This window comes from Anoplolepis gracilipes, chromosome 6 (genome assembly GCF_047496725.1).
Source record: "Anoplolepis gracilipes chromosome 6, ASM4749672v1, whole genome shotgun sequence".
Lineage (NCBI taxonomy): Eukaryota > Metazoa > Arthropoda > Insecta > Hymenoptera > Formicidae > Anoplolepis > Anoplolepis gracilipes.
In genome coordinates this window covers 9,030,502-9,255,889 of record NC_132975.1, presented here as the reverse complement: position 1 = coordinate 9,255,889, position 225,388 = coordinate 9,030,502, and the positions used below count along the sequence as shown (strand labels likewise).

The 225,388-nt window shown below is 32.2% G+C and overlaps 9 protein-coding genes and 1 long non-coding RNA gene across 15 annotated transcripts; 7 read left to right on the top strand and 3 right to left on the bottom strand.

Annotated features, from left to right (window-relative positions):
- Positions 1-10,611: 10,611 nt before the first annotated feature.
- On the bottom strand, positions 10,612-157,638 carry Sm (heterogeneous nuclear ribonucleoprotein L). 2 transcript variants are annotated; one of them, XM_072895196.1, is made up of 11 exons: positions 157,226-157,638; positions 136,201-136,244; positions 133,709-133,778; positions 102,721-102,806; positions 101,089-101,185; positions 62,187-62,250; positions 22,288-22,380; positions 19,005-19,303; positions 17,907-18,130; positions 15,180-15,439; positions 10,612-14,541 (listed from the first exon to the last, which is right to left on the bottom strand). In XM_072895196.1, exons 1-11 carry the CDS (start codon positions 157,286-157,288, stop codon positions 14,402-14,404), a joined length of 1,440 nt encoding a protein of 479 aa, XP_072751297.1. In that variant the 5' UTR covers positions 157,289-157,638; the 3' UTR covers positions 10,612-14,401. The 2 variants fall into 2 exon arrangements, with proteins under 2 accessions (XP_072751297.1, XP_072751298.1); XM_072895197.1 differs by lacking the exon at positions 22,288-22,380.
- Positions 23,279-26,320, top strand: LOC140667358 (uncharacterized). Its single transcript, XR_012046989.1, has 3 exons — positions 23,279-23,600; positions 25,743-26,010; positions 26,177-26,320. It is a non-coding gene; the product is annotated as an uncharacterized lncRNA (long non-coding RNA).
- On the top strand, positions 89,370-171,732 carry LOC140667334 (uncharacterized). 2 transcript variants are annotated; one of them, XM_072895165.1, is made up of 5 exons: positions 89,370-89,387; positions 165,214-165,505; positions 165,621-165,924; positions 167,148-170,317; positions 171,014-171,732. In XM_072895165.1, the coding sequence occupies exons 3-5, from the start codon at positions 165,907-165,909 to the stop codon at positions 171,174-171,176; spliced, it is 3,351 nt and encodes a 1,116-aa protein (XP_072751266.1). In that variant the 5' UTR covers positions 89,370-89,387; positions 165,214-165,505; positions 165,621-165,906; the 3' UTR covers positions 171,177-171,732. The 2 variants fall into 2 exon arrangements, with proteins under 2 accessions (XP_072751266.1, XP_072751265.1); XM_072895164.1 differs by lacking the exon at positions 89,370-89,387 and adding an exon at positions 160,742-160,880.
- Positions 158,226-160,837, bottom strand: LOC140667341 (methyltransferase-like protein 25B). The gene is made up of 8 exons (XM_072895193.1): positions 160,712-160,837; positions 160,397-160,506; positions 159,679-159,937; positions 159,440-159,588; positions 159,021-159,323; positions 158,794-158,947; positions 158,613-158,722; positions 158,226-158,519 (listed from the first exon to the last, which is right to left on the bottom strand). The coding sequence occupies exons 1-8, from the start codon at positions 160,826-160,828 to the stop codon at positions 158,246-158,248; spliced, it is 1,476 nt and encodes a 491-aa protein (XP_072751294.1). The 5' UTR covers positions 160,829-160,837; the 3' UTR covers positions 158,226-158,245.
- Positions 171,733-172,397: 665 nt separating the features above from the next.
- Positions 172,398-174,129, top strand: LOC140667351 (smad nuclear-interacting protein 1). The gene is made up of 2 exons (XM_072895213.1): positions 172,398-173,593; positions 173,891-174,129. The coding sequence occupies exon 1, from the start codon at positions 172,685-172,687 to the stop codon at positions 173,591-173,593; it is 909 nt and encodes a 302-aa protein (XP_072751314.1). The 5' UTR covers positions 172,398-172,684; the 3' UTR covers positions 173,891-174,129.
- A 171-nt stretch (positions 174,130-174,300) lies between these two features.
- Sev (receptor protein-tyrosine kinase sevenless) lies at positions 174,301-208,303 on the bottom strand. 4 transcript variants are annotated; one of them, XM_072895157.1, is made up of 20 exons: positions 206,962-208,303; positions 197,411-197,470; positions 190,802-190,861; positions 190,544-190,634; positions 188,206-188,435; positions 187,071-187,310; positions 186,102-186,249; positions 185,383-185,879; positions 184,853-185,142; positions 183,966-184,322; positions 183,393-183,696; positions 182,703-183,026; positions 181,878-182,476; positions 181,078-181,731; positions 179,411-180,810; positions 178,792-179,226; positions 178,421-178,641; positions 177,768-178,238; positions 177,004-177,367; positions 174,301-176,065 (listed from the first exon to the last, which is right to left on the bottom strand). In XM_072895157.1, the coding sequence occupies exons 1-20, from the start codon at positions 207,112-207,114 to the stop codon at positions 175,203-175,205; spliced, it is 7,761 nt and encodes a 2,586-aa protein (XP_072751258.1). In that variant the 5' UTR covers positions 207,115-208,303; the 3' UTR covers positions 174,301-175,202. The 4 variants fall into 4 exon arrangements, with proteins under 4 accessions (XP_072751258.1, XP_072751260.1, XP_072751262.1 ...); XM_072895159.1 differs by having other exon boundaries at positions 178,421-178,638; XM_072895161.1 differs by having other exon boundaries at positions 187,200-187,310.
- LOC140667356 (cAMP-dependent protein kinase catalytic subunit beta) lies at positions 188,665-190,028 on the top strand. Its single transcript, XM_072895219.1, has 2 exons — positions 188,665-189,107; positions 189,309-190,028. Exons 1-2 carry the CDS (start codon positions 188,766-188,768, stop codon positions 190,026-190,028), a joined length of 1,062 nt encoding a protein of 353 aa, XP_072751320.1. The 5' UTR covers positions 188,665-188,765.
- A 4,695-nt stretch (positions 208,304-212,998) lies between the features above and the next one.
- Mgr (prefoldin subunit mgr) lies at positions 212,999-214,398 on the top strand. Its single transcript, XM_072895218.1, has 3 exons — positions 212,999-213,091; positions 213,574-214,111; positions 214,232-214,398. The coding sequence occupies exons 1-2, from the start codon at positions 213,014-213,016 to the stop codon at positions 214,060-214,062; spliced, it is 567 nt and encodes a 188-aa protein (XP_072751319.1). The 5' UTR covers positions 212,999-213,013; the 3' UTR covers positions 214,063-214,111; positions 214,232-214,398.
- A 2,305-nt stretch (positions 214,399-216,703) lies between these two features.
- On the top strand, positions 216,704-219,155 carry LOC140666757 (transmembrane protein 267). The gene is made up of 2 exons (XM_072894276.1): positions 216,704-217,133; positions 218,622-219,155. Exons 1-2 carry the CDS (start codon positions 216,846-216,848, stop codon positions 218,949-218,951), a joined length of 618 nt encoding a protein of 205 aa, XP_072750377.1. The 5' UTR covers positions 216,704-216,845; the 3' UTR covers positions 218,952-219,155.
- A 2,460-nt stretch (positions 219,156-221,615) lies between these two features.
- Positions 221,616-224,663, top strand: LOC140666919 (uncharacterized). Its single transcript, XM_072894466.1, has 3 exons — positions 221,616-221,851; positions 223,024-223,148; positions 224,333-224,663. The coding sequence occupies exons 1-3, from the start codon at positions 221,813-221,815 to the stop codon at positions 224,523-224,525; spliced, it is 357 nt and encodes a 118-aa protein (XP_072750567.1). The 5' UTR covers positions 221,616-221,812; the 3' UTR covers positions 224,526-224,663.
- The last annotated feature ends 725 nt before the right edge of the window (positions 224,664-225,388 follow it).

The window sequence follows — 225,388 nt, the reverse complement described above, 5'->3', positions numbered from 1 at the left end:
GGAAAATTTTTCATACAAGATAATTTTATAAAATATTTTAAAAACATGTATAACAAAAGATTGAATATATTATCTGGAAAATAATTATTGGAAAAACATAATTTTTACGTATCAACTATCACATATATTACAACAGAAAGATATTATTCTTCATATAGAGGAAAATTTTCGTAACAAAATTCAACTGCACAAAATCATAAAATATACATATGTGAGATTTTATAAATTAAATTGAAATTAAATTTTATTTAATTTTGAATTGTGCTATTTGTGGACTACTTGCAAAATACGAAAGTCTCGTATAGTGATGTTAAACGATAAAAGAAAGCAACGTGTTAAAGCATGTTACTTTCTTTAAACTTGATAGGATGTCATATATGAGAACGTATAATAGTTCTCCCGATAAAATATAGTGTATATGATTTTGTCGAATAACAAGATGTAATTATATATATCACCCTATATATTATGTATGTAGATTGTTCTTGTTGAAATTTTTATAGGAAAAATTGCTATTTCTCGCAACGACCATAAAATTGTATAACCGTTGCAAAATGTATCTCTGAGTAGGTAGGTATAGTATAATAAATGAATAGGATATTAGAGGATGAAACGAATTAAAATTTAAAAAACTCGCATTTCGAAAATATATACAAATTAGATGCGTGTAAGTATGAATCACTTGACGATCAGCAGATAGTAAAGTAAATCAAAATAGCAATCGGAACATTCGATAATGCGAATTATTTTTTAATTTTAATACGTTTCACCCATTGAAAACCTATTCACTTATTTTATTGATATCTCGGAATTAGTGCGATCATTATAAACTTTATCCAACGCTAATTTTAAGCAAAATCTGCAAAAATTTTAAATTTAAAGTGTAAAAGTATAAAATGTTGAATATATGAAATTGTACAAAAAAGATTTTTTTAAATTAAATATATATACATATATAAAATAAAGAAAGAGAAATATTTATATATTAAATATTACAATATTTTATTAATATTAATTATATTAAAAAGCTAAAATAAAATAAATATTTAAACTTTTTTAGGAAAGCTCAATTTTAAATTTTCAAACGTGAAAAGGAGTGTAGTATCTCCTTGCCAACACATCTATAAAATATAAAATAATAATATATTTATTTTTTAAGAAAAAAGAAAGCGTAATGCATGTCTTATATATTTACTTCTGTATTTTAATCTATTATTAAAAAACCTGATTCTAAAATTATTTTTTCTCCTAAGAGCAATAAAAAGAAATAAAAAGATTGATCGTTCCACTTCCGAGTTATCGATATTATGCATGGTTTATGGTGTGGGTGTTAATGAATCGAGTCGTTGACGCTGGATATATTGAGTAGTATATGTTTTAATGATGTGATTCCATAATATGTCAATATATGCACAGGTAAATATTTTTGTCATTATAATCGACGTGTTACAGTGTGTAATGTGATACGATAGTAATCGGTTTATAAGTATAACCACTTCTTTTTTTTCTCATATATAATTAAGAACTTAAAATAACTCTAAAGGATAAACTACATCACTATCGGCTAGAGCGACTATTTAGCGATAATAATAGCCTACCATGTCTTTTACTAACGGCGCTCGATGAGTTTGTATATCGTTTTTATATTTTCCTCCCTCTTATTCCGTATTTTCTTTCCCTAACTGTGACCTCCTGCAAATCTGTCGCGCTTTTATCAATCCTAGAAATACCAAATTTGTGTAAGAATTGCGAAGAAAGTAAAGTTTTATCGTAACACTCTATAGCTCGAGATATCGCTTGATGCTTTGATATTAATTTTTCTAATGGCAGATATTCAACTCCAAACGAACGTTAAAGTTTTTAGAAACATTTCGCTTTATAATAATCAAGAAAAAAAGAAAAAAGAAATTCAGAGTATAATATGAGAAAAGAATACTGGTATTTCTGAGATTAATGTTACCGATTCACGCTCGCTGCTTCGTTTCCGTTGACTGTTCAAAAATGCATCTCCGTTGCAATTTCCATATAACATCTCAGAGACTGTCTAAAGAATTCGCCTTTCATCCTATATTGCGAATATTACGAATCATAAGGTCAAAGTCGTAAATTAATAAAACAATTCCCGAATTAATCTATCAAGCACATGGGTGGGTGTACTGAAATCTTCTTAAATATTTATACTAAATATTATAACGCGTATTTTTACTGCATTATATATATATATATATATATATATATATATATATATATGTGTATATATCACGTTTAACACTAAATGCACACGATTAGAATTAATTATTATACTGAATTATACTCAATCACAAACTAGTAAATAATTTTATCGTCAAATAGTTACATTATAAATAGATTTCTATAATTCACAAACAGCTTATTACGCTGAAATAATTTACACAAGTGCAATTATCAAAGGATGAAAGATTTCACTGTCACAATTGTGGCATCGGAAATGGGAACGCGCGACGCATCAATTTGTTACTGTGACAAATGAGTTGTTTACAGATACAATTATACAAATCCGCGAAACGACGAGAAGCGGCGTGATCATCAGCTTATTGTTCGCGACAGAGAAAAGCAGGTGATAGCTTTAGACAACATACAGGCGTCTCACATATTCCTATAGCGTGTACACCAGTGTAGTAGTCATATAAGAGTGAGTGAAGAGTTTCTTTCGTACTCGTAAATGTAATATACGTTTATATAATATATATGTATATATATATATATGTATATATATATAAATATGGATGTGCATATATGGGTCGTGGTAGTGGTGGTTGTGGTTGTGCTGTTGTGTTCAGTGTGTGACGGTATAATATATGTGTATATATTTATATCTAAATAACCTTTGCTGCGAGCAGAGTTTTGAGTCGCAAAGCTCGTGTACATGCGATGTCGTTCGGTCATTTTTTTTAACGTTTTTCGGCAGCGGTGAACCGAGGTTCACCAAGAGGCGATACTTGCCATGCGTCGGTTTTGCTCGACGTACCTCTTTGCTGCCTATATTTTTTAACACTAATTCCGCTGATTGTGAGTCGTCTGGCCATTTTTTTTATTTTCTCGGAATGTGTACTTGTCACGTGAAGGTGAGTTATACTTTCAAAAAAGTAATCTCGTAAAACGGCAGATAGGTATTGTAAATCGGATTAAAAATAAAATGTAAAAATAAATTTGAAAATAAATTTATAAAAATAAATTTTTAACTCTGTTTATGCTACATATATATAGCATAAACAGAGAGTTTCTTTTAATAAATTTTTATGATTTAAACTGAGATGTACTTGATGTATTTTTCAAAGTATAAATCCAAGTATATGTGATTATAATTTTTTTTTAAAGACATTTATTTTTAGAAAATATATTATCAACAATAATAAAAACACACATAATGTTTTTACTATATTTCGTACATAATTAAGCTTCTGAAATAATGATTAATTTTAATCCAATTCACTCTTTTCTATCCATTTCTGGTAAACGTTTATCACCATCACGTGTATGTTCTACGCATTTCCACTCTCATTCTCTCCCTTTCTCTCTCTCTCTTCCAAAAAAGTAACAATCATTCTAGTGTGTAGATAGCTTCTATCTTCACTTCTTGATGCATAAATATGAATAGAAATCGCACGTTCACGTTGTCTGATTGCGAAAAAGAACAAAAACATTTATTAAGTTGCTGATTTCGAGAAGGATTTCGGGGGGATGCAACAATTACGACGCCACATTTCGCACCCCGGAAAATCGCGCTTGGATCCGGTCGAAAGGGTTAACAATTCCAGAACTAGATTTCAATACTTTATATTTCATATGTTCAATTTTTTTTCTATATATATATATATATATATATATATATTCTCATATAGAATCTGTAGATATACATTCTTGGCAAATCCGAAAAAACTGATTCCAAAATAGGAACAGATCATTGTGCGAACTATGTATACAGGGTGCAATTTGTGAGAAACACACGTGTCGTGTCGTGTTCTGCTCGATATTATACATATCTCTTTTCTGTATTACTTTTTTTCGTTATTATCTCTTCTTTTTCCATATTGCATGAATTTGTCGTAATTTTTGTTATTTTTTCCTCCCTCTTTCGTTCGTTTCCGTTTTATCGCTCGTTTCGGTTTCTTTCATCTGAATGGTGGTACATTTGATAGGGTGCACAGGGCTGCTAGGCACAGATAATTGACTCGCAAATAACTCTTCAAACAACATTAGAGCGTACGACATACAAGTATTAATATACACATTACATCGTTTTTTTTTTTGGTTTTGTGTTTAGGAGCAACCACACACATGTTGGAGTGCTTACGTGCATATATGTATGTTTTGTCGAATTGTGTACAAATACTTATGCCATGATACTATCCGATGCGGAATGCTCCGATGACACTTTGAATTTCTTCTTGTTTCATTTTATCTTTTTTTTCGATGATCAATATATGCTGGATTAAAGTTTGACTTTTTCAATTAAAATTTGATCCAAAGTATTTATCTCATCGCTTAGAGATTTTATTGGATTTTTTCTATCGCATACTAATAAAGTGACTATATATTATATTTTTAATATATTTTTCGCTATTTCGAATTTATTTTTTGCTACAAAATTTCTTACATTTGAAAATGTGTGTATACAAATAGAGCAGTCAATGAAAGGAAAAAGATCGAAGATGAAAGTCTGAGTCTATGTTCTCATACTACATTTATGTGGCAAAAATATCCTATTGGAAAATGGAAGAAATTCGAATGCGTCATAAGAGCATACCCATTATGGGCACTATTATTGCACGTTATTGTATTTCTCCGTCGTGTGCATGTGTATGGCTTTTGGTGTGAATAGATCATTTTCCACGAGACGTGGCTTACAATATCTACGGCACGCTGCGGCACAACAGACTATTATGGATGGTCAATGCTCGATTGACACGGACAGGTTCGAAATAATGACGCACACAATGAAAGACGTATGTCACACTGGACGTTCTTTGAATAACCAAAATAGATCGAATCAGACCAAAGAATCAACGAGACCTGAATTTCCGTCCGACTCAGTTTTCAATGTCGCGGATTTAATCAATAGAATTAATTAAGCGCAAGCTTTCCAGAGTTTGCAAACTTACTTAATCCAAGTTTTCTTTTTATCGAACTAATTTCTGTGGCTTTCTCGAACGCTGTAGCGCATACTATAGTAGACGAGTACTATGCCAATTGGGCAAGCGAATAAAGGAACTAGCTTTAAAATTTTGCATTTAATCCAAAGATTAGTTCTTAGATTTTTTATTTAAGGCTCCCGAGTACTCGCCGCGAAACTTCGATGTCGACGATGGCGACATATAGTTCTGTCTCTTTCTCTCTTTTGGGAAATATGTCAGAAGCGAGAAATGATAGCCCAATTTATGTTGCAACCTATGTCGTAATTATTTGTTTTTTGCTAGTGTTGTGATGTGCAACGTATTTATGAAACTTGTGAAAATGTACGACTGTCAAGCTTTGTAAGGAATAAACTGTGTAAAGTAACATTTTCCTCTCCTTTTTTTGACAGGTGTCAAATCGCGTGTTTTTCTGCATTTCAAGGGTTCATTTCGGACTCAGTTTACAGTTATTTATCAATTGTCAGGAGAAAGGATTACCAGCCGTACATTTTTACAGGTGTGCTGAAAAGATTGGTAGTATTATTTCGTTGAAATATGTTTTTATTTAGATGTCAGTTGCAACATAAATCAGGGTGTCATTTCTCGTTATTTCTCGCTTATGGCCGCGGTGACTACTCGAGAGCCTTAAACTCAATTTTATTTGATTATATATATATATATATATATATATATATATATATATATATATATATATATATATATTCCAATTTTACTAAACATTGATGCATTATAAAGTTGATATATATACTATGACATAATGATTTTATTTATTTTAATTTTTGTTGCATTTTAAATTAGTGATGATAAAATTATCTAATTTTATAATAATTGAATTTAATTTTTTAATTAAAGTTTATCCAATTAAGTTCAATTGCATTAAAACTCCAAAAACCATTTTACGTGAAAAAATGTTTTATGATAATTGTAAATCTATTGTGTTACGATAAAATCGTAAGCTCACATCTGAAATATTACGATTTAAAAGAACTTTCTTTCTGAATTCTTTATTCAATCTGAACATGAATTTCGCGATCGAATTTAATAACTAAAATGTAGCAATTAATCAGGCAAACGTTCTTTTCTTGTGACAAAAAAACGTCTAAAAATCATTACTCAACAAAAAAACATTCTTCACATGTCATCCATCCATAATAAAATATCAAACAAACAGTAGAATAATTATTTGGCCAAATTATAAGCATAATCGCAATTACGGCATTGGCGATCCGACGTGGACTATCCTGACGCAGCGACTGTTGTCTCGTGCTCTCCGTAGTGTTGTAGTGTCGTAGTGTAGATTGGTGTCGTGTGCGAGTGAATGTGTATGCTGGTGACGCATGTGATCGATGCATTATAATAATTGTATACAGTCAACAAATCTTATTACATCTAATTTGTCTTTTCACGCAGCGTATGGGAAGACAGAGCTTAGAGACCCTTCCGGCTCAGATATACAATAACGAGGTGGAGTAGATGGGCGACAATAGATAAAGGAGGACTAGAGAAAGGAAATAGGAGGAGGAGATAAGAAGTGCGCATTTATAATCGGCATATCTCTAATTTTACTCGGGACATCGAAAGACGCGAAGAACATGGATGGGACTCGGGAGGGGGGCGGGGGGGAGAAGAGATTAGGGAACACTTAGAAACATTGATATGACGAATGGTAGTGCTCGGGGTATCTAAAACCTGATATGTAGGAGCAGGTATATGTCACCGGTAATACTTGGGCTTATTGGGAATCGCTAGAAAGGCTACACTGCGCTTTAACTTATTTTGTACGACTATTTTCCACATTCATAAATCTCGCTCGGCAAGGTTTTCGCAAATCGTAGTAATAAATTTAATTTAATTAATATAATTATAGAATTTTAAGAGTATCATATCGCAAGCAATTTTATTTGATATCTATTATTGAGTAAATTGTTTCCCCAGTTGATTATTTAAATCAGAAAATGCGATTTTCAAATTCTGCCATCTCATAGTTATTAAAAATTCCGAAAAAATAAACTTTCGATCGACAATTAGACTAGGAGAATTTTTTTTTCGTTTTATTAACTTATTTTTTTTCTTTTTTTTTACAAATCGTATCTTGTTTATTATGATATAATAATATAGTGTCATTTAGAATATCGTTATAGTATAAAATAGAAATAATATTCTCTTGCTCTCTAATTAATAAATTTTGCTTAATTAACAAGAATACTAACACTGAATGTTCTTCATGAAAGGAACTTCGCATACAAAACGAATAAATCTCACTAATAAGATGACAATGAAACACTTTGCGTACAAAAGAAATCAAAGCGCACCGATAGTAACACCTTTTTGCAATACCATTAATTAATAACAATATTAACGATATGTACCTACACTGTATTAACTATCTAAGTATCTAACTAACGAGCATTAACCTAACGCCTTAAACGCAACGTTCATTTAATATACTTATTATTCAGCCCCGACTTTCGCAAAACCCGCGCAGACGGGAGCGGGGGCTATATAAATAATTATAATACTAATAATAAAGATAATGATAATTACATTATTAATAATTACTCAATTAAATTTCTCACGAGAGATTGCAAATATATACATATAGATGGGATATGTATTAGTAAGATCTAAAGAGAGTACCAGTTATTCAGTAGCTTGCTCTCAAAGTTACAATTAATTATCGACACAGATGGCTCGTCTTTACAACCTCGAGTTTCGTGTGTATGTATGGGTGTATGTATGAGTGTAATAACATGTAGTCGTGCTTACATACACAGTGCTATGTATACCTCTCTACCTGGAATACTGTATCGTTTACGAGGATTTCTACAGACTACCAAATTACAATTTGATTTTGTACACGTTTAGAACCTGTTCACCAGAAGATATCCGCGAATGTCCCGGACTATCATATTACACAATGTATTTACTCTGCGATTGACGATTAACGTTACACATTAATGCTCTCGTCCGCGTCGCGATATTTCATTAGATCCACTATAAGCGTCACACTTAGCGCGAAAGAGAGTACGCGAACTTACTTTAGGGGTCCTCTTCGTAACAAAAAAAGAAAAAAAATGTAAGCTATGTACATCCATTCGTCCATTGCAAAGAGACGCGATTAATTTTATACCGTATCTATATCTACGTGCCTCTTTAATCCTTAGCTACAGCGGCAGACTCCTGAGGATATGGTTAAATCACTGCTCCCTTGAGGTTTCGTGTAATTTTTTTTTTTTTTTAGTTCTCTCACTGCATTTCGATGCATTTAAAATACATAGTATCTAACGACGGATGTACCTATATAGCGATTATGTTTTTATATAAATACCGTAAACAAATTTAACCTCTTGTTAAGAAATATTATTTCTATTGTCATTTATTTTCCACGTTAATCTGATGAGATTAAACTTTCTTGACAGTAGTTACATAAGAATATAAATCTATCTAATAACGCGTAATACAAAATTATCGCGTTGAATACGCATTATTTACATCGTCATTAGATTTCGTTCATAAATATATCCATCGTTTTTCAAATAATATCGTGCTTTTTAATACAATGCAATTATGCATAGAATCCTCAGAATTCTGCAACGTCAGTTGTATAACACCAACGAGGGTGCTCCGGTCGAGGGTTGATATGCAAGCTGTGAGCTTCGCCCCCTTGCTCTTCATCTTATGAGGCATAATACTCGAAATGATATACTCGTTTACTTATGCGTGACTTTAGATTTAACCCTTTCACCCGGTCAGTCATTCTAGGCGTGATATATTCGAAGATCAAGCGGCTATCATCCATAGGAAATTGTCTGACCCTTCGCGAACTATAAACTATTTAATTTCGTTACGTCGCGTTTACATACACCCTTTTTATTTTATTTTCAACTCTGCATTCTAATCTACGGTCCTCGTTTAAGTCCTATCGTGGACCCTCAGCCTTGTCTAGCGCCAAGTCTAGAACTCGGTTTGTATATTCTTTATTTTTCTAATTACATTTAGCGCAAATGGAAAAGGGTTAAATGTAAAGGTCGATCGTCAAAGGGACGTCCTTAAAACTACATCCCGTCCGCTACGTTTCGATCCGGACGTATTCGGGCCAGATCGAAGATACAGCGAAGGGGACAAGTTTAAACGAGTGTTCGTTGTAATACGTTCTACGTACGTCTTACTTTACCAAAGTTTAGCGCGCGGGTAAAGTGTCAGAAAATAAGCGACAGTCTGGTATGCGTGCTCGACGCGCGTTCTTTTACGACACGCCGTTAAACTCACGCTGGAGCGGAATTTTCATCAGGAGAATATCGTTTTGTCGAGATGTATCCCTTAGGAAACGATATTACTTTTATAATTTCTTGACAATAAAAATGTGTTTTTTCTTTGTTTTACACTTTCTTACACATTTTATTACATACATTTTCTAAAGAAATAAAAACGCAAGGTAGCGAACAAAAATAACGATAAATAACGATTTCCATTAATAACAAGTAGCTATACGAAAAATTTCAATATCGAGTAAAAAGAAAGCGTAGTTTTGTCAGAGATACTAATAAAATATATTTAAAGACTGACTACCATCATTTTTAATCCATTACCGATATGGATTAATTTATAGTGATTTAAAAAAGTTTTTCATTATAAATAAGAAAGTTTGAAATAAAAATATTCATGCAAGTGTTTGTAAATTTTTTAAAATCGAGATTGTCATTAATTGAATCTTATATTTGCTTAGTTTATCCTCAAGGAATTTTATGTGTGATTGAGTAATATTTTATTTCAAAAATTTATCTTTAAATGAATGTGAATATCAATTACACGCCAAGAAAATTCATCTGCCACACGACGATATACTCTTGATTTAAACACCGCATCACTTAAAAATATATAATTATACATATATATATATATATATATATTTATTATTATATAATGTATATCTATATTATTATATAATTATATAATTTATTATATAATTACATAAATATTATATTATAAATTATAAAAATTATAATATTATATAATTATATAAATATTATTATATATTATAAATATAATATTAATTATATGTATTTATATATAATAATATTAATTATATAATTATATTATTATATATTAATAAATATTATTATATATATATTATATATTATATATTTTTATATATATATATTTATCTACAAAACTGTATGATATGATTACACATCCTAAATTGCTTAGCGCAACTACTTACGTTTTTTTAGGTCCTGTTCACTAAATCAAAAATTTGAATGATAAATTTTTCAGATAGATAAAAGAGTAATTTATATTCTATGTGCACTCTCTAAACTTTTCTTTATATATAATTACAATACATAATAATATTACTAATAATATACTTTAATAGTATATTAAGAAAAACTGACGAATTTTTTATTTAATGAAATAATAAAACGATAAGATAACAATATTACTAATAATATACTTTAATAATATGTGATGTAAAAACAATTTTACACTTCTCCTATAAAGAAGAATCAGGAGGAGGAAAGTAAAATAATCTATATTGTTGGAACAAAATCGCAACTATAAGTCCAAGTATAATAACGAAACGATGAAAGCGATGGGTACGTCGCTCAGTTTAGTACCTCTTTATTATTCGCTTTTTTCTCGACGTCGATACGTGTCGTCCCTTACGATCGACAACAGTTTCAGCGAGACCGTTTCGTCGTCGACGATTGCGAGAGTTATCCTCGCCTGCGTTTACCAACCAAAAGCCCTTTTAAAACGGTACACAACTTATCCCCTAATCGTATTGTAACAAATATTGCCTCGAATATATATATAAACTTTGTTTTTCTTATTTAAATTATCTCTCATTTTTACGTTAGGTCTCTCGTTCTCTCCCTCACTTTTTCTCTCTCTCTCTCTCTCTCTCTCTCTCTTTCTCTCTCTCTCTCTCTCTCACAGGTAATGGACAAAACGGCGGGTATATTCACGCATCTCAAGGGCGCGTGTTTCGGCCCTTATTATCTTACGTTACGTATGGCCGAGTCTCAAAGAGTCTATTATTTATTTAGTTTAGTAGTAGAGTCGCTTGGTTCGCATCGCGCAAAATTTGTTCGGAGATCTAAAACCATTCTTATAAAAACGCCCCTCGGCCCGACAAAATATTACCGAGGAACACTAATATATTGTGTGTCGTCGACTTCATTGTTCTTATGTGTTTTTTTTTTTTTTTGTTTCGATATATATAAAATTCTCAATTTTCGCGCAGTCCGCGATCTGATCAAAAGCGTGCCAATGTGACGCTCGTCGAGCGCGTGTTTATGCACGCGAACGTACAGACATTGGTACGTGTCATCTCGTCGCAACCTGAACACTACAGCTTTAAGGGAGGGGGCGAAGGAAAGTCCTTCGTTTGTTTATTCGATCGGAGAAGCGGAAGTGTAAATGGGGATAGTGAAAACAATTTAATTTTCTTAATTGATAGCAGTCTAAATGACTTTATTGTTAACGCTTAAAACCCGCGAGAAGCCTCGTGCAACGAAATCATCGAAAAACACAATTAAAAAGTTTTTATGTTGCAATCTAGCATACAAATTTTTGATATGAGAAACAATCATATCCAATCGTGAAAATAACTTTCATCCGGGAACCAATATAATCAGTAATTTTCATGCACATAAAATTCTTTTTGTAAAGAAAATTGCTGTTCCTTTCATTTATTCTCTTCAAAATATTACTTAAAGTGTGTTAGCTATTTTGTTTTATTATAACTCATAATAAATTAAAATTAAAAATTTCAAAACAAAATATATCAACAATTATATTTTAATTAATCTAATCATATATATATATATATATATATGTACTTTAATATTTATTCAATATAACTTTTTATGAAGCAAGAAAAAATGTGATTATTTCCTTAAAGAAAAATTTTAAATATATATATTCGGTATTATAACAATCTAAAAATCTAAACAACTGTTTAAAACAACAACTACTTGTACAAAAATGGTATAAAAATTTTAGATTTATTTAGAGATTCAATTTTATGGCCGATTGAAATTTTTACGTTTTTTAACAATAACATATTAAGGAATATCTAAAAGTTGCAGAGAATAGTTACATTTTGCCTGTGGAAATATGTAAATTACTCTGTTGTTGTACATATTCTTTATGTAATAATTTTACACTAATTGTATTTTTTCAGAATTTATTAAATGGTTATTATAGGAAAAAAATCATTATTTGTATTAGAAAAGAAATTTATTTGGATGAGAGTTATTGAAATGTAATATTAAAAAACTGAATAGAAATTAAATTGAAAGTAAACGATGAAAAAAATTGCGCGATGCTTGCTGCGGGCTGAGGATATTACGACGATAGAGTAACGCGTTATCAATGACATTCAAAGCAGATGCTGCGTTCTGCAGCAGGTCGCTCAGTTCTCGAAAAAACACGAACGATTCGGATCATCTTCTGAACACTCTCTTAAATTGTATCCCGTGTTTAATAAGTGGTCGCCAAGAAATCTCCGGTTTATTTTATTGGATCCCACAAAGTATGGTCGTCGAGGAGCACGTGGCTCGGTTTCAGAATTAATGTCGTGCATCGCGCACGCGAGCGTACGCGAATTTAAGATAAGTTGACCGTAAATACGAGCGAACGAGCGAGCGAGAGAGCGTCTCGTCGCGGTCGTGAGACATCATATATACGTCCGGGCTTTGCGGAAGCAGCGCCCACCTGTCTGCTTCACGAGCAACCACAACGGATTTCGCACTTTTCGCACTCTAGGTTTTTAGAACCTGCAGTCTTCCGAGAAGATTGCCTTCGACGGTCTTCGATCTTCCAGCTGCCCCTCTTCTGAGAGATTCGACCTTCCTCGGATGATTCTTCTTCCGAAGAAGTTAGACCGTCTTCGAGCCATTCCGTTACCACCAAAAAGAATTTTACCTTGTTCGATCTATCCATTTCCCGATTGTTTTCCATCTTCTTTCAGTCATTCTAAGAAAATGCCATCTCCTTTCAACCATTTCTTTTCTGATAGATCATGCTTTTAAGTTTCTTCTGAGAGAGGAGATCAAATTTCCTCGGACAGCTCTTCTTCTCAAGGAGATAGACTTTTCGTGAGTTGTCTTTTTTATTCTAAAATGGCTTCTTCAAGCTATTCCATCTTTTTCGATCTATCTCTTAGTCAACGTATTATTTTCTTCCACTGTCTAAAAGATGTCATTCTTTTTTTTTCTTTGATTCGATCTTCTTTAAATCATTTATCTTCTGAAACGGTTTAGCCTTGTTCGAAATAGCTTTCATTAAAACAAAAAAAATATCTCATTAAATCACATCGATTCCTTAAGAGTGAAATTTTAATGATGATCGTGCGCGCGTGGCTCTTCGCGAAGCGTACCGGTTTACTTCCAAGCCCTTGATATGTGTATGGCCGGAAACCGCTGAGCTTTCTGAGCTATGTGCAGAGTCTCCGGGAATGAAGCACGACGTTGTTGCGAGGTTTGTGAACTGTTGACCGAAAAATCCTCGTAACTTTAACACAAGCGCCGCGATGCCGCCACCGATGTATCGTCGTACTTACCGCAACTGTCGTTGAATGCTGATTACCGTGTCTGACCCACGTTGACAATTGTCTCTGGTGAACACGACACTATCACGGTGCCGAGTTTACACATTGTATGATCGGCAACTTTCTCTCTTCGACCGCGACGGCAAAGATCCCTATCGCATCTAGGATAACTAGATACGTAGGTACACGAAATCCTTCTTTAGGAGTCCAGTAGACTCGCGGGAGAATCACCAATTTTTCTACGATATGTCGCGCTCGATTGAAAGTGAATATCGTATTGCAATGTATTTTTCTTTCGCCGCGAAAATCGATGTTCCGATTATTCTCCCCATGTACGAAAGGTTCGTTCTCACCCGATCTCGCTGGCGCGCGCGTTCGTCTCACCCGTCTAGATGGGCCCGTCACATCAGTAGGGCCAAAAGGTGGGTAATGGGGGCGGGGGCGGAGGGGGTACGGTCGGATAGAGGGTCGGGGTGGCTATTAGGAGACAGGTGGGCGGCGGTAGGGGTGGCGGTACGGGTGGTGGCGGCGGTAGGACCGGGGATAATGTTATTGTTGCGGCTGCGGGGTGCAGGGCCGTGCCCGCCGTCGCGGGGGCACACAACGGGTGCAGGGCGGCGAGTGAGGGGCGCTGGCGCTGACGCTGACGCTGTTGGCCCTGGACCTCGCCGTTCTATTCCGAGTCCTGCTGCATTTTGACGTGGCCATTACCGGCGGAATTGCTCGACGCGCTGCCGCTGCTGGGCGGGAAGCTCGTGGGTATGGTGCGCGACGACGAGAAGCAGAGTTTCATGATGTAGGGGAACTTACCGTCTGAAACAGACGAGCGCAACAAAGGGGACCGACATTGTAATATTTAGCTGTCAAACTTACTAACAAAGGAATTGTCGATCGATTAGGATCACCTGTGTCGAGCAACGTTTCTCGTTGGATTGATAATTATTATAATTATTATAATTAGCAAATTATTTAGAAAAAATAGGGTTTTTGTTCTCTATACATATACATATATATTTCGATATTAATTATTTAATTTTATTATTGACTCTATAAATTAATATCAAAATTAAAATAAATCTATTTGTACATCGAGCGTAATGCGTGTAATCAAGATGTTTATCCAATTGATTATTCTGAATGTTTTAATAAAATAATTTGTTAGATCCTTTACTCTGTTCGATATTAAATTACTCGAATATTTCAAGAGATGCTCAAACGAAAACTAGAGGAAGAACCTTTGCTTTTCTGATAACAGAATAATCGTAAACTTGAATAAGGGAAATGAAATCTAAATCCAAAATCGAATGAAAAAGCGATAAAGTCGTCGTCGATCACTCGCAAAATATCATAATCTCTCGTAAAATTCTCACACTGTGTGCTATCTCGTGAAGGAACGCAGTGTGAGAGAAATCCAAATTTTACGATCGTACACGCGCGATATCGATACTTACTGCTGTTCTCCAGTGCTGTGTGATTGCACTCCATGATAGCAGCCACCGCAATACCAACACTGCTGAATTCGATGAGACCGGACGACGATCGTTCAGACTTGAGAGGGAACAGCTTGATCGTCGTCGGTGCCTCAATCCCGCGTTCTACAAATACGCGATTTACTGTTTCCTCAGTCAGATCCGGTGGGGTATTGAAGAAATGAACTATTTTCGATGGTGGCTGTATCCTGTTCTTATTAGCCATTGCGGGGTTCAAGAATCTGCAATGATATACCGGAAAACCGGACATTGTAGATTTGCGAAAAAAATGCAATTCTTAGAAACTATGCATATAATTTTTTCGCCTAATTATTGATCAATTTGAGATCGATTATTATAATGTTAAAAAAAAATAATGTATAAGATTTCATTATCAGTTTTATTTTGTTTAAAAAATTATTAAACTTGTTATTTATAAATGTTATGGAAAAATTGATTGAGCTTCTACATAATTTCTCAGAGTATTCTCATAAAACAACATATTTCACGTCTTTTGTTAATAAAAATTAAATAAAACAGAAATATATCGAAACTATCAATCATAATGTGTCAATCAGAGATTTCATTTATCAATTTTTTAAAGAAGAGAATGAAAAATGCATTTAATATTTTCGTTCAACTTTATCGTTATAGATATCTATCATCATTTTGTCAGAGTTACTCTGTTGATCGGTAAATTTTAAACGAGATATATCGATAGTATATTGATGAAGATATGCATTTCTAGATTTGAAAACTAAAAGCGAATATTTTTATCAACTCAAAACACAAAAAATAATATTGGAAAAAATATATCAAAGCATCTTTTTATTTCCTCTCTTCGCTTTGATGAAGTCTCGCCTCAGGGGGAATATTCTTATTCCGTAAAATTGTTGTCTTTCACGACTTGTACAATATGGACATCTTATTCTCAACAGAAATGTCAGCTTACAGCCTAGTCCCTCAATTACGCGAACGAAAGCGGATTTTCGCATGAAGGAGGAAACGTCGGGATGCTTCTAGTGCACAGTTTGTCTTTCACAAGCTTTAGGAAACTTCTTGTGATTAACTTCTCGCAATCAGAACTAGTGCTCGCGCCCAAGGCGGAGCAATTCCCTGTGGGCGATTAGGTTTTTAGTCAAAACAAAATACTCATTTCGCCGAGAGAGCACTTTTTACTGCCCCCGTGAAAAACATGTATCACGTTTTAGCAGTGTATTTCTTCGCTTTGCTAAATTATTCGTTTCAATTAATTATTCGGTTTGAATTGCGTAAAACCGTGTTTGACTAAAATTTAAATTGACTTTTTCAGAATCGTTAAATTAATAACGCATTGAGACTTAACGTTAAAAGGCAAGGGAAAAATTCAGAAAGCAAAGAAAAATAAAGAACAGGTTTAACAAATTTTAAAAATTCCAATTAAAAAACATCTTACTGTAATCTTTATTGCAATACTATTATTGTGCAAATAATCATATTTTTAAACAATGTGAATGATGTTCGTAATAACTAGGAAGCATTTTTTTTATAAAACTGCTGTAATTTTTATTCAGTTTTGATGTAACTGCAATTGATTTAACTTTTAAATTTTTCGACGTTTTATGTGAATAAAGGCTCAAATTTTTTCTTTTGACACAATGGCATGATATTCACGTGTGACAAAAACTTCATTAGAGATTCACACGGAGAACGACTCTCCGCATTGTCATCTGCAGCTCTCTAGCGTAGTTGAAAGAGTTGGAACTTAATCGCTGAGCCGGATCATCAGACACGCCCTTTTGAGTAACTAAGGGACGGCCAGCGGAGAGGTACGCTGGTCCAAACGTGAAATTGCAGTGGTGTCGTTAGTTCCTATTCAACCTTTAGATTTGATTCTTCCGCTTGAGCGCGTTCGCTTTCCGAGCATGACCAGACAAGGTCGCGACTTGAGCTGAGTGGGAACTGGAGATTTTCAGTGTTACGAAACGAAGAAATTTAAATCATACTCGTTTACGCGTTTTCATTTAATTAGACTTCCGAGTTTAATCTCGTGGAGTGCCGTCGCAATCTGCCGGATCGCGTTGAACACGCCCCGCGTCATGTTACCGTCTCTTAAGATCCGCTAAGAAATATGATGATAGGGAATCGGTCGATCAAGCAAGGTAGCGTTATCAAGACTTTCTAAGAGCGACGACCTCGATGTCAAAGTTAGACACACATATCAATTTATTATAAATCTATGGATATATTTCTGAAAAATCAAATCTTATAGGAGAAAGATACTCGACTTGTATTTGTTATCGTATATAACAAAAAGGAATATTTCTTTAAGCTTAAAATTTATTAGTTGAATACGATTTATTACAAAATTTATTTAAATACATTTTTATTGAAACATTTTATGAATCTTATGTTAAGGCAAAAAGTGTAATATATTGTTTTACGAGTTTTTTTCTTTTTTCTTTTTTTGTTACGCGCGAGATAAAACGTGCGTTTAAATGGTGAGGAAGGAACAGTCGCCGTAAGATGTACTTACAACGAAAGTATATATACATATATGTATATATATATATATATATATATCCTTTCGCCATATATTGCACGAGAAAATATCGCGGAGAATGAAAGAAAGATCAAGCGGAGACAAATGGCCTTCACGAGGGGAAGAACAAACTGAGCGAAAAATGACAAGAGAATAAAATGCGAAGAGTCGCTTGCACCAAGACTCACCTGTTATTCTTGCTTCCTGTGAAGTCCTTGAAGCTTGCTGTTTTGTCGGGTAGGATATAAGGGTTGGTGACGTCCGAAAGGAAGGCCTGTTTCGAGAAACCTAGCTGCAACCTGCCGTCTGTCCCAATCGTGACGTTATTCAGGTTCTGTAAACATCGTTCGACGGCTATGCTGTCCCCCATCTGTATCATCGCGCATCCTTCCTTCGTTTTCAAGAATTTAACCTGCGAACAAAGAGGTTGAAGTTTATCGCTCGGCGTTGCACGGTATTCATGAAATGTGTGAACCGCTACGCTCCTTTTCCCAAAATAACCCCGCGATCGATCGTTTGTCGTCGCGGTATTTAACATCGACGTATGTAAAGAGCACCTGACTTTTCGCCGAGTCGAATTTTTTCTCCTACTTTCGATCTAACATCTTTGATATTTTAAGTAGTCAGATCGCTACTATTTTAAAATTGTTTAATTTATAATTTTGTCGAAAGCTCCTGTTTTAAATCTCTAAATGAAAAATTGCCTTGGTTTATTTCCTATTTGAGGTACAAAGTAAGAACTCTCAATATGATTCTTATATTCTTCTCAGAATCCATATATGTGAAAAGATAGAGATTGAAAATAAGAGCAAAACATTTTGATTCGGAACATATTTTTTCTTCTATATTTCAAACCACTTTCAGTTCGTATTTGATTAAACATTCACTAAACACCGCATGTTTAATGAATGAACCGTTAGATTGTTCTGCGATGTGAAATTTAGCTTTTAATTAAATATAGATTAACTCGCGAAAATTCGCTCTCACTATTATCCTTGTTATACAGACTGCAAAATACACGAAAACTGTTAATCCTTGTTAAACGCAAGTACATACATTAGAGATGTCGACAGTCGTACCATGTTAACGGAACATCCTCCCACGTCACAAGGATGATTAAATCGCGCAAGCTCTGTACGTGTGTATGTATGTGTGTGTATGTACGTGTGTGTGTGTGTGTGTGTGTGTAAGGGAGAGGGGGGGGAGGGAAAGGGCACGTACGTACGAACTCGGTTACATTTAACAAACACCTGCGTCGTACAAAGAGGTCCGTGGTCACCACCTACCTTCGTTACGTTGCCGTACAAGCAGAACAGGTTGAAGAGCTTGTCGGTATTGACTTTGTCCGGTTGCAGACCGTACACCATCATGACTGAGCCCTGCGTGCTTGAGGGTGGCGTTTGGCCTAGGGTGGGCACGTAACCTGGTCGAGGTGGCGTGGGATGTAATGGCTCGCGGCCGCTGAAATCGCTCTTGATGCCGTAACGCTCGACGTACGGCTCCGCATATGTCGCTGGTCCGTTGAAGTTCTCCTCGTAACGATCGTGACCGGCACCAGGCGGAAAAGTGACCTGTGGCGTAGAGCCTGGAACCCAGAGATGCACATACCATTATACTGACGTGTGAGACAAATGACGTGCGCGAAATACTGGATAACTGGACATTCTTGTTGTTCACCGCGGGAACCTGTCGACTGTGCTGATGGATACGCGTAGCTGTTCAGTGAAATCGGGGCATCGCAAAGGAATTTATCACAGTTGCAATAAATCGTTATAATGTAGACTCTCTGCTCATAATATTGATAAATCATGAGAGAAAGATTTTTATATTAAAACAGAAAGAATAAAATATAGGAAAATATATGTATATACTGATGAATATTAAGAAAGTTATCAAAAATAAATGTTAAAATTGTCATTATTGATTTATTTTATAAAGTTATTTAGCCATTTAATTTATAAATAATGATTGATTTAATTTATCACTTTTTTGTTTATTACATGTAACTTTTATACATGAAAGCAATCAAGTATTAATTTCGTAAAAGGGAAGGTTTTGTGAGAGAATTTCTAATATATTATAATATATTTTTCTAGAGAAATATTTATAATTATTTATAATATTTATAATTAATTACAATTTAAAAATTTTTCTGTAATTTTAAAAAAGACAAAACAAGTAAAATAAAAAAAACGGCAAAATAGAAAAAATAAAAACGATATAGCGTTAAAGCGAATAATTCAACCCTTGGGCGACAGAATATTAAGAATATTAGCAAAAATAAACATTAAAATCGTCATTGATTTATATTATTTAATTTATAAATAATACACTCAAAATGATCTTGCAATTTCAACAAAAAGTTTTTAGGTGTAAAAAATTAACTGAAACAGATAAATTATTCGCAAATATTGTGATACTGCATATATTTTGCACTTAATCAATTTAAATGACAGAGACAGAATATACATCTGTACTATTAGTGTAATTTAGACAGAAAATTTTTCTGTGATGCCTATCTTTAAGGTCTATTGTCAAGGACAATTATATTTGTGATTAATATTTGGCAATGGGATCTAAATTTTTTAGAGGTATTGCTAGAATATTACTGCTATAAATTCTATACGTGACAAACAATATTCTAACAGATACAAAAAATAGCAATAAATTTCAATTGAGACATCTAGAAATCTATCTACATTAGCAAGATATTTCTTTGAGTGATTGATTTAATTTATTACTTTATTTTATTTATAATATTATATAAAACTTTTATATATGAAAGCAATCTAGTATTAATTTCATAAATAAAGTAGATTTTGTGAGAGAATTTATATATTCTTCTAGAGAAATATTTATTTACATTTCAAAATTTTTATACAATTTAAAAAAAAGCGAAACAAGTAAAAAAACAGAAAATGGAAGAAATGAAAACGATATACAGCGTTAAAGCGAACAATTCAACTCTTGACCGAAGTAATACAAGCCGGCGAGACTATTGGAATGGTAATGCAATACTATGTCGGCTGCATATAACCGAGTATTAAATGTTGCGACAAATGGTATCGATTAAAATGTCGGAGGTTATTGGGAAAAGTGAGTCGCGGTAGTGAATTACGATAATGTTTTCAACTATCGGATTATATCGCGCGCAACGAGATTCGAGTGGTTTCAATTGCAGCCACGTTACGTTACATTTGATTCAACGATTTTCCGTCAAAATCGCAATAGGATATCAGTCGCAATTGACTTATGACGATAGTTTTAGACCGAGTTATACTAGGAATTATATATTTTCCCGAAATCAATATTAGAATAGAACTACTCAATAGCTTAGATATGACATATACAAGAAATTGCTATTACTGCTTGCAATAGTTCGAATGCACATCGATGCAATAGGCACGTGTCGCTTACATGACAATTCCATTTTGATTTTGCATTATTAAATCGACATCTTTGTGGTATCTAATATGAGTGATATTAATATGACTTGTGATAATAATACGATAGTTTCCTCATGATTACAGGATGAATTCTAAAAATAATTTACTACTTTTATTTCACAATTAATAAAATAGCAAGAAATAAAAAAAAAAAACAGTTTCTTATAAAAAAATAATTTCTATACAAATTTTTTAATTTTTACACTTAAGTTTTTTCGAGAAATTAACTTTCTAATTTAAATATATAAATTTTAGAACAATTTATTAATATATGTAACATCTACTGATACAATAAGTACAATTTTTTCTTATTTAAAGCCTTTTAAAATTTTAAAAATTTTGAAAGTTTTTTTAACATAAAAATTTATTATATATTTTTCAATAAATATCCAATAAATTTTGAAGAACAATATTTTATCATTAAAATGTAGATTTTAGATTTTATTTTTTTATTTATTCTATTTATTATCATAAGACGTTTTCAAATTATAAAGTTGCGCAATATATAAAGTTTTGAAAATATGCATGCATGTTATGCATGCTATTTACGTTTAAGTAAAATTGTTTGTAATATTCCTCTGGGAAACTTGGTATGTTTATACACTTGGTCTGTTATTAATATTTCATAATATATGTTATAAAATAACAAGCTAGCTTATATGTTTGCAAATATAAAGAAAAAACTTTCTAATAAAATCTTTTTCTAATTTTCTAAATGCTCAAATTATAAATTTTCTTCGAAATAAAAATTTCACCAACGCAATATTCTACGAATGCGGTAACTTCAATAAATATTTTCCAGATAAAATAGTTTTACAAAGTAAATTATATATATATATTTTTTTTCCTATTCGTGTACGTTGTAAATAAATGTGCTCGACATACTTTTTCTGTGGGTAAACCTAGAATATCGTTTCGCTTCGCACTTCGTCAGTCTTCCATTAATCCGTTCTCATTTTTTACACATGTTCACGAGAAACTTGCGATCACCTAGCCATTCATTTTCCAAACCGGTGAGCTTAATTTGGCCATTAGGTATCGGCAAACAGGATAGACGGACAGACAGTTGAATGAACGGAGAAGTAGAGAATAAAAGGAAAGAAAGACAAATACGGACACTCACCGTACGGCTGGGGTGCGGCGCCGTATCTTGGTTCGGCCAAAAGGGGAGCCGGCCTTCCATTTCCTGTCGCGTCGTTTTTGTGTGTGCTCGAGCCTGCAAGAACGACAGTTCGTCGATGAGACAATAATCATCTACGACGGGTATATTGCGTTCCGCACAATCATCGCGGCGCGACAAGATAAATGATGTTACGTGCGTTTCAAATAATTTCAATAAAAAAAAAATGTTCCCAATTTTAATATGGGTTTCGAGCCATTCGCGCACCGAGTCACACATAAATTATAAAAATAAAAAAGAAAGATTAAAAATTGTATAGACGCAATAGTAAAAAAAATTTGTAACTATTCAGTTTAAGATAAATTTAAAATATAATTATATAATTAATTTAATTATATTAAAAATATATAATTAATTACATAATTAATTTTATAAAATATATATAATTTTTTGGGGGAGGGGGGGAAGAGATGTGATACTGATTTCGCTGTCTGTCGAGAAGAAAATCGATTCCGAATCAAGTGGTTTTGAAATACGTTTAATGAATAAAGTCATATTTAACCATATATTGTATTAATATAATCCTTGTGGCGTAGAGAACGTTACTGTTTATACGCGGTCTACGCACACTTGCCTTGTCATTCAAACGAGGACACTTGAGTAAGACGGTAGCAGCGTGAATCGCTCCGTCGTATTACTCGAAATACTATCACAAGTACTAACAACAAGAAATGTTGGATGCGAGATCCTCAACGAAGAGATTAAGTTATATTCAAATAAGAATCGAAGCATATATATAGAAAATATACATATATAGAAAATGAGAACGCTCAATTAATGTTTCATTGGGATATTTATGAACGATATGCTTTTCCTTTATAAATCGATGATTTTGCGTTATAACTAATAAGTGTGAAGAAGTATACGAGTTATATAATTAAAATTTTACAATACGTAATATATTCAAAAACATGTCTCTTGCTAATCATGCGATTAACTTTGATCGAATATATCATATCTTGAAATGTGTTTAATACATATATAAAAATTATACTTATTGTTAACCATATATTTTAATAATTCTCAATCGCGTAGTAAAAATTCGGCGATTGTTTCCTACGACTTACGACCTACGACATACCGCGCACTGGTGTTTGCGCGCGGTCACCTTGATGTCATTCGCGCGACGACACTCGAGCAAGAAGGTAACGGCGTGAATCGCTCCGTCGTATTACTCGAAATACTATCACGAGAAGTACTAACAATAAGAAATGTTGGATGCGAGATCCTCGACGAAGAGATTAAGTTATATTCAAGTAAGAATTGAAGCATATATATATATAGAAAATAGGGATATAGAAAATATACATATATAGAAAATGAGAACGCTCAATTAATGTTTCATTGGGATATTTATGAACGATATGCTTTTCCTTTATAAATCGATGATCTTGCGTTATAACTAATAAGTGTGAAAAAGTATATGAGTTATACAATTAAAATTTTACAATACGTAATATATTCAAAAACATGTCTCTTGCTAATCATGCGATTAACTTTGATTGAATATATCATATCTTGAAATGTGTTTAATACATATATGTATAAAAATTATACTTATTGTTAATATATCATATCTTGAAATGTGTTTAATACATATATAAAAATTATACTTATTGTTAACCATATATTTTAATAATGCTCAATCGTGTGGTAAAAATTCGGCGATTGTTTCCTACGACTTACGACCTACGACATACCGCGCACTGGTGTTTGCGCGCGGTCACCTTGATGTCATTCGCGCGACGACACTCGAGCAAGAAGCTAGCGGCGTGAATCGCTCCGTCGTATTACTCGTGACAAGTACTAGAAGATGGTAAATACGACATTCTTGTGACGAAAAGATTAATTCTTAAGATATATTCAACAGTAAGAATCGAAACATAGAAAATAGGAATGTTAAATGAACTGTTTCATTTTATTGTAATATTTATGGATATACGTCTTCCTTTTGTAACAATTATTTTATATTATAATATATACATATGAATAATTATATACGAGTTATAATTAAAGTTTCACGAAATGTAATATTAAAAAATTCTCTCTTTGTTAATTAATTACGTGATAATTTTCGATCGAGTAAATCGTGTAAAATATACAAATCCCACGAATTACAGCTTACATCTATTATTGTTACATGAAATTATTATTATGCTTTTGCATTTACTTAAATCATTCAAATCATTGATTCATGTAGAATTCTGTATTCTCAATTCGAAAATGATGGGCATATTGTTTAAATTAGCTACGAATCTTAAAATATAATGCAAGGTTTAAACGTGTATATTTATATGAGATATAATTTTATCGGCGAGGCAAAAAAGTGATTTGTGATTCTCATCTTTTATGTTCCGAATTCTACTTTTAAATATCACGAGAAATCTGCTTTGATAAATAGCTGTTCATTTTGAGTCCATCAATCATGAAAATTAATTAATTCGGGCTGATAATCTCTAATCATTCTTCAGAAATGTCACGTTTGACATCTCTTAGCATTTGTTAGTAACTGAAATATATTATCATGATAATCTTCGAATAGAGTGGGGATAATTTTATGTAATTGTTACGTTATTGTTACGTTGTTCTCTCGTAAATCACAATTTAATAAAATGCCTGTTTCAAGAATACTGTTAAAGTATTGTGCAATTGTTGTGTTTATTTTGTTTATTATGATTAGTGTGCACGATTATATTTTCGTGCGTGATTAGACAGTTATTTGTAAATAATAGGGACGTGTACAATATTTCGTGGTAATAAATATAATATTTCTTATGATTAAACCGTCACACGATACTCGATGTTCGTTTCTAAACATATAACAATCTGTTTACATGTTTATATGTCGTTATCTTGCCATTTTCACGACGAGGCTCGAGTAAGTAGGCAATAACGCGAACTGCTCCGTATATATCTTAATATTATCTCTCAAAATACGATTATAGACAATTTCGAACGTGATCATTTTCTACTATTATTATCAATTACCATAATGCTCGCGTTTTAACTTGACATGAGTAGGATCGCGCGATATTAGGATAAAATTCCCGACATTGTGTGTGTGTATGTTATTTTCTCGGTTATTAAGATAACGTCACAGATAAAAGATGAATTAATTTCAAGTCAAATGATGTGCTATGACATATTTCATTAATTAATACAATCGTATTTAATACTACGTGTTTTATACACTTGTCGATTGCGTAGTTAATATTCGGCGTTTAAATATTGCTGAAAGCCTCGATGAAAATATGTTTCAAACAAATTTTATGTATTTATTCGATCAAAATATATCGTACAAAAAAGTAATCAATAGAGCGATGATGTTATTTTAAGATAGGCATTCTTGCTCGGTGTTGGTTTTTTGAAGTATACTTATATTGCATCTCTTTTCGCAGAACATACTCGAGTACATTCTCATTCGGATATGAGATATTTCGCTTATTCTCTATTGCGAAATTCGGGAGTGTCGCACAAAGTTTAGCGCGTTCGTTTTTACCAAAGTGCCATTGACGATTTATCAGTTATTAATCAATCATCATTAACTGTATTTTCGCAAATGAATAATATAGTGCGCGATTGTAACAAACCTGAAAAAAAGAGCACAACCTGAGAGGAGGAGGAGGAGGCCTAGGAGGCATCAGGTGTCGGCGGAGCAACCTTGAGGTGAGCAATTTATATGTTTTTTAATTTATTATTTTTTTGTAAAATTAATTGTTTACCTCTATAATAATAATTTATTTTTTATTATTGCGTAATACAATACATATTAACAATTTTGAACACTACTTTATATGTATATCTACAATTTAATATATTTGTGTTTTTACAGGTCATCGTGATGTACTACAACTCCGCTGCTGCGCATCAGAGGGAGAGAGAAAGTACCAAGTAAGTTTTAAATTATTTATTTTTATCTCAAGTCTAATTAATAATTCCCATAAAGCTTATGTAAATAATATAATTAATAATAAATATGAGAGATGAGAGTATATATATATATATATATATATATATATATATATATATATATATATATATATTACAATCCTAAAACAAATACATATTCTTTATATATAATAATATATATAATAAAATATAGCTGAAAGGCCCTGCATAAACCAATATAAATTAAAAATCCCAAATTATACAATAATAGGATAATAATGATAGAAAATTATGCTTGAAATAATATTTAGATTTTGATCAAGTTCTTGATGAGAGAAACTGACACAGAACGTAGTTCTCTCTGATTAGTAGGAAAGACAATAGCAACAGAATAATACATTTTGCATAAACCGTGCACTATTGATTTACATTAAATCATGTTATATCACACATACATACGCGTATGTATATTCTCAAGCTAAGCGTAAATTTCCTTTTGGTATACCTACTCACATTATAGAACACTCTACACTATATGCATAAGCTTGTTGCTGTAAGATATATCGTTTCAGCGTCCATTTCTCTCTCTCTCTCTCTCTCTCTCTCTCTCTCTCTCTCTCTCTCTTTCTCTGTATGTATGTGTGCGTGTGTGTATATATGTCCTCTTTCAAATATTCAATATTCGTCACGTCTTCTCTCGAGCGGTTGCAGTCTTCAGCAAGAGACGCCCATCTTCATTTGATATAGAGAATGTCCTTCTATTACTCAAGTTGCATCAGCTACTTGATTGGTATTCGCCGAGAAGGAAGCAATCGCTTTAATCCTGCTTGATTTCGAGGATCAAGTCCAATACTACTCTATCGTGGACGTACAGAATCCCGGCAGATTAATTGCTAATTAAGATCAGTACGCTAATGCCGCTTCTGCCGCGTAATTGTAGGATGTATAATGTTTGATTTATGTGCAAAACTGATTTAAAGAGCAAAGACGTACGTTTCTCTTTTTAAAAATAGATTTGAGGAGGTAAATATCTTTTTTATAACAGATCGATATTTGAATTATATTCCGGGGTGAAAAATGGAATGTTTGCTCGAAAATCACCATCGTGATTTGCATCGCAATGCAAATATAAAGTAGCTGTCAACTATATCAATCACTTAAAATGATAAAAGGGCACTATATTAATTTTGCAAAATTAGTAATGCTTCTAATTGAAAATATATAAAGAAATGGTGGTCTATATATTTTTCCAATTTTTAAAACTGTAAAAATGAAACAAAACGCCGATCGTTTATGGCACAATACGACTTAGTAATTTACAAGATTAAAATAATGCAAATAATGAATTGAGAGCCGTCCTAATCTGTGAGTTAATTTCGTCAAAATGAAGACTGGCTGGCACGGCTGGCGTGTTTTCCAATAACGGAATAGGAACAGGAACACAGCGGACCGTGTGCTTCACGACGAACTCGAGAAACAGCGCATCTGGTCCGGGCGTCTTCGAGATCCTCGCGAGTCCATGAAATTCGATATTGGCACTTGTAGAAGTCGTACAGGTCCCCGGAAATTGCGATTTCGAATACTAGCGGGACAACGCGTCGCGTCGCTCGGAGTTTCCGCCGAAGGTTGTTTGTCTTGGCCCAGCTTCTCAGGACAGCGACACGATTAACGAATTTACCGTTCACGATGGCGAAAGCGAAAATATCTTATTGACAGTTCGAAAATGGAGCAGCTAAGACAGCTCTCAACACATTTATGATTCTATTTAATTTTATTCTCTGAACAAAATACGTTTCATCTTCTATTTGACAAAGGATCTATTATATTTTCTCCCTAGATTCTGTGCACAATTTCTTTCTTTCTGTCTCTTTCTCTCTTTCGCAAGTGTCAAGCTTGAGCGATGAATGTTCGACCATAAATTAATAACGCCACTTTAGATGCTCGCTGTCAAGCTAAATCAGTACGGCATCGAGAATTTCAATCTCCAAAACAATTTCATCGCGAACAGCAATTCATAGTCCTCCATTATTCTCGTAAACGAAATAAGAGAGTCTCCATTCGCTCTTGTAAATCATTAATTATTAATATAAAATAATTCAGCAATTACGCTTACATAAGTTATCGTTAAAAAATGGATAAAAAAAGAATCTCTTTTTTTAATCTCATTTTACTACACATATTATAAAATATATTAATAAGAAAAAAATAATAAAAATATTCCTAAAAACATTTATTTAAATAGATATTCAATTTTATAGATATATATTTCTAACTTTCGTATATAGAACTTGTTTCATAAATCTCAAGATGAATGTCAAGCAATCTATCAAAACCGCTGAATTAATAACGCTACTGCGGATGTTTGCTGTCAGATTAAACCAGTACAGTGGCGCGCAGGATTTTAATCTATGTATAAAACAATTTCATCGCTAGAGCGTTACATCGTAAAGGTAAATGTCATTATGATGCTAGTATAACGGCGTTGGATCAACGTACGATTATTACAAGGGAATATTAGAACTCGTAGGTCATCGGGTTGCTCACCGGGCGAAATTGCAATTTTATGCACGACAAGACGCGTGATAGGGAAATTACAACCCTCTGATCACCCTTGCGAACCCTACGCAAGAAGTTATCGAAAATTTTCTTCTTTTTCACCCTTTTTTGGTGGAGGGAGGCTAACATTTTCCAGCTCTCATATTTCTACGAGAGGACACAAACTACTTGTTATAACGACGGACGATGCTTCATATAAAATGTCAGATTCTTTAATTAATTTGAATTCTACTTTTCTGTTGACTTAAAATTAAATATGCATTATTCTTTATAAATTCAACAATACAAATAAAAAAATAAAATCTTGTTTAATTTCCTCGAATTAAACGCGATAACATATTTAATGTTTAAAATTAAAAAATTTCTTGTGAAAATCCGTAGATAATATAATGCATAAAGCTGAGTACATTCTATAGATAGCAAGCTATATTAACTTTGTCGACGACGACGCAGGTGGTATATTGGTTGTAGGACGTAACCGGAAGAAACGACGTATAGATTATTTGAACGCGGACGGGATTACTCGACGATGAACAAACGCTACCGTGAGACGATATATATGTCTGGCGTTCAAGATTAAAGCTCAATCTCTTTGAAGTCACGAATCACGAGTGCTATAAAGTGCAGACGAAACGAAACAGATCTGAATATTGGACATTGTCGCCAAATGTCAGTTTTTTCTTTAAAAAGTAAAGATTTCTCTTTCGATATCTCAATTTATCGAGACTTACTTCGTGATAATAAAAAAAAAAAATCGACAAAACGAGATTTTTGTAAGCATAGAAAACGTGGAATAAGAGAAGAAGAACTCTTAAATTAGATACATCGTAACAAGCTCGCGATCGTTAAATGTAACAGCCCCGTAACAGGTCCCTTGCTATTATGTGAATTATCAATTTTTTCAACTTAATAATGCGGAAAAGAAATAGCATGGGAGATCTGGAAAAGCTTTCATTCAAAGCTCTATTAAGCAATCCGATTGTACTAAAAAGTAAAAGCGGACGACTTAAAAATAAATGCAGATATATTAAATTGTGTTCAAATTGATTGAAGAACGATCATATATAATATATGTATATAAATCGTTTTATCAAGTGCATTTTTCTCAGTCAACATTTTGAAAAGAATAAATGCAGAAAGATAAAAAACATGTTATTAAAAATGAATTTACAATTTTTTTTTTCTTATAAATAATACGTAAATATAAATAAAATAAATATACTAATATATATAGTATAAAAGTATAAATAACAATAAATTAATAACAAATCTTAAGTAATCTCACGACCATTTTTGTATTTTTAATACTATTAAAAAACATAAAAAATATGTGCAATTATTTTAGAAATAAAAATTTAATTTAATATTTTTTAATAATCAAATTTAATATTTTAGTAATAGAAATTTAATTTATAATATTTTAAAATAATATACAATATTTGTCAAGTGTTAGATCACAGTTTTCTTAACGATGACTTATCGAAAGTTATTATTGCGAGATCGAGTTACCCGTTCAAAGCAAATATTTGAAGGCTTTCTCAGGAACTCGGCGTGTATAGTGCAACAGGTATAGTTAAAGTTAATCTAACAGAGCAAAGTGCCACAACGATCGACATGAAGTGAAAAATCAAGGAGGACCCTTTATTAGATTTTAAGATTAATATTTTTTTAGAAAACAAAACGAGATCTTTCGCTATATATACTTGGATGGGCGTAGCGATTATCTCCAAAGCAATGCGTATGCAAATCGACTTGTGTCGATTAGAAATTACGAATTCATTAATAATTGTACTAATTGCCTCGACTGCATCCCCATTTCGGGCGATTTACTTATACTGCGCTTGATGCGAAAACCGATTTACATCCCGTACACGTGCACATTCTACGATTATTACTATTGTTATTGTGTCATTAGATGTGCACAAGTGTCTAATATCGTTTCAACATGTTCTTGCATGAGATAAACTCGTTAATCATTCCATAAGAATCGTTCTTAATCCTAGAACCAAAATATACCATATATCCTACATGTATAAATATATAATAGATTAAACTTTGCAAATTATATTAGTTTACTTATCGCTTTTGATATTTCATTTATCATTTCTAACATTATGATTAAATTATATCTCCATGAATATACAGAGAGCATCTATTTTAGTGGTAAACGTGCGAGACATACAATTATATTCGTTCTCATAATTGTGACTTGTTGAATGCTACATGGTTACATAAATAGAATTAAATAATTATGTTGATGTATTAGATTATTTTATCAAAAAGACTACTTAATGTTGTAATTTCAATGTAAAAATTTAATATAACATATTTTATAAGTATATACAATTTTTAATTTTATCTTGAATTCAAGGTTGTTTAATTCATGATAATAATAGCATTCAGCAATTATCGCAATTATGAGAATGGTAAATATAATTATATATGTTTTACATGTTTTACACATGTAACATAAATGCTTTCTGTATTTCCTCATGAAATATTCAATATATCTTGATTTTTATTTGTAAACTTTTTCTATGGCAAAGTTATAGACTTTAAAGATTACGTTTATTCAGACGAAATGATCTATGTAGAATTTACGTTTAAAATATTATCAAATTCAATTGAGAATATGCATTTCAAAATATGATTTGAATTAAGTTCTATACTGTTATTGCTTTTTCTCTTTCTTTATTAAAATTTTTACTTTGTTTCTAAAGTTGTCGTAGATATATGTAACTTGCCTTCAAATAAACTCGTGATACAATAATTATAAATTTCAATATTCGAAAGAAGTGATGCAAGAACACAATAAAATATTATACGAGGAAAATATTTAATATAAGAATGTATAATATAATTTTACATAATTTTTAACGAAAATTTGCCACATGTACTAATAAATATTATATAAGCTTTATTTTATTTATCATGTATAATATCAAAGAATAATAAGATACACGATGGAAAAATGTTCCGCGTAAAAATTCTTCGACATAATTTTTCATGCTCAATTTTGTAATATAAATTTGTATAATTTTCCTGAATAATTTTCACAAATTTTATTTTGCCCCAGAACTACACTCACTCCTTTGCAAGTAAATAAAGTTTCTTAAAAAAATTTTTTTTGGGGACATAGTATATAGCGAATGCCTATCTAAAGGATATAGCATTAAAACTAACTAATTGTGCAACATGATCAACTAGCGACAAGTAAATAGCCGAAAGCGTTTCTGCAATTAATTAGTATTACTGTACATGCCGACTTCACCGACCATGAACGGCCATTTCCGCATATATCCCAGAGCACCTATCTAATCATTATGAAGGCGTCTCCAGGTGAAGCATAAATTTAGTCCCTTTGTGGTCAGCAGCTGTCGCCGCACTGTTTGCAGTCAGTACATAATGCTGTCATACTATAGGCTCAATGTGACGGCCTAACAAATTGAATTAATCTTGAATGTTCTCACATCATTCGCGATTCAAAGCTTCAAGTGTAGATTATAGAATATAATTAGAAAAATATAAAAGTAACTATTTTATCGATACAACAAATATTAATTTAGGCGCTTTAAATTTTAATTTACAGATCTGAATAGAGGGTAGTTTCAATTAAAGTTAAAAAATGAAAATTAAAAAAAACTAAGAGAAGAAAATAATTAAAAAATTGTAATTGCATATACTTTATTTAAAAATGCAAATATTTAGCAAGTAAAAAAGAGAATAAAGACATTTGAATATATTTCAATGATATTGTAATAAAACTTATTGTTAGAAATTCTGAAATTGCAAAGTATACATCTTTCTCTGTTTAATATAATAGACGACCATACTTACACTAACCGCTAACAATCTAGCTGGCCGATGATTATTTGCAAAGTAATCAACATGTTTTTTACATATAAAAAGAAGCACATGCTGATTATTTCATATATATATATATCGTGTTTTATATTTGTCATATATTTTATTTAACATTTTCATCTTATTTATAATGTCAAACTGAATACATACATGTCATCTTAAAATGTCATCATCGACAGCGAGATTATCAATATAATAAATTATTTCCATAATTGAAAAGATCATTTTGTTATACGCATACATTGTGTGGATAGGATACATATTAATATTCCGTTCGTATTCCGCTTAGAGTTCCCTGGAGCTTTAAATCCGCCATTCGAGAAATTACTATGCTCTAATGGTTCAGCATTTTCACTCTGGGGATTCGGTTTGCGGCGCTTCGCTTTCCGCAAGCCAATGTTACGGATGTTAGCGGTCTAGTGTAGGTAGATAAATATATGTATATATATATATATATATGTATATATATACGGAAGAGAACGTCCACGTGGTGCATGATCTGATGTCTTGAAGTCCATGCTGCACTTCAGTCGCTCGTCGCTTCGTTGACGCACGTTTAGAGGGGAGAGGGACGAACAATATACTCGAACTCACTTACCGTGCGGTCTCGCGGCGACACGTGGCACGTGTCTCGGTCGAGCCGTCTGTCTTGCCGCTCTCGACAACTCACGGACGGACGGACGGACAGACCGCACATCCGTGTTCCGGACATCCACATCCGTGTATTCACTCTCACTCTTCGTAGATAGTGGTAGTGGTAGAGGGAGGAGGGGGAAATGAGCCGTAGACCTGCCTAAGCCCCCTCTCATTCACCACCGGGCCCTGAACTCCACGTTCCACGTGAGAATCCATCATCACCATCAAGTCAACAACGAGTAGGCTGCATCTGCACACAGACAAACATTCCAACATAACAATCCCCTTTCCATTCTCTCCTTTCTCTCCCTCTCTCTCTCTCGCTCTCTTTCTCTCTCTCCCTCTCTCTCTCTTTCTCTCTCTCTCTCTCTCTCTCTCTCTCTCTCTCTCCCGATTTCCTTCCCGTAATCACCGGTTCCCACCGCTCGGGGTGGGAGGGGAAACTCCGATCGTGTGTGCATTAGAATCCGTATATGTATATGTTTTAACACATAGACTCTTATTGATATATTCCGTCGAAGAGGGGCTCCGCCGAGAGAGTTTAACCCCGCCGGCCAATCTCGACGCCGACCCCTTCCTCTTCGGTCATGTGCGTGACAAGCGAGAAGAGAGATTGAATAGTCGTGTGAGTAATATACATACACGTACGGGCGTAATGTATATATGTATATAGATATATACGTATATATGTATATGTACGGCTGGCATATGAGACGATGTTCGTCGACGACCGGAAACGTTTCCCGTCGTGCGGAAGATGCGCTCGAGTGGTTTCCGATGAAACTTCGATGATGCCATCAAATAGCGAGAACGAGCTGGTCGAGACAACTTATTTCAACGTCTTGTTTGATATTTTCTTGACTTGAACTTTTGAACTATTACATTGGGGTGATTTGTGTATTGTTATTATTATATATATCTCGTTGTCAAAAAAAAAACAGTAAATGTTACTTGAAGATTCGACATATTGGATTTAATTGTCTACACGATTAAATTGACATATAATATTAATAATCAATGATATTTATTTAAAAAAGAAGTATAGACTTGAAGAAATATAGACGTTATGTCAAAAGTATAGATATTATGTGATAAATGTTATATAATTGTATCAGTGATGAGACAAATTTAATAAAAATCATAAAATTTAATTTTAAAATTTTCTACATATAATTATTAAAAATTTTAAATTGATAATTTATATGTTGTACGCGAAATAACATTTGATTAATGTAAGTAACTTAATTTTGACAAGGTAACGACATTGCATCTTTATCTTTTCTTCTTCAATCGCAAGTTAACAAAAAAAAAAAAAAAAAAATTTTACAAGAAAACAATTATTTTTAATTAGTTGTATTAATCTTTTCTTATAAAAGGATATCACGATACGTCAATTAACAATATGCCAATTTAATAAGTAGTCAATTAGATTTATTCTTTCATATTTTATCTTTTGCAAAAATGATTTGATAATCGATTTGACCAACCTGTTCTTTCAAAGTAGTCATTGGAAACAATTGCATCGATGTCAGGGTTAAAGCTAACTCTGTTTATTCTATGTGTATTTGTTCCTTCCACAGTCTAGATATTGATTATAATCTAGACTGAGGCAACGAATGATTAAACAAAGTTTAGCTAGCCCGAACAGTCGATGCGACTTATATCCTCGGTTGCATCTCGCTTAGATTATTGACTGCAAGAGCAACGTTTCCGACAGCCAGCCGCATATATCGATATATATATACGTGCATGTCAGGAATTCCTTTTCGTATCTCTACCTTCCACAATCCGATCGCTTATACATATATACACATGAAGCCTCTCTGAAAGCCGTTTCTATATGTATATATATAGTCCGACTTTATATATAACATATACACATACACGTATAGATAAATATTTTTTTTCTTTTTTCGAGCGGTAGGCAGTGGTCGATTTGAATGTTTGTCTGTGAGTGCACTGGTAGCCCTTGCAAAACGTTGTGGTGGTGAGCATATTATTCTGAGAGACGTATGGCATTATTTATCTATTTATTTTTTTTTTTTTCTAGCGATTTTAGCTCACGCGCACGTGTGTGCGTATATGTATGCGTGTACATACGTATGCGTGTGCGTATACGTATACATATACGTGCGCTCATGACTCGCATTATATTTATCAGTGTGCTATCTTCGCGACGTTGTGGTCCGGGGGTGGAAGATTTTTTTCGTGGTTTTTCCGATGGTTGGTTGATTGGTTGGTTGGTTCGTGGGTGGAGGATCCGGCAGATCTACGGCGTGATGTGTGACGTATATATTATGTGGATGCTGTCTCTATCTCTATGTATATGTATATACAGTGCCAACGTATAGGCATATATAATATTTATCGTTGAACGGTGTATCCGATCTCGAAAATCGGTTATTGTTGATGTTGTTGTTATTATTATTGTCGATGTTGTTGTGCTTGTTCATGTTGTTGATGTTTGGTTATTTTGTTATATATTCCTTTGTATTCTCCTAGACACATACATTCCTCTCTAGCGCTCTTTTTCTGTCTCTCTCCCTCTCCCTCGTCCTCTCTTTCTGTCAGGCTATTTTCCTCATCGTTTCCTTTATCAAGTATACGGGATGCATGAGTCTTCCTTTCGCTCGCTCAAAGAAAATGTCTTTTCCTTATTGACTCTGGTTTACTTTATATGCCGGTTTTATTTCGTCGTCAAAAAGCGACGCTGCCGGCATCGGGAGCAAAGCTCGAAGGTGAAGCTTGAGCAAGAAGCTTCTTGAGAGAAAAAATTGAATAAACGCTTTGTGTTACGTAAAAAAGATATATACCAACGAGCGAATAATGTTGGTAAAATTAATTGAACGGAAAAGTTAAATGCATAAAAATAAAAGAAAATTAAACTGTGCTTTAATTTTTGTACGTTCGTGATATTAAATAATAATTATTAACATTCTAACAAATTTCATATAAAACTCGCCTAAAACTTTATAGAATTTATTAGACACATATTGAATAGAGTGACATTCAGTATTTCCAGCTTATTTTTTCTTATTATAAATGTTATTTTCATATCATTAAAAATAATATTTCCTATATGAGATATTATAATCAATAATAAGTAGATTAATTTAATTTAATAATGAAATATTAATATATTTTTTCTTAATACAGAAAAATTAAATTGAAATGTTTGTGTACCATATGCAATGTTTAAATATTTTTACTGAACAAACAATATTTTATCTAATGTTTTAGATAAATTTACGATTTTACGAAGGAAAAAGTTTATAAAAATATGTACAAACTTTGATGTTTTTTTTTTTTTTAAAAATCTCAAAGTCAAAACATAATACTTGACAAAACGGTCGTATTTCTACTACTAGCGATACTATTTTTCACATGATACTTCTGTATGATATACGCGTAACTTTTCGAGGGAAAACGATAGCTGTTGCAAATCCATGTGATCGATTTCGCATTCGTGTATTCTCGATGTGACAAGATTGTCTAAACGTTGGGTCCGGCTTTAGCTGCTTGTTTGATTGTATTGATTGGAGAATGACACATCGGGAACGGAAATGGAGTGATCGCGCGTTCATTAAGAGGAATAATGCTGAATGAAAAATCGTGCCACGAATCACAACGGATTTCTGACAATAATACACAGATGTTCGTCGAAATTGCCCGTTTGATTTGTTCCATTCAATTTGCACGAGGAAAACGAGATCATTTCATCCAGCTATGCGAAAAAATGCTTCGGATTAAAGAGAGATTTGATATGTAAATGTTTCTTTTATTTATAGAATAATCATTTCGCAAAATTTTCGGATGTTATTGATAATTCAAGAAAAAAGAGGGAGAGATAGAGAGAAAATTAATTAACACGGATCAATTTTACACTTTTTTGTATCCTTTATTCTCTGCCCATTGGATATTTCTTTAGCTACGAGCAAAATCGTAAACAATTTCTCTTTACCGGAAATTACATGAAAGGTCTAACAAAGTTATTGCATCCAGAATAAATAATTTTAAATAAGCTTTATTATCTTTATTCTAGCACAGAGTCAATTTTAAATATGTCAATATTTTAATATAGAAACTTAAATACAAATATATAGTTAATATTCAAAATTAATATTAATATTCATATTTCTTTAATGAAACAAATAATGACCTTTCATCAAAATTTTTCAAAGGAAATATTAAATTGAGGTTTATCACTGATTTGTAGTTAAAAGAAAATAATAAGTTCTCTAATAATGAAAAACCGTGTTTATATTAATAAAAATGTCTTGTCGCGATTTCTCCGGTATGCAATTTATCTTGCGTTCTAAACACGCACGCAATGTTATTCGCTAAACTCGATCGCCAATCTTAATCTTAAACTAGACCATTGAACAAGAATTGCTCGTTGCGAAAGTGGAATGGCACGCGCGAGTTTCCGATAACTTTTAAAGCGAGAAGAAAACTAGGCGCGAACTTTCACGAGGATATTGCGAAGAAGCATCTTTACGAGAAATTTTTTTAGGCACCTGTCAACCATCTCTAAGCAACATATTAGATGAAAAATAACCGTTTTCGCAACTTTTGTTGACTTTAAGTTCTGCGCTGCAGTAAAATAATGATAGATGTGTCATGGAATATGTATTTGGAAAGAATTCGTAAGAAAAAAAATAAATAAATAAAAGGAATAAAAAAGCCACTGTGAATCAAAATTGTCGTAGTTTTATATTACTTTGAAGTATCTCTTTGAAATATAAGAAAAGAATAGATTCTTGGCTTGGCTTTTGGTATTTCTAGATCAAAGGAAACACGCGCATGATTTGTGAAATACTTTTATAAAAATATGTTTCGAACTGAATGCATTGAAATGTATCAGTTTAGAAATAGTATATCTATTAGTATTATATTCTACAGTAATTACTTATTACAATGAAAAATTGGCATTGCATTTTGTATTTTAGCATACAATAGAGAGTTAAAGAATAAGAAGAATCTAAATATCGCTAGAGGAAGTATATACTATTGGAAATCTATTACTTTATTAACGATATAATATTAGCCTTGTGCATTATGTAATACATTGTGCGTTGTATATTAAAGAGAATTAATGAGAAAGAGAAAAATTTTTAATTTATTGCTAAAACAAGAGGGACTAATATGCTATCAGGATTTATAATCTTCTACTATTTGTAATAGAAAATTAGCGTTATGCCTTTTGTGTGGCATATTTAATATTAAAATATAAATCTAGAGAAGAGGGCAAATATGAAATATTGCTACAGGTAGCAATCGTAAACATTTTGCGAACATTAAAAGACGATAACATTATAAATTTTTTTCTAAATGCACTACTTTTGCCGCTACGAGATCTAAGCGAAATTTTTTGCTTTCTCTAAGATCTGCACATTGCGCGAAGCCGAAGAGAACGCGTTCGTTTCATTGAATATTGCAGAAGCGCAAGCGAGGCAACACGTGTGCAGGTAGCCACGATTAAAGCGAGCGTTAGACAGAAGCAATAATTAACATTAGATGCTAATTTGCATCATAATTAACTTTCTAACACGAAACACTTGGACCAAAGAAATTATAATAATTAATGATTATTTGATGGATCTTTTTTTTTACGGATAAACGTAAAGTGCGGGCGATCGATCTCTATAGGTATATCTATATTGTAATCATTTAAAATATCTTTTCATATAAAAAATATTATTAATTAAAAATAAATTAAAATTAGAAATAAATCTTTTCAACCGGAATTTACTGATGATACTTTAAGCGGCGTAGCTGGATGTAATAATTCATTTAAAAATGTTTAAGAAATTTATCGACATCTCGAGGGCGACCTAGCTTCCGACATTTTATATGCCATTAATGTCGTAAGGCTTTAAATTACGTTTTCTTGCTCATCAGCCATTTTGCCGTTAACTTTATTATTCGCTTATTGTCAATCGCGTGATAAAATTAAAAAAAAAAAAAAAACTTTTTGTCGCGTATATGTGTGTAAATCTAATTTTATACGGAATGCAATTAGAGCTTTCAAAATTTCATTTCGACAAAATAAATTTTCGAGTAAAAAATGGGAATAATCGATTTTAAAAAAAGTTGAAAAAATAATTCAAATATATAAAGCTAGTGATATCTTAAAAGTAATATGGTAATTTTATTATATGTGACATGTTTTTCAGTCACAGTTGTTGATGTCACTTATTTTATTTATCTTCAAAATTAAATATGTCACTCTGTTCAATTGTGTCTACTTAACAAACATATATCTTTCTAAAATATATTATATTTTTCCAAGAATTACACAATTATTCATATTCAAATTAATAGTTATTATCAATGAAGTATATAATTGCACATAAGATAGAAACGTAAAATAAAAAGAAAAAAAGAAACATTAACGCTCCCTGAATCTTTGATGAAAATGAAAAATGTTCTCGTTGAACTGCAAATTGCAGGTGGACTCACGCATCATGAAACTCATAAAGGAACTGAGAGAATAATCGCTCAATCTTACTGATTGATCTGTCGTATTCTATCTCAACAATTAGATTACATATTTTGGCGCATAGAGATATTAAATGCTCATAATTTAACTCTTCTCTGTTTGATGACTGTTGTTTCGATAGTAGTGATGATGATGGTAGTGATGAAGGTAGTGATGGTGATAATAGTAGTAATAGTAGTAACAATGATGATAGTAGTAGTAGTAGAAGTAATAGTAATAGTGTTGATAGATTGATTCACGTTCCGATGCGCTTATGATTGTTATTATTTAATTACGCCGAGCATATTTTTCGCCGGGCCAAGTGTGTTATCGATTGTATTATATTTCGTGCTCGGCCGTTATTGTAGTAGATGTATTTTTTTCTTTTTTTTCGACGAACGTGTACTTCGATCTCGGTGTATGTTGTCTTTGTTGCTCGGTGTCTTTACATGTCGATGTGGTAGAGATACATTGTAGGTATCTCGTTGTCTCGTGCTTGTCTGCGGTGACTACGGGAGTTCTCTAAGCGCTCGAAGGGATCGAGATCGATTTTGTGGCTCGTGCTGCGCTCGGTGTTGCGGCGATATTGCGTAATGGCAAAAGGCACTGCTTGGGTATAACGTATCGCACAAGAATCTTACCGCTGGTGAATACGAGTTCACCGGTGAATCATCACGTAATGGCTTTTGAGAATTTGATGCGCGATGCATTTGCGGCACGCCGCAATCGAATTACCTTCGTGGATTGAAGAGTTGATGGAAGTATCTAGCGCGATGGCGGCTCACAAAATCATAATTCTGCTTTGAAATAATAAAGCTACTAGAATGAAGATGTTCTCTTCCCAAGTTTATGTGATTACGATAATTGAAATCTCTTTTAGTCGAACCTTAGACCGGTTAAGCAGAACTATGATTTTATGCTTTGAGTCTTTACGATGTTAGATACTTCCACTAAATCTGGCCTAAGCAGTCAAAGCTGAAAAATCAAGGCCAACGATCAAAATAGGTCTAGTGTTATATTTGAAAAATTACAAAATAATTTTTTTTAAATCTGCATTTAGTAATGGAACATTAATACAAAATTGTAAATTGTTTTAATTCCATCTAATTGTTACTTTTATTACCTTAGTATATTTTTTTTGTGATTTATTGACAATTAAATTTTACTGTGGTTCAATAACGTCATCTGAATTTCTTATCTTTTCTCATTTTAATTTTACTGTTTGTCACTTATTGTTAGACCAGTTTTTGATCGAACTCTTCAATTACACGTGGACTACACTGAGCATCAAGAACGAAAATTGACATGTTAGATCGCGAGAACATCACCGGCAATCCGACAAAGCACTTTGCCGTGAGAAAAATGTGTACGGTGTAGGTTCGATAAAAACCACCGACTGTCATCAAAAGTCGATTGTGATTGGCTCGAATGCGTTTCTCTCTTTTGGTTTTTACCGACGATTTACTGAACAAGCATACCGACTATAAAAAAAAAAAAAAAAACCAATTCGCCAATACGGAGTTTACAGTCGGGTGATGTTAAAGTAAACGTCCGCTGAGAGAAATATAGCGAATGTTGCGGGAAACACGCAGCTGTTGAGAACGCAGGATCTGTGTGCTGTGCTCTCTCTCTCTCTCTCTCTCTCTTGTGCAGTGCACGCGGCCGATCGTCGTTAATTTGAATTCGAGACGATCGTAGTATTATAACAAATTAATCGTGCACGTGTAATATTTCCGAGATTATTCTCGTTAGTATTCGGACCACCCAATCGAAACGTTTCGCGAAATTTCGTACATCGCGACGCCTCGATAATATAACATTGTTGCATTATAAATGGATGCAAAAAAGGAAATAGGAAGGAGAGGTATGTGAGTCAAATCTGAATTGAAGTTGTCAATTGACTCAAACATGTAAATTTCGCGTTCTCCAATGTGTACGTCAGTTATAAAGAATACGGTATTATGTTACTTGATATTTATAAGTAATATAATTATTTTATGATTGTAGATTCTATACATAAGTAAATTTATCCTAATTCAAAGAAACAAATAAGAATTTCTTGTTCAAAATTCAAGTGAAAAGAAAAGAAAAAACAATTATTTTTCTTATATATAAACTATAGATAAAGTTATACAGCAAAAGTAAAATATATACTAAAGAGAAAGTGTGTAGATTAAAAAATGATTTTACAGTTTTATTATTTTTATATTTTGATTTATAAAAAACAATGTAATGTACAAATATTAATATTACGGACGTTAAATTTCTCTCGGACATAAATAGCTCTTTTATCAAGCAATAGTCCATTCTTTAGTCGCCTACCTTATATAGGCGGCGCAATGTCTCTTTGATTCAAATGCTACTGTTAGTTTCGAACAAAAATTTCCATCTCGCTTCGCTATTGATCCATCCCACAATTTGATGCGTATCGCACACGATTGTTTGTTTCAAAATTCTTTGATAACCTTTGAAACAAAACAAATTTTTGAAAAATTGTTTGTTTCTATACATCTGGTTTTTATCAAAAGGATATTTGACTTGCTCTTATTCCCAGTTCTTTAAATATTTTCAAATAAAAACAAGAAGTTTAATTTTTTATGAAATAAAAATGTATAACTTTTGAAATATTAACATAATCAAAATTTAATAAAAATTTTGAGAAAAGGAGAAATTTTCCTCTTTTCTATATTATTTCATGAATTTATTAGTTTTTATTAAATCCAAACTTTTCCAGAAATGTTCAAAATTATGATATTTTAAAGAACTATCAGGCGACTTATAAATTTTAAAAATAAGATAAATACATTTTTCAAAAGCTGTTACGTAGAATACATAATTTGGGAACCCTTGCTGCATACGGATTTATTTATCATAACTATTATCTAGAAATTCAATAGGAGAAATATCATTTCCGAGTCTTTTATTTTTTTTAATGACGCTTCGTGTTTATTATTCATTATATGCTTTATTCGTTCATATGCGTTCATATGCGTATTCAGTGTGATGGTGAAACCGCATATACATCGTAAAAAGTCGAATCTCGATGGCCGTCTCGCTCGTATAATTGAAACAGACAACGGTATCATAAAGACGCGCGAAATGTGTAATTTATTGCGACGCACTGACAGCATATACATGAACCCTGGAGATATTTCGCGCCAGAAAATCGTTAATAATGCGTCGACAGTGCGATATAAAGACAATACATTGTAGGCACTGCGCGTATATCACTATTCTATGAAGTATATATTTAAAACAAAAAAATTTTAAGTACAAGAGACGCAAAAATATATATCTAATGCAATGTCAAAGATATTTAAACATATCAGATTATATTTTAATGAAATGAATTTGGATTAATTTAAAATTATAGAGTTTAAAATTAAAGTTCCTTTCTTATCTAATAAAAACACCGTGAAGGTAATAATTTATGAGCAACTGAGGTTGAAGTAGTGTTCGCGGATTTAGTTTCAAGATTATTTAACTGCACATCAGATATAACGCATACACACAGACACATACATAAACGCGTTGGCAATATTCCAGATCCATCATAGTATCGTTACCAATCAAGACAATTTCTATTGCTGTTAAAAATAACGGACATCATATCTGATTAACAATAAGTGTAACTATAATAAGCAATATGTAAATAATGAAAAATCAATATAAGTAGAAAAAATTAGAATATTATAAATTTTTAATACTGCTTTTTTTTATAACCAAAAAAAAACATTCAATATAGTTAATTTATGAAACTGATAAAAATGTCAAATCATCATTTAGAAATTATGACTCGGAATGTCAAAGCATTATTTTTGGACTCGAGCATTTCGTATATAAAATACGTAACACTTCGATTGCAAATGCAATCATATAATTGATAATACACGCTTGCCCGTATCCATGCAATTGTATCAACATATGGCAAAGCACAAAGTGTTGACATGTACTGAAGAGAAAATATCGCGAGAGATTTGATGACCATATTTCGAAATATATTCATAACGCCAAAGTAAACACTGCGTGTGTTTATTTTGCCATTTCGTCAATATCGCGACTTTTTGCAAACTTAATTCGTCTGCATTTTTTCACATGTATTCTCAATAATACATTCCTAAGCGTACAATAATTAAATATACATTTAATTAAAATTAAATTAACACATTTTATAAGACAAAACTAAAAAAAAAAAAAAAATCATTATTTTTAAAACGGCAGTAATAGTATAAATTTTTGTAAATTTTGTTGATCTCATCTTTAAATGTACAATTTTTTTTAAAGATTTTAAGAATGTATAATAATGGAATAACTGAGAGAAATTTTCGTTATTTTATTGCGTTATTTATTGTACAATCGCGATAAAACCTTGTTTGTGAATTAATTAAATTTATTTGTTCATATTGTTCACATTTTTATAAATTAATTTATTTATTTATAAATGTTCTTCACAATTTTTCGTAATTTTTTAATAAAACGCTTTAATTAATTCTGAAAAATTGCTGCTATATATTGCATGTCATATACACACACGTGTGCTAAAAAAAATCTATCATTCAGCTGCGATCTAGTTAAAAGTTTCCTCTTATGTGTTATAACGACAAAATGTGATTATTAAAATGCAACATTTTATACAAAAAAAAATTACAATATACAATGTGTTACCTTTCACGAATATCGCAATTTTAATTCAGAAAATTAACTGCGCGCACGTTTTGGAGAAAGTATATATCATTAATTTAGTTTAGTTATCTCCCATATTACAAAGAGATTGTATTATATATTATAAAGAGAGTGTAACAACATAAATATTTATAACATTGCAAAAATACTGGCCATTTATCACACGTTCGCATAATTGCATTTTTATCGTTTTTATCTTTTATATATTATCAACACAAAATAGCGAGAAAGCCTCAATTTAATTCATTAGAGAGTAACAGAATTTACTATTAAATTGAGTAAAATCGTTCAAAAGAAACAGTTAATCAGATAAAGATCACACAGTGGCAAAAATAAATACTTTGTGACACGAAATTTGTAGTAGCATCATGAAGATAATTTATTTGACGAACGATATTTTTTGTTTTGTTAAAAAGTATAATACTGAGAAGAGAAAAGTAAAGACGCTAATTGCCACAGTAATCAAATATTCATTTGCAAACTCATAAAGTGAAAGGATGGGGTGGCTATAATTAATTCTTTCCAGTCCAGCGATTTCAACGGGATGAAAATCACAGCTATTAGATTCTTCGTATGCGAATAAATTTAGTCCGAAATCTTTATTAATTTTTTTGACAGTTGTGGGCTGAGATGGAACCATTGATGAAAAATCGAAGAAAGTGTCTTAGTTGCCATTGTAACGAAAGTAAATGATGAATGTATGCAATGTTATATTAAAACACTAGAATTTCATTATTTCATATATCTATGCATAAGCATGCAAAAAATTTTTCCGCTAATAATTTATTAAGAAATTATCGCTGTAAATCTATTTGATAAATGTTAGAAACAAAAAACAATATTTTATTATAGATAACGCAGCGTCACCGAGATTGTATAAAGTCTCGCAGTTGTTGAAAACCCAAGGACACTCATTATTTTCTCCGTTTCCTTTTAAAAAAAGCCTTTAAGAGATTCAGTGCAGTAGAATTATTGCAACGTAGAATTATTTTATTTGCTAAACGAGACAGTTATTGGACGAGACAGTTATTGGACGAGACACATGTCTGATATAATAACAACATAATCGTTACAATATAATTAAATACAAAAATCAAATTAAAAAATTTCTTTGTAAATTCACGATTGATTGTAAAGCTTAAACTAAATTATTTCTTTGCTACACTGAAAGAAATAAAACGTATTTTCATATGCAACCCGAAATTACGTTTTCATTCACGATTTAATATCGTAGAATATTTCGACATAGTTGTATAATATTTCTCGAGGTAACTATAAATGATACCGTTCCTCTTCTCAAAATTACTTGGAAATTTCAAAACGCAATTTCTCCTGAGGACGAACAGAATTAGTGGAGTAAATTAAAACGAATGAATAGATTCTAGTGCACAGATTTTTCATTTAAAATCCATCCTTTAATTCTTTTTATCATTCATTTATATATGTGGATTATAGGTTTAGTTTTCGTTAATAAAACTGAACTTTTCAAAAACCATTTAAATCGGTCTTTAAATAGACTTTTACATCAAAAGTAAAAATAAAATGTCAGTTGTCTTCGAAAATATAAAATATATCTTGATATAATTTTAAAAATATTATACTTTGATCACACATACACAAAAATTATAGAATTAGAAAAAATTATAATTATATCAAAAGCCATCAATAATATACTTGTAAGATTAATAATTAAAATATTTCCCCATAAATTCCTACTTAATTATTCACTTTGTTGGCGGCTTATTACCTTAATATTTACTCCAATGAGTTCACTTCAAAATCATATCGAAAATAATTTCACATTATTTTCTGTCGCAGCGTGCTTAATCGCAAGCTTACTTTAATAGTTATTCATCGGGATGGAATATAATTAAAATCACAAGTCCTAAAAGGGGTAAAGTTTTATTTTCCGCCAATTTATCTCTCCCCAGTGGGTAATGCATGAGAATAGCGAGCGTGATGTACGACCGACCTGCAGGTGGTTTCCACCAAAACTATGAATTTATGGATGCTTTCACAACTGTGATTAAGAACGAGTTTGATGATACTCGACATTCTAATGCTTCCGTTTTTCGTCGCGCTATGTTTAATTAGAAAATTGCCGGATCTTTTGATGTTATTCAATTTCTCTCTGAGATATACAACAGGTTAACATGTGCGATCTTTGACACGGAACATTTTTAAAAAAATGTCTGATCTGCAGAAACTAGCACTTGGCAAGAAATAACGAATGTTGGTATAGGATGTTGACTCTATATTATTATTAGAATAAGATGAAAAAAGATGTCCTCTTTCTCTCTCTTTTTTTATCTCATGCATACCTGATTTTCATAATATTAAATTTAGTTGATGTGCATGACGCACAAAGACATTTTCAAATAGATAATACATCGACATAATCTAATCGTAATATCACAATTTATTTTACAAATATTATTTTTACTACATATTATAATTAAAAAATTTATTTTTAAAGAGAATCAATAACCATTTAATATATTTGTAAGATTAATAATTAAAATAATCCCCCCATAAATTATTTATTTTGTTGTCGGCATGTTATCCTAATATTTACCCGAGTAAAAAAAAGATAAAGAAAAAGATCGATAAGCAAACTTTCAATAAGTACTTTAACATTGAATATTGATATGATAATCGCGCAAAATGCGCTTAATATGAATAATCATAATAATTGAAATGCTTTTAATTGATACATGAGAATGCTTTAGCATAATGCACATTGATTAAATTAATAAACAGGATTAAAATTTACATTTTATTCTGCTATAATAATTGAGGATTAATTGTTAATATTTCGTCATGCATAATTCTCTTATTTTTGCTCGGTTCAGTAATTTAATGCTTGGATGAAAAGAGAAACGCCATTTATCTAACTAGACGGCGCTTCTAGCCGTCAGATCCTCTTCGTCTTCTCTTATCACGAGGCGACAAAATTCCGTTGTCGACAGAAAGCGATGTCGACGACGTTCTCTCCTGGAAATGAACTATGCGAGAACAGAGGGAACGCGTTGCGCTCAGCAATGTACACGTACGATACGGAAATTGCGATACGGTGAAACACGAAATAGTGTGTTACTATCAGACACTTTCGACGAGTTACACGAGTTGCAAGCAAAAGTGCGGGCGTTTTGACGCTATTGAGACCGGTAATTGGAAGCGTCTGGCCGTCACCCTGACCGATGAAAGAACTTCCGGTGTACCATGCACTCTTGGCGATATCGCGATTTGATTTCGCCCTTACGGTTTCGTCAGGAGATTAACCCAAACTTCATTGTACTGATAATTAAGATTTGAAAGTATCTTAAGAATAAAAATATTTATTATCAGACCGTTTTTCGATATAAATAAATACTGTAATAATCGTAATAAAATTGCTATAAAAGTCTTTTATTGAGAAAATGCTTTAAAAAGTAATATAAGCGCTAAAATGGAAAAAAAAATTAATATTTTAACACTTTAATATTTTGACGATATATGAACAAATATATGTTTTTTTCTTTTTTTAATAATAAAATGTTTCTAAACATTTATTTACAATTTGTACAAAGACAAAGTAAAAAAAATATATTATTTTTCTTACCAAAATATAATTTATAAAATTTGCTCTTGACTTTATTTTAAGTTTTTAGCCTTTTCTTTGCGGTCCTATTAAATAAAATTTATTAAAAATATCTACTTAAAACTTATATTATACAATAATATAAAATATCGAAAAATTGTCATTATGCATCTTATAAAAGAAAAATATAACGACTGTGTGTGAGTGCAACCGACTTATCATTCGATTTTTCTAATATATTGCAGTAATATGGAATTATGAACACTATTTTTTATCGGTTATTATCTTTCGTGTTACAATCTTCTCGCAATTGCCAGGAAAACTGCGCACACATGATTTGATGGGCCTGCCTGGCGAGCACCGATATCAGTCTCATAAAGGCGACCACAGTAATTGAGCATTATGGTTGACGTAGATGATGACCTGGAAGCGTAAACGCGAGCCAGGTGCTAAATGATCTAATTACAGAAAAATACAGAATGACTCGGGTTCATCCTTTTTCCTTGTAGTAAAAAATCCTTTGAATTAGCTCTTACGCGAAAATTAAACTGAGCTTAATTATAGAAATATATTTGTTATCATTACTCAAATATATAATCAAAAAAACTCTCTAAAAATATAGTTCAAAGTGTGCTAATTAGAAAATTATAAGACGTTTATATAGCCTAAGATTAAACCTTAAAACTTAAAAATTAAAAATCTATGAATATAATAAAGATTAGTCAATTTCATTTCTTAAAAATGTTGATTTTCAAAACTGTATCAAAGGATTTTATTAAAAAAAAAAAAAAAAAAAAAAAAATGATAAATCTGCGTGATATAATTCACATCTATTCATTGTTTAAAAAGCTAATTGCTTCTTTTCGCACGTATATATCTCTTTCTTTCATATATAAAAATAAAAATCAATGTTTGATGTTTTAATATACATTTATATTAAAAAAGAATCAAATTCCAATAAAAAATTTGTAAATAAAAAGGTAATGCTATTCTTAGAACATGACTACCGAATTATCACGGTTCATAAGTATGTCATAAAAAAATCCTCGGTTTAATGATAAATACAGTAATATAATATATTAACTCAAAAAAAATATTTTGGTAATGTAGATAGATTTCTAGATGTCACAATTAAAATTTATTGCTATTGTTTGCATTTGCTAGAATATTGTTTGTCATATACAGAATTTATAACAGCATTCATATTTTAACAATACCTCTAGAAAATTTAAATCCCATTGTCAAATATTAATCACAAATATAATTGTCCTTAACAAGATAAATACACTATAGAAAAATTTTCTATCTAAATTATTACTAATAGTACAGAATAAATTCCGTCTCTGTTATGTAAATTAATTAAGTACAAAATGTATGCGGTATTACAATATTTGCTAATCATTTATCTACCTCGGTTAATTTTTCATACCCAGAACATTTTTGCTGTAATTGCAAGACTATTTTTTTGAGTATATATAAATGATACAAAAATTGTCAACACCATCTCTCTCTTTCTCTCTCCGCGATATACTTTTGGGAAATGCTTATCGAAATTCCTGAACGATCATCAAGCGTCACCTCAAAATAATTTTAAGGAAAAGTTGGCTTTAAGAAAAAAAATCCGATATAGATTAAAATTAAGTAGCTTGATAATAAATATTTCAAAATTATCGACTTGAAATAAATGGTTCTGATAATATATTCTTGTTGATAAAAACTCTTTATTCAGGAATTATTTTGATTACTATAGTGATATAATAATCTAGGAGAACCGATATTTTTTTGTATAAACTTTTCATATTTATATTTAAAAAACTAGCGATAGAAAGAGAGATGGGTGGAGATAAAAATCCCGTAGAGAAAAAAAAATATATATTTTATCGGATGAAATTTTACGAGATATAAAAAAGCGCAATTTCTACCGACAAATAACTCTCCTCTCTCATGTATGAGATTACAGTATTTCCTTTATCCATTTGTGCTTACAATATCACAATTTATAGTAACAGCCATTCAATACAAAACACACACAGAGAATTACGTAGTTGCATTAATAGTAAACTATTGTAGTCTTTGTAAATTTGATATAGATATTTCATAATTGTAATGCTGTTTCCACAGCGAGATTATAATTACGTGCCATTGTAGTAAAGCTGATAACAGCTCATTGCAATGGTGAAAAGCAGGATTAGTGAGAAGTGTTGCAATTTTGTTCTTACATCGTCTACTGCTTCTAAAGAAAAGATCATTTGTCAGTAAGAAGTACATTATATTACATTAAATCCCCTGTGCACGTTTCTGATATTATTTCTGATATTATTGAAAGAAAGGAAGAGATAAAAAAGAATGAGAAAATATATAATTAAACTTATATTATAAGTTTAAATAGTTTTTAAAAATATAATTTAAAAAATATAATTTTGTGATGATTAAAAGATATGCAATGATAAAAAGATTTGAAAATCGCGTTTGTAAATTATGGAATTCTAAAAGTGTAGAATTTTCTTAATTATAAAATTCAATTTTAATTCCAATATAATCCCTGATTATAATATCTCACATAAATTAAAAAAAATCTGTTCAAAGAAAAATGTGCGATGATAACAGGGATTGAGTAACATCTTTCCTGAAAATGGAAATTCTTAATGTGCATAATCAAAGTTTGCCGGCCAACCGCGCATGAATCTATATTAGGCTACATACATATAATAATGTCTACTGGCCAAAGGGGAGTGCTGTTGTTCAGGGACACTTCGTATATCTAATGTGATATGCACGACACGACGAATAGAGGCGGTTCGCAATTTTCGGCCACGAGGTGATTACCTCACGAGTGCCAATCGGCGCTTCGGGACCAGGGTGGAGTCTGTTGCTGGCAAATTGCTAATTTGTCCGAAAGTTTAGCGGGCCGGCACGAGAGAGACGAGTGGGTTTCGCGGTTCTGGACACGAGAAGAGATCGGCTCCTATCTTCGGTAGGTTGGCCGAAAACTGGGTTCGTACTTGCCAAGTTAAAATGGCGGTGGTGTCGACCAAGTGACACAAACTATCGTGGAATGTGGTCACTTCGCGCAGTAATACCATCCCAGTTTCGAGTTTCTTGCGTCTGGCCAGATTTTCACAGGTATGGATAATGGCAAGAACTTTCATCGGTGGTTAATACTCGCACGGAATCTAGCCATTATATTCGATCTCGATTACAATGGCACGAAGGTGGTAAAAAATTGTAAAGTATGTTTTCTCAAAGATGCTATTTTATAGAGAAATATAAAAAGAGAGAGAAAGAGAAAGAGAAAAATTGATAATGAGATTTTAATGAAGTAAAATTCAAATTATATAAATGTTTTAACTATAACTATCTCCCTGGTCTTTTAAGTAAATCTAGATATAATAATGTATATACAATGTATATACAAACTCATATAATTAATATAGTAATAATTAAATGATTAATATATTAATAATAATTTTAATGATTAATATATTAATAATAATTAAATTAGCAAGAATTAAAAGTTCTACTTCTCACTGTATAATATATACGCTTTCAATTATTAGTTATTGCATAAAATATAGATATTTGATCGTCTCTTCTAACACATTTAACATATTTATTGCATAATTTTATACAGTAATTTTTCGAAACCTTAATAAAAAAATTCTTAAAATTAATAAGAAAATTATAAAATTCAAAAATCATAGCACAAAATTAATATCTAGGACGCAGATAACGGAAGTACGAAGACGCTTTGAGACGCGTGACGAGCTTAGAATGGAATTAGACTGTGACATGTGTCATCCAGGATTATCTTTCATTTCGTCACTAGGTTTGAGAGATTCTTGTCCCTTTTATTTCTTTTGTTTGAGAAAAGCGAGCAAAGAATTTGACTGATTGAATGACTTGACGGAGATGTACTGTGACGTCGGCCGGACAAATTACAAATTTAAGTTAGAATGGGAGGTGTTGGTTCGGGTTTAAACTTTCGGTCGGTCTCGTTAATCACTCTCTCGTTCGGACGCCGATCTTGATCGGAATCAGGAACTTCCCGGTGTGATTTGTCTCGCCATAACACACCGGTCTCTTCCTCATTCCGCGTTGAATAAAGCAGAATATATATTTAGTTAAGTTTAGTCTAGTCTGGCATTTTGTTGACAGATTGTTGGCAGTTAACTTACTGTACAAAGACACCAAAAATGTTATTGTATATTTTTATATATACACATAATTTTATAAATTTCTTTGTCTTATTTCTTGTGGATTATCTCTCGTGATATAAAGTAATGCGGGAAAATATTTTATGTAATCAAAAATTAAATCAATTAAAATTTTTTTATCCTTAGACTGATACAATATACTTGTATATTCGAATAACAGCAATCTGATTTTTCTAGATATTTTTCTTATCTTTCATATATAATATATAGTACAATACAACACACACGATGCATGAATGCAATGCTATCTTGGCGAATTTAGAACATAAAATATCTTAATTCGTTGGATAATTGCCGGTTGCATTCTCTATTGTTACGTCTCCACTTTGTCTTAAATGACTGCGTTCTAGTGTGTGTAATTTCGCGGGATAACAACAAAGAGCTTGTGTATTAACCACGGGCACGCATGTGCACGCGACCTGAGGAGACTCGGCTGACTCGAGTATGCTGCCGCAAATCTATCGCGATGTCTCTCATCACCTCGGGAATTCTAATTCAAAGTGACAGCATCTCTTATTGGAACGCCGACGCTCGTACGGAAATACCGGTCCCATTGTGTGCATTCGACCCGCTTCATTTCGGACAAATGGACCCGTCAGGACTGCGTACTAGGCATGAAATCGAAGCGAAGAGAATAAGATCAGATCCGAGGTCGACAACCTGTTATACTCTGCTATATTTCTGTTTAATCCCGCTTTATTTCATATAATCCAAAAAGTTATCTAACAAAATCAATTTGCTCGAATCTAAATTTTTAAATATAGAAAATTGACTTATGAGAGTAATCATCATAATTGCTGAGAGTTAAAAGATCTTTCTTTTTTCTTGTTACAAACTCGAATATATCTGTAATCAGTTTTCTCTTAAATTGCATATTAAATTAGTAGACTAAACAAATGTATATTTCTGGTTATTAAATTTTTCATCTGTAAACTTCAATTCCGATTATAAATGTGTATCTCGTATAATAAAGTATCCAACGAAACGGAATGAATTGAAACATAAATTTGACTTAAGATATGATCTAGTGAGACTTGCTAGAAACGCGATGTAGTTTTTAGGTCAGGGAACATTTCCGTTGGTTTGGAATATGATTATTATTTGTGTGATGCGATAAAACTAGTTACCGATGAATGTTGTTTTCAGAACAAATAAGCTCCTGTCATCTTAGTTATCGTTCGATAAAACGCAATGTCACAGTTAGTCAAAAGGTTTATTTTCTTTAAGCATTTGTAATAATCATAGAGTATAATTATTTTCATCAGTCACCGTGACAATGATTTGTTTTAGTTAGCGCGAGATTGGATAGTACTCATGAGATTATTATGCTATGGCGAGGAATATTAATTCTATCGCATTAATTTCAAGCCGGTCATTCAATTAACAGATACGTTAAATTAGCAGAATCGTCTAAAAATATTCAACATAGATATGTAATATAATTTACGGAGTATTGATTTAAATGTAATAATTCTATATTCTATGATGACGTAAGAAATAATTTTAAAATCATATTAATTTTAAAATTATTCATCTATTTTCTGTATGTATAAAGCTATATGTATAAATACCTTTAATCAATATTTAATCTTATATACTTATATAAAGCTGCTTTTTAAAAGATCGTTAATAGTACGTAACAAACATTCATATTATTATTTGGTAATTACAATGAGATTTGTATTGATGCATATAGTTAGAATTATTAAATATTAATCGTTTTTTTTCTAGATAAGAGTATCTCTCTTATAAATATTATCTCTCTAACCAAATATGTTGAAATATCTAAAAAATAATTATGTGTGTCAATAATATTTATAAAGTTATTAATAATATTAATAATATTTATATTTATAAATTTATATATTATAATATTTATAAATATTATAACATTTATAAAATTAATATTTATAAATTATCATTATTTGTATAGCTCGAGAATCATTGAATTATAATTAATATTATTTTAATAATATTTAAAAATTATATTTATAAATTTATTATATAATATATTAATATATTAATAATGTTAATAATATATATATATATATATATATATATATATATATATATATATATATATAATTAATAAATTTATAAATATAATAATTTTATTTATATATATATATATATATATATATATATATATAAATAAAATTATTATATTTATAAATTTATTAATTATCATTATTTGCACAACTCGTAGAATCATTCAATTATAATCAATATTATTTTAGCAAATTCAAATTAGTTCAGTAATTAATTCAGCGTTTATAGTCATAATATTGAGCCTACTAAACTAAACAAATGAAATTAAATTGAACTTCTTACTCAGATGACCATGTTGTAACTTTTCCCGATATTTGTGCAATTCGAGGAATCATCGTATCATATAGACGCGCGATCGTTTAAATATCACATCGCATTTTCTAAACGATCTCCTGCGAACATCAGTCGGTAGCTTTCAAAGTGTTTCTTAGAGAGTGATTCCACAATCTTGACGACACTTTGCTCGTTAACTTGTCTCTTGTGAGAAGACTAGTAAACTCTATAATAAATCTCCCCCCCAATAGAGACACACTGACAAGCTCGAGACTTCTGCGTTTCGCACAACAGAAGGGTATTACCGTGGTACCCGGATGTTTGGCGAATTTCGAGGAACGCGGACAGTCGGTCATAAGTCATAATACGTCGCATATCTTGCATTCTGACGCGTTGCAGCTGCGATCTGCTCGCCGATAAATCAGCACCATCGTTTCACTGACTTGAGTGGTGATTAACCCTCTTGCTCTCTTAGTATCCACGATTGCAAACAATATTTTTTCCCTCACTTGCAAGGAAACGCACAATTTTACAACAGCGCGATCTTCTCGGTCCCTTATATTTGCCATCTCATTTTACACAAAGAAAATTTGGCAGAGCATTCAAGATGCATATATTCGCGCATGCAAATGAGAACCGTCACAATGTTTAGATATGTTTTAAATTATAATTTAAGTTATATGCCTGATCCATCTGCGATCTTTTTTCAAAATAAAGCAGCAAATAAATAGCATGTTACCTATTGTGATAATATATTTTGAAATCAATCCATCTAATTGTTTTGTCTATAATTGACGATACAATTGAAATTTTATAAAAAATGTGTGTCATCAAAAAATTAAGATTTAGTTATATATGTATATTGTCTTAAATCTTTAAAAATTGTGGAAAAATTTATTTCAAAGACACATTTCAACCATGATATTATACATCATGTGCCAATAATAAGATTGTTTATATGTACCCTTTTTTCGCACTGGTTTTTAAAATATCTTCCAAAAATATTGCCGTCTATTTCTGTGTATAACGGCCTACATCCTACCTACATCCTATTTCCCAATCGATAACCTTTGAGATTGACGTTTTATTTTATAACACACCCGATGTGTTATAGAAACCTCCGTTCCCGAGAGGTATCAAAAAGATCTTGGAACGGCATTAAACTTGCGATGGCGCGCCGCGCCGACCTCTCCCGATTTCTCGCGCCATTTGTCCCACGTGTTCCGCTTCGCTAGTGAAGAATCGCTGAATTGCAGTTTAAAGTTTTATGCAAAGGATCAATCCATTCCGCCTCGTCTTTATTTCATCACGCTTCGTGAAGCCGAGTTTATTCCGATTTCGTTCCTCTACCGGAGGCATCTCGTAGTCGCAGCTTCTAGTATGGTGCATCGCACAAACTTAAATCTCTCCAGGTATACAAGAAAAGATTTATACTTAGATGCGACGGATGCGAGTGCAACGGCTTTCTTATTTCTCGTATACGAAATATTTCGATTTCCTTTTACTGACAAAGTTAACCCCCCGGATCGCAAAATCTATTCCATGTATACGATTGTATATACGTCACCATTGTGATCAAATTTAAACAATTTTTACTATCTCTATTTATTACATTTTGATATATCAAAGTGTAAAATGAGAAAATAATCCTTGAATCATTGTTTCAATTTATAAAATAAAATAATTGCGGAAGTCTAATAATTGAAATCGAATTTATGAAAAAAATGTAATAAGATATTGAGATTTCGATACTTGTAATATATGCTTTATAATTTTATTAATAAGAAAACAAGAGATTATAGAATATCCAGAGCAATTTATTATGCCCGGGTATAATATTTCAATTTTCCAGAAATTTGGAAATTTCAATTTTAAACGCTTATCTCGAAACTATATATTTGGATTTACAGCCTACTACCAAAATTTCGATGATACGGAGAACGGCAGTAGGTATATTTCGCGATACCGTTGCATCAGAAACAATTAGCGTGAAAGTTTGTTAATTTGGAGGCTGTAATGCGCGAGAAAGTTATTACTCCAGAAATGTCTACTAACGTCACCCTGTGCAAAGTAATTACTCTGGAAATTTATAGAGTTGGCAACAACTTCACAATATAAACTTCATATAACATGTAATGTGTCCGAAATAATCATATACAGAAATTTACTTTGAATGTAATATATGTATGTAATTCTAATGATATCGATGTCAGTTGCGTTGAGATCACGCAAAAATAATGATAGCATGACATATTATAATTCGCGGTGAATATTTCATAGTTGTGTTTAATGCAAAAAGGGCGATGCATAATTATAGGTATATTCGCGAACTATATTAGTATTCTAAAGTAATTTTTTAAATATTTTTTGTAAGATATTACTGAGAGATAGAAATTAATTCAATGCTACGTGTTTGTACGTGTATTTCGTATATTTATCGATGCGATACGGTATTTGCTATAGACGTATTCCAAGACAAATTTTGTTGTATACATTTCTTAATTACGCTACATAACGATACATAAAACTTGATAGTTATGAAAGTGGCGACAGGGTAATAGTGACATAATTAAATTTTCTTTCGCTTTAGCAACTTGTAGAAACTTGGATTCGAAGAAAGTTGAGAAAAAGAAAAACATGAACATTTTATAGATATAGTAAACGAGATGCATTAAAAAGAGAATTTATAAATTTCTTATGAATGAATGCATTAGGATGACAAAGCAAAACGTTCCTTGTCAAGTGCAGATACTTCTCTCTCGGCAAATAATATATACATATATATATATATATATTCTCGTTCGTGTGCTTATAACTTTCCGAGAAGAAAGAAAAATACACACGACTCTTACAGACCTCAGATCCGTCGGGATTTGAGAATTCAGGTGAAAAAAAAAAAAAAAAAAAAAAAAAAAAAGTAGAGCATATTCAAAAGCGAGAACTTCGGAAAGTAAAAGTACGCGTTTCTATTGAAAGAAATTTATTAAATAGACTTGTGCACTTTCTAAAGATATATACATTCTCGCTTTTGTATTTCTCCGACGTTAAAGTTTCAATCTTCAAAGAACAAAGATGAATGGAATCTTATATCCATTACCACCGAGACAACGCCTTCGTTTATTTAATCGTGTACTGGAATCGTGTGCTTCGCGCGAGCGCGCCATATAATAAAATCACATCTCTCACAGCCTCTGTTCACTTTCTCGAAACAAACTTGGCTTTGTTCGTCGATGTCGACGTCGACGATGATCTTTTGTGTCGACATTTATACACACCAAATAGAGAAATGAACGAGAAGCCAATGATGACACCGGGCATCGTCAACGTCGAATACCGTTGCCAAATCGAAATACCGGATCGGTCCTCGCGTTGGCGATGACAGAAAATTGAGTGTAACATGATCGGGGGATTGATTGCGTGTCCGGCCGAACGCTAATTTTGCATTTATAATTGAGTAGACGACAGAGACAGCAGATTAATCGCGAATCTTAATCGCCCGGAGAATCGCAAAGATGGAAGCGTGTCGTTGTTGCATAATTCTGTGTGCTCTCTCTTAGGCACGTGGTTGATTAAAATAACAAAGATGAGTTAAATCAGTTTATTTTAAGCTCTCGGTCGAGACTACGATAATGCGATCACTGCTTTATTCCTTTTATCGGGAATAGCAATTTGATTATAGACGATTACACTCGATAAAAATATATAACGTAACTCTCTTTCATCTATTTAGACACTTTGATAGATCATTTATGTCAAAGTTTAGATAGACACTTCGACAGATTATTTATGTTCAAAGTATGACGTGAATTGAAATTTGAACATTCAAGAGCTATCCGTTATCTATTTTATAAATAAAATTAAAATAGATAATGAAGATGGTTAAATACAGCTGTGATATCTATTGATATCAGAGATATATATTTGATATCTGATTCAAACTAATTACCTTTCGAAATTTGATTTAAATTCACGATAAATGGTTACCAACCATCGATGTTTGGATCAATACAAGATGCCATTCATCTCAAACGGATAAAAATGGTGCGACCACTTTTCTTCGAAATACAGGTTGCGGTTGTAACTGGGCAATATCGCCTATAGATTTAATGAAACTTTCATCCGCGAGATGCGGATGCAAGGAAAGGTTAGAGGCGTATAGCAATCGACCTGACCTATCTCCGATGCAATTAGTTCAGCAGACAGGTTTGTCGACGCGACTCCCGTGAGGGTTTCGTAATCAAGTTTCTTCCAGTGATAACAAAATATTTTCTATCAAAGAAATTGATCCAGCAATACTTATTGTATTATTTTATCTCACCATTCAAATAGATAGAAAATGCATTGAATCGGCAAATTAATCTAATTTTTATAAATTTATTCTAGAATTAAACATTACATACAAAATGCATTAATTATTATACAAAAGGAAATCTTATAATTTTTTGATGGAAAAACTTTTTTTTTCTTATAGAAAATGGATATTTAACTTAATTATCTTAAAATTTTAATTAAAATATTGAATTAAATATTTAATTAAAATATGTATTGTATTAAAATTTGCCTCTAATTATTATTAAAATATATGCAGAGATTTAAAACGAGAAAGAAATTTTCCTTAATTAAACTATTAAACAAAAAAGAATTAATATTTGTACATGTATATTAATGTTAATTTCAAATTAATCTTTACACGCAAATTAAAAATACTTTAACACTTAATATTCTTTTTAATTATTTAAAATTCTATTGGAATTTATTTTTCTTAACGTAAACTTAGTTTTATATAAATTCTAAATATATAAGACAATTTAGAATTTTGAAATCTATAAAGAGGATTTACTGTAAAAAAGAGAAGTTATAGCTAATACAATGAAAGATGTCCTTGTATATTTACCTAACCTTGTACGATCAAAATCTTAGTAAGCGAATATCGTCGTTACGTCCGAAAACGACGTCAATTAGTGCGGAAACGCGTCTATAAGAACCCGGAGATTTCGTACAGTCGAAAGAGCATGCCGTCGATGGCGCCTGTGAGTGACGGAACGTCAAGCCGTTATAATTGGGGTAAATTCCTTAAGTGCCTCGTTTGCTTGTCATTCCACTAAAATTCCGTTTAAGGTTTGTACCTGGCACGCGATTTCTGGCAATTGCTTGCCGTTAATTGCTGCTTGAAGCAATGTGGAAGTCGATATGTGCGGATTCACGCACGTTAGATAATTATCTAATTCACCGCAAACTTTCTTTCTTCGTGTTTCAAACAGTTATTGCCGGTTTAAATATTGCTTAGTGAGCTCTTAGTATTAATCCCTAAATGTTTAAATTGCATGTGTTAGCGGTATCAGCGTGATTTAAACTTTTCTGACGTTAATGTTATCAAAAATGAAGGAAAAAAAAATTTATGACATATTCTTAGAGATATTCTTCATTAACAAAAATTCAATTTTTATTTATTACATTCTTTGGACACATACACACACGTTTAATTTCTTTAATAAATTAAAAAATTGAAAATGATAAGTAAATATGTAATAATAATGTCATTAAAATTTGTATTTGATTTATTAATGATTCTTATTAAAATTATTTATTTGTTATAATTTATAGTAAAACTCGTGTGCATTTGGAAGTATTATTTGCATAAATAAGAATTAATATATTATCGCAATACCGAAAATTAATATAAAACTGGTTTGTGTTATAATTTATTTCCTTTTTTCAATTTCAACGGCAAATTCATTTCTTCAGCGTCTATTCGCGAAAATATAAACTTGCGTCGCTAGATTATCTTAGCGTAATTGCCATTTAACGCTCCAATTCGCGCAACGAAACCGCAGCAGCTCGGTGCGAAAGGCGATTATCTCGAAAATGGCGCTAATTCTCCGGGTCGAGTGCGGTGTTCGCACGTGGCGTTAGTAATCTTCATTAACCGCGGGAGAAAGAAACGCGCTAATTAATGTCGCAGGATAATTCGAAATAATTTACGCGTTACGAGCAAGTGACGTTCAGCCACTAAAAAAATGACCAGTCTTTTGCGCACATGAAAGTGCGCTACGCTAAATTCGTACCTCTGGCATGCAATTTAATCTTTGGTCAGTGAACTGCGATTAATTTGTAAAAATAATTCGCTAGCATGGGTTCCCAATTTCGTTTCACTTTTTGTTGTGTGTGTGTTTTTTTTTTCACAAGATTGGAATAGTTAGGACGAGGATAGGATTGGGTTCGCGAATAATTTTATAAAAATAAGTTACAAACAACGGAAATTAACTGAAATATATTACGTTATTTATAAGACGTTTCTGAGTACTAAAATGAAAATTCAAATTACGTTACAAATGCATTTTACATTTTGCTCGAAATGCAAAATATTGTCAGTCGCAAGATCGCAAGTTGATATTCATAATAATGCTTGCTTTATCACGTGACATTTGTTTCATATCTTATAACATAATATATCTTGACTGTATATTTATTTTATGATACAATCGAAACTCTCCCTTTGTGTGTAAAATTTGTCGATTCCGAAAATTCATACGTTTCTCGTTGGGTGGTCCAAATTATTACGCATTTGCATATTCCTACACTCTCGTATTTCAGAGTGAGTAGATCTATCGGATTCTGTGATCGGGTATGTGAGTGATCGCGACGAATTCATGCGTATGACGGTCGAGCGAATTTCAAGCTCGAAGATCGTTCCCACTGTATTATCGTGGCGGTTTCGGAATCGGATTTCATTTCGAAAACCATCAGATTGCGATGGATAGGTCTGTAATATAATACGCGGCTCTTTAATTTTTTCTTTTTGCAAAAATTTATTTAATACATAAAAGATTCAATAGTTACAAAAAATATATTGTCAATGAAAAAACCACTTTAATTCACGGTTAATTATACATACATAATAAAAGCGATATCATTTGTGAAAACGTTTATATAAACATTAGAAATATGAAGATTATGTTCTTTTATGTTTTTTAATAAATATTTTTCATACTATTCAAAAAAGCACATTTTATTCCAAACATTGGCGAAACCTTTTTGCACTATCGTTTAATCCAATTAGGTTTTCCGCATCATGTGCAACGAAATACAGAACGACACGAACGGAGAACCGAAAAAGGGGAGAAATCGCGATACGTCGGGAACGATCCTCCATGCGCACGTACGCGACAAGAGTCGCCAATTGGATCGAATTTTGCAAGAAGTCAATTGAATACAGTTGGCCTCTTTCCGTAGAATAAAATCTAATTGACGATCTCTGTACAAGAATCAAACAAGCCCATCTCTTTCGACGTATAAATTCAGTATTCATTATTCATATTCGTAAGAATCTAGATATATCACAAATTTTACTCGCATTAATTTTTATTTAAAAAAAGTCAATTACATCGTTCCTATAACGAGAAGAACAAAAGCAATATGTTGGACGATATTAAAAAATATTTCGGCGGCGTTCGAAATAGCGAGCTTGCCCGATTCTACGTTTTCATGCTTCCAATTGCTGAAACGCATGTCGAGAGACGCGGGAAATGTATGTTATAAAGTTACACGTACATAACACCGATAGAAAGAAATAAAAGAAGAACTGAGGGAGATGAAAGAGAGGAAAAGAAGGACTCACCTAGTGTCGGAGTTGTGTAGTCCCAGCTCTCAGCGTCGTTCTTGTAGACGTTGAGTTTTGTCGGCTGAAAAAGATAAGAAACGATATTTACATGTGGTTTGAAATAACATAGTGAATTGATGTGCGAATTGTTTTTCTCTTCAGCAGAAATCGGGATGCAATGCGCCCCGATTTAAAATGTGCGAGCGCCAAGAAAAACAAAACGAGATAAAAATAAGAAGATAAATGCTAATTTAACTTTGCTTAATAGAATATTTTTCTGAAAATGATCATTTTATAAACTTAATTATACACTTAATTTTACAATTCTAACTTTACAATTGATATTTGAAAACTTAACTGGCAAACATTATGCTACAAATAGATATATCTAGGCGAGCATACAACGTTGTTATCGAAATGGTTTCATATTGAAGTTTCTAGTGAATACAGTTGAATGAGAAATAACTAGTTATCCATAACTCAATATCTCCATTTTCAAAGGTACTATGTAACGTGCCATCCTTGTCGATTACAGCAACGAATAATCCACGCTTGTTCTCAGTCATCTAATGAATACTTCGACAAATCTCTTGGGAGGACAGGCAAGACTAATTCGATTAGCTTAAGTGACGTAAATCCCCAGGTGTTAAATAGAGAGCAACTTACTCTCTGGAAAGCTTCCAGTGATTCACCGCGAAACTCGCAGCTCCATCGAAACTAGCGTACAAGCGTAAGCGATCGATCGTTTCGTGAAAAGTTTTGTCGAGAAAAAAAAATTGCACGATTGCATGATCTCACATTTGAGAGTGGATCATAATACCGATTTGTTATCACGTACGCGTAACTACAGAAACACTTCTGCAGCTCTTCTCTGCGGCCGTAAAAATGTCACGCTTCAAGCTGAATAACCGCTTCAGTATATCTCGCCGTCGTCTCCCATAATAATAATAATTCTACGAGTAAAACCTTGCAGGAAAAGTAAAGTGGCGTAGACAGGAGAGATACGGCGATCCAGCTTAGTCGCGTTTACTAACCGCGCCGAGTGGAAAAAGTTAACGCCTGCCTGCAATAAGTCGTCGCATTCCACCTCGTTGCAGGATCGACTTTGTTAGATCTTTGTACCTTTGCTTTTACAAGTTTCACAATGACATTTCTTGCTGTCATGTAAAAAGATTTCAGATAATAATGTAACATTAACTAAGAAGGTTATATTAGACAAGTATATCTTCTACATTTGATTAGTAATTTTCTCTTTTTTATTTTTCAAATTAATTCACATAATGTAATTTTTATTCAAGAGTCCCAAATTTCATATATCTAAAAAATGCGCAAGATTAAGAAAATAAGTTATTTTTATACTTAATTGGATGTAACAAAGAGATTGAAGAAAAATGTTCTAAAATTAAATGTTAAAGACAAATATTTTACTAAAAAAATTAAAGTTTCGTCTCTCAAAATATGCCACTGAATAAGCTTCAAATATGAACGAAATAATCAGATGCTCAATGATATGAACGCTGTGATATTTGAATATTATTTTCTTTTGCATAAATTCTATATACTTTTCTAAATTTAATTATAATATAAGCTGCAGATTACTTTAATTTTCCCTTAAATTTCTAAATTTTTAATTTTTAAAATTTGAAAGGCAGTTCAAGAGAATTGGTGCCAAGCGCAGAGATAAAAACTTATGTTAGATAAAAACCAGAAAGCAGAACAGACTGTGTGTGTCATGTCATATGTAGTCGAAAATTTACTCGCTTGCGGAAGATCTAGGTCCTATTACAAAGATTCATCTTCATAAAAAAACTGTTTCACACGTTTAATAACAATAATTTTTATATATAATTTGTACAAATTATATTAATTATTTTAATTTTAATTTATATATATTTTAATTTATTTATAATTTAAGAAAACATTTTTTATATTATTTAAAAACTTTCAAACATTATAATTAAGTCTCGTTTCGGCAAAAAAATTTTTTAATTTTCTTAAATTTTCATTTTTAAATATTTTCCATTTTCTTTAAATTATAAACTATTTTTATTTCGTAGATTACAGATTCCATTTCTGTACAATCGATTAGTGCGGCTCATTGTCTATGCATTTTCTGGGGAATCCTGCCGCAATTTACAGAGAATTATAGAGAGAAAGAGAGAATGTGTGTGTGTGTTGCATATGTAATAAAAAAAGTGGACAGCACTTAATACCCGACAGTTTTCTCTATATGAAAGATCAATAATTTTTTATTTAAATATATATATGTCAAATTAATAACTTATTATTAAGAAAAAATCGCTTATTATTTTTACGTTATTAATACTAATCGATGCGGATTCTTCCGTGGAATATATATGTTTAAATTCCAAGAAGAAACCATTTACACGTACAAGGATACTCGAAGGCCTGCATGAGCAACATATTCTCAAAACTCTCCTTTATGCTGAAATTTTTAGAAGCTTAGATTGCTAACTTAAGCTATTGAAGTCGCTTTGAAGTTGGTATGGGAATTATTCAACAGGATACAACCGTGGTGTAGCTACTACTACCACTATCTTTTAGGTTTGATCATTTCCTCTATGTGCATGCGATGCAGAAGACTGACTTGCATCCTCTCGCGCCCGGAAGAGCGAAATTAGTTCCTCTTTATTGCGCCGAGGTGAGGTAACGCCATTTACTTCGCTTAGGTATTAATCGCTCTGGCGTTAATCTACGTAGAAAGTAACTTTGTAGCTCATTGCGTCACTTGTAAATAGCTGCATGAAATTGTCCAAGCGACTATAAGGTTTTAATGTGTGTACCGTTAATTTCTACAGACTCTCATTACGTAAAAATTTTATGCAAAATAATTCCATAACAAAATAATTTATAATAAGCATATTTTTTTATAAAAATAACGTTATTTATTATTAAAACTTTTTAACAGAAAATGATATACATATAAATTTCATGTATTTGTATAGAAAAATGTAAGGAAAGTTTCTTCCCGAGTTATTCAGAGAAAAAAAAAAATAAGTCTCTTTAAAGAATATTTCGCAAAAAAAAATTATTTTATTAAAATTTTATATTATATATATATGTATATATATTATATCGTATAATTTATTTCAACATTTACATTCTTCCTATCTTCTACCTGCGGTGTTTGTAATTCAAAAGAGGAATTGAATTCTTCTTGCGAGTATGCGTGGCAGCAAATGAGGCAGACTTCTACCACAATTGCAACTTGGCCGGGGAAATTATTAAAGTCGAAAGATAAAGCGACGCTACGTAGCAGCGTAGTTGAATAATTCAAGCGACTCGAAAACGCTAATTTCGCCGGCAGGAGAGAAGAGGTGCTTGCCTCGTCAGAGCATCTCATTTCGTCCGACGACGGACGAGCCTCTTCTTATTGGATTTCGGACGTTGAGTTAAGCATTCAGAATTGCAGGCGGATTCTGATAATGCATTAGTGCAGTTAGAGTCGATTTGGAAGATGGCTTTAGAAGGTCGTGGCTGCAACAGGCCGTCCACGTCGCAAATGTACCGCAAAAAATAACAATTTCAAGAGTTCACTTTCTATATATAAATTATATCAAAATAAAAATAATAATAATCGTAATGGAAATAATATGGAAATGTATGAAAATGGATGAAACACATAGCGAAAGAAATATATGCACGCTTAACACACAGCAGTGGTATTTATGTAGGTTTATTTAGCTTAGTTCGAAAATCCAGTTACTATATTACTTTTGTTCCGAGCTTTTCGCACACTTTCAGTCGTTGCAACATTCGAAATCGAGGAATGGGAAAATGTAAAACTGCAACTAGTCGTAGGTTGCGGTGAGGACGCGAAAAAGCTTTTTCGAATCAAGGGATATATCTCCCCCGCGAATCTATATAAGCTATCGTGTACTGAGTTATTTAGCTGACCTGTATACAGGATATTCCACAGAGTGCCTATTAATTTTAATGATAGTTTTGTTAATCAATACGTGTCGACAAAATGTATCAGTAATAATTTTCATTGTATTACTAACAATTTTCATATTACAAGTGAGATAATTTAGCAAACTCTCTCTTTAGATATAATTCAGTAAGCTAATATATATAAAGAAACTATATTATTTTTTCATGATTATAATTCAAAATTCATTTCAAGAGATTTAATTTTGGATATAAAACTGTATCAAAACTTGTTCCAAACTTCTATTATGAAAAGATCTAGAACAGCTTATTTTACTAAATTGTGAGATATGTCACTTAAAGGATTTAAAATTTCAACTCGGTAACGCTGCAAAATATCCGAGGTATGGTGATATATGTATATATAACGCTAAGCTTTATGAGATTAAGTAGGAAAAATTGTATAAGCTGACAGAAGCGAATATAAATTGTATTAGAATTTTAATCTAGTTTTAAATGAAGCAACGTCACATAGAATTTTCAAAAAATTATAATTATTTCAAGAGAGAAAGAAAGAAAGGGGTTTTATATCTTAAATTATATATACGTCGCATATCACAATATTTGATAGCGTTAAAGTAAATAGTAAATTTCTTAAATAAAACATTTCTCCCTTTCTTTTTAGTAGAAATCCTTTTAACTTCAAATCGTTGAATAACACATTCCAAAATCTGGCAAGTTTTCCTTGCTAAAACCTATGGAATGGCACCGTTGGCCGTATTCATACCGCGGAACGGAAAACGTGAAAAGCATGGGCTATTGTTTCACACTGAACGTCGCTCTCATAACGAACCAGCCGAATACTATTGATCTGCGAATCAGACGGCGCGTTACTGATTTATGATTGTCGGCAAGAGCAAAAGCGAATCGCTCCGACTACTTTTGCGCTATATATATCTTGTAGCTTTTACTTCTTTTTTAACAAATCACATTTGCAGCGAAAATGTGTAGAAATAAAAATTTCTTTGAAAAAAAAAAAAAAAAAGTCTTGAAACCTCAAAATCTTAATAAAAATATCAAGAATTTCTATGGTTCTATGGATTGTCACAAAAATATTTATGATGGAAAATGTTGATTTCACATGGAAACATTCATGATGTGGCGAAGAATAAAAAAACTTAGAAGAGATGAAAAATATTTATTTTTAGAATCTTGAAAATCTTGAAAATATTCTGAAAATATCACAAAGAAATTTATTCAGAATCTCTCTTGAAAATATCTAACTATCTGTAGCATGTTGCATATATGGAACATATGCATATTGGATAAAAAGAACGTAATATACGTACATGCACACACATTTTGCTTCATAACTGATGTTTTATAGAATTGAAATCTAAAAACACTTATTCAAAACATAAATATTATGTTTTACTTTCTCATATCTATCTGAAAGATGGAATATTTGAATTTGTTTAGCTGTAGCTTCCTTCTATCGAATGCTCGATTTGACATGAATCAATATTATGAATCGCTATAATTGTGCGTTTGTCGTGAGTAGCGTAAAACGTGACGCTTGTCCCGCACATACAAAAATACGGAACATAGGAGGAATTTGTGATTTTTGCCGAATATAAAGAAAGATACCAAACCGCGCCAAAAATAAACCGCTCCGCGAAGACTCATAAGCGTAATCTGCCTCGAGTTTCGCAACCGTGCGCATCGAAGAACATAAAACTCGCGCGAGTTGAACGCCAAAGGAATGGGATCTCGCCATCATAAAACTCCGACAGTTTCCCTCTCAGCATTTACGATCCACCCTTATGTTATCGTTTCTTACCTCCTTTTTTATTTTTTCTTTTTTTTATGTTTCTACGCGCTCAACAATGTAAAGGACGAGTAATTAACGCCACGAAAAACTTATTTCACAACGATGTTTCTTGTGAAATTGTGTAAAATAAATTTTTTTTTTTTCATACTCGACTTTTTTATTTCGCTAAACTTAATTTTCTATAATATTTGTTATCTTAAGCCCTACGCGAAATTTAAAAGATTTGCATTGTGCGTTCTCTGGAATCTTTATTAAACATATATCTGTGGCACAGTAGTCGTGCAAAAAATAGATCGCGATGTGTATATACGTAAGTATTATATGTAATCTTCGACCAAATAAAAGATCAAAGCAAAAATGTGTGAAAAGTATATACAGAATAAATAATGGAGAAAAACTACACACAGGTTAAACGCGCGCGAATGGTCAATTTCATAAACATCGCACCGAGAGAGAATTGTTTATTAACCCTGAATATACTTCCGATATCCTCGATAAAGCGGCGCGCTATTTGCACGCGATAAAACGTCTAAGCGTCCATCATTCGAGCTTCGACAGCTTGGCAGACTTGACGAACGGCAGTATATAAAATTCGCCTCCGATATCGCGTACCGATGAGCTTTTATCTCTCCCTCGTGAGCTACTTCGGCGGAAAAAGCCGTGGAAATGGGAGAAAGAGAGGAAGAATGGAAACACACGAGCTGCCTCCTTTGTTTCGTAAGTAAACTTTTCTGCGACGAGTGTATGAGCTTTTTCTTTTCTCTTGTTGGTGTAATGTCATCGATGTCGAAAGTTTGTCCGCGGTTAAGCGGGTAATAATCCGCTAGAAAGAGAATCGTGTAACTGGCAGCACATTTATTGCAAACCATTTTATATAGTTGCTTTCGATTACCTGTTCTGTGCAATGTTCATTTTTTAAATATTTTCTTAAGTGAAATGAAAGATATAAAAATATTAAAGATATTCTTTGTAATCAATGTCTCGATATATACGCATAGAAAATTCTCTCTTTATTTTTATATTTTTATGTTAAGTAAACATGAGAAATTATTTAATATAAATAATTAATTTATATAAAAAAATTTTATACAAATTATTTAATTATATTGACCACAAATATAAGGTTTAAAAAATAGAAAAGAGCTTTTATCGGCGTCGAAAGTAATTTTTATCCCGTATTAAGGTTTAATATGACTCTGCCTATTATACGTATATAAAGATAAAGTATCGCGCCTTTATCTCTGCGGTAATATATGTATAATATAAAACCGCTGGAGGGTTTTAAACGTGCAATTGAATTAAACAGCAATTATAGCGAAACTTGTAATTGTACTTGCTCCGCGTACAGGAATTATGTTCGAACTCTATTTTTGATTCGGAGCCATAAATATGGCACGCGTCACATATTTCTCGCAGCGAGAACGTACGATTTAACGTCTAATTTCAGTTGTCAGCATTGCCAAAGCCCAACGCGACACGCGAAAAAGAAATTTATGCTTAGTATTCACGCCTCAAATATCTTCGACACTCGCGCGTACATCATATCTACTTATTTTCTACGTAGTTTAATATTTACAAGAGCTTTAGAGCAAATCTTTATTAATTTTTAAATTGTCTTAATAGAATGACTTGAAATTAAGTAAAAAGAAATGAAATTTTGTCTTCTATTGTACTTGAAATTAAATTTGCAAAATCATTCATTTTTTATTACTTCTAATTCGGAAATCAACGTCTCGACATTTCTGTTAAAAAATAAAAAAAATAATTTCGTATTCATGAAAAATAAAGTTGTCTGAGTGTGTCAGTAAGATTGATTACCTAAGTTAATGTTCGTTTTGTAATTTAATAATTTAATAATATATATTTAATAAAATATATTATAAAAGAATATTTGTGCTTTACTTGATGTGAAAAATAAATTTTCGTAATTTTATGATACGTTCTCTTTTTCGCGTCAATTCACGGAGATCACGTTGTCAATCCTGTCGAATTTGTCATGTCCTCAGCCAACTCTCGTATCGGCCAGCGCTCGCGATGCACTTTTGAGTGTCGCGTAGTGACTCACGTCAACCGTGATTCAACACCACGCGTATATCTGAGAAAATTAAGTTTGCCCACGTGGAAACGCGCGCAAATCCGAAATCTGTTGAAATCGCGGCCAGGTTTATTTCAACGCGTCTCTTGTCGCCGTCAATCGTCATATCGTCGTCATCGTATATGATCAATGAATGAGAAGCAGGCTATATAATATACACATGCGTGAACCGTAAAAGTGATATCACCACTTTTAGCCTACTCACGGTATGCGTAAAACAATTTCACGCATATTTGCATAAAACCATATTTTTTAATAATTGTTTATTAATAAAACGATCCAAATAATTTCAAATGTGAAGATTTAAGTCAGTAGTGAAAAATGTTTTTGCAATGCGTGCCAAGTTTTCACTGATGATTCAAGACGGTTCCCTTGAGCTTCATTCGAAGATTACATTCTATGGATTGTTTATTTGCCAAATGGTGTAAGAGGCTTTGCTGTACATTTCCTCCATCTCCTGTACATGCTCTCGAATGCAAAAACGTTATGACATGCAAGAAGTCGTATTAATATTTCGAGAGAGAAGAGAGAGCAAGAGAAGGAAAGACATATAAAGATAAGATAAAGTAATAAAATTTGAATGCAGATACAACTTCGATCAAATAAATGATATTTTATTTCAATATTGAAACTTGCTAAAAACTGGTGTTCGGACAGTCGGAGAATAAATAAGACCAAAACATGAAGATATTTAAAGACTGCATGTGCATATTTTTAAAACTGTGGGAAGTTAACAACCCACCCACGCAAATTCCAAAACATTCTAAGATATATATATATATTTGAAAAAATCTAAATTATATATTAAAAAAGTACACGTTGTACAAAGAAATATTAATTGCTGCTATTAATTTCACGTTAATGTCATGTCTCACGTTGATGCCTGAAACTGCTTGCGTCGAAACTGTGGAATGCGATTTATTGCTAGAAGCAGTATCGCCATAAACGGTACGTCGGCTGCGTTATTTCGGTTAACAGCTTACGAATTAGCGAGCTCCCTATTAATTACTACAATTTCTGGTCGTTCCCCGTGGCGATATTGCTACGTAATACGTTTCGCCAATATTGCGTGTGCTATTCCTCGCTCATCATAATGAACCGGCGAGACGAAGTGCGTATAATTAATAAACTCATAAAATTTGCATGTCGGAGAATAAGACCAAAATCTTGAGATGAGATTATGCATTTAATCGTAGTGTGCTTCACGTGGAAATCTGTGCATTGTAAAATAAATATTGTAATTAACTTTACAATTTATGTATCATATAACAATTAATTATAGTTAATTCTATTCTATTTTAGATCTTGTTTTAATTAATTTTTAAATATAAATACTTTAGAATTAAAGTAAATTATCGTTATACTGCGATGTCGTAATAAAATAACTGAAAATAGAAAAGTAAAAGCATTTAATTAAGTATTGAACGTTACACTTTAATAGCAAGAAATAAAAATAATTCTTTAAAATAGTTTTCAACATTGCTGAAATAAAACAGTTGCCTATATAAAAAAAACTTACAATTCTCTTCTAAAATAAAAGTAGAAAGAACAAATTTTGCATTGCTTTATTAAATCCACGCTAGTTGTGCGTGAGTTTATTTTGCACGGAATTTCTTTCGCCTGCATATTTTAAATTTAATCTGATCGTAGATACATGTGCACTCTTGCGAGATTATTGCATCATATACGATATCCATGTATAAATATTCATAAATATTTATTTATGAAACGTAGGATGCAGACAATGCAATGTGTATGTAAATACTTAAGCATTTAGCATAGATACGTAAAGAGAAACGATGGCTTTGTCTTGAATGCTATCTCCATTTATGTAGCGTCGTAAAATTTCATAATGTTCGCCAGATTTAGCAATGATGATGACTCATGATAATCGTTTAAAATTTGTCGGAAAAATTGAAATTTTTTTATCTCGCCCGTGCTTTCTCTCTTTTTCTCTATATAACTCGAAAAATGTAATCCAAAAAATCCGAATAATACAAAGTCGCTAGTTTATCGATAATATATGACAATTCAAGATCGAGCGATTTCAGCTATAATCGAATTAAGGAAATATTTTAAGCATAACATAAACATAAGGCTATTTAATACTAACAATAAGTATTATGAAAATTTATAAAACTAAATAAAGATGTGCTTACGCAATATATATACAATATATATATATATATATATATATACATATATGTAAAATATACGTATACATATGTATATAAAATACATATAAAATATTTGAATTTATATTATAAACTATATTACATCAAAATTATATTATATAATGCATAGATTTTAAAATTAAAATATAAATATGTCAAAATATTGATTAATCTATAATATCTATGTATTGTTTTATAAATATATTATTATCGTCAATATCGACATTTAATTGTAAAATTGGACTTTGTTTTTCAACGTTCTAATTCTCATTCATCCGGATGTTGGCGAATCTCTTCCGGAAATTTGAATATTCTGCTACTCCATTTAATCCGATTACAAACTTAAATAACGATCGTTGCTACTGTATCGCGAGTATAGAATTTCCACGATCTGACTTGTTGAAACTAGCTTCTAAATAAACCACCACTCTATCTAGCTATCTAATTACAAATGTTAACTCGCGAAAACGTCAATGTACCGCGTCGTTGCTTCATGCATATTATATACAGCGACATTCCAAAGTTCTGATTTGTGGCAAACTGTCAGATGATAGCTACGGCCGCATTGCATTAATCACGATGTTGAGGTGATGCCAAGCTTACAGGGAAACAAGCAGAAGGCTCCGTAAACAAGGGTTTTTAGAGAACAAATATAAACCGCTAAAGAGCGACCCCGTCAATTGACTTTACATTATTGCGTATCGCTTTTACTATAAAATTATGTGATCGTTATTAAATATCGATAGAAAATTGCAATTCTACGAAACTTGCCATCTATATATGCAATATTTTTATTGTAATTTAGTCAAGTTCTTATATCATATCATGAGATTTACTTATCGTCAAAATGGAGGCAGGTGCGATAGACGCTGCGCGGCCCGTATTTTATGTTGCAAAACAACAGTAAAGTCGTTTTAAAACTATCGCCAATGTTCGTTAGAATCGTTATAATGCGAATTTACGATCACACTAACTAAACTAACTAAACTATCTCTCTCATTACTATCATCAGAATTTATGCTACGTAACATTTCAGCGACATTTATGAGATATAAATGAATCGGTATTACATCTCGCGATAATTTATACTAGCGAAAGGTTGGAAGACTCTTCTGTCTTCGAAATAATTGAGAAAGAGTACATTGCCCACTTCTATTATAATATAAGCATATTTTTTCTTCTGGCTATCGTCCAGATATTATGCCAAATTATATCGAATCATGCTCTCAATATGAGTTATCGAGAACATCTTCTCATTTTTATTATAATAAAGAAATATATATTGTATGATAATTTAATACTGGTGTACGCTGAAAAAAAATAATGTTGAATCAGCAACATCATCATAGTTGAATTTATTTTATTATTAATTCAACAACATTATTAATCAAATCAATACATGGCATATTAATTTGATCAATAATGTTGTTGAATTAATAAAATAAATTTCAACTACGATGATGTTGTTGATTTAATATTATTTTCTTTTCAGTGTAACTTTTTAATTTGAATCTTAATAATCTCGTATATATGTAAGATATTTTCGTACTCGACATATTTCCATCTACAATTTGATCAAGTTTTTTTATCCAATGAAAAAATTTTATAAGAGACCTTTCTTCGTAGTTTCTTACTTGTCCGATTTTAAAACTTATTAACTCTACGTGAAATTCTGATGACTTCACTAACGAAGGAGGACGGCAGGCGCTATTCACAGACAGAAGCACACGTGACCGAGGCAAACTCTTCGGAGGTAAGAGAAGAATATGCTAACGAAGCACGTCGTCGTGCTTCGAACAACGTCTATTTCTGAAACAAGCGCGGAACATGATATGAGAGCGAAGGTACCGATGTTTGCTCTCGCAAAGACTTCATCGATGAACATTTACCGGACATTTTTCGCGCGACTTTCGGCTACCCTGAACACTTCTTCGTCGTTCGCTTTTTGACGTCGCGCTTGCAAATAAAATCATTTCTTTCCCTTTCTCCCTTTCCGTCCCTCTCTTTCTCTACGGACGAATAAACCCGGAACACCAATTACAGTGGGGACCGTAACTCGAGTGCATTCGCGGACGTAATTGCTATAAAAACTCGCCTCGTCAAAACGTTCCGTTGTCACGAACCGCCGCAATCTCGCGGCTAAAATCTCTCATTGTAACCACTGATGAAAATACATCGATAACTTACCCCCTATCGTTCACCTCCACGATTGTTCAATAAAGATTTAATTAACCGATTGCTATCCAGGAAATATTTTTCGTGACGTTTACTGCCTCAAGTAAACAGGCACGATTATTCGAGTTTAACGCGGAACAAATTGATTTGGCAGCACGAAATTCATATCGAATAATCAAAAGAAATTTTTATAGCTATAAGTCACTGATAATTCTCGTTATACCTATCAGTTATACGTAATAAGATTCTAAAATATACTATTCAATTTGAATTATGAATTACGAAACACAAACAAATATCACCCGTACGTTTGAATTCGTTAAACTCACGCGTTCTTCGTTCTCTCCTTTCGACAAAAACATAAAGCGCTACTATTTTTTTTTTTTCCTATAAACTTAAGTGAGTTGCAACAGCTCAGCAAAAGATATAGATGTAGCAGGGAGGACCAGACAAGAGTTATGGGTCGTTAACGAATTTTAGTGATCTAGCGAACATTTTCGGCCACGTCTAGCACGCTATGACGTTAAGTATCTAGCGATACAATGACAATTCTACTTCACTTTGTATATCGTCGAATAAATTTTCAAAATTGATAGTGACAGATAATAACAATTTTAAATTAAAAGATGTGTCGAGAGAGAAATATCATATTTACGGTTGTTTAATTAAAACTACATGCAATGATATTTAATCGTGTATGATTGAAAATAATTTCTATTTATCGTAATAAAAATTTTTACAAATTATTTTATTGTTCCATATATATGTATATTTTTTTATAAGTTCTTATTTTACATTTATGTTTATATTTTATATTTATAGTTTTTGTTTTAGAAACAAAGTATTAGTAAGAAAAACATAAAAGCTATTTTAAATGTAAATGTATGTTTTATCTGCTGAATATAATGCTTTAGAAAAGTTATTCTAAAAAGTTTGATATCGCATCTCTACATCTTTCTGTCTTTTGTGTTTCAAAATTCATGTTAAAACAAATCTACTTCAATATATATGTAAATAAATTTAAAATAAGTGATTTTAATTCTATTAAAAAAATATATATATGCTAAAGCTGAAACGTCTTAGCAAAATAATATATATTAGCAACGCTTTATTAGAACATTAATATCTACGTCAGGTGCCATACCATTAAACAATAATATCAGATAAACTAGACTAGTTCACACTTAGCGTAGCACAGTTTGAACATTTTACCTCAGAAATCATAATAATATATTCTCTACGACGAAATGACGAGATGGTTGAAGTATAAACCTTTTTACGTGAGGAAATAGCGGTTTTCGTCGTGAACAGTTTCTTTTAAACCTGAGCGGAATATTTCAAAGATGTATCTCGCGGTACAACATTTCTGCGTTAAAGCACGTTTCAGCCGGTCATGAACGACGGTGGTCTTGGAATGAAATTTATTACGCCGATCTTTCCGCAATGCATGTGGTATCATTCTGTGACACATGCGATGCGTAAAAATCAAGAGTTGCGACACATACTGTGAATTATAGAAATGTGTGAAAAAAATTTGTACAAAAAAATCCATATATAACATATATACAATAGAAATAAATAAAAGAAATTCTTAATCGTAAATTTATTTTTAACGTTTTGCAATATTGCAGAAGACGGGAAATTAGCGTGACGTGAAATTAATAATTCCCCGCCTATAATTATTACAAAATACAATATATCATTTCGCGACGCTCGCTTCGCGCACTCGTGTGTATCGCGATTTAACAGGGGATATTAATTGCCACGGAATCAACCGGAAATTGAAACGCGGCGTGTTTCAGCGACGCGATGGGAATCATTTATAATTGTACTGCAGCGTGCTTATTTATAGGCCATGTCCGCGACAAAGGTATAGTTTGCACTTTTTACGTGTCCCGCGATGGCTCTTTAAAATGTAAAATTGACGAAGTTGATATTTATTAATGTTAACGTTACATTGATACGACACATAATACATTTTCGTGTAAACCTTGAAAACGATTATGCATTTTTCATCCTTTTTTCATGTCGATATTATAATATTATACAGAATACGATAGAAATGACACCCTTTTTGATCAATTATAAAAAATATATTCGAAATATGAAAAAAAATATATATATAAATTTTCTTTGAGGTATTAAAAATTAATATATAATAAATCAATATTTTGGACATATTTAGTTTCTGACATTTACAATTTAGAGATTTTATCGATTAATTTCATTTGGATTTTGACAGAAAGTCGTTGACTACTTCTCTTTCACACATTAGTTATCAATCTTGAGCTGAAAGATATATGTTTGTTCGATAACTTTGGCAGTTGCAGCTTAAGGAAAATCACCGTGAATCTAGCGAATTGCAGTAGCTGAGGAAATTAATTAATTACCGACATCACCGGTAGGAATCGACAACCGAATCTTTGTTACCGTCATTGTAAATGCAATGTAGGTTAATCACTTCGCGAAACTTGCCGTGAGACATTGCTTCTCGACGTCACCTCCCCTATAGCCGACGGCGAATTTCGGGCCACTAGTTGCTGGCGAAATCCAATTCGCGTCCGTCTGTCACACCGGTCTCGTCGTACTCTTTTTTCTTTTCGATTCATTCTGGCGCGGTGCCGTTCACCGTGACGGGTTTCACGCGCTTGGTCGCTGGTGGGCCGTTCGTTCTCGGCCTTTTCAGCCCCCCCCTGAACTTTCGCGAGATCGCAGAACGCGGGCCAATAAAATCGTTTTGAACCCTCAACGGAACTACTCAGCCCGACCCCGATTCAGTCCGCCGATGCGCACGTGATGCGGTTCCGTCAAATTGACTCTGCGAATAGTCTCCGAGCGTATCTACTTTGAATCGTCCGACGAGTCCCATCTGGAAAACGAACGTTTCACCTGCCTACGCGTATCGACCTCGATAATTGCGTTTCTCGTTTGTCCGAGGCAATAAAAATTGTTCGACATCGTCTAGCGAAATGTACGCCAATAGCCAGCACACGACGAGTATTGTCCGTTAATTAACTAGATTGCCATTATATTCGGCCGTTATATTTTTACTTTTCAAAATGTCCGTTTTATCTCAATTAATTGATAATTGAATTAACCGTTCTGTGAAACAATAAAATATCAACGAAATTAAAATGTATGTATATACTTGTATATATATATATATATATACAACACTTTTTTTCTAATTTTATTTATATTTAAGAGACAGATAAATTTTTCTATATATTTTTTCTTATCAAAATGCTTACAATTAAATCAGAATGTTTTAAATATCTTTCTTATAAAAGCGTACAATACATATAAATTTACAAGTTTTAATTAATCTTATAAATTATACTTGAAAGTAATAAGTACTAAAGTTTAGATTACATCTCTTACTTATCGGCCAAAAGATGGAGATGATAAATATTGGATGCTACGTAAGGTAGACTAAATAAAACAGGCTATAATGATCTCGTGGGTTAAACGAATGCGCATAATGGAGAGTTCGGGCTGAGGAGAGAAATCCTGAGAGAGGGATCAGACGCGAAAGTTTGCTTGCCTCTCGCGATCGCCTACGGAAATCTGCCTCCCACGATCGTGGGAGCGGGCTTTTCTCTTCTTTGTTTCTCTTCTTATCGTACTCTCGCCGAGAGATTTGTTATCGTACAGCTCGACTTCGATCAAGGGCGTGTCTAATGCCACTGTGCATCGATCCGAGGAAAGAGAGAGCGAAATTATTTTCTGTCGATTCTTACATAATGCGACTCCACCCTCTCGATAAGCATTACTTCGACTGATTTGCATGCTTGCATAACACGCCCGACTACTTGCCGCAAAAACGCATGAAATTATTAGGAGACTTAATGTATCAATGAAAATATAATATCGTTAATAAATAACGAAAAGTGATTTTACTTTCTTGGAATAAATCAGGCATATTTTATGATTTATTTCATATTGAAGTAGCATAAAGTTTGCAAAGAAGATTTTATATTCTTGCATAAGCCTCGTCAAATATTAACTCCAAAGAACTAACATAACTTTAATATAAATTTATTAATATCTTTCACCGGCTAAGAGACGTTTGACGAACAGTTTACTGAGAGGTTCAGAAAAATTGTTTAATTTCTTATAATTTCTTTTTGCACGAAAATATTGAGACTGAAACTCCTCAACACTCTTATTAAAGTTTGTATGCCTTACATTATATCATATATCTCTTTAACATTAAATAATCGTAAGATAACATTATTTCCATTTAGTTATTCTTTATTAATTTTATCATTATGTCGATGCTTTAATCTTAAAGCTGTCAAAATCAGTCTTTGTTTAAAGTGTTATAGAAATATAAAAATAAAGAAAAAAATCTAGCCAGTTTTTGATATTCATTTTCAAACTGCAAAGTAATATCGATGAATAATTTCAAATTGTCGAATAACGCAAGGAATAAATGCCTGTTCGGATGTCGGATTAAACCGAGGATTAAGTTTTTGTTCGATTCGAAAAACACGTCAGTAAACTTTGTACTGAATCTATGGCAAAGTTGGAGGACCAATCAACGCCGGTAGTGCGAAAATCGTTCGACAGATGTAGGTCAATCTGGAAATAGCGAAATCTCCGTCGATGAGATCCATTGTCGTGTCGATTAACACGCCAACGACCATCCCATGTTCGGTGATCTCGAACCATTTTGTTCGCATCGCGTCGTGAACTTTCATTACTCAGAAATAGCGTCTTGAGCTAAGAACGGTAACTTATAACGTCTTCGGAAGAGCTGTCAACTAATCCCGCAGAATTCGAAAAGAGAAAAGACTCTTCGTGACCGGCGAGAATAACAAAACTAAACCTTTTTTATTTTCTCATAAGGAGATATAAAATTAAATAACTTTTAAACTTTGTTAACTTCTGTCTCTCGAAATATACCGAACATTTCATTAATTTATACATTTATACATTTATATTTCATAAACGTTAACAGTGCCTGCGCTTATTAATGGAAAAATATATGGCACAACATTTTCCTCTCCAGTTGTCGGAAGTCTTTTCACTCTATTTTAATTACGTTTATATTTCTCTGGTGTGTATATGTTCGTTGTGTAAATGTTTAACTATACATAGAGGTTTTCTTCGTACATAATAAATTTATTTACAATATGAGGAGATACAGCGAGAGAGATTATATTGGAGTTATGGTAGCTTTTAAATACGTTTCATCGATATTTCGCAACAAAATTCCAACATTATTTCCAACAACGGTTAAAGAAAGAAGAAATACAGATAGAGATCGTGTCTTAAAATATTGTAACGTGGCGGCTGATTCGTATCAAAAGTAAACGATGTATCCGTCGTAAGTATCACGAATTAATCGGTGGCAAATGAAGTGTATAAGACTGGCCGTGCGTCGGCCCGGCTTCGTCTCTGTCATATCAACGTCACGTGTCTGAAATACTCCGTCTATATCCGTCACTGGCCGACACCAAGAAGCTCGCATCAAGTATAACAGCATTCGCGCTTATGTATATATGTACGTGTATTGCCAGGGCTGTCTCAACTCGTGGAATACTCAGGATCGTTCTCAGTAAACAGTCCATGCTAACTAAAACCTAATTGATGGTTCTGTCTTCTTCTCTAGGAGAAGAAATAAAAAAAGACAAATGTGTCAGTTAAACCTTAGAAAACTTTAACTAGTATTTATGAAAAACATTTAATGATTTTGTCTGAATAAATGTTTGCTTGCAAGCTTTTTAGCATGCGATTCGGTGCTCGTTTATCTCTTCATGTTCCGTTTGTATGTAGTTACAAAATTTATATATTTGCGTCGATATTATTAATCTGTGGAAATCTGAGTGCTTTAAAGACGGCCCTGTCAACACGACGTACGACCGACTTCCGTGTGAGATCGTGTGGGTGGGTAGATGAACGGTGCAACACATGCAGGGAGTCCTGCTATCGTCTGAGATGCACCAGAATTCCCGTTATTAATTCTGTACCGGAATCTCTCGTTGCTATAAATAACGAATTCTTCAAACCTCTGGTGGCACAAACTGGCAAGCTGAATAGATATGCTGCTTCAGGCAAGATAGTCAATAATCGGCTAATGAAGAAATATGAGTGGATAAATATAAATACAAGAAAAACTTTAGACATCACGGTTCTTTTAAACTGATGCGTAATGTTCTCGTAAAAATCTATTCGTACGAGCTTATTAGTATAGTGACTAAACCGGAAGTTATTTCTGGTAACTTCCTACACAAAAAAGACGTAGCTAGAAGACGTTATGTAATATACAAAAATAGTAAATGAATTATATAAAAGCAGAATAAATTTGTATTTTAAACGCTAAATTTCTCTCTTCTCGTATAACGAGATAAGATAACGATCGCACAGATTATCTGCGACATACACAGATAAGGTTCAACAAAAATCCCATAAATACGGGATCCGTTTTATCCCAGTCACACAGTACACCATTCTCCTACGTGACTATACATAAAGCGCTGAAAAGAATGCCACGAAATTTCATCGCAATAATGGCACGGCTTGAATCGATGCAATCTTCTTTGCGGATTTTTTATGTAACGGGATATCTCCTGTACAAAGAGCCGAATGAAGGGAAGGTCTCAAGGTTTAATGGGATGTTTCAAGTGAATAGAGATTAAAGATGCTGGATCGACGACGACCTGTGATTCCCCCGAGTAACTTTTCGAAAGAGAGTATCGAAAGCAATTCGTCGGACGATCTTAAACTTTTTCCAAAACATTTTATTTCCCACTTGGGACAGCGGTGATCGTCTATAAGATTAACAATCAAATCGACAAAATTAAATAGAAAAGCCATCAAATCAAAGCAATGTACATAACACGTGTGATTTTGTATCACGTCGACACAAAGATATTGGAAATTTATAGAAATATTAAATTTTGATAGAAAAATATTGGCAATGTTCTATTTCGAAGGAAAAATATACACAAACATCGTAAATTTTGCTTCTGCATCTTCTTTGAATTTCGATATACGTATATCTAAATATGTTATTGTAAAGAATATTTTAAAAGAGTTGTATTGAAAGAATAGATAAAAGTGACTAGAAATTCGGAGATTTTATATGTTATAAATAATAATATATCGATGTATACTAAGGAAAAAGATATAAATTGATACGATGGAATAATAGTGTCTAAAACTCGAAGCATATGGTACGATTGTAAAATCTGTCAGTGTAACATTGTAACATCGCGAAAACCAGTTCAGAGTTCAGAAAGTTTTATACCCACTCTCGTCAAATTTGAAGAAACTCGATATCGCCCAGGCGGATCACTCGGCTTGTACCAAAAGGCCTTTCGCGGAAGAAAAAGAAAATTAAATTTCCCGTACATTGAGGGCATCAAATGTTGAAGCAATTTAATTCGTGAAAAGAGAACTATAAATGTAGTCTATATATTCAATTGCTAAAAGATTCAAACGATGCATTCGATGATGATTCCGAAGTGCAAATTATTTCCATCAATTTTTGGTTAAAAGCAAAACGATTTTACGACAATGTCGACATTCGCAGAGAATAAAAAAGGAATAAAAAAAAAAAAAAAAAAAAAAAAAAGAAGAGATAGAGATGGAATTCATATCAATTCGAAGACACTCTTTACTTACAATTCTCACAGCTCTTATCTTATTCGAATTCTCAATCCTGGTCTCTCAATTCGTACACTTCTCAACTCTAAATCTTCGATCTTCAACTTCGAATTCTAAACTCTTAACTCTCAAACTAAACTTGTAAGCGTAAATTTTCTTTTTGAATTGTTAATCGCGTGATGGTGATAAGTTTTAATTGCATCACTTTTATTGCAAATTTGCAATTTATATTATACTGTGAAATCGCAAACAAATATTTCAAATAATAATAAATGTATATATATATATATATATATATATATAAAGAAGTATGGTAATGTCATTGAAGGGTAACTGTAACTGACGAGTAACAGAGATGTAAAATGGAAGGAGTTACAGAACCGAGAGCCGGTGTTGCATAATGCCGACGGAACAAGCGGCGCAGGCCCATTCGTTATTTCAATTGCTTGACGTCAATCCTGTCAGGAGCACGTGCAGCTTCCGCAAACGGCGGATATACAGTGGTTTTGGGCTGTTCCGTGTTCGCGTGTTTCTACCGGATTTGCAAAATCGTTGGAAAATTCCGGAAACAGGCATGAATGTCGATCGTCAGATAACCCCGAGCTTCTCGGCTTCCGTTAAGCTCATTATCTCAGATACTTGTTCCATCTGTATGTCGGACATTAATAAAGTTCCGGACACGCAAGAGAGCAAAATGGAGAATTGGCACACCAGAGACATACAAACGGAACATGTTCCGTTTTGTGGCGATATACCGGATTATCTGCTCACCGAATTACAGTGACGGAATTATCGCGCATGTCGGAATTATTACGCTGCTTAATGAATCTTATTAATAATACTGACAGTAGAAATCATTTATACGTACATATACGTATTTATTTCTAAATTAAATTTTTTATATCAAAATAAAATTTTGCATAGACTAAATAATTAAGTAATATACAAAAGAGAGATTAATAATTTTCCCTATCATATTAACTATTATATATATAATATAATAGTTATAATATTTGGTTTATAGATGTGTTTATATTACATTGATAATTCATTCAATAAATTGTATTTCTAATTATTATATAGTAGCAAGTATTTTGATTTAATATAAAAATTTGAGAAAAAATATAAACAATTTTTATTTTATTATCGCAAAATTAAAAGAAATTACTTCGAAATAAAAACTATAAAATTTTTTTGATCTCTTAATTTGAAAAATTATAAAATTCAAACCAAAATTAGAATATATACACACATACATTACTTTTTTAAATATATATATTTAAAAAAGTAATGTAATTTATACTAATACATACGATATCTTCACCGATATCAAAATATTTCTTTTATGAAATGCACTCTTGAGATATACATTGCTTAATTCATTATGCAGAATATTATTAGGAACGCGTATTTCTTCGAGCGTGTCATTTACTAATGGAATCGTAATTAACCACATCAGGATATCATAGAGGTTGGCGGAAACCCTTAGGGAATATTCTAGATGAACGACGTTACGTTAAATGCGTCTCTTGGCGCTATCATCGACCGACATTTCTCAATGCGAGGCGGCGATTATTTTCGACTACATGAGAGAAAAGGCCTAGCCATTCCGTTAATGGATCATGTGTGTCCGTACAAGAATAAACAAGTAAAAAACGTGCCACGTGCCGCGCAATTAGGTCAAACAATTTCACATTGTTATTGTAGCTCGGCGTGCGTCTGGCAGCAGCCTTTAGAAAATTACATGCCATTGTCAAAAAATTCATTTATTGACACAAATAATATATTTCTATTTGAAAGTTTTATATTATATTTTTTCATTATTTTACCGAGGCTACTGTGCAAAGGTATCGCTAAAGGCTTTGATACTACACCATCAAGTCAGTCGATGAGTGCACAATCGTGTCGCTCAATTTGCCTTCGGTGCATCCGCCGGCGCAAAGCGCTGTATCACGAGTCAACGTAGTTCTTTCCAAATCAGTTCACGTGATGCATCTCGTAGTGATGTATCCACGAGACACATCGCATCGTAAGATTCCGTCGATAATGTGCAAATTTCTTGAAAGTTTCGGCGCGATAAAGTCACCTAGAAAATAAATGATTATGCTATAGCTTCGGTTAGCATAGTCGTTTATTTTAGATAGCTTCTGCTAGCATAGTCGTTTACGGATAATGGATTGACCCACGCCCCGTTTTAATCCATGATGAAGTTGCTCGGTGATCGATCAATTACCTTGAAGCCTAGAAGGTTTGACTATCGAGCGATAAAGACCGTATCTACTTCATGTCTCATAGTACAGTGAAACACCGTTCATTATACTTTGACAATTTTCCAAAAACTGTCAAAGGACTTTTTTAACAGTTTTAAATTCTTTTAAATAAAAATGACATAAATAATTACATTCGAAATAATATATCTTGCGGTTCAAGAAAAATAAATAGTAAAAACTTTATCGTGTCTCTGAAAGAAATTATTCTCATAAAAAGAGAACGACAATTTAATCAACAATTTGCTCTTCTGTGACATCATATCATGACGCAAGCAAGTTTCTTTAATAAAACTGTAAGAACAATTTGAAAAGTCAAAAGGGTAAAATACACTCGTGGTATCTTTCTGTTCGGCTTTTCTACGCTAAGACTTTACGATTTTAAATTCACACACAGAGAGAAAGAGATGTCTCTATTCCAAGCACGCCAATTTCGAGGATAGTTTCCAAAAGACAAAATGACGTCTTTCAGTCCTCGACACACGCGAACAGGTCCCTTCGACTGTCTGAGCACGCACGCGACGTATAATCGGAACATGCTTGGTACGTGCACAGTCGACGAAGGATTTGCAGCTAGCGAGCTGCAGTGATTCCGGACGGAAGAACTCGCGGCGTTTCGAAGAAACAAAAGCACAAAGCCACGTGTCGGGAATGAGAGAAGCGGAAGCGCGTTGCTTCCACTACGGAAACTCAGGAAGCAGCACCGTGATTCGATGTCCACGAAAGGACTCTTAAATTCCCTGACAACCTTTAACCGGTCGCTCATTGTATCAAAGACAGTTGTAGCATAGAGTTATAGCATCGCGATGTACAATTTAATAAGGTTTCTCATTTTACCTTTGTTTCCACGCTTCAATAATGTAATCGTAATTAACCGTTTAATTTTGCTGAAAGCAATCGATAGCATGTATGATATTTTATATTCTGCGGCTCTCTTTTCGCCCTTATTAATAATGAAAATTATATTTGCAATTTGATTAAAATTTGAATATTGCTATAATATCATATTATATATATATTGTTATATAAACAATTACAATAATTAAATTATAATCATTATTTGTGTATAAATAGAGAGCAAATTATATATATATATATGCAATATATTAGCTGCAATAATAAAATATGTATGATATGAAAGTAGTCTTTATTTATATAATTTAGCGTTAAATACTTTTGCACAAAAAAATCTATGCTAATCAGAGATCTCTTGTTGATAAAAAATGGCAAAACTTTAAGATAATCTCACAGAGAGTTGTGAAACCTTTTCCATTTTAGTAATTTATTTTGTTTAGAAAATGTAAGAGAAAGACATTGAATTTCAATCAGTGTGATTTCTGCGGAATATATTTTTCTAGAGTCGCGACGTTGGTTGTAGGGCAACAGGTATTTAAATTAAGCTGTCTCTCGACGAGATGAACGACGACGACTTGCGAGAGTAGGAAGAAAGGTAATGTGAAGAACGACTTGAGATGAAACGGCAGACGACGGACGCGCCTCTTTCGATTGGCAATCGATACGTACGTGACTGGCTTTCAAAGAAGAACGATACGAAACAACATTCTCTGTAATGCTCATGGCTACAATATTGTATTCTAGACGAATCGCGATAATCCGGTTAAACCATAGCGACGTGCTACGAACTAAACTCACGAATTCGTCTATTCTTTGTAATTATATTTACAGTTCTAATAATTACATAAGTTTGTGTGTGGAGTAAACAAAAATAGTTTGAAAGAATTATATAGTTTTTATTGTTATTTTTTATTTAAATATAACTTTTATATAATTTTTATACATTTTACAAAACTCTTTAATTAAAAATATAGAGAAAGAGTGTTTTTAATTTCAAGACATACTAAATTTCTTAGATATTTGATTAATTGCGATTCCGTATTTATAATAATTTGCTATAAAACTTTATAGATTATATTTTGTGGACTGTTTAATATACTTTAATATCCTTTCAGTGTGCTAATACTAATCTGTTTTATAATATAATAATTTGTGCATATCAAATTTATAATTTTCTTCTTAAGGTAGAAGATTTTTGCAAAGTATCTCATATCATGAATAAATTCTGAATTTAATAAAAGCTCGTTGGAAAACTTTAAAATTGTTCAACAAACAACGCGTCCAACATCTTAGAACGCTAAACTTTAATTACTGTAGGCTATTAGTTTTCCGCATCTGTAGATATATCCGTAATATCGAGAGGCAAAAAAGTTTCAAGTTTGGTGATTCATAACAAGTTGCCAAAAAGACCTGGCAATCGAAAAACTGGAACAACACACCGCAAATATATTGTCCGGAAACGTCGCTGTTCGGAAATATTACATCAAAAAACTGTAAAGTTATGAAAAATTACAACAGTCGAAATTGAAAAAATAGAACAACCATAAAAAAATATTTTATTTATAAATTCATATATTCTTTCGGCCTGTATTTATCTACATATTTTTCAAACATTATAATATTTTCCTTCCATTTTGAAATTATAATTTTTCAACTTACAATATCATCAAATATTTAAAGAAAAAAAAAATATATATATATACATATAAGTATATATTGTCGGATAAACGGTTCAGCACAACAAATTTTCATTATGCAACAAAATAATTTTATAAAATATACACAAAATAAAACATGTATGTGTTCTACAATTTTATTGAAATATTTAATAAAGTGTACCTAAAAATGAACGGATTTACCGTTACAAGCCCGTTGGCTTGCAGACTAGAATTAAAAATACAAAATGGTATATTTTAGTATATTACAGTAGTAACTATTCTTTTAGAAATTTTATCCTGAGTCATTTCCCATGATAGCTTTCTTTCAAGTATTTTCTCGATGGAATCTCTTCCATCTGTCCCGCTACGATCCCACTACGACCCGAAATTACACGGTTGACCTATGCCACGATTGATAGTGCTGATTTCACCTCACGCGAAATATGTTATTTTCACGGAGTTATGTTATTATCTCGTTTTCTTTTTCTTCGCAAATGGTTCGTTTTTTTGACAGCGAGCATCATAAATTAAAATTGACATTCGCGAAGTGTAGAAAATTAAACCATTCTACGACTCGCAATATACTCCAAAAAAGTCGATACTGCGATCGACGGGGGAAATATCGAGAGAGATGATGAAACATTCTTTACTTCCCTTCGCGTTTGCAGAATGAAATTATTTTCCTGTTTCCGCGGAGAATAAATCAAATAAGTCTCTACTATATATACATATACATATATATATATATATATATATATATATATATAGAGAGAGAGAGAGAGAGAGAGAGAGAAAGAGAGAGAGAGAGATTTAATTTTTCTTATAATATAAAAAGAACTTGTTTTAATATAATCTATATTATACTTATACTAAAGTGTTTAATCATTTTTATATAGGTTTTAAACCATACGGGAATGAAACACAATGAAGTTACGTGTACATATTTCAAATTACAGAACATCTGAATAAAAGATTAAAAATGTTACGTGACTATTCCCTTTAAAATTACTATAATTAATGATTATCAGTCAATGCGATTAATTAATTTATACGATAAACGACATGTCCTATTTTCGTGACAACGATCGAAATAGATATTTCACGCGATATATTTGTTTGAAGTAGAAGCGAGAGAAGATGAAAAGTACAAATTACAGTTTTATTACGAGCAAGAAGTATTTCTTTAATATAAAACTTAAATATATTTTGCTTTGTACGCTTTGAATGTTTCATCAATGTAATTTAAATGTAATTTGCTCATCATTTCCTCGGCTGAAGAGCGCGTAATGATGTCGCGAATCGAATTTAAGTAACGAAAAGCCATGTGGCACAATTATTTAAGTTTAAAAAATAAAATATTTCGTACACATTGTAGTGCGTAAAATATTTCGTGATAGTAAATAAAACATTTTTTGTAAATTCACGGTGTTTGTTGCTCGTGTTTCCAGAGTACCAGTGCACTGTTTACATGCTGCGGCCTTGTCATTCACACGAGACTCACGCAAGCAGGTGCAAACTGTCCCGTATGTGTTGTTTTATTATCTCTCAAAATATCGTAACAAGCAGTAAAGAATTCTAAACGCGTTATTATTTTTACTAAGAATTATTACAATAACAATTAGTTACAATCTGCGTAATTAATTAATTCCTATCACGATCCTGCAAAACATTGCCTCGACATATATCGCGTAGTAAAACGGTAAAATTGTCTATATTTTTTATTAATTATATAAAATAAATATAGATCAATTTCAAATCAAATAGAGTTATATATAATGCCTTTAATTAATTAGTATAGTCTTTAATACACTTGCATGTATGTATCTAATACCACATTTGTTTTGATACCTTTCATAAAACATTTTAATACTTATTTATATAAATATTCGGCATTTCAATGTCAACAATTCGTTAAAGCGACAACGTATTTGTAGATGTAATATTCGTGCTCAATCCTTCTTTTATTACATTCTTTTTCCTTACTAAAACCCTCCCAATAGTTACACCTTGATGTTGGTGGGAGAGATGAAGTATCTGGAAGATTTATCCTGAAGGGGAAACTAAGTACTCAAACGGTTTTTTAATGCTTTTTTTAACGTTTTTAATCGCTTTTCGCATCTTAATTAATTCAAGAATGTCGTGCAAAGTCTCATACCACCGAGTTCGGGAGTGCTATTTAAAATATCACACGTTCAAGTGCGGGACTGTCATTAAAAGTGTCGCGTATTTAAGTGCGGGAGTGCCGTTCAAGTATCGCACTTATAAATCAACGAATTCTGACAACCTGAGAGGAGAAGAAAGTTTAAAAGAGACAGCGGAGCAATCCTAACGTATTTATTATTATATATTAGTTGTGAATTAATTGTATGCGCATTAATTGGGTTCATTTAATTGAATAATTTAAGCAAGATTTTAAAGAAGAAACAATTGTACATAACTCTTATAAAAGTTTTTATTTAAAAAAAATAATATTTTTAAAACTTATAAAATAATTTCATATTTATATATGTGCTTATATATATGGAATATAAAATTTGGCGTATAGAATAATATTTTTTTGAAATATTAATTATTTTGACAGCTGATGTATAATTTGAATTTTATATTTCTATGTTATAGATCAACATAGTTTCAACATCATCAACTCCGCTGTCGGTTGGTGAGTGACAAATTTTTATTTTATTTTAAGATAATAGAGTTGTAGAGATGTAGATATATCCGCTGTCTTAAAATAGATGAGATAGAAATTATTAGATTCAATAATTTTTAATAAATTCTTTCAATTTGCATCCATATATTGCAAAAATAAAAAAAAAATTTATAAACATAATTTTTTAATTAATAAATTTTATCTAATTTATTTAATAAAGAACGCACTAATGACTTTATTAATTATACGTAACAATGATGAATTATTATTATAACACGCAACGATTTTATTTTAATTTTTTATAGCCCATCCATCTATATTATAAAACTTGTTTAGCAGAAATTGTTTTCGAACTTTGTTTTAATTGATGTAAAGCCGAGCTTTAATCAATTAAATTACATGTAAATAACATGCAAGTTTAATTTTATTTTAATATGAATTATATTTGTTTATAAATTACATATTATGAAAATTTAAATCTCACCATAAATTTTTAATTGATAATTTATATTTATAGTAGTTACAAATAAAGTTATGAACATTCAATAAATTCTAGTTAACAAGCGTAATTATTTGTTGACAATAGTATAATTATTGTAAAAGAATATTTCTCTTTTTTTCAATCTCTCTAATAAAGGTCAAGTGGCTAAATAACTAGAATAAATATGACCAGAAGGGACCATAGTAAATTCAATACTGACAACGAAGTATGATATAAACTACGCAAAGTAAAAGTGGCTAATACTGGCCATGAATGTGTAGTGAAATGTACATAAAATATTTTTAAGAGCATATATTAAAACTTAAGAAATTAAATTCTTAATTCTATGGTTATTAGAATTTTTTATGTTGTTTCATAAAAACGAGATAATTTCCTCTGATGAATTTAAATTGAAATTTTCAGGATTATAATGGCTTATTAACCATTTGTAAAATTTGTTCGAAGGCTGAATAAAAGTTATATTTAACATGCTGTTTCACGTTAGTTCCTTTAAATTAGTTGTCCAGATCGCGCGAAAGCCAATGGACTATGTGGGACGACTATGAAAGGAAACTCGCGGGAAAACGAGCTCGTAAAATCTTGCATAGCAGCTTTGAAACGCGTGCTCCTATAAATTATATCGCACGAGCCGCGTTAAGGACATTCGAGAGAAACTCGCGAGGGTTTTAATTGCCGTTACAACGAACGTCGATGATTAAAAGGCGAAACGATCGGATAAAATATTTGCAGAACTAGAGTGGCCTCGAATTTCACGTACATAACACCCGTTAGAGATCGACCAGCACGTATGAAAATATACGAAGCGCGACACAAGCTATCTATCTTTCTCGGTAGATATTACCAAGCTGTCTATCTATACGACGGAGATGCATTTTTCCTCGGCTTTGTGAACGTTCTACAATGCACTGTTGTAAAGTAAAACGCTACAATAATTCTCCGTCCGACTACGTTCGGTATGCCTTCTTATCTGCTTTTTAAGATAAATGTATCGGATTTGTCGTAGCATTATTTGTGTATGGACTATCGTAAGAATTATGACAGTTAATAACAAAGTAGAGCATGAATTCTCGATTAAAGTAAATCGACAAATCAATTTTTTATTTCCTTAAGTTTCGAAGAAACAAAATATACATAAATTCTCTCAATTCTCATTACGTTCAATATCACATTAAAAGATGGAATAATATTGAACATTATTGGATATATATATATATATATATATATATCCAATATTTCAAATCTTTGAGGTAATAAATGATCATATATATATATATATATATATATATTAAATTATATAATCTAATTATCAATGTCCGATATGTGACTTCATATTTGATAAAAAATTAAAAAATTTCAAAAATTCATTAATTCTGATAATTTATTATCTCAAAGATTTGAAAAATCAATGAATTGAAATTTCGAAACATTAATATAACATATGTTTTTCATTTCTGTATATTTTTCTTGAATTTTTCTGAAAGAGCGCCGTTTCATCATAAAGATAGCCACGATTTATCCTTTTCAGTGAAAACAATTAATTGGTCAACATTTTTGAGAAAAGAAAATTACTGTTCACTAAGCGGAAATTGCGTAAACTAAAATTACAAACATTTATTCGAAGAGTTCGGACTTCACATGTGTTTTCCTTATAAATAGTTTTTCAAAAAGTTATTGTTTCTTCGAAATGTAATATATTACAATAAATATATTTCTTATTTTAAAAAATGCTTTTATACATTTCACTTTTACATATATCGATCTCATGTATTATGTTTGTGTATTGAATTAATATTCATGTAAAATACATTTTCATTGTAAATCCATTTTTATTACTTCTGTCGGCAAATAAATGCGAGAGATAAGTCTGTATCACGCTAATAACATGTAAAAATTTGTGAAAAATTTAACGAATTATCTACGAAAGGGCAATAAATGCATTACTTAAGAGTATATTTTCACCAAACACATTTCGAAACGTAATCGTCGTTGCGAGGCGGAAAATTTCATTATCGCCATTTCTGTTTTATGCGTGTCGGCCTCCGACGTTAGCCATTCGCCTTTTATTATGCATAACGCTTGTCATACTCGACAAATGTGCGCAAGCAACGTCCGCAATCGTTAATTTCCCCGCTGATACAACCTTAAAAACAATCGATGCCGAAGTCACGGAAACCATAGGTAAACGTACGACTCGCGTGTACAATCGATATAGAAACTATTAATGTGAATTAGTAATGTTTATTATTCGGCGATTATATATCGTATTCTTCAGAAAAAAATAGAAAAATACTAAACTTTTAAAAACACGATAAATAATAAAAACAGAATTCAATTAAGATTTAATTTCAATAAAATAAAGTTGAAAAAATTAATATTAATTATTATTTTATGTGTTTGTAGATTACATTTATTTATGACTTTACACTTGAGTGATCTAAATATTTTAATTATGCTTTCAAGTTATATAAAGCTTTTAAATATTTCATCGAATAAATAAATATATATTTTTTTTATTTTTTAAGCGCAGCAATTTGCAGCTGTTCTAAATACAGCGAGCAAAAGATTAAACATATGTAAATTGAACCGTTTCGTAACAGAAATATCGAAATTCTACAGAGATTACAAAAAAAAATTAAAGTTTGAAAATCACAAATGAAAATAATTAAATAGAAGAAAATAAATATTTATTTATCAGAACGCGCGGTATTTGATCGGAATGTAAGTAAACAAGATATAAAAATTAATTCTATTATAACTAAAATCGATGCCCGAATATGATTACAATAAATGCTACGAGTTATTGTGGCGGATTTTCAATGGAAATCAATGGAGATAATTAATCCTACACGAATTGTATGCGAAGCACGTTGACATCAACAACTTTAATTGGGCCAAGGGATCATCGTGCGATACCTCGCGAGTTTTCGATATCAATCGAGAAGTTTCTTAATAGCCAAGATCTGACTTGAGAGGCCAAGTTATTTACGCCTCCGTCGTTATTAAAGTTTCATAAAACGTCCGTCGATGTTATCGATTCTTCTGTCGTATTACAGCTGACATTCTCACCGTCGATCTGATCTCAAAGCTTAGTCGATATATCTAGACGGACGAGCTTCCACACGGAGATTCAAATCCATTGAATGCAAAATCTGTACTGAAAACTTTTATATATAACGTTAGCCATAAAAGTTCCTCAAAGGTCCCGAGAATAGAACGTATATCTCTCATCTAGGTTTGTAATAAATTGACTAAAATGTACTTTCTTTCAAAGGGAGAAATGTACAATTTGTAACTTAAAAATTTGAGCATCTTTTCTTTCCGTCAAAATGATGCATAATACTTTTGTTCGTACTTAAATAGCTAATAATTGCAAGGAATATATATGTATTTTACACATTATTCTTAGCTCTTAGCGACGCAAATATGTAAAAATAGGCAAATGTCAGGTTGCACTTTGCAAAACGAAATGTAGGGTTGACGGTCCGCTATTAGTGCTTTTAAGCTCATATCTTTATATATTTATACGCTAGAAAAGTTTCAGTATAGGAGTTCTCGAATCATATTTCACTTTTATGGTGGATGTAATTTTAATATTTATAATTACATTACCGATCTTAAATACCAACAAACACTGAAACTTGCTAAAAAAATTTTATCTTTTGATTATTACCCGTATGTAATTTCACATAGTTGTATATTATCTTTAAAATGCGAACGATCTCTCACACCATCTTTCAATTTTGAAAATTTAGCAAGTCAAAACAGTTTCAAAATGATAATAAAATTTGCTTAATTCACAGAAATCTAACTTAGAAGTGCTTCTCCACATACTGTTTTGAATAATTTTGTAGAATTTCTCTCTACGCATAGTTCACAGCTCTTTCCATTAGCCAACCACAAAACACAGAATTTAGCAAGCACAAATAAAATGCACACGTTATTTGGCAAAAGCACATACACTCGCTACAAAATTTCTATTACTTTAATCTCAACAGCGGAGCTACATATATAACAATCTTCACAAAACTTGAAAGATAATGAATTTCTATCAAAAAGCACATGGAAATCTAAGTATCCGTAGTTTGAAATTATTTTTAGAGCAAATATATACATAAGATAGTATTAAATTAAATTACTTTTAAAAACTTCAATAACAAATTAAGTTCCACATTCTTTATAAAATAATATAAAAAATTAAAATTAAAAAAAAATATCTTTAATAAATGTTACTTTTAATAATTACTCTCTTTCAAAAAATAAAACGACGAATTTTTGCGTCTCAAATTTTGCACAAGCACCTAAGCTATCAATAGTGATTGCCAAAGCAGTAAAATAATTTCTACATTTGTGTCGACAAGAAGGATGATTGACGATGTGCGCATTTTACGAATAACAAATCGAAGAAGACTTTTTCCTCTGGCGAAAGAAACTTTCAAACTTTGTCTTGTATTCGCGGAAAGCACCGCACAGAATCGGACCGTTGGTACGATTTGCAATTCAAAGCGAAAAGTAAGATTTCCCGGTGCACACCGTTATGGGTAGACTGACACATGCCAGCCGCGCTTCGAAATTTAACATCGATAACTTATAACTGAATTAATCGCTGCAAATTAACGAGAAATGAACTTGGCGTTATAATGTCGCAGTTATAATGTCGACTATAGAAAATCGTCGATTCGAAAGAGGTCGACACTTTAGAAAGCAATGTCTTTGCTCCTATTCTCAGTTTTAATTTGCAATTTAAAATTTCAGTAACAGAGGAATGATTAACATTCTGTTTTACGGAAGAAAGCTCACTAAAAATTTTAAAATAGAAATATATAAAGTTTTACGTTTATTATATAGTATTATAAAGTCATTCAGTCGTTTGTTGAAATAATAAGAGATATTTATATCAATCAGCAAATCAATTATAAATAATGACGTTAATAAGCGGGACGTTATAAATTTCTGCGCGAGAAATATAGAGCGTGCTGAAACGTATCAGATCGCATTGTATAATGACATTTTCTACATAATTACATAAATTTGCATAAATATTAACATACAAAATATAATGATGATTAACAAGTTTGTCATTTGCATAACTTATTAAAACGTAATATTATGATATTAACGGAATATTATGATTCATTATACATAATTTATTAACAAAAAATCAATTTCAGAAATCAAAGGATTGATGATTAAATCTACAATAGAATTAATGAAACACTTTTATCATGTTACTTGTAATTTTTTCCTTTTCCACTTATTAAGTCATAAGTAAAAGATAAATCTGTTACATACAATATACGATTTTCATGGACCTCCATGTTCTGTTAGAGGAAAAGTTTTTGAAAGCAAAAATAGTTGTTTCGTATACGAGTACGAGAATTTGTGCTGTTATTGGTTATAGCATTAAATGAGAAAACATTAAAGTGTGATGGCTACATATAAAATATAATACCAGTCGTAGCATCATATGATAACGTATATGACATTATATTATTGCAATGTAACCGTGCAACGCGTATAGGTTTGTTCCATTAGAGCACTTTTCATTCGACACAATTCCACATCGTAATTTCGAATATTATTCGCACGTGAAATGACATGGCAGAAATAACAATAATATTCCCATTCGAAATATGCATCCGCATATAGGAAATGGAGGTAAATGTAGTGACCATTGTCCATATTACTTTATATAAAAGGAGAGCAAGAAGAGCAAAGAGGCATAAACGTGATAAACGTTCTTGCACTGTATCACGGCAACATAATATAGGAAATAACTAATTAAATAATAGGTAATTATAAATTAATGAAAATGAATTATTCTGTGCATAAATCATAAAATTAAATAAATTATATCAGAATATAATTCTGTAAAAGATGGTTATATATGTACTATACACATATATATGTTAATCGTATTACATATATACCTAATATACCTAAATATAGAAAACGTACGGAGAAAAGACGAATCAATAATGAGGTTCTTTAATCTCAATAAAAATTTAGATATCAAGTAATCTAACTCCTTTTACACAAGTAAACATTTAATATAAACGCGTAATAAACGCGTAGCACTGCATTCTTTTGGGTGAGAAGTGAAATGTGGAATAGTTTGCGGTATGGATAGAATGCAGCGTATGCACTTGCGCTAGAAAATGTAATTTCAGGATTGCAACGCGCAGCCAGTAAAAGTTATACCTCTTTTTAAATCCCACTATTTGACGCAATAATTTATACCGGTAATTGTTTTTTTATGCGTCCCATTAGAGCTTAGTAACATCGTTTTCTACAACAGCGTGATATGTACCGTTATTTTCTTCTTGCGGAAAGAAATGTCTGACGCAATAATACCGTGAGTAATTACTAATTTGCATTCTATCATTTGCGCGAGCGGGAATCGCATCGTCATGCAAAACGAATAAGTGAAAAATAGAACATCGTGTGATATAATCAAAGGGGAGTTTTTCTCTCTCACATTTAGCATTAATGATATGCGTAGCAAATATACTTTCAAATTTGAATTTTCCTTTCACATTTTCTTGTATGTATCTTTTAACGAAAAAATATATAAAATGCCATTAATTTCAAGCTATTTATACAGTTAATGTCAAAAGTGAGTAGCTGCGGAAAGGAATGGCTAATAAATGATCATTAGAAGTTGTTTTCAAGTTTGTTCAAGAAATTTTAGACTGAAAAATTGAATAATTATTCTGAAAGATCGTACACAAACTCATCATTTATCATTTTTTTTTTTTGTTGCCCTCGTCAATTCTTTTATTCAGTTCAGATTTTACAGAATCTCAAATCTCAATGTATTAGACGCGTTCACCCAGTTAATATCGTCATTAGTGTCAAATGTGAATAGTTTCAATTTCTGGAGGATATAGAGCAATTTTATTAATTTTATTTTGCTCTTTACTTTTTATATTCGGAATAAAAATCTCTCGTTGAATATACGCGTTTTTGTCTCTCAAAACTTATAATATCACAACGCAATTAATTCAGTTAAAAGTTCCATGGGAAATCAAGATCACCGACGACGCGATGCTTGTGACATTTAAATTTTTATCTTAGTTCACGCTCCAATTAAAGAGACCATTGAAAAGTGCAGTTATTACGCCGCTGCGAGTCACAATTTCTAAATAACGATTCGGATTTATCAACTTTTTCAACTTCAATGCAACACTCTCGCGTTTCTTCGTTGATTCGTCGAGAATAAAAATCTAATAATGAGTCTCCGAATACAGTAAGAGATGAAGATGTGGGCGTTGTGAAATAAAGAGGATAAACGTTTTGCACACGTTAGGAGTTGCAATGTCAGCAATATCAGAAGCGAAGAAATTTCAAAAAAGAGAAAGGAAAGAACGATCTGGCGACGGAACAATAGGACAATGGGGAACGTGTACTATCTTCACGAACGCTTCGAGATCAGTAATAACATCCTTAAGTAAAGATAACAAATTAAGAGCAGGAAGAAGAAAAATAACACTCACTATTCATTGAATATTCAAAAAGTTACAGAAAATAAAAAATGCATAATATATGTATATATCGACTCATAATATTCGTGATTGCACGAACAGCAATACTATGCGATATTTTAAAGAATACGAGGGTTAATCTTCATAAGTTTTGAAAGAAAATAATGTTACTAACAAAAGAACATATCTTATGTAATGGAAACCGTTTTGTCTATAAATCCACTTCCGGATCGAGCAACCCTTGCAAAACCATAGATATACATACGTTATTATCATTCCATCCGCGTTTGTTCTTACAAAAATTCCCGACTCGTAACAAAACACGAATGCATTGAGAGGAGAAAGATGGAGGAAATGCAAGGAATCCATCTAGAGGATTTACTAGGATGATGCGCAAAGGCTTGTTCAAATATTCCTCCGATGTATCTGATACGCGTCTGTGATATCACCTCTTTCTCGCGTGCAGATGCACGCACAGAAAATAGATCCATCACATGATTCATGCAGCTCATGTGTGGCATGTAGCTTTCCAACAAGCAATTTGGCAGGCCTTTCTATTGACATAGAAAGACAAAAGAATGGCTTCTGTCACAAACTCCATCTTGAAATCCAATTTCGATTTTTGAATCGTCGTACGCCTTCGACTCTATTTTCACTCTAATGTCTCTAGCGCTCCTTTGGTATGCGCATATTTCCATTTTAAATTTTTGCCGACATTCCTGCGACACGCTTATCGTATAAAATTTTTGCACCTTGTGTTATTTAGATTGCGCGCATACTATCTTAATTTAACCTTATTAAATTTAAATTAGATAATTAAAACTTTTTTTTTATTGCAAGAATGAATAGTTCACCACGTGTATTTAATATTGCCTTAGCTTGAGCAAGTTTCATATTATAATTACTTATTACAACAATTTTTAATAATAATAATAATGCTTCCTTGTTATACTCAACAGTTATCTTTAACCTTTCCAAAACAAACAAAGATTAGCGTTAATTACAAAAAGATTGTGAAAGATCGATTTTAAGTGCACTTTACGACTTCGAGTGCACTCCAACTCCAAAGGCTGCAGAAGAAGCAGCTGCGCGCGATATCCGACGAAAAGTACGGTCGCTATCGCCAATAAATATCTAACATTTTCCAATATGGCCCGCATGGTCGGTAGCAAGATAGCAATCGAAAAGGATAACGGTGAATTGAAGTAATTCTAAGTTGTTTGTTCGAACAAAGAAATTATGTTATCGCTGCCGTTGCATTATTCTTACTACTCCATGATCGAATTTCATATTATGCAACGAGGAAATGGACATTTGATAGCGACAAGGATATCCTAAAGTTGAATTGAAACGATAAGGAACAAAGTGCAATCTCATTTTCACTCAATAAAGAAAATGGATTCTGATTTTATTAAAGTCTTTTTTTTTAGTTAACAATCGATGTACATAATTTTGCGACAATTCTTACATCATTTTCTTTCTATCGCAATAAAATATTTCATAAACGCTAGCAATTTTTATTTGAAAACTGTACGTAATTATTAGGACACACAAGGCAAGATAATAATACCCGCTGTAATTTGACGCGACGTGTGTACGCTCATGTTTTCACTAATGAGCGATTGTATGACGTTGAGATTCGAGTTAACATTCGGTTGCTCGTTTGTCGCGTGCTGCCGTGTGAAATATAATGGCGCGTCTTCGTGAGACCCGCTTTCGCGGCATAATTTTTTTCCATTTGCCATAGATTTAATCCGCCGGATATTCGTTTCTATTGCGAGTTGACGCTGCAATCGCTGTGTAAAATCGGAAAGGAACGATACCTTTCAAGATCCGGAACTATATAACAATTTCTGATGATTTCAGCAAAAACATATAAAGAAGACGTTAAAAGGAATCCATTTTCTGTCCGTATTTTATAGTAATCGATAATAGTGATTGAAGTATAGGGTAAACTAGGATATGATGGCCATGGACTGTAATTGTTCTAATGGTCGCTACATAGTGCGCTTTTTAGTTATTAATTGATATTTACAATATCGATTATCTTTGACAATGACTAAAAAAGCGCACTATGTAGCGATTATAGAAAATGTACAGCCTATGGCATCATACCCTAGTTTACCCTATGACTTTGGGAAAAACGCAATATTTTTGAAAAATTGTCCAAAATTATTGGCCACGGTAGGGTTTGGCAATGAACGTTTGTTCATTGAATGGCGTATTGTGTGTATGAATGACGCTCAATTCTTCTCGCGTGAAAGTCGCGACAGAGGCGTGAAAGAGCACAGCTGTTTGCCGTGTCACGCTAATGCTCGCGGTAGGTAGGATCAGATAAAAACCGGTTAATCCATCTTGTGTCGCGCTCGTGCTGCTTACAAGCGTTAAATTACAAGATTTACGACAGCATCACGGGTGCATTAGTTACGATAAATTATTTAAATCGGTGGTTGAAGTTTTTGCTGATTCAACTTTCATCTAGATGAGAGCGAGAGCTGCGTAATTACAGAAATAACTAGCTCTATTATATTATATATAAAGCTTTTCTTACTTATCGTACAAACGATATGTATTTTATTCAATTATACACTGAAAACAAATTTACTTAATCTAAAAAAATATTTACTTCAATACGTTCAAACAAGTATTTATTTAAATTAAGCAAAAATATATTTGAATTAGTAAAATATATTGTCTATTTTACTATTCAGTAATATATTTTATTGATTCAAATATATTTTTGCTTAATTTAAATAAATACTTATTTGAACTAAATATTTTTTTAGATTAAATAAATTTTTTTTTCAGTGTACCGATATAATATCATGGATAAAAATTGCTCTAATTTTAAAAGTTATTCTGTGCATTAAACTACAACTATCGATTGATACACAAATTAAACAAGATTTATTCTTTACATAAACTTTTTCATTGAAAGTTTTTATTTTATAAAATAATTATTTTTCTATATCTTTTTTTTCTAACAAATTCGCAATATATTATTTCTATAGAAATTTGATCGGAAGACATCAAACGGTGGTAACTGTCCAATATAAAACGTTAAACGTATCGATAATTAAATTTTTACGTTGCATTCAATATTATTTTAATAATTTCTGTGTGGCTAAATTTTGTTTTAAATATATTCGTGCGCCAAAAAAAAAAAAAAAAAAGATAAAGCTTTATTTATAATATGATCGAAAAGACGGCAGCTCTGAAATAATTTAGCGTAATTAATAAGTTTTATATATGTATAATCAGTATTTATAAATGCACCATGAGTGCACTTCTAAAGGGGATTTATCAACATACCAGAGTACATTTACGAAATATCGCTAATTAACTGTTGCAAAATATTATATAGAATTCTGTTTTCAGATTACAAACACTCGCCTCATTGCTAATTGAAATAGGTAACGAGTCACGTAATACGAATAAAACGAACAACTTTTCCGAACTTCCGCATTAACCCAAGTCGCATTATGCAAAATGCCTTAAACGTCGGAATTTTAAAAACGGTTCCCTTTATTCATTAGATTTTTTTTAATCAACGAGAGTAATTCGCTTGACGCGCTTTAAATGAATTTTAAGAACGTTCCTCTTTTATTCATTAGTTTTTTCTTCAAATCGACAAGAGCAATTTGTCGTTCCGTTCATATTTAAATTGGGATAAATTTTTCTCTCTAACAAAAACAATTGTAAAAGTAATAATTGTTGGTGTACTCACCTTCGCGAAGTCAATTTTGAGTGTGCAGCAGCCGGAATATATATCTGCTCCATGTAGTGTCTCTTTTGCTCTGGTTGCTGATTCCACCGAGTCAAACGTAATTATCAGAAAAATCAGTTAAGGATATATGAGAATTTGTGTAAAAAGTATTTTACGAACAAAAAATATAGTGTATATTATGATTACTATGTTTTAATGTAATTTATGTAATTTAATTTGAAATTATTTTACCTTATTTAATATAAATGCTGCTATCTTTCATTTTAATAGCATTTGTATATAAAAGAAAAATTAAGAGTGCAATATAAATATCATTAAAAATCGCATAAATCAAGTTGTGTAAATTGTAATTTTCACCAAGAGTTTTATGGCTAACGTGCAAAAATATAGCGTTCTGACAGCATCGAAACTTCACAAAGTTCGCTACAATGTCACAATGTTATTTTCCTGCAAAGTGGCCGTCACGCAGTATAAACCGGCGATAAAACCCGGCGTGACGCGAAGTTCTAACGAATTTATGGTCACGCAGAACGCGGCTCGACTATTATTCGGATCATAATAATCCAGGATATATTCCGCCAGGTGGATTTACTGAAAATACGATGCGCTTCTCTCGGCAGTAAAGCTCGAAGCGCGTTGAACGAGTTCGTGAACAGAGCATGGAAAGAGTTGGTAGGCGAAAAAGTCGAATCTCCATCAAGCCTCCGTCAACCCGAATCCCCCTTATAAATCTTCATTACGTCGTAATGGCAGCGCATGCCTTGACAAAGTTTCCCTCGGTCCGGAAAAGCGTGTCAGACGGAAACTTGATCCCGCGGGCTTCGAGTTCGCCGAGTTCGATGTAAGAGGTGACCCTTGATTCGTGCGCTTATCGCGCAGTCGCTTACCTCAAAGTTATCCATACTACGTGTAAATCAAATTCGCGAGAAACGATTGTACTCGTATAAACGGTTTCCCCGCGACGTCGAACTTAAAAATCTCTCTTACGCACTTTAAATCAGTTTTCTTACATGGCTGTTGGCAGACATTTCGATGCAATATTTCTTTGATAAATACATACACTTTAATCCAGTGCTTTGAATAAAATAAAGTTCCTAGTAAAATATATAATTACGAAAAGATTCTCAATTTTGAAAATTAAAAAAAATTCCGGAAAACTGAGAAAAGTGTTAAAAAATAATACATTTTTAAAATGTTTCAAAAGAAAATTGAAAATAACTTTACTTTAAAATATTTAGAATGCATAAACATATATTGTAAAGAAAAAATAATTTTTATATTATTTTTCCAATTTATAAATCAAAATCTGATTATTACTTTTATCCAAAAATTTCAATATACGTTTTATCAAAAAGTTTGCAACTTTGCTAATTTGTTCTATATAAACACACAGTATCTGCAATCTTAAAATAATACTACATTCTGCAAACAAGACATTAGTGGTACACTATCTTTCTTAGTGATTTATCGCGGCGCGGCAACGCGAGCATCGCTGAATTTAAAGTGTTAATTTACACAATTGAAATTTACACACGTCCTTCTGAGAAACGTTAACACAAACTACTGAAATCGCAGGCAAAACTGCTAAGAGAATAAAAATGCTGTAACAATAAAATGTATTGCAAAGGATATTCAACCATAGCCTGTACGCCATTTTTCTTGAAGATTACGATGCGCTGTACCTGCCCACTGGGTGCGCTGATCGTGTGCAACACTTCCTGCAACAGAAAAGAGAAATGCACTTGAAGAGATGCACACGTTGATATTTTAAGATATTTCCGCGCTTTGTTGATTTAGGTAATGGCGCATCATCTCCCGACAAGTCTTTGAAAAACATTAGGAAATTAACTTTCATTTACACATATTTTGAATTTCAAATAAAGTGATAAGAAGACGAATAATCGCGTAATGCATTATCGATTTATGAAAATATATATGTATAAAATGTATAAAAAATATTTTATCAACATTTTCTTAAGTATAAAGAGAAATAACCAAGTTTATTCAAATTCTAAATATTTTCTGACATAATGTTTGTTTAGGATACGTTTCCTTTCAAGCTTTACGCAGCTGTTACTTAATTAAACTTTCCTATTTTTTTCCATCACGTTAATCATGCAGATAAAAATAGAAGTTATTGATGTGCGATTTTTATTCTCTCTCTAAAATCTTATCATTTATAAATTTCATGTTGATATCAACATTGAAACAATTCTCGTTCTTCTTAATCCGTCATTGGAACCTGCCATTAAGAGGAGTGGCGATAATTCTGAAGCACTTCGTACTTCCGTTAACCTATTTCTAGTACATGATCGATGCATCGTCGTATATCATCCCCTGCAAATCGAATGAAGTTTACATGGTGCGTTCTCCAGGGTATCCCGACGTTTGTAAGGTGTTCGATATAAGTTCGACCATTTTCTCGCCCGCGCGCAATACTTACGAGACAAACAAGAAGTTTACGTAGCGTGAATAAATTTCGAATTAAAAGTTTAGAATTTAGAGAATTCAGTGAGACAAGTCACAAACTGGATTTAAACACATTCGAGTATCGGAAATGCAACGGCAACGTTACATTGTTTTCGTTAAGAAAAAAAAAAGTCATTTTACTGTAGCTATTTTTCCATTTGACAACACACACATATCATTTGCTGTAATTTTTTATTATTTAATATGATTTTATTGACTCTTAACAAGAAATCAACTTAGATGATTTAAAATTTATATTACAAAGATAATTATAAATATTATAAATATTACATAAATTTATGAATATAATTGTATTTAATATAGTTATGCTATAGATGCAGTTAAGTGACAATATTGTCACTTGAGAATTAGGTTAACTAGAACATTGTAACAGAGAATAGAACAGGCTGAAGGGAGATAAGAGAATTAGAGAGAAAATAGAGTTGCAATATATGCGACTAGGCATTGATTTACATGACAATTAGCACTCTCCAATTAAATCCTTAATTCATAACATCTCGTGAAAGTAACAAGAGGAATTTGAAGATTAGTAGTTTACTGGACGTCAACAAGTTAATGTGATAAATCGTGACAATTATTCATAGCAACTTTAACCAATAATACTTAATTAATTTTTTTTCATAATTTTTCAAAATAAAATAAACGTACTAAATAACGAACAACTTATAAAAAGAAGCAGTCACATAATCGATGAAAATCTGGTCAAGTCGTTCTCTAATCGCTCCGACAACGCGATCAAAGAACGTGTTAAACATCGTGCAAATGTGTGGATAAATCGTGATCTTTTATTTCAAAATAGTCGATAATTGCGAACATTTAGCAGCAAACGCGTGTTTACCTGTCGAGATGCCAACCGAGGAAATCTCGAATTTGCACGGCACGAGCGACGACACGACGTGGCTCGTCGCCAAAGTAGTTTCCCTCTGAATTCCCCGCGCAGTAACATCTTTCGCTAGAGCGGCTAGACGAAAACATGCAACTAGTGAGTCGCATCTAGTGAGTCATACCGTTTATCCGAGAAAAATACAGTCGCGTCGTGACACTTAAATGTAGTTTCAACGTGCGAGACAGACCGACGTATATTATCTCATGCTCGCGATTAGTCATGCAATCAGACGATTGAGACGCAACGTCTGAACAAAGCTCGGACCGAGATTGTCCAATGAATACACAATCTTCTCTCATGAAAGTTTAATCTTTCCATGTTTAAATAATTGATTCGTTTAATCAATGCATTGGATTAATTACGCAATTGTTGGGCAGTGACTAAGATTTTGCACAATCTTGTTTTAATTATTTAATTTGTAATTTTGCTAAAAATAAACTAATTTATTTTTTAATTAAGCTTAAACTTAATTGGATGTTACATAAAATATAGCCAATGTACTGCGTATATATTGCTTGTATTCGCGTGATCGTGCAAGCCTACTAAAGAATAGTTTTACGACTTGCACGAACGTTCAATTCATCGTACAACGGTCATTAAATAGGAGCAGAGAAATTTAATTTTTTTCAAACAACTCAAACAACTCGTGCCTTTACACGGCACTTGTCACGCTTTAATACGAAAGGTGGAACGGCTGATTGATAATTAAATTGTTTCGGGAGTTAATAAAAAAGAAAAAAAAAAAAAAAAAAAAAAAAAAACCACGAAGCACGCTTGATTATGTAAAACCATCGCCGTATTCGGCGAACGGTCCAGTAAATTTTTATGCCTCGCTCGCATCCAACGTCATGCGTCATGTAATATGTATAATCCGTTGCATTTAAAATTGGCTTATAAATAAGAGCGGGCATTCGCTCTCATCGTCACCTAGTTGTCCGCGTTTTCGGAAATTGGGCGCGCACGACTGACAACACACTCCAAACTTAATTGTCCATAGTTGTCCAGGTCGAGGAGCCTCTTTTGTGTCGCAACATGCGAAATACGACGCGAGAGGGAGAGATCTTTCGGGCATGGTCGCGATATAAATTCAGAAGCGGACGCTTCCGCAACAAGCACAAAGCCGCCGTTTGCAAGAAGGTGATAGGATGAGCTCGTTCGCTCGCTCGACGAGATCGCGATAAGAAAAGCACGTAATCCTTTGTCCCGCGAAGATGCATTCGCCGGAGCGAAGCGCATCAAAGAACCGCGCGTTGGTACAACGTGATTTACTAAACCAGCTTATCTGTCGCATTTTCGCGACGAAAGAATGTCAGGCCATAAAGGAGAACCGTTTTACCATCGTTGAAATCAATGTCTGGAATGCCAGAAATAATGAAAACCTTTAGATTAAACTGGAAAAAAGAAATTTCGACGAGAGAAAATGTTGAACTTTGCAACTGAAAATCTCGAGACTAAAGTAAAAAGAAAATATGAGTAAGACAAATCGTCTTGTATCAATAATAAGTCTTGGAAAAAAAAAAAAAAAAAAAAAAAAAAGTAATTGGAAATATGTAATGTGGATATTATTTTATCAAAACGTTAAATATGCAAATAGATTAAAAAAAAAAAGCACAATTTGCATTTGTAGAGGAGCAAATATACATAATGATTACTTGGAGATTTATAAAGTCACAAGTTTCTCATATTCTCAGGTTAGATAACAGTCTGTCTGTAAGATGGCTAAGGAGTTTAATCCTCGTTCTTGAGCAGGTCAGGCACTAATAATAGATCTGCTTCGTCGGAGGACATCAATCAACGTGTCGCGCGCGCGGGCGAAAAGCGTATCGTATTGTCTCTCATCGGTATTTCCGTGTACCTCTGAGTGTTAATACGACTAATCCATCGTCGTTTATAAAACACGATCGGCTCGGAAAACCGAGCTGGTGATTTATAGCAACGGCGGTGGCGGTTCTCTAGCGAGGAAATATTTCCGCTCTTTCCAGGTTGTTGATAAATATTCCCCAAGCCTTCTCTTTTTCTTTCTCTCTCTCTCTCTTTCTCCTCCTCGATACCCAGATGGTTCTGGACATAATGCTCGCTTTGTGCTGGTACGGAACCACCTCAAAGCCCGAGATCTGCCGAGCACGAAAGACAGAAATGCTGTAGAAACGCGTAATGTCGCGTATTAATTAGACAGGAGACGCGAGACAAACGTGCATTTTGTAAATAATGAGATAAGACGCGAATAGAGAAATCGTCGCAAAATATAACGCAAAAATTGATATGAAAGTGACAAGCGTACGGAGTGACAGTAAATTTATCGTTAAAAATATTTGACTAAAGAAAACTTTTAGAATATAAAATATCCGAGTCACACAACTTTACACGTATCAAGGCACACAGCTGCATAAGAGAATTTTTAAAGGAAGAATCACACATTTTCTTTAGACATGTAAACGACAGTTCTTGTGGAAAGCTTTTTCTCCTGAGAAATCGAAGAAGACACCGCTCACGAAAGAGGATAAGAAGAGGATAATATTTCGCTTCGGATCAAAGGTTTGCACTGTAATATAAGCGCTCTTTCACTGATGGGAGATAAGGAGGACCAAATTTACGGACGGTACTTGTAATTTCGCACCAATCTCATTCGTACGAGATAACAAGACGTGTGAAAAAGTGATGAAGCGCCCGCAATTACGACATCAATTTGCCCGACACTAGAGTAGAAGACAGCGCGCCGGGAATGCACCTGGAAACTGGAGTATTTCCCACGAGTGCAATGCGCCAACATACCTATATTCTACATCGGGGTGTATTCTATATACGCGCGGGTCTAATAAGTGTGATGCTTGCAAAGTGGCAAATACGACAAACAAATTAAAAAGACAACGAAAGTACAACATATACTTACGTATAAAAAAATATATATTAATTATATATTCATCATATCATACGTGCGCACATTGTCATACGTGTTTTCTAATGTTTTTCATTCATACAAAAAAAAAAAAAAAAAAAAAAAACTCAGAGTCACTTAAGTTTCAAGCGTTAGATTTATAAACGTATTGAAAAAACTGAATAGCTTTCGTTAAGAACTTTTAACTTTCATAACATTTTCATTTTTTATAACTAAAAATTAAAATAAAGAATATGTACTGCATATTCAATATTTTATTAAGACATCGAGTATAAACAGAGATACATATATATTTATGGTTTATGTATAAGAGTAAAATTATCAAAGAGAACATTTTTTTTAAATTCTCTCTATGAGAGTTCTTTGATTTCTTCAGGTACAAAAAGGTATGCGTCCTGAATAATTTATAGAAATGAAGATTAATCGAGTGTAAATAAAAATTTTTACCACAATTTTCAGTCATCAAAAATGTTTTTCTTTCTTTTTGTACCTGATATGTATTTAATATTTTGTGTTATCCATTTTGATAGAAAAAATTTATCTCATACTGTATGTCTACGTGTAGAAGATTTAATTGTGTAATGTAATAGGAAATACGCAACACTTCAGAGCTTAAATTATTGACAACGTGTATGTTCTCAAATTCTGATACACAGACAAACTTGACTCTCAATTCTTGATTTCGATCTTAACTCCAACCTCCAAGTTCTTAACTCGTAAACTCTCATCTTGTAACCCACATCTCCTAAACTGCAAACTCTCAATTCGTAATACGATTATTTCACGCGAATATTAACGATAAATAAACCCATTAAGTGCTATGCTTTTGTCAATATAAAACAGTAAATATCGACAAACTCGCGTTAATTCGAAGATGATAGATAAAACAATATTTTACGTTTTAACTATCAACTTTATCGAATGTGACGTTTTTATCGCATTACTGGTTTATTAAAAAAGATAATAAAGAATTATATATCGTAAACTGTTTATCTTAAAAATACTGAAAGGTCAAAGTGTTTAAATGTGTGATTAAAAGTTTATTATTCCATCAAAAATGACATTGAATGAACATTGACCTGTAACATTTATAAATTAAAATAATATCACGCTTGTAAAACTTAATACCTAAGTCACTGTATGATCGATTTTTAATATCGTAGCGCAATGCTTATCAGCTAAAGCAGTTTGTAAAGAGCTAATGAAACATTCATCAAACAGATATACATATATTGATTTTTAGATTACTATTATGATTCACATAAATATCAAAATGGGTAACATAAAAAGTCTTTTAAATTAAATTTTGTTTTCTAAGTAATTTCGTTTACAGATAATTAAAGTCGTAAAAAATTTAATTTTTTCTGGCGAACCTGTTTTGATATGTAATTTTGAGAAAATGAAAAAATATACTAATTGAACACAATATTGATGCTAGAGAAGAGTCTGGTTTCTCGTTACGAAATGCCAGAATGTGTGAGCAATCGCCGGACGAAAAAGGTCTCAATTTTGCCGTCAATTTCTCGGGGGAAATTTGTTGGACGCGTCAGATAATGCGGGCATCGCTTTGAGAGAGGACGATCCTAGAAATGCGATATATCGCTTCACACACACACACACACACACACACACACACACGCATTATTCTCTTAGATGCGAGTTATATTGCGTGCTGCAGTGCGAAATACTTGCGTTGCACTCGAGAAAAGAGAAAAATGAAGACGGTTACGTGAGGAAAAGATAAATGGGTCATACAAGAAAAGGAAAGAGGTCTCCGCGAAGAAAAGTGGCGGAAAACCCAAAAGACGTCGACTCATTTTTTCGGCCTTAGCGGAATCTGGCGTCATAACTGACCTACCGCGCGTCGTTTCCTTTTGTTCTCGCCTCTTTCACGAATATAAATGTCACCGATTTATATAGAAAAACTACGATTTGCATAATCGTCATTTTACAGTTAATATAATTCCACATAAAATATTTTGCAATTTTGTTTTATAAGATAATTGTTTGCGTTTACAAACAATTGTTACGTCTTTATTATCTTAAAAAAAAAAAAAAAAAAAAAAAAAAAAAAAAAAAAAAAAAAACGGCAGAAAAAAATAATAAATTATTTAAACGTTATAAAACAAGATATATATAATATTTTTATAAATGTGAAATATTATATTCGTATGAAACGTGGAAAGAAAACATAAATAATCATATAATATTTTCTCTATAAGCAAAGCAAAAAAAAATCTCACATTTATCGAGCATTAATAACGTTAAAAGTAAACATTATTTTATGTTTTCAAAATAAATATTTCTTTTCCATTTATATTTTTTTCTGTAATAATTACATTTAATACTACCGATAATACCGATTAAAATATATGATAAGGCAAACCCGGGATCAATTTTCATTCGAAGCGCTGGAATTCAGATAAAAATCAACGCTTTCTGTCCCAAAAGAGAACGAAAAAGATATTTCATTTTATTGTCCAGCGATTACAGATAGCGTAAACATCTATGTAGCTATCGCTTCATCTTGTCCAAGGCAAGGGTGAGAGAAAATTCGAGGCACGCAAGCGACGGGATTAAAATGCTTATCGACCCGTGCGTACGCGTTCAATTCCGTAGATTCCTGTTGCTCCCTAAAGACTTCACCCTTAGTATTCTCTAGAACGCCAACCCGTAATCATCCGTTTTGCTAACACACATATAGAGGAACGATTAAGGTCAACGTTCATTCACGACTTTTAGCCGCAAGCTTTCGAATCACCGAAGGTTTTCTCAATGGAGCTATGCCGGATGTTGGGATATTTCGCGTCCGATGGTTATTCGGTTTTGGATTGTTAAAGATATTACATTATTGCACGTGGAACGTCGGTCTTATGTCTATGATCTCCGGATAATTCCGGAAAATTAAAGGCAGAATCATGTTAATACCGCGTTTGATACACAGTCCGTTATTACTACTTATCGAAAAGTGAAACGATATTTCCTCGATCGAGATTTAATCTCTCGTCATCTTTCCGTAATTTTCGAAGTTTTGATATAAAATATTATGGTAACTAAATCTTAACTACTTAATTTTCTGTTAAAGTACTTACCTCAGTTACCTTAATTAAGTAACCTACATAAGTTACTTATGCTAAGTTAAAACATAACTGTAGGTATTTTACATTCTCGCAATTTTCTCCCACGAATATATTGTAACGCTTCACAATTTCATTTCAATAAAATTCAACTTTAAAATTTAACAATTTAAATTTGAAACATTTAATGTAATATGTGATGATCTGAAATGTAAATATAGAAAATAAAAACTCTAGGAATTATTTATTATATTTCATAAGAACGTTTTACAAAAATCAAACTTTCAAAATCCGACATTTCATATATCCCGATTTAATATTTGAAGAAGGAAATAGCTAGGGCTTAAGATATTGGATACTCGGAAATCGAAGGATTGCAATATTAAATCGTGTGGATCATATGGATCGCGAAGAACTTGAAGAGTAAAACAAAGATTAAAATATAAAATCTTTTTGTTATATTACATGAAAATATTTGTAATTAAAATCAGTTAAATATTAAATAGTTACAGATATTTTTATTATATTATTTTTATAATTACATATATATATATGTATATATATATATATATATATATCACAATATATAACAACATTCCTTCCTTAATATTTTAATATTATACGCTTAGCATTTTACAAAATAAAAAAAAAGATGTTATGTGTGTAACGGACAAAGACAAAGACTCTGAATTGATTGTATAACTATAAAGCAAGGAAAGTTCAAAGAGAACCCCAAATACCTAGCTTTTGTAAAATAACGTACTCGAGAGTTAAATCCATGAACCGCTTTTGTTAATAATCATATTTCACAGATATAAAGACCAAAGCATTTGGTAATTAGGCCATTTCGAGGGAGACATTTTCTGACAACCGCCGTGCATACGCAAAAAGGTTATTCCATGTCGTATCAAGTGGAAAGAGAATACGGAAAACTTTCCAACGAGCGGCACGTGATGCAGGTCAGAAGGAAGTCAAGGAGCTGAGACTCTAGAATGATGTAGGTCCGCGTTATACAAGGAGAACTCTGCTTTGTATTTCCCAAGAGAGATCCACGAGAGACCGTTTTCCAGCATTACATTATTTTGCGCACTTCTAAAAGACCGACTATATGCTATAGCGATTTGCGTTTTTGAGAGAAGGACCACTTGACATATTTACAATTAAGAATTTATTTCGTAAAACAATGAAAATTGTATAATACAAACAAGGCACGCCAAATTTAAGAAAATAATTGCGTGAAAATTTAAAGTCTTATATATTATATAATACTGTTATATACAACAAATAGAATATAGTAAAAAATTTATTATAGTAACATAATATATCCGATTATAATATTTTATAATAGTAACATATAATATTCTGGATCGGGCAAATAAATAGCAATTTGGAGGAAAAAATTATATTATAATATTATAAATAAATTTTCTATTTTTTTATTTCATAGATCGAAGAACAACCCCGATATCAAGACCATATAATTTTTTTTCATCAAAGTATAATGCGGTAGGATTTGTGAAAATGTTTAGTAATGTATATGTATAAATAGAAATAGTTTTCAATATTAGTGTAAAAGATTACTTGTTGAAAAAAAGAACAGTATCGTCCAGAGTCACATTATGGAATGGGAGAAATGTATTACAAGAAAAAAAAATCCCATGTAACCGTCATTGTCGCTCAAGAGATGGTAACAATGTGCTACTATCGAGTAACTGGTATCGATGTATCTAACGGTAATGCCATGCCATAGCCGGATGAGGAGGCGCTCACGCTCTTATCTGAAAAGCAGTTATGTATTTCGGAGTAATATCGGTTGCACGCCTTATCGCGAACGGAGGTCGTACAAAGGTAACAGTACTCAACCTCATAGCATCTAAATGTGAGTTACTCTCGTAATCCTATTAAGGTCAGCATGAGATACTGCCGACGAAATGAGTAGCGTATCGTCGATTACCATTCTCGAGCCAATTAGGTCGATTAAATTAGAAGAGATTTAAAATATGCAAACGTTTTAGCGCACTAGTGAGTAATGTACATCGAAATAGATGTAAATAGAGAGATATAGAGATAGAGAGACAGACAGACAGACAGACAGAGAGAGAGAGACTCATTTCATTTTACATTCGAGTTTCTAAACTGAATTCCGCTCGGATTCTAATTCATCGTGTCACATAAATTAATAGTCTGCTAACGAAATAGCTAATGGTCTGAGAAATTCAAGAAGTTATCACGATAACTGCATAGAAACCGATGCGTTGCTGTCTAACAAGCGGTAACTACAGATGATTACTTCGTCCAGAGCATCATTCCATTAATTTAACGATACTAAAAATTCATAATTAACAGTGAATGTTTCATGTATATTAGATCACTTTGCAAGCGATAAATTAATCGTGATAATTTGCTTATATTCCAACTATAAAACTCAGAAGTCTAATTAAAGAGAAATATAAAAGAGAGAGAAAAATTCTATATAAAAAGATTTTGTAAATTAAATTTTATTAATTGTGTTATCCAAATTTTCTTTTTATATTTTAGTTAAAAATTATTATACAAAGAATCTGTCATTGTTATATATATGTTCAGTATACATCTATACATTGATATTCTTACAAACTTGACTTTACATGCTATTAATGAAGCATCTCTCTTTTTCTCTTATTTTTCTTTTTATTAAAACACTATCGATCTTCTACCTACATGAAACAACACAATAATAATGTAACGCGCAAAATTTTGTCGATAGGTGCGCGTTAGTAACTTCCTTCTTGCAGCTTGGGGAAGTTAACGGTACGGCAGCATGGGAATACCTAGTTAACGACTGTGCAAAATTACGTACATCGGTATCAGCGCGTTGGGCGTTTTGGCGAATGCGAGATTGTTGCTCAACAAGTAGCAACTGGCCGATTATAATCGCTCGTTGTAAAGCAGGCTGCAAAGCCGTAAAGCGGCCATATACTCTAGACCTCTCTCAGTGCAATGGATACTTCGCGTAGTGGAAACTGCAACCTGCGCCGGCGGATTTAACGACGATGACCGAAGTGGTGGTTAAGCGCGTAGGTGGTATCCTTTCCGTTCTCTCTCTCTCTCTTCTTTCTCTTCTTCTATCTTACTCTCTCTCTCTCTCTCTCTCTCTCTCTCTCTACGGTTTTCCGAAAATCCGGATTTCAAACTGCCTAATCCTTCGGCGCTCTGTTATAAAGCGCTTATACCCACCGCGCCAGTTATCGATCGACGAGTGTCATCGATATTCGATATCCGACTTGTGTGTTGTTTCGTTTAATCGCGAATCCGCTTACTCCACGTTCACGTACGCATTTTGAATGCATGTTTTAAATCAGTTCAAAAGTCATATAGAAATATGAAATCTTTAAAATTTGTATGTCACAACTTTAATTAAATTTTAAAAGAGAAAGAATTTATTAAATTAATCCTCGAAGTTGTAAATTTACGTAAAACATGCACATATACATATACATAAAGTTAGATTTTTTACACTCAAAATGCATACAGTTACATCAGCTCTTGAAATATTGATTTATTCTTACACGAGACACTTTATATTTTACTGTGAAAACCAGGGTTATTATTCATACTTTACTCTACAAATTAGGTTAAGCGAAATTTAAAAATTGAATCAAATGTTGAACTATGCAAAATTTAAGACTAGAGACCTTTTTTCGTATGTCGAAATTATCCTTAGGATAAATCCAGATTGCGGTGTATTGTTTTTATTATCATAATATACGCAGCAGCACAGAATATATACTAAATTCATGAAAATTCAGACAGTGGCATAAATGTTACTCATTACCTTCAAATGCAAATTTAATCTGTGTGTTGTTAACTTAGATGAAATTTGCATAAATTTTACTTTTATATTCGAAAGCATAATAATATCGCTTGAAGCATATAATTCTTAAAATATTTCGAGAGTTTTGTAGAAATTTTCAAGAGATTTGAATCGAGAAAAACACTTTAAACTTTTAACACTTCCAAAGTACTGATAATCTAAATGATATCGTCAGAATCCTACAGAATGCTTATCTCCAACTTATATTCCGAAGTCATTGTAAAACTTTGATGCTATTAACTTCATCAAAAATTTATAAGACTACAGTTCTATTATATCTCTGACTATTGTGTATTGAATTTTCAGTCAGATTTGAGATTTATCAGTGTTTAAGATAAATGAAATATTTAAGTCACAACTGAGAATGGAAGACATGGATACACATTTTATATATATGTATGTATATGTTGTGTGTATTTATGGGTCGTTGACTATGCTAGTGAAATTACGGACAAGATTAAGGATCCTTCGGAGGCAAAATGGACCCATAATGTCACCTCGCCGGAAATAAAGAGTCCTATCTCCCGTCTTGATACAGAATGACGCATGCCATCGACGACAGAGTGCGAAATCGTGGTTATACGAGCTTCGGCTACAAACTCGAGAGCGATAAGACGACGAGAAAAGAAAAGACCGTGTCAACCAAAGAGCTTGAGGTTATAAAATAGAGAGGGAGAAGAAAGATTATCGCGATGCCATCAAAATATTGAAATACACATTACGTTGAACAATCTTTTCTGCATTTTTCTTTTCTTTTTATTCCTTTATTTTAAGATAAAAGAGATTTTAAAACAAAAATGAGAGATTCTTATTACGTATAATTAAAATATATTATCTAAAAAGGAATTTTAATGAGAAAATTATAGCCAGCCATATTTTTTTTTTTTTTTGTTAAAATTTTCTAGAATTTTCTAATTGATAATGTATGTTTTCCTTAGTTTTAGGGCGCAAACTAGTTTTGCAAATTTAATCAAATCTAGTGCTTCCTAAAATATGGAATAAAACCACAAACAAAGATAAACACAATTCGTTGAAGGTACTCGCTTGCCATATTTGACCTGCGAATTAATTACGTGTTGTCCATAAAACTCGATGGCGAAATTGTGTGAAACATTCATACTTTCGTCAACATCGCCCCAAATCGACGATGCAAGAAACTCCGCAAACACCTACTTCGCGCGAAATATATTCCACATGCAAATTTAGAATATTCACGAACTCGCGAAAAGCGTAATTCGCGACGAGTGCGCAAGCTAACACCTTTTTTTCGAGGACAAACTGTTCCGGAATGCACTTAAATAAGGTACACGAGATGCAAATTATGAACGCGTTGCCACAACATATTACACCCTAGCAAGTTAATTATGTTGTAACTTACGCTGGTAGACATAAACATGGTTTTTAAGCTCCTAAGTTACTGCTTGTGCAATACCTTAGTGCGCATGTACAATGACATCAACACAGAGAAATACTTCTTAATTGGCTCGAAATATTGCGATTCATTAATAAAATTGTCCAATTGAGATTTATTAAATTGAAATTGTGTAAACTATTCTAATAATCAAAATCAAATAAGACTTTGAATATTACACGTAATAAGAACAAAGAAAACTGAGCTAATAAGAGCCGAGCGCCGAGGTAAATAGAGCGAAAATAGAATAAAACTCTTACATAACAGAGATAGGATAACGATTAGAAGTTTTATTCTATTTTCGCGCTATTTACCTCGCGCTCGGCTCTTATTAGTCCAGTTTTATTTGCCTTGTAATTTAATAAAGTCAAGATCTTGCCTTATAAATAATGTAGAAATAATTTCATCTTCATTTTGTATTCCATTTATTAGACTCTGTACATTAGCGATAGAAATTCTTTTTTTCTATTAATCAAATCGTAACAATTTAGATATTCTAAAGATGCACGTATTTTATCCTGAAATTAAATGTCCCTATTTTTCCGTGAATTTCCCAGCTATCGCGCTTTATGAATATTCCGAGGAGCGTGTTTCTCCCGCCGCGCTTCTAAACCTGGTTTTATTAAAAGATTCTGACAGAAACGAGTGTTTTCAACAAAAAAAAAAAATAAATAAATATATACCATGCTCTGTACGAAAGTCGCAAAAATATTTACGAGTTACACACATACATTTGCCTTACTGTTTTATATAGTAACAGCACATTCCTGTTTTTTTATTTTCGTATTATAGTACGGAATATTAAGTACGAGAACTTTTTCGTATTTTATCAAGAAATAAGGCTTAATCGCTTGCGATAAAATATTAAAAATTTTTTATAACTTTATTTGATGTGCTTTTTTCGCGATATATTTTCACAATTAATATTGTATATATGTAGCATTTGTATGTATATACATATAATATTGATATTTATCAATATACTTTCAATTATACGTTTGATTATTTATAGGTTTATTAGTCATTTCAAATATTGTGCTGAGTTACGCTGTTGAATTAACAATAATGCATATGCATTCCGTATGTACATCACGCAAATGTCATAATCATGAGAGCTGAATTACTAAAGTGCGTCCGATGTTGCCTCAAAGCTTCACTGCCCGTCCTCTAAATGAGGTACACCAAATGCAAAATCGCAATTGCAGAGTATTGCATGTCTAAACGTGCTCGCTCAAAGACCTTTAAGTGGAATCCACTAACAATGTAATAAAGGTGTCGTATGGCGCGACACGTGGGTGTTTCACATGAAAGCTCGCGGAAATGGTGGATTCCGCGGAAGATTTATGCGAACGCGAATGCAGTTCGTCGATAGAATGCATCAAGGAGGAAGTTGCGGATAAGAGCGACGAAAGCGCATGAGCACTCTCCCGCGCGACCGTATCTGCATAAAATTGATACGTCGAACAGGTGGGTGGATGCGATGATGGAAGACCACGTTATCTTTCGCCGTAATATGTTTCAGGAGCAGAATCTATCATGATTCAAAAATTCCCCCAAGTATCTTAGGAATATTGATGCCATCGTCAGCCACAAGCTGTTCTTTCTCTACCCTGTTTTATAGTTTTTCTATTAAAGTTTTATGCTATACTATAAAAATATTCTAAAAGAATTCACATACATATAAGTATCTTCAAATTCAGTTTATGTATATAAGATATGTATATAAGCTATGACGTTGCAAATATTGCAGCCGACATTAATAATTTGTATGTTTAGATCTTTTTAAATCAATATAAGTTTATCCTCAATATATTCTTGGTTTTAATCTTCTTTCATCGGCTTTTGTGAAAAATAATAATTCTTATCTCATGTTAAAAATAATCGATTCGAAGCAAACTGCAGCAAAATATTTCAATCATGTCGCTCGACAATAGAGTTCTTCTGGCACACTTTATTAGTTTCCGATATCGAATATTTCGAACGTATAAGTACAAATATCAAAAATCTAGTGTTAATCGGAAAAATGTACCATTCTTATTATGTATTCTTTGACCTTCAGCCAAATAAAAATTCCATTGAATGAAAAATGTAGTGCCAAAAGCCATAGATCGTGACTTTTGTCTGTTGTGTGCATTTGCCAGGTAAACTTTCTGAAACATGCATTAGATCATGCCTAGTATATATGTTCGATGAAATTTGAACAACATTGTGCTTCAAATATCCATGAAGAGAACTACTTTGCTTGCTATTTTTCACATCACGTGTATTGCCTTAAACTTGGACGATGTTGCAAAGAATCACATACGTATGAAAAAAGAAAAAAAAATCGTACGGTTCTTTAATGTCCATTAAAGTTTTTTTCACGGATATGAAATAAATTATTATTATTGTATTAAAAAACTTAATACACATATTAATAATGTATACATATTTTCAACTATAAGTTAGTGCTTAGAAGAATCTACATATTAAGAATTATAAAAAAAAGAAAAAAAAAAAACATTAAATGTACGCCAAACATTTTTGACAATTCCATAATTTATGCAAGTCTTTATGCACTCGCTTTTCTGTTCGCAAAAAAAGCGAGTAACACTGAGCGTAGATACTTCCTACTTATTTAGTGCAACATAAATCACGGGAGTAATTCGCACCGGGAGTATAAAATATTCAAGATACGATCACGAGACACACACACATGTGGCTGCTGCAAGATAACTCGCATGTTTTCGAACACATGGTTACGGTTTTCCCTTGTTCCCGGCACTATGCCGGTATATCAGAAGCTGTCTAATAAACCGACCTTTACGAACACATTACCTGCACGGTGCGTTACTTTGCCATAAACCCAAGCAGATACCTTTGCTCGTTCATGACTCTATTCTAAATGGAGAAAAATCAGAAATTGTTATTCTATAAAGTGTTAAAGAAAAAAATTTCAATTTTTGTACCTATACTATATACATAATAGTATCCATAATAGTCTCGCAGAATCGATTATAGTCGATAATGATAAACTTTCTCAGCTTTAGTGTATATAATGATAATATATGGAGTCAACATATCGTTAGTAAAGACGGGGAAAATTATTGTCCTCACACACAGAGTTATGAGTCTTATCCTGTGAAACGTTTTCCCGTTAGTTGACAGTAAAATGTGTGACTAACTCAGTGAAGTTTTTCTTCTACGGAAGCTCAGAGATAACAGACTATGACCTAGCTTTCAACGTATGCAAAAACCTATCCCACTCGTTTATCACGATTCCAAAATATAGTTTGCTGCTTAGATTTGCATATATCGACGCGAAATGCGGGATGCGGAAATGGAATACATTTATTATGAGTGCATAATTAACGAAAACTCTTCGGAAATTGCAAATTCCAAGTTGTGATGAGTTTTCAATGCAAAAATGCCATTGTAACTTTAAAGTCGTGAAAAAGAGATAGAGATTTTACCATTAATAATTAATAATTAATATTAAAGATTTGATTATAAAATAAAAATTTGAATTACAATTATTAACTGTGTAAATGTATTACGTATAATTACATTGTTACACGTAAAAAAAAAAAAAAATAACTAAAATATTTTTTGTTATTTACTTATACTTTAATTATATAACAATGTTCCATCTCTGAAATATCATATATCAAATTTGGTGCCTGTATCTTTCCAGCGGATATTCTTTAATTGTGACAAAATTGGTTTTGGCATGAAATTCAATCCACTATTATTGGAAATTCGTGTCGATCCACACGACCCTTAAAGGTCTGAAAGCGAAACGGCGCACACCATCTACGCGATCAATCTGTATTTGTCGTAGATCGATAGAGCACGAAAGCCACGTATAGGTATGCAACGTCAGGCAGTTGATTAATCGCCCAAATTCAAAGCACAGTTGATATTCCATTCCCTGCGATAACAAACAAATTCTCTTGATATACAACGTGCATGCTGCCTCGGACGTTGGATAATGCATAGCTATCGGTAAAAAGCTTTGCCAACCTGGCCTGGGAAAAAAAGAACGATTGAAAATGAGAAGGCATTAGAGCGAAAATAAAATTAGATCCCTCTAGGCCAAATGGCAGTGAAATTGCGCGTTTGCCCTGTACGCAAGTATAAAATGGATATTTTTTGTGAAAAAACTATACTTTATTAATTTTACAGCGGAAATACATTTTTTCATGCATGTTTCACTTCGTGCCATTTTATAAATGTCAAATACTTTAAAAAGAAATGTTTTGAAACTCTAAAAAAATATTAAGGGAAAATTTAAAAATGAAACTTGTATTTCCTAAATAGTTTAATGATTAAATTAGTTAAATTTAAATATATTAAAATTTAAATACATTAAAAAGTAATAATAAAAACAAGAAAACTGATTTAATTTTAATATAGTAATATAATATAATTAATATGCACGCACGATTTTCTAATAAATTTTCCTCTTCCGTGGTATTAACTGGAGGAATTTACGGTCGAGTAGAAATGAGCGAGATTTTGGAAACGGTGATGTAAGGCTAATCGCCAAGAATTAGTATGCACGGCGTGCAGAAGCTAGAATGGATTTGATGAATATCGCGCATGTAGAGATTAGTCCGCAGATATAAATCTACAACGTCACGGATTCATATCTGTTTTTATTAATTGAGATTTAGCATGGTGCGAAATGTGGTGAGCGCCATTTCGTCGCTACGACACAGAATGCGGAACCACGTGCTCTCACGTGCGTATTTAGTGCTGCGTCTTTATGTTCGTTCACGCGTTTACTCTTGCGTGTTTTATATATAGATCGGCACAGCGGAAACACCAACTGTTAGTGTCGACGACGTATATTACCAGCATGGCCAATAAAACGCGAGACTCGAATTCGCCGCATTCATTGCATTCTTTAATCAAAGTCTGGTGATAAATTTACTCCGATTTTATCATGTTTTACTCAATAATTATTTAATTTCCAAGTATTATGATACAAAATACATTAATTTAATAATTAATTTACTTTTACACGGAACAAATTTTACAGTAAAAATTATTTGAAAAATTTATTCCCTTTTTCAATATTTACTATAAAGCTGAAATATATAACGACTTAATATATTACACATTAAAATATTTATTATAATAAAAATTATAAATTAAGCATTTATTTTATTGTTTGCTAACAATTGTTTGTGTATAAAAATATTTAAATAATTAAAATATTTTTTTGAAAAATAAAATACAGTATAGTATATAATATTATTGAATAAAAATATCGCGTGATTTTTCTCATATGTTAATATGTGCGTGTACCACGATTACAAAAAATTCTAATTTTTATTATAAAATTTTCTATAGTATGATGTCATTTATCTCTCTTTTGCATAATAATCATGTCATAAAAGAGATTTACGATAGATATTGTTGCATGAGAAAAATATGTAATTAATTATTTTTGTATACAACATATTTCTTAGGAGAATATTATTTACAAGCATTATTATATTATAAGCTCTTCATGTGTTGTATTATAAAGTTATTTTTTCTGCAAAATATATTATGTAAAATCTACTTGAAGAAAATAATTGTCCATAATCTTTCCATAACGTGCATTTTCAACACTTTCTCATATTTTACAATCTGTAAGATATATTGTGCGCATGACGCAATTAGGAATACAATAGCGCGTCCATGCAACGCGCGGATCTTGCAATCTGCTGTGATACATATGGCTGCATTGCATATATGCATAATAATCGAGGAATAATAATAACAACCGCCCACATGTATATGACAAACGTGTAACGATAAGCAAAAAAGTTAGCAACAGAAAAAACCTCGCATAATAGGATTTTATTACTTTTGATTAACAACATCATTTTAGTAACAACCATGTGTATCAGATAATGTACGTAGTTAAATTAATGTAACATATAGGAAGATAATAGAGACATAATAATGATTATAACTCCTTTTCAGCGGACGGCTAATGACAATCGCTAATTAGAAACGCGCCCGAAAAAAGCTACATTAAAAGAATTTTATAACATTAATTAACAACCCCCCGTTAGTCGCAATAATGATTACGCAACGAAATTAATTATAACTAAATCTGCAACTCTTCATCCGTGTTAGATTATCAATCTGTTTTTCACATATAATCTTGTTAAAAAAAAATAAAATAAAATTCATAAATTCTGCGTGGAATTTATTTGATTAGAACTAACACAAATATTATATTTTATCTTTCATAAATATTTCAATTTGAATGTACTTCTCCAAACAGACTTTGGATCAAACAAATTTTAATTTAAAAGTTAGCGAAGTATATTTAAAAAAATTTGAAGTTATTCAAAAATTCCGAATTTATAAAAAAGTCAAATTATTAAAATTAAAATAGAAAATCCGATATATGTAGTACCTATAACATTCTTTTGTTATTATAGTTTGAAATGCATCACAAATAATCATTTCGCGCGATCGATATCGATTTGTCGTTTATTTGGAGATTGTTTTAAAGATAAATAATTCTGATAAAAGATGTATTGATAGACATTCGCAAATATATTTCTATGGTTCGCGACCGTTCGTCACTCGTATATCGCGATAATCCATCACATTGCAAATCCAATAGCAACGCGTGTGTGTATGCTGCGTGAGAACATATACATATATAGCTCATAATCCAACCGATAATATATTCGACGCGGTGCGGCGACACGAAGACACGCGATACATGAGTACCGGCTGGTCGAGCCTGTCACAACACCAACGGCACTTAAATTTCAAACAGTTATACATCTTCCGACGGTATTCGGACAGTCGACCAACCGTGCACTCACTATTATGTCACCAGATCCGTAGCGGCAGCGTATAAAAAAAAATCAATATTTCGTGGAGGACGGATACATTGTCTCGCCGAAAGCCACCGGAAAACTCACGGCTGATTCATTACAAGCTTGCATTGTTCGGCAAATAAAATAGTGTTGTGAACTATATTTACTAGATATGAACTATAACGAGCCATATAAATATTTCTCGGTGAGAAATTTTAAAAGAATTATGCGAGTTACTATTATTTGAATAATATAATATTTGCGATATTATCTTTAAATAAACTTCATTTTTTAATTTTTATAAGATAAAATCGTTAAGATAAAAGTAAAATATATAATATTATTCTACTTCTTATAATTGAAGAAACATATATCGGGCAAGAAAAGAATTTTTTTTTACTTGACAAGTATATTTGATATTCATTAATCGACAAATAAATTTGATACCTATTAATATCCGTCAATTAATTATTTTAAAAAATAGCCAGTTAATATTAGGCATACAGCAAAAAAAAAAATTGGCACCAATATTGCTAAAAAATATTAAATTTTTGTCTTATTTATTATTAAGTAACAGAAATTTGGTGTTTTAGAGTTTAGAGGTTTTGCAATATGTTTTCTTTGATAAAAAGTAGAAAATGTATCCTTCTAGCTGAAACGTTTGAAAGTATTTCACGAGATGAAAGTGTCAGAATTTCAGATTCTATACCCCATTCACGACCTTACAAAATTGAGTTTTGATATATACCAATTCCATCACGGAAAAATGCCCCATGTGCAGTTGTGAATCTTTGCTATATCTCACAATTTTTCATTTCCCAGTAAAATCAAATTTGCGATGTTAACTTTCGTATAAAAAAAAAAAAAAAAAAAAAAAAAAAAAAATACCGTGATCTCATCAATTGTATAAAAAAAAATCACAACGCAATACTATACAACTGACCAATTTAAAAAGGTTAATATTTAATTATGTTGATGACAGAAAAATATTCCTAGTGATATGTTGAAAAATTTGAAAGTTGATTTTAGCAATATGGTTCCATATCAGTCATAAAGTTTTTCTCGTTGTGTGTGTGTGCGTGTGTCTCGTTGCATACTGAAAAAGATGGAGAAATAATAATGTTATATTTATACTATAATATAAATTATAATTACAAAAATAACTAAGCAGAGTATTTCTCATGAAAAATTAATTGAAGATATTAAAAATGAAGGTATCCAAAAATGCACAAAGTAATCAAGCTTTAACGATAAATGCAAAAGCAATTAAAATAAAGCTTCCAATGCATTTTTCATAAAGTTGTGAGCTGAGGAAAATAAAAAATACTGATAACTAACCACCTGAGCGTCGCGAGAAAAATACAGGTTTTTCAACGCGCTTTGCTGGCTTTTTCTCTCAGAAAGAAAGGACGGAATGTCGTAAATAAAAGTTATCACGATATATCATGCAGCGACGTAGCGAGATAGTGGGTGGCTAGGCCGACGCAACTCCTGAATTTATGACGAATCTTACGGGCTGTTCGCAAGGAAGAAACGCTGTTGCTAACAGAGAATAGAATAGATGCCTCCGGCCACCGCAGACGAAAGACATTGGAACGTGAGAATGAGAGCAGTGTGAGAAAACGAAGAAGAAGTCTAGATGCTATCGATTATCGACTGTAGCCGGAAAAAAAGAGCAGGCTTTGATGGATTCAAACACAGCCTACCACTTTCGACCGCTCTCTGCTCGAACCACACCCCATCGTGAATACTCTACGAAAATGGTTAAAACGACGAAAACCCTCTTTGACTCATTGTCAGAGCTGTTATACGAATGATCGATTTATAAAAAATAGATCCGAATCCACTCGAGTTCTTTTGGTCAACCATGAATTACCTGCTTCGTCCAACAATAAATATCTATTCAAATGTATCAAAACTTTCACGTGCATTGATAAATAATATTTCAATAATTATGCAAAGTTGTTGCAAGTTCTTTTGTATAGAAACTTTGTTCGACTTATTTTTTTAGCATAAAAAGATACATCTCTTAGAAAATTATATAAACTAGTATTTTTATGCATTCACTATAAGTTCAATAGATCGTGAAATTATATAGGAAAATATAGCAATATATATATATATATATATATATATATATATATATATATATATATATATGATTGAAAAAATGTTATCACGACTTTATATAAACTAACAAAGGGAGCGCTATTACATATTTTTTTTTGATATTCACATTATCGTTACAACACGAAAAGTACCAAGTTAACAGCGGATACGCATTTATACAACATGTTGCATTAAATGTCATGCAAGCTTTCCATTTTGGAAATTACATGCGCGTAATATAATGAAATTACGCAAATCGAAAATTGGTACAGAATAACAGTTCGTTCTGCACTATCGTCAGAACAATCAGCTACAAAATTCGATCGAGGTTCTTTGGATAGAAATTAACCGATGAATTGTTCATATCTGCTGCGATTGATTTATGATCCGACTGGCAGACCCGTGCGCAATTTGAATGCAGTATGCGAAAAGCATCGTAGTATTCTCACACACGGAACAAATGCTCTTCGAATATTTTATTGCGTATGAATATCTATCTACTTCGAGTAATTTTGTCGCGATATAATTTTATTTAAAGAGAGCATATAATATTTTACATGCTCTAAAAATAATATATTTATATTTTTTCAATTAAACTAACCTTATTAATTGAATTAAATACTATTTTTGTTATTGATACGTTTCTATATCCTTTGTTTTTTAAAAAAGAATCAATTTTATTGCAAATCATTAAAAAAATTTTTTAAAAGTTGCTTTAAAAAATTGCAAGTAGTTTTAAAAGTATAAAAATGTGTATAGGAAGTATAGTTGTATTATTCTTATACATATAATACTTTTGTGTGTAGGTGTCTTTTCCATTGAAAGATAGCGATAGAGATGTTCGAAAAGTTAAAGTACTTTGAAAAGCTGTTTGCAGAAACGGGAGAACATGGAGACATTAAAGCAGCCTAACATTAGCAGCACTCTTCTTTTTACTTGTCTCGAACAGTTTCGAACTGTTGGAAAACTGACCTAAGAACGACACTACGCGAGCATTTTCAAGATGCGCTCTCTTACGGTTCGATGCCCATCGTCGGTCTGTCGCGTTTCAAGTTGTCGCCAACGAGTTTGTTTTTAATAGCGTGAAGGAATATTAACGTTATCGCGAGAATCAAAAAATACTTGAAGAAAAATAAATATCATAGCAAAAGTAAAAAGCAGATCTTAATGCAAAGCATTAAAACTTTTCATACTAAAAGACATATATAGTTTGAAAAGTAAGAATCATTAATAGGAAGAAAAATAAACAAACCTCATTAGTGAAATATTTAAATTAGAAATGCAATTGAAGAAAATCTCGAGAAAATTGTTCAGTTAAAAAATATTTTCTTCAAAGAAAAAAAAGATATCACAATTATATAAATATTTTAAAAAGAAATAAATTTTGACATTAAATTTTGATTATTGAAGGTCACTAAAAAGAGAGCTTATATACATTATATAGTCCAAGGTTGAGATAATAGTTATTTTAGAATTTCGCAAGATATTATTAAACAATCTTAGAAGGACTATAACTGCATCACTTGGAGGATCACAATATACGACATGTCTAGACAATTCTACAATAGTTACAATAGAATCACTTCTATCTTGAACTATGATATATATGTAGATACAGTTTAAGTCTCGTGACGTGTTAAATTTTCTATAGGCGCTGAGAAACCCTTTTGCTAATAGCAGTCGCATATCCTTTCAAAGCGTTAATTGAATTTTCAAATTAAATCGGAACTCTATTTATATGGCTTCTCTAATAAATCTAGTTTTATTTTAATATACCGATATATAGATAACATGAAGTTTTATTGATATTAAACTTTAATGAAAAGACAAAAAGACCAGACATTTCTGTCTTATTTTTATTAAAAAACCAGATATTTAAATACCGAAGAAAACTATGTGTGGTAAACATTCTAAATTTTTATCTTCACGTGTAAAGAAAGCTATTTTTTACGCAAAATCCTACACAAAAAATTGATGAATTCTCTTTTAATTGCATGCATGTGTAAAGCGATTAGTGGTTTTTTCCCTGACTTTTAGATGCACATACGTGACATGGAAATAGTTTTTAGATTTTCCCAGCAATTCGATAAAATTGATTGAACTAGTTTGTGACTCAACAGTATCAACTTTGAAACGCGACGCAGCACGAATGTGAAATGAAAATGTGCGATTAAACGCAGACAATGATCCGATAACGGTAACATAATTGTGCAGCATAAATTCTCGATCGTGTTCATCATTGAACAATTATCAAAACTAAGCGGTAATGTTACCTGCCTCCTCTTTCCTCCATTGAAATTCGATCTCGTGATCAGATTTCTATTTCTATCATTAAAAGCGTTACACCTGCTTTAAGGGCGTAATTAACACCTCTTGCAGATAAGGTAATTAATATTATTTATATTATTTATAGTAGTCTTATATTTTATGTATTATTTAGTTGACTGACAATGAGAGATGGACAAATCTAATTCACAATAAAAATATGTATGTCCCTCATTTATTAAAAAAATAATAAATATGAAACGTAGTTTTATTGATTTAATTATATATAATTTCGGATAAATTGAGTTAAATTATTCGTGATATCTTCACACGTAATAACTCCAATAACGTGAAAAAGCACATGTCGTAAAAAAGCGAAGAACTAAAAAGAATGATCTTTTCAAGTGCTTCTCTCGTCGTATCGTATGTGAAAGATGGATCCACGGATTTCCGAGATATAGGTGATTTTCTTTAGAATATACCGACGACATTTCCAGATTCGTTTATGAATACATTGCATAGAAATATTTCTCAGAATATACTGGATTATTATGACACGTGTGCACACCGCATACGATGTGTACGCGTAGGTTATTCTTGATAGTAGAATGTAACATTATTTTGAGACATATATGCTACGAGAGATTCGCGGCTCGAAATATCGTGATTAATCGTGTGGGGACGATGAGACGAACGAGCATCTCGAAATAATGACAGGGAGAATAAGCCTGCTTTATATGCATGAAACAGTGGCTCTAAAGACGGAAAAATATTATGTTAATGATACGCAATTTGGACTCTTGTTTCACTTCAACAACTTACTATTCATGATTTTTTTCGATAGTTATAACTTCTAAATTTGCGCAAACATAATTCACATAAACTAATCGCGTATAATCTTTTTTTTTTTTTTTTTTTTTTTTTCGGAAAGTTGGAATCAGGAAATAAAACAATTAAGGCAGGAACAAAAGTATGAAAAGTAGACATCAACGTCAAAGTGATGGGAATCATCTTTCCAAGTACTCCGAGATGCGAACTATCGCTGACAGCCATTTCTATCCTACCATTCTGTCGCCAAGTTTTCCGAAAACTCAATTAATTCATCGTTAACGAAGAAAGGTTTATTAGACGCGCATCTGACGCGACAAAAGAAGGATCTGCCAGGATTCTCTAACGATGGCTGCTTGCTTCTACATCCGTTCTTAGGAAGTTTCGAATACGAGTTAGTTGAGAATTGGCAGTGAATACAGACAGGGAGATACTCATCTAGGCGGGCTTTCTCTCCGGAGACAAGGAAAGTAGGTCGCGGACATTAAATACGTTAGACGTTCACGCGGGTGTCGCGTACCGGTTTCGATGCGCGAAACTTCGTGTCGTTGTCCCCCGTGCGGGAATATAATTTCCACGTGTCGTTTCTACGCGAGGGAGAACTCCATCATGGGATATGTGACCATTTCATCACTGGAGATCGCAAGTTTATCCGCCGAGAATTATTCGGACGTGAGCGCGAATTGAGTTGCCGAATGAGCAACCGTAACGATAAGATGCAAATTACACGCGAGCACACAAATGTCGCGTATGCAACGGGAATAACGAGAATAATTTGAGGAATACCTCTGACTACTGTCAGTAAATGTTGAGTTAACGTTATTTGAACTAAAACTATGGTCTAAAGTTACTTCTATGCAATGTTAGAGTGTCGAAAGTTTTCTACGCTTGGGAGAAGAATCCTAAGAGAATTTTAGCCGATCCTGATGTCAACATGATCTATCCGAGTTATTATCACGATATGTATCTTTACCTAAATTTAGAAATATTTTGTCTCAAAATTTCATATATGCAAATACTTACTCGTATGTCCTTTTCTAATTAATTTTATAAATATATATATATATTTACCACGCATGTACAGAATAATACATTTTGACATAAAAAAGTTATTAATAAGTGACTTTAATTATTCCAACAACTTTGTAAAAAATTCTTAGTTTTTAAAGAATAAACAAAAGAAATTATCATAGTTATGATAAAGTTATAATAAAGTTCTCTATAACAATCTCTGATATCCTTTTTCCTTTTAGAAGCTTTCATTTTAATAAATTCTTTTTTCAATGTAAGATAAATTTTTGAAACCTAAATGATTCGCTATCAAAAAAGTCATATTTTTCATGTGTCAAACAAAATAGATTTGGACAAATGCAGGAATATTTTGTCACCGAGCAATTTTATTGTTCCCGACCGTGGCATGGAACACTTTTTTATACCTACATATATACCTTCTCCTCGTCAATCTTTCTTCGGCAACACCGAAAATAAACAAAACAATAATAACAATAAAATTAAAATTAATACAAATTGTATCTTCTGACATGTGGATTTCCGCGTAATTAAATATTATATTATGATATTAAACAATTAATTATTTACTTCAATTTATCTGAAAATTTATATGTAATTAAATCAATAAAGCCATTGCCCTATTTTATATCGTAGTAAGTGATATTATAAATACGTGATTGTTTTCGACAAATCAATGTCCGGAATTCGGCTAAAGTTTTCATTAGTTTATTATTATTTTGTTAGTTTACATCTAAAATCATATTAGTTAAATTAAATGATTAATTCTTTATAAAGATATAGCGTATGATATGCGACTTTTTTATATCTCCATAATCCAATTTGCAAGTTTGCTAGACAGAAATATATGTCGAGATCGCATTACAAATTCCGGCTAGGATTGGAATCGAGAGTCTTGAAATAACTATTTCATTAATCTAAATCCAGCAAGCTGTCGCACATCATCCTGTGTGTTATTGCCAAAGTCAAAGCGTGCGAAAATTTATTTCCGCATTCTATGTAACAAGTTGCTAAATGCAAGCAAACATATACATATACATATTACTCTTCTCAACGTAAACGACATGGAATGCGTGTAGTTACGCGAGATATAAATTTAATAACCCTGCAATCCATTTATTGAAATTTAATGTCCAAAATGAGATAAAATAACGAAACTTTCTTTCGAGAATATAACATAATTGATTTATTTAAACACACTATAATTTCAATTTATGCACGTCTTTTGAAGAGATATCATTTTATTAAATATAAAAAATTTTATCAAAATATTTAATAAAATTAATATGAAATATTAATGTGTATTTCCCTCTACATATCTAATATACATATATGTAATAAATTATAAATAAATTGTATAATTGTCTCTAACAAGTATTATAAAATTACGTTTTGCGATAACATTCCTTTCGAAAATATTATCAAAACATTAAATGTTAATTTAATTAAATATATTGTATTCACCGATAAATTTCTGCTTTCTACAGTGAATGCATGGTCCATACTCTATTATTAAGATCGTACACTTCAAAGCATGTTATATACTGAGATAATTTAGTTAAATGTTTATTTTCACAGTCACTGCTATTATGCTACATTACGACGTAACGCACTTTACATACACACGGCTATTTAAAGACCAATATCGCGTTTGAATTTACACCCGAGCATGTGTATTCTGATTTTGTACAAAGCGTTTGTATTGTGTAAAGGTCAATGTTCTGCAGGACTCTTCTCGCGCAACTCAATGAGATATCTTGAAATATCTGGCCTTTGCATTGCACGACACAATATAATATTCAGTTATTTATCCAGTTGTTTTTATCCAACTGCACAATTAAGTTCATGTCTTGATATTATACTAATATAGTAATATAATTTTAAAAATTTATAATTTTAATATCATATTTTTTCTCGTACAACACGTATTATTGCATTTGAGAAAAATGTTAATTTTTATTGAACAAATGAAAAATAAATAAAATTTTATTTTTGTGAAAAGAGAGTATAATCTCGTAAAAGAATATATTTAAAAAAAATCAATTTTATCTCAAATATTTATTTAAAAAATAAATTTATGAATGTTATTCAAAATTATTTTCTATGTTTACTTCCTTCGTTATAATGCAACTCATGTAGAGTATCGCGTGTCGTTAATGATATAAATATTTACCTGTTGATGACATATACGTCACGATAAATTAGATAGGAGGTACTCTCGCGTGTTTTGCCACTATTTCAAGCGCGATATATTGGCAAACATGTGAGATAGCGATACATGCAATAATGTATCGCAATAATATGAATTAGATTTCTTTATGATTAATATAAGTGGTGAGACTTGCAGTGAGAGATGCTTCGATTTCGTCCTTTGAAACAATACCACATATAGCAAGATTACATAAAAAATATAATTTTGCAATGAAAACAGTTTTTATTATAAATAGTTTATTACAAAAAAATACTTTAATAGATAATAATTTAATTTAAGAGTAATAAGCAATTTAATTTGAGTAATAATTATTTTTGAACAAAGAAATGCCTGTTATGTGATTTTCAACTCATATGTCAAAAGTTTTTACGACAAAAAATAATATAATTTGTTATTTATTTTTTAAATGAGCTCAAACGTTTTATTAAAGTTTAAACAAATATAAGTATGTCAAATAATATAAATGCATATTCATATGATATTAGAATATTAATTAATTGCTAACGTATTTGTTGTAAAATATAGAGTACAATATGTATCTTTTTTTGTATTTTCCCATATTTGTATCACTTAAGGAATTTATTTTATTGAAATATTTTTATTTACATGCTTGGTTAGTTTTATACTACTTTCAATGTTTATGCTCACATACTAACTTGTGTTTCATAATATAAATATATTGTATCAATTCAATATAATAATATTAATTATGCACAACGTTAATATACTTTAATTAATGTAACAAATTATAAACATTGACAAATATAGATCATCGTGCATTCTATCTAAAAAATTCCACAATAAACATAATATTCAATTTATTTTGCACCTCATAAAAACGAATTCGCGTGTAACGGTAACCACGCGTCAAAAAAATTGCTAGACCAGCATATAAATCAGATTTAAATCCATTACTTCCACCTGCAACTGTCACCGTTACATTGATACGCATCCTTTCCCCTTACTATAAAGTTTTTATTGATTGCGCACCGAGAGAACTAAAAATTTCGTAAATTTACTGTATTCTCCAAAAATAGCGGTATTCCCCATTCACAAAGCCGTCCAGCAAGTTACGTATATCCGCGAAACGTTCTCGTTAAATAAATGTTTGTCTAGTGGATAAAAAAACCAATCGGCAATATATTTTCGAATAAAATGAAATATTGATCGGTGCATTTGCTGATTAAATATACAAAGAAGCTCGTGCGAGAGAAAATAAAAAATAATCAGCAAGAGACAGAAAGGCAAATGCTATGATTAATTTATTTTAATGGATAGCAGAGTTATGACAATTCATTTGTAAATGTCAAACCGTTAAATTGTAGAATGTTAGACGAATAATTGCTTTACAAAATAAAACATCCTGAGGAAGTAAGAAAAAGGAGAACACAAAGAGAAAGAGTTAAAAGCATACTTGAGAGCTTAAAGCTTCGAAGAAGCTCTAGCTAGATGAGCTTTTAATTAAATTGAAAAGATGAGCTCTTAATGGAATATAAAGTTGTTTATAGATTAACCGATGCTTGTATACATCAAAATTCTACCTTATTTTAACCACATATCAATGGTAATTTTTTCCTGTATATGATGCTAAAGTTTTCTTTAATAATTATTAATTAGATGTTGATTATAATATATATATTTTAAATATATTTTTAAATAATATTAAAGAGATAGAGCAACATATACACAACATTTTTTTATAATTAAAAATACCGACAAGCAAGATATTTTATAATAATTTATAATATATATTTGAAGATTATATATTCTTTTCTCTTACGTTTACTTCTTTGTAGTAAAATAATAAAATTTCTGATATGGTACCATAAATATAGTATAAAGGAACAAAATAAATGTTTGGTAATACTGGAGCCAAGATATTTTTGCAACGTGAAACAACTCTATCGTTGTGTTTGCGCTACATTATCTACATTTTGATACACTTCGTAGTATTGTTAGCACCTTCGGTTATCGCGCGAGTAAGAAGCCTTCAGTTGGCTCTTTAATTAGTGGTTCGATCGCGGGAGAAGCGCAAGAAAACGAGCTTTGTGCGACTGGATAGCTATGCGAACATTCGCGAACGAACAGAGGCAAACAATGTCGAATGACATCGACCCGTCGGCGAGAAGCGGCGGAGAGAAACGGCGGGAGAGCTCAAAGCTCATCTATTATTGGCGCAAAACAGAAATAAAATGCAGTGCGACGGCCTGTGAAATCTAAAAGGCTGACGTGCTGCCAACTTTTGTTCTCTGTGGTTTTGGCTTCAATATTTTCCCTCAATCGTTGTTATAATTCGTGCATCGCGGAATTGCGCCATTTTTTTTTTGTTCCAACTATCATGTTTGCAAATTTGAAAAGAAAAAAGAACACCAAAAAAAGGATGCATTGCATACTTGTATACGATATTGATCAGTCAGTGGCATGATTTTATGATTAAATTTATATATATTATATAAATAATATAGATTTATTTATTTATTGTTTGTCATCTGTCTCACATTGCCTTTCTTAGACATTTAATAAAACGTTTAAGTTTCAGAAAAAAATATGTATATAAAAATATAATACATAATTTACAAATTATATTATTTTTTTCTGTTTGTATGAAAATACAATACAATTTTTTTCTATTGTTAAAAATACGAATAAAACATTGACGTAATTAGCATTTTATTCGTATATCAGTTTCAAATTGTAAACACAAAAACAATCATATTAATATTAATTGATAAACTCGTGAAGAACTTACCACAGTGATGGGATAAACTGGATTGATAATTGTGAAGAGGAGGACATGGTTCGGCTTGTTATTGTCTTCTCTGAAACATTAATTGATACGTATTATTCCAGTGAGAATAGAGAACAGAGGACTTTATTGAAATTCACCTTAAGGCATATTGCACGATCGCGTAAAATCGAACTTCCATCATTCGTCCTCATTATTAGACGCTCCAATTATTTGAAAATTCAATTACGGAAGTCGAAAACGAGGTCTCGATTATCGCCGAGTTCGCGAAAACTGCCACGAATAATAATTCATTCTTCGTTGACTGCAGCACGAATATCTGTGCTGACGCAGTGTAAAAATTGCATTGATTGCTGAAACTAGAAATATTATCCCGGCTACGCGCAAATTGAAAAATATCAATTCTAATAGACTTTCGTACGACCTCTATTAACACTATTTATATTTTAAATATCATATTCGTGAAGTGAAAATATTTGTCACATTTGTATGCATTCGAAATTTTATTTCGATATTAGTAAACTAACTTATTTTACACAGAATTGCGTCGACGTTTTATATAAAAATGTAAAAATATTTCATACATGAAATATATAGAAATATTTGTGACTACGGAAAATGTGGATTTTACACACATGTGCATCGTGCAGAGACTTGTGACGTCCAAAGTATCTCGCATTCTCGGCTGAAGGAAAAATGAAACGAAGTAATCTCTACCCGAGATTTGACGTGTTCACTTGTATTATATAGTGAGGCAACCAGCCGATGATGAACGTCGCGCGATACACTTTGCACGCTTGATATTGGTATATATGTTTTCTTTCTCTTTCTTTCTTTCTCTATTCTTTCGTGACTTGCATCTTACACAAAAATCAATCGACGTAATTTTTCCACGAGCACAATGGTGAGAATACCGTTGTATCGACTAATGGCACAGAATATCCAAGCGCGAGGATCGATGCAAATTGAATTACTAACTCGATATGATCAATGTTATTCGAAGCTTGTTTATATCGGACTTTCATATCACATGATACGATTTATTATTTATGTAGCGTACCTCGAAATGAAAAAAATAGATGATAAAAATATGTCTATTATTCGATTTCAAAGTCTCTCTTTTTTTTTCTCGATACTAGGCAAAAAATTTATAATATTTATTAACATATTTATATAAACAAAATATAATATTTATAGTAAAAAAAGTTAAATATTTTGCTAGCGTTAAAATAAGAAAAAATATATATTTTACTCTTTTAGTCAGAAATGAATATAATAGAATTGAAAATATTAAATTCATGAAAAGATAAATATCATTTTATCTCTATTCCGTTCTTGATTCTTGTCGATTATCTAACATTGATATCTGCATCTGCGGACCACTCACTGGCTTTACCCCCCCCCCCCTCTCTTTCTCAGTTTGAATTTATCTTACCAAAGAGTTATCGTGAATTCGTGAAGCGGATATCATTCGCTATCGGGTTGCCCCGGTGCTAGATTGAATCACGCTTAATGCTCGACTTAAGTTCTTATTATTATACCTGGATTGTAGGACGACAGATGGGTCAAACTTCGACGAACTATGTCGTTTTAATTAATTTTCAACGACATGATGTATAGACTGCGTTTTGGTACTTATCGAGGATCCAATTTCACGCTTGGATGTTTTCTTAATAGCGCATCATTGATATAATAGGTACAAATAATAGGAATTTCTATTTGGAAGAAACATCGTATTTGCATTTCCATTGTAATTAAAGGACGAATATAATTGAATTATAATTATTTATAAAACACATGTAAACTTACATAATAAAAATACTTAAATAAAAAAATGCAATTTTTCTGCTTATATATAAAATTTTAATATTTAAAAAAAGTTTTATATATAAAATATATGTGTATTATATATATATATATAAAAGTATTCTAACAATGATAGCTTTATTACGAATGATTGAGTGAGCGAATTGTGTACGATTGATCTCAATGACTGTTTATACAAAGTAATTTATTGAGAGATCAAATATCGCTACACACACATTAATTTGCACGAGATTATTGTCCAATCCGACGCATCGCAAATGTTAATGGGTCAAAGAAATGGCATATGATTGATAACATATTGAAAAAAATCAAGATACTATACTCTAGTATCATTAATCATCACTTAAATAATCCCATATAAAATTTTGCATACTATTGATAAATTGTTTCAAACGATAAGATAAGAATCACTGCAAGATTATCTCTGATAAAGATACACTTAATGTTAGTTCAACTAAAGTTCAATTATTTTTTGTCATACATATAAAGTAATAAACATTACATTTCTTTGTGAGCAGTCTATTATTTTAAGTTTATTTTATTAGTAATAATATGTCAAACAGTTCACGTGCAATTATCATACACGTATTATACTTTTGACATGAAGAAAAAAAAAAAAAAAAAAAAAAAATTATTTATATAAACAATAAGAATATGGATTTTCTTACCTTTTACGACGTGGCTCGTCTCCGTATCCGCCATATTCGTGATTCTGCAATTTGAAATAAACAGCATCGTTAATAACTTTCCTTTGCAGACAATTAGATCGTTAAATTCGTGCGATTACATGTTGTGTTAATGACTTTATCCGACTTGCATCATTTACTTTGCTATTCGCACAGTCTTGCGTGCGGTCGGCAAGTTCTCTCGAAAACGAGAGCAAGAGAGTTTCACTCGAAACTACACCTAAGTCGAAAGCACGGATTTCCCGAGCTGTGATTTCCCCTCGGTACTGAGCCTCGCGGCAACACGTGTTACCGTCTTCCGTCATGGGAAAGTTGCGTAAGACAAATTCGCTCGGCGGTTTTGGCTGAATTTCGATGGTGCGATGCGCGCAACGTCACCACGGATGCGTGCTCGGTCAATCTATTAATACGCGTGCACACACGTCTTTTTACCACAGCACCCAAAGCGACAGAAATAGTGCAGCGGGACACCTTAAAGGCTGTGACGTATGGCCTTAGGTAAATTCTTGAGACTCAATCGGGATCGCATAATTAAGTAGTAATGTTCTTCGAGTTAGAGGTTTAATATCATTTAACAGATCAATTTGCAGATGTCATTTACAACAAACCTACTTGTAAAAACAATAAATAATAAAAGTATTATTTCTTCTTTTTATATATTCTTCTATGTGTTTTATTTCTTAAACTATTTCTCACTTTAAGATTTCGATTATTTTCATAGGAAGTAGATATAAAAATATCAAATTTAACATTGATATTCGATACGGAAGCATTGGTAAAAAGATTTTAGTAGCAAAATTACATGTAGATGAGATTTATTTATTTTTCATCCCGTGCGAAAAACAGTTCGCGACATAACTCGCTATTGTGTTTCGAACGTAATCCGCTCTGGGAAACGACGAGCGCGAATGTCAATTCTCGAGCGTCTAGTCGCTTCATAATGCGTAATGTGCAATGGTGCTAGTGAATAAAACATGAAGTGCATTTGTACGTCAGAGTGACGTGTCGCTTGTCGCGGCTAAATAATTCATTCACATTTTCCGCAATCGCGGAATTACAAGTAGACTCAAGTATTCACGCAGATCTAATTATCAGCACAAGATTGTATCCAATCAATCTGTAAATTTGGTTTATATACAGTATACTAAATTGCATCGATACAAATCGAAAAGATAATTCACGAAGTAAATATTACATATATATTGTACGTGATTATACATTAATGAATTGAAATTCTTAACGACATTGTGTATGTATGTATATTATATAAAGTTGCAAATTTGCGCTGTCAAATCACTAAATAATATGTATATCAAATACATATAAGAACATATTTAAACAATCACTCTAGATTTTTACAGAGAAAATTATTAATTCAAAATTCTCTCTTTCTCATTAAAGGGTTGTAGACAAAGAGAGATACAACTTTATTTTTTAAAATTATTAATGTTATTTTTCAACATTTAGTATAAATTATATAATAACAGTACTTATATAATTATATAATAACAGTATAAAATATATAATACTGCACACAAGAAGACAGAATCAAAGATGGACGAAGAAAACGCGTGACGAAGCTCGTGTTTAAACCTGTGGATATGCGTCGCTAATGATCCGAAATTAGCTTGAATGGCAAAGGTAACAAAGGCGCTGCCATTTAGTTTTGCGCACAAGTTGAGACAATCATATCATTCTAGTAAACTATCTCCTCGTTGAATAATCAAACCATAACGTAGATGGGGTCAATGGGCATTTTATTCTTTCTGATGAGCATAAATGTTGAACATACATATTTACCATTATTAACAAGAAATTTAATATTCACACATGGATATAAAGTATCTGCCATCGACAAAAGAGAAGAAATTTATACGGAAGAAGTTAATAAAATTCCTATCGTTAATTCTCTCTCAAAAATTTTTTTAATTCTTTCCTGCTTGATTTCGTGACATATCATTACATTTTTGCTATTGTTATTATTCATGAACATGCTCTCTGAATAATGAATAATGACGAGTTTAATTCTATTCTTCTTATTACTAATAGGCAGCAGTAACGAATGTCGAATATGAATAAAAACATAAGACGTCAATAAAATCTCAATTAAATATATCATCTTTAACGATGTGATAAAACGAATAATTAATCAAAACATTGTGTCGAGAAAAAAGACTACTTTGGAGATAAAATATAATTTTTGTCTTTACATTTCGATCGTTTTTCTCAATTCAGTTTTTATTTCACATCTGACCTGACGCGTACACAAACGAATTTAGACACCTACTTTCGGTAGACTCTGTAATACACGAGAAGGAAAGCATTTAGCCGGAACGATACACAACCACCGTTACGCGCGAGAAATTCGTGTGCCGTGTCCTAATGATTTATCGCCGGCGATCGCTCGTTAATTCTTCGTCGCCGCAGCGTCGCGTCCGTGACTTGCGAAATGCGGCTGAACGGCCGTCGAAAAAAAAAAAAAAAAAAATACAATGTGAGAGAGCGGTAAAGAATCCGCTCTCGGCGAACAGCCAAAGCGGTGGATCCCGAGAGAAGGGAGATTTGCGGAATATCCGCCGCATCGCGTCCAAGATCTCCGTCGTCACGTATATATTATAACTCACGCATAGTATCGCCGTTACGAGGCGGAATACCGCGCGGATCCGTCATACGTTCTTATAAACATAACTGTGCACTGGCGCGCGACCAACCACGTGCTTTCGTGCTCAATGGGTGCTCAACCCGGTGCATCGGTCGTCTGAAAAAAAAAAATCGCTAGACTACTCGCGCGTGACCATCATTCAGGTGGTGTTTCTCGAGAAGACAGACGATAACAAGATGTTTTTACAAAATACAATTTATTTAACTTGTTTTGATATTTTGATATATGGATATCTGACAATGAGACACATGCAACGATTAGTAATCACATAGTATTAAATTAGTAACACATAGCATTTTATTTTACTTACTAATTTTTTAATATAATTAAATTAGATATGTATATATGTTAGGTGACATTATCATTTGATAAAATTGACTTCTTACAAAGATACTTGAAATTTAGAATAAAAAAATTAATTAACATAAAATTTTCTTTGATTAGCTACGCTTGAGTGTAACTGCTTTTTTAATACACGTTCGCTTATTCAGAGTAATTTCATTATTCTAAGTATATATGATATCTAAATTCCGAGAAGCTTTGGAAAATACAAAGTATTTTCGATACAAAATTGGAATCATTTCTCACCGAGTCGTGTCTGTCTGTCATATGAATTGACTGTTCGTCAAAAGAGAAGACAAGCGAATCGTTGGACCAATTTTCTTTGCGTTCTACACATGTCACAATGAAAGATGATAAGATTCAAGACAATCGTCTGCTTTACTTATCGTTTCAATTCTCAGAACGTCCTCCAATTTGTCATGAAAAATCTTGTAGATTCTTCATGATTTACAACTCACTTGTTGTTCTTCATTCAAAAAGTAATAAAATAATAAAAATAAAAATTCAGAAATATATATCTTTATCTTTAGACAAAAATCATTTTTATTCAAGAAATAATTTTAATCTATTATACATAAATTAAGCAAAGATTAAAAAAGAAGTTAAATGTATTTGTATGGGATATAAATAAGTGTGATAAGATTATTCGTATTGAATTTTCTTTCTGTTTTAAATAATTTTTAAATACTATGTTAATTCGAGTAATTAATAAAAAATTAGTAATATTATGAATATTACTAGAAAATATATTATTTTGTCATTAATTTTTTCTACTTTCCTACATCTAAAAACACATTCTCTCTTTCTTCTCGTATTATAATATGCATATTTGCATGCAAGAAGAATATCGCTATTCTTTTCCATATAGATAGAACCCTGAGTCTGCATAACAAATAACTTTTAACTTTTTTAAATTCCAAGACGAAGCCGAATAAATCCTCTTAAACGCAATCACCATTTTCACGAGGATATCGATTATGCATGGGCGATGTACAAAAAGTCGCATAAGCTGCCGCTTTTTGCGTCACGTCGCCGCTAAGTCTCAAGAGTATCCAAAACGAGAGAAATAAAAACGCCAACGTTCCATTAAAAATTTCAAACGATTAACACGAAAAGATCTGTAGAGATACTTACAAGCAGTTACTTAAAGGTCAAATATGCGCAATTATTCGCGCGGAATTGCAAACTTATTCTGAACATGCGGTAACGCAGCGAGATCGTTACAAAAGCGTTGTTCCTGTTTGTAATCTCTTTATCAGCACGTGGTTGGCACGCAGCCAATCGACTTTCTCTCCGACTATAGAGCAGCGACCCGTACACGTCTCCTGATGTGGTTCGTTTCGATTTGCTCTAACTGCCGTTAAATCGGTTAGAGCATTGACCGGGAATAGAATAAACGTTTAACACACTTGTAACGCACGCTCATATGTGTACGTCAGAGACAAGTATCGTATAAACGCGCGAAAAGTCCAATTTACGGCATAGCAAGTGGTAGCTCGCAAAGATATGCTACATCACTTTTCAACGAGTAGAACCCATGTATCGTTTCCATTAACATAAATAAAGTTAGTGACACATTTGTGGTTCATTTTATACCTTTTGTCTTTGCCCTACTTGCCAATAACTGATAAAAAATGACGTAAATATAGCGTTTACTATTATTGAAAGAACAATAATTGCTTGAACTTTATGATTATCTTGACTTTTTTCAAAAGAGCATCGAGCCTATAACTTTTTGTAATTAATATTTTTTATAGAATATAAAAAGTAACATATGAGAAAAAAATATTTTCTTTCTCTGCTTCATCAAAAAATTCACAATCGTACATTTATTTTTGTAGAGTTGTTAACATTTAATTTGATTCACTTCCGCATACTCGAAAGAGCAATGTTAACTTTCCGGAATGAAATTTGCTAAGAAACCTTAAGTAAAGTTTACACTCTGCGGTTCTGCGCTTGCTCTCACGGGTGTTATCGAGATTCCGATAAGTGAGCTTTTAAAAGAGTTTCACACTTTGCAAGGTGATGGTCAGTAGAACACACATATAAAGTTAACATTTGCGTATTATTCTGTATTACGTTTAACGGAATGGCGCATTATCTCTATTATAATCCGAAGATTAATTATTCTTCAAAATGCTTGCAATACAATTTTTAGATTATAACAGACACGCGTCTTTATATTCTAATGTACTGTGCTGACTGCTGCAACAAGCATCACATTCTTTTCGATATCATTTTATTTCTACATTTTATTCGATCCATAAACATAATCAAGGATCCTACACAAATAACAATTATTTAATATAAAATACAATACAAATTTACGCGGCATTAAATTTTGTTTTATTGTTTATTTGCAATAAATAATTTCTTTAAAAAAATTACAGCACAGCATATGGTAGGTACTAAAGGAGTTTTGTGATAAGAAATTCAGGTTACTTTTTGCGATTTGATTCACGAACATAATACAAATAATAATAGTAAGCTTTAAAAAATTAGTAATTACAAGTTGAGATGCAATAATGGAATAAAATTCTGAAAATGTTCGAAATTTTATTTTATTGTATATATATATATATATATATATATATATATATATATATATATATACAGGGTGTACTCTCATAACTAATGAGCCAACGTTCGTGAGTGAGTAGAGTATAGTGAACTAAACAAAAAAGTATTAAGTCATTTTGCGATTTTCGCAATAATTATTAAAATATTAATTAAAACCGCTTAGCAAACAATATTATACATATCTACAAGATGTCCGTTAATAATCGCCCCATAGCTCAAGGGTAGATGGAGCAAGTCAAACTGAACATAAAAGTCCTGTATCATTTTGCGATTAGCGCAATAATTATTGAACTATTAATTAAAAACGCTCATATGCTGAGCGCTATATGCGGCGCGCGCTCATACGCTAAGCGTTTTTAATTAATATTTTAATAATTATTGCAAAAATCAGAAAATGATACAGAACTTTTATGTTCAGTTTGACCTGCTCTATCAGCCCTAGAGAGGTGGGGCGATTATTACCGGACATCTTGTACATATGTATAATATTGTTCGCTAAGCGTTTTTAATTAATATTTTAATAATTATTGCGAAAATTGCAAAATGACCTAATACTTTTTTGTTTAGTTTACTGTACTCTATCCATTCACGAGCGTTGGCTCGTTAGTTATGAGACACCCTGTATATACCACTTATTCTCATAAAATAACAACTAAAACTGTAATATATTTAAACTGCAATATATTTAATTGCTAAAGATAATATTTTCGTAACAAACTCGACTCATTTAAACATTATCTAATTATTCATAATTTTTAATAATGAATAATTTCTGGAAATATATGATTACAATATACGTATTTAAATATATAATTACATAAAAAAATAAAATAAATATTTTTGTACACTTTTTAAATTATTAATTTATTATTTAAATTATGCAGTCTAAATTATATTATACATATATACTATATAGTAGTCTATACAGTGTCCATCAGTAGAGTGTATAAAATATTTACTTCAAGTATAACATTACATATATTCCTTCGAGACAATACATAATAAAGCGTAATACACGATTTAACAAATCATACGGATAAATAGTGATAGCATGTGATTTCTTGTAAAATGCATGGGCAAACTATAGACTAGACATGTGCGTTTTCGCGAGAGTTCCCTCGAGCACGCATACACGTGCGTGCAATAGCTATGCCCCAATTATCTTGTCGGCTATGAATTACATACGGACCTCCCACCGCGTCGCGTCGGCATCCTTGGCAGGCAGAACAGAACAAAACTTTTCGCAGATTTCGCGTTAATTTCGCAGCCGAGCAGCTGGTGTCTTCTCACATCCCACAGACGGGATGAGAAACGCGAACTTATCCTCTAAAAAAAAAAAAAAAAAAAAAAATCCTGGAATTCTCTAGGACATAGCTCGAAAGTTTCCACGATTCCGCGGTGCTTTTAATCCGCTAACCAAGTTCTTTTTTTCTGTCGTGTGTCGCACTGTAATTTCTGAGTCACTTTTAGCTTCCGGCTTCCTCCGGTTTTATTCCTCTTATGTGGGAAGGAATTTAAGTTTTTATCCAGATTTATATTTTTTAACGAGACTCTTAAGAAGAGGATAATAAAAAAGGCGGAATAATTATACTTTTTTCTATAAATTTATCTTTAGAAAAAAATTATCTATCGCAAACTATTAAAAATTTATCTATCCCATTTAAGCATGGCTTCAGTTTGGCAAATTTATTTAATCCATGGCTCTCTAAAATCATCTAAATTTTATCCGTCATGATAAATTAATTTTACGCAAAGAGAAATAATAATAATAATATATATTTAGAGTTTCCTCGTAAATATAATTGTTAAAATTCTTTCTAAAAATAATGAAGAACGGTACCAACTTTGTCTACCATCTTTGTTCAAACCTGATTCGCTATAACGAACTATTTGGACGATTCTAAATCATATCCAGCCACGCGAAACCATTTCGTCACGGCAAATTGATTCTGAACGCAATTATTAGAGCAAAGCAGAACAATGTGCACCATCGTGAGCGCCGGAGACCAACTTAATTTCTCTTTTTCTCTTTCTACCGGTCGGCTGCGAAGTTCAAGACAGAAGACTATTCGTTGTCAAATGACATTTCCTGGCTCTTAAAATCGCTTCAAACACGCTTTGCGTGCATTCGCACTGCATGTCTGTCCCTTTTACTGTGTACTTTTAATTCTACACACGAAAAAAACCTATGTTTTCATTCTTCTATAAATATAAACTTACGCTTTTTCTAAATGAAGTGCAAAGTTTAAAAGATAATAAGAAAATAATGTTTTCTGTATTTAAATATACAGATACTTTTTCCTATATTTAATCTGAATAATTTAACATTAAATCTCTTTTTGAAAGCACTCTTTTTCTCTTAAGGTTATTTAAAATTATTTATTATATTACATCATAGATATTAATTATCAGCATATCAAAGATATTTTTTTGCAAAAGATGAATCTCTTCTTTTTATTGAAGGAAAAAGAGTGAATTATATTAGCATGATGATATTTACTATAAAAGAAAGAAGGAAACAATGCAATAAAGCAGATTTAAGAAATAAGAGTAATTTCGAGCACCGTTATAAAATAGTGTCGTTATTATCATCGACTTTATTAAATTATTGCGTTTGCGTTGTTCAGCAAAGTGATAATTAGGTTAATTTATTAAATTATGACGCAATCGCGGTGTTAAATATTATCGCGGTAGATACAAACACTGAAATATGAATGAAGCGCAATAATAATCTCCGATACGAGCAAACGTTTTATCTAATTCTAATTTCTAACTTATTTAATTTCATTTATTCAGGCAGTTTATAATTTTATATCAGTTAAAAATTAATGTTACTACAGGTATAAAAATTTTAATAATTGTTCTAATTTTCTATTAATGATATCACTGTCTTTTTTAATCATCAAAGTAAGATTATTGTATAATATTTATAAGACTTTATTTAAAGCAGAAATTTATATTATATGTCGCAAAATGTAAACTGTTATTAGAGATATAATATTTGACACACTTATCATTAAGAATATTATGCGAAGAGATACATAAGAATATCTTAACAAAGATTTAATCAATGGTAATGAAAATACTCATTATCAAAAATTCATAAAATTTCAAGAAATTTCTTCTAAAAAATGTATAAAGATTATACAAAGATGACAACAAGTTTTATAATTAATTTAAAAGCATTATTACAAAATCCACTTTTGAATTTTAATTTAAAAATTTTAGTTAATATATATGTCTGTATTCACCAACTAAATTTTTATTTAAAACTTTGTAAACTTTGTAAAATTAACGATTCTGCTATCGATATACCCTACATAAGTATTAAATCTCATTATGCGTGTAAATTAAAAAATAAAAATATCAGATAGATTTTTTTTTCATATTGAGCGAAACAGAAATTGTTTCAGATACAGAATTGTCCGATTCGCGTGTCGCTCGTTTTCCGAGAGGTGCACTTTAGCTCCATCATTTCTCATTATTCTCGAAATACTAGTCATTCGTGTCCAGGCTTGAATACCCGAAAGAAATCTCGGTGACGCAATGGCGTGTCATTACGAGAGCGGCACAGCAGCGTGACGGAAAATCGAAAACGAGAAAAGCGAACGCCATTAAGCGTCGAACGTGCAAGGCGGCCTCGCCGTTCTAATTTCGCTCTAACTTCGCGGCGGCCTTAATTCCGTTTAACTCGATGCCGTAAATTTTCGCACCCGTGTATAAGCATGCACGCGCCGCCGCGCCTCGCCTTGTCCAAGAGAACGTTCATGTAAACAGACGATAACGAGATATGATGATGAGAAAGTTCACGGTTTCATTTCGCGATAATCTGCATGCTTGGCATCCTGCTACATCAGGCGATTCAAATGCGCGCGAGAAAAACTGATAGGCCAGTTCGCCAAAAAATAATTTTCCAAAAAATTTCATTTACATTCCAGAGAGTGGAAAATCACCCTCATATTTTTAAAAATATTGAAAAAAAAAAAAAAAAAAAAAAAAAAAACATTTGTTGCTGTAATCTATCCAATATAATATCGAACGTTTCGGTTCTGCATAATTATATCATTTTGTATATTGAATCGGTTGTTTAAATTATAAATTAATATATAAAAAATACATGTTCACATCACTTTTCCTTCTTTTCTTACTTTACTTATCTCTCATTTCAAAAATCAAATTTATATTTAATCTTAACTAAAATATTTTATTTGAAATCTTTATCTATCGAAGATTGAGATTCTATTACGCAGCTATGTGATTTATGAAAAAAAATCTTTAATAATACGATATTGAAAAACATTGGTGAAAAAAAAAATGTCAAGTAATCGATAAAGAGAGATACAATTTAATAGAATCAGATAAAAGACATCTGCGCACTGTACTTTAGCGTCGCTGCGAGAATGCGACGTTCGTCCTTCGAAATTCGATGCATTCCATTGCTACGATGGTTGCGCGTCGCATAAATATGTAGATGGGTATTATTCGCGGCTGGCGCTTCGAAAGAGAAGGGAAACTTTTCGCGCGGCGCGGATATAAGCACAGTTTGTTTCGTCCATTCGAAGCGACGCAATATTCCGGACTACTCTTTTACTATGATGTGTAACACGCGCACGTTCGTCCGAAAACGACAGAGAAGACGGTGAGATCGAAAGAGGAAGCCAAGGAGGACGAGGTCTCGCGCAATCTTGAGGTACCAGGATCCGATATCCGGAGCTAACTCGATTTCTTGTCGCAAATCTTCGTTGAATCAAGATTTTTGATGGCGCGCAACATTTTTAACGTACGACGCTACATGCATATTGATGCGCTTAAAAGTACGTTTCATGAATTTTAAATTGTGATGACTAAATAAATGCAATAAAAATGTAAAAAACTAATATGCGATTTTTTAGACTTTGTGAGATTTAATATTGATAATTAATCTTTCAGCCTAAAACATTATTCAGATAAAATATATAAACTGTATTTAATTTTAAATCAGTAATTTAAATATCGATACATATTCATACTTTTCAATAGATGATAAAATTAAGATAAAATATATATAATACATTTTTAAAAGTAAGGTTTAAAATTTGTTTTCAATGAAAGAGAATTTTGTAATGGATTTTGTGCTTTGCGTTGAATATTTTATGTCACATTTCTTTAGAAATAAAATTGTAAATTAGAGAAAGAGATGAAAACTTTTAAATAAAATTGTTTATTATTTCTATTTTATTGTTATTATACTATTTTCAGTTTTCTAAAATAACTTTTCTTTAATTGATTTTTTAGAATTAGAACATTACTTTTTATCATTAATGAAGAGATGACGCAAATGTGGATAGAAAGCAAGATCTTCTCACCTATGAAAACTTTATCAAACTCCAAAGCGCGGGAGAACAACGGTGAAGCGTTTCGCGAATTTGCGAGTTTCATATTAAACTTTAAATTATTAAGTTTAAGTTAACTAGAATCTACTGTGAAAATCGCAAATTTCAAATTGCGCAGCAAGACATTACGTTAATACAGAAATAGAGTATTATTCGTTTCATATGGACGCAATGTGAAATCGATCCAATTATTCGTGGCAATAAGGACCGCTGATAAAGAGCTTAAATGGTGATTTCCATGGGAAAGACGGTATCTTTCGGTAAAATGATGAAAATATCCCGACCAACTAAACGAACGATAAGCGAACGAACAGATTTCTCGTTATGTTAACATCCTCCCCGTCGGTTAGAGACCGATTTCTAACCGAAAAGATTTTACATATGATACCGGCGACACATAAGATCGAATCATTCGATTTTTCTCGAAGACTTAAAATATCAAGCATGAAATAGCAAGCATAAAAATTGCACGTCATGTAAAGAACTTTACGTGCAATCAATTTTTGATTTTGCTTATACATTCTATATTGTACATTGTCAAACTAATAATAAATTAATTTATTAATCCAATAAATATTTTGCCAAAAAATCAATCTCTGATACGTAAATATAAAATACATACCGATTGTACGTTTTAAAAAGAGTTTTCTAGTTTCTACAACCGCAGCGCAAAGAATTACATATGTTATGCAACCGAACAGAAAAAAATAATGTTACATCTTGTTATCATAATACATTCTACCTCATCAACTTCATGCGATAATAACTCGAAAGAAAATTTACCTCTTAGTTCATTAAGCACAAGGTCATCTAATTACATATGTGTGTGAGATAGTTCATGTGCATTAACTTAATCACGTATTTTAATAGTAATCGGAAAACTATTACAAAATATTGAAAAAAAAGGATTAGAATATATAAAAAATCTATGTAAAAACCAAATGTTTTTCTCACATCTTTTGATTCCTCTTATTAAAATATATTTTTTTAAATATACAATCTACTGATTTGTTATATGAAATGTCTCGCATGCATTATGCGATTTCAAACTAGAAAGATACTATCTTTATACTGTTTTATCTATTCTGAAGTTTCTGCTTTGCATATGCTAATCAAGTTGTGAATTTGAAAAGATGCATCAGGTTGCTGCGGGCGTGCATCTGATTTTAATATGAGCGATAAAATCAAAAGAATCCGATTGAATGTAGAACGTACGAGAAAATCACATTTGCATTCGCACAAATATTCGACGTACAAAAGAGTAATTCCCATGCGGAAACACGCTCGCCCTGTCCGATTAAAATTCGCGGTACCATATCGCAGTTTGCGCGTCTCTATTGATTACAAACGGACATCTGGCTCACATTTCACAATTTGCATAGAGAGCGTCGTATGGACGTGAAAACTGTCTTGTATGTGGATTACAATCGGCCTCGCAATTTTAAAAGCAATTGCATTCAGATTAATCATGTACCGAATTGTGATGTGACATGAGAAAAAGAAAAAGTATGATATGTAAAACATGTCAAAAAATTATACGATAAAGTCGGTATAAATCAAATTATATTAATAATAAATAATCTCTTACATAAATCCTTAATCTATTTAATTTATCTATCTATTTATCTATTTTATTTATCTTTTAATTTCTTTATTCAATATTTAAAGCACGACAGGAGTCGCAAGTAACCTTAAGTTAACACGAGATTTAAAGATAATTAATAAAATAATATTCCTTTACTGCACACGCGCGCACGTTGCCAAGAATTTTCTTAACGAAGACAAAAGAGGTGTGAACAGATTTTCAGCGATCAATATATACCCGGACGTTGCGTAATAATGTTTTTTAAGAAAACTAGTCCTGAAAGGCGCGGCCCGTTAACGAGGGTTAGTGACTTTATTTCGGTCCGGTTATTTTAGACTGCGTAAGCACCGAAATAAATGCAGCAACGAGAAGGCGTGCGAAAAATGTGCGCATTTCCGCCTCGAAATAGCTAACGAATTTCACACAATACACATTTATACAAAAGTGCATAACTTGATTTTCTTTTTTTAACAGACTTCTAGAAATCTCTCATAATTCTAACGACGATTTCCGAGCATTCACATTTTATTTAATTATTAATATTTTAGTTATTAATTTAATTCAATTTAATTTTACGCGCGAACAATGTGACAGCATTTTAAATATATAAAAGAATCTACTTTTGATAAATTAATTTTTTCCATAATATATATATATATATTATATTTAATAATTTTTCAAATAAAATTATTAAAATAAGATTTATAGATGCGGTTAAATCATTGAAATTCTGTTGTTATATGTAGAATTTCCTGTTCTTTAACTAAATATATATATATCGTCGTTTGCGCTCCGCAATAATCCTGGTTAACGTGACCTACATCCAAACATAATACGCCCGCAAAAGATTAACTCCTTGTAATCAGAAAGACCTCTGACCAAGCAACATAGAAGCAGGATATATTATATTTAAAGTTACCGCAACTTCCATGATTACAGATTCATTTAAGCTTATTACGTTAAATAAAATGTTATACATTTTCAGTGTAATGCAGTGCAAGTTTTTATCACTTAGAAAACTTCAATTTTATCTTTTTTGAAAATAACAAATGGCAATGTTTTATCCTCTTGAGAATAAATAAATTAAAGTTTGTTAAAGCCGATGTCTAAAGTTGGCTTCGCTCTCGTTAACCACACGATGCATCGTGCAATAACAAAAGAAAAGCTAAGCTTATCCTTTTTTGTTCTGGCAACCGCGTGTGCGACATTCGTCTAATGAAGTAGGGTGAAAGCCGTATTCGCGTTGCATCGAGAAAGTGGAGAGTTTGCGCGCCCGACTCATCGTTCATTTGCAATTCCGAGATACGAGCTCGTCGAATACGTTGTTCCGGTTGAAACGAGGTAGTAGGCTAGGAATTTATTGGACCATTCAGAATTCTCAGAGTGTGAGATTATTTCCTCAAGATAGCAAATTTGTCACTCTTCGTAACCAAGAGATTCTCTAATCTTTCACGAAAAGTACGTATGACATATCATTTTGATTATTTGCGAATTGTTTTCACGTTGCTATATTATAATAACAAAGTTCCGCTTTGAATACAAGTGATAGGATTGAGAAATAACCTGTGATAAAAAATAACTTTGATATAAATTGCACAAATAATATACAAATACGAATTGAAATAAATTTAAATACTTTTTACATCATGTAATAATATTTTCTTAAAATCGAATGAAAGATATATCTAAAATAATTAATTGTTTTGAAAAGAATTTAAAAAATATAAAATATGTTTTTCACGAATACGAAAAGACAAGTTACACAGATTTAAATTTTCGATAATTATCATTAATGTCATTATATCTATTCTGCATAATTAAACTCTATATAATTAAATTCTATTTTAGCATTAACGACAAAATATTGGAGCATATAGTAACATTCGCTGCTTTGTGACCGTGACAGATTAATGTGTACGGGAATCACGCGACTGCGTACACTCAAAGTATCTACCGCGGCGCGGCTTAACGAGACAACAAAGTGAAAAAGAGATTTGCCCTGTGTACTCCGATTTCAAGCATTCGCCATGATGACGAGGCATCGGTCCTTCCACGTGAGATACATCACCGTCCGTTGCTACGGAGATGCTTTGAAACAGACATGCTGCGCGTAGGTGTGTAAGCACACTCTCGAGGTAAAGATATTTCGGTCGTCATGACACACCAGAAAGCTCACAAAACGAAAGAACAATGTCGCCGAACTTGAGAGACAGCTTGACTTCACGCTGGCAAAACTGACGGATTCCTTCAGATGATACCGCGATTGCTACTTTTAGATATCGATGCTTTTATTCGCTCAATATGGAGAGAAGTAGGTAAATGTGATAAATGTGGCTACCTTGAGGGTAACCAATATTTATTCATTCGATGTGCTAGAGTGAACAAGTGACAAATGTGAGGTCGCTTCCGTTCGTTCTGGTGCAGTAACACGTCTAGAACATAGAAGCTTGAGTATACGTTTCCTTCCTTTTATAATATTTGCTCCTTAAATAGGAGCAGGTTACTTCGAGAAGAATCTTTAAATCTGCACATGTGTTTCAAGGAAATTTTATAGAAACAAATTTGATGAAAACAAAAAAATAAAATTTTCATAAATACTTTTTTATTTTTATATATCTTCCGAAAATAAATGTTAATTCAATAAGAATGCTGAAACGATGAATGAAACATCAACATGTTTCAATCTAGAAAAAGTATCTCTAGTATATATTTTTTGCTTACGTCATGCATGTCGAGGTTGTGGCCTAAATACGATGGTAAAAGAAAAGTGTCAAACCATCAAGAGAGAAAACAGAAATGTATTAGAAACAGTAATTCAAAACAGATGCTAGGAATTTTTAAATAATACTTATAATATTTTATGTAAAGAATAAAATTCATATTTAAATTTTTATTTAGAATAATCTTTAAAAGAAAAAATACAAATTAAAAATACTCTATCTCTGTTAGCCTTTCTGAATTCTTCAAAAATGAATCTCAAATTGCGTAAATCTTAAACATATTTCCTGAAGTATTTTGTATGCGGTGAATAGGTAAAATGATACGAGGAACGGCACAGACAGTTGGAAAAGTTGAGACTATATGTGAAACGCAGCTCCTATCTACGAATGACGTTGCTCGCAAAAGCTAGCTGGCAAAGCTCGTGTGAGCGAACGGATTCGTTTCAGAGAAATCGTGACTTATCCTGCTACACTTGTCACAAGACATGTAAAATTTATGCTTCCATCATATATTCGCGGAGCGGATTCTTTATCAGAGAAAAGAATTTGAGAGCGATCGAGAGCACGCGATGAGGTCAACTATGATGCTTAACATGACAATGCATGTAAAGTTTTGGGTTTTAATATGCTAAAATTTTTATTTAATTCTCATTTATATTTTCTGAATATAGATTTTAAAAGAATTTAAAACTATGACGACCGAAATCTTCTTAATGAAATAATGACGTGTATAATAAATATAATTATTTTTTTATCCTTTTCATAAAAATAATAAATATCCAAACAATGATAAAAAAACAATAATTAAAAGAACATGAAAAACAGTATTATTATTATTGTTTTTATAAAAATGTAATGTTTTAATTATTAAATAAATCTTATTTTTATTAATACGTACTGTAATTGATAAAGAAATGTATTAAAATAATTATGTATAGAAAATATAAAGAAAAGTACTAAAAAATACTAAAAGCTTATACGTTAATATTTCGTGTCGGGTTAAAGATTAAAATGATGTATAACATGCATGCAAGTTTAAACAACAAAATCGATTTGCCATCCAGAAAGTTTGCGTCAAAGTTCAAGCTTTCGAGCAAGCAAATTTGCTTTCGCGATCTACTTTCGTCCGATTGTGCTAACACTGCGAGTTTCCGTGCGTTCCGCAAGGAACGATCGACGTCAAATCTTCTCCCGTGAGTATGCGAAGGAAGAAGGATACCGTGGCAAATATTTATTCACCACTCTTTTTTCAAATGGATATGAAGGTAAGATAGGAAAATAAAGAATTCATCGAGTTGGCAGTCATAATTCAAGAAAAAATATTTTTTCACCGAAAAATCAAGTATTAATAAAGAGTAAAATATATATTTAAAGATATATATGTAAAGTTGCTAAAAAAATATTACGAAGACGTGGAAAATAAAGACAGTGAGAAAATATACTAATCTTTTTTGTCGAATCATGCTACATTTGCTACATTTCTTAAGGAATTATTCTTTTTATTTTTCAAATTTACGTAATAAATTATTGAAGTATTTTGAAATATATTTATAAGATGTCGACCTACATGTGAAGTGATATCAAGCAAAATGAAATATTAATAAGTAGTGCAGGCAACGATATTCAGGCATATTTGTTTCCATTCACATTTCCAAGCCATTTGATAATAAATCCGATTTAATTCGCAAAGCATTTTTCAAATACATTCAAAAACTAATTATAGTGATTATTGATCTAATAATATAATTAGACTTTAATAATTATTCTATATATTTTTCTTATATATTATATTGTATATAAAAAGCAATCAGAAATAACTCTGATATTTAAAACCATTTTTTTTATTAAATAAAATTCGAAAAGTAGAAATACAGGAGTTCTAGCTATATGACTGCGGAGAGTCATGAGTCGATGTAATGATGCGCAAATAATGATATTCAAACATCAGCTGGCATAACGTAAAACGCGTTGTTACATCACGGAATCTTTGTCGTGGCTTTGTGATGACTATCGGTGACGGTATAAGAGAAGGTCGTGAGATAGTAATCATCGCGATAATAACTTTATCAATACAAGTCATAGATATCGGTTAATGATCTAGACACCGACCGATAACGATGCATTTACACGAGTAAGAAATATCCTGTGTTATAATGCGATTAAGTCATCCTTGTGCAAGATTCGATGTGAGATTCTCAATCAACGGAATTTGTTAGAAATGCAAGTCTTAATTTCCAATCGCGTGAAAGATAATTTGTTTAATATATATAGAGTATATATATATATATATATATATATATATTTAAAATATATTTTAACGTTAATATTTACTTAAAATTATATTAAAAAATATAATTAATCTGAAAATGTAAACGAGAAATTATATAAAGTAACAACAATTTCGTGGAAAATGTTTCAAATAGAATAATATTGTTTGCAGGTGCATTTGTTAATCCCGCTGAGTATACGCACAAGGAAGTTAGTCTAATATTATACATTTATGCAAGTCCTCTAGATACGCATGATATCTTTATATTAAAGTTAAATTATGGTAAACTATGCATTATATCTTAAGCTTCTATAAGCAACTTAATTTGTATAATAAAATATACATATATAAAATAATAATAATAATTTAATTTAATTAATAATTTACAATCGATTCTTCGATATATATATTTTAGAACAAATTAATAAAACAAGAAACTGACTTATTTAAAAAAGCTGATTATTAATAACAATTTGTTAAATAGAAATAATTTATTGCATTTAAAAATACTCTTTTTTGCTAGTCTACTCTGAAAAATAAATCATTCACATTTTGCCTCGATAATCTTTCGACGTGAAATATATACGATAATCTTCTAAACGTGACAAAATCGAATTTTTTATTCCACTGGCGCACAATAATATTTATTCTTTTTTACACTTTATTTACCATACATATGTTTAATCTGCAAGATTAACAGTGCATGCGTATCTCGCTGCATCTGACGTAAAACGGGTTCTGACGTAAAAGGTCCATCGACCTCGTATAGCGCGTGGTAACAGTGTCGAATGAAAGTCGATTTATGCGTTAGCACAACCGAATCATTTGAACCCGACTCGATATTACCCAGGCGACCAGTTGCTGTATTGACGATAAATAGCAGCCATGCTCGGATGCACTCTAAACTCAATGGGGACGAAGTTGCATCGCGATAAAAGGGTATCTTTTGATGTTAGCGCGTTTCACGACAACATACATATTCAAAGAACACGATAAACCAGAAGTACAGCAAAGAATAATTGTATAGAGTGTATAGTACGAGAAGCAAAGGTATACAAAAAGAACGGAAAGTGAAAAACACCAAGTATCAAGGCAAAAAAAAAAGATAAATTATGAAGTATGAATTCTTCGCAGCAGTATCGACCGATACGTGCATAGGAGAGATTTTGCGGGGCAGAAATAAATTGGAAATTTTGCTACTATTATATTCCACGATATCCTCGTCGATACGTTGCAGTTATCTCGAGGGAATGTCCGTCGTCGATGCCGTGCATCGCGCGCTGATAACGCGTGCGAAATTATCGATCACGACGCGCGCTCGCGCGAGCTTTGTTTTGTACATGCATTATCCTCACGTTGCTCATTTTGCGATAACGATAACGCAACCTGCCGACATAGTCGAGCAATGTCGTCTGGATAACAGGTTGCCGTCGCGACGCCAATACGTCTTAACACTACGAGATTGTATTACGCATGCCGAATCATTTGAGTACTCACGATAAAGATAACATATGATTACTTAATTAACACAAAATTAAATTTGAATTCAAACTCGTGATTGTGCTCGTGTTGTTATTTAATTAGGAGCTTTAATGAGATTTGAACAAGTTTTTCGATGATGATAATTCCATACTTGTCAATAAATTTTACAAGATGGTGTTTTTTATCGTCTTACATTTTTTTTATTAATATATCTGTGTAATTATTAATTGAAATTACTTTTAATCAAAGTTTTACCTAAAACTTTCTGAATTAATGTTGAATATGTAAAAAAATAATACAATATTTTAGATTTTAAAACTGATAATTTTTGAAGCCTGTTTTTACAAAAGAGGAAATAAAATACAATCATTATATAATAAACATAATTTATCCAGTCTATTAGTTGAACAAAGTAAACGAATAAACAAGGTACAAATAAATATTTCACGTGATATTTAAATGAAGTATGAGTGAAAATAGCACGATTTAACAAATATGAATACAATTAACTTTCCAATGCAGTCTGCGAGAATTAAACTGATCTTGTACGATGAATATATACAATTCTCTCATCTCGCATATAATATGCAATTTTAAATTGAGATTGTACATGTAATATAAGAGAATACAATTATCATTTTAAATTATATTACATAAGTTGTTCTCTCATCTCCCACACACGTAACAAATGTACGAATTCTTTTTTAATTCTATCCAAAGTCGATTAATAGTTAAATAATAAAAAATTAGTTAGATGCCATTTTGTTATAATTTTTTAATACTCAGTACTAAAAAAATATTTTGACAATATTAATGTCTGAAAATTAATGCAAATTGAATAAAAGAATAAGATCTTGCAACTTGCAATTCATTTATACATCTCGTTTTTAAATCTCAAATATAACTTTAAAAAAATGTAGTCATTTTTTATTTTGTTCTCTATGTTTATTTGTCGTTTAAAAATTATTAATGCTAAAAAATTTATTAATAGAAACTTGATTATAAGTTTGTAAAAATTATAAACAGCAAATCTGGGACGTTTTGCATATATCTTTTTGATAAGATAAAAGTTGAATAGGATCGATTAGCAAAAGCGTGCAAAAGTTGTTTTGTAATTTTTGATTGCATTTTTTTAAATAACATTTGGTTTTATATCAAAGTTATTAAAGAGATTATTTTTCATTGTATAAGGTATTTTTTATAAATTACAATATTTGCAATATACTAAAAAGATATAGCGTATATCTGTATAAAATATATATGTCTTTACAGATCGATTATATAATTCTTACGTGAGAATGGAAAACCAAAAAAGTAACATAATCAAAAGAGAAAAATGAGACTAATGTAACTTTCTTTCGATGCCACATATAGTAACATTTCGATGATAATTAAATTTGACCGAATTTTTAGAAATGATTGATAACCATTTTACATACGAATTGATTCGTATTATAGTCTTTTCGCATTGAGAAAGGCGGAGGAAAAAAAGGGACATTTTTATTTTTGATATTTGCGAATCGACGATGACGACCGGCAGAGCCGACGATCAGACGGACGATCATGTCAATCGTGTCGGCTCGGTTCGCTGCTCGACTGTCGTGAACAGCGGCGAAAATGCGCCCCCTCCTATCGTTCCCCCCATTGTTATCGGGAGCAAGCAAACCGGCAGGCGACGATGGACATACCTATGTACATACACACATGCACGTACGAGTAGCGTGCATCAGAATCGCGAATAAATGGCGCCCCGCGCGTCGGTCGAGAAATCTGGCGTACTCGGGCGCGCGGCGGGACACGGGACACGCTCCCGACCATGATTATTACGAGCGATAAATGGCGACGAGGCGGCTTCCCTCGCGTCGCGCGAGCGCGAGCGCGTCCGTCCGTCTTACGAGCGGACCAGGCTCGAGGGGAGATACGGAATAATGCAAGAGGGCATAAGGTTACACATAAGGCACGATGTTGGGTAATAAATAATCGGCGGGCACTTACCCTGTGTCCAGATTCCTCGAGTCGCTGCCTTTTCGAATGCGGACCGTCTCCGTTGAATGCCATCCTCCGTTGAATACCGGGCGACGCGTTTGAATTAGAGCACTCGGCGTTGCAACAACAACGACGACGGCGAACGACAAACTACGGCGACGAGATGACGGTGACGACGACGATGACGACGGCGATGATGACGACGACGACACGAGGGTATTGTGTATACCGCTCGCAGTTCTTCCACACCGTGCCGACGATCTCGTGCGCGCGAACGGGGGAGGGGAAAGGAGGAGAAAATAATAATCGGTAGGATGCACGACGCGACGAGAACAGACAAACGCGCGAGAGCGGTTTAAGGGAAACTGTGCCTAGATCTCGCCGAACGAGCGTCAACGCTTCGTGCCAACTGACGACCGGGCTAGCGCCACGCGCTCTACCGGTGGCGCCGTCAAACATCTTCGGTCATTAAGCCGTCGACAGTTGCGCGCGCGCAGCTTCGCCGAGTATCGTCTTTCGATTGGTTCGCCAGTCGGGAACGCGATGCGCTGCCACTTCTATTGGTGGCTTGCAATTACACCGACTTTCATGAGAGATTGCATTCGGAAATTTTACGCGGCATATCATACGATTGCATTTCTCGAAGCTGGTGTCTAATCTAATTATTTATTGAATATAGGATTAATCGAACGCGCGTGAAATATCGAGGTTCGTATATTCAGGCGCGAAAGGTAGGATTAAATATATGGCAATCTAATTTTTTTAGAGCGAACTCTTTTATTAAAGGTATGTACACGATTTTTATGTATACAAATATTACTTGAAATCATGTGCGATTCTGTTTTGATTGAATTTGAACGAAAAACATGTTCTCATCTTTGAATTAATTTATGCAAAAAAAAAAAAAAAAAAAAAAAAAAAAAATAGAACTTTAAAGAAACACTTAATCATAAAAATTAAGAAAACAAAATACTTAATTTCTTAAAAAAAATATGAAATAAGTGTTCAATTTAATTTTGCGATTATAATTTATTTTTTTATTGAAAACAATAAAAAGTTTCGAGAAGACAATCTTGCATCAAAGATAGGTTTCAATACTGGAGATAATTGATGTTCTGATAAATATAGGAATCTGTCCAATGACACTAGAGTTTCCACTAATGGCGCTAACATTGTACGTAATGCGCCGAATATTACAATATTCTGCCACTGATTTAGATAAAGCTCTATTTGCGAATTCTGAAAATCCGAATCTTTAGGTCGAAAATGCGCCTCGAAATTTGCAGTTGCAGCTGTGCAATATCTGTAACGATATAAGCACATTTGATTGCTGTTATAATTGATATATGTTCAATTATAATACAATAATACAAATGTTAAATTCATTTTACTCAACTGTTTAAATGTCATAGATTTTGTCACCTTGACATTTTTCACTTGAATATGACGTAATTGTCTGTCCCGTTTTATTAGAATGGTTTCTAAAGCAGCTCTATAAGCATGCACCTAAAACATTGTATAATAATAATAATAGCTCTATAATATATTTGAGAATATATGATATACTTAACACATACTATTAAATCCTTATAATCCCCAGATTTAAGTTTATCACAGTAATTCTCAATAGCGTGGCATGCTACTTCTAATGCTGTATAGGATAACTTGCAATTTTCAAATGATGACAGATATTTACTTAATGGATACCCATTTAATACACCCACTGGACATCTAAATATTTTATATATTGTTAATTAGTACAATTGTAATATCAAAAGTATGATATTATATCTCACATACATACTCTAATGTTAATTTCATATAACAGCACCCAACAATACAAATGAATCTTGTTTCACATTGAGATGTATAAAGTTTTAATAATGTAGTTGCAAGGTCTCCACATGGATGTAATCCTACAATTCCAAACTCAGATTCTTTCGCACTTAGATTAAAATCATTGGAAAATATTTTTTGTATATCTTCAATTGCTTTTGATTGATCAGAATTTGTATTTTCCAATTTAATTGATATATGTTGGGGAAAATTCACTGGCAAGTCAGGAAAATGTTTAGATAAGGATACTAATAATTCTTTATCCCATTTCCTGTCAATGAAAAATTATTAAACAAATAATAATAATGAAGAAATAATATTATCAATAAATCAGTATGTAAAAATTATTAAAAATAATTAAAGTTATGACACAATATATTGGATTACCTGGCTTGCTGTGACAATTCTGTATTTTGTTCAATGCATGTTACGTGTAAACCATATTTAAATGCTAAGGACCGAGCTAAATGACCCATTCCTGCTCCAATATCGACAATACATCTTGTATTGGTTTCTTGCGCACAATCTGCACATATCTATATAAATAAACTGTTATATAAATATATAAATAATTTTAGTCTTATAAATAGTTTATTACTTTAAAAGAGCTTCTATTTTAACTGTACCTGTGCTATCTGTTGTACTTCGTGTCGTTTTTTTATCTTAACATGTTTCAGAAAGAGATTATTATGTTGCTTCAAAGTGACGTATATATCGTGTGTTCTTCCATTCTTATTTTCCACGATAAAATTCTCCGAATTACATTCGAGTTTATTTGCTCTGCCGCATCGCAAGATGCTTTCGTCATTTTGATGATCTCTGTTTAGTTGTAAATCCTTTGTTATCTGTCGAAGCGCAAGCAATGACAGTGGCCATACGCGTTTGCTACAAGATTAATTACATTATTAACATTACACAGAGTACAAAACAAATATGAATCCATTGTTATTACTAGAACCTAACCTGAAAATTCATTATCCAATAGCTAATTGAAATGTCTGATAAAGACTGCATTCTGTTTTAAGAATTATATGATTATCTGAATGAATATATAAAAATATAAATACATAAATCAATCATATGATGACAGCCTTTATCAAAACACAGCTGACTTATACGATAATATTATGGTACGATTACATTCATACAACAAAATGTTTGTCGGACATATCGATTGACTATCGAATTCCAGGAATCCTTATCAGGATTTTAAGAATTCTCCATTTACAGTAATCAATCAATATATTTTTGTTATTGAAATGTAATTCCTACCGTAATAAATCGTCAAATATCTCCAGAGGCGCATTATCGACTAAAGCGAGATACATAGTACACTTGACTCACCACGAGATGTCGTTAGCTAACCATTTTCCGAATTCTTCAGGTGACGTAGTTTGCAGAACGATTCTCCAGCTATTCGGCAGCTTTTCCCATAATTGTTCCTGAAAGAAATCCTACAAGGCAAAATTTTTCGTTAATATCTCATTCTCCAAATATATATACATGTTGCGAAATAGAGGAGAGATGTATACAAAATGTATGTATATCATATGTTCACACGACGACACATATATGCGGTTAAGTCCGAAAGAGAAATATCGTTTCGGAAAATCAAAATACAAGACGGATGCCGAATCTAATCTCTATCGAGTTACGTACCACGACATACGAGTCTAACAACCAGCCATATATATTTAGTACATTGAGGATTTGTTGGATTGTCACGTGAATTTTCGAACAGACTCCACACGTGCACGTAAATACGGGGCCGGCCATTGTGTTGAGATGAACGATGCAAAGTTTGTGTATCGAATTGACCTGATACCAGGTTAGCAAAATTTTTTTTAACTCTACTTCGTTTGTGTTATTTACTTTTATATTTATTACAAATAACAATTATCTCCACTACTTTTTATATAAATTTATTTTATTGGAATCAAGAAATTTCTGTTCATTATAAAAATGACACGTTAAAATCTATATTTTATTATTTATAATTTTTTTTCATTTATTGTTATTTGGAAATTTTATTGGAAAGTAACATTATCTATCATCTTTCATGTGGCAACATAAAATTTATTGTATATGAAATGGAAAAAATATATATATAAAATAATGCTTCTCAGTTTTTAAATTGTGAATGACATTGTTCTTTATTTTCATTAAGATTAAAACAGATCACAGAATAATTATACACATCAGAATTTAATATATAATATGAATTTTATATATATTACATATTTAGTAATTTTTTACATAGTGGTAATAGTTTACACATTAATCGTAAACAAATTCTGATGTGTATAATTATTCCGATTTATTTTAATCTTAAAAAAATAAAAAAGTGTCGTTCACAATTTAAAAACTGAAAAGCATTTAAAATCTGTGAGAAGCTAGGACCTTTCTCACTAATAAAAAACCACTGCTAGCATGAGTGATTTAGTCAAGGAGAAAGTTGATGCTTATTATCATATTTATCAAATTCTTTTTGAGATTTATTTAAATTAACGGTAATAAAACACTAAGAGAGACGTGTAGAAAAATTGCGATAACATTTTCAATCAATTGAAAAAGATAATGAGAAATAATTTTCCGACAAGGCTACACCGACATTGCAACGCGTACGAAGTGCAATGCGCTGAAATAGAAAGTACAGAGAGCATAACATCAATTATAAACAATTTTTCGTCTTAAAGTATGTAATTATATAACGCAGTTATGTATTTTCCGTTTATATATAGCCAATACTCCGTGGATGTCTAGAATGTCTCGTTAAAATATTGTTCTTTATTTTAAATTCAGTTTAAAAAAATGAGCATTATATTTATATCTTTCATAAATATCTTTAGAAATAAAAATCTTACAAGTATATGTATCATATCGCGTGTCAGTTGTGGTTCGGCATCTCTTAATTAGTTCAGGTTTGCTCATACATAGAATGCAACACCCTTGTAAATTATGAAATAATTTTCTCACGCTGGAAAAGATGAGTGAGAATTTTCCGTCATGACTTGAATAATTGCAGATTAGAGTGGATTATAGCAAATGATATATATGTTGTATGTCACTAAAATTAAAAATCAAAACAAAATAATTCTAATATAAATAAAGAAAAATAGGTATATAATTATGACAATAAAACATGCATCATAATTAAAAAAGTACATAATATTTGTAGTACATATACATATATTTAATGTTAAATAATATTAAATAAAAAAAATATTTGTAGTATTAGAATATCAGAAACAACAAAAGAGATGTACGTATAATTGATAAAATATTGATTTAAGATATAATTATAAATAATGTGTGCACCTTTGTAAAACGTCTAATGCTGAATAATGTATTCATATTTTAAATAATATTGAACAATTTAGAATATAATATAATAGCGCAAAATGAATTTAACAGTAACATGTTTTAATTGCTATCAACAAGCAATATTCTATTTAAAAAAAAGAAGAGTAAAAAATATAAAAGTAATAATGAATATTATTTAAAAAATTTTTCTCTTTAGTTTCTAATATAAATTCTTTAACATGATTGGAATTTTGTAAATTTATTTATTTTGTAAATTTTATTATTGGAGTTTTGTAAATTTATTTATTTTGTAAATTTTATTATTGGAATTTTGAAAATTTATTTATTTTGTAAACTTTATTATTATTTCCTACAAAGGTTGTACGAAATTCTTGAAAAAGCGAGCGTGGAAAGGTCTCGATCATTAACTGAGCATGGATAGCAAGGTCTCATAAAAAATGTCACATTGAATGTAAAATTGCAGAATGACGATGAGAATCGTTTGTAGGCTTTGTTTATTAATTATAAGAGCGAACGTTATTCTCGTAGCGTCCCACTTTACAATACTTTCACTCTTTAACAGTTACGTTATTGCTCACATGAAGGTACTGCTCTCGAAGAACTATGTATATAGTTCGCGATTACGCGTTCGTAGGAGGCTCATATCATCCGTAGTTTCATGAGAACTGGGCAAATCAAATTCGCGCAATCTTTTGCCATCGTGGTTACGGAGATTGGTCTTGCAGAAAGAGAGATGACGTGATAGAGAGTCGTCCCGAGAAAATTTCCACGCTCTTCGTGCGTGAATACACGGTTGAAAGTATAATAATTGCGTAGCATAATATAAGATATGCGTGTAATACATAAGATGCAAATATTGGACTATAAAGTGTTAAATTCTTGCAAGAATTAATCTCAATCGAAAAATTTATTAAATTGCAATAATAAGGTAATTGCGATAGTCATATTATAGAAAACCAATTAGAAAGTTATCGTTTCAGGAAAAGTAATTTCATCTAGTGATAAAATGTTTAGGTCTTATTGTACAATAATACTGTCTTTATCTCAATATGATTCCGTGGATTTATAGATAAAAAAAATGATCTGAATATGAAACAGATAGAATAAAATTATATTATATTAGTCACATTTAATTTAAATAAAAAAAAACTAATATAGCTATTGTTTTAAATAGGTTCTTAACAGAGATTTATATAATTTTGAACTGTTAGATAAAATTATTTATATAAATATAATCACATCAGAAATTTAATAATATATATTAATTTTACAAACAAAAATTGGACAGTTACATGATAGTATATATTTGTCATGTTTTAAAGAAGAGCGGATTTCCCTAAAATATCATGGAGAAAACAGCATATAGTTAGAATCTTGCTACTTGGCTTCTACGATGCCGCGGAAAAGTGATGAATCGTTTTCACGTGCGAGAATATATTCAGTTAGAGAAGAGAGTAGCCAGCGACGTGTGATATCATTTCCCGGCAAAGTGGCAATAAATCAATGTAAAATATCGTTTTGATTCGCGAATTACTGATTGTCTCAAACGGATTCTGTATTTATCATCTTCGAGCTTGCCGGCTGTTATTCGGACCTTACGCCAACATATAAGTGAAAGTTAGTAAGTAGGACGCGCGACGTCCAATCTCGATGTCGATGACGTCGGGATGTCCGCCAAAGACTCGAATCGTCACCGCCAGTAATAACGACCATCGATTTTGTCGTCGAAAAATTAATGAATGCCGATATATTGAATGACCTAGCTCCGATCACGAGAATGAATTCTCCCGCGGCTTTCGAAATTACACGATACTCTCTCACTGCAATCTGTCTCGTAAGACTCATCTCGATTTATTTCCCCTCCGAGCGATCGAAGGCTATCTCTTAAAAAGGTTCAGGAAGACGATAGACCATACCGGCTTTGATGATCGGCCGATCTGGAAACGAAGACGGTTACGCAAGTACGAACGCGAGAACTTTACATCACTTTTGCAAGTGAAGGAAGGCTCTCCCCCAGGTCATCTCGTTCAATTACTCCATTAGATCCGCGTCTTTCGTAATTACGAACATGATTTGTACACAATCTGTTATTATTTCTTGCGACTAAGTAAGTTGCCTCAGACTCCCTCGTATCATATCTAGAAAAATGTTTCATGTAATTTATAAGTCAGATCTGTCATATGTTAACGTAACAGGATTCTAATAATTTCTTGTGTTATATGCATCTTTTATAAAAATTACAGAAAGATATCGTGCAGTATATTGTTATTGTTTAAAATCAAGTATTTGTGAAAGTATATAAAGGTAGTGATATATTCTTTACACGTATGTATACTTTTAATATTTATTTTAATATAAACATACAATTATATATATATATAATTATAATTATATACGTACATGTCGGTTGTCTAATATAATATATAATTGTTTATGTAAAAAATAGTTTTAAAAGTATATATACCCACACGTAAAAACAGAGAAAGAGAGAGAAAAGATGAAATAACACTGTGAAAAATATGCTAGTAGAAAAACATAGTAATAATTTCTGTCCTTGCATTTCTGTAAAATTAATCAAAATTGCTTTCGCTTTTAGAGACTTCATTTGCAATATGCGACATAATTGCACTGTTTAAAAGCATGAATGTGAATGTAACTATTATTCGAGATGAGCAAGATCTACAAGGGAAAGTCAATGGCTAAAATACTAATGATAATATAATTGCAGATACAATTTAATAATCATGTCCATCACAGAGACCGAAGAGCAAGAAGAAGAGTTGTAACAATTAATCGTCGAAATTTGTCAATAATCGATTTTACGTACTCTTTCACAGCACGAATTATTGAACGGATCACCTGTCTCGAGGAAGTCGCAGCTTAGCACAAGTTATCCCATAGGGAAAGTAATCATGTTCGCTCGGATTGACGGCATAAAGAGACTTCGCGCGCCTCTTTCACCGAATAGTCGTCGGTACGTGCGACCGCATCGAGAGAAGAAAGAAAGGAAGAAAGGTTTCGATTTCGATAGGCCTTGGAGGTCGCGGAAGAGCGTAATGGCGTTTAGTATAATCGTCCCCTCCACGCTCGATTGGACGGATTTAAAGAAAGTCGTCGTTGTTGAAGAAGGTACACTCCATACCGCATACATTTTCTCTCTCTTTCTCTTTCCTTTTCTTCATTTATGTACATATCTATATATGCACCACGGACACAAATACCAATGAGACGTGCGCGCATCCAGGGGCCCCGGAGAAAGGTGCTGCTCCGTCTTCGATATTAGAGAGGACGGTGGCCTCAAGGTGGTGGTGGCATCAGGTTGGGAGAAACGGGCCCCTGGGCTTGATCTGTCCTCAGTTCCCATGCGAGGCTTCGCTCGATATCGTCCAGCAAGACACGCACGATCGTCCCGAGCGGTGTCATGCCGCGAGTCAGCCGTCTCTAACGCGAGAATCGGCCGGTGAGAGAAGTGAGGTGATCCTTTTCGCGCGGACCAAACGGGAGGAAGAACGACGAAGAACGACTACAACATGCGGCTCGCTAAGCTGGTAATTATTACAACAGGGCGCTTCGCAAAAAGGGCGAAAAGACCCCTTTTAGATGAAGACTGCTTATACTTTCATCATAATAAGCGTGTCACGTGAAACCCTCTCGATTCTATCATTTGCAATCAGCGAGCGTATCGGCGCTCGTGAAACGGGGAAAGTGCATTAATAAAACTCACCGGACGCGACCGACAACGAAACGACCGATAATTTTTGCACGGATAATTGACCGTTTATAATCGCAGACGTGTTTCATCATCAGTATCGCTTTTCCTTCAGTTAATTTTGCAGCTTCGAATGTAGCTTCGAAACGCGCGCGCATCTACTAAAAGAGATGCTCGGGGGCCTTATTCGAATATGTTAACCAGCGCCGAGAGAGGCACCGAATTCTCGAGGTGAAACGCGGCACCATACAGTCTTGAACTTTGATTCTCTCTTTCTTTCTCTTTCACCCACTTTTCGGTTGATTTAAAAATATTAATCGAGCACATTGAAGCCTCACTGCATGCCGATTTATACATATATATGTAAAATTGTATAAAATGTATATATATATATTTGAAATTATGGAAAAGAATGATAAAAATTGATTTAGTTATATTTTGTAATTAGTTTATTATAAAAAATAATGAGTATGATAACATGTCATTTAATCTTGTCAATAATTACATCAATGGAACACACGGAAATCTGTAATCTCCCGGTAATAAAAGTTTGGACACCGAGAGAAACGAGAAATGTTCGATATGTCACAAGTCGGCCTCACCATATCGAGAGCGCGATCACAACTGGGAATCGCTTATCAGGCTAACTGTTTCTCGATTCTCGCTAGCATACCAATCCATCCGAAGCCTGTTAAGGTCTTGAATGCGTTTTCTGGTTATTAAACGGGTTACTCGGTTATCAGAGCGCGTAAAGTCCCTCTTTACATTTTCGCTGCGCTAATCGATTTGAATCGGTGACATCATCGATCCATTAGACATTAGACTATATCAAATGATATAAATTAATGTACTACTTTTCAGAAGTTTGAATTATTATTAAAAAAATTATTATGTTTTATATATATGTTTTATCGGATTTGGAGTTAAAAAAAAACCTTACTTTCCTTGTATTTGAAATTTAAAAATTTATAGTAAATATTTGTAGTTTTATAAATATCTAATGTAGCGTAATGAAATAAAAAAATATTTTGTCGATGTATCGATTTTTTTCTTCTTTTCTAGGCATTTTTGGCGGCGACGCTTCTCGTCGCCGTGGCTTTTGCCAAAGAGGAGAGCTCGTCGTCGAAGAGCCGCGATAAGCGTCAGCAAATCGCCTTCTTGCGAAAGGGCGGTCGTTTGCCATCATATGCGGTCCAGATGGAACCGATAGTGCAATACTCTCAAAGGGATCCTCTATATAATCCCTTAGCAAACCCGAAGAGTGACGATCTGTACGAAGAGAGTCCATTGAGCTACTATCCAACGGAACCTGAGCCGATCATTGAGATCATTATCAAGGAATCTAATGAATCTCTGCCGACTCCGGTACCACCGCCGCCTCCACCTCAATCACGACCCACTAAGGAACCTATTCAAGTATTCTACGTAAAGTATGAAAAGAAAAAAGGTTACGGTGACAAGACTCGCGTCGTCTACGACCCGCCGATTCCTGCGCTGACGCCGGTGGAGGAACATGAGGAGATTAAACCGGATAATCACGCGCCTTATCCTGAAGAACCGACACAGACGGTGACATTGGCGCCGCTTCCAGAACCATCAACGACTTTGCGCGCTATTATTCGACCTGACAGCGAAGTATACCACTCTGGCGGTAGCGGCATCCGTGTGACTTTCGGCACCGAGCAGATACCACCCAATAACCACAACAAGCGCAACGACCTGGAGACGCCCGGAAACAGCGCGCCACAGCATATTAGCAAACCGACGGCATCTCCGGGATCGCCGAAGAGACAACACGGTCCGTATCAACCACTACAACCACCGGTTCATCCTCAACGAGTGTCACCTGCATTTCCGCAACAACGTATCGTGAACTCATTTCCACCTCAGCAAGTACTGCAACAACCGCCAACATTCTTGCAACAGCAACAGCAGCAGCCGCCATTCTTGCAACAGCAGCAGCAGCAACCGCAGCCACCGTTTTTGCAACAGCAGCAGCAACAACCGCCACCACCACCGCCGCCGCCGCCGCCATCACATCATCAGGCGTTTTTGCAACAGCAGCAGCAGCAACTGCCTCAGCAACCCTTGAGAAATCCGCCATCATCACCATCGAGACCACCACAACGGCATCCTATAACGATTCAAGGCTTGCCGGAAGTGCAACAACGCGCGCCGTTTAACAGTTTTGGTCCGCCGCCGCATCGTGTCAATATTAATCATCCGCAGCAACCCGGATTTCCGCCCACTTTATCAGTGTCTCATCAGAGTGTGCAATTACAGAATCAACCTCTGCCGTTACAACAAAATAACTTTGCGGAACCGCCCCCACAACCACCCCAACAACCACTGTCCATTAGACCTGGAGGCTTTAACTCCGACTCGCCACAACAACCTTTGCCTAGACCAAACAATTTCAACGTTGAACTTCCACCACAATCGTTACCTCAGTTCAAACAGCAGGAACTGGAGAAGCAGCGATATCACGAGCAACGACGACAACAAGAGTTATTAAAACAACGGGAACATCAACGACAACACGAACAGCAGCGACATCAGGAACACCAACGATTTCTGGAGCAGCAAAGACAAATCGAGCAGCAGAGATTGTTAGAGCAGCAAAGGCAGCAGGAACATCAGAGACAACAAGAGCAGCAGAGGCAGCAGGAACATCAGAGACAACAAGATCAAAGACTCCATGAACAGCAACGATTCCAAGAGCTACAACGCTTGCAGGAACAACATAGGCGGAAGCAGGAACAGAAACTTCTTCAAGAACAACAATATCGCGCTCAGATTAAATATAATCAACCGCAGCTTCAACAATCGCAACGGCCGGAAGGCGAAATCTTCAAAGCTGTCCCAAAGCTGGAGCAGCATTATGCAATCAGAGAGAACCCGCTTCATCCCGGTCCATTCCCACCAAATCCCACAGTAGTGCAACCAACTGCGTTCCCTGAAATTTCTCAGAATCAGTTTATCTCAACGCAACCACTCAATGTTCCTCACGATCCTCAACAACTCTCCGCGAATTTACCGAGTCGTTTCATCTCCGCCGATACTCTTCAGCAGCAACATCAACAACTAAACGCGAAACATCAAAACTATCAATCAAATAATCAACAGAACTTCTTCTCGCAGAATCGTCCGACGCCGCAACAACGACCGCAACAACGACCGCAACAACGACCGCAGATTGCTCCCTCTCAACAGCAATCTATATGGGGCAGTCGGCCGGCGTTCCAAAACAATCCCAATCAGAAGATCTATGCGACACCAGTTAGCCCTTCTGAAGAGTTCAACTCGTTGTCGACTGCCAGAACGTTCTTGCCGACAACGACGACGACGACGACTACCACTACTACAACTACCACTACCGAGGCACCAACAACTACGCTTTCACCGAACAAGGTGGCCAAAATCCAGGAGAACATCGCCAACCTGCCAGACGAAGTACCGGATGATATCAGGGAACAGCTACTGAGTTCCGGGATTTTGGGCAATGCAGACATACAGATTCTCGATTACGACAAGATCGGCGACATACCGATCGAGAAATTGCCGCCGGAAGCGCTGGCAAATTTCTACGGCGCCGGAGGCGGTGCGGCGATCGCCGCCGGCAGCGAGCCCGTGCCAACGATTGCTAAAAAGCCGGTGACGAAGACGACACAACGTATAACGAGCGGAGGGGATTCGCCGTCGAAGAAGACAACCACTGTCACCGTCGCTGGCAGCAGCGGCTCGACCAAGTTTGAACAAGCTACCTTGCGACCCGGCGGAGTTGAGATGAAAGTAGTACGCTTTGATCCGAATACGGAGCAAGGCCGAGCCGTGGCGGTGCAGCATATACGAGACGACGCGACCCGGCTCGAGCCAGTGACCGTGGGAGCGTATGCAGACCCCGTTCAATACAATCGTTACCTACCGCTTAAAGTGAGCGGTGCGTCTTTCCCGATACCGGACGTGCCAGAGCTGAACGGCCGTAAGATCTCGAGCGTCGTGGTGCTAGCACCTGTCGACTATGACTTTCTCGGTGGCGAGGAGAAGGAGATCACGGACTCTCAGCGACGCGGCAGAAAGGCCGGTAGCGACGTGCAGCCGGTCAGATTTCTCGCCGGTGACACCCTCAAGCAGCTCGTGAAGAAGCCCACTGCAGAGAACTATAAGAAGTGGCTTGAACAGGAGAGTCGTACTGAACCACAGAGGCAATCCGTCGTGCTCCTTGTGACCTTGTGAGTATTGATTATTTTAATGAGCATTACGCGTAAATTGGTACATAATTTGTTTTTCATTAATATTTTAAAACACTTTTGATTAGGTCTGTTGTATGAAATTTTTATTCCAATATATGTATTAAGCAGTGACAGTTTCTTATTTTTGTGATATTTCTTTTTAAAAAATTGATTTATTATATTATTTTATATTGGATAGATATATGTATTGAATAGATTTGTATAGTAAAACTGATACTTGTATACTTTCAAATTTAATATCATTTATGACTTTACTTTCAGATTTAATCACATTACCAATTAAATAAAAATTTCTTTATTTCTATTTCTTAATGTGTGTGCATTAAATTAAATATGCTCTACTCTAGTAAATATTTTAACTTGTATTTTAATTTGTTTTTATTTTGTTAATTCGTTATCCATCTACAATTAGTTATTAAAATTTTATTAAATTCTTTAATATTTTTCAAATCTTGTAATTTTGTATTAAGAATTTATGATCCCCTTTGTAATTGTCTTTTCATTCTTATGTTATACATATGTATCATATTAACTAGTCATTTGCTTCACTAGGTTTTTAATATGTACGATTCTCTCATCGTATATTATTATCGATAGTTTGTCTATTCCACGAATCTACTTGAAAGTCAAGGAATTTGCTATTGCTACGCGCTTTCACTCACCGCGATTTTTCAGGCCGAGAGGCGGCGATCAGGGTGACAAGGAAATCTTCATGTATGATGTGACTTCTGGATCCGTCAGCAAACTGGCCGGTGATCTCTCAACAGCTTTTGTGGACGCCGCCGAAAGCAATTCTGACGGCAATGACTCTGTCGAAAATTCCTTTTCGACATATTAATTTTATTTCAAAAAAAGCTCTCCTTTTCAGATGTTTAAAACATAATTTGTTGGCCGTATGCAAAATACTTTTCTCTGAAAGAGTTTCATAATTTATTATATTTTATAGTGTGTACATTTTTAAATTTTATTCAACTGAAACTATCTAATTATCTCTTTATATTGTTCCTGGTATAATAATTAATCAAATATTTTTTAAGTGATTTAAATGAAATCAAATTTAATTTTTTACTTCGTCTGTTCTCATTTTACAATAAGAGGAAGGGAATGGATCTTTTGAAAATCTATATTGTTTGTATGGTAATAAATAACAAATGCTGGTGTAAAATAGCATCAAAGAGGTGAATATATTTTCTGAATTGTCACATGATGCATTTTTATTGCAGTTTTAGAATAAAAACGAAGGCAGTTGGTTTTCAGAAAGGTAGAGAGTCGCAGCATGGCAAATTATGTATTTCAAACTCATATTCTTGTAGATATCGTGATTATATATTATTATGTACATAAGAATAATTTTGTACTTTTTTATACAAAATAAAATGCAGTCTCTTAATGTTGGCACATGCTATGTATACTTTCCACAACTTATGTGTATGTCAATTACGATATATCTATTGTGTGAAAATGTATTTAATGTGCACTTCCAGTAAATATGCAGTATAATGTATTCATTATCAATTTGTTTGAATATTTAACACATGTTTATTTTACATTTTTAAGAGTCTTTAAATCCTGTTCAAAATATGCTCTTATGTTTTCATGTATTTACAACATTAAAATATTTAATCTTGTAATTTTATATGCACAACACAATATTTAATGCTGAAATTAAAATTTTTAGAAATAATTTAAAAAATATAGTATGAAATATATTTAATAACATTTTTATTATAAATAATAATTCTTATACAATTATGTATGTACACTAGAATGTATGAAAAACACATGTAAAGTTTTTTTTAAATGACTTTTGTATGTATTGATAGTCATGAAAAATCATCAATGTACATCTATCATTTCATTCATCTTTGATGTAAATTAGGTTAATTAAAATCAGTAATTAAATGAATGAAACAGAAGTCATGACCACGGCAGTCAATGTGTACTGCAAATCTTTTTTTCTACGAATTTAAATGGCCCTCTCTGACCAAATGGTAGCCAATCAATCTTTCACTCTTCCAGTTAAAGTTAGAAGCTGATTGGCTGACAGTTCTCACCGTTCTCTGCGTATCTTGTAGTATCTTTTGTATGGCGCTACCATTAGGTTGCAGTACGAAATCGTTAAATTATTCTGGATTATTTTTCTTGGAAATACACAGCAACAAAAACGTTTGTGCGCTATTGATTTCGTCTTGAAACACGTATCACATTTTTTTATGCACGCATATCACGATTTGCCACAATTTTCTTTTAGTCAATTGTAAGCGGATAGATTGTGATTAAATTAGGTTATCTTGTCGATATTATTCGCAAGTGTTTTTTGTTCATCTGTAAATAAACTTGAAAGATATGTCAAATTACCGGACAAGTCACAGCAACGGTGCAGAGCGAAGAGATACGTATAAAAATAACAGAGATGACAGACATGAAAGGAGTAACGATTCTCACAGAGATAGATTACAAAGGGACAGGAGCAGAGATAGAGATCATAGAGGTGGTAGGCGCGATTACTCCAGAAGAGACGATGAGAAGCAGAATGGAAAGAAAAAATATGAAAGATCGCCAGCAAGAAGAGAGAATAGTCATTCCAGATACAGAGACCGCAATGAAAGGAGTAGGAGTAGAGACAGAAGAGATGACACTGGAAGAAGACGTAGCGATCAACACAAGCAAAAGAGAAGCTCAGAGGATGTAAAAGTTAAAAGAGAATCTTCTGTTGAGTGGGGAAAGTCAAACGTAAAGACTGAGAAAGAAAAGCCCAATTTTGAATTATCAGGAAAATTAACAGAGGATATGAACACTGTTAATGGAGTAGTTATAAAGTATTCTGAGCCAGAAGATGCCAAGAAGCCCAAACGCAGATGGAGACTTTATCCCTTCAAAGGCGAAAAGGCATTGCCTACATTATACATCCACCGACAGTCAGCATACCTTATGGGTAGAGATCGTAAAGTAGCTGACATACCCTTAGATCATCCTTCGTGTTCTAAACAACACGCTGCTTTGCAATATCGTTTAGTTTCCTATCAAAAAGAAGGAGGCATTGAAGGAAGAAGAATACGACCATATATTATTGATTTAGAATCAGCAAATGGAACATTTGTAAATAATGTAAAGTTAGAACCCAGAAGATATCATGAATTGTTAGAAAAAGACGTAGTACGATTTGGCTTTAGTACCAGAGAATATGTCCTATTGCATGAACATAGTAAGGATGATTCCTTTGATGATGACGTACCTCTTACAAATACAACTTAGGTAAATAATTTTATTATTCTATATTCTGTTATATTTATTGTATTTATATAAGATGCATATAGTATTATAAATTCAATTAAGCAACATTAAAATTTAAAGTTATTTAAAATATTATTTTATGGAAAGACACATAAAAATGCTTTTTCTCATTAATGATAAAATGTAACGAAATTCAAATTTTAGTAATGATTTCTTTTCCCTTATATTAATTCTAACATGACTGAACATACTCTTACTATTTAAGCTAATTAAAATACACTTGTGTGTTTTCTAATTTTAACAATCTAATTCTAATAGAGAAAAATGCCCAATGAATACGTGTGAAGACTGATTTGATAAATAAATCAAATAGACCTGATTCATCTGGAGAGAATCAAGAGGATGAGGCATGAGAGGAAAGTTCCAGTATATGTGTAGACAAAGCTCTGAGCTTTTGGAGATCCTTGGAGAACCTTTTATGCATATTAAATGTTATATACATTGACGATGTAAGACAACTTTTGAAAGTTCCTGAAAAATATATTGAAAATCTTAAATTTAGTGGTAATTTATTTTTCTCTGTTGCATTTTACTATGACTGTTTTATAAATATTTTAAAGGAATTTAAAGAGAAAGAGTTGTAGGTAATTTTTTTTTGTTAAATTACTTAAAAAACTCACACTTTCATTATATATTTATATATTATTTACAATTATTAATTCTATTCACTTGATTGACCATATGTATATATATGCATATAAAACAACTTAAAATTACACATTACTTGAAGCATAATCAATCCATTGGCATAAATTTCATGAGATTTTATACATTCAAAAACTTATCTTTTCAAAATAAGATTATACACCTACACTTTTATATTATTAAAACTATGTAGAAAACTTAACAATTTCTTATATCGCTTTCTATATTTTTTAATTATCAAATGTGAGATTTGTACAATGAACAGTGAGAAATTTCGTAAATTATTCAATAAATATGTTATTTGAAATGTAGTGATTATAAAATTAAACTTCACATTTATCATTCTCCATTAACATATTCTTATATTAAATAACAGTTTCGCGATTATTACTGAAATCACGCAATATCTATATGTCACAAAACGATCTGCCACAAGTTGCATAAGTTTTTGAGTATAAAACTTTATATATGTACATAATAATGGCAGTTAAAAGCTATTTAACTCTGCTTTTCGCAATTAATCATTTTCTTTACATATAAGATGCTTAAATTTCAATAACATAAGCAGAGTTTTTTAATATAAATGTGCATAGCTTGATATATATTTAAGGCACTGTGTTAAGATTAAGAAAGGAAAATTTTTTGAGCAAAATCGTACTTGTTGTACCTTTCAATGAATTAACAAAACAAATTCATCTAAGCAGACCTTAATAAAAATAGATCTACCATATAAATTACTTACAAAAAAAAAAACTACCTCATAATGATCTAGAAATTTATTGTCATGTAATTAGTTGTTGTCCCAAGTCCTATAGACCTGCTCAAGCGTAACTCAGAACATTTAATTATCGATTTATGTCATTCGTAAACTCAAAAATATATAATTGATAGGAATTTCATTTTTAGATCTACTACGATCAGCGATTCATGATCCGTTCACTCTGACAGCGTCTGCCGCATTTATATTTGTATACGTGACAATGTTGCCCTCTTCAACTACAGGCGTCTGTCGCAGTAGATTCAACAACGCGCTATTTATCACAAGCGGTATATTTGCCTTGCCGTTCTGCAAGTTCGAGTGAGTCTTTTGGATCTTCGGTAACGTACACTTTGTCACTGCGCTCTCGTTCGAAGGCACTTCTCCGTTTCCTGCAACGTTCCCGAGGACGTTGATTTTCAGAACCGTCTGAGAATTGATCAAGGACGAGCTGGGACGCGTGGAAGGAGCCAAGCTGTGTGAACTAGAGCTCCTACCCTCGATACTCGTCTCAGAATTTCTTCGTTCGCTCAAGCAGTCAGGCTTGTATTTTTTCCCATTCAAGGATGAGAACGAGTCCCTCTTCGGTGTCAATTTTGCAATTGAATTTACCGACTTCGAGCTGTCGAATGTGTTATATTTTTCAGGTATCCCCGAAATCGACGCACCCTTTCGATCTGGCAAATTCAGACTAGCGATCGATGATCTCTTTTCATATAATTTTCCATCAGATTGTTTCCGTTCTTCCGTAGAATGTTCCTGTGTGTTCTCGGTGGGCAAACTGCATTTACGAACTTGATTTGTGTAATTAACCCTGCTTATGTTTGCTAAATTTTGATCCGAGATGTGACTTGAACGAGGTATTTCATATCCATTCGTAGGATTCTCTGTTATATCCTCGTTATCCGCTAATAATTCTAGATACTTCGGAACCTCTTCGGATTGCGGGTTGAGCATGGCATAGTTCGAACTTTGGAGAAAAGGTTGCATATCTCGGCTTCCCTCGGAGCTGCTGGATTTCCAAGAGTTTCCTAAACAGAATATTGATTATAATTTATAATAAAGAATATTAAAAAATCTTATTAATTGCAAAACACTCAGAAAACTATATATATTTCTTTATAAAAAAATAATTCTTTATTATCATATATTTTGTATTCTTTAATATCTTGGTTTGATGATTTTGTATTTATATATATATTATTTTTATATATAGCTTGTAAATCACGCATGATTAATTATAATCAGATAGGAGAACTATGAGCTTGTGCAGTAATGAAAAATAAAAATATATTTCTCCGTAGAATGATAGAGGCAGATGATGTTTATTAAAACCTACCTGAATTGTTATGATTTTGATTCTCGTCAGCAAAGTAAGCCATGTTAGACACGCCTGCAAGCACGAGCCATGCAATGATAAATATGTATTTAAGCAAACAGTAATATTCCAGTACATTTAAGGATTAAAGAAGCACATGATAAAGATATTTCGTTACATGTAATTTGATAATGTCGAGTTACATAAAAATGTATGAGAAACATGCTTATATTTTTTGATATGAAATTATGTATAATTGAAATTAATTGAAAAATGAGTTTTATTATCAGTTTGCAATTTCAATATTTAATTTTTAAAAAATAATTTTTTTCCAATCAATCAAATTTATAATTTGTAAATTATCGTATGCATTATTAAATACATCTTATATGTGCTTTGTCTTATTTATTGTAATATTTTTCGTGTCTATATTTAAAAAAAACATATCTAACTCTTTCCATATTATATGTAAATGATGTATGTAACCACGTTATAATAGCAAAAAAATGATTTATGAACGTATTAAATATTTTATGTAATGCAGATGCGAGTAAAAAAAAACTTGCGTATTCTTAGTCATTCTGTCGATTTGCAAAAATTAATTGCTCCATGCAGTGATATGAATATGAAAAAAGATATACGTTAATTTACCTTTACGGGTCAAATAATGTCCAGTATGTACTGGGCTCAATATTGCGTCTTCTATATGACGTCTTAAGAGAATGATGCTTTCTAGACAAATCTTAAAGCTTGGTCTAGCATCCGCTGCGCTCCAGCAACGCATCATTAATTGATGCAACGTCGGTGGACAGTTGAGAGGTTTCGGTAGCCTGCCACCCGCACGTACGTAATGCAACACTTCAATATTAGTTCTGGCAGGATAGGGTTGCTGACCCAGAGATGTAATTTCCCATATTAACACGCCGAATGCCCAAACGTCACTCTGTGATGTAAATATTCCGTCCACTAAGGATTCCGGTGCCATCCAGCGAACAGGTAACATACATTCTCCTCGCTAAAATATAATTTTTGCTTATTAACTCTTTCGACCAAGTTGCTTTTAATTTTTTAAACAAGCATGCATTACGTGTTACTTTTTTTTTAAATTAAGTATAAAAGGCCTTAAAAAAAGTTTAAAACCGCAATTGTTTATGGTACGTGTATTATAATCATATAATTTAATAAATAAATGCATATATATATAATTTAATAATTTGAACTTTTTTTAAGGCTTTTTTTACTTAGATTTTTATTTGATTTATCATCATTAAAGCTCGTGCATCTATTTGATTGTTTTTAGATTTATTTTTCTTTTAATTTTATCTAGCAAAAAGATACAATATTATTTTTGTATGAAAGTATAGATAAGAAGTTTGTAAAATTTTCTTTATTATTTAAAAAAAAATTGCATTTACCTTGCGATAATAATCATTTTTGTAAATATCTCTCGCTAGTCCGAAGTCACCAATTTTTACAACACGGTTCTCGCGATCCCTCGCTGATACCAAACAATTCCTACATGCGATATCTCTGTGCACGAAATGCAGTTCTTCCAGATAACGACAACCCCGTGCAACGTCTTCGCACATGGCGAGCAAATCTTGTAGACGCAGAGCATGCGAATTTGTTGGTTGCAAGGATCGACTCTCTCTCAAATAACTCAACAGATCACCAGCCTCCATTAATTCTAACACGAGTAAAGGAGAATCGGTATCTAAACAAACGCCTAATAGTCTTAATACATGTTTATGTCGAAAATGGCTCATAAGTCTGGCCTCTTGCAAAAAATTCGTCTTCTCTTGCAAAGTCGCATCCTTTCGCAACATTTTTATGGCAACAGGCGTTATGCCTGGTCCTTCTAAATCCTTGGCATTTCCTTGAAATACCTGCACAATATTTAGAATTAACTTAAAAATGCAAATTTCACATATATTTATATATATAATATAAATTTCATATATTTATATAATACAATATAAATTTATTATAATATTATACAGTATTAATTTTATTATACAAAGATATATAAATTGTGTAGAGAAAGTGTTAAAAGGAAATTAAATTTTACCTTTCCGAATGCACCGCTGCCTAGAAATTTTGCTAATGTAATCTGTTCTTGTTTGATTTTAGGCAATGCAGAATCATCCGGATCAGTTTGCAATGTAGAAGCGTATAATGCAGATTGAATGAAGTTTCCATGTGGTATTTCACGAAGAGTTGCTAATTCAACGTCGGATATTATCGGAGGTAAAACTGTCTTTTTATCTTCTTTCCGTTGTCGGTAAACTGCTGAATAATATTATGATAAAATTGTCTAATATTACAATGTTAAAATATTTAAATATTCATATAAATTGTTTTCTATGAAAAACATTTATTTTTTGGAAATTCCATATCAATTCACAATTAAAAACTCGAGCTAGTAGTAAACATACTTACGGCAGAAAAAATAACAAGAGCCAGCTAGCATTATGATAATAACGATCACAATGAGGCCTAACATTAACGGTAAGTGCTGTTGTGTAGTTATATTTATTAATCCTCCGGTAGATTCTGTCAGATCAATGATCGAGCTTGACTCACTCCAAGCACCGAAGCCATAGGCGTTTCTAGCTCGCACGCGAAATTTTATATATTTCTGATCAATGTCTCCGGTAATTATCCAATAATTATCCGTTCCGTTATAATATAAATTCCAGTTCTCGTTCTCGTCGACTTCGTTATCTGGTTTGTAATTGTCGTCGGTGATTAAACCTTCCAGTCGATACAAAGTTATTTGTGAACCGTGAGCTTGTGCAGGTTCCCAATTTAACTGGTACACAGAGTTTCGAAGTCTCGTTATCGTAGGTTTTCCAGGAGCACTCGGGACATCACCTTTTTATCATACAAAAATAGAATATAAAAAATAATATTTTTTTGTTTAATTTAATACTTATATTTCTATTGGAAATTTTATTACTTGCTTTTCTCTATATTGAATCTAAAAAATATTCTTATATTTATAATAAGCATAATAAATTAAATACTTTATTTTATGTCTTTAATTTTATTTACTTACCTAACGTTTGAAACGTAAATCTTCCATCCTCAGGCCATATAAAGTTTTCTTTGTACACAGGATATTTCAGTATTAGACGAAATTTGTACAACGTACGCGGCTGTAAACCTCTAATATAATATGTTACTTTGTACTGGTTCAACTCAAAGCTGTCTGCGATTTGCCACATGTTCATCGCAACATCCTTGTATTCTAATATGTAACCGATTGTCAGATTGACACTCGGGATCCAAGAAATATTCATACTGTTCACACTGATTCCGCTCACAGTTAAATTGTTCGGTTCTGAGTACATGCGGATAGTCTTCGTAAGAGTCTCGTTGTATAAATCGCTGAAGTTGACGGGATACACGCGTACGTATATTAGATAATTATGTCCTGCCTTAAACGGCGTCAGCATCGCGAGAAATCTGCCATCCTCTGTGCGCTGGGGTTCCTTGACCGGTTGTTCGCCATTCTGTCGACCCTCGTTCATCGAGGGAAGCAATCTCCAGTGCACCTCGTAGTGTACAGCCTCGCAATTCAATACCTTGGGTGGCATCCAATAAACCGCCGCCAAGGTTGGCGTCAGTGCCTGAACTGTAAAGTTCTCCGGTGCACCGGGTTTGCCCGGAGTAGTCATCAGCGTCACATTCAAGCTTGATAAGGTAGACAATTGAAAGTGTTCAATGTAAATATTGCTCAGATTCAACTGCAGGTTGTATTTTGTGAATGGCTTTAGATTCTGAATCTCGTAACATCGCTCGTATGTCCGCAGCTCGAAACCTTTGCACTCCTTTAGACACTGAACGCGGATAATGTACAGCGTACTAGGTAGACTGTATTTCTCGCAACCGATCTCGGGGCTCATCTCCGGGAGATTGACGACGATACTAGTTGCCGTTGCATTCACTTGTTTGATAGTATAATCTTTTTCACGAGGTATCAGACATCTTGTTGTAGGATAAGCTTGCAAGGATTTACCAAAGGCTGTGATGCGACGTACATTAGGCAAGTAGAGGCTTTTCAGCTCTGGCTTAGACATATTTTCCTTGTTCACGAAAGGATATTCCTTTCTTATAAAATAGATTCGATTTTCCGTTACATTGGACCAGTAAATGTTTATCTTGTCGACTGTAAGAGACGTGAGAGTCGCTGTTTTGAAGCCTGCACTTAATACTACATTGCACATGCAACCATGAATATCAGCTACATTTAAATGCCCTTCCATCGATACCCAGTATATCACTGGTTCCTGGATATTGGTTTTATCAATTGTCATCATAGGCATTACCGACGAACTAGATGGGCAGGTACATGTATTATTTATATTTTTGAAAAATGGTTGCACGTTTTTCCCGTCGAGATCCGATTGCATTATTATACCTCGGTCATTCGTCGCTTCAATCCAGTATAAAGATCTGGAAAATATGTATACATTATATTTTAATTATTTTATATTTTAATCATTATATTTATGTTTTAATTATTTTATATTATACATTTTTGAACAAAATTCTGTGTGAATTTATAATTTTGTTCAATATTTTGAGATCGCATAATTTATAATATTAAAAAAAAGTTCTTCTTTAATATTATGAATAATTAAAAAATAATAAAATAATATATAAATAATTAAAAAGGATAAATAAAATTAATGTTTTATTTTAGACGAATAAAACTCGTACCCCAAAAACGGCACTATATCTAAAACGGGAATATATCTTCCTCTCCTCACGATATTGTTGTATTTAACTTCACCAGCTTTCCACATTGTTAAATCCAGTTTCATGATGTAGCCGCTGCTTTCCCATGGATTGGTACTGTTATATTCGTATTCTGTCCAATATAGGTTTCTCGCTACCCAATCGATGCAGAGGCTGTACGCGGTATTGTTCAAGGCAAGTATTTTTGTGGCATTAGCCCCGATTATTTTCAACGTCACTAATTCTTGCATCTCACTAATCCAATAAATTTCGTTTTCAACTTCCAGGTAATTGACGTCTATCGCGCTGTGCCTGGTGAGCGTGTAATTAGTCTCTTTATCCAAGTCTGATATTCTCACAGCATCCGCAGTGGCGACCAATAATTGAGGCACCGGGTTCTCGTATCTGGTCGACACGTTGATTAAATCCGTGTAAGGACCAGCGCCAATTTTGGTATGTGCTCGTACTTGAAAATAAAATGTCATGTGGCGTGTTAGATTCGATACTGTGTATTCCAATGTCGAAGCTGGGACGTTTTGATCCTTGCAGAGGTGAGTCCTTTTCTGATTTTCGATGAACCAACACTGGACCATGTATCCTTGAATCACTCCGTTTGTAAACTGTGGCTGATTCCATCTATAAAGAAAATAACTATAAGTAAGAGAATAAGTAACAAATATTCTAACGTTATTGCTTATAAAAATCTATAACAGACTCAGATCTTGTATATGTGTTGGTAAACGTAAAAAAAATAAAAAAGTGCAAAATTTCAGATTCTTCACCTGAATATCACGAGACGATCGTTATTATCAGACTCATGGAAGTCTTTGTCCACGAATGCTCTGGGAGACATCGGCTGAGTCGGCACGCTCTGTGGTGATCTCAAAATCTTTCGCGAATTATGCGCCGTTTCCCAGTAAGTAAAAGCTTTTACAGTAACTTCTAGCACGGAATAAGGAAGGATCTGGTCTGAATTATTGTATGGAATTGTCGTTTCGATCGTGATTTCCGGATTCGAATTCGTATTAATGTAATCTGCGAATTTTACTTCATAGAAAACCGTGCCGTAATTAACGTTTTTCACTGGATCCCACGATATATTAAAATTCCTCCAAGTTCCTTCGACTCTTATGCTATTAAAGTCGACAGCGTTCGGCGAAACTATTACGTTTTCCGATGTTAAATTCTTTGGGTATTGATGAAGCGCGGGATCCATAACGGCTACCATGTGTAAGCCAGACAAAGTGATTCCGTTGATCACGGCAGTATTTTGACCGGAGAGATCGCCGATCACTGCATTCGTATCATCCTGCAGCCATAGCAGGTGCTCGGAGAAATAACATAGAGGTCCTTGCACATTCGGATCTTTCAAAGTAGAAACCTTGAAATAAAAATTTATTGTTTAAATAAATTATTATATTTTATTTTAATTTATTTACGCATATTGATTGTACGTTATTTGATAAAATTAAAATTATATTAGCAGCATTTATAACTTTATTGTTCTCGAATTTATTAGAAATAATCTAATATTAGAAATTATAATATTATTATTTGAAATAATAGAGTATTTTAAATATAAAAATTAATTAAATACACAAAGTAACCTTTTCCGGAATGATTTTGTGATTCATTGGAATTCTTTCGGACGTAGGTGCTCGATAAACAATGGATCCACTTTCGTAACTTCGAACGATCCAATAAACGTATCTATTTTCGGTGTCGAGCGTGAGTCCCATCACTTGCTTCCCATTAAAAATTTCGTCCGAATGATAATATCTTCTGTTCTGTCCATTTAATCGTACAACTTCCACAGCGTGACCTGTAGACCAATACAAGTATGCTTCTAGAGAGTCGATCATGAGTTCTTTCACAATTGCTAAAATAGACATCGGCTCTTGTTGAGATCCGTCCAAATTTGCTCTTGTTATCTGTAAAGTTAAAATAATATTATTCTGTAAAGTATATTCTTGAAAGTAGAATATATTTTTGATATCATTTTAACAAAAATCTTAACCCATCAAAGATTTAGATGATTGTTTTTAGATTCTAATAATTGCGCTTTGCACAGCGAAATGAAATGAAATTATAATAAAAGTAATAAAACACAAATATTTTACATTAAATTACAATTATATAAGGGTTTACAATCTAGATATCGAAATATTTCAGAAACATTGCTGTCAAAATTCTAATAACATTCATGCAAAAATTTGCGTTTTGAACTTGCGTACTCTAATTCGCTTTAAGTTAAAATACGTTTATTATATTTATATTTATTATATAATTATATTTACTATTTGTTGCTTTGGATTCGCCCAATAGAGCTTTTTGGATAACCAGTCCACAGCGACACTTCCCACCGAATGCATGTTAAGCTTCATCTTTTGATGATTGCTAACGTTATAACGATATAACGCGGAGTTATTTCCTACTATGTAGAGCACATCCTTATACCAACTAATGTCGACGATGTGAAATTCGTTCTCGGACTCCTTTAGACTTGTCTTAGAAATGAGCGTATCTATATTTTCGCCGGTTACATCGCTTCTCAAAAGACCCTCATTCGACGACCACAAGATAGACGCGTGCGAACCATCCCTAAATATATAATTTAATTTGATAATAGTTCGGGAAGAATTAACGTAATGCAAAAGAGAGAAGCATTTTTCAAAAATCTTATATGTATATAAAACATTAACAAAAAAAACTAGAAAGATACATATTAAAAATTATTATAAAAAAAGAAAGAAGAAAAAAGAAAAATATCTAAAACTCAGTACAAAAAACCTGTTGTATTTATTATTATATTATTATATTTAATTAAAAATTATTTTTTAATTAAATATAATATTTTAAATTAATATTACCTTAAAGTTCGCCCGCGAAATTCCGTAGACCATGGTCCTCTCCCAGCATTCGTATATGCTGCAGCTTTGATCGAATATTCTGATTTTTCTCGCAAATTATAAACAGTATGTGACAGTCCAACAATATCATTTTGATGAATAGTTTCGCCAGTCGATTCGTCTATGATTTCAAGCTCATATGACCAATCTTGCCAAGCACCTTTTCCCTGATATCCTAGTAAATGAGGAGCTTGCCAAGAGACCTTTGCTCTTTCCGCTCCTAGGACAGCTTGTACTCCTGTAGGTGGATTTACTGGAGCGGGAACGGGTTGGCTTGCATTCATTAATACGTTCACACTGACGAAGAAAGTGTCGGGACTGAAAACAAGAATATTTATTCGTTGCCATTATTAATGTAAGTTTAATTTAATTTCTTACGATAAAAATAATTTATAATTTTTACTAATAAACATTAAAATAATATTAAGTAATAAAATATAGTTTCGAAATATATAAAATGAGTTTTTAAACTAAAACAATTAAAAAGAAGATCTTTATGTTAAACATTTCTTATTTTATTAATATATTTAATAGTATTTTTTTAAGTTTTTATAAATATATATAGAGAGCCGAAAAAAGTATCAGGTAATTTCATATATGAGATATATCAGTATACTGTGTGGATTCATACTTATTATTATTATTATTATTATTATATATATTACGTTAATAATGGTAACGTATAATAGTTTTATTAAAAAATTCGCGCGATCATATCTTGAAGATATTGTTAAGCGGATAACGGTATATATATGTAATTATTGGATTCATTGCACTCATTGATTAAACAAACAAAAAAATGATAATATTTAAAGCCAAATGTAGAATTAAAAGAAATATAAGAATACCTGTCAAGATAGGAATTATGAAAATATCTATCTTGCGCACGATGATAGCCTTCAGTAAGAACATCTTCACCATTAGTCCAATAAAATAAACCATTTGCCATAGCTAAAGAAACAACGTTATTGAATTTTGGTTTTTGTGTATTGGACCGCAAATTAAAAATTTCACGACCGTCCAGTGTCACTGATAGCACTGTATTTTTAGTGTGATGAGGAACAAGTAATCGAAAATTCATATGATCTACCGTGAAAGCACCCAAATTCGAATCATCAAGAATTAAGTATGGTTGAACCTAAATAATAAAATAAAGTCGATTTTTAAAAAAATAATTAAATTTTTATACATAAAGGTTTAGTAAAATGTCTTTTAAAAAATTATTTTATTTAAAGTAAAATATATATTAACGTCAATAATATATATTAAAATAATTAGTATACATGTACAACTAATAATTTTGCATTTATTAATATAACATTAAAATTAATAAAAATTTTAATAATCTAAAATTACAAATGAAAAAAGGAATACATACCTCGTGTTTTACACCGTTGCTGATATCTGCCAAATCTAATCTATACAATCCTACTTTAGTGACCCAGAAAATATATCCATTGTAAGGATCGACTTCGATATGCAAAGGTCGAGTCAAAAATCCAGCTATAGCTACTGTCAAACCCTTGCCGTCCAAATTACATCTGGCTATCTGCCATACTGTAGTTGCGTGTTTTACTTCTCCCAATACATATAAGTGAAGATTCAACCAGTCGACGGAAAGACTCAACGGTTTGAAGTTTACTCGATCAGGACTTAGGATGGCTTCCGCTTCCGATCGCTCGATAATCGAGGTACGATACACGTAACCCATCGAAGTGGAAACGAATAATTGAGCGGATGCCACGTGTATTGCCACACCACGGATCACACTCTCGGTCTTGTAAACGACGCTGGGCTCGTCCAACATATCGGCATTTTGCATCATGACCACATGCTCGCCACCGAGGATGAGAATCGGTTGTTGTGTATCCTTGACTAAAAATAGTTTTAATTAATTATTTACAAATTTATTAATATGAACATGAATTACAAAATTTGAGAATCAGAAATCGAACGCTTTTGATTCTTTGAAATAGTAAAATTTAATGGAAATTAAAATAATTTGTAAAATAGATCTATGTAATATCTGCATTCTTATATCTGTTAATGCTAATATAAATATATATATATATATATATATTTTTTTTTGCAACATACCAGTAGGTTCTCGAGTAGTAGAGATATAAATAATTGCAGGTGGACCCTCGCCGACTCCATTTCTCATAGTCACACTGACAGAATAATTCTGATTAGGTGCGAGATTTTGAAACATGTAGTGATTGGTGTTCTCAGTAGCTGGGATATCCTGTTGATAAAATATTACGTATACTTTATAGGTCGTAATCATCCGACCGTGAATCCCTCGCTAAGAATTAAATATGCAGTTAGGAGAAAGAAACGCCATGCCAGAAACTTATTTTGCAGATGTTCTGGTTCGTACAAGTCGTTAAATCTAATGTTAACGGATTTTTAGGTAATGTTATTAATAAAGATGCAATAGATGTAATATTATAGATCTAACATTGCTTCATATTAATGCTATGAAGAAATGGCCATGCTTTGAAAAGCGTGCATTTTCTTCAAATTAATATTAGTATGCAACATAAAAAGCAAAAAGATATGAAATATAGGAGATTCATTGACGATTTTTATAATTTTTAATATATTTATAATTTTAATAAAAACTAATATAATAATTAAAAAAAATTAACAGAGAATATATCAAGTATTTTATGATTTTTGTAAATTAAATAAAAGGATTTATCATTATTGCTATATAGATAAAATGACAAGTATATTATTTAAACGTCACCATAAAAAAGTCAACGCGGTTGCTCGCCAATGAATTCTTCTCAGGAAATCAGGATAACGGGATACATCTTGCAGAACCAGTTACATATATTATTACATTTCCATATATGTAAACAATAGTTAAATAGTATAGAAAAGCGTGATGACGCATTTTGCGCGAATACATGAAAATATAGAAAATGTAAAGAGTGCGTCAGTTGAGAGAGAAGAAAAAAAGGCTTATGCATACAGAAGTAGTATGCGAAAGATACTTTGGTGTGAGTACCAAAGTAATTGGATACGCATGTTTGTATATGGTTCTGGCCTGGCGTGTACCTTAAGCTGGGAATGTTCAGCCCTTTGCAGACGCAGGACATAAGACAAAAGTGGCCCGTTCGAGAATGGGCCCGGTTCCCAAGATACAGACACGCGGTAGCTGTCTACCGCCGCCGCTCTTACAATTACCGGTGCTGATGTCGGTAAACCGGCCGGACATGTTAATATTACCACACTTGGCGCTGACACGATCGGCTCCGGATTATGTTGCGACGATTTCAGGAGCAACGCTACGCGAAACTGCAAACATCAGCGTTTTTTTTTCATGAAAAATTGTATAATAAAAGAAATTATTCAACAATATTAAATGTATATTTTATCTAAAGTCTACGTCGAACCTAAATTAATATATATTATTTAAAAATCTCCGTTCGTCCGCAGATATGATGTGCATTTTATATTTTATTAATATAAATGAAATATATGTATATAAATACTTATAAAAAGTCTTTCTCTCTCTCTCTCTCTCTCTCTATCGAACAAATAAGAAAAAATGTATTAATATATAAGAGAGATATATTATATAAGTTAATGAAATATTTATGTTCATTTGACAAGGGACATGTCACAACTGTCCGGAACCGATTTGATTTCCCTTAAAATATATTGTTAAACGCAAAAATCTAAGAGACACGTATTTTTTTATACGTGCGCAATTTCATGTTTAAGGGATAAAACACTCCTTTGAAAAAAAAAAACGGTATTTTTCTTTCAGGTCGAATATCGTCAAAACTGTAAGAGATAGAAATAAAATTGTTAAACAAAAGTTTAACGGTTTGAAGAGTACTTTAAAGTTATGAGAAAGAATTTTTTAATTTTTTTCAAAAACCCCCACAACCCAAAATTTTATAATTTTTTTTTCACCAAATTAAAATACTATTGAAGCCGTTAAACTTTTATTTAACAATTTTTTCTATCTCTTATAGTTTCGACGATATTTGACTTCAAAGGAACCATTATAAATACCATTTTTTTCAAAGGGGTGTTTTACCTCTTAAACATGAAATTATGCACGTATAAAAAATACGCGTCTTTTAGATTTTTGTGTTTAACAATATATTTCAAGGAGAATCAACTCAGTTCCGGACAGTTGTGACATGTTCCTTGTGAGAGAGATTCGTTTGTCTTCACATACCCTGTATTTAGTATATGGTTGCAGATTCTCGACAAGTATCTGATCACCTTCGCCCCATGATTGATTCCTGCAGTACTGCCACGTCTCAGCTAGCTCTTCATATCTCCATTGTACCAAGTATGATATACCACTGATACGTTTATCTATACCGCTTTTCCATTCGAGGCTGAGCGAAGTCGCCGTTAAAGAATCCGCGACCAATGCTGGTGCTTGTGGAGTGCCAATTTCCGCTATTTAAAAAATTAATTTCTTCATTTATAGAATGTTTCGTGCCGTCATAAAAATGTCAATAGATATTTAATTGATATTTTATAGAAGATAATTTACTTTTATTTATATCTACAATATATATATATATATATATATATATATATATATATATATATATACATACATACATATCAATATATGTAATACGTATAAATAAACAACATACGATCATATCTCGTTACACAGCAATCTCTTAAAACAACTAAAATATCATGTCATCTCATGATATATTAACCTTTTAAATTTAAAGCATTCAATTTTAAAGAATTAAAGAATTAAACGTATTTTAAATGTCACACGTACGAATGGTCAACAGCGAAAGAGAACGAATGTTCAAGGAATATAATGATATCTTAGACAATCTAAGAACGTCGTTTCTAGAGAAATGGAAATCGAAGATGGAGGATAATGCGAAATTAGAAGATTTTGAACAGTTCAGGACTGTCGGCACTGGTGCTTTTGGTCGCGTTATTCTCGTCAAGTATAAATCAACATCCACGTATTACGCCATGAAAATTCTCGATAAAGTGAAACTCGTGAAGATGAAGCAAGTGGATCACACGCGTAACGAGAAGCGAATTCTGCAATGCATCAGCTTTCCCTTCTTGATTTTTATGGAGTTCTTCTTCAAGGCAAGGATAAAAAATTGAAATAACGACATTAAATCTTTACTTTTTTATATACAGAGTATATTAGGTATTAGATAGATCTCTTTTGGTAAATTTTTTTCTAGAAGAGAAATTAAATTATTTCTTGTTATATTTAATAAATATATCAAAATATTCTCATAAAATAGACACATATGACGTGCTATATTTTAATTTTTATTTCAGGACAACTCTTACGTATATATGGTGTTGCCGTTCGCGCAGGGCGGCGAAATGTTCACTCATCTTAGGCGTATGGGGAAGTTCGATGAATCATTAGCGAAATTCTATGCCGCTCAAGTGGCCTTGGCCTTGGAGTACTTGCACCACTGTTCTCTAATTTACCGAGATCTGAAGCCGGAAAATATCCTGATAGAGAATACCGGCTACATCAGGGTAACCGATTTCGGTTTCTGCAAGATGGTAGACGGTCGCACATGGACCTTGTGCGGCACGCCAGAATATTTGGCGCCGGAGGTGATTCTGTCAAAGGGTTACGGTAAAGCCGTCGATTGGTGGAGCTTTGGCGTGCTGGTCTACGAGATGAACGCGGGATACCCGCCATTCTACGCACATGATCCCATGAAGATCTATGAGAAAATTATAGCGGGCAAGTATAAGTTCGCGCATCATTTTGGCGAAGAGTTGAGGGACATACTGAAGAATGTACTACAGGTAGATCTGACAAGAAGATACGGCAATTTAAAAGATGGTAGTATGGACATCAAGAAACATCGCTGGTTCCAGTCTATCGACTGGATCGAAATCTATAATCAAAAAGTGCAACCGAGCTTTATTCCTCAATGCAACAGCAACGGTGATACAAGCAATTTTGATCATTATGATGAAGAACCGCTTGATATCTCGTCTTTCGATCAATATGGGAAGGAATTTGCAGATTTCTAGATATAAAAAACGGCAATTACAAATTAATATAAAAAAAGGAAGATTGAGATTAAGAAATTGATGTGGAAATTATATATAAATTGTTATATTATTGATGATATTTGTATCTTATATTTAGCTTAAGAATTAATTAGTTTATGATGATAATCAACAAAATAAACAATATTTTTTAAATTTATTTTAAAAAATAAAATAGAGATAGAAATAACAAAGATGAACGATGGTAGAGAAATGATATGTAAGGGAAAATTTCCTAAATTTAAATATTGTACATTACCATCGTAAAAGTTCGTAAACGTGATCATACACAAGAGTGATATTTAACTGTAAGTTTAACAAAATAATGTTACTTTATGTTTACAAGAAATAAATGTTCTTTAATAATAACTTTTATTATTGAGATATATAAAGTATTTAATTGTCATTATATAAAAATTATTACTATATATATAAATTTTAATGTTTTTTTCGCGAAAAGTGTATTTTTAAATCAATATCAAACGATACTATTATACCTTTGAGCTGCTGGAAGTAACGATTTAACGCATCGTGACAGCCCAAAACGCAGTATAATTCTTTCGGCGGTAGCAATTCTTGTGTTCCATTCTGCAAACAATACATATTAGATTGATATTGTGTATTGATTCACTAGAGAATTAAAAGGATATTACATAAAAGGCTATGGAAAAATCTACATTAAACATACTGCACTTTTACGTAAGTTCGTCCGATAAATGTAATAACAATAAAATAAAAGTAGCAGCAATACTAACGCAAACAGCTTGGCAGCTTGTATCGAGCGCTTGTTCCCATGCTTGGCAGCCTTTTGTACACTGAAAAAAATAGACATAATGATAAGAAAACGACAATATCAATATCATATATTCTTCAAACAAATAACTAATTTTTTCCAATTTTATAGACATTTTTGGATCAAATGCAACAAATTTAAGAAAACAATTAATTTTTTTCTTATAAAACGCAACATGAATGCAAAATATAATTTTTTTTGTGTTGTTAGTTTCTTTTTGTAGAATGCCATATTTTAAATAACGTTGATGTTTTTTACGTGAATAGATTTTGTTGACTACGCTAAAATATAAATAATATACAGAAAAAGTATTTTGCGTTTTAAATGAGATAAATAAAATTCTTCAAAATGTACACAAACTTTATCGTAATAACGAAAGTTATATTTTTTTAAATGCGATGACTTTAAGTAAAATATTTATGTAACTTAATATTATAACACAATATCTAATTTATATAAGAAATTTCTCTATATTAAAAAAAATTTATTTTGTTTTAAAGTTAAAATATAATATATATACGCCCGGCTTATATTTTATGAGTATTATTAGTATTTATCTTCTATAAGTATTTATAAGTATTTATTTATAATTTTTATACTATTCTTTCTAATTGGAATTTTTCACAAATGCATATAACATTCATGACACTTTACATTATTGTTTTATGTGGACATTTTACATTCCAGACAAACAATGAAACGCCTCATATGAATATATCGGATTTGCAATAAATAGTCTGTCCGATGCATCCTTTTTCGCCGAAGGTCATCGAGTATTCTATGCGATTCGCATAAATTCAACTCCGGAAGTAGCTAAACAATGGATCACGTTATCTGGAGCGATGTGACATAACTCGCTGTACCATAAGGCCGCCAGGCAAAGTCGTAATTTTTCGTGATCGCGTCTGCTCTCAGCCTGCGTGGCACGTGCCTCAAGTAACGCCTACGTTCATAAGACTCTCGTTGGATGGTAGCTTGTCGGGCATGGATTTGCGAACTAAAGTTTAACGCATTAACTTACTGCGCGAGAGGATGTGGGCATTTGTCGTCGACAACAAGCCAGCTGTAGCCGAGGACGCGGACAGAGCAGCTTCCACTGCGCCAGTACATGTCTTTGTTTACTTTATGAAATACAATTCTTTTAGCAAGAGATTTCTCTTCCTAATAAAGTTAGTATTACTGTATTTTTAAGAAAATATTATGCATATATAACGGCAAGAAGAAAATTAATAATTGTAGTGGTAAAAGTAATTAATCACAAATTGAAATAATTTTCTATTTCACTGCTATATCTCACTTTAATTTTATCAATTTATTTTTTCAGAGTGAAGAACTTCGCAATATACTGAACGCAATATGAGTACGTGTTATAAAATCTTTAAAGAAAACATCAGAACGGAAAAAGCATTCGTATGAATGCAATTTATACAAATATACAGGAGCGACTTGCTTCGAGTGTCTTCTCGAGTGCAGACTGGGATCTTTAGATCTTTAAACGGTTGGAACATTTCATTCGTCGCTGTCATTCTTTTAAATATTCGAGTTTATTGACATTATTATATTGTTTAATTCTTGAAATAAATTTCAAACAAAGTAATATTTTTTTACGAGTAATATAAAAAAAAATAAATTTTCTTTCTTGTACATTTTTTTTTATGTCGCTTTATTGTCACAATTTTATTAAGTTTAATCATAAATAAGTTTGATGGAGTTTTATAGTAGTGCATAGTGGAAAGTCTATTCTAACGTCCGGAGTTACGAGAGATGCTATTTAGCAATTGGCAAATTGATCGTCATTCTGGTTAGTGTTTGAGAGGCGCCAGTATTATATAAATAATACTGCACTCGACATTGCGGAATAATAAGCAAATTGCATCGTACGAGAAACCTAATTTCTTTGAACGAATTGTAAAACGTACGCTAAATAATTATGAAATTCTACAAAATTAAAAATCTTTTCTAAATGTAATTCAAAATGTAAATATATTTTTTCGATAATTCTTGTTGATATTTTCGACATTTTGTACAGATGTTCAATATTTTATTTTTTTTATGTATCTATTTGATAAACATAGGTTTTGATAGGCAGGTTACATAACAGAAAGATGTTTTTGGCAATTGCTTTATATTTGTATTTAAAATAAAATGCGAATCTTTTAAGCACGAACTCTGGACGATTTTACGAGATGCGCAGCACATTATACGCGTAGAATAACGCGTGCGTATATGGTGGTATATATCACCATATACGCGAGGGTATCACATAGGTCAGCTTGTTTGAAAAGTCCGTAAAAGTAAAGGGACCTCCAACGCCAGATAAACGTTATTAATAATCATTTGACGCTGGAATTCTACGACAATCACTGCAAATCATCGACGCAAGTACACTACAATATCATTCAAATACATTATTTACTGTCATAATTAATAATTATTTTTTTAAATTAATTACAAGGTTATATTAAAGATAAAACAATTATTAATTTTATTTTCTAGTAATACAAAAAATTTATGTACATTGTTTGTAAGTTTGTTTTTATAAGATCTGAAATATTTGGATAATTAAAAATAAGTTTTTTATATCTTAAATATTCGGATATATATATATATATATATATTTGAATATTCTTGCAAATTTGTGATTTAAATATAAATATTCGAATATGTCTAGAATTTGAAATGTAGTGCTCTCTCTCTCTCTCTCTCTCTCTCTCTCTCTCTCTCTCTCTCTCTCTCTCTCTCTCTCTCTCTCTCTTTCTCTTTTCTGTTTCTCTCATTTTCTCTCTTTGTAGTTAGAATTACGCAGAAACATAAAATAGTTTTTATCTTGCGATTATTCCACGTGTTAAAAAAACTGTTTTGTCTGATTTACGGCTTATCTAATTTATGGTTACAGTGACCTACAACTCTTCACCCTTTGAGATGATTTTGATTATATATATAATTTATCTTTTATTTTTAGTAAAGCATCTTTTAATTTTAACAAAAATATAATTTTGTTCTTTTTAGGGAAAGTATAAATGTAAATCTTTTGCGGAGCAAAGGATGTTCGTATCCTGATGTTCAATTCGCTTTAAGGAGCATCTGGGTGCTTTAATTCGACACGCTTCGTCAAACATAAGTTTTTAAACGCTCTAGTCGTTTACAATGAGGGTTGACAAAACTATCAGACAGTTGAAAATGGTTGAACCGAGAGCAACTCCGCACAGCGGCCGCTAATTTCTCACTTCCTCATTAAATCCTCAGCGTGTATTATGCCCCCAGCTGGGTCGTCCCTCCACACACGCGGCTCCCCGTAGATCGTAGATCTTCATCCTACCACGGATGGACATCTATCTGTCCTCTCTTCGTTTTGCTTTAACCCCATTTACTTTCAGTCTGGCTCCACAACCATAGACAAGCAAGGAAAAAAAATTCTAACGAATATGATGACTCAAATTATCTCCATAATGTCTTTATAACGAGCTGCTAATTTGTGGGTAATGGATTAACAATATTATGTTTTAGTAAATTCTGACGTTAATAATTTCGAGTTTTGGCATTGCCTTTGTTTATATCGTCTGCTTAAAATATAATTTTTTACTGTATTATTTGCAACACACATATATCATTTGTTAGAAAATATTTAAATGTAATTAATTAATTTAATTGTTTTCTCTCTCTTTTATCGAAATATTTATTAAAAAATAGATTCTTTAATCTAAACAATTATTATTTATCTTATATTTATATTTATTTATATCAAATACGTGATCTTTTAGACACTGATTTTAATAATTTAAAAAATAGTGATACAGAATAATTAAAGAGAAAAATTTTGTCACATAATATATCAAAACATAAAAATTTTATTCTCCTTTACAGTACACAAATCTTATTTTTATTGTTTACAGTAGTAATTTTCAAGCCAAAGTGGTTTCTGGCAGTAGCTACTATTAACCAGAGACATTTGTATGGATACTTCGCTGTCGGTGGTCCTCCACTTTACTTCATTGTCAGATAAACACACTCGACTGTCTGGCATGTTCTTGGTATATAATACAAGGAAGTAAATGTTCATCGTTTGTTCATGGTTTATGTTTCTCTTGTTAGTGTATAAAGTAGAAAATGCTATAATTTACCATAAAAATAACAAATACAGAAAAGAGAGAGAAATTTTTAATTAAAGTTAAGTATAAGTTAAGTATAAGTTTTATGCTAATAATGTATATATTTTTTAAATATTTATAATATTTATGTAAGTTCTCTCGATACATTTTGTTTTTTTTTCTTTCACTTGCAGCAAGAAGCAATTTTTATATTAATTGATGTATAGTTTATTAATTATGATAAAATTTTATAGAGATAGGAAGTTATTTGAGGGATATTTCCGGAGGCAAGCAAAGAACGAACCTACATTAATTTTCGAGAGCAGCCCAAAAAATAAGTAGGTATCGAACAAAAGAAATTCCAGCGGTATTAATTCATCGTTATCGACCTGTGAAATTACCGGAAGAGACGTAAAGTCAATCTGCTGATATTTGTGGAGTGCATCAATGTTGGATACGCTGGAAAACGCAAGGTATACTTAATTTTTCATATTAATTAACTGGATAAATTACTTATGCGAGAACATTTTTAAAAATGAAGTATATATTTCCTGTCTTTTTTAAATTCTTGTACATTTAGAAATTAAATTTAACATTTCAATAATGCTCTACAAAATAAAGAAATAAATATGAAATTAATGATACGATTCAATGATGGGCAGTATAGATTAAAAGGTTGATAATTCCTATTGTGCAGAATTGAAGATTCCACACAAATTCATTTTTTCAGGCAAAAGAGCACAATAAGTTAGGTAAAGGCTCGAAGTGGGTCGCACCGAAGCGCGTAAACGTTTAGCTAGAATCGTGAAGCGTCTTCCTCCACCTACATCGCCCCGTCCGTTATTCGTACGCGTTACTAGCGACTTACGAACCGTGAAACGAGCCGAGGGAGGAAATCGTTTTAAGCGCAATTCGCGTGGTAATTCGCTTTCCAGGTCTCGTTTTACGACGCACGCAACGTACGTCGAACCGCGCGCGATATCCACGTGTGCTGAGCAACATGAATCGTCTGACGTATTGATGACTGCATTTTTTTGGGAGATAATTAGGTATGCCAGGATTCTTTTTGTCCTTTTCGTGGAGTTAATTGCCCCGCTCGTTTCCTATCCTGGAGACACGCGTTGTTGGATATCCGTCCGGTCCCGCGGGGAGGGGGTTTTTTTCGATGTTTTATTCTCGTCGGAATGTGCATTTATATTTCTATATATTAAGCTAATGAATCTTTCTATTAGGTTAACAAAAGTGAGAAAAAAATCTAGAAAAGTGGGTTAAATAGGCAAAAGAAGATAATTGCATTTTTAATTATATTTAACTACTAGTAATAAGATATTTCTTAAATCTCTTCAATTTTTAGAATTACATATTGTGTAAAGTAGATCTGTGTAAAATATAGCTTATAATATTTTTTATTTCTCTAAAGAAAGGAAAGTTTATAAAATGTTATGTATGACAAAATAATTAAATATTAAGCTCCTCTAAAATATATAATCACCGACTTTTTTTCAGGTTTGTTTTCATTATCATCGATTAACTTTTAGTTCCACTTTTTATTATTATCGATTAAACTTGAATTCTACAAGTTTTTTTCATTTCCTTTTAACTGAAAATATAAACGTTGACAACAAATTTATTTACCTGACCACGGGAAGACGAAATTACGACACGCGGTAAACGTCAGATGCGTCTCTCCCAATTTTCCCGTTTTTTCTCATTCACACTTTCGTTTTAGACGGGGAGGAAACCGGGAGAGAAACGGAGAGTGCGACAGCGAGACGGACGAAGCGCGAGAGAGTGAATCCGGAGTCGCACGGTAATTTGGCGACATCCGCCATCGGTCGCACTTGTACGCGATCCAATTTAAAGGCACGAAGCCGTACTAGAGAGAGAGAAAGAGAGAACGGGCCATTCTTTCATTCGTAGGCGCGCAATACGTTTCGTACGTACGTACGTACGTACGTACGTAGGTACGCGCGTCCGCCCCATTCATCGGCCTCGCGTTGTTTTTTATTTGCCGTTTACCATCTCCGCCGCGAGTTAGGAGCGGCGGGCCCCCCTGAAACACCAGCGGAAGTACTTTCATTGTAACGAGGGACTGTCGTCCCTTCATTTTCGTCTCCGACGTCCGCACCGGTCATTCGCGTATATCGCGTCAGGACTACCGATTGTTCGTTCTAGCATTCTATACGATTAGATTTTTTTTACCAATGGGGTAAGTTGACCAATCTTTAAAGCGGCCAAGGAGATAAGACTATATCTGCTGTTCCTCACATTTTATTTAATTTTTTACGCACTTATCCCTTTTCTGTAATATAATTTATATATCGATATACAATTATTGATGAAAACTATATATGTTTTCAGCGTTAATTAGTCCACGTGAGAGCAAGGTACGAGTAAAATTTAAATTCGAATAAAATTTTAATCAAGAGAATTGTGCGTATATTTTTAAATAAAAATTCGATTAAAGACGCGAGACTTCTTACCTGATCGATCTTACATTTCACTCCGCATCCCACCTCCGAGCTTAAGTCGTCCGTTCGATTCTGCAATCAGATACGTATCTCAGTTTAAAACACGTATTTTTTCTTTTTTTCTATGATTTGTATAATCATTTTAAAGCTAGAAAAATCAAATATATTTTTAGTATTACATCAATTTCCAAAAATTATGTCCAGTTGAAATGTAACAGGATGCGGTATACGCGATCGACAACATACGATTATCGTCGATTAAACGTAAAAATAGAGACGTTGAACAACACGACGGCGCGTGAACGGTGTGCGATTATGTTACGTGCAGGGGCGGTGTAAAATAAATTGAATCGCTTGCCGTCTTTAAAAGACGTTAAACTGTTTCATCCGGTTCAATTGACACCCCCGGTATCTGGCGTATTTGACGCTGCGCGTCGGAATGAATCGCCGAATATAATCGCCCCTTCAAGGTGCCCGGCCTTCCGCACTAACGTCGAAGATAACGCGTCCACGTTACAGCGGTTGCACCTGTACGTTACGCATTTCCGAGGGCACAGGTGTGTCCGGTGTCTCGATGAAACGCGCGAGAGTAATTGGAAAGAACCCGACGTGACGAGATCTTTGGCAAAGGGGGACAAGTGGAGTCGTGTACACATATCACAGAGAGGGGTGTGAAGTGAACCATGGTAACTATAGTTCCCGCCATGGGAATTTTGCAAGTCGATTTGTTTGACCGTTTGATTACCATAGAGTGTTGTCTAATTATCATAACGTATTTATTATGGAACAGGGTCCCCACTTGCGGAATGCAAATTTGTATATCAAACCGTTGTGAGAACCTCATTTCGTTCTGCAAATCAGTTTAATAATTTTTTTAATCCAAAATCTTATATCTTTCTCTCGTGTATTATATTTTTGAAATTTCTAATATTACTTTAGTATTAAATTTTCGGAAAATGTGATCAAATATTAAATCTTCCTAAAATCTGCTATCATTCCATGACATAAATTTGCATGTAATTATTTCTTTTTAATGATTGTATAATTTATAAATATTCGTTTATGTAATTATTATTATTATCTAATTAGTTGATTATATAGAATGCCATTGTACACAAACAATGTGCGAATTATTAAAATTCAGTATTTTTATTATTCTTTTCAAACATTCGTAACGACGATATACACTAATATGTGTATATCATCTCCTGTAAATAGTACAAGTTTTACAACGGTTTAACTCCGAATTTCCGCAATTAGATAAATTGCCTCCTGCCACGAACTAAAATTTCCGTGGAAGCGTTAATAATCCAGAAATGCTTGCGACGTGGACTGTTGAAGATATGCTTGTCGCGTGTTTTCCTCTCGCGTAGCACCAAGCGATGGCGAGTTCAACGATAAGTCAACCCAAGGGAGAGGGAAACGGTAACAGAGTGTTTTCGCATACTATCTCGCTTCTCTCGTGGATCTATCAATTTTACGATGATTTTTTTATTGCGTTCTCGTCTCGTGGAAACATCTTCCCGGCGTAAACGTTATTTAACTTTGCACTCGATTAATCAATCTGCTCCGTGCGTCGAAGTGAGAAACCTTTCAGACACGTGTGGCCGCGTTTATCTCTGCGTTAACGTTGTTAGGTATCTTATTACTAAAAAACATTTATTTGTGTAATGCACAAGCACAACATTGCGCAAATACGACGAAGTTTACGCAAAATTAATTAACATAATCTCATATATTTTTATTTTCGTCGTGAATTATTTTGAACTTCTTCGAAGAAACCAAAGAGACTGATAAAAAAGTAAGATATAAATAGTACGTAGAGATAAATATCATAAGAATATCATGAAATTTGCGCACAGAATTGCTTGTTTCGTTCCTTTCAATTTCATTATTTTCAATCACACTTTGCAGTCGTGATTTTACGCATATATTATTATGTAATCTGTGAATAGTGTGCAATTATTTCTTTTAAAATTTTTCACTATATTTTGTAGAGAATATTTTTTTGCATATCAAACATGTATTTTATCGAGAAAGAAGTTAAAAAGGAAGAACTAGTAAAACAATTATTTTTCTCGTGGCAAAACAATTCTTCGAAAGAGTTGTTATTTTTTCTTTTGATCGTTGGAGTAATTAACAGAATGATTCGGTTTCTTCAATTAGTTTTTTTCATCTCCTCAATTTATTTTTCGAAATAGGCGTTTCTACTTCTCTTTTCGCGAGTGCTTCTTTTCTCACTACAAGTTTCAACGGTTTTATCTAATTTAAATTTAGTCTTATCTAATTTAAAGTAATCGCTTAATGCATTGGTGCCTGTCCTTTCATACGTTCTTCCGTTGTATTTAACGTCTACGTCACGCTCGGCGGCGTCGGCCACCTGTTGCATCTTCCTACCACATAATCTTGAAGATAGAAATAATAGCGAATGTCAAACATAGAAAAATCTACTGTACGGAAATGCTTGTTCGGTATTTAGTAAATAACTCTAGGAGGAGTTCATTTTAAATATTCTTGGCGAGGGAAGCTCAAATAATGTTATTTTTTTTCAATTTTCAATATTAATATAATTATATGATATAATTAGATGCATATTTATTTACTTGATTTTTATACTATAAATTTTTCCTTTTATTTCTCCTGCTAAACTTTAATTAGCATATTAAAGGATATTATGTAATGATTAAAAGGTGCTTGGTTTTCAACTCACTGCTATTCTTTTTTATATTTGCAGAATAAAATTAAATAAAAGCAACAATCTTTTGAATCTATAAAAGATCAGAAAATATAATGTTATAAATAATCATTGAAAAGAAGAGTCTCTTAAAATTCCAGCAAATATATATCATACCTGAAATTACGATGGTGAAGTTGAAAAGAGCAATGGACAACATGGAAAACTTGATACTTGTCGAGGAAATAATACGACATAGACATAACGTTGTTATTTTGCACACGCGTTCTTTGCAACGGCGCGCTGTTTCAAGTTTAAGGTAAAGGGTGTCGGGTTTTTTCCTGCGGTCGACAACGTGCACGGTCGCACGGTGTTGGATGTACACCGGCCAGTGTCCACTCGGTTGGAACAGCGACCTAAGATCGCGTTCTTTCGATGATCAAATTGCTGATGCCATAAAAGGAACAGTAAACACGGCGAAATATTGAAAATCACGATCTTAAAGTGAAAAATATATACGCAGCAACTCATAAATGGAGACCAATATCGGAAATTTGCCATGAAACGTTACATATTATCAAAAAATATTATTCACTATAAACATTTGAAAATATGCAAAACTTTGAAATTAGAGAAATTGAAAGACATGTACTCGTTAAAATTATAGACAAAATTTGGAAGAAAAGACATGCAAGATTTTTTCAAAAAAACGATAAAGAGATACGATATTAAAATTATTTTTTAAATAAAACTTTATTCTTCTTGTTCGCAATATCATGATTTTTGTTCTGAAAACTTCCTATAATTTGAAATAATGTTTTTTATTTTTTTGTGTGTGCGCGGTTTATTATCTTATTTCCTGATTTTTCATATGTTCTTTACATGTTTACATTTATGAGACGTCGTTGCCATTTAAATGCATGCAAACAGTTTCTTCTACGAACTACGTCAATTATTCTCATATTACGTCGAGAATTGAAAGGATAAGCATCGCGGTTGAAGCTGTAATTATTAGCGTGGTGACCAGGAAGTTCTCCCACAACTTCGATTTCGTAATCGTTACATGCATTTTAACTTCTCCTGATATACTATTTAATTTTTATATTACCTACAAGTTGCAGGTAATAACATTCAAAATAGATATTTAATGTTTATTTATTTATTTTTTACATTATTTGTGGGCATTAATTTAAATATATCGATATTCTTATTTTTACATATACATACATGTATAATAAAAAAAATATATAATTTATAAAATAAAATATATAGAAAGATTGATTTAATTTAAATACAATTAATGATACTCAAAAACAAATGTCCATAAATTTATCCCAAATTATTAGAATTATTAGGAGAAACAATGTCATTGCTATATCGTTATATATTGCTTTAACACAGAATTAAATTTCACGGTCTTGCAAATAATTTAAAGTAAAAAGGATTAATTTTTTCGACCAATTCAACAATTGGTATTGTGATAGCAATTATGTGTATGCACATCGTGGCGCGACTAATCCGGTCCGACAAAAATCATTCTGGCAATCGTTTCCCGTGAATGAAATCTGCAATGTTGGCGCGACACGAATTAAATAGAGGGTAATAAAAATTGACGATGATGTCGTCACGACGGGCCGACCTCGTTTAGCTGTACGAAATAAGAATCTGGGTTATCTTTGACCTTAAGCATCGCTTATCTTAATGCGATTGCATGAAATCGAAATGCACTTTTGGCGCATCGCATTTGTACGCGCAACAACTCTTTGTTCCGTATATAAATATCTGTGATCTTTCGGAAAACGCGTTTGCGAGTAAAATATTATAAACGCTTTTTCTCCTGAGTAATTTCACAGAAAGGAGCGTCGGACCCATGACATTTCTCACACGCGATTAATCTTTCTCGACATTTGTGCTAATGTAGTTGTACATAGGGGTCTACCCACATCTATATTTTATTAATTTTTGAATGTTATCTTTCGTGAAGTTACCACAGAGAAAAGAAATCCTCCATAGAAGTTGAATTCGTGTCCAGTATATGTTTCACGTGTCGCTGATAGATTATAGATTTCTGTCTGAGAAAAGAGCAAAGAGATTTTTCTATTGAAATGATGTTTGATTTATGAACGATCTTGCCGAATTGTTTTTGGCATCTCATTAGGTTTTTCAACGCAAATAAATCCTGGGAAACGCAGTGTTTACCGCTTTTAACTGACGTCATTCCAATTAAAACGCGTACATATGTTGGCATATATACAGAGAATGTGACCAGTCATATATGCTATTCTCAGCCGGTAACGAATGGCAGCTGATGCGGCTGTTTTTAATTTAACTTTTGACCTTAGGGGTAATTAATAAAATTGGGGAGATGTCCTACCGGATCGGCATTCATCTTCTTACTTAAATTTTGTAGATGTTTTACTAATTAAAACATAACTCTTTTTGGCTCAAGAAAAAATATGTTGATTTCCGGAAATAATTTATGTCACATTTTGTTGCATAGGCCGAAATTTGCATAAATCAATTTATCTTATAATGCATTGTTGATAAGCACAAAATCGGATGTATCACACGCTCCAGATTTGCGTCGCGATTAAAAACGAAATTCGCACGATTATCGATGCTCGAGGTGAACCCCTACCGCGCCACGTTGTAGGTGAGAGGATGTGGCCGGCAGGAAGTTTATTGTGTATGGCTACACATATAATGTTGCATGCCGGACAATCCTGCATATTCGATGTAACATCAGGCTCATCGCTCGAGAATCTCCCTCAATATTTCATATTTTAATCGTTAGAATATATGCACAGTTTTTTATTATCTAATATCTATCCTTTAATATATTATAAAATTATTGTAATGTTTTTTACATCTTTTTTACTCTAAACAAAGAACTTTATAAATTTGAATAAAAAAGAAGTAAAATTTTTAAAAATCAAATCTCTTATTTGTGATCTTTTAAGCACATAATCTTATTTATTAATTAATATCATTTCAATTTTATAATTTATAAAATTTCTTGTTAATATATTAATTTTCTTAATATGTCTTGTTAAAAAAATCTATATAATACGCTCGTACATATAGTATTCTTTATTATACATTTTGATTTTGATTTAATGCCTTTGTTAATGTTGCAATGTATTTAAAAATAGCGTATTAGAAACGACGTTGAGGAGAATGATAAATTATTTATTAAGTAAGCATTATCATACTGATTCGAGATTAGAACGTCAGGGCCGATGTCCAAGAAACAAACGTCTGAAGAAAATTCCTCCGTGGTTGTTATGCAAGCTTAAGGTCATTCTCTAAGCACCCTGAGATATGATATGAACTTTACTACTAATACTAGAGTATTTAGTAAATAATACGGGCGCTTGCCGCACTGTTTTTAACTAACAAAATATTCTGTTTCTCAAAAGAATTAAGTAAATCATCAATACTCTAAACTAAGTAAATATATACATGTAAATATATTTTAAACCAGGAAATAATTTCTCTCCTCTGTTAAATAACAGCGCGTTAAACATAATATAATTAAACAATTTTATATTTTATTCACATTTTATAACAAAAATTAAATGATTATATATATGTGTGATATAAAAAGATTTGTTAAGATTAAGTTAATTTTAATAATATTTGTGCAAAAATTCCTTCCAGTTTGCGTCTTTTCCGTAACATTATTAATATATTTCAAATGTTAGAATAAAAATATAACAATGATTTAAAAAATTATGATTATGCTCGATTCATAAATTATTTCGTGTGCTTTTTCTAGGAAAAGATGTTCAATCGAGACCGTTATTGTGTTGCCTCCAAGAAGTTTTTCTCTATCATTAGGAAATGACGAAGAGGAAAACGAAGATTAATAAGAGAGTGAATTGCGCGGCAGAGATAAGGGATCGAATAAAGTGATTTTTCTGGGCCATTCTTATCTGGCTGCGACGGGATAATTGAATCGACAGCACGCGGACGAGGAAGGGTTGGGAGTTCGATGACTTATAATATTGCTCAACTGTCGTCAAACTAATTGGAATAAAAATTAATTCTCTATACGTCTGCAATTCTTCGCGAAAAAATGAGAAATAAAATTGCAATTACAGTAGTTTATAAAATTCTTTAAATCTATTAAATTTAAAAATTATTTTACTTTACAATTGTTTAAAATTCTCATAAAGTTATTTTCTTTCTTTTGTAACAAAATCGTTATCAATAGATTAAATAACATTTTGTTATTTGTAATAATATTATTTATAAGTATAATTATAAACATAATATTATTTTTCAAAGAATGTTATACATTTTTATCAAAATAATTTGGAATGATTAAAAAAGTTACTGTTAGATTTGTCTTATATCATTGAGAATTTTACATGATTAGAACGATCTCCAGAATTGTACACAAGGTTGATCTGATATCAGAAGAAACATTGGTGACAATCTTTTTGAGGAGAGTTAAATTGATAATTAGTATCAATTCTTCTCAGTCGAATGCACTGATTACAACTGTTTTATACCGAAGCTTTTCGCATGCTATCGCATTAAACTAATTTAGTTTGCTACTTGAAAATAACACAAAATAAAATAGTGTGCTACTTATTAAATTATTATAGATTATTCTTTGAAAAAACTTTGAATACACAAATACGTAATTTTTATTTTGTTAAAGTTTAGTAGGTTTATGTGAATTATTTTAGAAAATAAATTTAAAATACCTTTACAAAGTATAATACTATTACACAAAGGGTATAATAAAAGACATAAATATATCCAAAAATTTTACTTATTATTATATGTATTTACATGTAATATTCATAATATATAGTTTATTATATACAAAAGCCAAGATTATATATGTCTGTTAGAAAGAGAGTAATAAAAAATATATTTTTAGAAATTTTCAAATTATATGTATGGAGTTTATATGATATGTCATACACTCACACATACGCGATTAGTATAATTCACATAATTAATAATCCGATTCGCAACGAAAGCGGTACGAGATAAAATAATGTTCTTGTCCTTCTCCGTAAGAAAGGGATTAGATGGCCCTGTATCCGTTACGTGCTCGTCTTTCATCCTCGACGTTATGCTTATAGGTTGCCATGATGCGCCGTCGTGTAGTTAAGTTAATTAATGAATGGTACAGTCTGGCTGGAGAGTGGACTTAAATTGATACGTCCTTCGCCATACAGACTCGCGTACAACCATTTTCGTGCCGCCGTCGCTCAGCTCGCAGCTGAGGACGTTTATCATGGTACCAAGGTAAATACTTTAGCTTTTAAATTGAATATTTTTGACAAATTACTTTACTTCGACTTTACAGTCAAGTATTGATGCCGGAAAGGCATTAGTACAATTATTACAAATAATACTTTTAAAATATGGGTGTATTTTTATAATGCATATTATTAATTTCAGAAGTCATGAATTTATTGTTGTAGCAAAATTTTATTTCATTATTATAGATGTCGATATTATAAAAAATCTACAATTTGATAAAAATGTTGGGTAGTATCGATACTTATGTTATAATAGCTGATAGATCAAAACATAATGAATAAAAGTGTCAAAGATTTTATCAAGCATTAGAAGTACGCGAGTTTCTTGCGCTTTCGATAAATTGGCAGTTTGACTCGGAAAATTACGTCACGGATGCGATACGCAAGGATGCACATATGTGCGTTGCATCGCGAGGAATGCTAATAGATCACCGCGGCGCGATAAATTGACGCATCGACATGAATTTCGAAGATCGCGTGTGGCGCAAATTGTATGTATGTCGCGTGCTTTAAATATTAATTAATTCATTAATTAACGCAAAATAATTGTCATTCAATATACAAGCCAGTTAAACGGCGAATAAAAAGCATCGAGTAAATATGCAAGGTGCTATTGTACACTGCAAAGATATCTGAAAAATATATCAAAGTTGAAGAATTTTAATAAAAAAAAATTTGATTTGAGCTCTTGATTAAAAGAAAAAATTAATTTTGAATTTAAAAAAAAAAATGTATATAATCTAAGAAAGATAGTTGCAAAAATTTTTAATCAGTTTGTATATAATATATCTTGATAATTAACAAGATTTAAGTTTTATACCGCTTTCTCTCGTCTAAATTAACAATAAATTATATACTAATTGTAATTTTAAATAAAGATAACAGTAAATCAAACTAATACGTCTTAACACAAAGTCATTTAATTAGTTATACACTTATCGCGTGTTGTATTTAACGTTACACTTGTCCGAATTAACATAATTATACTTTCGTGTAACGTAATATGTAGTTTCACAATAAGGTAGTACGATATGATTAAAGGTATCCATAAATAACGTCGATAAGCGTAACGAAAAATTTGATAAAGGCCAAAAATGTCAATCAATTCGTAATCGCGTAACATTACGACTTATCGGCACAGGCTATCTATTAACGACGCGATTTCGATGTATATATATTACATATATTACGTATACTACTATATATACTACAGATTGAAGTGCAAGTAAATAAATTGTCATCTTATTAAGCAAATCACCATTTGTTATTCGATGCCTTTTATTGCGGCAGCATAAAAATATACGCATTTGCTCGATTTTTTTATCTTGTGAAGATAAATATTCTACAATTGTTTAAAATAGGCAAATCACGAATTAATGCGATATTTTTTCATGTTTTATATAGAATATAAATCGAAAGATTTTTACTTAAGTTAATTTTGTATTTTCTTTTTATACATTTACAGATACCGGGAAGAGAGGAAATCAGTTTCTCAAACTTAGAGATTTCTTTCTTAATGTCAAATCCTTTGGTTGTACATTCAATTATACAAGTGAACCACAATAATATCCAACTTCTTTATCACACAAGAAAAGATCTCTTACCTGCATAAGATCCAGATCCGGGCACTTGGAAGCGCATTCCTCCTGGAGGCTGGTCGGAACAACACGGTCCTCCAGATCCTCTGGCAGGAGCGCGAAGGCCGCTCCCGCCAGCACCAACACCTTCATCAAAATGCATAGTCCCTCTCCTAACATAATAATCCCCTCCCCCCCGTAGATCCTTGCGTTCGATCAGCTTCCGCGCGATCTTGGTCGCCGGTTCAGCTATCGATAATCATCACGCCTGTCGATCTTCTCGATGATTCAGACCTAATTGATTAGCGTTCGATGCTTCCTCATGTCTCTCGGTAGAACTGCGAAACGCGTCGTGACGTATGTCGTCGTCGTCGTTATCGTTGTTGCTCGCAAAGTCGCGTGTCGCGCGAGCACATCAGCAAATGCGATGAAGTTGCGACCAAATTGATCACTTCCGTTAAATATCCGGAGAAAACCTGGGGTCGGCTGTGTCGGAAAAATTCCGACAAAAATTGCGTAGTTAAAAATCGACGTTGCCGCGTTAAATCATTTAAATAACAATAGAAATTATTCACGCGACGTATACATACACGTGAATATCGTCATCGATCTTTTCCGTTATCGAGAAAGTCACTTTTCACGCGCCTAAGTCATGAACTTACGAGTGTTATCTTCCAATTATTTTTAAATATCTTTTCCTTGCCGATTAAGATATTTCTCACGATGAAAAATTATAGAACTAATAATAATTAAATAATCACTATGTTTTCTTGACGAGAATTAATGACGATGCAAAGTGACACATATGCATCCGGTGTCATCGAAGAAGAAAAACCAATATTGTGTACAATCAATCTTTTTTCGCGTGTAATTTCTTTCAATATTCAGTTTCTTCAGTTTCTCTCAATATTCAACACCAACGAAACGATCGAATGATAAAAAAACGGGCAATGATTGTCGCTTCAGTAAACTGCGTAGAGCGACTATCTTGTTCTTGCACAAAGTTCAACTTAAACTGCAATTTTGCATTCCAAAAATATTGCGCGATTGCAGACAGATTCAGTTTCAATTTTCATTGCACAGAATCATTCATTTTCTGTCACTTTTGCTTGGAACAAACGCGTAAAGAGTCACCAAGTCCGGCCAGATTTTTTGTCCAATTTTTGTTTCACTAAAATTTATAATTTTCACAATTGTTTCATAGATTCTTATTACACGTGTTCAAATTTTAGTCGTACTTGTCGTTCTCGTGGACAGTCTCTGACACTTCTGTCGCGCGGCGAGAGTCGCACTGTTGATGACTGGCGAGCATAAGAGCAACTGACTCCGAACGGCCACTCTAGAGTTAACCATCCCCCACCACAAGGTACGAGCACCCTTATCTGCTGCACTCCGTTTGTGGCTAATTTTCCTCGACGAAGATACTCGGCGCCCGCTTTGTGTGGCTGCGAACGCCAGGAAGGTACATGATCCAGAGGTCCGTTCATACAGTACCGACTATTGACTCTGACTGGTCAATTGGCAGATTGACCTGTTCTTACTATCCTCGTAAACTTTCATTCATCTATTCGCACGTGCCATTAGCTAACGGCCGATAGTTATCTTCGAAGAAGAATAAAAAACACCTGGATCGAATTGTGCAAAATTGATCCATTTTTATTGAGTTTTAATTTCATTCAGTTATACCTCCCGTAACGTGTATTATAATTTTATTAATAAAAAGCAATTTTAAATCATTTTTATAGAGACATCTATGCAGCCTGAAAAGTGCATGCTAAAAAATATGAATTTTTTATTTACATTTATATATATTTTTTGTAATAAATCTTGATATTTACGATATAAAATATTATATATATGTATATGAATATATAATATTTTTTAAATATTAAAAACAATTTTTTCTTGGATTTATTATAGATATCAAAGAATATATTTCTTTTCTGTTTAAATAACTATAATACAAAATTGTCTCGAGAAAAAACTTGCTATTGTATTAATATTTTGACTTAATATTTATATTTATCCTATATCCGTAAATTGAGAGAGAATTAACCAATTTTTATTTTTTATGATCGATACCGTGGATAATACAAAAATTTGAACATGGTCATTAAACAAAGTTCCCTTAATCTTTCGAAGAAGAAAGAAAAACGTTTATCAAAAATCTGTATGCGTGCATACACTTTAGCATTTAGGACTCGTTAATTGAATTTCTTTAATCTTGAAAGGAATTTAAAGATAAAACAAAGCTATATTCTTCAAAGGAAAGTAAACTCGTTTCAGTTTATATAATATTTATATAACATTCCTATTAAGAAACATGAAAAAATTAAATGTGATAAAAATAATTGTATTGTATTTTTTAACTTGCAACTTTAATATAGCCTTGATTTATCACATTTAACGTATGCTTAAAAAAAATTACATTTGATTGATTAACATCGTCCAGTTTTTAGGGCCAATCTTTTATTTTTATTGCGAATCCTTTTCTCCATCGACTGTTATTCTCGTGAACACGTTTGTTAGCCGTGAGCCCATCAAAATGATGACTCATTTCGACAGATTAAATCGGCGGACAACAAGAGTCAGTCTGTATTTGTGGTACCATTGTTAGCTGTACGACGCTTCTTTCGTCGCGATGACCTGAAATCCTTTCTTGAAGCCAAGAGAGCACACTTATCTAACCGATCGATTCGATGTATTACAATTCTTTTCTTCTCAAAGATGCGATAGAAAGTGTGAGTAGATAAATATTATATATATATATATATATATATATATATATATATATATATATATAATTTTAAAACATTTCATATTTTTCTTGCATATATAACTATACGTTTAAAATGTCTCTCCGTCTCTCAGTGTTTTGTAAAAAATATTGTCATACTTTTTGTAATATTAACTGCTTGATGTAGTATATGAGATATACACATGTTTGAAAGCAGCATAAATAGCAGGATAAGACACAATAATTTTCAAATCTTAAAATCTCCGGCTAACTGACATAACAAGGGAAACTATGCGATACGAATGCGCGTTAGTCATTTGAAGCTCGAGTTTAGATCTGTAATAATGTCCTAATGTCTTAACGTGTTAATGTCTCCGTTGCTGCAGACGAACAAATGCGAATTCTTTGTCTAGGTACGTCATATATCTTCTGAACAGAAATATATATTATTATTTATATTTTGATACAATGAAATACAAATTCTTGGCTAAATAATGTTATTACTATACTAATTCTTATATATATAAATATAAGAAAATTTTCTTTAAAAAATGTCAGGATTTTTTAATAATAAATAATTAATTTTATCATCATCGATCAAAGATATAATATATATGTATGTAACGTATAAATCATAGATCAACTTGTAGTCAATGCAATTTTGTTTGTGCAGCACATTTTATACTATCATAATAAATTGCGTCAATTATTATAGCAAAAAAATTTTGAAAATATCTACTAAAGAAAATTTGTTGAATCTGCAAAATTCTTTCTGTGATAACAAATTGATTCTTATCTCATTATCAGAGCAAAGATGATTTCGCTTATATAAATGTACCAGTAAAATTTATTTACGAAGAATAGATTAGTTTGCTGCAGCACGAAATTAAATTTGTTTTAATGTGTAAAAAATACAAACAAAATTCAGCAAGAATTTTCAATTACAAATTATATTCTACTATAATAACAAATAATTAACTAATAAAATTTCGACGTTTTCACATTGAGATATGCTGAAAGAAAGAAAAGAAATTTTTTTTTCTTTAAAAATCTTGAAAAAATAATGACGTTAGTTTTTTCGCGTAGCACGCGCGCGTAGGATCGAGCCAACTAGAACGGATTAAGGATGTAACGTTTGTTGTAGGCGCATAGATCATGATGATGAGCCGTAACGAGTGCGAGTCGAGCGAACCGACAGGGCGATCGTGTATGGGGTACAGTACGCCTGACAGGAGCATGATCTGAGTGCGCGCTCGCGCTCGCGCTGAGTGAGTTGGAGGTCGGAGGTGTATATTGGCCATTTCCGCAGGAAGCCCTAGGTAACCTGTAACCATTGAGGTTCTAACTGAACGTGCCACGGATCTATGCTATCGTTTCATAACATGCCAGTGCTCTGGATTCGCGCCCGTGTGTTGCGCGTCCCCGAAACGCAACTATCTCCGCTCCCGATGTGCCTCGCGTTCCTGCGAGTCGCGATGGAAAGAACAGAATTAATCTTTCCTGATTAACGTTGCATTGGATTATTCAAACCTAGAGACGTACGGATCTCTCATATTTTAGTAGTGTGAAAGATTAAAAATTTTTGTTAAAATAGAAACAAAAGAAATCATGCACCTATTTTGCATATGATTGCAATTTAGAAAAATGCAGTCTTGTATTTAAAAGTTTACTTCTTTCTATTAATATTCAAAGCTTATAATAATCGATTCTGAAATTCAACAGCAATTAATATTCTAATGAAATAATTTACTGAAAATTTCAATTTCAAAATACGATTTTTGCACATAATATTTGATTGCTTGCAACTCAACATTTTTTAGAATATTTTATATTTTATGTATCTATTAAGTTAACTTTTATATTGTAATTCATTTAAACGTTCAGAAAATTGTATTGAAATTGCTGTTTATTCAAAATGATAATATTAGGAAAAGTAATTTAATAAAATGTTTAACATTCTATTTTATATTTTTTTAAAATGTTGCATTTTGAAAGTAGAAAGTCTAAAAATTTATGTATATTTTCTTTTCAATATATGATGGACGAAAGATAAGAAAACTTTTCATAAAAACAGTAGCTCGATAAAATCAAATATTATTGACTACTGAATGAAATAGTGTCATATGTCAAATATATGCAGCGTATTATGATTTATATGATGTTTACTCTTGGAATCGAAGTATTTTCCAGCATTTTAGCTTGACACAAAATGTGACAAAACTATTAATATGCTAATTGCAATGACAATGTAACTGGCGTCTAGTTCGTAGGTAATGGTAATTTGTCGACGTTTGTTTTGCATGCAAGACAATTGTGAAATGAATGGAGAGGCTTTCAGACGCGAGTTGTCTAGACGACACTCTAATCCAGAGATCTACCCTACTTTACTCGATACACCAACAATTCGGGTCTATTAGGCCCAATAAAGTGTATCAAAGAGGAGGAATGCGCCCCGTGTCAATGGTAAATGTGGTGTCCGTTGGACTATTCGTTTGTGTGTGCGCAAATGCACACGAATGCATGTGGGGTGCGGGTAGATGCCTAATTTAGATCGCACGTAACTATCAGGGTTGTTTCACCATGATAGGTGTATCACACGTTTATATTTCGAAATCTAAAAAAAATGTTATCACGCACATACAATTTTTAATTTATAAAAATTATAAAAATTAAAATCACAGTTATTCTGCCAAATTTAATAATGCGCTTTTTTATATATATTTCTTGGTATTATATAAATAAAACGTGATAGAAGATCTTTATTTTTCAAAAAATATTTAAGAAGTATAACATTCATGGGGAAATTATATATTAAAACTATTATATTACATTATACATAACTTGGGAAAAAAATATGTTTATTTTTTTAATATTTTTTTAAATAATTTATATTAATATTTAACAAATATATAAATTTAAATATAAAATTAAAAAAGTAGAGAGAAAAGAGAAATAAGATTTTAAAAATATGTGAACGCACATAAACACACATTTTATATATATATACAATATATATAATTAATATTTTATATATACAATAAATCCATCTAAACGGCCATATTCCTGATCTACAATTTGTGGATATATAGCACTTAGTAGGGATATGAACCGATTGGTTGATGTCCATGCTACATCCATAACTGTTTTATCATCGAAAATGGATGTGACAACGTAGTTCCAGGCGACCGTAAAATAGATATACGCACCGCTAGTGTCCAACAGTCCAACCTAGAGAAAGCTTATATTCGTATGGAAAATGGTAGCATGACTCCTCAGCCTCCTCTCTGGTAAAAGTATCTGTATTCTGTATATCTATATATAGTACAGCAGAGCAGAATCAAGATGGAAGACAATAAAATTGAAATCGAGCTCAATGAAGATAGAAAATCCTATGCTGGAATACCAGAAGCCGATTTTGTAGTAAGTGTAATTTATTAATGTTTAATTATATGCACGTACTTAGTATATATATTTACAACATCGAAATTATTATTTCTAAAATTGTCATTAATCGGTTTATAACCAATCATTTTAATTAATCCATATAAACATTTTCTTTATGCAAAAAAAAAAAAAAAAAACATTAATAAAAAAAAAATTAGGATTTAAAACGCTTTACCTTTTATTCAATTAAGATGATTTTTTTTAAGATAATGTTAAGTATATTAATTGATCGAAATTTTGATCAGATATAAAAGTTTTCTTTTCTCTTATTCATTTCGTTTTATTATTAATCATTTATTTTATATTTCACAAAATATTTTGTACAATTGATTTATACAAGAAATATGTTGCATTTCCTGTTTACTTTTATTTACATACTCCATAAAATTATAATTAAATATCTTTTTTTATTAAAGTTTAGTATAAACTTAAATTATTTATATGTTATACAATTTCAGGATGATGTTGAGGCTTTTATGGCAAAACCAGAAACTGAATCTGTAGACAAAGTACTCAGGAAATTTGATGAAAGCCATGGAAAGTATAAATTTATGGAATATAACTTGGTTAATAAGAGAAGACGATTGAAGGCACAGATACCAGATTTAGAAAGATCTTTAGAGATGATTGAGAAATTGCAAATTGAAAAAAACAACAGCCACAATTTAGAAACGCAATTTCTATTGTCGGAACAAGTGTATGCAAAAGCTGTAATACCACCTACAGACAAAGTATGTTTATGGCTGGGAGCTAATGTGATGCTAGAATATACTCTAGATGATGCGCAAGATGTTCTGACCAAAAATATCGAGGCAGCTAAGAAAAATTTAGGATACGTAGAACATGATCTAGACTTTGTTCGAGATCAATACACAACAATGGAAGTGAATATGGCACGTATTTATAATTGGGAAGTGAAGCGCAGACAAGCAGCAAAACCTACATGAGATTATCAATCTCAATCCTGCTACATAAATTTCGCCTAAAATCCAAGAGGTAATCTTCTAAGAATTTAAAATATTATTTTCCATTAAATTTCTTTAAATAATATTTTAACACAGTGCAATTTGTTACTTCTTTTACTTTACAATACTTTTAATGTTATTCATATTTCAGGGTATCTATGTTAAGACTAAAGTTTGAAACACAGAGCACCATTGAAAATTCTGAAATTAAGACCTGGAAGATTATTTAATGATAAATTGTCAAATTAATATATACATCACTACAAATATGTTTGAATTCACAGTATATTCTGCCATTTTAAATATTAATATTTTTCATATAATACTAACAATTTCTTCATAAATTTACTTTATTTGCATTTGTATCTATGTATTGTGAAAACAAAATTCAAGTTTTAAAATAAAATTATCAAATTATCAGTAAATGTACATATATAAAAATTGAAGTCCCCTATAATAAACGTAAAAGAAATATTTATTTGTACTTTGAGATCTATTCTATGTAAACATATTAAGTATACATATAACTTCAACAGGTACTTTACACAATGAATTTGTTCTTAGAGAAGAAATAATATGTATGAAAATTAAGAGGTAAAGTTTCCATTTTCTTCTATAAGAATGACTAAATGAACATATGCAAAATGGAATGGCTTACACAAAGTTTAGTAATTTACCTTATATCTATTTTCTTAAATGTGTTTTATAATAATAATAAGGCACATATATAATAGTTAAACTGACTTCAGAAGTCAGTGTCCAAAGGGGACTAGTATGAACTCTGGTTAAATATAATTTTTTTCCATCTTGGTTACTCAGCCATTACTTCGTCTTTAGTCTGTTCGTACTTCGATAATTTTGATTTCAGTTCAGCAATTTTGGCTCTGGACTCTTCCAATTCTTTTTTCAAGTTGTCAATTTCCGAAGTATTATCTACAATACCTCCAAGATTTTTGCGTATATAACTATAATACAGATAAAGAAAAATAACTGTTCTTCTGTTTCTGTTGATAACTGATACAAAATTAGAAAAGAAATGATTACTTATTATATGATAATTACTTATTACATAATAATATAATATAAAATTTATGTTTTATATGATTCAAAATTTAGAAATATTTTTCTTGGAGCTTAATTACTGTACATAATACATATTAAAAAAGGATACTCCAAAGCATCAGGTGGCTTTTCTGTTTCTTCGTAGAGTGACACAAGGATCTTTGTGAGAGCATCCATGACGCCACATCTTTCTAGATAGATACGAAACTCTTCCCGTTTGGCAGTGATAGACTGTAAAGCAAAATAAAAATGTATATTACTCCTATATAAGAAATAAAAAAATTTAAAATTTTCTCATATTCAAAACAAAGCAGTGCAAAGCATAATATTAAACATAAGCATATAAGTAACTTTATATATTGCAAATAGTAAAGTAGCTTTGTAATCTAATCATCAAAAAGAAATAGTTATAAAACTAAAGCCTACGACTTAATTGAAATTAATGACTAAATGTATTTCGAACTTTCTTTTTGGAAGAATCATTTCCAAGTTGAATTAATATATCTAAACTTTGTAATATCCAAAATTTATATATATAATCTACACGGATAAATAATATTATTTCTGATTTTTATTTGAGCTACACAGAGGTTAAACGATAAATAGTGTCATTTGCAAGCTACTACTAATCAGCAATATATTAACAATAAAAATTGCTAAAATTGTTCTCTGTAATCATCAGGAGCAATTTTAGTAATTTCTATTGTTTGCTACACAGTCTTTTGACTACATGAGAGTCCAATCAAAATAACAACCTATTTCTTGGAAAAAGCATGTACATGTGTTTTTAATATAATCTTGTGTATTTAATTTGCACGTGCTTACTCCGCGATACCGGCAAAAAAATAAATATTTAATACATATAATATGGCCGAGACGATCGGCATTACAGAATTAAAACAATAGCATGTGTGATGCTTGAATCAAATCTCGTGCCAACTCGACACGAATATTACAATCTCTTGAAAAACATATTAAAAATATATTAACAACAAATTAATTCACAAAATAATTACCATTTTGATGTATTTTTCGGTGGCTTCTCTCTCAAATTTTCCAAGGGAAATAATCTTCGAGGATGTGCTGAGAACAAGCTTACCCCTCGAACGAAGGCGTAGTCAAGTCAAAATAGCGTCTGTCTCTTATCACGCCCTACGGATTGCAACCTGCAACCAAAATATAGATAGCGACTTATTATAGTGATTTACACTCGCGGGAAACTTCGCAATGATTCTTGGCGAATGCTTTAATAATAATATAAAAAGGACACCGTGATTATTTGGTTCTCGCAAAAATCGATTTTTACGAAAGAACAACAGCTTAGGGAATTAAATAATCATATTCATTTCGATATATACTTCGAACTGTTAGGAAATAGAAGAGAGATCAACCATAAACCTATAAAGATCAAGATCGTGGATCGCGGCTTTCGTTTAACCTTGAAGTCCTCCTACGAGAAGAATACGAAATGCGAAGTTCCCTATATCAGGGATGCCAACATCGAGAAATGAATTATGCATGGATATACATTCCCTGCGCGCGCAGAACGTCATCATCATGGCGAATCGTGTTATCGCTAGTTACGTTTCGGTTTACAGTTGTCGAGGTCCCGCGTGCCGCAGCCGATCGTGTGGCCCGGTTTTACAATCGAACGTGATCGTTAATTAATTGCCGATCGGTGATTGTAGAGAAATACATGCGCAATGTGGCGGGCGACACGCGAGCTTTGGTTACGCGCCCTCCTGACGTGCGCAATCGGCGCGTGCTCGATTCTCGGTGATTTTGGACTCAAGTACGGCAAGAACGAGTTGGAGCGCGCGGTGTTTGACAACATGACGCACGCGACGGTGGGCGGCCTCACGTGGACGCTGATCGTCGTCCTGTCACGAAAGCCACTCGTCCGCGAGCTGGGCAGTGTAGCCTCCTGCTTCTTGCTGGCGTCCTTTATCGACCTGGATCATTTTATCGCGGCAGGTAGTTGGCATATTCATGTAAGTAAAATAGATGCAAATCAAAATCTCGCTCTGAGCGTCGATAAGCTTGTGATAAGATATTTTTATTCTTTTTGTGCCTACGTGCTCATGTTGTGTTTCAAATTTTGCAGAAATAGTTTCTCGCTAAATATTTATCATCTCAAAGGTTTTGAACTTCTTGTAATTCCTATGTTATACAAGACGTTAACGCATTGTTTGATCCATAATACTATTAAGAATGACAAATCAATTATTTAATGAGTATTGCAATAGGCCTGTTAATACTAATGATAAATATTATTTTATAATATTTGTGTTCTATTTTATATATATACATATATATGCTTTAATATTTCATGTTTATTTTTATTTTCAATTTATTATACATTCGTGTTGCATATAATAGAAATTAGTGCTCGATGGCGTCATGAAAGCCATATTTAATTCGTATAAAATCACGGAACTTTGGAATCGGAGCGCTGCTAACTAAATTGGAATTTGAAATTGGTATATCTTCGCGCTCGTTTACAGTTTGCGCGGTTCTTTCAGTGATGTTGCGTCGGGACTTGTGATGCAAATCTAATCGCGATCGAGCATTGTAAATATTAAAATAGTAGTCAACAGATTGCTGTGATTAATCGTTATTAGTTGTAATTATATTATGGTGCGATCGTAAAAATTATTTATCTTGTCACTGGTGAGTTACAATTTTGATTAATCGAGAATATATGTCGTCTGCAAGTAAACGCGTAATATCGAGAAAACTATCGGAAGTGTCGAAAAATATCGAGCGATTACCGTAATTATACATGGATATAAATATATTGCGGCGGTAATGGAAAAATTCCGATAGAACGACAATTTTGTCAAGTGTTGTATTAAATGTATTAATAAGCTTACATAGCATAAATTATCGGGTGATTATCATATCATGCACAGAAAATAAATATCGCGTTAAAATATTGCAAACGTGTGACAGTTTTGTCAAGTGAACTCCGTGCGACTGTAGCGTCAAGCATTATTAAACAAATTAATAAAATCACTGATAAATTTAATCTTCGAGAATAAATATTATCTACAAATATAAGAATATAATATTACATTATATTACTAGTTTTTATATATAGAATTATTTGTGAATTTATTAATTGTGAATATATATCAATTATTATTTTTATTTATGTAATTAATATAAAAAATTGCATAATGAGTATTCTTCTCCTCTAGCTATATTGTTGAAACTGTGTGCACAAATAAAATTAGAAATATTAAATAATCATTAAAAAATAAAATGAATATGATTTTTTAATAGAAATAAAACATAAATATAACTAAATTAATTATAAAAAATTATGGAATTATGCTAATTAAATTATTTTATATCGTTTATTGTCAATTATAGCTACATATTATTATATAATAATATAACTCATTATTTATATAAATATGTAGCTACTATCTATTTGTATATTTTTTCTGCTTCTAATTTTATCTTATTTTTTTCAGAACGCCACGCATTTGCAGAAACGGCCATTCTTGCATTGTACCACGGTTCCTATTACTCTGTGGATACTTTTCATTTCCTTATCCAACACTTTTCACTCTCCTATACTGGAACACACTTCCTGGATAATACTGGCTTCCTTCCTGAGTCATCACATTCGAGACGGCACCAGAAGAGGTCTGTGGTTCTGTCCTTTCGGATCTACCCGTCCTATTCCCTACTACCTATACGTGAGTCTTTGTATGTTCCTTCCTTACATATTATATTGGCTCATGAACCTGCATACATTTGGGCAAAAGAGTAACGACAATATTACTCTCATAGATGTATGAGACTTGTCCTATAATATTCTATCCACAAAGTACAAACAAAATTATGATATTTTTTTAAGATTATATAAATGATATTTATTGATTAACTATTGCTTAACGAAAAGCAATGGTAATTATATAAATCTCGAATATACATTGAAATGAATTAATATATTATGAAAATTAGGCAGAAGAGGTAAAAATTAGGCTCTGAGAGAAATAGATATTTATAGAAACAAATTTTTTAGAATTAATATAAAGTGATATTCATTATTTAATTTTAGCTTTAATCATATACGAAATTTATTTAACATTGAAAATAACAAAATAAATATACAGTTATAGATGATCACAATTCCATATAATTGTTTTATTTAAATACATGTTAATAATTTTAATTAATAATTTTAATTTTTATTATATGTAAGTTGTAATTATTAATAAACGTAAAGAAAAGTAAAAATTATTTTAGCATGTTTTTTACATTGTTTTTCCATTAAAAAAATATTAAAAATTAGAGGATTATATATATATACAAATTACAGATTATATAACATTATAAAAATGTTCTACATATATATTTTACTATATATAATATACTATATATAACATTATAAAATTCTTCGTGTATTTTAATAAAATAAATGAAAAAGATTGTATAATCTACAATTGTAAATTTTTTTGTAATTTTTATTGTTAAATTATCTATTTATATATGATTAGATTTAAAATTAAGACCTTTTTAATACGATGTACATAATTTGATGTACATAATATATTTTCAATTAAGATTTTATTAATACCCTGTACATAATTTAATGTACATAATATATTTTCAAAACGTAATTGTTATTGAGAATGCTACAGGATTTTTTACATATTTTTATGCAACAAACACATATATCTATGTAATAATATCCACTTATTAATGTATTTTGATTGAAAAATCTTATTATTTTATATAGTTGTATATAGATTAAATAGAAATTTTTTGAGTGTGATAGGATAATATATGCACAACAAAACGATGGGTTATATCATTGCGTGAACGAAAAAGAAAGTTGGAATACAATTTTTGTAAGTTGTGGATGATAATTCAGGTTTATCATATCCACATGTGCACGTATAGGAGCGTGTATAATATTGTATTTACACATAAGTTTTCACAGCTGTGTACATAATTTATAGGCGAATTCTACATGCATTTGTGTTTTCTATGCCTCTATATTCATTGTTCATTTCTTATGCGGGATGCTATTCACATATTTATAAGTATTTCTCTAACTTTTCTAGGGGGGAATGCAATTTTGTAATCAATAAATGTATATTGCATAGTTTCGCCTACAGTGGTTGACATGACGAATGAATCATAGAATTATTTAATGCGTTTTAAATTGAAATAATAATTACAAGTGCAATTAGATTTTATATTTTTATTCTTATGGCAAATGATTTATTCTTGTGTATCTAAAAAACCATTTAATAAATCATTCCTACATTTTTATCAAAAGTTACTGCAGCTTGTTTTATAATTGCAGTTGTAATTTTATATTATAGAAAATTTTTTTTTATTGCCAGCTACACTTAATCTTCTACTATTAATATCTACTTATCTACTATATATCTTACATATAGTAAAATATATATATAGTACTCCGTATAATATTAATATTATTGAGAGAATCAATATACATAATAATTAGAAATATCAATTACTAACAAATCGATAATTTGTCAAGTTTAAAAACCTGCATTAACAAAACGTTAATACCGTTAAGCGATATCGGTACCTGTGATGTTCAGTTTTCACATCTTCTCCGCTTACATAAATAATTAACGACACTTTATTATTGTTATGTTTCGATAATTACCGTGTGATTTTTGAATTAGTAGAATTATCGATCCTTAGTGAATGAGAATAGAATTATCGATATCTTATGCAACTGAGCATTCCTGCCCACGTGACGTATGCAAACGCGGTTCCGTAGGTGAGAGAGCGCGAAGGCGGCCCGCGAGACAAGTCACACACGCGTGCATATACACGCCCGTGTTCGCGGGGCTGGAGGCTGGAGGGGCTTATCAGCATTCAACATTGCTTAGCTGGCATCGCCGCTTTGCTTTACCTCGCTCTCGACGGTCTCGCTTAGTACTCATTTAACTAGCAGACCATCCCGCACCTGTTGAATGTGTACGGTACAAATCGCTGGATCGTCAATCGATCGCATCGATAACCATCGATCGAACGTCTGAAATTAATACGTGTTTTCTGCATATGTTTTCTTCTTTTTTCTCTTTCTTCTTTTTTTTTTGAAAGAGAAAAGGAATCTTGGTTACAATTCTTTTTTTTACTTTATCATCGACATTGTAGATCTACTACTATCGAGCCGAAGTTGATTTTTCGCGACTGATCGGGATCGCGAATAGCTCGGTGAGATGTTTCAATATTTTGGAATCCACAGTGTCATCACGTTTCGGTAGATACGTGAACAATCGTGATAACGCTGATATTGATCTTTGATATCTTGAGTAAGTGCGACATCTTATACAAACGATAACGTGCACAAGGAATGACAAGACGACGTTCGCGGGTTCAACTGATTGATTTATACTCACGATGGTAAGTACATATTAGTTTCTCCCACTTGCAATGTTTACATATCTCTCGAATGATTTCGAGGTCGATCGTACGGTCCCTGACCGCAAATCTCGTTCTCGTGAATACGCGCGTGGAATCACGTGTTTCCTTTTTTTTCCGGCGAAATTCCTAGTCGTGTTCTGTCTCGCCTTTGACGAAGTTATTGGAATTATCTCGAGTATCGTAAATAGTGTAAATTATTTTATCGGTCATTTGTGTGACATTAAAACAGTCACGTTTAAGCCTTATGGCAAAACTGGTATTATTTAGTGTATCTTTATCCGTCGTAAGTTTCCACATCTGACAGTCGTATACATGTTGGAATGTAAATTTTATCTTTGTGTAAAGTATAACAATTGTACAGAACATATACATTTAACGAGCTACGTTGTAAGAGCTTTCATTGTCATGTTCATACAATTAATGACTATTTAGAAGAAAAAACACGCTTCTGGTTTAGAAAAGTTATATTACAATGGTTATATTACAGAGTATTTATTAATATTATTAATATTAATATACATTATTAATAATTAATAATATTAATATAATTAATTATGTTTGATACAAAAATATAATATTAATAAAATTAAATATATATAATAATTCATTCTCTGTTCAGAATTTATTTAGTTTTAATGTAATTAGAACACGTATAATTGATGTGCCATCTTGTATAGAACTGTCAATAATTTCATATCAATAAGTAAATATATCCTTGGTAGTCGATAAGGATATGATTTGTCTTACAAATATGACAAGAATGTGTATACCTAGATAGACAAATTATAAAGTTATATAGATAAAACATTTGAAAAAAAAATATTTAAAACTTATACTCGTTTTCTCTCAGATTGCTCTTCAGTTTTTCTTCTGAAAATAAAATAGAGATATTTACAGATTTCAGTAGATTACTCGTCGCGTAATTGATCACGTCCGCTCACAGACCTCGTTGTTAGAGATGCAACTATGCACACGCAAGGTCGGATGCAAACGAGTCGATGAGATGCATAAGATATTCATGAGATAAATTCTGATTAGAGATAGGATCGCGTCATAATAGTGATTTGAAAAAGGCGTTTTAATTTCTTGCCATTCATGGTACTGTTAGTAATCGCATATCACGTTAATATTGGAATTAAGTGCAGTTTACGAAATTTTTCGAGAAAGCGAATATCAATCGTGCATGACGTACACATTTTTTCACAATCTTGCATTTTGTTTCCGTCCTCGTCATTTGTAATTTTTGCTTCATCGTTTTAATTAAGTAATACGTATTTGATGAAATTGTGATAAAACATAGCATAGACTTTAGCATGAAAGCAAATAAGTAACTAATGTTTTTAATTTATATTAGTAAATAATTTTCATTACATTTTATTTGTGGATTTATCTTTTTTTTTTAATTTTTTAAATCTTATGTAATTAAAAAAAAGTGATTGCAAACTCTTCTTCTAGGAAACTCTCGAAGATTTGACGCTATATTTTTACATTGCATGCGGTGTCGCTGCCGGTGCGCTTATCTTACTTTTCATTTTGGTAATCGTGCTATTCGTGAAAATAAATCGATTAGCTGGGGATGGGTGAGTATTATTTCTGCTTTCAATCAACAATAAAAGTGACAATTGCAGGCTTCGATAGTGCATTAACTGTTCATACAACCTGTTTCATAAAAAAGTAGTTTAATGAATAGACAGTTGCACACGTATTGAATCAATCTATCATTATGTGTAAATTTAATGACTAACATTTACATTCCAATGCACCAATTATAATATTTTACTTGTGGTGAAAGTGCGTTTCGATAAGAATGACATGCGTCTCTACACTCGCGTAACGCATTTCAAAATTTCCGTAGCTAAATCATACCATAGGTAAATACATATTATTTATTTCACTAGGTTGATACATGTGAAATGACAGGTTTTAAAACCCTTAATATTGTAGAACATTTTTGTAAAATAAACGTTTTCGTAATTGGTTTGGTAATCAATTGTTACATATTCTTGCGACATTTGTTTTGTAACATACAATTCGGTAACACTTAAATAATCGAAAAATTTAATCGTAATTTTGATTATTTATTTATCTAAAATTATTTCTAAATTTGTTGTATTTTGCCATAATTATATGATTACGGTCCCCATTTAGTGATGTGGCGAAAAGAAAGTGAAAAAGTGCATGACGTACGGGATAATAGACATTTTCATGTGTTTCCATTGTAAGAATAAATATCAAATATTAAAGTTTCATTTGTGACTCACATTTCGTTGACGAAATCATTGATAGCGTATCTTTATTGTTTGTAGCGTGATTGTTTAGCTTATCTCACCCAAGAATGTAGAACGGTATTGATCAAAAAATGTTTTTATTCGGGAGTCATTTCTTGTTTGTAGATCTATATGAAAGTTAAAATTATAATTTCTTCGAACTTTTCTTCGAGATTTTTTTTCAGATTTTACTATATAAAATATAAAATATTTTTACTATATAAAATTCTCTTAGTCTACCTTTTTGTTTTGTACTTTCTTTGACAAGCGCTTATTAACGCTATTCAATAATCAATTCTTAATTCGATGTTCTGCAAGAATATATTTCATATCCAAGAAATATTTTGATTATAATTCATAATCTAGGATCGTTTTAAATAAATATTGAGATAATCATTTTTATCAAAATTTTTATAAATATTAATTTCTCTAATTATTAAATTACAATAAAAGTTTAATCTTGAAAGTTAAGATTATGAAATTGAAAACTGATTTAGGTCCAACCAACTAAACAGGCAGACGAACATGATGTCGGATTTCTGTTATACCAATCCTACAATCGTCCCAGGAGAATTACTCTCTCGTCGTGGCTTTTCCATGTATAGTGGAGCCGATAATTTCGATGAGGACTTCGGCAAGAACAAAAACGTTCATTATGGATCTTACAATGAGGCTCGATCAAAATTCTGATATATTGAATTCAAAGTAATTAACTCTGTAAAGCGATTAATCAAGTCATTGGTGCATTTATCTGCAATTAATTGACTATTCCAATTAAATCAAATGGAGATTAAGTAAAATTGTAAGTAAACCTTAGCTTAATTTTTAGTTATTTCTAATTATTAATTTCCCTTAATGTGCATAGTAGTGTCATGTAGCTTATTGCGAAATTACGCTTCCAAATTTAATTTCTTAGTAACTATATGTAAATATTATGTGTCTGTCATATTGAAGTAAAAATTAAGTTTATTGCAATCATATTTCTATAAACCTGAAAAGTACTAAAAATTTCGACAGTAATTTACTGCGGCGTAAAATTACATTTAAAATTGCAGTTTAATAAATAGAAATATATTATTTTACGATTGCATTATTTTATAAAAGCCAAAATTTTCAAGTTAATTTAATTTTTTATTTATATATCTTTATATATATATATATATATATATATATATATATATATCTTTGACATTATTAAAACTGAGATTAATAGTTATCTTGAAGAACAATAAAAAAGAGATTTTGATGATGCATGTAAACTTTCAGATGCATTCAGATACATGAATAAAATTATTTACTTATCTTTATACTTGAGTAGCCGATAAAGTAGATAGAACAATCAAAATCATAAATAAAAATATTTATGATTTTGATTGTTCTATCTACTTTATCGGCTACTCAAATCGCCAATAAAGCTAAGTTGGAAAATATCCAGATGTCTCTATGTACTTTTACGTCGCAGAGAAAACAAGACATACTTTGCAATTATTCCATTAATTTTTGCAAGACTGGACTAAAATTCGAGAATTCTTTATGCATTTATCATGCATAAT

Bases quoted from the DNA above. Each gene is read 5' to 3' on its own strand.
- Sm (XM_072895196.1), bottom strand. From the start codon at position 157,288: ATGGCATTCAACGGAGACGGTCCGCATTCGAAAAGGCAGCGACTCGAG. The intron at 102,807-133,708 runs GTAAGTTCTTCA...TTTCTGTTGCAG, and splicing joins CAGTTTATCCCATCACTGTG to GAAGTGTTGCACACGATCAG. The intron at 101,186-102,720 runs ATATCCTTTGCA...TCTGATAATTAC, and splicing joins GGCGTACAGGCTATGGTTGA to GTTTGACTCGGTGGAATCAG.
- LOC140667356 (XM_072895219.1), top strand. From the start codon at position 188,766: ATGTCACACGTACGAATGGTCAACAGCGAAAGAGAACGAATGTTCAAG. The intron at 189,108-189,308 runs GCAAGGATAAAA...TTTTTATTTCAG, and splicing joins TTATGGAGTTCTTCTTCAAG to GACAACTCTTACGTATATAT.
- LOC140667351 (XM_072895213.1), top strand. From the start codon at position 172,685: ATGTCAAATTACCGGACAAGTCACAGCAACGGTGCAGAGCGAAGAGAT.
- Mgr (XM_072895218.1), top strand. From the start codon at position 213,014: ATGGAAGACAATAAAATTGAAATCGAGCTCAATGAAGATAGAAAATCC. The intron at 213,092-213,573 runs GTAAGTGTAATT...ATACAATTTCAG, and splicing joins TACCAGAAGCCGATTTTGTA to GATGATGTTGAGGCTTTTAT.
- LOC140666919 (XM_072894466.1), top strand. From the start codon at position 221,813: ATGGCAAAACTGGTATTATTTAGTGTATCTTTATCCGTC. The intron at 221,852-223,023 runs GTAAGTTTCCAC...CTCTTCTTCTAG, and splicing joins TTAGTGTATCTTTATCCGTC to GAAACTCTCGAAGATTTGAC. The intron at 223,149-224,332 runs GTGAGTATTATT...AAACTGATTTAG, and splicing joins AATCGATTAGCTGGGGATGG to GTCCAACCAACTAAACAGGC.
- LOC140667334 (XM_072895165.1), top strand. The intron at 170,318-171,013 runs GTGAGTATTGAT...GCGATTTTTCAG, and splicing joins GTCGTGCTCCTTGTGACCTT to GCCGAGAGGCGGCGATCAGG.
- LOC140666757 (XM_072894276.1), top strand. From the start codon at position 216,846: ATGTGGCGGGCGACACGCGAGCTTTGGTTACGCGCCCTCCTGACGTGC. The intron at 217,134-218,621 runs GTAAGTAAAATA...TATTTTTTTCAG, and splicing joins CAGGTAGTTGGCATATTCAT to AACGCCACGCATTTGCAGAA.
- LOC140667341 (XM_072895193.1), bottom strand. From the start codon at position 160,828: ATGGCCGGCCCCGTATTTACGTGCACGTGTGGAGTCTGTTCGAAAATT. The intron at 159,938-160,396 runs GTGAGTCAAGTG...TTAATCTTGTAG, and splicing joins TTAGCTAACGACATCTCGTG to CAAACGCGTATGGCCACTGT. The intron at 158,948-159,020 runs GTATGTATGTGA...TAAAATATTTAG, and splicing joins TATATGAAATTAACATTAGA to ATGTCCAGTGGGTGTATTAA.
- Sev (XM_072895157.1), bottom strand. From the start codon at position 207,114: ATGTTAGGAGAGGGACTATGCATTTTGATGAAGGTGTTGGTGCTGGCG. The intron at 190,635-190,801 runs GTTAGTATTGCT...TATTGTTTGCAG, and splicing joins CAAGCTGCCAAGCTGTTTGC to AATGGAACACAAGAATTGCT. The intron at 185,880-186,101 runs GTATGTTGCAAA...AACTATTTTTAG, and splicing joins TACTACTCGAGAACCTACTG to TCAAGGATACACAACAACCG.